The sequence below is a fragment of the Epargyreus clarus genome, unplaced genomic scaffold (genome assembly GCF_041222505.1).
Source record: "Epargyreus clarus isolate Ecla_fem2 unplaced genomic scaffold, WU_Ecla_fem_2.2 ptg000008l, whole genome shotgun sequence".
Taxonomy (NCBI): Eukaryota; Metazoa; Arthropoda; class Insecta; order Lepidoptera; family Hesperiidae; genus Epargyreus; species Epargyreus clarus.
Genome location: NW_027332216.1, coordinates 65,039 through 338,707, shown reverse-complemented (window position 1 = coordinate 338,707; position 273,669 = coordinate 65,039). Strand labels below are relative to the sequence as shown.

At 37.9% G+C, this 273,669-nt stretch overlaps 8 protein-coding genes, 1 long non-coding RNA gene and 3 other non-coding genes across 20 annotated transcripts; 7 read left to right on the top strand and 5 right to left on the bottom strand.

The window, feature by feature from the left end:
• Nucleotides 1-11,981: 11,981 nt before the first annotated feature.
• Nucleotides 11,982-13,473, top strand: LOC140744057 (aspartate aminotransferase, mitochondrial-like). The gene has a single exon (XM_073075511.1). It carries the CDS (start codon nucleotides 12,836-12,838, stop codon nucleotides 13,079-13,081), a length of 246 nt encoding a protein of 81 aa, XP_072931612.1. The 5' UTR covers nucleotides 11,982-12,835; the 3' UTR covers nucleotides 13,082-13,473.
• Nucleotides 13,474-38,295: 24,822 nt separating this feature from the next.
• Nucleotides 38,296-38,368, top strand: TRNAK-UUU (transfer RNA lysine (anticodon UUU)). The gene has a single exon. It is a non-coding gene; the product is annotated as a tRNA-Lys (tRNA).
• A 1,335-nt stretch (nucleotides 38,369-39,703) lies between these two features.
• LOC140744056 (sodium-independent sulfate anion transporter) lies at nucleotides 39,704-82,169 on the top strand. The gene is made up of 13 exons (XM_073075510.1): nucleotides 39,704-40,318; nucleotides 64,412-64,591; nucleotides 69,019-69,285; nucleotides 74,546-74,673; nucleotides 75,200-75,292; nucleotides 77,166-77,376; nucleotides 77,584-77,748; nucleotides 78,145-78,332; nucleotides 78,741-78,855; nucleotides 79,048-79,193; nucleotides 79,756-79,917; nucleotides 80,859-81,046; nucleotides 81,731-82,169. Coding segments are annotated over exons 1-13 (2,274 nt in total). The 5' UTR covers nucleotides 39,704-39,888; the 3' UTR covers nucleotides 81,732-82,169.
• Nucleotides 82,170-82,316: 147 nt separating this feature from the next.
• On the bottom strand, nucleotides 82,317-173,225 carry LOC140744055 (prominin-like protein). Of its 2 annotated transcripts, XM_073075508.1 has the most exons (20): nucleotides 172,374-173,225; nucleotides 125,394-125,532; nucleotides 124,870-124,995; nucleotides 123,977-124,164; nucleotides 115,946-116,110; nucleotides 115,166-115,287; nucleotides 114,163-114,328; nucleotides 113,747-113,913; nucleotides 111,136-111,248; nucleotides 110,078-110,182; nucleotides 109,544-109,685; nucleotides 108,845-109,048; nucleotides 107,842-108,030; nucleotides 100,901-101,035; nucleotides 100,472-100,630; nucleotides 99,461-99,582; nucleotides 94,030-94,080; nucleotides 86,657-86,827; nucleotides 86,244-86,324; nucleotides 82,317-85,582 (listed from the first exon to the last, which is right to left on the bottom strand). In XM_073075508.1, exons 1-20 carry the CDS (start codon nucleotides 172,651-172,653, stop codon nucleotides 85,570-85,572), a joined length of 2,838 nt encoding a protein of 945 aa, XP_072931609.1. In that variant the 5' UTR covers nucleotides 172,654-173,225; the 3' UTR covers nucleotides 82,317-85,569. The 2 variants fall into 2 exon arrangements, with proteins under 2 accessions (XP_072931609.1, XP_072931610.1); XM_073075509.1 differs by lacking the exon at nucleotides 94,030-94,080.
• Nucleotides 132,075-132,146, top strand: TRNAP-AGG (transfer RNA proline (anticodon AGG)). Its single transcript has one exon. It is a non-coding gene; the product is annotated as a tRNA-Pro (tRNA).
• On the bottom strand, nucleotides 147,773-147,845 carry TRNAE-UUC (transfer RNA glutamic acid (anticodon UUC)). The gene has a single exon. It is a non-coding gene; the product is annotated as a tRNA-Glu (tRNA).
• Nucleotides 173,226-173,635: 410 nt separating the features above from the next.
• Nucleotides 173,636-174,739, top strand: LOC140744054 (uncharacterized). The gene is made up of 2 exons (XR_012102522.1): nucleotides 173,636-173,941; nucleotides 174,114-174,739. It is a non-coding gene; the product is annotated as an uncharacterized LOC140744054 (long non-coding RNA).
• Nucleotides 174,740-180,468: 5,729 nt separating this feature from the next.
• On the bottom strand, nucleotides 180,469-195,867 carry LOC140744101 (sodium-independent sulfate anion transporter; the record flags this gene model as incomplete). Its single annotated transcript, XM_073075570.1, has 10 exons — nucleotides 194,190-195,867; nucleotides 191,846-192,016; nucleotides 189,339-189,559; nucleotides 188,957-189,104; nucleotides 186,066-186,230; nucleotides 184,207-184,368; nucleotides 183,276-183,376; nucleotides 182,644-182,829; nucleotides 180,878-181,066; nucleotides 180,469-180,645 (listed from the first exon to the last, which is right to left on the bottom strand). Coding segments are annotated over exons 1-10 (1,800 nt in total), but the record flags the coding sequence as incomplete, so codon positions are not given.
• Nucleotides 195,868-196,019: 152 nt separating this feature from the next.
• Nucleotides 196,020-228,050, bottom strand: LOC140744053 (uncharacterized). 5 transcript variants are annotated; one of them, XM_073075502.1, is made up of 14 exons: nucleotides 227,861-228,049; nucleotides 227,014-227,136; nucleotides 223,923-224,014; nucleotides 221,264-221,373; nucleotides 219,117-219,297; nucleotides 216,815-216,897; nucleotides 213,206-213,315; nucleotides 208,776-208,930; nucleotides 207,325-207,472; nucleotides 201,964-202,145; nucleotides 201,295-201,399; nucleotides 200,965-201,048; nucleotides 197,226-197,451; nucleotides 196,020-196,846 (listed from the first exon to the last, which is right to left on the bottom strand). In XM_073075502.1, exons 2-14 carry the CDS (start codon nucleotides 227,099-227,101, stop codon nucleotides 196,815-196,817), a joined length of 1,596 nt encoding a protein of 531 aa, XP_072931603.1. In that variant the 5' UTR covers nucleotides 227,102-227,136; nucleotides 227,861-228,049; the 3' UTR covers nucleotides 196,020-196,814. The 5 variants fall into 5 exon arrangements, with proteins under 5 accessions (XP_072931603.1, XP_072931606.1, XP_072931605.1 ...); XM_073075505.1 differs by having other exon boundaries at nucleotides 197,226-197,398; XM_073075504.1 differs by having other exon boundaries at nucleotides 197,226-197,398; nucleotides 200,953-201,048; nucleotides 227,861-228,048.
• Nucleotides 228,051-228,382: 332 nt separating this feature from the next.
• On the top strand, nucleotides 228,383-238,924 carry Npl4 (nuclear protein localization 4). Its single transcript, XM_073075497.1, has 11 exons — nucleotides 228,383-228,521; nucleotides 228,856-229,122; nucleotides 229,235-229,404; nucleotides 229,747-229,925; nucleotides 231,698-232,106; nucleotides 233,855-233,988; nucleotides 235,368-235,528; nucleotides 236,079-236,294; nucleotides 237,158-237,369; nucleotides 237,692-237,790; nucleotides 238,180-238,924. The coding sequence occupies exons 1-11, from the start codon at nucleotides 228,501-228,503 to the stop codon at nucleotides 238,193-238,195; spliced, it is 1,884 nt and encodes a 627-aa protein (XP_072931598.1). The 5' UTR covers nucleotides 228,383-228,500; the 3' UTR covers nucleotides 238,196-238,924.
• Nucleotides 238,925-239,824: 900 nt separating this feature from the next.
• Nucleotides 239,825-256,067, bottom strand: LOC140744051 (WD repeat domain phosphoinositide-interacting protein 2). Of its 4 annotated transcripts, XM_073075499.1 has the most exons (9): nucleotides 255,719-256,067; nucleotides 253,523-253,684; nucleotides 247,171-247,261; nucleotides 246,727-246,921; nucleotides 246,116-246,373; nucleotides 245,107-245,348; nucleotides 244,394-244,548; nucleotides 242,494-242,553; nucleotides 239,825-241,526 (listed from the first exon to the last, which is right to left on the bottom strand). In XM_073075499.1, exons 1-9 carry the CDS (start codon nucleotides 255,793-255,795, stop codon nucleotides 241,390-241,392), a joined length of 1,377 nt encoding a protein of 458 aa, XP_072931600.1. In that variant the 5' UTR covers nucleotides 255,796-256,067; the 3' UTR covers nucleotides 239,825-241,389. The 4 variants fall into 4 exon arrangements, with proteins under 4 accessions (XP_072931600.1, XP_072931601.1, XP_072931602.1 ...); XM_073075500.1 differs by lacking the exon at nucleotides 242,494-242,553; XM_073075501.1 differs by lacking the exon at nucleotides 242,494-242,553 and having other exon boundaries at nucleotides 241,427-242,269; nucleotides 255,719-256,066.
• Nucleotides 256,068-259,141: 3,074 nt separating this feature from the next.
• LOC140744049 (uncharacterized) lies at nucleotides 259,142-262,402 on the top strand. Its single transcript, XM_073075496.1, has 6 exons — nucleotides 259,142-259,330; nucleotides 259,408-259,547; nucleotides 259,675-259,814; nucleotides 260,242-260,412; nucleotides 261,117-261,227; nucleotides 262,150-262,402. Exons 1-6 carry the CDS (start codon nucleotides 259,254-259,256, stop codon nucleotides 262,336-262,338), a joined length of 828 nt encoding a protein of 275 aa, XP_072931597.1. The 5' UTR covers nucleotides 259,142-259,253; the 3' UTR covers nucleotides 262,339-262,402.
• The last annotated feature ends 11,267 nt before the right edge of the window (nucleotides 262,403-273,669 follow it).

Sequence of the window (273,669 nt, the reverse complement as noted above, 5' to 3'; positions counted from 1 at the left end):
ATATATGGAAGGTGGGTGATAAAGGTTGTTTAAAACAGTAAATATGTAACTAATGGGGTATAATTATATATCCATGTACGTACATGTAGATAGCTTTCTAGTTATGTGACGAGGGCATGACGCAGGAACTTCACACATAGATCTGACACAGAAGTTCGTGGCAGACAGGAAAAAACTTAATAACTAGTTAGATTTTTGTTCTGGGTCTGGGTGTTAGTGCACTCTTAAATTATCTTTGATTGTGTGTGTGTATGTCCATAATTTTATTTGTGAACTCCACGGCACCACCACCATAGATATATTTGCCTTTAAACCAATATTATTTAAATAAAAAATGATCAACGTAATACATAAGTAATAGTTCTTTATCTAAATAACATAAAAAGCTGTTTAAAACAAAACTAAGTACATATGTGTATAAGACGTAGTCAAAAATTAAACTTTAAACATCATTTTACGTCATATTGAACGTATTAAATAATTTAATACGTTATCGAAGTCAACATATCGAATTAAACATTTTTCTACTAAAAGTTTTCTTATATCTTGCTTCATTTCTTACCTTATGACGTCGAGACACTACGTCATAATGCAAGACAGTGGCTTCTCAAACTAACCTATCGTAACCCAATCGTTTTTAAGTGAAATCAAGTTTAAAGTGACCGCATCTCGATTTACCGGTTGTCCCACTGCACTTAGTATAAATTCCCCGCGGAACTTCAGTGCCACTTTATTTATCTATGTAAGCTTGATACTTGAAGCGGTGATAACCTAGTGGTTAAAACATACTTTTCCGAGGCGTTCCAGCTTAGTCCTCAGAGGTAGCGGCGCATCTGTGGCCGACCTCAGGTGGGAACATCTAATTCTATCTGGGCTTGATTACAGATGTACATGGACGACAGTAGCCACTTACTATCAGGTCGACTGCATGCTCGTCAGCTACTTCTATATTATAAAAAATAACTCGGCGTCTCAATCGAAATGACCGAGGTTCGAATCCCACTATATATTTTCTAAGACTTTGGCGCATTAGAAATTAATTATCACTTGAATTAACGGTGAAAAAACATCGTGAGCATATTCATGCTTAAGAAATCTTTAAAAAAAATTCGAAAGTATGTGAAATTCACCAATGTATAATGCTCCTCATGCTGAGAGGAGACCTGTGCTCAGCAGTGAAACAGTAATGGATTGATGATTAAATACACACACAGTAAAATTTTATTAAAAACTCTTCATTAGTTAATATGGAATTATTTTTTCTTATTCCAAGAATCATTCACAGAATTAATAACGTCAAACAAACAAGTATAATTTACAGAAACAATTACATACAACAAAATATAGCCTTCATTCAAAGTATGCACAGATAACCAAGTAGGTAAAACTCGGCCTCTAAACCTTCATGTAGACTTCGGTCTAAACCCCTTTCACTCTGAGAGGAGATCGGTGCTCAGAAAGATAGTAATGAATTCACACCATCCCATACATAAAAATATTTTTTTTTTCTATAGCATAGGAGCATAGATTAGTAAAGATTACTCACTCCTACCAAGAAAATGTATCCAGTTTTGACAATTGAAATTTTCACTATTCGTGTTTGAAAAATATTAAAAAGATGTGAGTTTCTAGATCATTTACGAATTAAACGATATTTCTCCGCACTTTTTCTTCGATTTCTGTTTTTGCACCACTTACCTGCGCATGTCAGCATTGTTCCGCGTAAATTACACCATGACAGCCATTAAATGGCTGACAGAATTGTTCGCCGTTTAAGCCATTTAATGGCTTCCTTCAATATCAAGGCGGTGAGATATCTATACTTATCTATGCATAGGAGTAGCAGACGAGCATGCAGTCCACCAGATGGTAAGTGGCTAGTGCTGCTCATGGATGTCTGTAATGAACCTCAGATAGGATTAGATATTTCTACCTGAGGTCAGCCACAGATGCACCGCTACCCCTGAGGACTAAGCTGGAACGCCTCGGAAAAGTATGTCTCCCTTGCCACACCCTTCAAACCAGAACACAGCAGCGCGTCACGCTGCTGTTCTACCACCTTTAATTAAAACTTGACAACAGCGCACTCTGTCGAGTCCAAAAGCATATTTATCTACCTGAAACCAAACATACCCTCATAAAATCTCACTTAAAACTGTTGAGTTGTTTTGGAGATTACTATGTTTACAGATACAGTAACAAGGGAAATTCTGTGTATATTTAAAGCTATAAACCTGTACTATGAATTTACTAGGTAAACTTTGGTCAAATTGTTACTACTGTATAAACGTACGTAACAATTTTATCTGTGACTATTTAGAATGAACACGTGAAAGTGTATCTCATTCATCTTCCTTTATCTGCCAAACCATTACTGTCCCACTGCTGGACACGAGTCTGCTCTCAGAATGAGAACGATAAAGCCATAAGTCCACCGCGCTGGCCAAGTGCAAATTGGTAGTCTTCACAAACGAGTACCTTTGAAATGTAAAGATCTCTCAGGTACGCAGGTTCACGATGATTTTCCTTAACCATAAAACAAGTGATAATATTTTTTTAATACGCACGTAATTTTGAAAAATTATTAGAAATTTATAAATATAAGTAATAGTAACGGTAACAAAAATAATGGTAATAATAATTGTTATGTGACTTTGTATCATTGTAAGTTCATTACCTCCACTTACATAATATATTGCAACTATCCATTAATGTGATAAAGGTAACCTAGATTAAGATATCTGCTATCTAAAAGTGGTAGTTATATCTACTAAGTGCTCGTAGGTAGGTATGTATATTGAATTTGAAGTAGAACCTTACCTGGTTGAGTTCCAGAGCAACGCCGCCGCACCTATTTCTGCCTAATAATAGCAGTATTGTGTTCCTGTTTTGATGGTATCGTAAAAAAGACTTTTTTTTATAATATAGAAGGACTAAGCTGGAACGCCTCGGAAAACTCTGTCTCCCTTACCACACCCTTCAAAATGGAACACAGCAGTGCCTAACACTGCTGCTTTTAGGTAGAAATAGGTGTGGCGCTGGTGCCGCCGGAGTCGAACCACAAAGGGTTCTACCACCTTTGACAGACAGACATACTTATCCGAAACGTTACAACTTAGTTCTCAAGGATAACAACGCACCTGTGGCCGACTTAAAGTGGGACTCATAATCAGATCTGCGGTTGTCCATGGCCGTGGGCGACAATAGCCCCTTACCATCAAGTTAACGTGAAAGTGAAGTCACGTTTACTTTTACGTTATAAAAAAATAGCCACAGACGACATAGGAGCGTAACATCAGGTGATGCACATTTCTTACTGCTATTCCATATAAACTCTACTAAAATTCAGACAGTACTAGAATAACTTCAAGAAATTTATTTCAGTAATAACTGTACCTTCCACGTGCAAAATCCCTAACCTATCCTCACTAAGGATGATCACAAACGATGCCAGCTGTCACAGTGCAAGTTCATTAACCCCAGTGCATAATGCAAGCCCCTATTGCATGAATTGATAATACGATAACATAGTAGGAAGCGAGCGGAAAACCCGAGCTCACGGGGGATTTACCATTGACAAACCTCCAGCTGGCTGCTAAAATGTTGCTTAACATATTTTCTTTGTTGAATTAACGCGATTACTACTGTCATATAATTAAATTAATAATATAATTAAATATTACTTAGTCATATATTTAACATCAACCTCTAATCACATTATTTAAGAGATGACTAAATTTAATGTTGGCTTATATTTTTCTTAAAAAATATTAACAATGTCAGACTGACAAATGTAGCACGATTTAAAATGGTGGGTTTAATAACAAAATGAGTACAGAAGCCCTTTATAGGTATGACAAAGAAGACAACGAAAGTATTATTAAAAACACAACTTAAGCGAAGGAACATACGAACGATAGAAACAATAGGTGGCGACAGTTGGCGACAGTCGCAACTATCATTGGCAACAGCCATGAGATGCGCAGGTATCGCTTGTATATAATCGCCCTAAAGACATCTAAACCGGTGACAAAAGATTACAATAAACAAGCGAACAAAGTAAATGTTGATATAAAATAGACACAGGTGTGGCACTGCTATGAAACCTTAACCTTCAAAATACAACTATAAAAAATTATACAATACAACGATTGACGCACTGATTTTTAATTAGATGTACGGTCGATGATTCCTGGGAATTACCAGCTCAAGGCCAAGACGAAATTAAGACGGCGCTGAGAAAAGCTACGTTGTAGGTATTTTATTTTCAAATTATTATCTTATATTATTTTGACAACTTCTTACTAAAACATGAACTTAATAACTCCACATATTATTTAGACCTCGAACGCGAAAAAATATATTTTTTTCAATGTTACATTGACGTGGCGCTTGTCTCAGCTACGCAGCTAATTTGTCAGCAGCATTTTAGCACCGCAGCGCACGCGCATACCACAGCACGCGACTCACGATCACGTTCCGAATATCGCCAGACTACTTTTATGTCGTATATTATTATAGCTTTTTATTCGCCTATTAGCTCTCGTTATGCGATCTTCTGGGTATTCACACTGACTCCGCGGTTCTGAGAAGGACAATAAAAACGCTAATTTTGCATCGTCGCAAAACCAGTAGGTACACGAACGGAGACTGTTCTTTTATTCATAGAGATATGTTATGACATGTGACATGCACTGGACTGACGGGTGGCTGCCAGGACCGGAACCGTTGTGTTGACCACGTCTGAAACTGAAAAGTACAGTATCAAATGTAAAGGTAATCAATCAAGTCTAGTAAAGTCTCTCTACTCCCTATTATTTCTTCCTGGTGAAGTCTCGTTGAATGCAACTTCAAATCATGCTAAAGTCGCAAAATTCTATTCTCGCCATGGATACTCATACGATGCTAAAGTTAACATAATAAATAAGAAACAGTGCCATCGATATTCGCACAAAAGAATAAAAAAAATAACATGAACATTACACTTGTTACAATTTTTCTTGTTTTAAAGTTATTTTTTATTGTAAAATATGAAAATACATGTATTCCTTAAAAAGACAGCGACGTATGCAAGAAAAATATAAACATTGCATATTATTAAAAGAAGTCACATGATTTCAAAAACAAGTTATATCTTACTGCGTACACAAATCGTATATTATTATGCCGCGCCCAAAAAGATAATTAAAGATGCTATTACGTTTTTTTTTAGAATTTTCGATGTATTTTTTTTATAATATAGAAGTTGCAGACGAGCATTCAGTCCACCTGATGATAGTGGCTACTGCTGCCCATGGACGTATGTAATCAACCCCAGATAGGATTAGATATTCCTACCTGAGTTCGGCCACAGATGCGCCGCTACCCCTGAGGACTAAGCTGGACCGCCTCTGAAAAGTATGTCTCCCTTACCAGACCCTTCAAACCAGAAGGCAGCAGTGCCTAACGCTGCTGTTATGAGGCAGAAATAGGTGTGACGGTGGTGCCATCGGAGTCGAACCACAAAGGGTTGTACCACCTTCAGATAATGTTAATTATGTTATTTTTTAGTGTTAGTCGTGCTCGTTAAAAACAAAAATATAAATTGTATATTGTAATGTTTATCACATTTAAATATTTACGATGAATCAACTGGCAAATTAAGTTTTTGAACGAGTTGTAACCTAAACGTGTAAAACTTTACAGTCATAATTCCACCGAAATTGTAAAAACCCAAAATTTCCGATGAAATAGACTTTACAGAACTTGCCTCTCAACTGAGAATATAAGGATCGAAACCGAGACACGAGACATGTCTGATTTTTCAAGGTTATATGTGTATCAGAGATTATTTCATCACTTGTTAGTGGTGCAGGAAAATATAATGAGAAAACTTGCACACCTAAGAGTTCTTAAAAAGGTCTAAAGGGCTTATGAAGTCTATTAATTCATACTTGGCCAGCGGCTTAACTCTGGCTTAAATTTCTATCATTCTAAGAGGTGACCCGTACCAGCAGTGGGGCAGTAGTAGAGGTTGATAGTAATCCCTTGGATATGACATTCATATGACATTCAGCGACATTTTATTTTCAAATGTTTTATAATCATTAACTAAACAATTTTATTGTTGTTTAAAATCAACAGTAAAAATAATAATTAACTTACAAGCACATGAGAACCGAACAATTTATATCCACTTCTTTCAAACTCGTATCAAAGCGTTTCATTTACTTTGCTCCGAAGTGTATAAATAACACGTGAAATATAAATTTGAATACCTATATTAAATATTTTTGGCAGACCTGACTTGTGTGCGAATATGAGTATAGTGCTAGAAGGCAAGTGATAGCCTAGTGGTTAGGAAACCCGGCCTTTCAATCGAGGGGTATGTGGTTCAAATCAAGGCACCTGTGATTTTTCGAAATTATGTGCGTATTTGAAATTATTTATCACTTGCTAAAACGGTGAAGAAAATCATCGTGAACAAACCTGCATACCTTAGAGATTTATAAAAAAAAATCTCAAAGGTATGTAAAGTCTACCAATACGCACTTGGCCAGCGCGGTGGACTATGACCTAATCCTTCTCATTCTGAGAAGCGACCTGTGCCCAGCAGTGGGACAATAATGGGTTGATGATGTTGAGTATAGTAACAAATGAACACTACTAAATCACTATTACTAAAATTATAAAGGTGGTAGAAGCAATCATGGTTCAACAATAATGTAAGGTGATTTTATGTTTTGGTTTGAAAGGCGACGTTCTAATTTACTCCTAGTTTAGGAGTATCTGGGGTCGATTATAACTGTCCAGTCTGTCTGTTATTTCCCACTTAGAGTTAGACTACATACTTGACTAATAAAAAAACCTGTAAGCCAATATCTCAGAGGTTGATTTATTTAATACAATGGTCCTTTACACACATCCTTCATACATTGTATCTTTAATACACGCGAGGATAAAAATAAAATCTTTCAAGAAACAGGTTGTGAAGGTCAGATATTTGTATTTAACCTTTGCAATTCTGTATCTTTTTTCGTCCGTTGCCACGTATCTCATTTTGATTATGTTTAATTTAGTTTTTATCTGAATATATTAGCCTAATAGTTGAAACTCATATTTGTTTTTGATTTAACTTCTTGTTGCCAGGCTTAGTTCTGTGCGCTATTAATTATCAGTCTATCCAATTTTTACCTAGAAAATATCGAAATTTTATAAGGTCTAGTAAGCAGAAATTCTCAACTTTTGATCTTTGGTTGGCAAAACATCGGATAGATTCATTATCAATAACAAACTTTAATCGATGAAGGTTCAAATTAAAGAAGGAATATTACCAATATGTTGATGCAAAAACTTTCCTCTCGCTTCATACTGACAGTATGATGGATTCACTGACCTCATACAGAACTCTTGAGACCCAACATGGACACTCACACGCACAATCAAATACAAATACATAAACCTTAACCCCCAGATCCAAATCATAAATCTAAAGTTATCATTTACAAGTGTGTATATTAACTCACAGAGATTTAACCCGATACCATTCGCACAATGGGGCCATTTCTTTTCATTCTTCTAATTTGTCATCTCGTCACCCTTGTAGGGAGCCTTTCTCCTCTGTAATCGAGAATATAGTGTCCCATTGACATCTCATCTATCAACGAAATTGCACTTATTACATAGGTATTTTTGAAGGTGGTAGAACTCTTTGTGGTTCGACACCTGCGGCATACCAATTAACAGTGGTGTTAAGCTGCTGTGTTGTGGTTTATAGGGTGTGGTAAGGGAGACATACTTTTCCGAGGCGTTCCAGCTTAGTCAGGCTGCATGCTAGCCTGCTACTCCTATATTATATAAAAATGTAATTGTAACTATTACCTGTTATAATTAACAAAAACCAACACATAATAAAACAATAATTTTGCAGTCTGGTGAAAAAACCCAAACCTACCTTTATTAATAACAAAACGCTTTGTAATGATGACATTTAATATTAGCGGGAAAAAAATTTGAATTCAAATCACGCGATATTTTTAATATATAATATGGATCATCGTGACAGTATCATTTTTATCATCAAAATCTATTCAAGATCATTTAACAAAACTAGTAATAAATCAAAATCAAACATAAACCAAAAGTAAGTGAGAACAAAAATCAGAGTCATTAACTCATTAAAAATAATTAACTAAAAAGTAATATGGCCCATTTCATCCCTACCTACTCACATACAAATATACATACATACTCGTACGTACGTATAACCCGCGCCAAACAGCTAGTCCGCTCTGAAGTTGTTGCGCGCGGGTTTAGTTAGCATATACCCCGTAACGTAAGGGCACACTAACGCAGTTATGTGCTCGTGGGCAGGAGCGGGCAGCGGACGGGTGCCGGGGGTTCCGCGCTGTCTTCATCCCGCTAATGTCTGCAATGTGCAGTTCATGCATTCTGAAACTAGCTGTTTGGCGCGGTCTATACAGGAATACATTAATACACTCTCCGGAGTCGAACAGAAATATTACTATATCACATTTATATTGGTGGTATTTTAAGGTGGTATTGGTGGTATTTTTTTGTGGTTCGACTCCGGCGGCACCACCGCCATACCTATTTCTGCCTAATAACTGTAAGACACTGCTGTGTTCCGTTTTAAAGGGTGTGGTAAGGGAGACATACTTTTCCGAGGCGTTCCAGGTTAGTCCTCAGGGGTAGCGGCGCATCTGTGGCCGACCTCAGGTAGGAATATCTAATCCTATCTGGGGTTGATTACAAATGTCCATGGCGGCAGTAACCACTTGCCATCAGGTAGACTGCATGCTCGTCTGCTACTGCTATATTATAAAAAAGAACTTCAGATAGAACCATATTAAGTATATGGGGATACAATTCTAGGACTGCACGTCTTTGCTACTTGTTTACAAAAAATATAAATATAAGGTAATGATTATTCTCACGGTATTTCTCATAGTTGATATGGCGCGTGCTTCCCGCCTCCGCCCGCGCATACCGCAGACAAATGTAAATGTAGAGATTTTAGTTTATGGTAGAGACGCATTATTATTTACTGATCCATAATCCGTAATACTCAGAACAAGAACAAAATTGTCAGATTTCTTACGTATGCAAAAATATCAAAATATCAATAATCATAAATTATGGATGGATTATTAATAAATTTTGAATAAAGTTTTTTTATTATTAAATGTAATGCATAAATTTATCGCTGTGTTAATATACAAAACTATGTATTTTATGCAATTTCCGTTCATTTCACCTTGCACCTAATTAATTGTAACATTCAATTAAATTAAGATCTTTACGAAAATGATTGCTAATTATTTTCTTTTATTCAAGTCGTCGATCTCATGTATTCAGATAATATAGCAATCGTTAAACATTACAGGAGGCCTTACGACTAATAAAAATATATGACATGAGCTAACTAGTTTGTCCTCTAAACTTGTCATTTCGTCTAATATAACCGCAATATAGTTATGTGGTACAGTATGCAGTATGCTCTATGTATAGTAAACCTGTTATAACTTCAGTCAACGAGCTCTCTCTTTAACAAGTAAGTTGTAAGAAACACTAATACACAACATTGCTCTCAACAGAGTATAGATGCCTCTCTGTTGTACACATACTCTACAGCACGTGCAACAGAGCGCTAAGGAAACATCTGACAGACTGAACTATGCACCGCTGAGGTTTTTATATCGACCATTATTTCCTTATATAAGCACTTCACGATTCACCGTTCGCAATTACACACATTCCCGATCAACAATCCTGTGATATTTAATTAAATCGGGTTCCTTAGCTGATTTTACAAATGTGTACTTTAAGTTAATCCAATTATCGTTACATACTTTTTTAAATCACACTTTGCTACGCATATGCCTCGACTACGCTCTTAACGTTGGCACCATACTCCGAACCTCTACAATCATTTGGCTTGATTTAAAACTATGCTACAAGCGCTTGCAAACCTACACAAATCAAGTCAACCCTTCTGTTCACACGTTTGAATTATCGACTATACCTATGACAAGCATACGGACAAGCCAATAAATATGAAGATAAAACTATGTATCAAAATATAGCATTGTCTCTATTAAGTTGAAGACTGACTTGCAATATGTAGATGTAATGAATGCATCGTATTACAACACGCAGAATATCATATTGACTATATTACAGGAAATTGTTGCAAGTCAATCGTCAGCTTTACACCTAAGTATTGCAATTGAACCTATTTAGAATACCAATCTATTTCAGTTTTATGTAAAAATATTTTTAAACGACTTCACATAACAGTTTTAAATTCGATATGATGCCTGCATTTATCCGTAGCACGATTCAAAAACCTTTTACAATATGATTGTTTATCGTGATATCAAAATCGATTTTATCCTTCGAACAATGTATTATCAATCATCATCATCATCATCAACCCTCTGCCCTAATTCTAGGCACGGGTCTCCTCTCAAAATTAGAAGGATATGTTGAGGCGATTAATGTGTGCGTTCAAAGGTTCTCATTGACTTATAAGTGTACTTATCAATAAACATAATGACATAATATGCATGTAACATATTTAATTATGCCTCAAGGAAATCCTAAACAACATATTTGAAATACAAGGAAACTTTATGCTCGCAGGTAGTATTTATTTTATTTTCCTGTTAAATCTTCATTCATCGATCGTCTATGCTACATTTCTTAACCGGTATTACAAGGAAAATCTAAATTTAAGCCAATTTAAGCTTTGCTCATTAAATATAAATTACACTATTTGATAAAACAAGTGTCTATTTTTAGCAATCGTGTATTTTAAGGACTCGCTTACGTCAATTTTATGTTAATGTCATTTTTTCATATGAATCTCAGACCGAGGCTTCTAATAATATCTTGTTGTATCTTAAAAAACCTACACGTGTCTATACATGTTTAAAAATCTTGTTTGCTTGTTCTTATATCACACAAAAGCTACTGGATTAATTGTATGTTTATTAACGAGCGTACAATTGAAAATGTTAATATGACTTAAGACTGGTATGTATTACATTTTGTAACGATGACCAGGGGGCCTACTACCATCTTTTAAAAACCATCACAGTTCAGCAAAGTTTTATTTCCTCCTTAAAACAGTAAAATATTCCGTCATACACAGTTGAACAAACTTAAACCCTAATAAATTTTTCGCTTATCCATTAAACCCAACTGTTAGTTGTTTAATAAAAAGTTTAATATCCTGCAAAAAAAGGAAAAATATGATTAAAATAATATTGTTTTAAGAGATGGTAGTAACCCCCCAAACTCGAAAATGTAACAAAAAATCCTATTATTAATTATTTGTTATTCGGTTCAGTTTATAGTAACTTATTACACCAGAAATAATAAATTACTAGTGGAATGATAATGACATTACCCATGACAGCGAAAATAAAGATATAATGCTACGTCCGTAACTCCACACGCTTGATACTTACCGCAACCTCCAACCCCTACAAACGTTTAGATTAATTTATTAGGCACAAACAAAAGAAACACTATGTCCACACGTTTGAATTTGTGACGGTTTGTTGAGATTTGGCAAGATTGTGGATGCGCTAGCATACTTTGATATTTTCGGATTTTTGATATCTTCGGACAACACCCAAGAAGAAACAGTTTGAATTATTGATCAATTAGACGTAGTGATCAACTATGGCGTCAAATGTAAGCCACCATCGAGATTAAGTCGCGAGCAGAAGCTAGTAGGTATTAACTTATAACTTGCTGGGTCAGTTAAGAATCCTTCGTGTATACTCGTATATATGCGTATATGTTCATTCTCAAGAATCCTGACCTGCGTAGCAAAATAACACATAGAGTACCTGTATTGAAATTCTGCATTTATTACCAGTTTATTTATTATCAAGAAATATGGAAATTGTTATACAATGTAATAGACATATTCAGAGATGTATAAATAAATCAAATGGACCGAGTTACGTGTAAGGGACAGCCCTACACGTTAAGGATGCATCGCGCCAGCCCTACACCGTTCTCACGCTGCATCGTGCTTGCGCTGCATCGGGCCTTCGCGGAACGGCCAACGCTGACGAGGCGCGCAGGTGGCCGTCCCACGCGCGGGTGGCCGTCCCACGTACAGGTGGCCGTCCACCATGGAATGAGTTCACCTCCATCGCGGAAAGTGACTCGACCTATCCCATCAATTTATTTTTTTAATTTCATTTTTGTTAAAACTTGTGTAAAATTTGTGTTAAATTTAAATAAAAATTTAATTTGTTCGCGAAATAGACTGCAATTATTTCCTCGACGCCCAGCTCCCATAACTGGCGCAGTCGAAAGTTCCCGGTTTGTGCGTGTTTCGGACTATCGCAATTAAACGAGGAACCCATAAGTGGCGCAGAACCCATAACTGGCGCAGTCGAAAGTTCCCGGTTTGTGCGTGTTTCGGACTATCGCAATTAAACGAGGAACCCATAAGTGGCGCAGAACCCATAACTGGCGCAATCGAAAGTTCCCGGTTTGTGCGTGTTTCGGACTATCGCTATTAAACGGGAAACCGAACCATTGAACGAGATCCGGACGTCGGGGAACCCTGCTCAGCTCGCTACATCCGAAATACGATGTGCAAGTACGAGATGGAGCTAGTACTACATTGTCCCGCATTGGCACCCTCCGTCTACGCCTAGAATTCATCACGAAGCATTATGCGAGGAAAAAGGAGATCTGGATGCCCACGCCCATGTGGGGCAACTAAGATATCTCCAAAACCCCCGAAAAATCCTGCTTCACGCGTGTGCCCGCAAACCCACCGGCGTCGACCCGAAATTCATTAATAATGGTGCACACCATGTACTCCAGCCCGCCGCTGCACGGCGCATGTCTCGTGCAGGAGATCCTCACCGCGCCTGACCTCAGACCGGACGTGGAGCTGACAGTGGACCGCATCATCGCGATGCGCACGCAGCTGCGCGCCGGCATCGAGGGCGCCGGCAAGAACTCCTGGCGACACATCGCCGACCAGATCGCTTCTGCTTCACCGACCTCAATCGAGAGGACCAGAAGGCCGCAATATTTGCACTAAACGTAGGCAAATAGTTGCTCAGCTGGGGCGGGAGAAGTTACGTGTAAGGGACAGCCCTACACGTTAAGGATGCATCGCGCCAGCCCTACACCGTTCTCACGCTGCATCGTGCTTGCGCTGCATCGGGCCTTCGCGGAACGGCCAACGCTGACGAGGCGCGCAGGTGGCCGTCCCACGCGCGGGTGGCCGTCCCACGTACAGGTGGCCGTCCACCATGGAATGAGTTCACCTCCATCGCGGAAAGTGACTCGACCTATCCCATCAATTTATTTTTTTAATTTCATTTTTGTTAAAACTTGTGTAAAATTTGTGTTAAATTTAAATAAAAATTTAATTTGTTCGCGAAATAGACTGCAATTATTTCCTCGACGCCCAGCTCCCATAACTACCGTGTACTTATTTGTTTTGCATTATATGATGTTTATATATACGTTACCCGACTGAAGCAAAACGGATGCTTATGAATTTAGCCGGTATTTATGTAGGTTTTTTTGTATTTTTTTTTTTATAATATAGGAGTAGCAGACGAGCATGCAGTTCACCTGATGGTAAGTGTCTACTGCCGCCCAAGGACATCTGTAATCAACCCCAGATAGGATTAGATATTCCTACCTGAGGTCGGCCACAGATGCACCGCTACCCCTGAGGTTTAAGCTGGAACGCCTCGGAAAAATATGTCTCTCTTACCACACCCTTCAAAACGGAACACAGCAGCGCCTAACACTGCTGTTATTAGGCAGAAATAGGCTGTCCACCGGCAGGTTAGTGGCTACTGCAACTTAAGGATTTGCCACAGATGCATAACTACCTCTGACGACTAGGTTGGAATTCTTCCGAAAAGTATGTCCCCCTTACCACATCCTTCAAAGCGTAAAACAGTAGCGCTTAACACTGATATTATTAGGCAAAAATATGTGTGGCGATGGTGTGTATCAGCTTCTATCAGGTTATATCAGTTTCAACCTTCAAATGAACTTATTTATTCAGGACTATGGCCGTCTTCTGAATCCACTATAAGAATCTTATTTTAAAGAAACTTTACTTAGTCGGGTCTTAATTTTAATTTTTTTTTACGTAATAAGATGTCGTATTTAACACAAGTCACTTTGATATATCCTCGTGTAATTATCGCAATACGATATACAATATGATAAAATATAATAAAAATATGTAACATGCAACGTCGGGGAACCCTTCGATACGATTTCGTCGATACCATCGCCACACCTAATTCTGTTTTATAAGAGAGGGGTTTAGCTTTTTTGTAATCAGGCCCAGGAAATAGACAAGGATTACGGCATTAAAATATACTTCAATTACTATTCAAATCGTACGGACCTGACCAAGTCTGTCCGGGCACGAAAATCTTGAAAAAAAAATGGATTAAAAATTTGCCGATTTTCATGAGAAGTCGTCTTATAAGTAGGTACTCGTATTTAGCGCTTAAGTTTGAACCGATTTACAAGCAAGGCAGGGAAACTAGGCTAATAATTCTAACTTGTTAAAACTGACACATCTAATTTTAACTTCATTAAAGCTTTCATAGGGATATATTACAAAGAAAGTTGTTTATAGTTGATTCCTAAAAAAACTTCTATAAAGTGATTGAAATCTGCCATTCCGCACAAAAGCATAACTAAGGACTGAGTTCTCATGCTAAATACAGGCATGTGCTCATCAGTAGGGCACTTATGTGTTATTTTAATACGATGGATGTAGGTAGCGTCCTAAATATAATTCCAACAAACAACGTATTATTGTTTATGACATATAAAGTAAAAAGTTAGATCAATAAAACGAATGCCTTATACCTACAGCATACATTTACCTCTATTTTCTACTTCTTCAAAACCCACTGCGTCATTGGAGGCCGTTCCAATTAAAATGATGCAGCCAATATTGGTGTACGTTGTAACATGGCGTGGTGTACCTGCCCGATGATTAAACCGGGGGTGTATTTCCCCACAACACATACACACACACACACACACATAAAAACACATCACACATGTCTTGAAGACAAACACGTTTTAGAAAATTTAGACCGAGATCTTGGTGGTACAAATGGCATTTTTTTCAGAATAGAGAATTGAGATTTTTTAGTGTCTTTAAATATTTGGTATATATTTTTGTAGGACTGACTATATAAAACACTATACTATTATATACTAAAATACTGATATTAAGCACTGAACGCTTCTATTACACATATTAGTTTTCATTATGTACTTTATACTGGATTTTAAATTTAAATTTTAGATTATAAAGTAAGTTAATCGTGTAGTAAGTATTAATTGTATATTAGATATATACGTTACGTTTACAGCACTTTATACCGCTGTTGATTTTTTCATCTTCAAATAAAAGTTGAAATTTGGTTTTTTATTTTTTTAAGGTATCATTTATTTGCCTTAAAGGACGTTTAAAAATACAAATCTATCTGGTATGTCTATCGAACGATAGAACTAACTAGCATTCATTAGAACTATTATACATTATTTTTGCGTTAAAATTTCACACGGCTCTCGGGCCATATCTTCTACAAGAAAGCTTTTGTACGAATTAATTCTGAGGCAATTCTTTAATCATTTTTAAAATAATAGCTACGTGGATTGGTTTTGTGGTGGCAATATTTAAATATGTTTCACTCCTTATTTACCTAGAATATGTGACTGTCCCATATTTTCTATTAGGAACTAAAAACACAAAGCTCATCTTCACACACCTTTATTTATGTTTAACCAGCCCATTGTAAGGATTGAAAACGCTTTCTACACTCACAGCCCCACACTAGGATTCCCTATGTCCTGGGTGCCATGGACACACATATAGACAAATGCACAAACACCCAGACCCAGAAACAGAAATCTAAATTCATCATTCACATATCTGTCTGGCCGGGAATCGAACCCGGGACCGGTATGGTGACCGCTCCGCCACGCGGGTCGTCGAATTGTCATAATAATTAGGTCACTCAAAGTGTAAAGAGAATTTAACGCTTTAATAATTGCCTGCATACAAATCATTCTACGAGATCTCTTAAAAACTACATCAGATAAATATCAGAATTCAATATAAAACCCGTTGAAGCTCTCTGGACATTCCCTTGAATATTAAGATTTAAAAACATATTGTTTAGATTTCCTCAGCTTTAGTCTTTTCCGAGGACTAATGTTTAAAAATAAATGACCATAGGACTGACTGCAGTGACGCAAATCATTCGGCTTTTGACATTTCCAATTGACGCCAAGATATCCGTTTTATTTAGACTGAGATTCAGAGTATAACGTCATTCTCCAAAAAAAACTTCTGAATTTAAACTGTAATAACTTTTGATAAAATAGATCGGTTTGCTTGAAAACGAGACTAAATGTTAAGTTAGATTTGAACTATCAGTATATTGTCAATTCGTTGAATTCAATTAAGTAGGTTTGGTTTATGAAGGTACCAACTACCACCATCGCCTCCCCTATTTGTGCCTTTAATAACAATGTTCTCAGTATCTACTACAGTTTTGTTATTACAAAACTATCCTGTGTCACATCTGAGATCAATTTTAGGTAAAATAAGTAGAACGTATTCTTCATGGAGTTAATTACAGCAGTGTTAGGCGCTGCTGTGTTCCGTTTTGAAGGGTGTGGCAAGGAAGACATACTTTTCCGAGGCGTTCCAGCTTAGTCCTCAGGGATAGCGGCGCATCTGTAGCCGACCTCAGGTAGGAATATCTAATCCTATCTGGGGTTGATTACAGATGTCTATGGGCGGCAGTAGCCACTTACCATCAGGTGGACTGTATGCTCGTCTACTACTCCTATATTAAAAAAAAAAAATAAGACTCAGTTGTACATGGACAACAGTAAGCGCTTAAATCAAAATGTTATACTCATATTCATAAAAAGAAAAATGTGAAAACATAACTGGTACTCGACTAGTTGTATTATATATTACTTAAACCCGACGATAAGGCAGATGGGCTACCTGATAGAACGTAATCACTATCGGCCATTGATATTTGCAACAAAGGAGGAGTCGCCAATGCACCCGCTATGTAGGAGAGCTCTTCTTTATCTGTTTTGAAGAAACCTATATCATAACGCTCCGGGAATACCATAGGAGGAAGTTCACTCCACATCTTGCAGGTTCGCGTATAGAACGGTGTTCGGTGTGAATACGGTTCGGTGAGCGGAACAGTGTCAACATCCGGTCCAGTTGGTGTTGATGGAACTTCATCTTTCGGCGAGTGGTGCGTTGGTAAAAGGGAGATGTACGCACCAGGTCATGTAGTACCTCAGAACACTCATCATTACTTTATAATAATACAAAAGATCACAAAGATAATGGAACAGGAAAATTAAAATGATTTAGTTAGGTACTTTTGCTCCCATGTAAATTTTGGCTTTGTGGACTTAGGACTGCACTCTAAGCCATCAATATTTATTGATCTGTGGTTCGCAATAAAACAAAAATTCGTTTGATTGGTCAAGGTTGAAAAACCAGTCGGGTAACCGTTTTTTTTTATATTTCAAGCACTGTCGAATCCGCCTCTAAGGATTGTTTTCGACACGCACCACCCACTTCTTCGCAAAAAACTATTTTTTTATTATTTATAAACGGAGAGGTTATACTTATGTAGCCGAATCCAATCATACGTATAAACTGTATATGTTCGAACTGTAGGTAACACAAATCATATTTCAGGTTATTTCTATGAACTCGATGACTTGTGTAGAGCATTGGTCGCCTTATCCGTCTGACATGCAGAGCATAGAGGGTTCTGGGATCGAACCCTGGTCAGCCCGACATCTGATAAAATTCTGGTCTATTTTTGTGTATTTGTGTGTCAGAATTTAATATGGGTGCATGTCACCCATAGGGAATCTTTTTTTACGGATATTTGTAGGTATGTAATGCGTCTTTTTTATGGGGCTCTTTCAAAAAATACCAAAAAAAGCTCTGTTGAAATCTTCGGTGTATTATCGACTCCTCTAATTTTGCAAATGTCCAGGAAAGTACTTGGCACCAAGTAGTCCATCTAGCTTAAGGGGCACCATTAATTACGTTAGGCATTAAGAGAGGGAAAGAATCGAGCCAAATCTGTCCGTTTCACCTTTTTTCCGCAAGAAACATTGTCAATTTGTGAGAAAACTGGGTTAAATTAAGTAAACTTGTTTCTTTACAGTATGGCAAAATCTTGCGCCATAATATATTTATCACGATTATGGAAACTCCATAACGCAACGCATTTCTCGACATCTCTCCAAGAAGAGGGATTAAATGTCAAAATCATAATTAAGGAATATTCATTCGTTTATCGTATAAGCTGATGAAGAATGAGAAAGCTAGCTGAAGCATTAACTACCAGATCTTAAAAGTATGTGTTAAGTATGTCTGGAAAAAAAGAAGTAAACTTGTATGCAAATATTTCTTTTAGTTTTTGCAAAGATTATCCGGGTTTTTTGAAACGCATAAACCTATTTTCCTCAATATTTTTAATCCAACCTGACAATATTGCGCAATATTGCACACCATTGCAAGTGAGCAATGCGCATAGTTTAAGCAAAATTAGTCATCATACCGTCACTGCCACAGATTATAAGATACGTGGTAGTTAAGTGACGTTGCAATTCTTGATGTACTGTGGCCATATGATCATAATAGGACAGGACATTCCTGTTTTGCATGCAAAAAAAATATATCAAAACAAATCAAATCAATTTTTTTATTCAAAATAGGTTCTTTACAGAGCACTTTTTGAATGTAAATACAACTACCACCACTTCACAAGGTGTTTCGTTATACATAATTGAAATGAAAAGTTATATAAATCAGCCAAATGTTAAATGAATTGCAAGATCCCGATTAGCATTGAAAGAAAAACATTTTTTGTACATACATGACACACCTATAATGTACAACACTGATCGAAACTGGGCCTCTCAATCGAGAGGTCGGTTGTTCGAGGTTTGTTATGTGCGTATTAGAAATTTTCACTTGCTATAACCGTGAACTAAATCATCCGAAGGAAACTTACACGTCTATGATTTCTAAAAAAAAAATCTCGAAGATATGTGAACTCTACCGATTCCCACTTGGCTAGCGCGATGAACTGTGGCGTCAGCCCTTCACACTATGTAAGAAGCCCTGGAGCCCTAGCAATAAGACAATAATAGACTGACAACTTAATTACAACGTAACATCGTTTGGTTTTATAATTTCCAATTTTAATATTTATCATTTTGTAAAGATTTTTTAAGACAATCCGATATTTTGAGTGTTTATGGTAACCCTGTTCAACAAGAGATCGCGAGATAACGCGCGATATATTATGATGGTAGTCATCACTCTATTTTTGCGCTGTTTCTCTGACAAAATAATTCTCTTGTGGTCGACCGATAGGTACCTACGTTCAATTACAGTCAGGCAATTAGCATAACTGAGTGGAACTGGTCTACCAAAGGCGTAATTACTCAGAAAGTAAGGTTTATATGTTATATTTTACCTAGCAAACGCAAAATTCATTTAATATTATGTGACCTAGTATGCACCTACGAAGTAGCCATGTACCTGTACTATAGGTACAGAATAAAGCTATGGTATCCCCTACATCTTGTAAGAGGCGGGTAAACTTAGGGTTTTCGGGTTGAGGGCGACGACGGTATGTATCTGTGGCCGCTCAATTCCAGCACTGCGTTTAATGTAATCAAGAGATAGCTAATTACCTATTACACGTCATATTATATTATTTTAAGCAAACAAACGTTAACTACCATAACGTTATTCGAACGCTCTGTCATTTTTGTAAGACCACCCAAAGATGGATAAGAAATAAAAGATAAAATTCCTATTTATCTTACATTATTAAAACAGAAACATATGGCAGGAGCTACTTTTGGTAGCTAATTTAAGAGTCTATTAAAGATAGAAGATTATTGAGACCGGCTATAAGAAAATTAATAGGGGGTGAAAGGTAACAACTTTGAACGGTCCGGAAATATTACGTATTTGTTTATGTGCTTCTTTTTTACGATGGGAAAATGTATAAGTATATCTAGAAAAATGTACCAGCTTTATCCACCAAATGTAAAATATAACGTTTCGAAATGTAAAACATTGTCAGCTTTTCAAAATTAGAAAGAAAAATAAACTCACAATGAACATACTTAGCTAGATTCGAATTTATTTAAATCAGTTTTCAGAAATATATTGCAAATAAATATATTGCTATTTCTTTCATTTCATTTGGAGTAATTTAATCAAACATTCATACTAGACGTTGAGCCACTTAGATGATTGATTATTGATCTTCATAGAGTTAATAAAAAATCTAAATCAATAACAACACAGAAATAAATGTAAATAAATGTAATCAATAACAACACAGATATTTATAACTAAAAATAGCTCAGGTATTGCTACGCTCAATTTTTTACTAAAACATATTCTCCTCCAAAACATTTTGCCTCCAAAACTTGTTCGTTGAATGACGTCAAAGCCACTGTCTAGGCTCATCATTTATTTTTACAAAAATATAGTTGTTGTTTGAATTATTTTGTTTTGAGATTTTTCGTTGTAAGCAATGGATATCTTAGGCCAAATGAAAATTGGCCCTAAACGATTAAAATAAATGTTCTCTTAAATGCAGGTTAAACGAAATTTAGAAGATTCTAATTTAAAATTTTCTATTATGAAGTAATTGACAAATATCCACCTTTAGTAGGCTAAACATGAGATAGATTGATTAATACGAATGGGCTAAGTCAATCGCAAAACCTATAATTGCTTACAAAACTCAGGACATCCACGAGGAATACGAAAAGGGATATTGCCGGAGTCAACACAGTGATTGCACTGAATAAATAATTTCTGGGAGACGCTTATGCCAAATTTTTGGGACTTTATTTCTCACTCGTATTCTACAACATTTCGGAAAGCAAATAGTGCTATTTTAGACCGATACCACATCTTGTGGTGTGACGCTAAACTACATACCAATATCGAGAACGACTCAGAACACAATAGTTCTTTCATTTCTTTCTTAAAAAGGCGCTACCAGCATAATTTTTTTTAATAAGACATTTACATTACTTACATTAATAATGATTATGAATCTGTCCAATGCTTTGCCTATCAACAATCGACATTTGACCCTTCCTTCATACTAGAATTACCATTTCTTCGATCTTTAGTAGGTACATTTTGTAATAAAAAGCGTTATATAGATTTAATTTTATACTTCATTATAATTCAGCTTTTAAGACTGCAAAACGATTAAGAGATAGACCAAGTTTTCTTGAAAATAATTATAATATGTAGTAATTGATTTATTTAAAGTTACAAGACCATTTAAGTACAATGTAACATTGACATTATTTACAATAATTTATGTGTATTGAACAGTAACTTATTTAATTGCCATCAAGTCTATTACAAATGATGATGCTATTCTCCCAGGCAGGATTAAAGTTAAAATCCAATAGCAGTTAGATATATAGATCTTCATTATTAAAAAAAATGAAGTAGTTATAGTAATTAAAATCCAATGAAATGTAGGGCTGTTAAGTATAAACGTATTAGAGATGTACTCGTAATATGATAAAGTCATCAAATAACTTCAACATGTGGTTGTAGCCAGTAACTGTCACTATTATTTCAATAGCAGTTTAAATAAAAAAAAACAGGTGTGTTATACAACGTGATTTAAACATTCAAAAACGTCGGTAGCAAAATCAAAATTGCGATTTAATCAACAATCGGCATTCTTGAGTATGGCCTCCACAGGTACCCGGCCGGTTGGCGGGTCAGTGCGTCATTTCGGACTTTTTTGCCTTTTTTTGTCTTATGCGCTGTAGTGATATGTTTTGATTTTGGTGGCTAAAATTAGACCAAAATTGCTTGTAATTAAACCTCAGTTACACGCGACTTCATCCGTGTGATTTGATAAATTTTGTCGTCCTTAATAAGGATTTGGTAAAATTGTAAGGAATTTTACCAAATTCTTCGTGTATAGATAACGTTTTTGATAGTTTAGTATTATACTTAGATGTTTTTTTCTTCGTACGAATTTTAAGCGTTTTGGCCATACGAATTTGAAGTATCCAAACCTAACCCAACCAATACGTGAAGAATGGGCCGTGATAGAACAACCATGAATCGATTTAGCTGGTACCTCCGCTACACCTATTTGCATCGTGAAACAGCTTTTACGTTTGTCCTAAGATTTGGATTGCAGTTGACTCATATATGAGAATACCATCTCAGTCCTCAATAGTGCTTAGGCTCCATCACAAATAATTACTTTTATGTGTACCACTATATAAAACTTTTTTAAAGATACAAATTTGCCCACGTATATTCTTTCGCCGCTTCTTCGCCATAGCGAAACACCTTTTGAAGCTGTGGTAAATTGATGACGTTTAAAAGAATTCTACATATATGAATCAACATTGAATAAATGAGATTTTATTCTGAATTTGAAAATTACCCAATCCGCCATTTTGATTTTGATTTGTAAGATGATATCACACTGACAAATTTATTTCCTTTTATTATGTAATGGCCTTGAATTCTCTCCTTTCGATCATTTAGACAGTCATAAGTAAGAAAATGATAGATAAGTCAGTATAATCAAAATAAGATAATTGTAGTTAGTAAAAAACTATTTCGTGTTTTTGTTATTTTCCTTGTTTTATAATTTGCGAGTATCTAAAATTGTGACATACGTTCTAAGTTTAATTTTGCAATAAAAAACTTTGTAACCTGCTAATCCGCTCTGAAGTTGTGCGAGCATGTGTAGTCATATAATTTATCATTTTCATTTCTACATTCAGAGCGGACTAGCAGTTTTTCGCGGACTATACCTACCTACTAGTTACCTAAAGTATTAATTGAATCCAAAAAAGCACAACACGCAATTTCCTCGCAAAAAAACTAACTATTTACGTTTATGTATGATGATACTACTAAAATAGTACTTAGTTAAATAACCTCATCGCATCACTAACCTCAGAAGCGCTATGACGTGGGGCTCTTCAAAAAAAGGTGCAAAAAGAGCTCTCCTTCAAAGCCGGCGATGCATTGGCGACTCCTCTGGTGTTGCAAATATCCACAGGCAGCGTTGACTACTTTCCATCAGGTAGCACGTCTGTTTAATCGTTAGGTTAATCAATAAAAGAAAAAGATAGGAATCTAACCTTACCTGGGATTGATCACTTATGCCCATTGGTAATGGTCACTTACCATCAGATGGTCTACATGCTCGTTTCCTACATCTATATTAAAAAACGTAAATAAGTTACTAAGTAATTGTACTTTATTCTAGCTGTGGAAGGGTATATTTCGAGTAATAAATATTTTTTCGAAAATGAATCCCTTAGGGGCATAAGATGCCAGAGTATATCAGCGTAAGTTAACGTTGAAACTTTTTAAAAGATATGTGTTATACATTTTTAACTTCACCCATTAATAAAATATTTTAATTTTGATTTAGATGATGAATAGGTTACACTAATTAAATTGGTTAATGGCAATGTTATTCGTTCGTTATTTTTAATCATGAATATGTTCATTGTTCATGCATTGATTTGTTTAAATTATAGCCTAATTGAGAGCACATAGGTAGGTTGTATAATTAAAATCGACATACTGATATCTCTTTTTGTATTATTTTTTGTATATTAGATTTTATCTGAGACCGAGATTGAAATTCAAAAATTTTATTATAGTGATATATTAAATGCGAGCAGGATTAAAATATACTAAGTATGTTAATAGCTATAAGGTCATTAAAATAATAAATATATGCAGATTTCTGATTTGCGTCACATAATCGTGGACTCGAATTAAATACGTATATTTTGATTTTAAAACGGGTCCATAATTACAAAATATCCCATAAAAAATAATTTATTGGAAACCATAATTAAAATTAATGTTTCGTAGAATTCCTGATTACTTGGTGACAGAGGAGTGACTTTTGTAAACGGATGTTTTTTCTGTTTTCATTACACTTTATGATCAAAACAAAAAAATAACAAACTCTATTAAGCAAAAAGCTTAGATGAGTAAAATACATAGATTATTCACTTCTAACAATAAAGTGTAACCAGTTTTGAGAATTGAAATTGTTGCGTAAATAAAGTTTTGCCACGTCTCCCTTCTAAAACGTCTCTAATATGTTTGAAATACTTATTTATTTGTTACGTACACAGTATTAGTTTTTTATATGTAAAATTTCTAAAAGTGTAAAAATGTTTTTATTTGTCAAGTATTCAAAAAATAAATGATAAAATCTTCTTTTTGTGGCTTCATTCAATTTCAAGGCGGCGAAGTATCTTTTTACTTTATTTATCCAAGGCAATAAGTGTAATGTGTACCTTTTATTCATTCTATCGATTACAATTACAGGTCTAATCTTAGATGAGGCTGCGTACAGATGTCTATAGGGCGGCTGTAGCCACTTACCATAAGGTAGACTGCATGCTTGTCTCCTACTCGTTTATTATAAAAAAACTAGCTGACCCGGTAAACGTAGATAGAAGCCGATTCTCAGACCTACTGAATATGCATATAAAATTTGGAGAAAATCGGTTAAGCCGTTTCGGTGGAGTACGGGAACTAACATTGTGACACGAGAATTTTATATATAAGATATATGTACAAGATATAAAGTATGTTGTTTGTCTGCAACAAACATACTGTAAACAAGGCACATGTCGTTCTACTATTGTCGTATGGGTAGGACTTAGGTTCCACCAAGCTCCTTTGCGACTCCGGTGGAAGTCTATACAATTGTTCACCATTCCAATAGTTTAAGGAAAAGCCTAGTCAGTTCGTCTAGCAGAACAATAAACAAATAATTATACAACATAAAGTTATGAAAGATACAATGACGTCAAGCGTCTTCCTGTTGTTTCCACTGTAATAAACACAGGACTTCAGAATATAAGGAAAATTGATATTATTGTTTACCACCAATGTCATAACAGTGCGTTGGAGCACGGAGCACAAAGCCTGAGGGCACAGGATAAATAAAATAAATAAATCCAATATCTACATATTAGCCCTTGGAAGATCACTAAAGCTTAAAGATGTTAGAACCGTATCTGGCACGTATCCAGCGGCACCACCGCCACACCTATTTCTACCTATTAACAGTAGTGTTAGGCGCTGCTGTGTTCCGTTTTGAAGGGTGTGGTAAGGGAGACAGACTTTTCCGAGGCGTTCCAGCTTAGTCCTCAGGGGTAGCGGCGTATCTGTGGTCGACCTCAGGTAGGAATACCTAATCCTATCTGGGGTTGATTACAGATGTCCATGGGCGGTAGTAGCCACTTACTATCAGGTGGACTGCATGCTCGTCTGCTACTCCTACATTATAAAAAAAAAACTGTATGTGGCACGTATCTGCCGGCACCACCGCCACACCTATTTCTACCTAATAACAGCAGTGTTAAGCGCAGCTGTGTTTTGGTTTGAACGGCTACTGCCGCCCATGAAAATCTACATTAAATCCCAGATAATATTATATTCCTACCAGGGGTTGGCCACAATTGACTATGACTAAGCTAGAACGCCTCGAATAAGTATTTATCTCTTACAACACCCTTCCAACCGGAACAGAGCAGCGCTTACAATGGACTTATTAGGCAGAGAAAGGTATGGTGGTGGTGCCTCCGGAGTAGAACTAGCTCTGGTTCTATCACTTTCTTGCATCCGAAAATCTGATAATTGAATTTTTGCATGAGATAAGCGTCCACAGATGTAGCGATAGTGATGATAGCCTAGTGGTTAAGAAACTCGGCCTCTCGATCGAGGGGTCCGAGATTCAAATCTCAGGCACGCACCTCTGAGTTTTCAAAGTTATGTGCGTATTAGAAATTAATTATCACTTCCTAAAAGGAAAACATCGTGAGGAAACCTGCATACCTTAGAGATATGTATATAAAAAAAATATCAAAGGTATGTGAAGTCTACCAATACGCACTTCGCCAGCGCGGTGGACTATGGCCTAAACCTTCTGATTATGAGAGGAGACGCGTGCCCAGCAGTGGGACAGAATGGGTTGATGATGATGATGGTGATGAAGCGTCCACAGATATGTTAAGCATTATTTATGGTTTAAAAATCACCAATTCACTTATTTTTGTGTTATGTTATTTCAGAGTTATGTTGTCAATATTCATATTTCAACTTCGACATGAATACAATATTATATATTTTACAAAATAGCATTTCTGATGATATACTTTACAATTATTTCATTTTATCTATATTTATAACAATTATACTTGGTTATAATATTAATTACCTATATGTACCTATTACATATAACATGCTTATATCACTAGTGCGGAGTTGTGCGCCAAATACTCATATTGTTGTTGCCATCATTACTAAAAATAATGTTGCCCTCATAAAATTAATATGTCATACTCAATATTATTATTACAGAGTTGTTTATGTTTTACGCCCGTTATTAATATCCAATCCATCTCTTGTAGGCAGGAATTGTCAAATGTCAATCTTTCAAAGACAAAACAACGAATAGACTAATTTTATTGTAACCTTTTGATGGGGAAGTCTTCAAAAGGTACCCCGTGCCGTCGGAGGGACACGAGGTTATGTGGGATTATTGCCGCACTAACCACCCAAGGTGGCCATCCTCGGCGTTGTAAAGAGGACTCCGGGATCTCCAACGGAGCCCTCTGAGCGCGTTTCCCGTCGGTCTTAGCCCAGATGAGCACCACCATCGGATGGATTGCATGGTAGTTTGGTTGTTCAGTATTATAAAAAAACCTTAGTACTCGTGCATTTGTGTAAAACTCAGTAAAATTTAAATAAACAACAAATTGTAATGACATCACGTTACTTACGTTGAGTTAAACATCGCGTCTAATGTCATTACAATGGTGATGTTTACATTGAGTGGTCCAGGAGGAAAATACCGTGGCCGCGACTGGGCGACCATGGCCGAGTCGCATGGCCCATGGCCGTCTCATGGCCCATGCCTGGCGCGGCGCATCCTAAGCGCCACATTAGCATGACAGTCACGAATGCTGGTACCACTTTGGGGTCACGCAGTGTAGAACATTCTGAATTATATTTTAATGTGACTAACGCTCCTTGTACCTCGTAGGTAGAAGAGCGAGAGTGCAGGGTTCGAATCTCGACAACCAATTGCACAGTGGACACTATGCCTGACTCGAAATTCGGTTTCGACCCCAACAAACAAACAGCTAAATAATACATTTTAATTTGTTCTTGATTTGGTATCTTTGTCTTTGTACCTACCACCCACCAAAACGGTCTTGGTGTAATGCTTTAAGTGTGGAAAACACAAGATATGAGAATCCTGTATTAAGTCCTCTAAGACGATAGCTATATCTTACTTCAAAATCATTTAAATTCAAATAAAAAACGAACTCGAAAGTTTCTACGGTGGATTATGGTCTAAATCCATTATAAATAATGTGAGACCCGTGCCTAGCAATAGGACAATAATGGGTTAACGACGGTCGTGATTCCCCCGTCTAACCACACTGGTTTTATCACCTGCCAAAATTGGCTATGCTATTATAATTGTTCCAAGAATCCACTTGTTCGAATATCGTCGCCACGCTGTCTCTTATTGCGAGCTAAATATAATAATTCGTTCGCAATAAACCTTAATTAGTACCTTCTGGGCGTTTGAACTATTTTTTGATAATTCGACCACATACCGTTTTAATTAGCCTTATCGTGTGTGTAGCAATGACGCAGGGTGATAACCCACTATAATAAGCCAGTGTTGTGTTATAAGGCTATAATTTCATAGCTAGAGATAAGCTAACTGGAATAAGCTATATTTTGTAACAACAAACAAAATTAAAGCTGCATTTGCACATAAAGCAGAAGCTGCGTTTAATTGTAGTCTTATCTTTATAGCTAGTGAGATGCTAGCCAGTGGCTGAACGTATGTACTGTAAGCAAATAATTTTCTGTAATATATTTTTAATAATGTACTTAACAGTAGAAAAGTAACAACATGCATTCCATCTGATGACTACTGCCACCTGTGGATATCTCTAACCCAAACTAGAACTAATAATTATACCTTACCCGGTGAAATATGTTTGGACTTTATAAATTGTACAGCATCCTATGTAACACCATATTTATGCATTAAAAGAATTATGATTATGATGAATCCTACCTATGGCGTTGTTGCCGTCACTATCTATAAGAGTATTTGAACCCTCCTACAACCATGGCCCCACAGTATTCCCTGTCGAAGGTCCGTACATACACAAAGGCGCATACAGAAACACCGAGAGCTTTAACAAGAATCTAAAATAAATATCAGTTTTCTTTGCTACTTGACTTCAGAGCCTGAAAGAACTTATTCGCTTAGATTTCGCATACAACTGTGTGTCATGAACGTACCGGAATCGATATCGGAATATAATGCTACCAATTTATGGCTAAATGAACATGTGGTCTCTATTGTAATCAATATGTACGAAAATTTAATTACTAATGGTTTTCTGATACCATATCACTTGCGTCCAGCTGAATGTCGACGATCTTTACTTGCTCCTATATAGTTATTTAATTAATGATTTATTAACTTTATATTTTCTTTAATTAGGAATACCGACGTTCATTAAATATGTAGGTAAATTTTTGGTATTAATTCTAGCAAAATAGTGAAATAGGCATTTTACGAACTTACAACTTGGAAATTACTGATAGAGATCTTTACATTTAGATTAATGACACATTTAGAGTCATCACATACATTGTATTAAAGCTAATAACTGCAGAAACATAAATATACAACGAATTACTACTGGTCGGCAGTGCAACACCAATCTCAATTTTTGCTATTTAGAAGAGATATTACTAGAAGACAATAAGTACAGTAATGGATCAATTAAAGTCGTTTCATCATCAACCCATTACTGTCCCACTGCTGGGCACGGGTCTCCTCTCATAATGAGAAGGATTAGGCCATAGTCCACCGCGCTGGCCAAGTGCGTATTGGTAGACTTCACATACCTTTGAGATTTTTTTATAAATCTCTCAGGTATGCAGGTTTCCTCACGATGTTTTCCTTCACCGTTTAAGTAAGTGATAATTAATTTCTAATACGCACATAAATTTGAAAATCAGAGGTGCGTGCCTGGGATTTGAACCTCGGACCCCTCGATCGAGAGGCCGCGTTTCTTAACCACTAGGCTATCACTGCTTGTCATTAAAGTCGTTTATCAATTATAATTTGAATACTTTCTAAGGTATGCTAGACACCTTTACACCTTAAGGTATGTTAATTTGTTACTTCAATTCCATAATCATTTTTTTCATTAGGTAAACCTCATGAGAAAAGTTCCCATCTGTATGACCCCAAGTACGTTGAGCATTCTATATTAGGTCAATCCCGGATGCATTGCTAGCCCTGAAGACTAAATTGGAACACCTCGTATCTCTGCCTTACCACGCTCTTCAAAATAAAGAACATCAGAGCTTACTAATGCTGTTATAAGTCAGAAATAAGTGTGTACATCAGTACATACTGCCGCTAGACGGAAACATCAAAACGATTCAATATAGTTACAAAAATCATTCAATTAAAAAGAGATCAACATTGCCCGATACAAAATGCAGCATTTTATGTTTTAGCACTAACAAAACAAAACAATAAAGACTAAATAAATCTTCAAAGGACGCTAAGCCACTCATGCATAACATGTTCTGCTGCTCTCATTTCGCAGCACGTAGTACCCATTAGGATGATATCGGCGAGGCCTGTCCCGAGGCCAGGGTCGGTGTAACGGCTTCCTTTTGGGTCACTCGCCACGTGGACACTAACGCTTAATGGTGAATAGGAAACGACCAGTGGTTTTACTTGACGTGGCACTTAAACTTTGATGTGGTTAAAACAAGTGGACTAAAGTACGTAAAATACACAATTAGTAATTTTTGTCGTGTTAAATATCAATGGACATACCTTTTAAATATTTTTTATGGAAATGACTTTCCTTACAAAATAAAAAAAGAAAGTTTTCTTACTCATGTAGTTCTTAATGAAGTACGAGTACCATTTCAACAACAAAAATTTTATGGTCCGATTTTATTGTTTCAGAATTTCGGAACTTTTCTTTTATGGTACTATAAAATCAAAATAAGTACTAATAACAATATTGATAATAGTGAAGGTATTCAAACATTAACTACATTTTTCGGTAAGTTTAAACGTCCCTCCTGAAAAATGAGAAATTAGCATATTTGTCCTAGATATGTAGATAGAGTAGTGAAACATAATGCACAGCGACAATGCAAGGGAAGCTCGTCATTTATCATTATTTAAAACTTCTAACAGTCTCCACAGTCTAACAACTACCGTTCAAAGTATCAGTAAAACCTGAGTGTGTTACTGTAGCGCTCAGTATGGGTGTCACGCGCCACGCAAGGGGAAACACTAAGGATTCGTGACGTCACCGGGTAAGGATAAACTTTAAAACGACGTTACGTAAGTATTATTATGTGCAGAGGTAGCGGGTAATATTTTACGTTGGATTTTTACCTTTTCCTCCTTGATCCATTCAAGAAATTATGCGAATGAATGTTGTCTGAGGAAGACGGAAAAATATTAACTAGAGTTTAATGGAATAAATAAAATGGTTTAAACAGGTAGGGATGGGAAGGTCCAACTTCGCAGGTTCAAAGATTAAGGTCAAAAAACAATTATTTCAAGTTAAACTTTAATAGTAAAAATTCAAAATTAAAAAATCTTATCTACCTAGTTTTATATTAGTTTTTTCTGCCGTTTAATTAAACATCACAGGAAGTGTTGATTTTGAAAACGTGTAGATTATGTATGTTTTTTTTGTTTTCGACGGGAAACCTTCAAAAGGTTGGGAGACGTGGGAGCGACGCCGGGTTATATGGGATTTTTACCGCACTAAAATGCTCCCGGTGGCCGTCCTTAGCACTTTGTGGAGAACTCCGGGATCTCCGATGGAACACAACCATTGTCACCACCACCACGAGCGCGATGCCCCGGTCGGGCTCTGCCCTGGGGGGAGCAGTTTACGCTCCTCCCGCACACCTGGTGTTTACGATTTGCGACCACACATACCGCCGTCCTTCCCGGAGTTGCTTGCTGGACGGTTCGAGTTCCCACTCTTGCCACCGGCAACCCCAGAAGCCCCCTTTTGGTCGCCTCTTACGACAGGCAGGGGATACCGTAGCACTATTCTAATCCCGGGACTGCATATGCACCTATCTATATATCTAACCTAACTTGGACAGACATTTTAAACTATTTACTAGGTATTTATTTTCAGTATGTACGTAACTAATGTTTTATGCAAGGTTTGTAAAAAGTTAAATAGGTAATAATAATGAATAGCCTTAGTGAGCTTTTCATAACTACAAAAGAAACAATAAATATATACATTAAATTAACTTTAATTCTATTATCTAATTCTATGGGTTGAAACATAAATTGAATTTATTACTATACTATACTATATTATTATTATATATAGTGCGTATAATCATTATTATTTATACTAAATACTACTTAGTCTTATAATTTTTTTTCGGATAATATTGAATAATATAGAATAATATTGAAGCGCCGACGCAAAATATTTTTTTTATTTCTATTTATAATAAACCTTTGGTACGCCATCTTACTGCTTATTAGTATACTATCATGTCAAGGAGTATGCGAGTATAGTACATCTATTTGACATTAGATGGCGCTGTAGCATCCACAATAAAAATAATTTTATAGTATAGTAGCGTTATCTATTGTTGAGTAGCAACATTATTTACTAAAGTAGTAGTATACAAATATGATTAATGCTACATTTTATTATAGATGGCGTTTATTCCATTAAATACAATAATTACATTATTAACAATGCTATAATTTAGATGATTTTATATTCTTATGCTCTCTCATTATTACTACTTTTATAAAATTCAGACGCCCTTCATATTTTATTTGTAACTATTGCCGTTATCCATTTTTGTTATTATTCATTTTAACTTTTTTGTAATTGTGTAGGTCAGCGTTTCCCATCCTTTTTCAGTCCACGGACCCTTAGGAAAACAAGCACATTTTTCACGGACCCCCTTAATAAAATGAAGAGCAAAAAACAAACAATCCCAGCCAAAACATAATTTGAAAGACCGATTTATGTATTTTGTTTTTGTTTTTTTTTTTACATATACTGTTATACATTATTGGATGCATCTTTTTTATTTTTTTAAAATACCGTGTACTTAGATCACGTTTTTTCTAATAAAACTGGTTTGCTGATTTTTCGTTTTGCGGCCCTTTTTGCATTTAGTGAGCAATTTATGTATGGTCCGGAGATGACACCGCGGACCCCCATACATATACTCGTGGACCCCCAGGGGTCCGCGGACCAAAGGTTGGGAAACGCGGGTGTAGGGCATTGATATTAAGCGCTTGTCGATTGATTAAATTATTTAAACTAGTGTGTATTGTTTAATTAATAATAGTTAACGATAACAACGCAACATAGATAATACATTACCACCAATCAACACAATTGTACAAAAGAGTAGGTATATAGATACCTATAGCCAAAAGTTACAGATTCGCTGTGGCCATTGGCGGCAATTTTAGACATTGTCCATCATCGGGCATGGTTCCTGAGAGCGAGGTTTTTGCGGGCGGCGGAAGAAACGAGGTCGCCATCTTTGTTCCGCGTTTCCCGCCAAATTATCCGTGAACTACCGCTCGCCGTGACGGATGACGGATTACATTGGGTGCTCGCTGCTGTTTGCATCCGGAAAATGAAAATGATTTGTTAAGTTAACAACGAAATTGTTTGCAGAAACAAGTAACAACAATTTTAGTTCTAATTAAAAAACAACATTAAAGATTTAATTATCGTTCGCTGAGATTTTTTGCGACAATATTTTAACTGTTATTACCTACAATATCTAAGTATTTTCTAATTATCTAGTCAAGCTTCTAATTCCGATGTCTAAAAATATTAAATAGATAATTCGTAAATGAACTGTTTTAGTAACTAGATTACATGAAACCTATGCACGCAACCTCCACCACGGCCTATATCCGGTGTCCGGCTTGCCGGATAGTTAGTGGCTGCCATTTATAATGCCGGACGCTATGGTCTGACCTAAAAAAATTAAGATAATTATTTTTACATAAATCTACCGCAATCTTGTTTTGTAAAGACCATCCATTACCTAAAAAATTAATGGTCCACACTAGCTATTATCAAACTTCATACATTAACAATGATTTTAACTATTTCCGCATGTTTACAGTTAAACGACCTAACTGACATGTTTTTTCAGAATAAACCGAATATTATGTGTTTCCGTGTGATTATTGCGTACCAACAAAATTACGCATAATTTTAACTCATAGTTACGTAGTTAAATATGAGTTTGTGACTCGTTTCTTCATTATAATTAAGTACCAAAATTGTATTCTTATCCTCATGTCGGATTATTCACGGATTCACACGGCGGAATTCACGTAGAAATAAAAAAGTAAACTTTGAAAAAAATATTATTTGTTGACCTAGTCTTAGTCATGAATTTACTTTCTGACTAAACCATTCCATATAAACTTAAAAAAACTCATTAAAACCTACATTTTAATGCAGGACAATTCCGAGGAAACTTAGACGAATAGTGACCCTACTTGACAGCCTTTTTGACTTACATTTTAGTTCACAGTTCTACAATTCTGACCTGAAAAGATACCTACCTAACTACAAATAAGTACATATATATTTTAATGCCTTTAACAAAACCACGGACTTTCTTAACAGTGATATAAAAGTATTTCAATGTTAACTTGTTAGCAGATACAGTATCTGACAGTGCAAGGGAAAGGTCAGGCCTGCAGGTCACGTCGCGACAAATATTCGTAACACCTGTTATTTTTGCAATCATATGAAAACATATTTGAAAGTAATTTCGAGGGAACAATGAGTCAATCATGTGACGTCCACCAACACGCACTTGGCCAGCGCGGCCTAATCCTTTACATTCTGAGAGGAGATCCGTGCCCAGCAGTGATGACTTCATAATTATGATAATGAATGAAGTCAATCTGGTGGTCGCTGCTGGGCAAATATATAACCAATAAAGGACAAGGGAGGCATTTTTGTTAATCCCAACTAAATAATAATGAATAAATGCTCCCCTTCAAAGATGGTCATCTGATCATTTTTGTAAGTGTTAAAGTTTTATTTGGCAGAAGATTGAATATAATATATTTTTAGAGTCTTGTATTCATCATAGAAGTTTTCAAAACACTTTCATTTCATGTCATCTTTATTATTCATAACTATAACATTACTAACAACTTGCCTGGAAACACCTAAATATCTTCTTATTTAAGCAGTTATTTTACCAATCTCAAATTTTCGAAATTCCAATTTTTTAAGACTTACAAAATCAGAGGTCGGTCATCGATCTGTATGGTCGAAATTACCTTTTTATTTATTAAAGTTGTAAATATTAACAAAGATCAGAGCTAGACTCGAAAAAACTGGTGTGACACAATCTGGCAGCACCCGACCTCGACGTTAACCGGAATTGACCACTTTCAGCTTCGACTAAATCAATAAAATTGGTACCTAGGTAGGTACTTATAAACTAAAACATGCTAGTTATGCTCTACTTTGCACCTCGCTACTATAGTCACGTCGCTACTATACTTGATCTCTTTAAAACAAATCAAAAGAGTCAAAATACCATTGTGTTGTATTGAACACGAAGACACACACATTCTCGTATAGGTATGCATCAGACATATAATAAAAGATTTCGAATAGAAATGTAACAAAGAGGAAATTGGGTTATCTAGGAGTACGTCTACGGAATAATCGCAAAACTAAGCTCTATAGAGTGGTTATTTTTTGTAAGCAGATGAAGCAATTACAATTTTTCATTAATATGTTTCATATATATATGTAACATAGTTCAATAAGAAAGAAAAGTCTACATTGTCTATTCGTGTCTTACTCATAATCTTTGTGTGTGAGTAAGAATCATGTACTTATCTACAAATAGCCGCCATCGAGAATTAATTTCTATATTGAGAAATTGTAATTACATTACAATTTTACTATAGATATTATTAATAGATATAATGTACTTAATTAAGTCAATTATGTAAATTAATCGATTGGTTTTGTTAAGAAATGAACAGTGCTTCCGACGTTTGGTCATGTCAATTAGTATCAATGTATTTTATGCTATTATTATATATGACATTTAGGTTTTTAATTTATTTTGCATAACTTATCGTATGTAGGTCATTATATTATATGTCATAGGTTATTAAAATGACTTACCTACTAAAAGAATAAGTACATATTGATGATGCCGTGATGGAGTTTGCAGTCCATCTCAAGATAAGTGTCCACTGCCGTTCATGATGGCGTAGATGACCTTCTATCCCTGAGAAGTAGACTGAAACACCTTTTAAAATTAACCCTACCCCACCCTTGAAAGAACTCAGCAGCGCTTAACACTGCTGTTATTATTACTACTTCTATTCTACTTCTGCTAAAGAGCCCTTCATCATTGTAATTACCTATTACACATACAGTTTACACGCGAAACGTAAAATAGACAGACGATACATGAATGAACCTCCAATGCATACGAGTACCTAATCTATAAATACTAGCAATTACGAAGACAAGTATGTAAAGGACATCGGCGTAAGTACATAATGTTGACCGTCACTGTAGGAAGTGGGCGATTACCACCGCCTAATGAGACAATGCTGATAGCAGCCTCAAGGCAATTACTCTAGATGTTTCGAAAACTCCAGGAATATTCCGGGAAAAGCGAGCCTTGTCAAGAATCTCAAGTCATTACTTTACATTACAATTTAGGTGGTAGAACCCTTTGTGGTTCGACTCCGGCGGCACCACCACCACGCCTATTTCTGCCTCATAACTGCAGTTAAGCGCTACTTTGTTCCGATAAAGGGGACATACTTTTCCGAGGCGTTCCAGCTTAGTCCTCAGGGGTAGCGGCGCATCTGTCGCCGACCTCAGGTACGAATATCTGATCTTATCTGGGGTTGATTACAGATGTCCATGGGCGGCAGTAGCCACTTACCATCAGCTGGACTGCATGCTCGTCTGCTACTCCAGTGTTATAAAAATAATATTACTAAGCAAAGAAACTCCGCCTCTCAATCCAAGGAAGATGGATATACAAGTATAATACTAGACGCATATACAAGTATAATACTAGAGGTACTTCGTTACACACATAATAGCAATATGTTAAGTGATGATAAGTTATTAAACTACAAGTCGTAAAATATATGCGGTGTGCCCTTGAGGAAACGTGAAGACGTAAACAGTAGGGCTCTTGATGTGTTGGGCGTGATCCATCGTAAAAAACATTACATAATTTGTAACCACACCTCTGTCTTAATACAATGTTAATACGATTAATATAATAGATCTCAGGTATATTTGACAAAATAATAATTTTAATTTACTTACATTTTACTAAAACTAATCACCAGATAATATAACTACAATATGAATCTTACTTACTAATTATTTATACATATATAAAATATCCTTTTTTTTTGTTGACGTGGGGGAAACCTTCAAAAGGTATCCTATGCCGCGGGAGCGACACGGGGTTATGTGGGATTTTTACCGCACTTAAACCCCCCTGGTGGCCGTCCTCGGTGCTGCGTTAGGACTCCGGGATGTCCAAAGGAACGCAACCAGAGTCCTCTTAGCGCGTTGCCCCGTCGGGCTCAGCCCAGGTGAGCGTTTTGACGCTCGCCACTCCGTCTGGTGTGGACGACGGTATGCGACCACACATACTCGTACCGCCGTCCTTCCCGGTATCGCTGGCCGAGGGGTTCGAGCAAGGCAAGGCAAGAGTGGGAACTCTTGCCGCCCGCAACCCCGGAAGCCCCTTTGAGTCGCCTCTTACGACAGTCAGGGAGTACCGTAGCCCTGTTCTAATCCCGGGACTACAGGGACAATATATAAAATATCCTTGTAACAAACTCGAGTTCGTGTGTGGGGCACTGCATACTCGTTTACTAATTTGATGTTATAATTTATCTAAGATGTTGGATATGGTTGGTAGAAAATACCTAAGAATAACTACTTAAGGTATCTTATATTGCCATCGTCATCAACCCATTACTGTCCCATTACTGGGCATAAGTCTCATCTTAAAGTAAAAGAGTTTTACGCCATAGTCCACCTTATTGGCCAACTGCGAATTGGTAGACTGCACATATCTGAGGACTATTTTTCATAAAGTACTCTAAGTTGTCTAGAGATTTTCTCACGATGTTTTCCTTTACTATTAAAGCATCATATAAATTAATTTCTAACAAGCACGTGGTTAAGAAACTCGGCCTCTCGATCGAGGGGTCCAAATCAAAGGCACGCATCACGATTTTTCAAATATATGTGCGTACTAAAAATTAATTATCACTTGCTTAAACGGTGAAGGAAAACATCGTGAGGAACCCTGCATACCTGAGAGATATATTAAATAAAACTCAAAGGTATGTGAAGTGTGCCAATCCGCACTTGGGCTGCGCGGTGGACTATGATCTAATCCTTCTCATCCTAAGAGGAGCCGCGCCCAGCAGTGGGACAATAAAGGGTTGATGATGACATAACTTCAAACCCCCAAAACCGAATCGAATCCCGATCGAGAGGTCCTGTTTCAACCACTAGCCTATCACTCCTTGTATATCACCATCACCATTAATCAAAACAGCTTTTGATTGATGATGATGGTGATGAACCATCATTCCACTGCTGGATATTTTTACCCTATACGTAATACCCATAATTTTCAGGACACAAGAAAACTTAATAAGTTTTCATAACGTCAAAACATTTTTCATATTTTTCTTAAAAATTAATTAGCCTGTCAATATGATTCATTGAGAAATTATCTATTGAGAAATGTGAAAAATAATGACATAATAAAAAAACACATTTTTTATATGCTGATTTTATGCCCGCGTCATATTCACACTACGAAACGCCGTTGAAAATGATTTTGTGTCAATTATGTTAATTTACGATCGTGTTTGACCATATTATTTTTATATCGTATGGAAAATATACTATAACATTGAGAACATTTAATAAAATGTAACATATTTAACGAATGTATACAAAATTTTCAGCCTGTTCATCGAAGCCCGGATAGCTCAGTCGGTAGAGCATTGGACTTTTAATCCAAGGGTCCAGGGTTCAAGTCCCTGTTCGGGCGTTTGTGACGGGTCGGTGTGCTTTTTTAAATACTTTTTTATAAAGTAAATTTATCTTAAACAAAAACAACATTAATTCTGTTTAATAATAAATATTAAAATAATTTTGTTTTTTTTTTTTTTAATTTTAGGATGTTAATTTGTAACCGACAATTTGTTGATGTAACAAATAAATAGAATACAAAAAGTAGAAACAAAAAACTTACAGTTATTTAGAGATTACAAACAGTCACTTTAATTTCTCCTATATATTATTATTTGCATAGTGGGATTGAATACCTAATAAAGTTCAAACTTAAAAGTAATTTACTTAACTGAAATATATAATTACCTACTAGCTGACCCAGCAGACGAAATAAAAAATTGTTCAAGGTGAACAACCCTATCACTTTGGGGTATGAAAAATATATAGTAGGCGATTCTCAGACCATATAAAATTTGCAATATATAAATACATAAATTTGACTATGCATATAAAATTTGGTGAAAATCGTTAAAGCCGTTTCGGAGGAGTACGGTAACTAACATTGTGACACGATAATTTTATATATAAGATATAATATATAATTAACGTAAATGTAAATGTTGAATATTAATGTAATGTAAAAGTAAATGTTAAGACTTAATAGTAATGTGAATGAAATAATTGAAAAAAATGATACGAATTTATAGAACTGAACAGAACTAAAAATATTACAGTTATGTTGGTCTTCCATTTAACCTTTAATATCGATATTTTTTAATAAGTTGATTACATTACAATGAGGTCGTGACCTCATATACTCAAGATTGTTACATTCGTGTTAGAGAGATAATATACTATTTGATACTGTAATATTTTAGTATAAATAATTATTAATACCCCGTTTAAATTATCTTTTTATTATTATAAAAGGATATAAAATGATTTGAAATGATTTTTATTATTATAAAAGATATAAAATGATTTAAGCGGTATTCCGCTTAAATCATTTTTTTACCGAAATTGGTTTGTATTTGTAGAGCGAAGCTAGGATGCTGTAGCTAAGCAGACACACTGAGCTACAATCTCTATTTTGGGGGTGAGTTATTACAAAAATAATCTAAAACAAATTCTCAAAGTTATACCAATAAAGTTTTTCAGTAAACCATGATGCAAAAACAATAGATTAACAAATCAATTTATTTTCCAATATTTTACTTTCATAATGCTGACATACACGACAGCATTTACGAAAAACCGTCCCTTATTTGAACCCGCCGTTACCGTTGAATTACGTGACGACGTGACGCGGCTTTGTCGTCAACAGCCATTGTTCAAGCCCTCGAGTTCAACTCCGTTTACCAACACGTTACCCCCTATCGCTCGCACCTGCCGCGGCAGCCTCACTCGACCGCGCGCACCCGGCCACTCCGCCTGCGTTCCGCGATTGTGACTAATGCGCGAATAATATCCGTACCAAACAGTGCTGTGATCTACGAGCCGCGATTACAATAAGATGTCCCGCGCTTCCGTCTTCAAAGCGCGATTCTAGACACGAGAATGACGAAATACAAGCTGAACAACACGGTCCGCTCGTCCTCCGAGGTGACGCTCACCTCGTACCTGGGCAGCACCGAGAGCAAGAAGGACGAGAGGGCCTACCACATCCCGGACAACGAGAACGACAACGTGAACACGGAGTCCAACAGGAACCTGGAGGCGGGCAAGTGCCACGTGTGCCCGCACCCCTGCGAGTTCCTGCAGGAGCCCGGCAAGCTGGCCGCCTCGCTGGAGAAGCGCAATGACAAGTTCGGACTGAATGAGTTGAAGGTGGAGAACTTGGACAGGAACGTGTGTCTGTGCGAGAAGTACAACGGCGGGTGCAAGCTGTGCCCGCGGCCGAGCCTGGCGCCCACGCTCGCGCTCAGCCTGGACGCCCGGGAGGCCTGCCACGCCTGCCACGGCGGGACCTGCGGCTCGCCCTACCCAAGTATGTTAAACTCTCGATTTCTTTTTCATAATTTTTGACGTTGTCTTTTGTGAGCGTCACAGACATGAACCTAGAAAATCATTCATCAAATTATGATCCTTGAACATGGATTGAACCTAGAACCCTCTCCGTATTAAACCGGTGTTATTTATCCCTCGGTGCCCTCCGCTTATTTCGTGTTTAAGGGGAAATCAATTTTTAAATGTGTAACGAGAATCAAACTTCAAATTAGGAGAGGTAGAGTGCAGTAAATGCCCTTTCAACCCTAAGCTTCACTAGAGGGCTCTGCTCCCTTTCAAATTTTTGTAATATTAGTTGTACTATGATATTATGCATACATAGTAACATATAATTATTATATTGCACAGTGCGCGTAAAATGTGGTTTCGCTCAGTATTATTTGTATAGTGAAGTAAGTACATACTGCATAGTATTATAAAATACTATTTAATAAAGTTGCGATTTAAATGAGTTCGAAAATATTTCATATTCTATACCCATAGACACAAGTAATTCATAAAGTATAAAGACTATTTAAGGGTATAAAACCCCCTCTACACACCATAGCTTTACAATATAGAGTCGTTTTAGTATAAGTACATTGTTTCGCCTCATTGGCCCTATAAATGGCCTTTCAAATTATACTTTATAATTAATTTAAACACAATAATTTATGGTAATTTATTACACGCTCATAGAAACATGATAATGACCCAATTCTGTCGTGAATTTAAATTTAAATGTTAATAAACTAAGGAGTTTCAAGTAACCCTTAGAAAGTGTTTAAAATTTACAAAGGTAGTGTGAAGACGAGAAATTTTAGAAAGATTGCAGTCTTACCTGAGGTCGACCACACACTGCAAGACACAGGTTGCTACCCTGAAGGACTAAGTAACGTCCTTATGCATGTATCTATCACCACACCCTGCAAAATAAAACACATTGCTGTGATTACGCACGAAGCAGCAATATAGTCCTGCTGTATTCTGTTTTGCTTATTTGGTACTTCCATAATAAAAAAAATCTATTAAAAAACTTTACTCCACCAATCGGCATTGGAGCAGCATGCCGAAGTATGCTCCAGGCTTCACCTATTAAAAATTATCGCTGGCGACATAAGTTGGCAACACCCAGCCACCCAAATGCAAGAACTGTTTCAAGCTAAAAATAGGTGTGACGGTGGTACCTCCCCAGTCGAAATATTCTCATTGTATGATAAGCGAGATAAAAATAATTTCCAATAAATGTAACCATTCCATACATATTTACGTTACAGAACAATTACACCTATTTCAATACAAACTTTCCTATCTCACATTTGATTAAATAGCTCAAGAATGTATAGACGACAATTAAATTATTTTCACAACCATCATAATTAACGGTTCGAATTATACAAGTGCTTATTACAATACCAGATTATGTAAATACATAATTAATTATCGATTATGATGTAACGAAGGAAAATTAGTCATCGGACGCAATTCCACTTGCTGCCGTTTACGCTCGTAAATATTTTAATTTTACTTTATTATTGGGTTTAGGTACTCCTGACTTGCTCAGCAGCTGTTCCTAAGCGGCATATAGATTTCCCTTCGTATGAAATCCATGAAATACCTAATACCATTAACTTTTCTGGCATTATATTTTAAGTCATTTGCGTTTTAATAATGTTTTTTTTTCCTACCAAAGATCAATTATCGATTGTTGATAAGTAAAACATTGGATAGATTGATAAATAATTAATGGGGCGCGTTACTATATGTGAAATGAGCAGATAAAATATTGTCGTAGAACAAACCCAAAAGAGTGAGCTCATAATAAACAGTTACTGTTTAATTAAGATGGATTTGAAAAAATACGTGAATCATCTGATCTCCATATCATAGTAAAATAAGATACATATACTCATATAGTTTTTAATTCAATCGGTCAAATATATTTTAGAAGAATTTAATTTCATTCCATAAAATAAAATTCCCTGAGCTATGCATGCTATGGACAGACACAAAGACGAATACACAAACACTCAGAAGACAACTGATATTTAAATTCATTATTCAGATATCTATCTGGCCGGGGATCGAACCCGGAACCCTCTGTGCGTCGAACCGGTATCGCGACCGCTCTGCCAAGCAGATTATGGGAAATAAATTCTGTATAGTTATAAAGATATTCATTATAATCAGATCCAGAAGTCATGCAAAGTGCTTACGTATCAGTAGCAGTACTACTTCCACGTGGGCAGCGCCTGCCTCTTATCAAGCGGAACTAATTTGTTGATACCGAAGCAAGGGTACGCGGTCTACGAGTAACTGATCTTCATAGCCTACTGCGTCAGTAATCATTCAATCTTTCATATATTCTTTTCCATCTGCCTATCAATGGTATAGGCCACATTAGTGTCAAGTAATCTTAAGTACTTACTCTTATAGCAAAACCAAATGTCCTTGTTTCTCAAAGATAAAAGACTAAATATTAATTTGTTCACATAAATATACATAAAAACTTGCTTAAGTTACTTTTTTATTTACATTTGTTGACTGAGAAAATCTTGATATATTAAAAATTCAGCTTCCGTATGTAAATGTATGAGCGCAAAACTAAAAAAAACAATACTTAACTTACTACTAACTTGAAAAGTTTACACAATTTTGGATTTCTATATATGAGTGGTTTATATCATTATTATCCCCAAGTTCTCATGGGCACGATCACTAGCACGTCATATTTTATTCTAATAATAATTAATATAGAGTGCTTGGCTTGGCTTCATAACAATAACAGTAAAATAAATTTAATACAAAACAATAATATAATAAAATTGCAGCGTCTGTTGCCAGTTGACTTGAAATAATTATTGTATGTGACAATTTTGCTGGCGCTAGATTTTTTTCTTCTAAAAGAGGACGAGAGACGAGATAAGTTTGAGAATTTCCAATGAAATCATCCACATAAATTACGCAATATGAGTATCCTGACAGACGACAGTCCTTGAAGGAGAAATAATGACAATACATACTTATTATCCCATCTAAGCAATTCCAGTACTGGCCACGAGAACCTTCTTGTAACATTGCAAAGATACTAGACAAGGCTATTCTATCCCATGAGTAACTGTTAAACTTATTTATAGGAATATGTTCCTAAGGTAAGATAAAATACCCGTATATATCTTCAACATAAAAAATTAACGCGCCTAGTTCCGATTTGTATAAGTTTGCATAAGTATCAAGCGCGCTACCGTGCTTCGGAGGGCACGTTAATATAAACCGTCGGTCCTTGTTTAGGCCTTACAGGCGGTTTAAAACATCCTACATAATATGGCCTAACTTGAAGCTGATAGAATCCTTTGAGGTTCGATTCCGGCGGCACCACCTCCTGACCTATTTCTGCCTCATAACACCAGTATTAAACGCTGCCGTGTTCTGGTTTGAAGGGAGACATACTCGTACTTTTCCGAGGCGTTCCAGCTTAGTCCTTAGGGGTAGCGGCGCATCTGTGGCCGACCTCAATATCTAATCCTATCTGGGGTTGAATACAAATGTCCATGGGCGGCAGTATCCGTTTAACACCAGGTGGACTGCATGCTCGTCTGCTCATATATTATAAAAAAATGGCCATTAAAATATATGTCGATGAACCATTCGCCTTGGATACGAACCCTGGCTTGGGAGTGGAGGTTTAGCGCTGTATTAACGTAATCTGACTACTTATCTACCAATATAATTACTTTTTACACTTACAATACGAAATGTCAGATACTTTTTAATGAGACTGGTTTCAAAATAACTATTATGACAGAAGGTCGGGTCAATTTCGCGAACACATTGCATAATTTGGGACAAAAATATTCAAATTTTTAAACCCAATTAAGTATATTTACAAGTTTGATTTTACTTTAAATCGAGACATCTTTGCTTTTTGCCAAATATTATAAAATATATGAAGTATTAATTTCAATGGTAAGTTGAATTAGCGCATCCCCATAAAGAATTAATTGATGAAAAAATGTCGAATAAAAGTAATAGTCTCTGAAAGGTACTCCAATTTGCAATTTTGTTGACAACAAGAGACATTTTTCCGTATAAGAGTTGTTCTTCGGAACACCGGGTCAGAGAGATAAAAACGGGACATATATGTAGTCATATTAGTTACAGTAGATAGTTTAATGTAATACTAATAACCTCAAGGTCAGTGATTTGCAAACTGAAAGTAATTACCTACGCACTGTATGCAAATATTAACATGTACTTAATACATCCCGCATGTGATTAGAAAAACGAATATAAATGTATACTTAATTAGAAATTCCAATATAAAAAGTAGAGGTAAACCTTTTTTTTTTGACGGCTGGTCACTGCTCTATACATGAGAATCTGTGGCCAATTCTTTTAACAAGCAAGTTCTACTCCATTGGTGATACAAAATATGTCCGTAGACGATTTTGACTGCTTTCCACCAGGAAACCCGTCAGCTTTATCACTAGGTTTAACTACCAAAATAAAATCCCTTTTTGCCTGAGTACCTACTTAAAAGTAAATTATATCACAAATAAACAGCACAATTTTCATAGTAAGATACTAATGAGTAAAACATAGGAGACAAATTTCAATTATGAATACAATTATGTGATAGAAATCGATGTTATGTTATGGTAATCATTTACTCAACCAAAATATTTCTACTAAGTACCAATCTGTTAATAGATTAAATAATTTCTTACTTGTTAAAGACGGTAGAGTCGTCGCGAGTTAGTTGCGATAGCCGCGTCGATTAGATACGCGTAGAGCACGTAATACTCGTTTTATATTTCCAAACACTAACTCTGTTTCAGGCACGGATTGATCAAGAGTTACTTCAAACCTTATATTTACAAGTGAGGAAAGAATAATCAAATATAAGACCTTAAATACTACCTTCTAATTGTTTATCTTTATTTTTACCCGACTGCGGAGGTAATATTTTTGAAGCCTAGATAAAATAGAGTAGGTAACGTTAGCAGGCCCTACATTCCAAACAGCTTGACAAATTCTAATATGTGAAGCGTCGTTACATTTGTCTAAATTGTAGGAGTGGCATAGGCTACATAACTTCTCTTTTCAGTTATTTTTTTTTTCGGTCGGGTCTTTTTTTTTTGTAATAATTACTGTTAATTAAACTATTCTGGATACTATACTTACCATTGCTTTGTTCTAATTCGAAATGTGTCGCAAGGCGTTTTCCGTACTTCCCTTTATTTGTTGTTCAAATTGTCCCGATGTTGTTTATAACTTTTACTGCAACTGACCTCTCACCCTTAGCTACTCCTATATGCTCTACCATACAATTTGGGATTTCATTACATTGCTTTGTGACACTTAATTAATTGTTCTCTTTAACATCCATGTTTAATATGGAATAATAATATTAAATCAAGCAATAATTGTAATTGTACCTACCTAATAAGTATATAAGGTAGTATAACATAGTTATTGCATAAGCTATACATAACTTAATAGTATGATAAAGTTAATAAATCAGTCAAATTATTATTTTATACACATTTAATTATCGTTTTTTTTCTTTCTTCAACATAATATAGATTTGCAATGTCAGTAGCAAAATGACTTACCATATGGAAAGTTTAGTCACAGTTTTTGAAGAATTGTCTATTTTTGATTTACATCACAATAGCATGTATTGTTACGATACAACACATACAATGCCTGTTCAACCACGTGCTATTGAACCGATGCTATTCAAGTCGTACCACTCTTCGATGGGCTTATAGAAGGGGGAGGGATAATGGGTCCAGACCCACCCTCACCCCTTAGCATTTATGGGAAGAGGAAAAATCATTAAACTGAAGGACTTTGTTTTTCGTCGACAAATTACAAGCACTATTCACTCAGAAATACTTATGTTTTGCCGACTTGGGTATAATTATATAAGTATTTGGCACTCCCTTTAACAATGATATAGCTACGACTAGGACTGCCACCAAATTTACGTACCAGTTTAAAAGATGTTATCACTTAATCCTCGAAAGCCGACAAAGACAAGTCAATTCTACCGCCTTTCAAGTCCATCATTTGGTATGTAAGAATAGCATCACATCTGTGTTCAATATAATGACATTAGAATGGTCAACAAAAGGTTAATTTGCATATCATACGTCTTTTGTCCCCAAAACACGCCAAAGTTGCCCCAAGCAAGTGAAACGCAGATCCTATCTCATGCGCTGTCACGCAAATAATAATAAGGGAAATTGTGAATGCCGATATTCAAATGTATGTGCACTCTCTTTTTTTGAACGTAAATATATGTACTTATAGTGCGAGTCAGAATTACTGGTGCTATTTAAATGCATACCTACATACGAGTATATTTGACGGTATATCACTTATTTTTCGTATACCTATAACACAATTTCTGAATTAAAATAAGCTAATCATTAATTGTTTTTGAAACTTAGGTCTATGTTGTCCCACTAATCTATACTAATATTATAAAGAGGAAAACTTTGTTTGTTTGTTTGATTGTAATGAATAGGCTCAAAAACTACTGGACCGATTATAACAATTCTTTCACCATTCGAAAGCTACATTATCCACGAGTAACATAAGCTATCTTTTATATGAAATCTATTTGATAAATAGATTTTGAGGCGGTACAAAGTTTGCCGGGTCAGCTAGTAATATATAAAATGTAAAAAATTAAGGAATTGTGGCAAAAAATTCAGGAAGGAGTATTATAGCCGTCATGTTTTTTCTTTTTCTCAACTAACTAATAAATATTTTACTAATTTCTACTAGTGGTAGAATTCCTGTTTTAACGTTATTAAAACCAAGAAGTATTGAAGAAGTATCATTGACTCTACATAGGAATAAAATTTATTAAGTGAACGATTTTTATCAAAGCTAACTTCTTTATTTGCTTTTTAATCGTTTAAACATATTATTCTGTTACAAAACCTACGTTATTTATGTGTTTATATATAATTTGGATGTTCTTTTTAGGTTCAAATTTAAGTTAGGTTAGGTTAGCTTCCTCTCATCTCTTTAACGGGACCACGGGTACGCTAATAGCTCAGGGTACGTATGTTTTAGTGAGTAAAAAAATCACATCAGCCGGTCTCGCACCTATAGTACTGCTTACGTTTTTAAAAGTTCTTTTTCGTCAAAATAAAAAAATAGGTTTTATTAGATAATGTTGTAGACGACATATATGTTGTTATTCTTTAACATTTCCGCTAATCCTCTTTGATTCAGCAAGAAACCTCAGTACCGGACAGTGACAAGGCCAGGGCGGGTTATTAACAATGTGTAAATGTCGAACCACATTAACTGGTAAATGGAAAGCGTATTGACCGCGAAGTATCAGATCGACATTCAGCGGAAACTATTTATATTTTATTAAAAACTTTGCTTATTTCACCTTAAGATATGTTGTAAACTACTAGAAAACCTTTATTTTTCTACAGCAACTATTATTTTATTACTAATTATGTTTATATAAATAAATTTAATTAAACATATTATTGTGTACAATATTACAATATGTTTTAATTAAGATCAGAATCTATGTTTACGCATTTTTTGTAGGAAGTCTGATGAAATCCTCGTTATGGAAATCTGTCAGGTGCAGCCTTAATTAAAATATTTGTACCTAATCGATCATTATCTTGCATATTATATTAATATTATTTTAAGATGGTTTATCATTTTTTGTAATTGTTAATGAGTGTCGTTTTAGCCTGTCATGTTTTATACTATTGTCATATAAATTACAATTTTTAGACAATAGCATAAAACATACTAATATTAAATACGTACTTTTGGTACTATAATTATAGCTTTTTAGTACTAGTACATATCATAGTTATAGATACGAATCTATCTGTCCGAAAAATTATATTTGGCTTGTTCATTAACGAGCTAGTATAAAAGCATTAAATCCGAGAGGTACCACGCGGTACTTATACATTAGTGATTGGAAAATTGTTGAAAAAAAATACGTCACTCCCAAAATTTAGACGACTCCAACGACACCTCGGGTGTTAAAGTCCGTCAAGCCGTTTAAGCTGCAGAGCGTGCCAATATTGGCGTTGTAAGTGACCACGGTTACAAACTTAATAAATATAGTTCAAAAAACTAAAATCACGCTTTTATGGTAAAATCAACTAAAAAGTAGAAAAGTATTCTATTTCATTCTTTCATACATAAGGATATATGTTGATCTCTTTCTACTGAAAAACGGAGTTACTCACTGACAAACATACAAGTGAAGCTAATATAAAGCATGTAAAAACGTTATTGTTAAGTATTATTGTTGAAGATGTATATATAAACTCAATGTAAATTAATTTACTTTTAAATATATCTATGTGTCACTCTTTGATTTGATCAGTCTGTCTGTCAAGTGTATGTATAATGTAGTGTACAGATTCCAAGTAATATATCGTGATTAATCCTGCAAGTTCGTTTATATTATCCTATAACTCCTTCAATTATAATATACTTAAATAATAATAGAAAAGCTATTAAATAATAATTCTTGCTTTTTATCTTAATTGTTTATTATTATCAAATAAACTTTTTAATTTTAAAAAACCTTACGGGAACTTTTTTGTTCATCGGCAACTTTCTATATGGACGAACGGATGTCTCACATTCCTGTATCCAATTACGATTGCTCGACCCGCGTCCGGAGCATCTGGCCAACCTTCAGCTCCTTCTAGAAGATTCGCAAGGTAACTGTCCACATCCGCATATTGTTCTAGCTTCCGATCTTTCCTTAAAAGCTGATAAATACTTTCAGTTCAATAGCCAGTGCTGTGTGGTACTATATTAGTCGTTAGCCTCGAATATAATGATACTCTCTCTTTTCTAAAAGTTGTAGGAGTCGACTAAAGTGTTAAAATCAGGAAACGGTCGCAACGTCTTCTTCAAATTTACTCATTTATTATGGCCAATACCTTCGAAGTGACGATGGCAAACAAACTTCTTAGTTCGCGATATAAAACTGTGGATCTCGTGGAGGGAGCAGCCAGTGCTATTCTCATACAATTACGCGATTATATAAAACTGACGAATTAAGAAATGACGCATAGAATTAAAATCTAAAAAAAAAACAAGAAAAAGAAAATTAAGCTATCTTGGGTAAGTCAAATTACAGAACGAGTTGCTCTGTTCTCATACACACTCAATTTCGTAAAGTAGCAGTACATAGGAACATAGTTTCGTAATCTTGGCAACAGTTTAATATTGCCGAATAATTCTAAGTGCCAATACTGTGAATTCCGGAATAATATAGCACATTTGGAATACTTTTATTTTACCATCAAACTTATAAACAATCAGGGTTACAAACTTAAAATATCATGTAATAGCCAAAACCACGGTCGTCAATTGATAAACACTTTAATATGTAAGTAGTTAATTTTTAATTTACAATAAACTGTATACAAACTGCCATTGTTGAACAAAAAAACTTTCTACGAGTATTTCGACCCCATTGAACCTATATTACGAGTAGCAAACCGTATTTTAGTTCATAAAGAATGCGCCGTCAAAAAAAGTAACGATGATCAAACAAACAAACAATCACATTTCTCGTTTATAAATCTGTAAAATTGTGTCAAAGTTTTTGCGAGTCCACTTCCTGGGCCCGATTGGAAAGGCTAATTAGGTTTTTATCATTTAACTAATTGCGCTCTCAAGGCAGCCATTCGACTGAGTCTTCCTTCTGTATTTTCTTACAACACTTTTTGTCGTGTCGACTTACAAATGTATCTGGGGCGAAGTAGATAGTAGGTGAAAAAGTCAATTGATTTCTCGTCAATTTAAACTCATATTGAATGTTAGATTTTTAAACAATATTTCGGATATAAAAATGAACATGCAGCTTCCATATCCGTAAGCGGTATCTGTGAAAGATTGTACTTAGTGGCACGTTTTACAAAGTTTTTCACTTCTGAGCATTATTGGGACGAAATTATATGGTCATGTTTCAGATCGACGAAGCTAGTTATGTACTAGATACACTAGCATGATCATGATTTAGTTCTATATTTATCTAGATACTACTAATTTAATGACCCAACTGATTGGACAATGGTCTGACGACTCCAACACAAGAGTCGTCTAACATAAAATTCTAGTATTTAGCATGGACCTTTTAAAGTGCCCTTCAACCAGAGCGATCATCTAGATTGCACTCGATCGAACTTAACTTCGTAGCAGACGAAGAGATGTACCTAACCACATCACAGAGAGAGTCACCTTGCATCATTCATCAAGTCTGACATGCCTAATAATTGGTCATATAATACGAGAAGGGGCTCAAATTTCCTGTTTAAAAATAAAATGACGACCTCAGTCCCAAGTGCACCGGAACGCGCAAGTTCAACGTTATGATGAATGTCATCGCATAGGATGCGGACATTTACCCACGTAACCAACCAGATGTAACCAACTCTCAGTGGCTGCTCCACGCCGTACACTATGTTACGTACTTAGTTGACTTCGATCCTCCGTCGGTTTGTTCTGGTCACGAGCGAATCCAAGAGTGATAGATTGAAGGAGAAGTAAATGGAATGATTGTAGAAGCTATTACATTCAACTATCATGTCATTCTGGAGCACTTGACGCGCTCAGTCCAATTATTCATCCGTTCTGATATTGGTAATATAACTACAGTTTTGTAATAATTGTTTTATAGGTAGATCAGAAAAATACAAAATAAAAAGTAAAAATTACATTATTTCCTTAATTTTGTAATACATAAATAATACACTTCCTACACTCACGGCCCCACAGGATTCCCTGTGTCGTGGCTGCCATGGACACACACATAGACAAATACACAAACACCCAGACCCAGAAACAGAAATCTAAATTTATCGTTTAGATATCTGTCTGGCCGGGGATCGGCACCCTCTGCGCGTCAGACCGACTTGGTGACCGCTCCGCCACGCGGGTCTATTTATTTTATTCATAGATTTTATGTTACGTGACTATTTCACAATAAATGTCAGTTGAAATAATTAAAACCTTGACCAACCCCACACCATTCAATTTTGTTGTCAACGACTTATCGCCACAATGCTAAAATTATCACCTTTGACTATTTATATGCATAATCCTTGCAATCCTTTGAAATCTACTTAACACTGGGTACTGCGTAACACCTGTAGAAAAGTATTGTATTGTTTTTATATAATAGCGGTTACGTATAAATAGGCTCCGATAGAAGAAGTATAGCAGTGGACCTTCAGTAATAACTTATGATGCAACTCACATTGTTGGCTGAAGAGAACGCCAGGCATATTTAGAAGAGAATTACTAATTACTGATTGAGTTACTTATAATTGGTATCAGCTCAAGCCTACACTTACCTACACTACACTTACGTTATCGAAGCCTACACTAGGCTTCGATAACGATCGCTAATGAAGAGTCTATATATTTATGATTCAATTCGTCATAATTTGACTGTCTTTAAGCTCTTAAAACTAAGTTAATTTAGGCTTCATTATTACATTACATAAACATTTGTTAATTAATGATAAGTTAATTTCCTAGTTTCCGTGACACTGCAAGTCTCGCGGCCCATCGATAACGGTAATGAGCCACAATTACCCACACGTGTAGATATGCATCAAGGGTTTCAGCTATTTATGGTGACTTAGGAAGGAAATAAGCAGAATACATACATCTCCTTGTACCTTGCTAGCTAGCACTCGTAACGCGACGTTGCCCTTGCTTTAGTTATTTATCAAAAATCATGATCACGATGAACGATGATCTAACAATAAATTAATAGATTCCCCCACAAAGCAAAATCTCGAATAGTAAAAGAACAATACACAAGCAGAAAAGGTATAACTTTAGTTCTGTCATATCACTATTCTTCTGATGACATTCTTACGAAACTTACTTATCACAAGAAGAAAAAAGTTAATTACATGAGTACACAGTTTTACAACGAAGGAAGCAAGGAGTAAACAATACGTAAGATTTTCAAAGCTCCGCGAAAATATGTCTTCTTAATATTTATACACAAATAAACTTGACATTTTTTACTATAGATTTAGGCATAAGGCCTTACAAGACCTTATTGTATTTGCAATAGCCAGGATTGAGAATGCGGTCTCTCAAAGGCCAATTAGTGATCAACTAGATATCCTTAGTAAGTGGAAACACGACTTTTTGTGCTATGAAATGTAATATTAACCTTTGAGTAAGGAATTGCTGACCTTAAATTGGTGTTTAAAAAAGTGGGCACCTACGAAAGTTTTAAGGTTTTACTTAAGTAATTAATAGGTATATCCGTTGGTTTCATTTTAATACATGGATAACTTTACCATAGTGTATGGTAGCTGCAACAGCAGAATTCCCTCTCTCCCTGTGGATCTTAATCCATATCTTACTATTATGAAGAGATTTATTAATACAAAAGATAGAAAGAAGTGCCTTAGTGCGATTTTATTTGTCTAAGTTCTAAAGATAAATCTAGAGCTAAATATTTATATTTAGTTTTCTAAAAGTATTCTTTATCATCTGGGTACACTAGGTCAAAATTTAAAGAACACCAAAGTGTGCAAAAATATTAAAACTGTCTTGTCAAAAGGCACGACAAGAAGACATCAAACAAGTGTTTTTCTAAGGACTATTTCATAGTCTAAATATATGAAAAGAGTGGAAATGGGCTTACTATAAAAGTTTCGAACGAAACTAATAAGTTTCACTCGAAACTTTTCGGACAAGATAAATAATCTTCAAATATAACCGGCTTTAAAGTTTCTTACGTTGATAACAATAACCAAAAATACATATCGCTGGAATGGAACCATATGCTAGAGGAATTCGTAAGGTCGTCCGCATTTAGAAAAATATACACATATAGAATCTATTGTAAACAATTTTCAAATCGATAACACGTTCTGAATTATGGCAGTATTGCTTGGTGATATTATCCAATATCATTTTTTTGAATAAATCTATCTTAATCCATGAAAAGTTTTCGTGGAAATCCCTTCAAGCAAGGACATGTACACGTGTAAAATGTAGCTTATTTCACTCCCAGAATTTAGACGAATCAAACGACACTTCATAATATGGTAAAATCGTCGTTTGGGCTGGAGGCCATACCAAGGAATGAGCCATTACCCTCTCCTGTAGGATAAAAATACAGATAAGTAATGGATAAAAAATGTTAAAATATATTTCTCCACTTTCGACACTCACGGCGAGAAGTACTTTCCTTTTCTAGGTCGGCACAAAAGATGAATACCTATTGTTTTGTACCCTGCCTAAATAGCATAATAGAGCGCGAATGCGCAATCACTTTGCCGCGCAAAATATATCGTACATACCGATGTACAAGATATATGAACACCCATGCAACTGCGACTATCACATTGCTATTAGGGTGACGATTGTACTGTGCATTAGCACATCTCTTTTTGTCATATGTTTTGGCCAATGACTTTTCTATTTCAGCATATACAACAATAACCGTGAGTACCATTACCAAATTTGAAAATATCATCATCATCAACCCATTACTGTCCCACTGCTGGGCACAGGTCTCCTCTCAGAATGAGAAGGATTAGGCCATAGTCCACCGCGCTGGCCAAGTGCGTATTGGTAGACTTCACAAACCTTTACGATTTTTTTTTATAAATCTCTCAGGTATGCAGGTTTCCTCACGATGTTTTCCTTCACCGTTTAAGCAAGTGATAATTAATTTCTAATACGCACATAAATTTGAAAATCAGAGGTGCGTGCCTGGGATTTGAACCTCGGACCTCTCGATCGAGAGGCCGCGTTTCTTAACCACTAGGCTATCACTGCTGTTTTTACTAGGCTATCACTGCTTTTTTTTTTCACACATCATACTTTGCTAATATCATATTTTATTATTTTATTAAGAATTAACTTCTCTTTTATTTTATAAAAAAGATACTTATTTGGTAGAATTTCTTTCCATTTTCTGATGCAAACAATAAAGTCACAAAAATGAATATGATTTTTCAAATCATATTCGTAGAAGTAACTTTTTATCGAGCGTGAATAGATACTCATATAAATGTATCGTAGTGTGCAGACCCTATACTCTTCAGTGTTTATAACTCTTGCCTATCTAGACGCGTCTTCGCAGATGTCATCACACTTTTTCGAACGCCTCACTTTCACTTCGACAATCACACATAACACTCAGCCGTAAGTCACATGCAGGCTTGAAGTCACGCGGCGTGACGTCACGGTCACGGCTGATCCCGCGAGGACCGACAGGAATCCATTGTTTTGCCTCGCCTTACATTATGCTCGGTTTTGCGATTGAGTAATTACTCGTTTTTGAATGTCACTGGCTCTAAATAGTAAGCTGCTTAAGAATCGTAAAATGATGTTCTAATAGCGTAGCGAAAACAATCTTTATACATTTGTTGTGCCAATTTGAAATTTAATAATGTACTTAAACGTGTATGATATTTTTTATATACATATACATACATACATGTGTTAACTATTGTAGAAATCAAGGTTAGGGCAAATAGAATTTCTATTACAGGTTCTACTACAGATGGTTGCATTTCTATGAAATCTATTCATATTTCTAGAAATGCAACTATCGCTCGCTCACCTATTTGATAAATGACACCAATCAATATAACTGTCCTTAAGATAGGACCTCAGTCTTATTTGAAGCGGGTAACAAATCAATGTGCGATCTTGCGAAATTCTGCAGAACAGTGAGACATTATTATAGTAGAAGCATTTACCTTCTCTGGACGAGTCTATGTAAAACTGTGCCGTAGAAAGCTGTCCTACACACTTATCTTAGGTTTTCTCTAATTGTCCATGACGGATAGGGTTGACACTTTTATGTATTTATATTCATGTTAGAATCTACTTTGAGTAGAATATTTTGATTTTAATTTACAGTTATTACGGAAATTTCCAAAGATTCAAATAATAATAACGTGTTGAAGTCCAAGGGTGTGTACATATTGAATAAAAAATATATAATATGTTTTTGCATAAATTAATTTAGTCCAAGATAATTATTTTAACAAATTTACATTTCCGTCTTATTTTAATACAATTAAAATTTATAATGTTTTTATCGTTCTATTATTAAATAACACGAATAGTTTAAATTAAATATTTTTTTCTATAATTAAAAATTATATTTTAAGTAGATTTGCGGTTTTGTACAACCCTAATGTCGCTCATAAGACGGAATACTGCGAACGTACTTTCGCTATGCAAATCACTTACCTAAAGCAGGCCATGTGTTAATCAATTAAATACCCATTTCCATGCTAGTGGGGAGTTCCTTGTACGTGGGACACATTAAAATTAAAGATTTTACAGCCTTTTTATAACAAAGAAGTAACAAGAATGCAGTCTACCAGATGGTTAGAGGCTACTACAGCTCATGGACACCGTTGCGACCCCTTGGGAATAAATTGGAACGCCTCGGATAAGTAAGTCTCCCTTACCACAACCTTCATAGCAGCAGCATTTAACACTGCTGTTATGAGACAGAAATAGGTGTCGCGGCGATGCCTCTGCAGTCAAACAGGCGAAGGGTTCTACCACCTTCGATAGCAGCTTCTTGCTATTTGATGAAAAAGCATAAAACGTTAGAAGTCTACTAATCTGCACCTTGTCTACCCGTTGTATTATGCCAACTCAGCGACGAAAGCCGTGATAGAAGTGGGACAGTAATGGATTGACAATAACAGAAATAAGTGTGAAGATACACTAAAAACTGCCAAGGGTGTTTGTAGAGTTGTTTTTGGTGATTACAAAATATTCTAAAATGTAATTATTTACCTAATAATAATTATGAGATCTAAGTTTTCATGAACTATGTTTAATACAATATATATTGTGTTCGTTAAACAGTGACTCATATGTACAAGTATGTGGTCTGTCTCCTTCAGTGCGGAACGAAGGAACAACTACAGAGCTCCATAGAATAGTTTGGATAAGCATGACATTGAACTAATGTAGTTCTGATAAAAAACTTGACATTACTACTTTGCAATCAATGTTTAACACATACACTATTATTATGTCGTATACATACACTGATAGCGGTATCTCTGCAGTAAATCCCACGATGGATTCTATGTTGACAAATTTTGATCTTTGGTACACAAGAATTAGATAGTTTGATTATTAATAATGGCATTTATTAATAATTTATACATATTATGCAGCCGTAACGTAAATCTTACGGTAAAGTCTGAAATGGTTAGTAGATAAGACAAATATTCTTACATGAGGTGTTCCAACTTAGTCCTCAGGGGTAGGAAGGCATCTGCGATAACTGTAAGCAGAACAATCTGATTTGAAATTTATTAGTGTCCGTAGCCAACATTTTTTTAACTTTAACCAAGATTTTTCAGAGTTAGGCCCCAAGCTTTTCTATACAATATCTTGAAGGTACACTGCAACGATAATACGATTTTGACATGTGCGATATAAATATACCACTATTGTTATGTAGAGTGCTTGCTGCAAGTTTGCTCCGCCAATTTAATACAAAAATATAGTCACCCAAACTATCTGGACTGACCCATAACATTATAGTTTGCTTAAACGAAGTCGCAGGCAAAGACTACTTAGTTCTTACAACATATGCACAAAAACATAATATATTCAACCAACAGTGCTCTGAAGTTGAACAAGAAACGATACAAAAACTACACCTTGTGTAATACGGGGAATCCTATCTTAATAGTTATTAAAACATACTTGTGTGATAATTTTCGTAATTATAATCAACTAATAAGCGCCGTGCTTGGGACTATACAAGAATACTTGAAATACCAGAAATATTTTAATCAATTTTGTAAAACTAAATCTGTGTAATAAAGCTTATTACAGTGTAAATTACTACATTATTGATAGTCACGCATGATGTAACGTAACTGTAGAACCTCAATCAAAAATCATCGATATAAGTAAGTACTTAAACTTAAGTATAATTGAAGATGAAAAATAATAATAATTAACTAATATCTGCAGTTTCTTATGACGATTTTTCTGCATAGTCTAGCGTTCGGAAATTCCGGCTAGTCGGTGTTCATAAAAAGTTCCATCGGAATCTATTTAATTTAATGTGATTGGAATTAGATTTTTTTAAGTATCAGTTAAGTTTCATATTTCTCACATATTAATATACATTTTTAAATAGCCACGAGACATTTCAAATTTAAAACTATAGGTATTTTGTAAAGTTTTAGGAACTAGGATTTAGTCGCCTCCTATGTTTTCCCTAATAAGCTACTCTATAAATTCAGGCAAGTGACAGTACTCTAAAGGATTTACACACTCGAAAAAACGTATTGATTATAGCTTTAAATTGAATCGTAAAATATTAAGTACCACACCAAAAAGTGAAGACATTCTCTAGAAATTACGTTTAAGTTGTTGAAATCTAATATTTACGATGGTTACCCAGTAAAACATCGTTTTAAATGCCATGACAAACATTAAACTTAAGCGACATTCATAAACTAAATGTCAGACGTTTATATAAAAAAAAACATTTATTCAATTGTCCTAAGCGACATGTATAAAATTGACGACAGTAAAAAATACAAATCGGCCAAGTGCGACTCAGCCCATATGCAGTGGGGTTTGTATCATAATCAAAATAAATTGTATTTTGTAATGGGTTGGTATCAAGTAATATATATCCGTATATATAAGAAGTACTGAAACCGACCACTGAAGACTTATTGAGATGGAACTAAATCTATCTTACACTTTTTTCAAACCAGAACACAGAAGTCCTTAACACCGCTTTCACAATTAGAATAGCCGCAGCCTTTCGAAGCACGTAATTATCGTTTAAAAATACATAATTATCGTTTCTGTTAAACCAATCCGTCCAAGCTATTAGTTTCGTTAATAACTGACTGCACGCTTATTAACCGCCCTAAACCCATAAACAAAATTGAATAGGTACCTATTTACTATTTAGTTACAAGTTAAATAACACAATTACTAAAACATTTCCACTATACTACATATATTTACACAAATTGTGATCAGTGAAATGTTTCTAAAGGAATCCATCACTTTGAAATGTTGGTTCAAGTGTTTTATTATTATTAAAATGATAATTAAAACAAAGGCAACGAGTTAATTTGGCGACACCGTACGTCAAGAACACTTTGTTTAGGTGAAATGGATCACTTTTCACAATAAAGCAGTTTAGTAACCATCCATGCGTATTTAAGTATTAAGTTAACGTGCGTCAACACGTGATTGACTTTGATCATGGAGGAGGGGGGTGTGTGTCAGGGGATCCGGAACCTAACACAGGCAAAATGAGACAAAATCTTTAATTATGAGGAAAATTTTCGCTTTTATCAATTTAGAAGTACGAGTATGTGCATTCCGAAATCTCTCCTTAGCATACGACGAGAAACATTTTCAGAGACTACTTTCGATCTTTTTTTTGCCGACTGTCGCTGTTGCATTCCTCTTAACAAAGCTTGCCAGACAATTGTAGCGGTTTCTGGCGGAAATTCGTATGAATTGAGACGTCTAGTCGAAGTTGTGATATTTGTGTAGCTACTAGCTATTCTTCTTTGATATACTTACTTTTACACATTACATTACTTACAGAAAAAAACGCTTTCCTTAGGAAATACAGTACGTAAGTAAAAAGTATTATATAAGATAACTATAATTGAAAACGTGTGATAAAGTGTGAGAATGAATTTTCGCATCGTATAGATAAATTAAAATAAAATAGGTAAGTTAAATATATATCTCTCTAAGATAAAATTTTCATCAGAGTCCTAGCAATATATAATTAATAATGTATCTTAATAGTTAACTTGATAGAACTTTATGCTTAAAACTCTATTTATAACTGTTAACTCTATATAGTTTCTGTGCTGTTTATCACCTCATAACTTACATAGGAGTTTTCCTGAAAACAACTACGACGGTGATGAAAATGAATTAAAAGGCGTCCACAAAAGCCAGGAAAATTATAGCTATTAAGATTAGAAATTTTAAAGACAGATGTGCATTGTGCGTGTCTGGTATTCGATCCTCGAACCACCACGTTTTTTAAGCTGAGTTTATCCCCCTAGGATGTGCTACTGCTAAATAATGTCGGTGTGAAAGGACCGAAAGACAAATGTTTATTATGCTCCAACGATTTCAAGTCGTATCTCATATTCTACCACCTAATAACGTACCAAGTAGGTACATGACGTATAATGAAGTATGATTATGGAACACTCCCCGAAAGCATAAATACAGTGAGTAGCCACATCGTAGTTATTACAGCTATTTACGACCTCCTACGAATCTACGATGTAGCAACCTCGAACGGAATTAGTCTGTTTTGACGCGAACTTCGATACCTATTGTAGATACATTATGTGTTTTACAGGAAAAACCTCTTTCACTTTATATTTAAAGTTCAAAGACATTTTTCTTAAAGTTAAAATTATTTATGCTATATACTCGTACTATATACACGTTGATTTAAGCACTTATTTAACGTATTGATAATCTTATCAATCTTGATGTAGTAAGATTTTTTAATTTCGCGGTGATGCGTCCACCAAAGTAGGTAGTGAACTCCACTTGCAGTCATTATTCATCAAGTAAAGACTGTTATCACTTCTTTTAACGATCAAGGAACTTTGGATGTGTTCGATATATTTTTTTAAGTTTTCATGAGTGGGCCTTATGATAATGCCTTTTGTGGTTCCATTTTGCTGATACCATGCCTATTCTGTACGATACATTATACTGACTTGAGAGTTTTGATATGTGTGTGGTATGAGTTTTCCCTTTGCACTTGGCATTCTCACACTCTTAACTGTATCCTCATCTGTAGTAACGCATCGTTAACCTCAAGTAAGACTTCAATTCTGTTTGGCCGAAACACTTCCTTCAGGATGACTGTTTCCTCATTTACAACTATAACATAAAGAAAACCGTAAAATTTCACGCCCTAATAAATAGATACAATAACAACTAATGTTTAAATAATAAACTACCGTCATCAACATTACTCAGCACTTTTATGATCTGACAAACGTGACGAAGATTCCTTATATGATAAACAAAATATAAATAGTTAGTAGTTAGCCTATTGTTTCAGTTACGATAATAACAACTAGATATTGTTTACAGTATGTTCCGTGTGGCCCTCTTGCTATCGAAATTGTCTATTGATAACTATTTATGTGTGAAGGCAATCTGACGGTTATTATGATATATCAGATATGGTCTAGAAGTAACGAACACACGTACAGATCCTCACAGTACATCCTTCAGTGGAAAAAGGTGAACTGAGCCAGAGTATGTACTTATACAGTATATATAAACCGTTTAAGAATTTAGAAAAATCCGGTAAATAATCGGTAGAAATATACCATTATACCATATACTACTCCAGAGACGTCAAGAAAATGATAAATATTTTTGTCAAAAAAAAATTAAACTTTGCACAATTTAAGTATTTTATGCACTATAACAATATAAATAGTCAAAACAGCAGAAGAGCCAAAATCAAATACCATTGACGGCTTTGAAAAGAAAATATAATAATTGACTCATAACTTTCACATGCATCCATGCAATTGTTCACAATGGAACTATCGATCGTATAAATATCCTGGAGCACATAAACTATACGGGGGCAGGGTCGGTCACGAGCAAGCTGACCCGCTTTGACTAAAACTGGGGTCAAGGGGAGCGCTTGCGGTGGAACAATCCTTTCAGTGTCCTGGAGTCTTACTACCATCTCTTCAAACAATATTATTTTAATCATACGTTGAAATTTCGTACTACGACCTCCTTAAAGTAAAATTGTTTTTATAATATTAGAATTCATTCATTCATTCTTTTTTTGCAGTAAAATTATTTTTTTAGCAAAATATGACAATTTCTGTTGGTTTTATACAATGGATCTCATTTTTTCACATCATTCGGCAGGAATAAAACAAAATGTTTTAAGGAGGTCGTGGTACGAAACAAAATAATGTTGTTGCAATATTGAAATAAAACTTGCCTGATCTATGATGGTTTTTAAAAGATGGTGGTAGGCCCCCTGTAGCTAATGTTTCAATGTCATTACACAAGCCACGTGATCTAGACCTTATGTAATGAGACACAGGGTTAAAGGTTCATAAGGTGTAACTGCAATATCTTCTGATGTAATTGTTGTTAACATTGCGTCGTCCTTTCAAGGCCAACTGCCAGTGTTTGTCACAAAAAATTGTTTTAATTAATAATTATAGACGATGTTTTTATACACATTTCCTGTGGTATAATAATAATGAGTTAATAGTCATTCAAATTAATTAGAGCCGGCAGTTTTAATCAAAACCGAAACTTATAATAAACTACAAGTGCATTTCAGATGTAATTAATCCCAGATGAGATTGGATTCTTTACTGACTTCACATAAAAATATGTCGCCTATCCTGAGAACTTAATTGGGGATTCCTCATATAATTTCACATAAGTTTCTCTACCTTATGCCACCCTTCAAACCAGAACATAGCAGCGTATTACCAATCAAACCGTCATACAACCGCCTCAAATGGCTTCCGCAATTATACATTGAACGCCAAAGAGCTTATTAAATTGAAATCTAAATACGATGAAACTATACAATGTGTGGTTAATTATTCCATCACACAATACGTACGAGTACGTGTTGCCACAATTTGACGTCAATGTTGGAACATCTGTGCACAACCGATCCATTTCATGTTTGTCAACATTGCGAAATTTGAGAAGTTACTACTAACAGGTAGTAGGTACAAGTACTTTCATCCGAGTCTGTTACTTCTAAACAATGGTCTTCAGTGAATCCATTGGTATTTTATGAGATAGTAATATTGTAAGGATAGTAGAATTTATGTTAAATATTTATAAGGATGACAGAATTATTAAAATAACTAAGTATATTTGATATCAGTAATTATTTTTCCAAAATTTACGTAAGACCTTTTAAAAGGAACCCAAAAGAGTTTTATTGTCTATTTGTCTCAAAACTATTTCATTTATTTTTAAATAAGGTATGTGCCTTTAATAGTACTTGAAACGTTTTTATTATCATGCGCTTGGACTGCCTTTTAAATGGCCATAAATATTCATATAGGCAGTATGGTACAGGAAATATTTGAAAATCGTGGTCTACTTCAAAGTACTGACATTGATACCTGTCAGTACTGTGCATTAGATGTGCATTGTTAATAAATATTTTAATATAATTTTATCACAAACTTGATTTACAATTGGATTATTGATAGATTAGTTTTTGTTTAGAAAAATATTTAACTTCAAAACTATCTACCAAGTTTTTTCCTGTTTTGCAGTAAATTGACACACATTTTTCTTGAAAACAAAATGATGAGTATTTGCGCATTGAGCTACACTTGTCAAATATGGTTTTGGTAACTGTTTAAATCAACTGAAAATTAAACATGGCGAGCCAGGGGGAGGGTTTAGAGGCTCAACTACCTCGAAATCTTTAAGCAACTGGCCGTGATAATCATAATCGTAATCAAAAAGGGAGTTTTGTGGCTTTTAACTTCTTCCAAAATAGCAGCAATTGTTTTCCATAGGGATAGATTGAGATGGATGAATGGATATAATTAAAAAAATATAATACCTATTTAAGTTAGTGAAAAGATGCCATGAAGATTTTATAAGTCTGCCTTCATTTAAATCCACTGCCCTGTGTCTGAAACCACCCATCCAAAAACTTTTAGTGTTCAATTTTGCGGACCATATTTTCTATTTAATATATTGACTGAGCTCTTCTCATAGCAATCTCACATCTGAGTCATGTGTGAATAATGCGAGTATCTCACGTATGACATGTAACACTATCTCACGTGCAATCAAAGCAAAGAAATGCTGAGAACACGTCGCAATGTGTAACTTTTCCGATTTTAAACTTCATTGTATTACGAATTACAAAATAGCTTATTGTTAGGACGAGGTTGTTTACCTCCGTCTGCTGGGTGGCTCATCTTCCTTCCTCTTAGATATACATTGTTTGTAAACTTCAGAGCATACATTAAGAATGACAAATTGCTTATCTGTCCAACAACAAATATTTTTTGTTTATTTATAAACACCTTGATGGTGCACGGATATTGCAGAAGTGCTAACTTGTTGTTTTCATTGAAATTAAAGTAAATGTTGACATTTTTCGAAATTAAATCAGCAAACGAGCTTGCAACTGAAGTGATGGTAAGTCACTACCACCGATTAATCAACCAGGTCTGTAAATCTAACCCATATAGAACCTGTATCTGTGACTACGTGAAGTCCATCAGATAACCACCATTACGCCGCTACTAGAACTCCTCGTAGAAGTGCTTGTCTTACACTTCTTTGTTAGGAGGAAATAAGTATGAGTACCACAAGACACAATAAAAAGTCATTGCTAAAAAATTCGTTACTTGTGAGAGTTAATAACTTCGTTCATTATTTGTTGAAATGTGCAGATTTTATCCACAACAGAGATATTCATAAACACAAATTGACCCGCGGTCAAACACTCATAACAAGGCCCCTATTTGTCACTCACATAAATTTTCATTTCATGTCGGAAACCATTTAAACTGCTTTAAAGTTGATTATAAAATTGATCCCTAAAATTACTGAATATGCGGATATTTTTTTCGTGTAGCGCATATGCCTTAAAGTGTTCTGATATAAAACAACCGTACATAGGTACCTTATTTAATGAGAATTGAATATATCTTTTTTGTCATGTGCCGATTAATGTTTGATTCTTCTTTGACATTTCCATGTCGACCTATAAAATATGGTGGAGGTTTCCGTGAAAATGTATTAAATTTCAGATTGGTTCTTTAATGGTTTGTTGAAAGGTAAAGCTATTAAACTTCAGGGACCACTTTCACTACGTATTTCCCTATTACGGTTTTTTAAGAAAAATACCGATCGAAAATAATTATGCCGATGATGATGATCGAAACAAATGTGTCGGTGGTACTGCTACAGACGCTGTAATCCTCCTCTTTACAGGATCTGAAATACATTACATAACGAAGACTTCTTTCTCCAGATGCCAACGGCACGTACCCAAGCGGGTACCCGGTGAAGGACACGAAGCCGGCCTGGCAGAGGGACCTGTCGAAGCGGGCGCGGGGCTGCTTCTCCGCGAAGACGCTGCTGCGGCGCATCCCCATCCTCGCCTGGCTACCCAAATACACGTGGAGGAGCGGCCTCGCCGATATTATTGCTGGTGAGTCAATCATAAATCGCATTTTGGGCAATGTTTTGCGTAGGTCTGCAGCCAACAATTTCACAATAAGAAATACTTCTCACTTCCTGGAGCATTTGTAGATAAAATAATTCCGATTCGATTTTGATTTTTACGTCAGATTACTACGAAAACGTTGAGTTTTTTAATATTCATTGTTTGTATAAATTACTGACTGACCCATAAATTTGACTGATACTTAGAAACAGTATTCAAATACTTTACTAAAGACTTAAACAGCACAGGATCTGACCAATATCTTACTGTAAATCTCAATCGATAGATTCGATTGTTTTTAGTAAAAATTTTCATCTGGTTGATATCAAGTTCAAATTACTCTTCTTTGTACTAGATGTAGGTAAATATTTAGACTGAAATCTACTAATAAGAAGATAATGGACTGTATCTTGCGACTGAGCGCGCGGCACGTGGGCGCCCGCGCAGGCGCAGGTAACGCTTCACCGACGATTTAATTATCTACCGATGACGAATGGCAGATTCGATACAGTAGGAGTATCGTCATGTTTTTACCGGCTTCAGATAATGCGGTAATGCTATAGTAGTTGATACTGAGATCAAATTATCGGATGACAATCGTCTCTACAATCATTACATGATAATTTTCATTTGAGCTTCTATTAAATGCATGCGACAAATTAACAAGTAATTATTGCTGAACGTGGGAAAGACTGGACCTATAGTGATTGTTCACAGATCCTACAATTCATTGAATTGAATTCAAATAATCATAATGACCTGAAAATTACTATTCAAGCAAAGGCAACGGGGAGTTTAGTTTGTGGGCACTAAAGCTGATTGTATTTTGGAGAATCACAACAATATTCCGAATTATACTATCATTATTGTAAAGTTATTGTAAATTCCAATAATACAAGCTATCGAAGGTTTAAATTAGTTTTACGGACAATAATTAAAATTGCTATAATTAACATAATTTGCTCTTGATTAAGAATTGTTGAAGTGAAGCAGAGCAAATTGTATTTTTACGCAATAATTAGTACATTGTTATTTCAATAAGATTGAGTTATTAAACATTTTTTTTCACTATGATCATTTTCTCTCTCATCCATAGGTAGTCCTGTCATGTTTACGCAATGTTTGTAAATCATACTAAGTAATGCTGTTCTTACTACTTAGTTAATTGTTTTTATAACTTCCACAAAAAAGTCAATTTCAAAGCTGAATTTACGGTAAAATATCATTTCAAAATTAAACAGTCCCGACAGCCTGGCGTTAGGTCTATTTAATTGGGGTCCCGACCGTGAAGTTTTTGATTATTTTCGAAACAATAATTCACTTGTTCTAATTTCACAACGCACTGTTTATTTTCAGTTTTTTCAAATCAAATTAGATAACAAATAATAAGTAGCTTCACATTTGTACCTTTCAGAACAATACTATTTTTTCAGCTTTGCCGAAATCTATGTATTTATTTGTAAAGGGTTTTTCTTAAGAACTTCTAAGATTATCGTTTGAGTTTCAAGTAATTGACCTATCCTAACGTTTGAGCAAATGCCATCAAAGCAGAGGTCGGTGACCCGGGGCGTCTGCATTTTGATGGCGACTGCAGGCAACATCAGATGCTGGAGACAAACGACTCTGACCTTAGCGCCGCAAAAACACAATTTCCCCTCCTCACTTAACAAGGCAACTCGAGCATGAAATTACAGAATTTTCTACACTTTTGTGCACGTACTTTTGTCTGGAGTGACGTTTCGCAAATATTTACTTAACTAAGTACAATATTTCACTGCATTATGAGTTTCCCTTTATAATTGTTAGTCTCTACTTTTCTGTTTGTAAAAGTTCAATTTTTGAGAGCTTTCCGTGCCTTCGACCGTTTCTCAACATTCATATACGAGTATTTTCACATTATCCTTCACATATTTTCAAGGTGAAAAGTAGTCCTTGCCATTTAAAGTCCTTTATCTTTAATATCAATTTTTGCGCATGTACCTACTGCGCTCAAAACAATTTAGTCATTTAAAACATTAACTCGAATAGAGTAAAAGAAATATTTATAGTTACTACGCCAAGCAAATAAAAAACACCATTTTTTTTCTATAAACCCAATAGTTATTAATAAATCATTGTAAAGCTGTAACAAAACCTAGCAATTACTAATTTAGCCGCAATGCATGTCAATATCATTCAACTTTTAAAAGAAGTTATTGTAATAAAAGTATTACAAATTATACTATTTTAATATCTAATAATTTATTAAAATCACAATTTTGTCATCAAATCTTACTTTTGTTGCCTCAGCAACGTGCATGACTAATCGAATGTTAATAAAATATTAAATTTCAAACTGAACAGACATTCAATTTCACTTTTGCAAACATTCTTGACCTCGTTTTAGAAAACAGCTCAGGGAATAAATCCATTGTTGTTGGTATTTATTTATTTTTTGTAAACGTGTCAAACATGAACGGAATTTTATTTTATTTTTGTAAATGACATAAATAAAAAATCTCCTTAATCCATAGGCTATATTTAACCTATTATTGCCTCAAAGTTAACAAAAATGTATTTTCTTAGCGTACATTAAATAAAGATAAGGCATGTTCACACTAATAGCGAGGCTAGTAAAATTATTATTTACCATTTTAACATTGCAATGTGCCAAGTAAGTAGGCCAATGTTTTTTACAAACTATATTCATTACATTTCTTGTGCATGACTCTGTAAATAGGCAAATTCAGTTCTTACAGTGACAGATTGCGTGACGCCTACTTGATGTCAGAAACCTATATTGTACAGTTACCTTATAATAAAATACAATGCAGACTAAGCAAAATTACTATAATATGGTATTACCATTGATGTACTACTAAGTCTTTATTATGGCATACGTACCTACAATAAACCTACAATAAACCTATTTTCTACGCCTGTTATTAATAATCAAAATATCAGTAAAAATAAGGTTTATTTATTTAATTACAATCTAATTTGATTCCCTTAATACATTGCGTGTTTGACTACTGCTTGAAGAAAAAATGACACGCATATTACCTAATTACTGATCAATGCTATCATCTTCTTGTGAACGACAACTTTTCTCATCATTGCGCATTGTCCAACAAATTACAAGAATAACTTGATTAATCATTATTTAAATTGATAATTATCGTCTTCTCTTATTAAGATCTCATTGCATTTATCTACTGACGTAATCACTTGTGACCTAATTATATTTGATACATATTTATAATCGGATTACATATCTTGTTATAATTGTGTATCGTGTAAGGCAATTTATGAAAGAATATATTTTGTTTATACGTATTAACCAATACGTAAATTAAATAAGAAATATAAATTTGAAACGCCTTCCTAGGTCAAGGCACCTTATTCATTAATGTTAACTTTAACGAAATGCTTTTATCGAGAAATTTATTTTCAGCTCTACTAGTTTTCAATTATGTCAAAAAGGCAAACAATTTGAATCCTTTTCGATTATCTCAGTATCAGATTACCGGAATCCCTCCAGGATTAGAAGAATTAAGGCCATCCTCCGCTATACTGGCCGAATATAAGGATATCCGACACATTTCTACTAGTCTAGGTATAGGTCTAACACTATATCTAACGATCTAACGGTGTAGCCCTAACACTGGTCGGAAGCAACTGAACATTACAAACGAATGCAAGTTGCAAAATCAGCGATGCTTTTGACAAACGACCTATTTATTATTTAGGTAGAGAAACAAAATGCACAAACGTCGATGGCGATGATTGTCAGCTGATAATAGGGTGACACAGCCTTGCGGCCACTATTGTGTCGTTTCCGTCGCGGACACAATGCTCCAGCTCAATGCAACTTCTGGGATCGAAGCGGATCACTTTTTCACTTATATTTAACTTATTGCCTCGGACCTACGTTTCCGGGTTCTGTAATTCCGATAATTATTTTCGACACCGGATATGTTTCAAAACTGTTTTTTAAGTCACTTCCTATTGCGCTAAATGTACTTTATTTATTTGGCTATTGTGTTACCGAATTTATTTATAGTTTTCGCTTTTTTTACAATGTATTGCTTTTTTTCGCTGATTTTTTGTTAGCCTTGTACCTTTGAAATCCGTTTAGTTAGTCTATTTGGATGTGCAATTATTTAAAAAAATATAAATAAAACTCTCAAAGATACAATGTAATAAATATTCTTGGATCTGTACCTACAGAATTTGGTGGTCGCACAGCTGTGCGTCTAGATAAAGTATGTATAAAAATAATAACATCAAATGCATCAACCAGAAATAATATTAAATAAGTCATATAAAAAACCTCAAATATCGGTAAAAAAGCTATTATAATGACTACGTACTATGTGATTCATACGTACTATATATTTATTACTACATTTCTTCCTTATCCTTAACTGCAGGACTGACAGTGGGGTTGACGGTGATCCCGCAAGCCATAGCGTACGCGGGCGTAGCGGGCCTGCCGCCGCAGTACGGCCTGTACTCGTCGTTCATGGCGTGCTTCGTGTACACGGTGTTCGGCTCGGTGAAGGACTCGGCCATAGGGCCCACGGCCATCGCCGCCATCCTCACGCGGGAGAACCTGCACGGGCTGGGCCCCGAGTTTGCGGTGCTGCTCGCCTTCCTGTCCGGGTGTGTGGAGCTCGTCATGGGGATACTGCAGCTTGGTAAGTCAATTTTGTGATTGTATTTGTGTCTGTAAATAGTACGCTAATCAATGTTGGCCTAGAATAGCCTGCTCATGCTGAGGAAATAGGCAGTAACATTTCCGGTAGAGTAAGTCTTTGATGGTAATAAACGTGCTGGGTCCTGTTCGGCAAATATGGCACACCCATATTTTTAAGAGTATTTGTAGCAGTGGGCTTTGAAATACTAAAGGATAAGTGAAAGCTCTTACAGCACAACACCTGCCTCATTCGTATATACAGGTTTTAACTCCTCAAAAACCCTGTCATACACGTAGGAGAACTCTATATCATCTTTTCAGTTCCATAACATTATATTGAAATGCTGTGTTCTGTTTAAAGCGGTGTAACGCAAATACTAGCAACTTAGTAACTATAATTGCTAGCTAAATTGCAGAACAGTACAACTTCACGTGTTCATTAAGTATACGATCTTTCAGTATTAAGTTTCCACGTACGTAATAACGTACCGCTCGCCGCTACTATGCGGCTGTTTATTGTGTAAACAAATAATGTAATTTAACACGTAGTTATTCCGCAAATCCAGTAGCAATAGACATAATGGTGGAGACAAGCGCATTGTACGAGACAATGACGGGCGCCGTCGCACCGCTTGCCAACGATTCACGCCCTAAAGGGTTGAGAGGTACATTCGTTTTTCGTAAGATTAAAGACTATTAAAAATAACTTTTGTCGACCGATTTACATTGATTTATCGACGAGTATGCACTGGGTTCCTTTAAATTGTAGAAAAAGACGTATGTGCTTGCGATGTCAAAATTAGAGGAAACCTACGAATTATGAAGATGTCAATTGGAATTCTTATTAGGCAAAATAACATGGAATATCCAAGAATTTAACTACATATGATAAAAACAGAAACCTGACTACTTAAAAATATATTCTATTTCGCTCCTACAATATACACAAATCCAACGACACCTCATAAATATCTTAAAATCCATTAAGCTTTTCGAGCAGAAGGACCAATGAATGCAACATAAATAAATACAAACATACATCGGGTACCTACAAAACTCGTTTTATAAATATTTCATAAATAAGAACTAAATAGGCAGTTGCTAAGTATTAAGTCGTTTATACATAGGTACTTAGAAGTAAAACTTACTAGGAAATTCAAGAGAATTGATAATTATTTGCATCGATTCCACAATATTATACAATTTAGTTCTTAGAATACAAGAATATTCATAAACGTGTCCCCAGATTACAAGAATGAGAAGTATAAATGTATCTGATCTAGATCTGGTAAACGTGGCAGCCCTGCCCAGCATTGTTACGATCTCACTACAATAACATGAGGTCAGACGCCACTTCCTGAAGCCATCTCCCAACTGTTCAAGATCAAGTTTGAGGTCTAAAAACTGTCGACAATAGCATCTAGACCTGCGATAATTATGTCTATTGTTATGAAGAGCTTGGCAGTTTGTTGAAAAATATTTTTTGAAATAAGTACTCAGCCGCAAATTTTAACTCAATGCTATCGGTATGATTGTCATAATCTACATTATAATGAGAGGTATACAAAACGCCTTTATTACTTACCTTGAAATCTATAAAAGATTTTCTTTTAATTCATACGTGATATTAGATATTAGGTAGGAGAGTTCACGAGCCATGCTACTAAGATTAATCTATTGTAAACAATCCGTAACTCAACATCGTGTCTGAAGATTTCACTAAAACCTTTTAATATCGAAAAATTGACATATGCAGTAGCTAAATTTACAAAATTCCACTATCATTTAACGCGCCTAACAAAACGATGTTTGCTGAATTATCCCATTTTACTTAAGTATTATATTAAGTTACTTATCGTGAAAATGAGCAAAAAAATACGTTATTTCATTTTAATTATTCGTTCCTTAATTTGATTTTTTTTATTAACATTAAAATCGCACTGTTAGTGAGGTACGCGAGGTACAGTACCCTTACCAAGAGTTATTACGTTTCGATAAATATGACTGTTTTGGTATTTGTTTACGTATTGGCCCATATGATTTTCTAGTTCTGACTCAATCCGCTAGGGGCGCTGATTGGAATTTGTATGGGCAAATACGTAAACAAATACCAAAACAGTCATATTTGTCGAAACGTAAAAACTCCTGGTAAGGGTACAGTTTCGTGCTGTTGCGATGGTATGTATACGATACACATTGAAATGTCTCCGCAACTAATTGTGATTTGACTCAGCGCGTAGGTATTGTCGTGAAAAATATTTACGATCCCGCATAATTGTTTTGCTTACACATGTAAGTATTAAACAGTAACAATATTAAATTAAATAGCAGTTATTTGAGCCAAATTCCACATTATACAATCATTCATGCGGCGCATGACATGACGTATTTTCATGCAATTTTACTGAAAATGCAAAGATTGTGCTTCATATAATTGTGAGAAAGTAGACTATTTAAAAATAAATATTCTCTATTGTATTGGGTTTTTAGCCTGTAAAGAAAGATTAGCACAGATATTCAGCTTCCATGTATAAAATTCAGACCGTAGCTTAGTAAAGTCTATGTAACGCATCAGATAAAAACAATGTAGGTAAGTATAAAAGATAAATTATAATTAGATAAATTAAAAAAAACATATTAATAAATAGATAAAGTCTATTGACTTTTTTTATAGTATCTGGATTTTACATTTAAAAAACATTATTTATGTAATCTTCTAAAGAAACATACGTCCGTACGGCGGAGCGTGACTGAGCGTTGTAACGTGACGTCACACGATCCGCGTTGCGCACTCACTTTGAAATTCCATATCTCGGAAATTAATTGACGTATCGAAATAATCTTTGATAGGATTTTTTTTTTATTTTTCAACAGAAAATATCAAAAACTAAAATGAAAAATAGTGAACAGTTTTCATAACTTGCCATCTTCTTTACGGAATTGAACTGTGTTCTTATAAGTAGCAGTATCCCTCTATTAATTTTGTATTCAATATTTAAATTATTTCTTAGCAGATTTGCGAAGAGATGTCGTGATCGGATCTTTTACAATTATGTCATTCGTCTATTGTGATGGGATCTTCATTGTTACTGCATTAAAGCTATTCAAATACATTCATTTACAACCTACAGCGTAGTTATAACTCAATTATCTCTGTAATCTTGGGACTAGAATAACGGTGGTGTGGGAGAAGCGAAAACTGCTCATTCAAGGTAGAGCCCGGTCGGGGTTGTGTTCCGTTGGAGATCCCGGAATTCTCCAACAAGCGTTGAGGACGGCCACCTTTGGTTAGTGTGGTAAATATCCCTAATAACTAATAACTCTATACAACAATTACAACTCTATACACAAATTAAATTATTTACAATAAATAGCCGAACATATTTTTCTAAGTAATCGCTACAAAAAGTGTCCTGATGTCAATAACCCATAAAAATTACAGCTTTTTGCTGTACAAGCATGTTTACAGAATTTTTTGTTCTTACAAAAACAGTTCAAACAGTAAAAACCTTGACTTGTTTCTATAGGAAACAAGGTTTTTATCACTAATTTCTGCATAAATAAGTATACCGTTACTTTAATAGTAATTTCCTAGTAATATAATTTCATCATATAACTATCTATTCATGTCTATATACTCAACAACGACACTCAACATTTTTGTTTTCAGTCAAATTAATTCTGAATATCTCATTAATATATATAACAGTTAAGTAATTTTGTTATTGTTATTTTTTTTCTATTTCTGTAACATTTATATCCATTTCGTTAACCTTGACTCTTAAGTAAGATATCTTGTACCGGTAGGTTCATTTTTATTTACATACGTAGTATTTATGTAACTATGTAGGTATGTATTGTTATTGTAAGCTTATCTGTGTTGCCATACCATTCGATTCAAGTTCAATTATTTCCTGTTATTTATCTAAATGGATCAGATCTATAGCATAGTAGCATACATATATCATGGCATAGAGAATTTGTTTAGCGTATGTAATTTATGCACGCATGCAAATGCCTATGCATATTCTATGCAAGAATGCGATACACTTATCAAATGAGCATGTAACTTAAGAGCATCTATAACCAATTTCTGAGTCGCTGCTAGTGTCAACCATGAGTCCTTTATTGCCCTTGAGGCTAAACTAAATTAACAATACTTATTTCTAGGCTCTTCAAACCTTAACACAGCAGCGCACTCTGCTGCTTAAAGGCAGTAATAAGAGTATCTGCCACAAATGAACCTCAATAAGTTCTAACACTTTTTGAAACCGATTTCCTAAGGAAAGAAGTTATTCGTCTTGTACGAGTATGTATATATTTTTTATCGTTTATAGTAATGACAGATATTGACCGATCATAATATAATGTTCCATGGTCCCGTCACACACATACCACATATTATTATGTTTATTTACACATTACGTATTGTTGCTGCAAATACAGTGAGGGCTTAATGACGACAATTTCGTTTTCATTACACTATTTACAATTTTGTAATGACTATGCAAGAAAAAAATACGCTTCCGTTTTTTTTTTTATTTATTGTGACAACTGTACAAAATTGGATCGATTATATAAAAAACCAATTAAGTAGGTAATGTAATACAATGTGTTGTGATAAAAAAATGTAGTAATAATATTGTTAATTTAAAATCTAAAATACTTACTCGTATATATGGGTTTACGTTTGCCACCAAGTTCGAAACAAAGTAATCATAATAATTTACATAAAAAGTGCTAGGACCATACGCGGAACTATAATGGTATTTTCCTGCAGGAGTTTTAATTAGTTCCACAAAACAAAATTAAATGTCTAACGTCTATGATCTATCCCAAATAAGATTGCAGTCCTGTGCGATACAGGCTTTATGTATAGAATTGTAAGACATATGACACTATGTGTATCCCAGCACGAATAGATAAAACCACCTACCTTGCCTTCCAAGCCGATTTGCAAACTAAAATCATATGGGGGGTGATGTGTACCTACGGCAAACAATAATATTTTTATTTTGTGCTACAGGTGGCTCTTAAATGTAGGACACAGCATTGTCTGATACCTTTAAAGTATGAAGGCTCGAAAAAAGTGCTACTAGTACTATTATTTCTTTACCGTAAAGTGTTTTGTTTATTGTGATATTCGAGTATGTGATATTCGACCACACTCCGGTTAATCCCAGAAGTGGGATTAAAGCCATCGGGTGGAGGCGTATGCTACAACTATGTTTCTATCGTTATCAACCGTGTTGTATTTCCAGGTTTTCTGATAGACTTCATCAGCGGCCCCGTGTCCGTGGGGTTCACGTCGGCCGCCGCCATCATCATCGCCACTACACAAGTTAAAGACATCCTGGGGCTTAGCTTCCCAGGAGGAAAGTTTCTACAGGTAATTTCCTTTTTATCCATATAATTATATACATATATCATGCATATATCTACATACATATGAGTTTTTATCATTGTCAGTTTGTGCCTACGAGATACTTATACCATGGTAATGGTAAGACACTATTACCGTGCTTGTACAGAGTCAATTTCAGCTAATATATTTAAGCAGCCACCCTTTGTTTTATGACCTCATGTAATCTGCTTGGTTTACGATTGTTGATTACGTTGTTTATATTTTCTTAGAAATTGCATAACCGTAAATCCTTTAGCTATAACATGCGTCTAGATTAGTTCAGGCACAGGCGATAAGTTAGATTTTTCCTGGTGCAATTTAATTGGTACCTAACTTCTAACGTATTTAGTAATAAGTCTTAAGTTAACACAGCTGTGAAATGCTTTAATATTTTAAGGCTCCGTATCTAAATAGCAAAATCAGTTATATTGGGGCCAATCAGACTGATCCTTAGCCTACCAATAGGTATTTTTGACTCAAAGAGTTTTGATTTTGATTATTTAATTTCCAGGTGTGGACAGGAATGTACGAGCACATAGGAGAGACAAGACTTTGGGACACCGTCCTGGGTATATCTTGCATTGTGGTGCTCCTACTTCTAAGGGTAAAGACATATTTCTTTCTTTTGATATCACTTAAATTAACCATATAAGTAAATAATGTAATTTAAAAATGTTTCACATGAAATCACCGCGTGTTCTAATGAAGTTGAAGTTAGTAACAGACATTACATTTAAATTAGGTACAAGTATCACTTTTTCACAAGATAAACATTTCTTTTAGTGACACAAAACATTACAGGTGGTGATAAAGACTCTAATTACAGTCATTACGTACTTTGTGGAATAGTACTGGGGTATTATTCCATAGGTATTATTCCATAGGAGAATACGTTATATCACTTGAATAATCAATATGTTTGGACCTGATATTTTTTGTAGTTTTGAATTACGACAATCACCATGCAACAGTTAGCATTCCATTGTAAAATATTTGCCTACTTAATTATCTTAATTCTGTTAACATACTTAATTCATAATTAAACTTCTCCTAAATGTGTAAATGGTGAAAGATGCGTTTTATATAGAAAGAAATGACCTATTCTTGCGAGAGTAAAACATATATTACTTTCTACATAAATTATAGTCTTAAAAAGTAATTATTTCTAAACCTAAACCTTCTAATAATAACGCTAAGACGACTATTTTTTAATATGCCATAAAAACGCGGCTTATGACTGTACAAAAGTCTAATTATAAGATCTGTATCAAACGGAAACCAGAAATTAAACACCCATCCTTCCTCTACTCTCGTATTACAAGCTTTGTAATTTTTGCATTTATCATGCAATTAAGGTAATTCCTAGGGCAAGAGGCAAGTCTAAGTGTAGGTAATTTAGACAGAGATTATCACGAAATAATTGTTGTGGCCACGACACTCTGATTGCTAGATAAAACGCAAATAATAGTGCAGCGCTGCAGATACATTAAGATACTATTAGGGGTGTTATTGAAGATTCTATCTATTTAGCCGTGTGACCTTTTTATATAGAGATACCTTTTAGATAAATAAGAACTAACGATTTTAAGTAGTTCCTTATGACATTTTTTCTCACCTACTCCTTCCTAATTTTTCTAATCCTTTCAGCGATAAAAATGCACTGAAATACAATGGTAATGGTAAACTTTAAATATTAGTTGTACGATCTACGATTGACGTGCTTATCACGATGTCTATTAGATAAATCAATCCTTCCCGCCTAAAAATAGACGACAAATATTGTCATTATCTATACCTACTTATAATAAATCTGTAGAGAGGTCAATTCTGTACATGAAATATATTTCCAAAATAACTATCAGGGGGTGATTAGGTATCCTGATGCCAAAAATGCAATCAGTAAATTTTTTGTCTGTCTGTCTGTCTGTCTGTATAACCGTTATAGAAACAAAAACTACTCGACGGATTTTAATGAAACTTGGCACGCTACAATCAATAGGAGCAGAGCAGTGAAAGGAAATGTTGGGAAAACGGGAGAAGTAACTCCATTTTTAAGCTTCCGTCGCGTGTGCAACCTTAATGGTTAAAGCTACACAGAAATCATGTATGACGGAAATGTTCTCCTTAAAATGATATAATAATATCCCACGACAGCATATGTCTATCTTTTATGGTTGACAGACAATAACACGTGTAACTCCCTATAGCTTAGCAGTTCCAAGCTTTCTGATTATATTTGTCTACTCTTACGTTTATAACACTCTCAGTAACACATACCTAATAAAAAAAATAACAGTACTATCACAGTATAAGGATATACCTTATACTGTGGTACTATTCCATGAAAAAGAATCATTGAAATCATACCCCGGAGTGATAAGGGTTGTTCACCCTTAACATTTTTTTATTTATATGGCAACACCACGTTTGCCGGGTCAGCTAGTGCATAATAAATAAATACTTTTTCCCTATTCCAGAAAGTAAAAGACATTAAAGTAGGTTCAGAGCGGTCGCCGAGCGCGGAGGGCGCGGTGGGCGAGGGGGCGGAGGGCGGCTCGCGGCTCGGCGCCTTCGTCAGCCAGGCGCTGTGGTTCCTGTCCACCACCAGGAACATCCTGGTCGTGCTCTTCTGTGCTGCCTTAGCGTATTACTTCGATACGCAGAAGCAGACGCCGTTTGTCCTCACTGGTATGATACTTGAATCATTTCACTTCACCAGGGTATTGAATGCCTTGATTTTGAAATTTACTTGATTGTCATATACTTAAATTCAGCTTCTTTTAATTTAGTACTATCACATATTTAGATTCACACATTCTTAATGGTATAAGACCACGAGGATTTTCATCCATATATAACTGCCACTAATTTTATATTGATTGTCGTCGTTTCCAGGTGACGTGAAGCCGGGTCTGCCCCAGATCTCGCCGCCGCCGTTCTCGGCCACGGTGGGCAACCACACATACACCTTCATGGAGATGGCGTCCACGCTCGGCTCTGCCATCTTCGTCGTGCCGCTGCTCTCCATCCTGGAGAACATCGCACTCGCTAAGGTGTTTTGTAAGTACCATCTTATGTAATCGATTAATCATTATAAATTTGTTTTTTGAAAATTTTAAACAAAAACTTTATAAGCCTAGCATAAACTTTATATGTATAGCATAGTATATGTTGTGTTATTCTTTTGATGACACTTTTATGTTAATTTACTAAAATACGAGTAGTATTCCTCAAGAATTTCTTCAAACTTGTTGATCCGTTGATTTGTTTAGATTCTCACAATTAAATTATGAAATATACAGGTGACTTTGTTAAATATATATGAATCAAATAAATCTGAGGTGTCGTCGAATTCCTCGATTAACGTAATCATACCACTACACGGATTTACAACGACGATATTTGGGCGGTTGCACGCACAGTGCAGCCGTCATAGCGAGTGACGTGTAATTCCAGCGGAGGGCAAGTACGTGGACGCGACGCAGGAGATGGTGGCGCTGGGCGTGTGCAACATCGCGTCGTCGCTCGTGGACTCCATGCCGGTGTCGGGCGCGCTGTCCCGCGGCGCCGTCAACCACGCCTCGGGCGTCGCCTCGCCCGCCGGCGGCCTCTACACCGGCGCGCTCGTGCTACTCGCGTTACAGGTACACACCCTACACGAACGTACGAAATGCAAATGAACGCGACAGGATTCATTATAAAGCTCTGCTGTACTCATCGACCTACCTACCTCGACCTATGATATCAATCGACTACCTATATCTGTCTAAAAAGATGTCTCATATTGGAAGTCACAATGTGGTTACTCGAAGACTATTCTTTTATCAAATTTAAATTATTACACTTTACTTTTTTTGTAGTATTAATTTGTTCATACTTAGTACAAACAAATTCAAATAGAAAACGTCGCCATAATCTGTCATTTCCAGTATGATACAGTAAATTAGATGCACCTTTTTCAATTTTCGTTATCTGCGGTAGCTCAAATTAAAATGTAAATCAACTTCTCTATTTTTTCATTTCTTAATGCATGTATTTTTTTTATTTTCCAGTATTTCACCCCGTACTTCTATTTCATACCCAAAGCGTCGCTAGCAGCAGTAATAATTGCTGCTGTGGTCTTCATGATGGAACTTCACGTCTTCAAACCTATTTGGAGGACTAAAAGTAAGAACCTATCGATTGTTAAGGAAAAAAATATATTTTCACAGTCAAAATGCTTCAGACAAGATTTAATTTACTGCTATTTCAATTATAATAGTCGAAACCGACAGTTTTATGTAGATACCATCAAAAACACCTAAAAAAGGTTATGTGATTTCTAGAGATTTATTATAATGCTAATTGGTGTTATTCTAGAGCTGGACATAATCCCAGCGGTGGTGACGTTCGCGGCGTGCCTGCTGACGCGGCTGGAGCTGGGCATCGTGATCGGCATCGCCGTCAACCTGCTGTTCCTGCTGTACGCCTCCGCCAGGCCCTCCGTGCGGGTCACCAGAGCTGTGGTGAGCTCAGCGCTTAGTTTCGTTGCAGATTGTAATGCAGAAGAAAGAAAAGTTTATTATTATTGATGAGTACTTTTACTGTCAAGGACGGATACGTTTTCAAGTATTAAGAAATCTAGATACTGGACAGGGCAAATAGGGGTTGGAGATCTGTCCACACCCTTTCCAACATAATGGAGAATTTTCAGGGACGTAGACAACTTCATGGTTAAATCATTCGCCGTTTCAACATTTTTTGTTATAACACACTGATAAGTAATAAACAAATATTTTTTTTTTTGTTTTATTTTATTGTGACATACTAATCGGTAAAAATGTATTGGTGCCTATGAAGGTTTGAAGGGTGTGGTAAGGAAAACATACTTCTCTGAGGCATTCCAGCTTAGTCCTCAGGGGTAGCGGAGCATCTGTGGCCGACCTCAGGTAGGAATATCTAATCCTACCTGGGATTGATTACAGATGTACATGGGCGGAAGTAGCCACTTACTGTCAGATGGACTGCACGCTCATCTGCTACATTATAAAAAAGGAAGTGTTGAAAGTGTAATATCTGTTGTTTCAGTCGAGCGACGGCGTGGCGCATGTGGTAGCGACGGTGGACCGCGCGCTGGCCTTCCCGTCCGCGGAGTTCGTGCGGCGCGCGCTGCGCAAGGCGGCGGACCCCTCCCTGCCGCTCGTACTCGACGCCTCGCACGTGCAGGCCGCCGACTTCACCGCCGCCAAGGTAAACACACACCTTTACGAGACCCCTTAACCCTTAGTACGAGTTTTCAAAACATCCCACAATTTTACGTTACGTTTATTCAGTCCATTATTCTGTTCCGTTTGCTTCAGTAGAATGAGTTGTCGAAAGCGCACCACTGACAACGATAAGTAAGTGCTCAAGTGACGATGAACTTTTTGTCTCCCTCACATGTTCGCAAAAAAGTGAGAAAAAACATAAAGCGCCTTTTTGTCAATTTAGAAATTTAATGTTACGTTACTGACACTATAGTTCTGATACAATCCGCTAGGGGCGCTGATTGGAAATTGTATGGGCAAATACGTAAACAAATACCAAAACAAGTCATTTGTCAAAAAGTAAAAACTCATGGTAAGGGTACTTTATCACTACTGTATTAGGCGATGGGCCAAAGGGTTATAATTAATTTGGATTGTAATTGCGAGTATCAATTTTCTAGAATTTTGTGTAAATAGTTACTGTAGTTGTTGTTTTGTTGTATATGTTAAAGTCACAGTCAATTTGCTATTACAGTCGGGTTAAATTTTTGTTTACAGTCATCATACTTATCTCATTAAGATTAGTATGATGACTGTAAACAAAACTTTTAAACAAACAACAAAAGCAAATAGGAATATTAATAATTATTTTAAAGTAGTATATTGCACGCAAAAGTATTTTCAATTACTTCTCTTTGAATTATGAAATGTTACTAAGATTTTGAATGGACCTAATGCAATATCACTCATGGCGATAAATCTATTACCCGGTCTTGTATGCCAAGCTTTAATATCATTTTGATGACTAAATTCTTTTGCAAATATAAAAGCGAATGTAACGCAATAGACATAGTCTACTCATACGTAAAATTCACCTTTAGGTAAAACAAATTATATATATATGTTATTGTAAGAAGTTGTAATCAACGGTCTCGTCGCGTAAAGGGCATCAAGGCGCTGATCGAGGACTTCCACGCGCGCGGGCAGACGATCATCTTCTACAACGTGAAGCCGTCGACGGCGGCCGTGTTCCGCGGCGTGCGGCCGCGCGAGTTCCTGCACTGCGCCTGCCGCGCCGAGCTCGACGCGCTGCTGCTGCGCGCCCAGCGCCGCGCCAAGCGCCTGCCGCCCTGGTACGCACCGACACCACCGCGTTACCAACCACTCACCCATTCTATACGCAGTAGGTGGTAAAACCCTTTGTGGTTCGACTCCATCGGCTCCACCCCCACACCTATTTCTGCCTAATAACAGCAGTATTAGACGGTGCTGCGTTCCGTTTTGAAGAGTGTGGTAAAGGAGACATACTTTTCCGAGGCGTTCCAGCTTAGTCCTCAGGGGTAGCGGGGCACCTGTGGCCGACCTCAGGTAGGAATATCTAATCCTATCTGGGGTTGATTACAGATGTCCATGGGCGACAGAATCCACTTACCATCAGGTGGACTCCATGATCGTCTCCTACTCCCATATTAAATACAAAAAAATCATGAGCCCAGATGCAAGCGTTGCTCACTCTCCACTGCAACTCACCGCATATACGCATATACGCTGCTACCCCCGAAAACGTGAGGTGATTTACATCGCATACCCTTGACATAGAACACAGTATCTTTACAGAACTAGTATAGAACAGAAATTAGCGTGCCGACGCTATGAAACCTCATAGAATTTTATCAATCAATATTTTTGCTAAAGAACAGCTGTTTGCAATTTATCTTTTACCGAATAGAATAAAAAGTGAAATGACGGGGCAGGGGAGCGGGGTTTTGTAGTAAAACTTTTTCCAAGTACCTAACTTAATTTTATTTCTGTTCCAGAACAATGATGCCCACATTTGTAAAAATGTGCAACGCGATCTCCCTGCAGTCTGGCCAACGTGTAGAGTTCATGCAAAAATGTACTTTATTGCATTCTAACATAAGGTCACTTCGGTGCTATTGTACATTTCAAATTTCATTTAATTAAGGTATTTCATCGCCATTAGTTGTTTTATGATTCGATGTAATTATCATCACAAATTAAGTATGTTAAGTCGTTTAAGGTAATAGGATACATTTTTGCATGAAAATAAGAGTATATTGGCGGAACGGACAAGTATACAGTATTGTAGGCTACGGTAGTGTACACTATGTATTTATATTGTAACATTGAGTAGTGAGTAGTAGCAGTAAGCAGCAAGTGTAGATGTAGTGAGGCGAGTGAGAATGAATCGTTATCGTTTTGATGAATAAAACAGTCAAAGAATGTGCTTTAGTAGTTACTTATTTTATTTCTGAATTATTTTATATATTATATATATTCTGTGTATACTTCATAATTATGAAGTTAAGTCAGTCGATCATCTGATAACCAGCTCCTACTAATAAGTATTCGATTTAAATTATAAGAAAAAAAAAACAAATATTGGAGATAATCAAATGTATTTATTTAGATGACGACTGTCGACACACTCCGGCGGCGCGCGGCCGCATACAAAACTTTTTGGTTACCGTCTCCTTACTTAGTGGAATAACTATTACATTAAATTACAATACAATACGTATATGACATCGTACGCTTACTGAATACAGGCTCATACCGTATCCACTAAAGTTATCGTTCAAAATGTTTTAAGATACTTCCTTCAGACTGAAGCGTGGATACGGCACAACTGTCGAATACAATCACAATATTGACTTTGTACGAAAAGACAATGGACTTAATATTACGTGGAGCAGAAATTAATACTGGATATATTAAGTTCATCATTTAACTTTTATTTTAATAATACATTATTTCGTTTTTTGTAAAATTATATATAGATAAACCTAGTTAATACTTCGATTTGTTAATTATTGTGAGTATAAGTAGTCCATTATCTATTCTGTACAATACAAACCATTTGGGCATATCTCACTAGTGCCACGTAATCACTACTTAAACTAATTAAACTATACTTAAGAGAGATAATAATTGTATAATATTACAAATACATTTAAAGAATTCGAACTAAACAACCTCCTCGGGATGCGCGTAGCACCAGCTCTCCTCCGAACATTGAGCACTTATATATATAATTCCTCTAAACGTGAACGTGCCCGCAGTCCTACGGGCATTCCTACCAAAAGTGAGCTGAAAAATTTTGACAGTTCAATTTTACAAATAGGAAGGAAGACATCGAAAAAGAACAACGGTGCCTCGAGTTGCTACTTTAAGTTAAAAATCACTCGGTGGCGCCCTTCGGCCTACGAGAATACATTGAGCCTTAACGAGACGAACGGCAGCGTCAACAGTACTCCGCATTGCCCACGACGCGGTGCAGCTTGTTCAACTGCATCGCGTCCAAACCAATGCTTGTGTAGAACCGTATTTGATACACTCACGAGGTTCAGTTGGCAGCGAGTTGCAGCAACGAACGCCAGTTCCCGAACATCGCTCAGAGCGACGACGCCTTTATAGAGACGAAAGGAACAACTCGAAATCTTATTTGGCATTACAGTACACCTTATTTCATAATAACCACCTAACTAGTACGATATGACACATTACATACGTGTATAAAAAAATTTGCACTCGGCGTCACGCTCCTAGTCAACGATTAAAAATAACTTAAAACATAATTGTAATAATTTGAATAATGACTTAATTAAACTAATAAACTAAATAGGATATAGACGGCTAGTGGCGTACAGACTAGCACTAACCGAGATATTCTTTTAATATATTTAAAATCTAAAACGTATGACGGCGCCTTTAGAGAGTATTAGATTAATATATTGGCGGTTAAAGGCGCTAGCACACTACAGCCGATAATAAGATCGAATAAAATGACCGTTTACGTTGGAGAGTCACACGAAGACGCCTACCATAGGACACACCGCAGCGGTGCCTACGTGCTTACGATTAGGGCTACGTTAAACAGTACAGAGTAAACTTCGTATCCTACGCTATAATATAAATGCATTCGAATCTCCTCGACGTGATGTTTACGTGACAACGTTTGATGTCCATCTCGCTTCGCAATGTTTGTTACCATTTACAAACTTACCACATAGACTCTTAACGGGCACTTTCTGGCAGTACATTTGCTTGCATTCGTGTTCACATTTATGCGTACGTACTTATTCGGAGTCTATATAGTAACTTTGGTGTTAATGTCATAATTGTAATGGCTTATTTAATAAGTTTGTTAAAACGAACTATTATACTTTATTGCATGTTTAGTATTAATTAAATTGACAATTGCCAGCTACGTCATGATTAAAGACTAATTTGGTCAAAGAAAAATGAGCCTTAAACGTTCCTACGTCCTACCTGTTTCACCGCCTCACTAACTAGTTGTCATTCACTCAACAGAGTGAAACACCGTACTTAAATCTAAAGTAAATTCCCCACAGTTCTGCTGACGAGTGAGAAGTGAACTGTTCCGCAAACAGAACTGTAACGAACCGTGTAGAGTATATACGCAATCAATAAACGAACACAAACAATCTCCCGTGACATTACTTGCGCGGATGGCCCGAACTATATAAAACAATTTATTTTTTCCATAATGATAAATTATCCATTAAACGGTTATCAACAGATAAATGTATTATATTATTATCTTAGTGTGTTTATTATTAACTTTTAGGCAAAATAAATATTTTGATCAATGAATGATTTGGGAAGCAAAGGTGGGGCCACCCATTTTGTGCGGCGCGGTCCGCGGCACAACGTACACACGTATTCAAATCTGGGAACCAATTAAAGCCATCGAGACCGAATGAGACGTGTCTAACAAACTAACATAAAAAACATTGAGCGGGAATGACGTGTGCTGCCAAAAATGATTTACGAAAAATTGTTTAAATTCCATCAAAATTCTTTAATAACAAATATATCTGAATTGTGGTATAATATCAGTTCATTTTTGACTAAAAGTCTATAGCTCTATTATTACTCATAAATTAGTAGTTTTCACACAGAATAAGTCAAAGTAGAGAAAATTCACAGGTCATTATTATATAAATAATGTCAATAAACATTTAAAACACTTTTGATAACACACGCAAGTTTAACAGATAAGTAGCTAACTGTAAATTGGACAGTCGAAATATGGCAGTTTGGCCGCGGTCACCGAGACTCCAACCTTACGCTAACTTACTGTAGACCACGATTAACTACGAGTTCAATAGGTTATCATTTTAGACATATATCTACGATAATATACGAGGGCCATACGAGTCTGGTGTACTTTATTATCTATTGCGTGTTGGTTTTACTTAAATCGAAGATAAAATCGAAATAGGCAAAAATCTGTTTAAGGACTCCTGAGCACTCGTGGCGCCATCTCTTATGAAATAGCGTAAGATAACAGCGTCTTACATGATGCAGGTTTAAAGAACAATGGATTTTCATGTTGCAATATTGAGCATTTTCATAGCTGCTATATTAGCTGTCAAGCTTTAAACGTATCAGTGCATCATGCTCATTGAAAAGTAAAACAAATTCGTATGGTCCATCGCACTACAATGGAAAAATACTATATAAGGATACATAGTGGCTTTCGCCGGATTGTCTCAAGTTGTACGTGCGTTACGCGGGCGAAGGGGAGGGGGACAAGGGAGGGGGAGAGGGGAGAGAGGGGCAGCCTCAGTACTTCAGCAGGTCGTCGTCCAGTTCCGTGAGCGCTAGTTTACTGTCTATCACTGCAACAGAAGAAAAAAACATCATACAACAATTATATCGAAAATCTCTTCCAGCTAAATTTTCAATTAAGAATGTTAGTTCATAGAAAAGTGACATTTGGGATTTCAACTCAGTGCACTTTGCACGCTATGAACAAAAAACATTTGAACAGACTATGCTTAGTATTGTGAGCACTACCCCTGACATTATTATGTCGCTTCTATGTTCTGGCTTGAGCGGCTTGACTGATAGACCTGGTACTTTGGCTTCAGGGTAGATTGGAGTAACCAAGTTGAGTGCAAATTAATTTTAAATTTTAATTAAATATAGGTATCGATCTGCAGCAGGAACCATCACTATTATGAACTGCAAGGCTATTGGTGTACTAGGAATGGTAGATTTCAGGAAGTAATCCCCTCAGAAAAAAATGGTAGATGTTTATTTCCAGTTGTATATTTCCAAAAAAGGACGTGTGATGTTTAAAAGATTATGAGCATGAAACAGGGTCGAGAGGTTAATAGCTAATAGAGATAGCCAGCTATGGGACTTCATAAACTGATCAATGGAAAGACGGTCACATAAATTTATTATTACTTTCCTCCTTATAGTAATGTGCAATGGAAAGTGAGGTGTTAGAGAAACTTGAAAGAGATACGTTTAGTGGTAAGGCATGTAACTTACTTTGGTCCGGGATAGTAGTAGGGCGGGGGTCGCTCGTACTCAGTAGGGCCGTGGTAGCGCGGAGGGCCTTCTTCCCAGTGCCTGCAACACACACCACCACCGCTCGGCTCAGTGCAAGTTGTTCAAAGACAAGTAAGGTGGCCAGAAGTTTATAAATTACAATAGACAATATTTTTGTCGATGCATTACGTAGAAAAAAGATAGTTGGGTGTTTTGGAGTATGGTGCTAAGACACATTAAGAGGGGAGGAGTAACAATTTAAGTATGTTCTGCTGTAAATCATGAAAAGGGATAATCCTGTAGAAGATTTGAATCACAATCCAATAAGCAGTGCTTTATTCAATCTGCACACAAACAGTAGTATAATGATTTTTGAACTATACATAAAAAGGGTTGCGCATGCGCACACTTACTTTGGCGCCATATCATTATATCTGCGCGCGTGGTGTGCGTCGAGAGGCGGCGCCAGGGCGTGCCCCGCCCCCGGCGCGCCGGCCCCGCCCCCGACCCCGCCCCCCGCGCTGCTGGCGCCGCCCTCCGCCTCGCGCCGTCCACGCCCCGCCCGCTTCTCTGCCTTGTAGGCGCTACAACCGTCATCACACAATTATCACATTTGAATTTAAAACACAAAATTAAAAAGCAAAAAAAGGTAAAGAAAAACTTGCAAGATTTAATGATTCGGAATAGACTTGACGAATACTAAGACGAATAAATAGACATAGGCATTAGGTGTGTAGACCACGAATAAGAATCAACTACATATGGTCAATAATGACAGTAAATATTATAATGCAAATGTCAATGAAATTTGAAAAAGAAATTTTGATTATAAAAATGTATAAAACTATTATTTTAGAAAACATCTCTGATTAAATAACAGTTAAAATACACAGTCTATCCCATTTATCACAAAAATTTGTAGAAGAAAGTAAAAAAGAAGGCGTTAAAAGAAACTATAATTCTAGCCAACAAATGCTTTAACATTCTGAGCAGTAAGCAAAAAATAATAAGAAACCCCACACAAGAGACGTGCAACCGTTATATCAACGTCTACGGATACATACGTAGGAAATTACTACACATACGTCAAGTAGCGAACTGGAGACAACAAGCAGTAACACACCGATTATAAATATTATGGTATTTCATACAAAATACCACGAATGTACACATTTAGTAACATATTACGGAAAAGAAAGACATGCTAAAACCACCAGACGAAAAGATAAATACAGAAAACTCTAATAAACAAGGTAAAACAGGGTATGAATGATAGTTAGTTACCGAGCGACGTGTGCGCACCGCCGCTGCTCGGGCGGCTAGCGGCTCCTCGGACACTTTGCTCACGTTATATACCTTATGTCTAGGAAACTATAGTCACTATTGTTCGACGCACGAGTTCAACTATATCGTTGTCTACAAACTAATAAAAATACAAAAACAATGAGTAAGAAATGAAATGGAGTCCGCACGACAAGTCAACACATAACTAGATCTGAAAACTAGCACATAGACTTAGAACTTAGAATAATGTTATTATGGAAATAATATAACATTGCGTTCAATAGGTGAATACAACACCCACAATACAAGTGATAGGACACACAACGTACAAAACTACTCAATTCACTGCAGTGCACACACTTAACATCTATGATAGCCTAGTACTTTCGTAATATATGGATTGTTTATTTTGTATATTTATATGACATCGCATGTATATGATACCTAAGTAGCCTTCGAATACGATAGAATTGCGTGTATACATTTTAGCATTCGTAATAACATATCGTGACCAGTATAATTTCTATATATGTGCTATAAGCATTTTTGATATGACGTTCTCACCTTATACGGTATCAATGTATATATCCTACATAATTAATTAAGATAGATTTAATAAGTTGTCTTTAGGAAATATTTGAACGTACGGCGGTATGAGTAAGCAAATTAACATAGCATAAATAAGCATATTAATTTTCGACTAAACAGTCTTTGTTCTCCTAACCAAAATCCTCTAAATGTTGTATTGTTTACATCGCGTAGATACGAGGGTGCGTTTTTAAGTCCGCGGAATGGCAGGGTTGGAGGGGGGATAGCGGGCTCGTTAAGGGCGGTACGTGTTAAGTGACTCATAAATAGTATAAATATAAAGTTTTATCACAATTGCATCATTAGTTTTAAAACTATCGACAATTAAACAACTCAATCCGGAAGAAAATTGGAAGTATGGAGAAAATCGAGCATCGCGCCGTTATAAAGTTCCTTACCAAGCAAGGAAAGTCTGTGCAAATCATAATGGAAAAGATGTCATCGGTTTACGGGGACTCTTGCCCTGGAAAAACGATGGTTTACAAGTAACAACCTTTTTAAGCAAGGCAGGGATTCACTTGAAGACGACCCACGACCAGGACGGTCTGTTGAGGTGACCATTCCGGAAACGATAGCGGAAGTCGAAAAATTAGTACTGGAAGATGCTCGGCTAAAGAAGAAACAGCTTGCAGAAATGGTTGGAGTATCGGATACAACCATTTTTAAAATTCTGCATGACCATCTTGGCATGACTAAGGTCAGCGCGCGGTGGGTGCCGAGAATGCTCACGCCGCCTCAGTAACAACAGCGCGTTGAATGTTCCCGTGCGTTTTTGAACCTCTGTGGAGAAGATAAGGATATTGTACTGAATCGAATTGTTACTGGAGATGAAACTTGGGTTCACTATTATGAACCTGAGTCTAAACAAGACTCCATGCAGTGGCATAAAAAGGGTACAGCACCTCCTAAAAAGTTTAAGGTGTCACAATCGGCCGGCAAACTCATGGCGACAGTCTTTTGGGATGCAGAAGGAATTTTGTTAATAGATTACAAAGATAAAGGTGTCTCTATAACCGGAGAATATTACGCAACAATCTTGGAGCGGTTAAAAGAAGCCATCAAAGAAAAAAGACGAGGAAAATTATCCAGAGGTGTCCTGCTGTTGCACGACAATGCGCCCGTACACAAGAGCCGTATTGCACTGGCTGCCCTGCATAAGGTGGGCTTTGATATTTTTAATCACCCACCCTATAGTCCAGACCTGGCTCCCAGCGATTATTATCTCTTTCCAAAAATGAAAAAAGAGCTTCGTGGAAAGAAATTTTCTACAGACGAAGAAGTAAAGGACGAAATTTCCTCGTATTTTTCCGACAAGGACAAAACATTTTTTTATGAGGGTTTAAATAAGTTAATACAAAGATCTGAAAAATGCATTCGTCTTGCAGGAGAATATGTAGAAAAAGAAAAATAATTTTGACATTTTATTTTCGCTCCTTGTCCCTCATTCCGCGAACTTAAAAACGTACCCTCGTATAAGAAGCATTTTATATATTTTTAAGCTATAATCCTAGTTGCCAGCATTTATTTTCTTATTTAACTATTTCTATGTATACAATGAAGATATGTAGAAGAGACGAATTTATTATTATTTATATACGAATAAAGTAAGTTCCTATACATTGCTATGCACCTAATTTTCATTCATTAAAATCTAATATCCTAACCTCGTTATGTCTGTCCCAAACTTACTGTAAAATGTTTATTTCTTAGTTTTTCTTATAAACTTTCACAAACAATTGTAAATACGTACAAATCGCCACTACTAAAAATGTACCGTTATCAAAACTATGCAAAAAATTGTTCAAAATTACTACGAGTACTTTATGTATGCAAAAATACAATAATGCTATGCATGGATACATTTTTAATGAAAATTTGTCCAAAATGTAGGTACAAGCCTTGCGATATAGTATATACCTTCTGATTTGTTTGAAAATCGGATGAACACCTATGTGGAATAAAACGAATTCTGTTTTTTTTGCATTTTAAAACGTGTGCGGGCGCGTTCCTAACGAACTTTATCTTAGTCAAACAGAATATGATCGTTGAAACGTGTGCGCAGAAGCGGTGACGTCAGCGAACGGGCGTCATGTGCGTCAAGCATTCTTTATTCTTGTAGGTGATATCGTCCTTTGCAGGAACATCTTTAGTGAAACCTGGAGCATAATGTCCTAACAATGGGGGCCAGTGGTGGTATTTCGTTCCTATTCGCTAATATTCAACAGACCAAGAGTTAATTTTATTACAGAAATATATATTTGTTTCAATGACATGTAGGATATGTTACTAATTTCTCATGGATTGCAACCTACTCATATTATAAAATTATTATTTTATTTGATCATCGTAAACGCTACAAAATCTATTGTGTATACTTTATTGTTTTATATTCGGGAACAATAATTCGTATTTGGACAGCAACGATTGCTTCAAGGACTTACCACTAAATGTCCGCGGAAGACGGCTCGCGTTATCTACGTCGCCTACGATAAATTGGTCGCTCCGAATAATGCTCAAATTTTAAATTTGTAATATCAAAAGAAGCTACTGAGTATACTTGTTATAAAATATGCTGAACTAAACACATTTATAATGTCATTAGATTCATTGTAGCATTACAGTAATTATTGAAATTCTTTAATTACATTTGGACGCATCAATTAATATTTTAATGATGACATTATTATTATAATTATATATTATTTTTTATAATCAGAAACAAGTGAATCGCGTATAAACGTTAATGCTATTTCTAATCTTGTGGCATATACCTATCATCAAATCGAACAATAAATTATTTAATTTGATTTATACATGTGGATATTTCGTAAAAAAAGGTAATTGCTGTAGGTAAACAACTTTCTTAATTTTACAGTTATAAACATACTTTCGTATATTTATTACTGGATTTTGTCAATGACTTTTCATTAGTACATCATAAGTATGTTGTTTTTTTTTGTATTCCATGATGAATATTTCGTATTAACGATAATTATCGCCACGTATACATTTGATGCCATTTTCTCATATATGCGATTAAATAACACATCAATCAATGTCTAGTAGAACTTATACCATTAATATACACTTAAAATTATACACAATACGAAGCGGTTAATATAATTTTAAATTACTTTTACGTTATATGTAAGTCATCAAACATTCAAATAGACAAAGCACACAACACCAAGTATGATACTATGATATTTCATTACAATATTTAAAGAAAAATGCGAAATAGTAATATGAAAGACTAGATTTTTTACAAAGATGCACAATAGAACAAACAAACAATATCTTATTCTAGGTTTGTTTAAAACATAACCTGTACTTTTCAAATTTAAAATTATTTTTTAAAAAATATTTCGAATACAACGCGGAAACATTTGAAAGTAACGCGCGTCAATATTATTTTCTAATATATTAAAAAAAGATAAATTTGGTTTACCAAATAATTAACTAAGTAGACAAAAATTTATGATAAAAAAATTAATTTCTCATTTGTGAGAAAATGATATTGTGTATGCTACTATTCCTATTCTATACGTTGAAAAAGTCTAAATATATGAACTTATACCTGTTAAGTATATCATTTTAATGGCACATTAATATTTATTCTTATAATAATGTATAATCATACTGAACGTAACACACCTTTTTGAACGTGATACACCAGGCGACAAAACGATTCAGATAAACACAGAATTACTTTACTTAATAATAAAATTATATGCTACAATTATGGTGCTATATTCGAATTGTATGCTTCAAAAACAAGGATTAAATTTTAAGATTCTCGAATTTATATAAAGGCTTAAGTATGAACCATTAATTTGCGAAGAACTGATCGACAGCAGCATCCGAACGATCAATTGCGACAATATTTATTATTATCCGCTTATTCATTAATGACAGTTAATAAAAAATAAGTAATTCTAATCATTCGGAATACAAAATAAAATATCAAGAGATTATTTCTTCAGTACACAACCTAAACGAGATACTAAATCTGACAATAAAACATAGCACGCGGGAGATAGATCGGTGGCGTCCGCGGCGGGCGCGCTACTCGGCGTCGTGGATGCCGGACTCGTTGTCCTCGTCCTTGGCGGGCAGGCGCGTCTTGAGGTCGTCGATGAGCGCGGGCGGCGGCAGCAGCGCGCACACCACGTCGCGCCCGTCCAGCAGCAGCTGCGTGCGCGAGTGCGGCGACTGCCCGCCCGCGCCGCCCCCGCCCGCGCCCGCGCCGCCGCCCGCGCTGCGGCCGCGCCACTCCGCGATCTTGCCCTCGATGTCCAGCGTGCTGCGCTTCGACCCGCTGCCGCCAGACAGCCGCCACGCACCGTTAGGCCCGCATGGTTCGCGTAAAACTGCTAGGCCACTCCGAATGTAGAAATGAATCGCGTCGCCGTAGCGAATTGTATGACGACACCTGCTCGCGACGAATTCGGAGCAGCCTAGCAGTTTGGCGGAAACTATGCGCGTATTAACAGGCGGGACATGAAATGCGACCCTGGCCGGCGGGAGCGCAAGGCTGCGCTCGTTGCCAGCGATATTTTAGGTGCCTTAAAGTATTTCAATCGTTGCCCCATTTCATGTGCACGTTGCTAATACCCATCGCCGCCTTTAAATCGCGCTTGCCACAAGCGACATAAAAATATGTTGTAACTTTTTGTATCCAAACAGAAAGTTGATTTGTTTGATTTTGCGCTTTTTGGTTTCATATGTACCTTAAATACTTAAATACCACAAATTCGTCCGCATCTAGCAAATATCCAATGAAATCAATTAAAATTGGTTGCATTTCAAGGATTAAAAGGAAATTTATACTGACATAATGCTTGACATATTTGTAACTGCCCCGATGCATGGACTTTACTAGTTTTTATCTTGATTAACTATAACTAATTTATGGCATGCGCGATTTAACAAACAGTATCTAAGGTTTCCTCGTCAACATATTTAGAATAAGTATTACGCTATTCCTCTAGCCTAATTTATTAATTTCAGATTTTACAATGGAATGGTCCCTACAAAAAATAATAATGAAAACATAAGAAAAAAATAAAGTAATAGAACTTAATTAAAAACGAGACTGTTTTCGGGAGTGGCATGCGGGGATTACATGCACCTCGTTCACCGCGTCATGCGTAGTTCACATGCCTTTACATATAACTATAATATATAAGTTATACCTCCGTCAATTGTTTGCTCGTATGTACACACACTTCCACCGGTTAATTGATTATTTACATCCAATTTCTATTATGTCTAAATGTTAATTTTTAACTCTATTTAACAATCTTCCCTATAGGTTTAGGTGAATGGTCTAAAATTAGATATCCTTAATAATCAATCATTACCAGTTAGACAGTTAGAAGAAAGAACAGGTAAATAAAAACTTTATGACGCTATTGTCAGCTCATGCAAAAGTGTAAAAAGAAAAGAAAACAAGCTATTTTAAACTACAACAGTAGGTGTAAGTTATGCAGTGGTACAACTCCATAATAAGGGTATTATTCCATGTCAACGTAGTTGTTGCAAAAATATATGCTTTTCTATATTCCAAATTGACACTTATCGGTCAAAATATGTAAAAAGGTAATATGATCACTTCCAGAACTCTGAGGTAGCTTTAATCGCAACGTTATTAAATGCGATATCAAAATTGATTTTTACAACCATACAAAGTTTTGGACTAATATCAAACTGTCGATTGAAGTCATCGGAACAACGTATATATCCCATATGAAGTGTGACCGCTGCATACATTACAGTAACAGCGAGCTAAACCCTTGTGCAACACCGAGCGAGTGCGTGAGCGCATGCAGTGGGCGGGCGCTAGTGTGGCGCGAGTGTGGCGCGAGTGTGGCGCCGGGCGCTGGGGGCGCTGGGGCGCTAGTGTGGCACTTACTTGGCGAGGGGTACGTTATCGCGGTCCGCGTACGCGTCATACAAATACTCGCTGCAACAGAACACACGTGACACGTCAGTCAGCCGCGAGCCGCGAGCCGCCGCGGGTCTCGCGTTGTAGCGAACTCCGCGTTTCGATAACTACTTTCATATGGCCATCGATATAATATGTCGAAACTTTATACTAATTGAAATAACTTATTAGGAATATAAAATCCTGATATTTGATTCAAAAAGCTCCATGCACTTTGCTGGATGTCAAGTTTTTCACTTCACATTCACATTAAGTGTAACGTAACATCGTTAATGGTTATCGTCATAAATAAACCTTTAGATTCTGTTACATATCAACTTGTTTAATTTTATCCGATCAGAAGATATAGTATTAACTGGATTTGTTTGTTAGGTTCACATATTGAATGTAACACTGTAACATAAATATATCTTATATATCAATAAATTATATCTTAAATAAATAGTAGTAGTACAGTGTCCATTCTAAAAAAGTGAACACAGCTTACAAAATGAGAATAAAACGTTAGATAAAAAAACAGTAATCATAATATTTAATATTATTAATTAGGAATACCTTAATAACTTCTTCCAAAAGTTCATAAATACTTTTTTCAGCACGGCATCGATATTTATGTATTCATATTTCTTAGATTCAAATGTTAGGAGTTCGCTACAAATGCTCGAGGCGGCGATCTTGGCAAACACAATAGGATCGGAACTTAGGAACCGGATTTATTGGGACAAAAAATATATAATTGATTTTCAACAGCAATTGTTCCTATTTGCTACTGATAACTACTTTTAAAATTATACTGATTTGATATTGTTGGAAGCAAAAGTTGTCTTCTATCATGAAGTTATCTGAAAAACTTTGAATACAAAAAATGAGATCATAAAATTAATTATCTATATTTTGAAATACTGTTACGTTAGCATATTGTCTACTAGATAATGTTACGTCAACTCATACGACACTGCCTACGATTAGATAACAAATCACTGAAAGTTTATTTCATTTAAATTACGAGAACAAAATTCTAGCTTATTCAATCTTAATCTAATCAACTAACTATTATGAAAGGTAACTTACGGTGTTCTAATGCGTCATGAATGTCGATGGCTGATTTAAAAAGGAAATTAACAAACTAAAATACCAAACGAAAATTACCTCAATTACGTGTATCTAAGTGCTATGTTGCCATGGACGTATTTACATTGAGTATAACGCCTCTATCTACGTTCGTGTTACATTGCTGGCTACGTTCGAGCGTTACAGCGCAGTATCACACGCAACGCTTAGACCGCAAGCAATGTATGCGCGCTAGCGATGCATGCCCACGTACTCCGGGTACTGGTGTAAGGGTCCTACATTTACTAATGATACCACGTTAAAACACCTAAGCGGCTGGGTTCATTGGAATATACATGCAATTTATATTTGCTGTTGTGAACGCTAGTAAACTTTTATATTTTTCATTAATAAATGTACAACATACACCGATTGACCACTCCACTATCCACTTATGATCGCTCCAGTCTACAACTTGCAATAATCGACAGTAGAATTGTGTAGCTCGCGAGTGAGTGATATAAAAGATATATATCTTCACCAAAGAGCTAATCACTCATCAACTCCGACGGATTTGAATTATATCTTTATATCCGCATCACATGGTTTAGTTCATAGATTCAAACGATTCCGGATATAAGATCTTCTTCAACTCAACAGTGTTATACTAGCTCGCGAGTGAGCGATGAGTCAAATGAGCGACTGACTGAGAGTGAGTAGTGAGCCTGATTCGAGTCAAATGCGTTGATTGAGATATATAACAGTTACGGTTACGTATTAAACACTAAATTAAAATATTTTATTGCTAAGAACATGGAAACCGGGATATACAAATAGCGTTGGCTGTGATAATTCATATATAATTTCTTGCCAGTTTTGTATTAATTATAGGAATCAAAAATGTTGTCAAAACATTTTGATCTGATTCTCTGATATACTGATATAAAATGTCGCGTATCTTTACAGAGCTACTGAGCTAAAGTGAGCTATTGAGCTAAAAGAGTGATATATATCACTGAGTTCAAAAGATATATATCACTCTTTTCACTTTAGTGATACATTTTGCGCAACTCTAATCGACAGTAAAGGACAAGTCGTCGCTAATTTTGCGACATTATGAAGTCTATGGCGTAAGACGTTTGGTAAACAAAGTCTATTTAATTGATAATTTTCACGACCTTCACTTTATTTAATAGACTTACTTATGTTATACATTTATCTAATTGAAAATATAATATTTTTCACTTATATTATAATAATCATATGTATTATGGTCTAATTCACAAAAGTGCATTACAAATCATTATATTATGAAAGTCTTAAGTTGTTCGAGAAGAAAACGTGTTGAAAATACAAAATAATTAGAAAAAAAACAATTTAAATCCTAATGTCTTATGCATAAAATAATAACTAAAGAGTGCTACGTTTACGTGGACATATCAAAAGTGTAGTTTGACATAACATAAATATTTCTTGTAAGAGTTACATTCATACAAATATTCCTGTAAAAGTGTCAAGTCTATGATGCAAATTGAAAAGGTTTGAATTCCAATGAACCTGACCGCGTCACACGATGCGGGGGAAGCAAGCCGCTATGGGGTCGAAGAGCACAACTTCACGAGCGAAATACCGAATTACTTAGCGAAACCGCACCGCCGATGTCGCCAACGTTCTCATTATATATGTTCACTTCATATTAACATAGACATTATTTATAAACGGTTTTAGGAAGAGGTCGATTGGCTTATTTAATTACACTCCATTTCTAACATTAAACATTATATTAAATAGTAAGCAATAAATAATTAGACTCCTAACGATTTCAGAAGTATATACGATTCGTAACTATTAAAGTCTTTAAAAAAAATTTGGCCCCTTGCAACATCAATCAATAAACTTTACAACGTTAAAGTGTTCCTTTTTTTCAATGTTCTAATTTGTGACCAAAACCACCTCGACCTAAAACAGTAAACCAGCCGGCGAGTACCAGGCGGTTATGGATCGCGAGCAGGTGCGGGGTGTGCGGGGGTGCGGGGTGCGGGGGTGCGGGGTGCGGGGCGAACGGCGGGGGCGCGAGTACCGTGAGTGCTACCGGCGGGGGCGCGGTGTCACCGCCACCGGCCGCGCGCCTTGCACATCGGCTCATACTCGCTGCCGACAACACGCGCGCGTTAGTATGCCTCGCCTATGGGACCCTACTCCAACTTCGACTCGACGGAACTCTGAGCTCTGCTCTTTCGATTGAATGTAAAAAAATGTTCCCTGTGAGTGCTGTAGTTGGAAGGAATTTGATCACACAGAAAGGAAAATAGGTTAATTATCTTTTATTTAAGAAAGTAAGGAAAGGCCCCTGCGTGGCATGAGCGTCGGGGAAAGTACAAATATTAAATTAGATTATTGTCTTTCAGCTAAAAAATATTGTCTTGGGACCTCTTTCAGGAATTTTCATCGTAATTTGTGAGTTAAATTATGCATATTCATTGGGAAGTTTGGGCGAGGGTAACTATGCTACGCCTTGACTGAATTTTAATGGCGGTGAGTGAAAATAAAGTAAAATTCGAATAATTAACGAAAATCGGACTGTATGTTTAAATTGTCACTATCGATTTCCCTATACTGGCATTTATCAAAATTTTCCATAAAGTAATAATAATCAATAATTATAATGAAATAATTATGAATTCAATTTGTTTTATAAATACTAACTGTAAAACTGTACTAATAGATCATAACGGTGTGTAAAATATGTTTCTTATGAACTATTTTCTTACATTCCAATTCAATTGTGGTTGACAAAACACTGAGTATAATCGCTATAATAACTGCTACTTATTTTGTAAATATGTCGTCAATATTATGTTAAATGTGTACTGTAATTTTACATAACAATTTTATATGGAATTGGCTACGTTTATAATTTCACTTAGTGTAAATATAGCCTATGACATTTTGGCGAAATGTTTTGTTGTTATTTACAACACAATTATAATACAACACTATGACGTCCCAAATACTATTCAATTTTCTACCCGACGATCAGCTCTTCAACCACACAGTGACGTGCCGGCAGCGAACCGGGACTAAGCGGGTGGACTTCGGTTCGTAGGGAACAGAGTCCACGCCCGCTCGTTCGAGAGAGCGAGAAACTGTTACATCGACTTGAGACTTGGCACGCAACACGCTACTTTCTTTCGTTTCTCTCTCTCGTGAAGCTTAACATAACTCTAAGGGTAGAGTGGTGCGGTCGCAGCGCCGCTCACTACGGGATGGGGGTGCAAACAACCCAGGGGGAACATCGACAAATCATACAGACCGAACTCAGGGAACGTTAACACAGCTCGCAACCAAACATAAATGAAACAAGTCAAACTAAATTAATTGAAATCAACCGAAATTAAGTTAAATAATGCGAATTGTTTGCAGCATTTCTAGTAATAAAATGTAAGAGAAAACGATACAGCTATACATTTCTTATAGAATTAATGTTTTATCAAATACCTGTACGTTCGAAGTTCATACGCACGCATTCACTCGAGCGAGCGTGTGTACGCGAGATTCTCGTTGTATAAATACTTGTCTTATATAGTTATAGTATTGCAAACAATTCAAAAATAACAGTAACAATGACGATGGCTGATGAATGATCTCCTAAGTTATTATTTACTGAAATCACAGTGTCAAGGATTATAGAAGGTTTTAGACATTTACTGCAATTTCAGTAACACACAATGAATTGCACAGATTATACTTTATAGTACTTTAAAGCTCGGGTAAACCCATGCAATTCACTTATAAATATATAATAGATTAGTTAGATAAAAGTACAGGAAGTTTTAAAAATTATTGAAGAATCATAAAAGCATTTTCATAATGATGACTTTCAATAATTTTTAAGACACAAGTTAGTACAGTAGAGTAAAACCAGTGTGTGTATTGAAATAAGTGATGTTTTTAAAAATGATAATTGAAATTTTGTTACTATAAAAATTAAGGATTAAAAAAGAATGTCTCAGTTTCTGGTATATAATATGGAGCACAATGCATTTTCATGTTAATCACATACATAAATATTTAATATCATGAAGAAGATTAAACTCAATTCAAAAGTTATTTTTGCTATATACTTATTTTAGTCATATACGTCTTTTAGTCTATTCCAGTTAATTTGATGTTGGCATTTGAAAAAAAACTACATATTTGTTACATTCTGGACAAATTATTATCAGATTTGGGTTTTACACAGACCAGGGTCTTTCGCCGTGTAACACTAATTTATTTTTGCCAGTGTGTGTATGTAGTGCTCATGTATGCATGTGTGTGTTTGTGTAAGGTATAGCGGTGTACGTACGCCTCGACGAGGGGTCCGGGGTAGGGGTCGGCGTGGCGGTACAGGCGCGCCAGCCGCTGCGCCACCAGCAGCGCCGGCGCGAACAGCAGCACGCACCACGCCAGCGAGATCCAGTACCCGTTCTGCAACACCCAATTACAACGTTTCGGTACAAGGCGTGTGTATGGTGTTTTATTTACTTGCTCTATTGTTGTACAAACGCATATTTTTAAATATGTTTGCTTAGACATAGGTGATTTTTTCAAGTGTGCGTTCGCGCCCACTCCGGGGTTGGCCAGTGCGAAAGCCGTGCTGCAGCGAATAATTAGAAGGTAGGCGGCGTCGCGCGTGGCGTTGAGCGCGGCGGACAGCGGGCCGCAGCGGCCGCGTCGCGCTACACGCGGGGGTACTGACCGCGGGCACGAGCACGGCGCGGCAGGCGGCGTCGCGCGTGGCGTTGAGCGCGGCGGACAGCGGGCCGCAGCGGCCGCGTCGCGCTACACGCGGGGGTACTGACCGCGGGCACGAGCACGGCGCGGCAGGCGGCGTCGCGCGTGGCGTTGAGCGCGGCGGACAGCGGGCCGCAGCGGCCGCGTCGCGCTACACGCGGGGGTACTGACCGCGGGCACGAGCACGGCGCGGCAGGCGGCGTCGCGCGTGGCGTTGAGCGCGGCGGACGGCGGGCCGCAGCGGCCGCGTCGCGCTACACGCGGGGGTACTGACCGCGGGCACGAGCACGGCGCGGCAGGCGGCGTCGCGCGTGGCGTTGAGCGCGGCGGACAGCGGGCCGCAGCGGCCGCGTCGCGCTACACGCGGGGGTACTGACCGCGGGCACGAGCACGGCGCGGCAGGCGGCGTCGCGCGTGGCGTTGAGCGCGGCGGACGGCGGGCCGCAGCGGCCGCGTCGCGCTACACGCGGGGGTACTGACCGCGGGCACGAGCACGGCGCGGCAGGCGGCGTCGCGCGTGGCGTTGAGCGCGGCGGACGGCGGGCCGCAGCGGCCGCGTCGCGCTACACGCGGGGGTACTGACCGCGGGCACGAGCACGGCGCGGCAGGCGGCGTCGCGCGTGGCGTTGAGCGCGGCGGACAGCGGGCCGCAGCGGCCGACGTCGCGGCGCGCCGCTCGCTCCACGCGCTGCAGGTACGCGCTCAGCTGCGCTCCGACTGCGCCCGCCCACTCACGCGTCATCTGTACGCACACATAAACACACGCATAACATATACGTAACGGTTTACTTTACTCCACATAATTTTTTACTGTCGACGTCGTCAACCCGCTACTGTCCCACTGGTAGCCAGGAGTCTAAACTAAAACTCACACAAAGCAAATTACTTTAACTGATAACCTTATTCGATAGATAAATCCAAAAACAAATAATATTTTGAAGGTAGTAATAATTATTGTTTAATAATGTTGTTATTTCAAATACTTTTACTATTTATTTTTGATAAGACTTACATTCTGTATGAGATCGGGTCCTTGCGTGTTAAGGAATTTTTCAGCTTGTTCAGTTTCGTCCATCAGGTAGGAGATAGCCTCTTTCAATGATGAGTGGTTGAAGCGCAGGCCATCGCGGAGCTTGGTCGCAGTTTCCTGCATTATTAACTTTGCGATTACAATAATAAATTAAAATATTAAAGTGTTTTATTATCATGCATTTTTTAGTCATTGTATGCCACGAAGACGAATAAAATATTCCAAAAAATATTTTTTGTATATTTTTAAAATAATTGTGGCAAATATGAGATTCTGAATGTTACGAATCTACCAACATCAAATTGTCAACATTGCAGCAAATAAAATTATTTCCTTATATTTCATTTCAAAAGGCTTCCATAAGAAAAGGTTTTTTTGAATAACACCATTTTTCGATTACAAAGGTACAAAAATAAATCTGTCTAAATAGAATAGTACTTTATGCTAAGATACAATAATACAGTCCACTTGTCTATTGAAGTTAGTTGCAAATAAAGTTTCGAAGTGAATGCACGTTTGTTTTGCTTAAAATATTCCCAGCAAGTGAAAAGTAACCTTAACGCCCTAACATATGGTCCAAATCGAGCCGGACGGAGCGGCAACGCCGGAAGTGACCCGAGCACCGAGAACAATAGGCCGGCTACCTGAACAGAGATAAGAAGCGCTCGGTGACCGGCGATGTGCAAGTTTGAGTGCAACTATAATTACGCGTTATTACATCGAGTTTATGAGTTTTATAGACAATGCGAGTTAATTACGTTTAATTGAGTGAGATACATTAACGGACAGCGTGTCTAATCATAATTCTACAAGTTTAACCAGGACTGAGTGCATATTGTGGTGTTGTTGGGATTATTACGAGTGAGTTAAGATGGCTACCGTTGAGAAACTAATATCATTACAAGAAGATCTATACGGCAATTTGGAGAAAGGTTTAAGAAATTACAAGAAGACAGCTAAAGACAAAATTAAAGTTCCTTATTTACAAACGAGATTAGAGTTATTAGAACAACAGTATAATGAGTTTAAAGATGGCCATAAGGCGATTGTATCGCAGGCTTCAAAAGAGAAAAAAGAAAAATATTTTACGGAGGATATATACGAGACTTTTGAAGAGCTTTATATACAATACAAGACTTCTTTACGTGAAACATTGCAGAACCTTTTGCCGCCTACTACTACGCCTTCTGTGGCCACGTGTGGTGCTAACGAGAATAATTATTGTGATGTTAAATTACCTCGAATAAGTCTACCCAATTTTAGTGGCAAATATGAAGAATGGCAAACATTTCACGACATGTTTTCATCTTTAATCCATAACAACCAGACTATTACAACGGTGCAAAAAATGCATTATTTAAAAGGAAATTTGACAGGTGAAGCACAAAATTTATTAAATAATTTTTCGATTACTGAAAGTAATTATGACGAAGCATGGAGACAATTAGTGCGGCGGTATGATAACAAAAGATACAACTCAAATGCTGTGTTAAGAAACTTATTTTCATTGAAGAAATTACATACAGAGTCAGCGATCGCGATTAAGCACTTATTGGACACTACATCTACCTGTTTGAAGTCTTTGAAGAATATGGGCATTAACACGAGTACTTGGGACGCAATTATTGTGTTTTTAACCGTCACAAAATTAGATACCGAATCGATGAAACAGTGGGAACACTATATTAACATGCTTACTGATGATATACCCACTTGGGAACAATTACGTGAATATTTAGAACACAGATTCAGATCGTTAGAGATGATAGATACAAGTTCAGTTCGAGCAACACAAGCTGTCAAAAATATATCGAAAACTAAAACATTTCATACAGCTATTGAGAGCAAGCCGAAGAAAAGTGATGTTGAGTGTTCAATGTGTCATGAGAACCACTATATTTATCACTGTAAAAAATTCATACTTATGACGCCTCAAGATAGACAAGATTTTGTGCAAAACAATAGATTGTGTTTCAATTGCCTTTCACCGACTCATACTGCATTGAAGTGTCGACAGTCATCGAGTTGCAGAAGATGTGGAAGAAGGCATCATACTATGCTACATTTTGAGAGAGTGAGTAAGGAAGCCGATCATAATACCAGCAATGTGAGGGAAGCTGCAGCAACAACGTCATCGAGTTTACCTGAGAGACCTATCACATCACGAGGTGACGCACATAATGTAACTACAGCTTTTTCGAGAGAAGCAGAGCTTCACCCTACCAGCGTGTTACTGGCGACAGCTAGAGTTAAGGTATTTAATTCAAATGGTTGTAAGCGAGCTATTAGAGCATTACTTGATCAAGGGTCTCAGGCGTCCTTTGTCACGGAGGCTACTGTACAGTTACTTGGCCTTAGGCGTAAACCAATCAGTGGGTGGGTGTCAGGTCTGGGAGATGGTCGAATGAGAATCAAATACACAGTTTCACTACGCGTGGAGTCACACCATAGCTCTGAGAGATTCATAAATATAACTGCTTATGTTTTAAATTCCCTAACTTCTTTACTTCCAGCTACAAAGCTTAGCATACCGGAGTGGGCAGAAATTGAAAACCTACCCTTAGCTGATCCAACATATGCAACACCGGATAAAATTGATATGCTGCTGGGTGCCGAGGTTTATGGCCAGATATTGCTAGATGGTATAGTTAAACAATCCGAGGGCAGTTTGATAGCGCAAAACACTATTTTTGGATGGATTTTGTCTGGAAGAGCTACCAGAGGACTGGAAGAGTCCCCCAGAGCATCATTCACTGGTATGCACATTCAAGTAAGGGACGATGATTTATTGAAGAAATTTTGGGAAATGGAGAATGAGCCTAACACTATTCAAAAAGAGATGACAAGGAGTGAGAAGATTTGTGAAGAATTTTTTGATGCAACGACAGAGAGAGATAATGAGGGCAGATTTATTGTGCGATTACCATTTGCAACTGATGATCCAAAGTGTCTGTATGGCAATTCTGAGGAGATAGCTATCAAGAGATTAGAGATTTTAGAAAGAAAACTGGCAAGAGAGCCTAAACTGAGAGAAGAGTACAACAAGGTATTTCAAGAGTATTTGAGTTTGAATCACATGAGACAAGTTTATGAGGATGAGATAGAGAGTACCAAAGCAGTTTATCTTCCTCATCATGCTGTGGTGAGAGAGGATAAAGAGACTACCAAGGTGAGGATTGTGTTTGATGCTTCGAGTAAAGACAATAATAATAGGTCACTGAATGATGAACTTCTAGTTGGTCCCAAGCTACAACAAGATTTGAGACATATTTTGATGAGATGGAGAAATCACAAAATATGCATTGTTGCAGATATAGTTAAAATGTATAGGATGGTTTGTGTAGCGGAGCAAGATACGGATTTCCAAAGAATCGTTTGGAGATTTTCATCTGACAGGATGCAGCCTATAGTACACTACAAGCTACTGAGACTGACTTTTGGCACTGCTTGCGCGCCATACTTGGCAGTTAAGTCCTTACAAAGACTGGCTGAGCTAGAAGAAGCAAAATATCCATTAGCAGCGAGAATAACGAAAAAAGATTTCTACATGGATGATTTGATTACTGGCGCTGATAATGAACATGAAGCAATAGCTATATATAATGAGATGACGGAGTTAATGAAATCGGGAGGATTCGAACTTCAAAAATGGAATAGTAATTGTAACATGGTTCTACAGAAAGTTGGAAAACGTAATGAGCAAGGAGATCCGCCAGAATATATTAAACTTAATGACTGCATTAAGATTCTAGGAGTGAGTTGGAACAGAGAGAGTGATAATTTCCAATATATGGTAAATTTACGTGAATCTAAAGAGCCAATAACTAAAAGACAGGTACTTTCAATTATAGCACAACTCTACGATCCCTTGGGATGGATTGCTCCAGTGGTAGTAGTTGCCAAGGTCCTGATACAAAGATTATGGCAATCAGGACTTGGGTGGGATGACTGTTTAATCGCAGACCTCCTGGATCAATGGCGGACATTTAAGAATGGACTAGCAGATCTCACACAACTACAAATACCGAGATGGTTAAATGTAACAAGTGGTTCTAAGACAGAGCTTCATGTGTTTTCAGATGCTTCAAGGTTAGCCTTTTCCGCGGCAGTGTACGCACGAGTTATAGATGAGACAAACCAAATACATGTGCACTTAGTAACTGCGAAGACCAAAGTTGCTCCCATACAGAAGGAACTTTCAATTCCAAAGCTCGAGTTGTGTGGCGCTGCCTTGGCAGCAAAGCTTATAAGCGAAGTTTCACAGGTGATGGAGATACCCAAGGAGAACCTAAATGGCTGGACAGACTCCACAATTGTTCTGGCTTGGCTCAAAGGTGGGTCTAGCCGTTGGACGACTTTTGTGAGTAATAGAGTATCTACGATATTGAATGTAATGGACTCTGATCAGTGGAGTCAAGTATCCACAGAGACAAACCCTGCTGACTGTGCTTCACGAGGGTTACAACCGAACGAGCTGTTAACTCATTCACTGTGGTGGACTGGACCACAATGGCTTGCAGAACCTAACTTAAAGAAGGACAACACTTGTATTGAAGATACGCACGAAGAAGAAAGAATCAAATCTTTAACTGTTGTATCAAACATTGAAGATGAATTTATTTGGACTAAATTTTCATCATTATCAAGAATGCTTATGGTATTATCATATTGCAGAAGAATTTTGAATTTAAAATTGCCAAAACAGAAGAGAATAAAATTACCTAAATATATTACACCAACTGAAAGAAATGACACTTTATTGGCTTGCATAAAACAAGTTCAAGAGCGGGAATTTGACAATGAGATAAAACAGTTAAAGACTCGAGGATGTGTACCAAAAAGGAGTAATCTGCGAACTCTTTGCCCTTTTGTAGACAAACAAGGGATCTTGAGAGTGACGGGACGTATAACACAATGTGACGCAAGTTATGATACAAAACATCCAATAATTATGCCTGCTAAGAATCATCTTACCATGCTGATAATTCTTGATGCTCATCATCGGACATTACATGGAGGTCCACAAGCTATGCTGAACCTTTTAAGAGCAAAATATTGGATACTGCAAGTTAAAGAGAGAGTTAAAAAGGTTTACCGAGAGTGTGTAATTTGTTTACGTTATACAACAAAGAAGACTACTCCGTTCATGGGACTTTTACCTGAAGCTAGACTAAAACCAAGTAAGCCATTTAAGTCTACTGGAGTTGATTACTGTGGTCCAATAAATATACGATTTTCACCAGGAAGAGGAGCTAAATCCTACAAGGGATACATTTGCCTTTTTGTCTGCATGGTCACTCGAGCAGTACACTTAGAAGCAGTGACTGACTTGACCGCTAAAGGATTCATTGCTGCCTTCAGACGTTTTACCGCTCGAAGAGGCCACTGTCAAAATCTTTATAGTGATAATGGCACTAACTTTGTAGGCGCAGATAGAGAGATGAGAGAGATGTTCAACAATGCCAAGTCATCCCTGCCTGGAGAGATTGCTGCATTACTTACCTTGGAGAGTACCAAGTGGCATTTCTTGCCACCCCATTCGCCGAACTTCGGGGGATTATGGGAATCGGGGGTACGTAGTACAAAAACACACTTGCGTAAAGTAGTTGGGAACAATACACTTACCTATGAGGAGTTAGCGACGGTACTGGCGCAGGTGGAGGCTTGCCTAAATTCGCGACCTATAACTTTACTTAGTGACGACCCAAACGACCCTCTCCCCTTGACACCTGGTCACTTCTTGGTAGGTGAACCATTGTTAAATATTGCAGATGATGACTACACTAAATGTAATGTTCAAGGTTTAGACAGATGGCGCTTAACGCAAAAAATTGTAAATGATTTTTGGAATAGATGGTACAAAGAGTATTTAGTAAATTTAAATCAAAGAAATAAATGGAACACAAAATGTACCGAGCCTGAAATTAATGACATTGTAATTTTAAAAGAGGATAACCTTCCTCCGGCTAAGTGGTTTTTAGGCAGGATAATAGAAAAACATACTGGACCTGATAACATAACGAGAGTTGTGACAGTTCAATGTAAATCAGGAGTGTTAAAGCGTCCAGTGAATAAATTGTGTATTATTACTAAGTAGTATTATATAATAATACAATATATTCTTAAATTGTAGCATTGTAATAAAATTTATTCTTTGATTGTAACAGATATTGCAAACAACTAATATTGTAGCCTTTATTATCATTTGTTATGTTCTGTATGAAGGTTTTCTTTTATGTATTGTAAGTTATGTTTAAATTAGTTTAAGAACTATGTTCTTGGTGGGCGGAATGTCTAAATAGAATAGTACTTTATGCTAAGATACAATAATACAGTCCACTTGTCTATTGAAGTTAGTTGCAAATAAAGTTTCGAAGTGAATGCACGTTTGTTTTGCTTAAAATATTCCCAGCAAGTGAAAAGTAACCTTAACGCCCTAACAAATCTGTGATTTAAGAATAAAAAAATATTCCACCTTACAGTAATTATGAAGGTGGTAGAACCTTTTGTGGTTCGACTCCGGCGGCACCACCGCCACACCTACTTCTACCTAATAACAGCAGTGTTAGACGCTGCTGTGTTCCGGTTTGAAGGGTGTGGTAAGGGAGACACACTTTTCCGAGGCTTTCCAGCTTAGTCTTCAGGGGTAGCGGCGCACCTGTGGCCGACCTCAGGTAGGAATATCTAATCCTATCTGGGGTTGATTACAGATGTCCATGGACGGCAGTAGTCACTTACCATCAGGTGGACTGCATGCTCGTCTGCTACTCCTATATTATAAGAAAGATATTAAAAACCTTACAAAGTAACGTCAACAAATAGATAATTTAAAATTGAAAGTAGTCCCGTGAGTGCACGGCAGTGCGAGGCAGTCCGGTGCGGGCGGTGCGGGGCGGGGCGGTGCGGTGCGGGGCGGTACGTACGTTGAGCACGTTGGTGTGGTGCAGCATGCGGGCGACGACGTCGCGGTGCAGCGTGAGCAGCAGCGCGGCGGCGGCGCGCAGGTCGGCGCGCAGCTCGGCGAAGGCCGCGCGCGTCTCCACCGAGCGCGCCGTGGCCTCCAGCTGCGCCGCCAGCCCGTCCAGCGCCAGCGACGTCATGTTCGTCTCCAGCTGCAAGCGGACACATACTATATCATCGAGTCATACGCGTCACGCAAATGTACGTAAATTACGGTGAATGAGAGACTGTGATGTTTGCAATATTTCCAATTTATTTATTAAAATGTTAATAAATAATGTCCATAAGCAATCTTTATTTATCGTATTAAATTTAATCGGGTGTAAGAATAATATCAACCGTACTTACAATAACATATATTTGTAGTCCACAATATTGGTCGTAGTACACCATGTCTGTTCAGTTTACTTTAAATTATGTTGCAAATGTATTAAAGCTAAACATACATTCAATAAACATATTTTACAAAAATTGGCAATTATCTATTATATCAGGTTATTAGTGGATGAACATTTAACATGAATATAGTCGTCACAATTTAACAGGCCCATTTTGACACATGCCATTGCTACGGCACTAAACATCTGCCACACAAATCGACAACCAAAGAAACCGATTTTTACTACAAATTGATTACAACTCCATATCGTACTGTAAATATTACTTAGATATTGTAAACAGAATATTTGTTTAGTTTTCTTCTAAATCATGAATGGTTTGTAGCAGTAAATTGTCGTAAACTGCTAAATTACCCGACTGATATAACATTGCAACGACGCCTTATGATCCTTTTTCATGTAGGATAAATTGGTTTCTGGACACATTTTAATTGTGTAAAAATGTTTAATACAATTATAAATTTTACTAATTATTCTTGTTAATTTTTTTTTTAGTAATTGTATGTGTCATCGCATCAGTAAATGGCGTCGTGTTCAAACGAATATGCAGTGTATAAGCGTCACTAACGGCGTGCAGGATGCGGTCGAAGTCGAACTCGGAGAGGCCGGTGGCGGCGAGGCGGCGCAGCTTGTCCTTGGCCTGGTCGTGCAGCAGGCGCAGCGGCGGCTGGCGCGGCATGGCGGGCCGCAGCGCCGCCGTGCGCCGCGCCAGCTCCGCGTCCGCCTCCGCCTGCAGCCGCGCCAGGTCGTACAGCCGGTGCAGCTGCAGCGTCTGACGCACACGCACACACACGCGGTCAACTACACGATCACTATATCGCAGGCTTCAAAACATACTGGCGTATACATAATACCTCTACTTTCAGAAGACAAAATACTTAATAATTTTTTAAATACTTAATACTTATTAACGTTAAAATGTATTTCAAGGTTTTCTTAACAAATTTATTGCCTAGACTTGTATTATTATCCATTGCGAGATTACAAATAGACAAATTTGGTAATGAGCGACATAATTAACATAATCAATATTTTATGCATGTTGACAGTAAATAAACTTTTTTTTTATATTTATACCTAAACGATGAGGCAGACGGGCTACCTGATGCAAAGCAGTCAACGTCTTCTATGGACATTTGCAATATCAGAGAAGTCGCTAATGCATCGCCGACTTTGAAGGAGAGCTCTTATTCTTCCTGTTTTAAAGAATTGCTGAATAGAGACGTAATAACTGAAATGTATTAAAATGTTTAACATAAGAACGTACCTCGTATATGGTGTAGTTATCGTGGCACATGACGAGCACGGAGGTGAGGTTGAAGTCGGGGTCGCTGCGCTCGTTGTAAAGAGTGTACTCCAGCTCCACCAGCTTATTCACGTCCTCGAACAGCCGGTTATCGCGCGGCTCACTTTAATCAAATGTTCTTTAATAAGTAAATACATACATTATAAAGGAATACGTACATTAATTAGGACTATACATTTTTTGGTCCTCTGAGCAGAATTAAAATTACCAACGTATAGTTTTATTTTAATTGTAATTTATATATCTCTTTATTTTTATTGAACGCGTTTACAAGTTTAAATTAACTGATATACACAAGTAGACAAATATGAGGTACATAGGAGATGGTCAATAATGTCTTACTGCGGAGTAGTTCATCTATTGCAATCACAAGCATGCACAGCCATGTCCACGACTGCATATTAATATTTTTAGGGAAGACCTTCGTAGTTTCAATAGAAGACTTGCAATACTTGTTGGATAGAATAAGTGAAGCTAAGCCAGAGTAAGTCTCACGTGAGCGGGTCGCAGATGAAGCGCTGCGCGGAGATGCCGACCGCGAAGTACGCCGCCAGCACCAGCGCCACGCCGCCGCCCAGCAGGAACGTCAGCCCGATGCCGCTGCGGGGAACACACCATTATTAGAGCCAGTCCACACGGCGCGTTGCGTTGCGTTGCGTTGTCGCAACGCAACGCAGCGTTACTACGACGGAGACGTAACGCCCCGTTATCGCAACGGCGACGCACCGTTGCGGCGAGCATTTTAAGTAATCGTCGCAGTCATTCTATAGAAAGCATGGATCGGAAAAGACGTCTAGCATTGCTGCAATTACTACGTCACCGTCAAAATACGTAAAAATAAGCGAGATCAGCTTGCGTGTGCGTTCCTTATCTCCCCCGCCCGCTTCGTCTCGTGCGCTGCAGTTCAGTCGCGTAAGCGCTGCGTCGAAGCAGCGCACCGTGTGTGTATGTAAAACGACGCAGCCACAGCGCTACGTCGACGCAGCGCTGACGCAACGCGCCGTGTGGACCGGCTCTTACGTCGAACATAACTTACCATTACTAAAATAATATCTGCGTTTGTTATTCAATGTCTTTATGTATAAACCAATTTATTTACGTTTATTATTACATTTTTTGTTACTTTACTAAATCTAATTTAGTTTCGCATCTATACCAGACATCAGATCAAGACAAATCAAATCATTTATTTTGCTTAATATAGGTAAATACAGTTGTTATTTCATGTGTTCATTTTTATTTATATAATCAATGCTACTCATTTCTGTGATGAGTTTTCTTCCAGTGAGATATAATTTAATAAGATTAAGTGGATTGCTTCTTACACCATAGGTTTCTATTTTATTAATTAATATAGTGTGGACAACATAATCAAATGCCCTAGTCATGTCCATGAAAATTGATGTTACCTGTCTTTTATTATCTAAATTTGCCATTATTGTTTTTAATAAATTTATGACTACTGTATTAGACATGAAGATATGATTTTAATATTAATTATGTAAATTCAGAATAAAAGCTACGTATTTGTAGAGTAGAGTATATCTACTGACCAGAGCAGGCAGGTGGAGCCCTGCGCCTTGTTGCAGCAGTCGCCGCCGCCGTACACGTCGGGCCGCTTGCCGCACACGCCGCACACCAGCCCCCACGCCATCACGCAGATTATCTACAGATGACACATCCGTTATTAATACTGTTATCATTATATTTTACTGTCATTTCATTTTACAGCATAATTATATTTATAGTTCAGTAAGTCGATTTTTTTTAGTCTTATACATACATACACCATACATAGCCCATTTAAAGAAAACTAGTCGTTGTTGTGGACGTTGAATGTGACGAGAATAAACCCAAGTAAGATTGAAGACTTACTTGAAATTAGCCACTTGCTGCATTGCTCCTCTTGAAGATTACATTGAAACAATTCGTGACTAAGTTTAAAAATTTACCATAACCTCCATATCAGAATAAAATAGTGTTTAGGGCTACACTTATAAACAAGAAACCAAGATACGGTAATCGCCGCCGTAAATGAACCACTAGGGGATCCACCATCCTGCTTGCAGTCAACTACGCGGCGGTAGAGGGCTAGCACAAGCAGGGGTGTACTGACGAGCAGCAGCGCCACGGCGGCGGCGGCGCCCAGCACGCGGCGGTAGGGGCCGTACTGCTGCAGCAGCGCCTGCAGCTGGTCCGCGCGCGGTGCTGCAGCGTCCCTAGCACAAGCGGGGGGGTACTGACGAGCAGCAGCGCCACGGCGGCGGCGGCGCCCAGCACGCGGCGGTAGGGGCCGTACTGCTGCAGCAGCGCCTGCAGCTGGTCCGCGCGCGGTGCTGCAGCGTCCCTAGCACAAGCGGGGGGGTACTGACGAGCAGCAGCGCCACGGCGGCGGCGGCGCCCAGCACGCGGCGGTAGGGGCCGTACTGCTGCAGCAGCGCCTGCAGCTGGTCCGCGCGCGGTGCTGCAGCGTCCCTAGCACAAGCGGGGGGGTACTGACGAGCAGCAGCGCCACGGCGGCGGCGGCGCCCAGCACGCGGCGGTAGGGGCCGTACTGCTGCAGCAGCGCCTGCAGCTGGTCCGCGCGCGGTGCTGCAGCGTCCCTAGCACAAGCGGGGGGGTACTGACGAGCAGCAGCGCCACGGCGGCGGCGGCGCCCAGCACGCGGCGGTAGGGGCCGTACTGCTGCAGCAGCGCCTGCAGCTGGTCCGCGCGCGGTGCTGCAGCGTCCCTAGCACAAGCGGGGGGGTACTGACGAGCAGCAGCGCCACGGCGGCGGCGGCGCCCAGCACGCGGCGGTAGGGGCCGTACTGCTGCAGCAGCGCCTGCAGCTGGTCCGCGCGCGGTGCTGCAGCGTCCCTAGCACAAGCGGGGGGGTACTGACGAGCAGCAGCGCCACGGCGGCGGCGGCGCCCAGCACGCGGCGGTAGGGGCCGTACTGCTGCAGCAGCGCCTGCAGCTGGTCCGCGCGCGGTGCTGCAGCGTCCCTAGCACAAGCGGGGGGGTACTGACGAGCAGCAGCGCCACGGCGGCGGCGGCGCCCAGCACGCGGCGGTAGGGGCCGTACTGCTGCAGCAGCGCCTGCAGCTGGTCCGCGCGCGGTGCTGCAGCGTCCCTAGCACAAGCGGGGGGGTACTGACGAGCAGCAGCGCCACGGCGGCGGCGGCGCCCAGCACGCGGCGGTAGGGGCCGTACTGCTGCAGCAGCGCCTGCAGCTGGTCCGCGCGCGGTGCTGCAGCGTCCCTAGCACAAGCGGGGGGGTACTGACGAGCAGCAGCGCCACGGCGGCGGCGGCGCCCAGCACGCGGCGGTAGGGGCCGTACTGCTGCAGCAGCGCCTGCAGCTGGTCCGCGCGCGGTGCTGCAGCGTCCCTAGCACAAGCGGGGGGGTACTGACGAGCAGCAGCGCCACGGCGGCGGCGGCGCCCAGCACGCGGCGGTAGGGGCCGTACTGCTGCAGCAGCGCCTGCAGCTGGTCCGCGCGCGGTGCTGCAGCGTCCCTAGCACAAGCGGGGGGGTACTGACGAGCAGCAGCGCCACGGCGGCGGCGGCGCCCAGCACGCGGCGGTAGGGGCCGTACTGCTGCAGCAGCGCCTGCAGCTGGTCCGCGCGCGGTGCTGCAGCGTCCCTAGCACAAGCGGGGGGGTACTGACGAGCAGCAGCGCCACGGCGGCGGCGGCGCCCAGCACGCGGCGGTAGGGGCCGTACTGCTGCAGCAGCGCCTGCAGCTGGTCCGCGCGCGGTGCTGCAGCGTCCCTAGCACAAGCGGGGGGGTACTGACGAGCAGCAGCGCCACGGCGGCGGCGGCGCCCAGCACGCGGCGGTAGGGGCCGTACTGCTGCAGCAGCGCCTGCAGCTGGTCCGCGCGCGGTGCTGCAGCGTCCCTAGCACAAGCGGGGGGGTACTGACGAGCAGCAGCGCCACGGCGGCGGCGGCGCCCAGCACGCGGCGGTAGGGGCCGTACTGCTGCAGCAGCGCCTGCAGCTGGTCCGCGCGCGGTGCTGCAGCGTCCCTAGCACAAGCGGGGGGGTACTGACGAGCAGCAGCGCCACGGCGGCGGCGGCGCCCAGCACGCGGCGGTAGGGGCCGTACTGCTGCAGCAGCGCCTGCAGCTGGTCCGCGCGCGGTGCTGCAGCGTCCCTAGCACAAGCGGGGGGGTACTGACGAGCAGCAGCGCCACGGCGGCGGCGGCGCCCAGCACGCGGCGGTAGGGGCCGTACTGCTGCAGCAGCGCCTGCAGCTGGTCCGCGCGCACGGACTGCGCCGCCACGCGCGCGCTGGCGTTGGCCGCCTGCCACGTGATCTCGTCCGCCACCGCTGCCAGCCGACGCCCTGGACGATATAACATAAACAACTATTTAATTTGTGCTGTAATAATAACGTACATTTCTAACGTTATTAATATAGTGCAAACATTAACTTACAGTTTACTTTTACGGTCTACATAATGAATTTGAAACATTATTTAAAATTTACAATCATTTTTTATAAGATTGCCTATACATTCAACAGACTAATGATTTAAGATGGAGCATGTCCTATAATGTATCGTATGGCCGTGGTGTGTGCGATGTCTCTCACCGATATCGGTGATGGCGTCGTGCACGTCGGGGATGTGCCTGTCGACGGAGCGCTGGATGCCGCGGCGGATGTCGGTGAAGACGGCCTGCCCCGCCGCCACCTCGTCGCGGATGTTGCTCTCCAGCACCGCGCTCACGTCGCGCAGCACCGAGCTCACGTCCGGCATCTGACGCAACAACAGACACGTATTATAATAATGTACAATTCACCAATTAAAGTGTAGTCCACCAAATTGGAAGTGGCGACTACCGCATGAACATCTGAATCAAACCCATATCAGATATAATCTAACTGAAACCAACCATAGACGCATTGCTTGCCGAAGATCTTGCTGAAGACTATATTGTAATTCCTCATATAAAAGTTTGTAATAAGGGACGTATATATGAAGCATTTTAACTTAATCCTCTGGGATAACAATACATCTATGACCTCAGGTTTCTACACTGAAGTCCTCGCTAATCCTATCTGATTTTGATAATTGATGCCCCCAAGCAGGAGTGACCATTTATCATAACATCAGGTGAACAGTATGTTCTATTTAAAGTTTGATTAATTGCTATTTAACAAATGTGATTACTGATATTATTGATTGACTTACTAATGTAATTATGATTCAATATGGATTCACTTGTCAGTGTTTATTTTTACTTAAAAGCTGCACTTATTACATCAAGTGATACGTTACTCATTAAAAGTAGGTACTTACCGTAGGAAAGTATTTATCCAACATCTAATGAAGCGAGCGTGAAATTATAAAACAGAATGATTTTACGACAGACATAAAGTGTAAATTATTTTATATCACAGATAAGACAATCTCGCTGCATTACATTAAAATGGGGATTTACTTTCGTAATGTACATAAAATTATAGTTACATGTCAATAATTGGATACTTGAAATTTTGTCATTAAAATGAATTTTGAACAAGAAAGTCGATAATTTATTTATGACACTGAAAATTTTAATTGAGTGTAGAAGATCGTGCAGTGTATCCTTACCCTGTTGTACTGTATCTCGGTGTCGAGCTGGCCGATCTTGTACTTCTCCTGGAGCTGCACACACACGCGCTCCTGGCACTGCGCCAGCGTCTGCAGCAGCTGCGACTTCACCTTACGGAGACCTGCACAGAACACTTATGTAGGGTAAATGCATATTTTTGCTAATAGTAACGGTATCCAAATTGGAATAATACAACAATTTTAAATTTGAGCTGAACTCTTTGTAATTTGACTCTGGAGATAAACCGACATATCAATTTCTGCCTAATAACATCAATGTTGTTGCATTGTTTCAGTGTGAATGATGGGATGGTAAGGAGACTACATATTCCAGGCATTTTGACTTAGTCCTCAGAATTAGAAACGCGTCTGGGTTTAACCTCAGGTATAGAATCTAATCTTACGTCATTTGTTACTTCTTCATTATATACAACATACATATAACAACTAGTACCGAGTTTAATCAATCCTCCTCCATCCAATCTTCCATGTGATTACCAATACAATTCACGGATATTTTAAAACGAAACATTCAAATTGCAATGCTCTATGTAAAAGACACACATTCCTGCCTAATGCTCCCACGTGCGCCTGCATGTGTATGTGCGTGTACGTCGTGTACGTGTGTGTGTGCGTGTGTATATGCGTCGTGTACGTGTGTGTGTGCGTGTGTATATGCGTCGTGTACATGTGTGTGTGCGTGTACGTCGTGTACGTGTGTGTGTGCGTGTGTATATGCGTCGTGTACATGTGTGTGTGCGTGCGTGTGTGCGTGCGTACCGGCGTTGAGCGTGTCTGCGTCGGCGCGCAGCTCGGCGGTGACGTTGTGCACGGCGCGCAGGTCGTCGCGCACGGCGTCCAGCTGCTGCACGAGCCGGTTCAGCGTCGTCACCGAGGACGCGCGCGAGAACTCGCCCAGCTTCAGCGACACCATGTGACCGCTCGCTGCACGAACAATAACGTTATTATATGACACGCGCAGATTGCGCACTTAAGATGATTGAACCCTTTGTGGTTCGACTCCGGCGGCACCACCGCCACACCTATTTCTGCCATATAACAAACAGCAGTATTAAGCGCTGCTCTGTTCTGGTTTGAAGGGTGTGGTAACCGAGACATACTTTTCCGAGGTGTTCCAACTTAGTCCTCAGGGTAGCGACGCATCTGTGACCGACCTCAGGTAGGAATATCTAATCCTATCTGGGTTTGATTACAGATGTCCATGGGCGGTAGTAGCCACTTCCCATCAGGTGGACTGCATTTTTGTCTGCTACTCCTATATTTAAAAAAAAAGATTATTCTATTACTAGAATGCAAAATAAAGTACAATAAGGAAAATATGGTAAATTTAATATGTATTTATGGAACTGGAAAATCCACACACCTAGTAAAGATAAACAAGAAATTAAAAAAACCCAAGATATTATCATTTTATAAAAAAACATCTACTTAATATGTATCTTATCAGAAACGTATAGTAATAGGTACTTTTGATGTATTTTAGATGTTAAATAAAATAGATATTTCTGACATATCTCAGACAGAAAATTTCTCATTACTTTTATAATCAACCGTAAAAATAAATAGCTTGGAGAATTTTGCATGGTTGTAAGATATTACGATTAGATTAGCTATTTATTGCCCATATCGCACTCCACATGTATAAAGGCAGAATTGTAAATAAATAAAATTGACCATATTTAAATACCTAAAGACTTTTTTAACTACGATTAAATAAAGATGGTAGGATCGGGAGGGTTCCACAGCCACACCTATTTCTAGCGTGAAGTATTTCTGCCTGCCAGAATGGATGCCTGCTGACTATGAAGGGACCATTTTAATCCTCATAATTTATTTTAACAAAGGTGTCGCGTAATTTCATAATTATGCAAGAAGAGATCGTTACATTAAATATTAGGATAATGAAAGATCGGTAACGAAATTGGTGTATTTATTTATTTGTTTATTGATTTAAATACACCTATCGACCTATCACTAGACATTCCTTGTTACACAATGCAGCGAGTATATCGCCCATCGCCCATCGCACATCCCACGCTATCGGCAATGGGCTACAGTAACGTCGACACAGCAGAACGTGCCTCGCGGCCTGTTTCCCACGAAGATGATCCTGGTGTCTTTTTAGATTTAAGAATTATGTTATCCAATTGCGGTTCCCACCTCGAACGTAATTGTACATGTACTTAGTTAATAATTTTTAATATAGTGAAAGTAATTGCAGCATTTTTGACTTTAATTTCAATCTCTGCATCCCCCGTCTGCAGCTTATGTAACTGGCGCAGTCGGTAGGATGTCCATAAGTTAGGGTCATAGCTAGGCCAAAAATTAGGACATCCTAAACCTACGAAGCTTCAGACCAAGAGGAGTATCCAAACCTCGATACAGCAGCAGAGATATCAAAATGCGCATGTGAGTACTTTAGAATCGTACTATTGTGGCTCTCCTTTCACTTTACCTATAGTAATTTTCCTTTTTTTGTGTGTATTTTATGTGAAAAAAAAAAAAAAAAAATTAAACTAATATTAATGTTAAGTAAATAATTGTGGTACAGTGTTAAATAATTTTGTCAAAATTTTTCATCCAAAGCAATCGTCCCCTAGGTTAGATAAAATTAAGAGAAATCAAACATTAGACTCTGGACGAAATTTAAATAATTTAAATACGGAAAATTCTAGTTCTAATATGGATAATCTAGATAACATTTACAAGGCCTTGAGGCTATTGCCAGAATTTGATGGAAACTGTCATGTCCTAACAAGATTTATTAAATTATGCGACGAATTAGTGAAAACTTATATGAGTACCACACCTGGACAAGAATTAGGTAATTTAGCGCTTCTGAACGGTATTCTCAACAAGGTCACGGGACCTGCAGCCCGGTTAATAAATTCTAACGGCATCCCGGACAGCTGGGATTGCATTCGCTCTTCACTAATAAACAATTTTGCTGATCACCGCGATGAGACCTCGCTTTATAATGATTTGGCTCTTTTGACTCAAGGGTCAGGGTCACCTCAAGAATTTTATGATAAGTGCCAAAATTTATTTTCCACAATTATGACCTATATTAGTTTGCACGAAGATGTAGCAACTACAATCGCGTCTAAGAGATCTTTGTACAAAAAACTTACCCTTCAATCCTTTGTTCGTGGACTAAAAGACCCGTTAGGATTTCGTATACGGTGCATGCGACCATCAACTATTGAGCAGGCATTAGAATTCGTTCAGGAAGAATTAAATACCATGTACTTGCAACAAAGAAATGATAAAATTCCTGACAAAAAATTAACTTCTTTCAATCAAGGTCAATCATTTAAAGTTCCTTTTGCACATCATGCGAACACAGTTGCGATGCCACTACCTAGATATAGCTTACCCAGTACAAGTCGTCCACTGACACCACACCAACCACACTACCCACACAACCCTCTGTGGAGGCCTCACTATGCAGGTCCTAGCCGCACACAGCAAATTTTCAGCGCACCTTCACCAAATTACAGATTTAATAATGTGTTAAGATTGCCGCAACAAAATTATGTTCAAAGTTCTTCTGCCAATAATAAAGTGCACCCAATGAGTGGAGTAAGCCATTACATTTCAAAGCCACTACCACCAACTCTAAGAGGTCATGATTGGTCGAAACAGGGTAATCCACCACCCTCTAATTATTTTAAAAGCAGGGAAATAAATTTTAATGAATTTTACGGAGAACCATTATCAGGACCTTACGATAATACAGAACCATTTGACTACTACGGATATTCCGATTATAATTATGCTTGCAATGTAAGTGGCGAATATGATAATTCATTCTGTACTGAGGTGCCGGAGTATGGTGAGGTAGAGGTAGAGGAGCATCAAGATGACACTAATTCTGGTTCTTCTCATGGTAAAAATTTTCAAAAGGACCCGAAGTCAAAACCCTTAGGATAGAAATTAACCTTCAGACTCAGCGTATGTTGCCATATATTGTAATTTCAGATCCCCCGCTAAAACTACTTATTGATACTGGGGCTAATCAATCCGTTATAAGCCCTCAGGCAGTTAAAACATTTTATTCACACATTTCATGTAATTATGAACCATTCGAGATAACAAATTACCATGGTACAAGCCAGCACAATTATTCTATTACAGTGCCGACGTTTTCAGAGTTTCGAGAAGAAGGTAATATGCGTCTTTTCATTTATAACTTCCACGATTATTTTGATGGACTTCTAGGTTATGACTTATTAAAAGAATGGGAATCTAATATTAATTTAAAAAATAAAACTTTAATAACTCGTAATGCGACCAATCCAATTCACTTATATAACTCTAAAAATTGTAATTTATTTGAGGAAATAATACCAGCTAATTCAACAAAATTGTTAAAGGTTCCAATTAATTTTAAAAATGGTGATGCGTTAATACCAGAGCAAATAATTTCAAATTGTATAATTCGAGAGTGTTTAACTGACATTAGTAACAATCGCGGTTATATTGAAGTATTTAATCCCACTAATAATGATATAGTTTTCTCAATGGATCGCCCAGTTTATGCCGAACTATTTAATTTAGAATGCAAGCATACTCAACCACTTGAAATCTCAAGGTCACGCATTGATGAAGTTCTTTCTCGGTTAAGGACTGATCATTTAAACCCTGAGGAACGCACAAATTTAGAAAAGTTATGTTCTCAATACGCTGACATTTTTTATATAGATGGTGAGCCGCTCACTTTTAGCAATAAAACTAAACATAAAATTCGCACTACAGATGAGGTTCCAGTTTATACAAAGAGCTATAGATACCCATTCATACATCGGCAAGAGGTTAAAGATCAGATAACTAAAATGTTACAGCAAAATATTATTCGGCCCTCAGAGTCTGCATGGAACTCCCCCATCTGGGTAGTTCCCAAAAAACAGGACGCATCAGGTAAACCAAAGTGGCGGTTAGTAGTCGATTTTAGGAAACTAAATCAAAAGACCATCGATGATAAATATCCTATTCCTAACATCACAGACGTCCTTGACAAACTCGGTAAGTGTCACTATTTTTCAACTTTAGATCTTGCGAGTGGATTTTACCAAATTGAAATGGACCCAGAACATATACCGAAGACCGCATTTAGTATAGAACACGGCCATTTTGAGTTTTTGCGTATGCCGATGGGGCTTAAGAACGCTCCATCAACTTTCCAAAGAGTGATGGATGATGTACTTAAGGACCTTCAAAATCGAATCTGTTTAGTGTATCTTGACGATATCATCGTCTTTAGTGTTTCCCTTCAGGAACATATTGTCAATTTAGGAAAAGTATTTGAAAGGCTACGCGATTCAAATCTGAAAATTCAACTTAATAAATCAGAGTTTATGAAATTAGAAACTGTTTATTTAGGACACATTATCAGCAAGGATGGTATCAAACCGAATCCTGAAAAAATCACAGCCATTCAGAAATTTCCAATTCCAAAGACATCCACTGAAATAAAACGCTTTCTGGGTTTAGTAGGATATTATCGCAAATTTATTCCTAATTTCGCACGTATTACAAAACCTATGACGCAATGCTTGAAGAAGGGAGCTAAAATTAAATGTGACGATCCAAATTATATTAACTGTTTCGAAACTTGTAAAACATTATTAATGAATGATCCTATACTGCAATATCCCGATTTTACCAAAGAATTTATTTTAACTACTGATGCATCAAATCTAGCAATTGGTGCAATATTATCACAAGGACCCCTTGGGTCTGATAAACCAATTGCATACGCGTCACGAACTTTGAATACGAGCGAAATTAATTACAGCACTATAGAGAAAGAGCTGTTGGCCATTGTATGGGCCACTAAATACTTTCGTCCTTACTTATTTGGTCGCACCTTCAAAATTGTCACTGATCATAGACCCCTGCAATGGGTAATGAACATAAAAGAGCCCAGTTCTCGCTTAACTCGATGGAGATTGAAGCTCAGTGAATATAATTTTACAGTAGTTTATAAACCAGGAAAATCCAATACTAATGCCGATGCTCTTTCAAGGATCCAGATTAACAGCGACGACATAAATTCTCTTGCAGTGAATCCATCTATAAGGCGCCCATCTCGTTCTTCTACTCTTACAGCTAACTCTAGTTCTACTCTTACAGCTGACTCTAGTTCTACTATTACAGCTAGCCGTAGTTCTACTTTAACAGCTAGTTCCTGTCGTACAGCACATACTAGTCACGAAAACCCAATTTTAGAGATTCCAATAAGTGATATTCCACTTAATCGTTTTAGTAATCAGATTTGTTTTGTGATAGTTAATGCCCGTAAGAAAAACCCGACCATTACTAAACCTTTTGCAACTCACACGAAAACTATAATTCATTTATCAGAAACTTCTCTTGAGGCTGATGTAATTAATGCTATAAAAGATTTTGTGAATCCAAAGATTAGAACAGGTTTATTTGTTCAACCACCACTAGCTATGTACAAAATTATTCCCATCATTCAAAGGCAATTTAAAAGTTCTGCCATGAATTTAGTGTTTACAAAGTCTGAAGTAGAAAATGTCACAGAATATTTACAGCAACAGGTATTAATAAAGAATTATCATTTTGGTAAAACTAACCACCGTGGAATTAATGAAACGTATTTGGCTCTATCTCGAAGATATTATTGGCCTAAAATGAAAGATCAAATTGCAAAGTATATTCATGAATGTAGCATCTGCGGCCAAGCCAAATATGATCGTAATCCCATTAAACAAAAATTTCATGTTGTACCACCGCCTACCAAGCCTTTCGAAATTCTTCATGTCGATCTTTTTACAGTACAAAACGAAAAATATTTGACTGCCGTTGATGCGTTCTCCAAATATGCTCAAGCATATTTATTAAGAGATGGAACAGCATTAAGTGTAGTTCAAGCTCTACTTCAGTTTTTCACTCATCATGGCGTGCCTTTGACTATAGTAACAGATCAGGGACCAGAATTTTGTAATCAAGTATTTCTTGAATTTATTAGAGTCCATAAAACACAGCATCATAAGATCCTTGCACATGCGCCCAATGAGAACGGCATAGTCGAACGTTTTCATTCGACTATACTAGAACATTTGAGAATATTAAAACTGGAACATCCAAATGATAATGTTAAAACTCTCATGCCTTATGCCATTTTAGGTTACAATAGCTCTATTCATAGTTTTACCCAATGCCGTCCATTAGAATTAATTACAGGCCATTTCGATCCTCGAGATCCTATAGACACCGACTTGACTCAACATTTAACACAACAATACATACAAGATCACAAGAGTCGCATGAAACTAGTATTTGAATTAATTAATAAATCCTCCCTGAACGAACGAACGCAACTAATTGAGAATAGAAATAGAAATCGCGAACCTGAACAAGAATTTTCTACTGGTCAGCAAATCTTTATACGTAATCCAACGGCCGGCCGGCAGAAATTAGCACCACGTTTTAATGCGGACAATGTATTAGCAGATTTGCCCATTCATATATACACCAAACGAAATCGGGGTCCAGTTGCCAAGCACCGTTTGAAAAGACTTCCTAATAGATAGATTAAGGACGATATATGCAAAGGATGAAATTCTTGATATTGAGCTAAGAGAGTATTACGATACAATAAAATTAGGGTACTTTTACATGGATAAAAAAAAATAATAGTAGTTTTCAAAATAGTTCCTCTAGTTTTGCCTTTTTACTAGTTATCCATAATTCCGAAGAAAAACCATACATCCCTTATACCTGTCCATCCATATGTAGCCATTCATAGAACCGATTCTTTGTACATAGAGACAGAATGTCCGAAGACCAATTCATGGTATCTCTGTGAAACCAGACTGCGTAAATCGGCTAATTATCAAGCAGGAATGTCATCCAATTTGTTACCTCACACCAGTAATCTTAACCAGAGAAGCAATTGAACAACTCGACGACAGACATTACGCTATAAGTTTTCCCGTACCAACCAAAGTCAAAGAGAAGAAGTTGCAAGCTAAAAGTCTAATGCCTCAGCCACTTCGTCCGAAGAAGTATATGCAAGGGTCGCCGACCAAGAAGAACTTCACCTTAAACTCATAAGAGCAGCATATAACCATGCAGCTATTTCAGCAACTATGTCATCTAAAGTTCGCCAATAGTTGCTTGTCTTCAGGAGGGAGATGTTACACAATGCAGCGAGTATATCGCCCATCGCCCATCGCACATCCCACGCTATCGGCAATGGGCTACAGTAACGTCGACACAGCAGAACGTGCCTCGCGGCCTGTTTCCCACGAAGATGATCCTGGTGTCTTTTTAGATTTAAGAATTATGTTATCCAATTGCGGTTCCCACCTCGAACGTAATTGTACATGTACTTAGTTAATAATTTTTAATATAGTGAAAGTAATTGCAGCATTTTTGACTTTAATTTCAATCTCTGCATCCCCCGTCTGCAGCTTATGTAACTTCCTTAATATTAACATTACGATTTGTTTGGTTTAGTGTGATTCGCCATTACAGGTATATACAACACTCATTGTATTATTTTACAAAGAAGTGTAAATATAATATAAAATAAAAAAATGAAAAAAGAGAATATCAATTGAATTAGTAATTTCATATCTCAGTTGGAATTAAAAAATAAAACTTATTGTAAATGTATGCAACAGTAATTCATAAAATTTATGTTATCAGTGTGGAAAATGTCCACATCGCTATTAAAGCTAATGTTATTGTAAGTTCGTATCGATCCGTTTAAAGGGGCATGCGAGTCTAAATGATGTACGAGCGCGTGAGTGGTACCGGTGAGCATGGAGGAGAGGCGGTGCTCGAGCTCCTGGTAGTTGACGACGAGCAGGTGTCTGGCGTGCGCCTGCGTGGCGTTGAGGAAGGTGCGCACGTCGCGCAGGCCGGCGCGCACGGCGCCCGGCGCGCGCGCCGCGCCGCTCTCCACCTGCGAGTCCGTCGCGAACGCGCACACCACGCCGAAACTGGAAACCGTACATTACTAAACGTTACTCACGCCAACAAAACAATGTTACCAGTTTTGACAATTGAAATAGTCCCTGTCGTATATTTTCGTGTGTGACAAATATTAAAAAAAAAATTACTTTTTAGAGCATTTACGAATGAAACGATATTTGTCTGCACTCTTTCTTGGATTTCGTGTTTTTGCACCACTTAACTGCACATGTCGGCATTGTTCCGCGTAAATTACACTATGACAGTCGAAAACGTAATGGGAAAGCTATTTAGTCCGCTATTTTACATTTGTAATTCCTTCAATTACAAGGCGATGAAATATCTATACTTATCTATGCTGGAAACGTACTACCAGCGTATAACATTCAGTACTACTTTGCTAAAGCAATCACTATCCATTGGTTTTCTACCTAAGGCGTCGCTAAGAAGGATAAATGATAAAATGCATTAAAACATTCAAATTGGGTTGTTCACTAACTGATATCATCCCCCATTAATCCACATTCAAAATGTGATAGACTATATTCCATAATTTTCCCAGTCGTGGCAAGATTTTCACCATCAGTAGTACTTAAAAAAGTACCAACCAACATACACATGTATGTATAATATGTATGTTGGGTGTCACTTCCAAGTAAGGCTCATATGTAATTGCCGTGGGTATTAGCAAAAATATATGACACACAAGACAACAACAACAAGTGCATACTAACAGGAAGAGCGTGAGGATCGCGATGAGCAGGATGGCCAGCAGTCCCTTGAGGCAGGCGTCGTACTTGCGGTCGAAGGGCCGCCGCCGCCGCCCCACGCGGCACCACTGGCAGCAGCACCAGAACAACCTGCACCACAAGTACATTGTATCATAAATAATGTGTGTGTGTGTGTGTGTGTGTATTATCCTATTTTAAGGTATATTACAGACTATTTTATCAAAACAAATTTATATGAACGATATTGTAAATACTGAAATGTCTAACTTCAAAGTTTATGAAGTTGTCACTAGATGGCGTTGTCTGTAATATGTCACATTAATGAGTGCATTTCACCTGATATTAAAAGACTGCTACTCAAATAAAACCTTTTCAGAAACGCAGCGTTGGGACAAGGCGAAGTTTTGTCAGCTCAATTTTAGTGATTATTGTAACAGAAACTAAATTAGTAGCCACTTGGAGGAGCAATTCTACTTGTGTCATCAGCGGAGTGACGTTCAGAGACACAACGCCGATGCAGTACTGACCCGGTGAGCGGCAGCGCGGCGGCGAGCAGCGCGGCGACGATCAGCACGGCGGCGGGCCCCGCGTAGTGCGCCAGCAGCTCGCGCCACTTCTCGCGCCACGACCGCACCTCCACGTGACCGTCCTCCACCTGCACCACGCCTGAAACAACAACTTGTACGGTTAGGGAGGTAACACATGTGCAAGATTAAACAAATACATGATCGACCCCGCCCGAGCTGATGACTTCCGTCGGCTCTGTATTCATCATTAAAGTCACACCATCATCAAGTGACTTCAATAAAGTGTCACAATTCAAAAATACCAACAAATAATTTGTTTCAAAATTTTCAATCAGTCTAGATTTTTTGGAAGTCTTCTCCGTTTATATTTCTAAAATCTATTTATCAAATATATTTCATATCATATAAAATATAGCCAATGTTACTCGTGGATAATGTAGCTTTCGAATGGTGAAAGAGTTTTTAAAATCGGTCCAGTAGTTTTTGAGCCTATTCAATACAATCAAACAAAGTTTTCCTCTTTATAATATTATTAAAGCATAGATAAAGCTTTAATTCCAACATGTACCTACATTCGTACACCTGGTTAAACTAAGATATAGAAGTTTATTTGCCTGGTTTAGACTAAATGTGTAATAGTAATGAACACGTTATGACTGACCGTAAAACCAGTTCTATTAGTAGTAGTATAGAAATGAAACATAGTTTTTTGTTCTACATATCGAACGTCAATCAAGGCCTTGTGAAGCATTACGGTATTGCAGTGCCAGTTACCCCGCAGTCCGGTGTCCGGCGCCAACTGTCGTCGGTTTAGAGTGAAGCGGTGATATTTCCCGAGCCTACACCGTCAGGCTTGGCGGCTTTACATTAGACTTAATTAGACCGGTTCTAGAAAATTCCTGATCTCTTGACACCTGGCTTGCTAGTCTATGTTTATATCTATTTTTCTTAAATTCTTTTGCATTCATTTGACTCATATACTTGATGATGAGTCACGAACTTTATCTCGGATAAATATGCAATACGGCAAGAAATGTTATACAGTAAGAGCGTGGGCATGTGTCAACGTAGTCGTTAAAATTTTTTAATGCAAGACTAGATATGTTTAACATTGCAACATCGTGCATCGGCATATACCTACAATGTGTGACATACGAAAACCAAACGACCATGCAACCAAACTTTTTTTCGTCGTTCGTCAATCATACAGAGTGGACGTGTGCTAAATCTTGCTACAATATTTTTATTCCGTGTTCCGCAAAAGTAATCAGTATTTAAACTACAAAGTGCACTTAAATCGCGTGAATTGTGTTATTAATTACACCGCTTTAGACTTGAGCGCCACACCTCAAGAACAATAGAACTTGCGCAGTGGCAGCGCCCGCACTAGTTCCTCACCCCCGCGAGAAGAGCACCGCTGCTATTTTTTAACTCGTTCTCGCATCGATACGCCGTAAGCGGGATACAGTGCAACGCACAAGTGTTTTTCGCTAATAAGTGTACGCCAAACCGTTGTAAATCGAACGAGGAGAAACTTGTTTGATATGCTGTAACAGTGGTAACAAAATCGTTTATCTTTTTTGAATCTACTCTCGCATCGAAACAAATCAAGCAATAATACGTTACTTGCAATATTGAACACGTCTTGCATTTATTTTGCGTTTGCGTGCCTTGCATTTACTATTGTAATAATATGAGTGTTCAACGATCACCACCAAAACGCTCACCGACGGGTGGTGGATCACAACCCGACTTGTCCAAGATGAGCAATCTTACGGTAGATTCGCAAATCACCTTCAGAAAAAGAAAACAACCGTTAGATCATGAATGCGAATGCTCTAATCAAATAAAAGAGATGCGAACTGAACTTACTCGAATCAGTTCATTGTTAGAAAAATATGTTGTATCCAATGAAGACATTTTGAACAAAATGCAAGAAAGTATTACAGAAGTAAAAAATCAAATTACTGAAATTAAATCATCAAACGAAGAAACTATAAATATATTACGTAATAACGTCACTGAGGTAAATACACAATTAAATGATATTAAAGCATCTACATCGGACATAATCACAGAGCAGAAAAACATAGAAACCCACGTAACAAGACTAGAAACCCAAGTGTCACAAGGAGAAAACAAAATAAAACAAATCGAATCTGATCTCAGAAGCCTTCGAGTCGCCCCTCAAACATCATCTTTTAAAACTGAAAATCAACTCTATGTTAATGAACAAATAATCCGCGAAATGCAAGACCGGAAATATAGAGAAAAAAACATTATACTCTTAGGTGTACCAGAACAAACATCTCTTAATGTTGATGAAAGAAGGTCCAAAGATTTAATAGATGTTTTAAAAATTACTTCCTCGGTGATTAAAGATATCCCAAAACCAATAAAAGTAATTAGAATTGGAAAGTACACTCCCGGGAAAATTCGCAGAATTAAAATATGTTACGACTCTGCAGGAACTGCTAAAGAACTATTACGAAACAAAACCAAATTGCCGGACAATATTAAGATATTTTCGGATCAAACTCCATCTCAACAAAAATATTTAAGTAGTCTAAAGCAAGAATTAACATCCCGAGAAAATAATGGTGAATGTGACTTAACTATAAAATATATAAACGGGACACCCACTATTACAAAAGCTCAAGCTCCAAAAAACTTCAATCAATAAAAAGCACATCAACAAATTTTGCCAATACTAACAGTTACCAAGTTCTAGACAACTACAAAAGTATCCAATGCAACAAATCACGTCTTACATTCTTCTACCTTAATGCAAGGAGCATATGTAAAAAAGGAAAATTCGAAGAACTAAAATGTATATTAAAATTAATACCAACCACTGTACATGTCATTTTGATAACAGAAACTTGGATTACAAATGAAACTCAAGTTCTACAACTGCAAATACCCAATTATACGCACTACCACAACTATAGAACTGACTCAAGAGGAGGTGGAGTTTCAGCTTACATTCACAATGACTTAAAACATACCATGTTCGATTCAAGCTATATAGGGGGAAACAATTATCTATGGATTAAGCTAGAGAAATATTCACTTTACATAGGTCTTGTTTATAATCCTGGAAATACAAACTACAAAGACTTCCTCGAAACATATGACTCGCAGTTGCAACGAAAAAAGAGAGCAATTGTTTTCGGGGATTTCAACATCGATCTTTTAACAAGAGACAAACAAACAAAACAATATAAAGAGCTTTTGAAGGAAAATGGACATACACTACTAAATAAAATCGCAACAAAATATAGCACCAGAGAATGTTCCACAAAAAAATCTATATTAGATCACATTACAACCAATCTTAAAGACGACAACTTTCATATGGCAATAATTAACTCGCCAATGACAGACCACAAACAGATATACATGGAATTAAAAAAAGCTAAGACTCCCCCTAAAAGACGTGTACAATATGCAGCAATAGACTATAAGAAATTAACGACTTCTGTGACTACAACAGACTTTAAAGAATTCCGTGATAACTACAATGAAATGGAAAACAAAATAAAGATTTTAATAGAACAAAATAAAGTCCTGAAGACAAAGATTCTCAACCTCCCTCAAAAGGACTGGATAAATAATAATGTTATAACTGCTATTACTCGACGGAATATTGTCTGGGCAAAGCTTATAGAGAACCGCGACAATGACGCCTTAAAAAAAGATTTCAACACAGTCAAGGATTATGTAGCAAAGCTCATTCAAGACACAAAAGATAAATATTACTATAATGAATTTGTAAAATGTAATAATAATCCGAAAAAGATGTGGCAATTAGTAAACACTTTGGCAAATAATAAATTTAAAGAAAGCTGTGCTCCCTCAAAATTAATTGTAGATGATAACGAAGTGACGGATTTAAAAGATATTTGTAAAGTATTTAATATATATTTTTCTAATATTGGCTCTTCGTTAGCAAATCAGATACCTTATACTGAAACTAATTTCTTGAATGCACTTCCAAACAAAATTCAAAACACAGAGCTATCTATTTTTGAACCATGTACTGATAATGAAATTATAACAATAGTGAGCAAACTCAAAACGAACTGTAGTACAGGGGTAGATGGTATAAGCACCAAAGTTGTGAAATGTATAATATATTATATAACAAGTAGCCTAACAAATTGCTTTAATAAATTACTACTCGAAGGAACATTTCCAGACACCCTAAAAACAGCTAAGGTCACGCCTATATTCAAATCGGGATCAAAAACTGATCCGGGGAACTACAGACCGATCTCAGTTCTGCCTGTGCTATCAAAAATAATTGAAAAAATCTTATATGTAAGACTGGACAAATACTTAAATACTATAAATTATATTTCTACCAGACAGTACGGTTTTCGGTCAAAAAGTAATACCTTGGCAGCAACAATTGACTTAGTAACTAAAATTAAGCATAATATAGATAACAAAAATGTAGTATTAGGCATATTCATTGATTTAAAAAAAGCTTTTGACACAGTTAGCCACCAAATTCTTATAAAAAAACTAGAAAACATTAATATTACTGGCTGTGCTCTAAAAATGCTCAAATCGTACTTGACAAACAGAACACAAATCGTTAAAATTGATAACTTAAAAAGTGACACGCTACCAATAACATGCGGAATTCCCCAGGGCTCAATATTAGGACCATTGCTGTTTTTGATCTATGTCAATGACATTCAGGAACTAGGCTTGAAAGGTCACATTACATTATATGCAGACGATACTTGTTTATTTTACTTTGGTTCTAGTATACATACACTTATTTCACAAGCTCAAGATGATTTAAATACTCTTTCTACATGGCTACAAAATAATCTCTTAACAATCAATATCTCAAAAACATGTTATATAATTTTTAAAGCAAAAAACAAAACTATACCTGCTTATGATCCTTTACTTATAAATGGTACACCCATACAAGAAAAGAATGAAGAGAAATATCTTGGCTTAAGATTAGATAGTAAGTTAACATGGAATACCCAAATTCAACACATAAAAAGTAAATTATCATCACTCCTTGGTTCCATTCGCAATTTAGGCAAATGTATCCCTCACAATTTAAGAAATATAATCTACAATTCACTAGTTAAACCGCATATACTTTATTTAATTGAAATTTGGGGTAGTGCTGCTAAAACAAAACTGAATGATATCCAGAGACTACAAAACAAAATAATTAAATCGCTTTTCCAATATCATTATTTAACACCAACTACTAAAGTTTATAACGATACCAAAATTATGTCTATTAAACAGCTATATATATATAACACCTGTATCTTTATTAGAAAATGTCTGAATAATAACATCCAGTCCGATATAAAGTTTATAAAAGAAAAACCTTTCAGTAAGCGTAGAACTCGCCGAGCTACCTACCTTGTTCTTCCAAAAGCAAGAACAAACTATGGAAAAAAGACAGTTACTTTTGAAGGAGCACACCTATATAATAAGATACCAGGCAATGTTAAAAATGTACACCCATTCAACGCTTTCAAGAACAAATTAGCTGAGTACATAATAAAACATGAAGCAATCACTTGAATATGAAAGGGTTGAGTGGGTATCTGATAATACTCGTACTATGTGTGAATTGATGATACCTAAAATTAATTTAATGTAAATCTCTGTTCTCATAGAAGTGACGTATTTGTCTTATTTGAGAATAAAAATTCTTTAAACCTAAACTGATGTTAAATGACCACTAACGACCATGGACATCGTCGTCGTTTGTAACCCTAGAATAGAAAAGTTCCTAATTCTATAACCAACATTCCCTACAACTGACGGGAGCTCTAGCGAAGGTGGATCGCATGCCTATTTAAATTATATTTACGTTCATCATAATAAAACTGTGAAGCGTTAATTGATACAAGCTCAGGCTCCCTTCGGTGCTTCTAACGCATATTAAGCTTAAGATTGAAAATAATGATGATTGGGGGCCAAAACTATGTTTTATAAATATATTACATCAAATAGTAAGTAGTCTGCCACAACACGTGTTCAATTGCATTTCATTACGCTTTCATTTAAATACGACTATGAATGCCGACACGGAGTTCTAGACCCAACGTTATAAGAGTTATGAACTAATCTCGAGTGTAAAGCGATGTGGGACAGGCCGATATGCCGTTTACACCAATTGATTGTCTCAAGCGGATGGAGTTTATCACACCAGTCCGCGCGTCGTGTCTCCTCTCTAAAACGCTAATGACTCACTATTTTTAACCGCCGTCTAAAAAGGCAATGCTGTTATTTATTTCTGACGTATATGGCCGCCCGCGTGTTCTCCCAAGACTTAAGACAAGACGTTCCTTAGAGGAAGGTGTTGCTTATCAAGTTTACGGAACGTGTTCCTATGTTTGTATTTATGCGATAAACTGCTTAAATAGCTTACGACGCTTCCTGTGATCTGTCAGTTAACTTTTTGTATCCTGGAGTCTATCTTATCCTGACTTTATCATCATGTATATTCCAGGAAATCCGAACGTTATCAATAGATTATCAATTATGTGTTTCATTAGCAGGTAAACAGGGACATTTTACTATTTATTTAAATTGATTATAGTTTAATATCTTATCATGTTATCTCATTGACATACTGATAAAATGCTTATCAGAAACGACTCAATACTTTTGTTACAGAAGTTAACCGGCTCGTTGGTCTAGGGGTATGATTTTCGCTTAGGGTGCGAGAGGTCCCGGGTTCAAATCCCGGACGAGCCCAAACTTTATTTTGATTTATCTAATTTTGTAAATATAAATACGTACAAAATGTTATGATTTTTTTTATAAAAAAAAATAATGAGAGATTATGTAAATCGTTGAACAAATTTAAAATAAAAAATATAGTTCAAAAAACTAAAAAACACGCTTTTATGATAAAATTAACTAAAAAGTAGAAAATCTAAATGAATCTAGGAATCAATTAAGGAACAGTAAATAGTATAATTGTGAAATAAATCTACAAAGTTTGAACGAAATCTGGCCGTTTAAAGTGGGTCAAAATCGCGCCCAAAGAAGTCGGTTACAAACATACAAACAAACATACAAACAAACATACAAACATACAGGTGAAGCTAATAAAAAGCGTGTAATTAAGTAAACACTTGTGTAAAATACTATATAATATTTACAAATCACAAACCTTAATAAAAAAAGTTCGACAGCTGACCTGATCTTGAGGAATCTTTGATCTTTGAGGGAGGGAGGGTGGTACATACTGCATGGTTTAAAATATATACCATCATACATATTTGTAGCGGATTGTTGCGAAGTAGTTTTAATCTTAACTTAATGACCTGATCTGACTTGACCATACCATATTGGAGGCTAAGGATTGATCATAGTAGCAAACGTTAGAGGAAGCCGGCAGTAGACTACAAGAGGCTATTAGAGAAATGGCGATCAAATTAAATGTCGTAATAAGAATGGTGTGTTCCTAATACAAGGAGGAACGATAAGGAATAGATACGGGCGCGCGGCGGATGTTGGCGGGCGAGGGGCGGCGGGGAGCGGGGTCACGACCTCGTGCGCAGGCAGCGCCGCGCGGACAGCCTAGCGTGCAGCCCGCCGCTCACGTGCCAAACATATGTATTGTACAGTTACTTGCTGGGAAGGGCAACGCACTTTTTGAGCACACCTTTGTCATGCTACAGACTTTTGTATTCTTCAACAAGCAGTAACAATCCAAATCTTGAGCACACATTCAAGATGGAAGCTCTTCTGCAGTCACCATATATAAATAAGGCTAATAATTGTAATAACGAGTAGTAATAATTCATAAAGAGGGAAAAACAATCAGAAGCAGAGATCTTCAGACACGAAAACAGCTTCACATACGGACAGCGTAGCCAGTGTTTTCTTCCAGTAAAGTGGGACTTTAAAACGTTTTCTAAAACAGAACATAAACTTTAATAAGTACGAATAATGAGTTTCAAGCTAAGTTTAAGATGATGATGGTTACTTATAGATTTTAGTTAAAATAAGTTACCATATAAAAACAATGACTGAAGAAGATATCCCCGAAACACGGACCCCGTCCCGCGTGAGACATTAAAATTTAAGGTAAAAATCAGAATGTCACGCTCACGACCAAACCCGCACGTCAGGCAACGCGTAGCTTATCCGGGAGCACCCGTATCATCGTGAAAAACCTAGGACAAATTACAAGCATTTTTAAAATCTATGAGTGTATGGTCATTGAGCATACAGTACTAATGAATACAGAAACAAATAAAAGTAGAGATTAATAAAACATAATATCAGCTTTACCTCGATATCGACTACACACATGAGTAAAATGAATGGGTGGGGGTGGTGCCCATAATCTGTCTGGTACCTATTCGTCTCGCACAATCACTCCAGCCAGAAATAGCTTAAGTGGATACTGGATAGTGAGAATAAACAGTGAAATAAAAACAATTTTCAACCATAAACAAAGCCGGTAAATAAAATAATTCAACGTCCAAAGCACTGTTCCTAAATAAATTCTGAATCTCAAACGATCATTTACGAGCCTACACGTAAAACTGATTGGGAGAAGTTTAATAACTTGTTTCTTAAAAAGTTTAAGCATATGTACGAATATGTTAGATAGATAGATAGAAGGAATATTCTTTATTGCACACTTCAATACAACAGAACAATAATAAAAACATTTTTGTTGAACCATAAGTCAGGGAAATAATGAACATACAACACGACATGGCATTTACCTTAATCTGCTGGACAGTAAGCTGATTCTCACGACATACTCGTATCATAGACATAACTTTCAACATGTCTGTCACCATTCACGGCAATACCGTTGGCGGTTGGCTCACCTTGGTCGCGATTGGACCGGTCTTTACACTTTAAAGACTAGATATTATACTAGCTAACTGTACACCGTAAAAAACATTGCCTTCTAAGAAATAGAAACGAGCCGAGCAGTCGCCTGCAGCAAGAGGACACACTCTTTGTGAGGACAAAACGTTCTTGTTAGTAACATTGTAGTTGCATAATTCAAGTTAACATCATTAACGTTAAGCTTGCGAATCATACCGTAAGGTTAACAGACACTTGTGAGAATTTATCGTATTTAATGACTATGAGAAAATATCGCACAGCTGCGTCATGAGACAGCTAACGGTAAAAATACTCAGCTTTGAATGTGATCCGCTGGTTTTACATTCGCAGAAACCTCTTACCGTGTGATTTCCTTGTTTTGGATAATTGTCGTAATTTTCGCATAACGTGACTGTAGATTGTGGCTGATGCCACGAATGCAAAAATACAAAGCAAAATAATTACTGCAGCCTTGGTCAAATCGGCGAAACACAGATTTATGTGCCCTTGTAATTACGTCATTAGCGTGCAATCACCTTCGAAACCTACATTAACTCATTACTGCGATCTATCATACTTTATTGCAGCTAGAGTTCATATTCGAGTGTTCGCACGTCAAGCAATGAGTATGGTAATACATAATGATATAATCCATTCGTCGACGTAACGCTAAGCACACGAGCGGGGGCCTTGACCGTGCGATGCTCTACTGACCATGCACAACTTGACAACATAAGTATAACGATTTTTTGTGTTGAAAATGCTGATATGATGTATTATTTGTTTGTTCACATATGAAGATATAAAGCAAGGCGCCAGAAAAGTGAAATTGTCCTGATATATAATATTTACGGCATTGGAGATTGAGCTACTCAGCGCCACTCGGAAGTTATTTTATTATTATAAAGAAGTAGCAAAAGAACATGCAGTCTATCAGATGGTTAGTGGCTATAGCCATCCAGTGTCATGTGTGATCAACTCCAGATAAGATTAGATTCCTGCCTCAGGTTGGCCTAACTGGCCTGCGTTGCCACCCTCGAGTACCCACCCGGAACACCCTTAGCGCGTATTTAACCCTGCTGTTATAAAGCAGAAATAATTGTGACAATGTTGCCTCCGAAGTTGAACGAAATGAATGCCATAAATTGAACATTATTATGTTTATAAATACAGCCGGACGATCGCAGACTGCATTCAGTAGTTGCATGCAGGGCCTTGGCAGTGGCGCCGCTCGGCAGAGCAGCACGCAGCCACACGGGCGCACGCGTGCTGAATTGCACAGCTAACCACCGGATAATCAAGCCATTGTCTTAATAGAAGGCTATTGTTTTCATATATTTTGCCTTATTTACGTAAAACGTTAATCTAATCTTATTATCTTTGTTTATAATTATAATTAGTATAATTATTTTTATCTTTTATACATACCATATTTTGTCTGTCTGACATAGTATTTTATAAAGGCTTTTATAAGTTGTAAATAATCTCATCAGATTAGTCCAATTACTATAGTAATTACTTAATATCATCATCATTTACAACTCCTCTTATAATGAGGAGGATTAGGCCATAGTCCACCGCGCTGGCCAAGTGCGAAATGGTAGACTTCTCATACCTTTGAGATTTTTTTATAAATCTCAGGTATGCAGGTTTCCTCGCGATGTTTTCCTTCACCGTTTAGCAAGTGATAATTAATTTCTAATAGGCACATAACTTTGAAAAATGAGGGGTGCCTGGGATTTGAACCTCGGACCCCTCGATCGAGAGGCCGAGTTTCTTAACCACTAGGCTATCAATTAGTTAATATAATTAATTATAAATACTTAATATTCATCGAAAAAGCTTGAAAATAAAGAATAATAACAGCAAGTCTTATAAGATTAGTTCATGGCCTCGCCTTGGTCGGATGTTACGATAATAATGCATAGATTTTTGAAGTTTGGAAAAAATCTGTCATCAATTGTATTTTGCTTGTGATAGGCATTCGGTCAAATATATTATGTAATAAAGAAAAATGTTTCACAAAAAAGCAAAATTCCCAAATTAGAGTTCCCTGTTGAAAAGAAGACGGAAATCGAGGACTCTCATGAATGTGAACAAGTTTGAATAGCTCGTTAGGGATTCTGTGCGACCACCGCGAAGGAACTCTTCGGTGAACAGACTCTTGACCTACACACAGGAAAAGTGAAGATTCATCTAAAAACACTTCACTGATAAAATATTTTAATTAAAACTACGGCAATATAAACATGCTATGGTCATATTGAACACACAGTTTTTATTTACCTATATAGTAACATCAATAGCAATTAGTACAATTGTCGATGTTAGACAAGATAATCTGAATCTGCCTTAAATTAGGTTAACTATATTTACTAAAATAAATAATTACAACAAAACTCGTGTTGCATAACGTGATATTTACGCAATAATAATCCAACTTATGCGGTTGGCAATTATCGGAAAACGGCGGAGGCGCCGCTGTTTCATATTTGCGACGCAGCCTCCTCAACTCCTGAAACCCAGAAACGATGCAAATAGGGTGCGCGCTCTTTAGACCGACCGGAAACCGGATATGATAAATAAATTTAAATATTGCAACGGAATTTAAATTATCTTTCAAGGTAAAGCTATCATCCGAAAATATATACCTACCACCTACATACGAGTACATTACGCAAATACATTAATAGAAACGCACATTAACAATTAAAATGTATCCATTTATTTCAAGAACAACATACCTGAAACAACAACAACAACTACATGAATGATGTTGTTCTCGAAATAAATAAATACATTTTACTGACGTTCAGATTTAAGTCATCGTCCGCTGATGAAGTGAGGTTTAATGTTTCCGGAATATTATGGAGACTCTTTAGGTTAGTCATGATCCATCTTCGTTAGAATAAGTTAACTAAAATTCATATAATTATTGATCATCTGCGACTACTGAGTCGCATTCATAAATTTATCATTTTCCATTCTCTAAAATCAGTGAAATGTGCACGTTGCCCTATGTATACTTCTTCCACAGCCTGTTGCTGGCGCACGGCTCCGCCGGGGGGCCGGGGGGTCGGAGGGCCGAGGTTGGGGCGCGCGGGAGGCGGGCGCGGCCCTTTGTGGCGATGCAACCGATCGATAGCGGCTCGCATCCTGTCTGTCCGGGATACACCCGTGTGTTCATTACACACCATACATATGACTTTGCACAAACACACGCAGTTGGTCCAGGCTTTACACCTACGGGCCCCGCCGCCGCTGCCACGCGCCGGGAGACAAGTGCTTGTTCGTAATGTTACTCGACGCGCAGCCCTGCGAAACTTTCTCCTTTAAAGTGATGATACCTTTATCTTCGTTTATGTACATTAAAGTTGGATTTTTTAAACTTCAACCAAGCGAAGCCTTCAAACTAGAGTTAATGGCAATATATAAAGATTAACTGAAGACGCGGATTGTAATTTCTACGATTACATCCGAAGTCCAAAACGATATTATGAGAACTTTTTTAGTCCACCTTGCCGTCACATAGCCGATAAGTTGAACGTCACTTGTATTTCTTTACTATTTCCTACAGGTTGAAGGCTTGGAGCAGGATAACATAAATAATAATTATTACATTAATCATAATCGATGAAATACCACATACATATCGATGAATTGGAGATCTGATTTATTAACCGCAATAATGAGCTAAACATTCCAAGCATTAATAAGCGGATTTAAAAGTTGTTTCAAGGGACATAAAATATAAATACATAATTATAATTAAGTCATAATCACGGAAGTTATACCCCTATTTAACTATTGCAAAAGTGTTACAAAAATATATACAGGGTGAATTTTTAAAACGGGCCTTCAGGGCCAAATCGGAAACTATAAGGATTAGCGAAAAATGCTGAAAGGAGTTACGAGGCCGATTTTGATAAAAACTAAAACTGCATCATTACTTTTTTAAAATAACTTTTTCCCTAACCGGGAATCGAACGAGTTCATTTTGAAAAAAAATGCACCCTCTATATTATTCCACTATCTGATAGTGTTGCTTATAAGGATCAAAATCTGGAAAGTAATGATAAATGACAAACTAAAGGAATAGCCTCAATTTTAAGAAAATACATATTTTTTCATATTAATTTGGCAGTTAAGTTCCCGCCATTCATTAATTTGAACATTTCGTGTATTAAAATTTTTTTGGCTCAATGTTTCTAATCATTCGAAATGGACGTTTTGTTTCCCAATAATTTATATTTTTATGTCCGACTTAGCTAAGGTTATTTTTAGGACCAATAAAATAGATTTACTAGCTATGGGTGGAGTTTCGTTTAATACAGATGTAAAGTTGACAATTTGCGAGAATTACTTTTTAGAGTCAAATCCGAGTGATTACTAAAAACAGAAATATAGAAAATCATATTTAACGTTGAAACGAAGTTGTAAACAACAAACAATAAGAATTTACTATTTAACCAGTTATCTATTTTCATTAAAAAATAAATCCTAAAAACGGCGGTAACTTACTTGCCAAACTATTACTTTCTCATACTAAACCGTATGTCATAGTCATAACATCGAATAATTAGTTGATTAACCAACAAATTCTTCAATGGTATGACTTATGTCTGTTTCTAAAGAATTATACATAAATCATTTGTTATGTATAATCCTTAAGGATTAGTATGCCAATGTATGGAAAAATACGTATTTTCTTCAAAATTTTCCTTTTCCTTTGATTTGTCACATAACATTACTTCGCAGAATATGATCCTAATAAGCGACACTATCAGATAGTGGAATAATATAGAGGTGTCATTTTTTTCAAAATGAACTCGTTCGATTCCCGGCTAAGGAAAAAAATATTAAAAAAAACTAATGATGCAGTTTTAGTTTTTATCAAAATCGGCCTCGTAACTCCTTTCAGCATTTTTCGCTAATCCTTATAGTTTCGGATTTGGCCCTGAAGGCCGGTTTTAAAAATTCACCCTGTATATGTGGATCTGAAATCGATGCAAGTACGACTGCGGTTTGCGACGTCCTCACGGCTTGTGGTTTCAATTCCTACATATACTTACTATAAAGTATTACTGTCATAATACCACACTAAATTATATTCGGACCTCGTTTAAGAGAAATCCTTTTTCGTTCAAGCTGATTTACACCTTGTCCATCTCTATTTCTTACTTTAACTTTTGTATTCTCTATTTATAATTTTATGGACACTTTGTATTTGCATAAATATTTTTGCACTTTATTGAGGGCGGTAATGTTCTTCAAACGTATGTACGAGATGCGAACAAAAAAACGTCCTCTTACTACCGGCTGCTGTCCTCCCGCACATGCACGCCCAGGAGCCCAAACTGTTCGGGTTTCAATTAAACATACGAGGTAACGTTGGATTTGTCTAATCTAAATTGTGGCAGTGACATGGTTATATTTTTAAGCATTTGTAATTTTATATCTCTTTATTGTCTGGAAACTGTGTGAAGTTGCTGAATATGATAGTCTTTTGTTTAATTGAACAGTTGTGCTGGTGTATATATCTATTGTTTATTGTATGACATTTTCAGCGAAAGAAAACTGTGATCTTCTTCATGATAATTATAAAATCAATCTGTGATTCTCACTAGTGGCATGTACCAATTTAAAGAGCTCTTCATGTTTATTTCTCGTTAATAACATTTTAATATAGGTACTATATTTTTTATGTTCATGCCTATCTCTTCTTTCATTTGTTTATATTTTAGGCACTATCAGTTTATCATCATCATTTTATGTTAAGCAAAATTAACTTCTCATCTTACTATCGTTGATCCTTATTACGCGCCGGCGGCTCCACCCCCAGTCTGGCCCGAAAGCCTCCCTCCCTGGAGTCTCGTATCGCCCCAACAACGACATTATCGCCCACTATGGAAACCACTTCGTACCCCTTTTTAAATTAAAATATAACCCTGTACTCCATAAGTCTGAATAGGAAAATATTTAAGTATCATTTTATTAATTCTTGCTTCATGCATCTATGAATATGAGGTTAGACCATTAATATATGCTTAAGAATATTGTAACCACAGTAACATTCCTGTTCATATAACCATAGTAAAATTTTACTATGATAATATGATTACTAACCTAACCTACCTACTTCAAATGACTACAATCTAATCAGTCCGATATTTCACTTATCGAGGTCAAGCAGCGAAAGAAATTAAAATACCTAGTGGGTTCTTAATGATAACAAATCTAATATACAACAATAGCCTAATCCTAATTAACTTATGAATGAGTAATGTTATCTGAACTATAACAATAACTCAACAAACTTTCCTAATGGACACGGTTAACTGTGACATAATGACTAACGCACTAATCTGAGTTAAATCATTTAAGTCTTCAGATTAAATCAGCTTTAATAAGTCTAAAAAAGTATATTATTTACTGTTGTTGACTGAATTACTGCTTAGCTGAATTAGTGCTCTCAGAGAGCGCGCTACGCGCCTTTATCTCTTGAAATCCCCTTCAACTGCTTTTAATATCGTCACTGTAGCTTTATTGTTTTTTTTCTATTTAGACTGAACAAACAAATGTTCTTAATTTTTCATGAAAGTATTGTTCTGTCGAAAATAAACAATTCATAAGGCCATTTCATTCAAAGTGCGCCTCACGTCACTTACACTAATTAATACTTCCGCTAGCGAGTCCATCTGCTAGTATTCGCTATTATGTTTTTGGCTTTATCAATTTATCTCCCTCATATAAATAAAAAATATTGAAATGTGGAAATCGAAAGTAACGTCGTAAAACGATTTTGTTATTATCGACGAGCACAATCACCTAATACTACTCGTATAAGTCGATCTAAGGAGTCCAAACTACTCGCAACACAACGAGTAACAGGTTAGTAGCGACTTTTACATTTCTATAAATATAAGAGATCTTTAATATACGGGACGATCTATACCCGTGTAAACTCCTTTACCGTTTCAAAGTACTCCACGTATTTAGGACTGTTCTATGATATAATCGTGCCATTTTTTGCGTTATCTAAACATACGTCGATTAAATTCGACGATATCTATGCAAACAGAAATGATTACATTACACCACGCAAAGCAATAAGTGCCCACACTTCATCACACATAAGTACGTTCGCGTATGGAGTACTGCTATCGCCTTTGGATCGTAGTTTAATTGGACGCTCGTTGATGCACGTATGGTTCGTGCAATACTAAATATATAATCTCATTGCTGCTCCCTGCTCTCTTTCTCCCTTTATTTTGCTCATCTCCGAACAACACAGATAACAGCCTTACATGCGTAAATACATCTTTTTTGCGAGAGTTTGATAGTGTCTTGTACCGTCGACAGAGTTCACCAAAACAACAATCTGCAACTTTTGAAGATGCACACTTAAGGTAACTTTCTTTATTATATTATCATAGTAAAGAAAGAATTGTAGGTTAGCTAAGGCCTCTCGGCGAGATAATTACCTACTCTTGCAGTGATGCATAGGGTTGTCACTTTTATTTTTAGTTAAATACTAACTGACCCGGCATAATTTTTACGGCCACAAAATATATTTATGAAATATTTTTCATATTTACTCACCTTTTAAACCTTCCCTAGACTTCCACAATTATTCTTAACTAAAATTAGCCAAATCGGTCCAGCCGCTCTAGAGTTTTAGCGAGACTAACGAACACGAACACCAATTGATTTTTATATACATAGATTATTTACTTTCGTATTATGACAGCACTAGGTTTAAATACTGTTGTCCCTGTAGTACTGGGACCAGAATAGGGCTACGGTATCCCCAGCCTGTCGTAAGAGGCGACTAAATGGGGCTTTCGGGGTTGCGGGCGGCAAGAGTGGGAGCTCAAACCGTCCAGCAAGCGACCCCGGGAAGGACAGCGGTTTGTGTGGTCGCATATCGCTGTAATCCCCAGGGGATGTGAGAGGAGCATAAATTGCTCCCCCCAGGGCAGAGCCCGATAGAAGGGCATCGCGTTAGGAGGACTCCGGTTGTGTTCCGTTGGAGATCCCGGAGTTCTCCACCAAACGCTGAGGACGGCCAATAGGGTTAGTGCGGTAAAAATCCCACATAACCCGGCGTCACTCCCATGGCGTCGGGTATCTTTTGAAGGTTTCCCCCCTCGTCAACAAAAAAAAAAAGGTTTAAATACCGTAATTTAATGAAATGTTGTACAAATTCATAAATGGGTTGTGAATAAAATTCGTCTTAAATATAAAATACATATTTAAATAATTATAAATTGGGCACAGAAAAAATATCTTCGATTCCTGAATGTGTGAAACGTTTTGTTGTTCGCGGTTAAAGTAAAATATTCCCATCCTTATATACAATTTACGCAAAAACATTTTTACGGAAACATGGGCAGGGCATTAAAAATAAATTAAGTTTAAATACCTTTTCTTTTCAAATACTGAGTAAGCATTATTTTAGTAGTATCGCAATATACCTATCTAAACACCTTGTATGACGAGTATTTTTATTTACTGTCGTGTAACACATTGTATACATTATGTTAGTAAATATATAACTTGTACGAAGTAAACACACCCTTAATCGGAACAATTTCATATCTGTGAACTCAAAAGCTAAATTCTAAATGCGCGCGATTATACGCGGGGCGCATCCCGTACTGAGACAACTCTCGGCACCTCTTCTCTATTTGATTGTATGCGTAAAAAGTGTGTGCTTACACCCGCTACTTACGCACACATTCAAACCGGCGGAGGCCGATTTGTATGAAGCTACTATTATTTCTTTACTTTGGTATTACCCTATACCAATGTCTCTAAACTATCGATAATATAATTAAGATAAGATAATAGTTACGTAAAGTCAGTAACGGTCACACAATTCATAACTGACGGAACTCTACGCATATTTAGTTGTTATACGATGACAAAAGTGCTTTAACAATCGTGACCAATATTATTTTATATCTCTCTAGACGTCTAGATATTACCCATTTGCAATCTACCAAATTAAAATATCCGCACAAAATACCTTACTGTCATTAAAACTTTCAATAATGTAGTAGGTGTAAGCAAAACATACATAGAAGGTGACGTGGAAGTGACCCGACAGCTCTATTAATCACTGTATTTTCATAGTGGCCAATTGCCACATGACCACGGTTGCCAACTTAGGGGTTTTCCCCCCAGATTTAGGGGGTAAATGAGTGGTATGGGATTTTTCTAGGGGTTTTATATGTCTAGGGGTATTTTTAGGGGTTTTGTAAAGGCGCGGTGAGCAAAAAAAAAAAAAAAAAAACGGGAAACGTGTCATAAGCTTGCACGGCGTCTAAAACAAACATGTACTGAGCGGGCACGGCGGGGCTAAAAAAAAAAAAAAAAAAAAACGGGAAACGGATCATAAGGTGGCACGGCATCCCAAAAAAAAAAGTGTAATATATTTTTAGGGGAATTTTCAAATAATTAATGCAATTATAGGGGGTTTCGACTTCAGTTTAGGGATAAATATTTTTGAGAGTTGGTAACACTGCACATGACAATTAATTCGAAGATTGTGTAAATTGTTGCTGGGAATGATTCATTATGTTTTCGGCTGACTAAACCCATTATCAGTACGTTATTGTCTTGTGTTTATAAAACAACATTTTACTAATAAAACTAATCCAATTCTTATAGATAGGGAAATGTACTGCTCAGTCATGTTTACTTATGACGATTACCTGCAAAGATACAAAATTATTATTTAAAATGAAGCATATCATTTAGTAAGTGTATTTTTGTTTGAAATCGTGATTATTTGTAGGTAGATAAACATATTAAAATACTTAGATATGGTACACATCTAATAAAAGCTACGCTTCACAAATTCAGCTGGTTGAATTTACACTCGAGGACGTGTTAAACATACTCTCCAGTGGTAGTCAAACAACTGGAATGGAGGCATCACGTACACACCCACTCACACGTTGACACGTGCTCTGGTGCCGACAAAGGCCGGATCGTCCACGGAACATGTGTGTGTACTGTTTGTATTCAATCACTCTATCCCACTTCGAACTCGTACACATTCTATTTCGTACTGCAGTTTTCAATTAAATTTCCGCAATTGGGTTCTGTCCATAGGCCGTGGGCTGCTTCGCGTCGGCAAATATGGAGCAGCTAATGAACTGCTGTTGCAGCTCATACAATGATACGCCTTATATATTTTATACCTATTATGGAACTTTTAATTATTGCAAGACAGGCTAGTAGTTTGAATTGATTACGCTTCACAATCAAATGTTGATCATAAGCCATAAAAAAGTCATACGAATGTTTATAAAGCGTAGAAAAAATATTGCTATTCTATGACGATATTCAGAATGAACCCATCAACGTGTCAATGGTGGACACAGGACACTTTCAAGGAAGAAGCGTCAATCATTCTAACAACGTCCGTGTCGGTAACAAGTGACGAATATAGTTAATCGTTTTCAAGGAAGGAAGGAAGGGAAATATTACTATAGAAACATAATTCTCTGGATAAAACGCCCTACCACAATAACAATAAAAGCGTGGTAAAAGCCAAACCACGGAATATTTATTACCTGGTTGGTACTCATAAATGTGGCATGCGCGTTTACGCAAGTTGCAGGGTTAAATAGGAGAGCAACGACATTTAATTGTGTGATCCAGTTAACTTCATCCGTATTAACCGGCCGCGATGTGCCCGGACACGGCGCGGGTCGTCGCATCCTACTCATTCTACGTCTAAAACATGTTTTAACATTCATGTGCACAATAATATCTCAGCTATAACTTCTTTTGCTACTTCTATAGTTTCTTACTGGTAAATGCATATTCCTACATAATTATGTACTATGCAATATAGATAGTCTATATACGAGTATTTTGCCACTGAAATATTGGTACCTTCGGCACAGATTGGTAAGTCTTGTTTCGTTTCAGTCCGTCTGTGGTTGAATTCAATTTACCGCCGGTTCGATCGAACTCCATTCTAGTAAACCGATTTAGCTGTTGAAAAATGTTTTTTTTTGTAACTGTTGCAATATAATTTCCATTATAAAGGACCCATCCCTACGTGTACACGCAATGCAGAATCTTGAATATCTAATACCTATGAATAATAAGTAGGTATTATAGCTTACGTGATAAATTTGTATTTATAGTGTGAACTTGATCGTAAAATTAACGATGCTTACATAAATTAATTATAAGAAGTAAATGACCCATGTAGGGTGTAGGAAGAAAAGTTGTGTAAAAGCCGGCGATGTGAAACAATCCGTGAAGGGACAGCGGCGGGGGTTCAGTACAAGTGCACACGCGCCAATAGACTAGCCCTTATAGTCGGAAAAGGGTAGGTTTGAAAAACTTCGAAAGGAAAAAATGGTAGAGACTAAAGGGATTAAAATGATGTAAACATTAGACTTAATTCCAACATGTACAATTTTTGTACATAAGTAATATAAACAGCATATTATGTACATATATCATAATAAAAACAGCAAATTGCAAAGCTCGAGGCTGCAGCCGAATCACAGCATCGATCTGATAATCTCATCATGTGCAATCTCGTACAGGATAGGCTCACATCAACGCTGTCGACACCGGCGGCGGCGGCGGCGGTAATGTAATCAGCAATGTTGGCGGATTATTCAAGCATATGTAACTCCGAGATTCTATTAAAGTTCAAATGTTAAAATTGTAAACAAGAAAAGTTTCGTATAATGGATGGATTGCATTATAAGAATCATGAATCAGTACAAATGCAATTTGACAATTACACAACAGAAAATACACAAGATTTAACGACCGTTTCCTATAAAATGTCTCATGTAATATTCGAATGGTATTCACCATAAACAAACACCACCACCACAACAACAAATAGATCTCCAAAATTTATAGATTTATCTTATATTCTCGACAATGTAACCGCAATGCAATGCGATCTGTCTTGAATCGTGATGCTAGCCTCAGATTTCACGCGGCGCACCTGACTAGGAAATGTTACACTACACGGTAACCACCAGTTATGTACACCTGCAGTTATCCACCGAGATTACATCACCAACTAAGGGGCTCGTTATCAGAAAACGTGATGCATCACTGTAACGATCAGATACTACGATAAATTAGGTAAACGTTTTTCTTTTCTACTTATTCTTATCATCATTTATTCCGTTAATTAACAGTCTATGAATAAATAACAAGTCACGAGAGAGTATCGTTATTTCGCGGTCACGGCCGAACGTCCAATTAATGCAACACGTTTGAAATATTTATTATTATCGTTTTTATATTAATGACCTTTCTGGCACACTTATTCCTCAGTCGTAACAGTACATGAAACAACAAAGCAGTAGATATATAAATCGTGCAATACGAAATATTATATATTCAGGACAATTAAACATTTTCCCCGCTATTACAATATTTGTAGAGGACAATTGATACAGTTTCGAATTACCATAGTTGCTTTTAAATTCGATAAAAAGTTGATCATACAGGAAATTAGTTTTTCAGACCGAAAATAAAAACCTGTTAAAAAGAATTATTTGAAGGCCCAGTCATGAGCTTGAATCGCATATGAATCAGAGATTTCATAACCACTTTATTGGTCATAATTATGTAGCTATAGGTACATGCTATTGCTAACTCTACTCACTGAAATATATACATAGAAGTATAAAGGTACCACAATACTGCTAGAATATTGATTAAATTGATATATACTTTGTGTGGTGGACGTTTCAAGGACCTCGGCAACTTACGCATACGGTCAACGTCGAATGTCAACTTAGGTAAGGTAGCAATAGAGCCGCTCGAATGTAGGGTCCACATGGACAGTTACGGGCAGTGACTCTATATATGAATTATATAGTAAGCCACGGCATGGACATAGACGACTGGTCAATATAGTATATAATCATCATCAATATCAATCTGATCAATCATAATCACCATCAATCATAAATAAAATGTCATTTTTAATACTACGATTTATTACTAACTAATTTCTGTAAAGAGTTCTGCTAACGAACATTTTATCTCAAGGACGTAGTTGTTTAGCCGTGAAACATATCGATCCAGCAGGGATGTTTCTGCTGAATACAAGTTATTCAGTTGGGTTATGTAGGTAGGTAATTACTTATCTACAAAATTAATCATGTTAATTTCAATTATCATGCTATTCTTCTTGAAATATATTGTTCCTTTGTTTATTTGTAATTAATCGAGTACAGGGGAATTATCTCGCGTATCCATAACTACTATCTTAGCAAAGCGCGGGTAATAAAGCGAACGTCCTGGGGAAAACTTAACAAAGCCGTCGGGTATAAATAAATGGGGAACTTGTTCTATTGTTTTATAAGATTTTCAAGAAAATGATGTAAGATGTGCTGAAAAACAAATATCTCTAATTATAGCAACAGGAATTTGTTATAATTACAGATATTTGTTAAATAAAAAAAATAAAAAAGGCTTACCTAAAATAATTAGACAAATTAAATTAAAAAAAATTATTCCCGTACCGGGAATCGAACCCGAAGCCTCCTGGGTGAAAGCCAGGTATCCTAGCCACTAGACCATACGGGATATAAGAGAATGCGTGAATTTATCAAACATTATCAAACAGATAAAAGACAAACAGTAAAAAGTATAATAGTGAAAAAAACGTGGGGTGCTCCATTTATTGGGTTCGAAAAGCGCCCCACACTTTTTCCACAATTATACTATTTACTGTTTCTTAATTGATTCTTAGATTGAAAGTTATTTTCTACTTTTTAGTTGATTTGATCATGAAAGCGTGTTTTTTTTAGTTTTTTGAACTATATTTATTTTATTAATGTTTAGTTTGTAAAAAATCAAGTGTCTATCTATTACGGTTTAAGAGAGCCTAGTGACACACGAACATACAGCGGAGGGTTTCGTTTTAACCTTTGAGTACGGAATCCTAAAAATCATTCTACAAGAGGGCATTATAGATATGTTTCAGAACATTTGAGTTATAGGGAAATAAAATTATTATTTTCTAAACTAAAAATCACGCTATAACAGTTACGCCTTATTGAAACTAAAAAGCAATAATTATTTGCAATCTAGTAACTTGCGATGAACTTTCTCTAAGGCGCTTGAACAATCTCGCCTCGAAAGTCGTTAATCCTGAGGATGTTGATAAGGACAATGGTACAAAATTATTAAAATCGTGTATTTTCATCGGTTTTTGATAATTCTTCAAAATTTTGAATTAAACTGAACGTTCAAAGTGGATAGAAATCGGGTTCAAAGATTCCGTTACTCTGTTACGTACATACATACATACAACCCAAGCTAATAAAAGCGAGTTATAAAAAAATGAAATTTGCGATACAAATACTTAAGTCGATATGTATAAAAGTTTATTTTGAATAATTTCATTTCATTTAACCCGTAAAAATATTCATACTTGCAGCCGGTAAATAACGAGTTATAACCGTGATGCGCAGACAATACTCAGAGTGCGTTCTTTCTCAGTGACGCAATGTGAGCGGCGTGAGTCACACTACATTCCCAATTCCATACAACTGCGAGTAGACCTTCACTGTCACTTCAAATTGTAGGTGATTGTCTTCGATCATTAATTAGCAGAACTGTGGACTGGAGGTGTATGTGCTCTAAGTGTCGCGGATTAACTGACACTTGAACATTAACTTTAATGAAGCATGTAAGCCCATAGCTGTTACATAGATATAATCTAGCTTATACATAAAATAAAACTGTCAATTTGTCTTGATGCTATTTTATAGAATGGGTCGTGCATTTTTCAAGTTAAGGGACTGTAAAAAAGGGCACCCTTTTTATAAAACGCGACAATTGTGAATTAGTACGCACTAAACTATCCAACCATTGAATAAAGAGAACACAGGAACATCATTCATTATACAATAAAGCCGCGTGGGTGGCAACCGGAAGTCCCGAGAGAAACTTGTCAGACAGTTGCTACCTGCTACTCGAGGGATTTTGAACCTAACCCGTAGGAGGCAAGATGAAGATTTGTCTAATGAGTGACTATCACGAAAAGATCAAGAGAATGACCGGCCGAGACCGGCGAGTATTTGCCGAGCGGTGACCCGGTGCGCCAGATACAGGAACAGATGTTGGTAACGGCTTTGATCTGTAGTTAGCGCATACTAAACAAATTATAGTGATCGCGCTTGGTTATGCGCTATTTAGGTATATTTGTGTATTTACAAACTGTGTGCAGAGTAAAAAAAAGAAAGAAATAACTTCCAAGTGTAAAGAACATGATTGTATCGTAATTGTACCTCTCAAACTTTAGCAGTTAACCGAATGACCAAGGTACATGGCGTATTTCCCTGTACTCTTATATTATTAACCTTTACAATGTATAATGAATCTAATGATTGTTCGTCAAAAATACTATGAACTATAAGACGTAGACATCTTGACTTATTTTTGATCTAAAATCTATGTCTGACTATGACTAAGCTTTCAGTATAACTAATAACACTTACATAAGACATTTATTATTTCCAGTTACTCAACGTTCCGAGCGATATGTCATGTTGTAATTAACACAAATGTAAAGCTGTGGGCAGAAGTAGGTGGATGTTAATGAAGACAAACGCATCAAATACGACGCATGACATCTGGCTTAAGCTATTGTTTGTAACAAAATACCCTAGTAATTGTTGGTTATTATTGCTTAATTCATTACAATGTTTTGTAGGCCTATGACCAACATACACATTATAGTAACAACGGCATTGTGACAACATAATATTCATTTATACATTTATACAACTCAAAATTCAAATATGTAAGACAATGTTGCACCGGCAATTGAGACAGGAGCAGGACGTCAAACGCGGACGTCTTAATGTAAGAAACTGGCCTCTTCCTCGATGAGGGGAATTTTACCTATTAAGACCACTCGGTTCGATATCAAAATACTATTGTACACGATAAAAACATACAAATGGATACTCGTAGATTATACATTAACGGGTGGTAGTCTTTATTTCTTTATTATACCAATGAGTTCTTACCCAGATATTTGCTTATAAATACGATGAATATTTAGTGCAGTAGGCACGTATATTATCGTTGTTACATCATACATATTAAACACCTATCTTCTTCCCTCGTACTGAGAAAGTCCCAGGCTAACATAATGGATTCCATAGACATTGGTGTTATTATAGTTAATCCAGGTCATCAGGCAAACTGGGTCGCTGCTGACGAGAGTTCGCGGGACGAACACATACAAGTGAAACGATTCCACTTGTGCCAACTAAGCTATCTTGTTACTTAGGACTTGTTTTATTGGCGACGAAATTATTACGTATTCTCGATCTTACATATATACTTAAGTTTCTCATTCTATGTACTATTATTATATCAGCAGTGTTAATGTTAAGTCCTTATGTTTTCTGGTTTGGAGGGTCTCGTAACGTAGGGACACATAATACGTTATAACTTAGTCTTTAGAGGACGCAATGTACTCGTGACGACCCACGTAGAACTGAAAATATATTAAGGGTTGATTACATATGTCCAAGGACGCCTGTCACCACTTACAATTTTCTATATTTCAATATCTAGTTACTTTACTTAATATTAAAATGCCAAACATTAAGTTGATCTTAATAGAACCCAACTTAACCCAATAAAAACCGGCAACAAGAATTAAACATATCTGAAACTACATAACTTCGCAGCCACTTGTGACCGAATCTTTTTAAAGTTTTTAGTGTTCGTTTTGAAATTACACAATTCACACATAAACAATATAGAATTCGCTACAATAAGTTGCAATTGATTCGACCTTCGGCTCCCCTCATCCGCGACCACTCGACACCAGCACAAATAGCCTGGCGGGCGCGCCGGCCCGCTCCGCTCAGCAATTGTACTACTGGTCTCACTACTCTTGGCAATTGATGATAACTTAACAACACTTAACTCCATCACTTAACAACAACAACAATAATAGAAAAACCAAACAGTATATTATTGTTACCCGTATCATTTACATTTCATAACTTTCCATTCCTGGCTCACTGTGACCATTCGTGTTAATTGAACATCGCTGTTCAACATTTTCATATTGTGTCTTACGTTTGGCCATAATGGAAAAGATCTTAAACACTTACAAGTAATTTTATTAAAAAATAACAATGAGGATTATAATTTAAAAAAATGTGTTCATAATATTTCACGATTATGAGGATTTGTAAGCGGATATTAAAAATGGCCTATAAAAACAGTCAAATGTGCCATGAAGGAGTACTAGAAGGAGAACCTACTTTTCCTTAGCGAGAAAGCTTCGGTCTACGGGTAAAGGGCAATCAGCGTCGTCAAAGGAGCCGCCGCGACATTCAGTAAAAGCGCATAAAAACGCAATGCACCGATCAGCGGAAAGAGGTCGCGCGTCGAGTAGGGCGTCGCAATGCAGGTGCGACCCAGATCGCGCGGATCCGGGGCGCGCGCTAGGCTCGCCGCGCACCCAATCATACAAATCGTTTATTTGGCAACAATGGCACGCGTGCTCTCCCGTGATATGCAGCGCAATTTTTCGCTACACAATACAATAGGAGCACTCGCCGGCACCACTCATTACACGTCTCCGTTCGACATTTTATTTTCTTATTTTCATTGTTATTGGCATTTTGTATGTTATGAGGTCAACCGAACCCTCCATGGAAATGTTAACGAGAAATTGCGTGCGTAGGTATCGCGTTGTCGCATGAAAATAGTTTTATTGTTGTTTATCAAACAGTGCTATTGTGACTACAGGATAAAGAAACCAACAAACATTATATTATAATTAGATCACAAATGACGAAAATGGAATAAAACTCATAAACTTCCAAGATCAATCAATATTACAAAGTTTTCTAAGCACCAATTCGAAAACAGAGTGCATCTGAGGTCACAGCCGATCTCACTAAGCACTGTGAAGTGAGGTCAAACACATTTTGTCACTATCATTTATTGTGATATTTAATAAATATGTATAAATTGGGCCGAATGCATGTGTTCTGAATGTAGACCATCTCAGGACAATTAAAATAACACGCAATATGCGTCGATTAGCTAGTTGTGAATATTCTTCATTTTTTTTTTACGGCTTCAATAGGTATTTTAAATTTAATACTTCGCCCAGTGCTTAGACGATAAACATACTATAATAGCATTTATTCACAAAGTATTAACATAATGGAACACTTCCGATAACCTTAGTCGTCTCAGTTCATTGAATTGCAAATTTTACCGGAGAATGTTTAACATTATCATAAGTAGACTATGTTTAGTAGTAAAATGCTGCGATCGTCAGAGAAATTAAAATGAAAATCGCCACATGTCGAACCACGTCAAAGAATTCATATATGGAATGCGATGTGAACTCAATTAGCGGGCAATCGTTAAGCATTCTAGCACTGTTTGAGTCATAGATCATATAGTCACCTCATGAGGACAATAAGACCAGAACGCGGCACGTCATAAACTTAAAGAACGTTACATAAATCGACTGCCGATTTTCAGCTAGATATTTACGCGGGGGACAGCGTACTCTAAAAAGATTTGGAAATATGCCAACCTGCGATCAACGCAACGCATGTATACTAATATGAATTTGAATAATGCACATTGCATTATTCCAATTTCATGTCATAACAGAAATCAGCAAAATACATAGCTTGGTTTCATTAAAGTTTTATGAGATGACGTTTTACTGAAAACCGCTTTTCACGGCTGTGTTACTGAAATGTTACCAGGCGAGCATAACTCGATGCCACTCATTGTTACCAACGCGGGCGGTTGCGGCGCGGCGGGGGAGCGGGGCGGCCACCGTGACGTCGCGTCGCATCTGTGTTTTACTACAGTTATCTTATCAGCGACAGACAGCTGTAGCAAAGCAATGCGAGCTGCGAGTGTTGCGCCTAACGGTACTCGCAACGGCCTAACTACCTTCCGTTTCTGTTTGCCTAGTAAATGAGTTTGCCCAGTTGATGAAAATTCACTTGACTAAATTTATATTAGAGGAAATTTACTCAATACATGATTCGACATAATCAGATTAATTTGCACGTTAAATGATTGAGAGAATTCAAAATAAAACAATTGCACAAATTGTTTTCAAAATCTCAACTTCAAGTGTTGTAGGTAGTAAAATACTTAACATGCAACTCAATCAAATAAACAACTACCTATAATATAAAACAACCATATTTGTATAGAAGATAAATAATATTTTTCACAATTTCAATAGCACTTTTCCTTAGGCGTGAATAATTGCATACAATGTTTCATAACAGTAAATGACGTTATTAGAGTGGTGCACTACACGCAAACTTGGAATCAAATTAACTCAACAGTCGACAATGCACCATCGCAACTCAAACAATACACAATTAGCATGTTATCAAGATGCGTAGGTATTGTATACTGCGAACAGCATAACAATGCCCGAGGTACAATTATCTAACAGATACCAAGTGACTTTTGACACTCGCGTAGTCATTATACTGTTTCGCTTTTGAAACACTCGCGTTCAATTTTCTTTGATATTTAGATCTTCTCGTCGTTGACCTAATTCACTTTGTTTGTCAAGACGTTGTTGGTTTATACTTGGGTGCGGAAAGACTGTTATAAGGTACTTTTTTTTTGTTTACGAGGGGGAAACCTTCAAAAGGTACCCGGCGCTGTGGGAGCGACGCAGGGTTATGTGGGATTTTTACCGCACTAAAACGCCCCCGGTGGCCTTCCTCGGCGCTGCGGTTAACAATGGCGACGGAAACAAGCACCGGTGCACTTTCGCTCGGCAATGTTAAGGCGGAGGTCGCACGCGGGACGTAGCGATATTCAGATAAGACACGTTGTGTTGCAATGCAACGCATCTAATATTATTTTTATTACCGACTTCGAAATAAGAGAAAGTTCTGTTTTTAATTATTTGCATTTATGGACACTACTTAACACTAAACTAACAAAAGTATTGTTATAAAACAAGTAGAGATATTTATTGTATACCTTCATCTATCTTTATAGCCTATAAAATTACAATGTTAAACACTAACTCTTACAATGTATTCTTATAAATTAATTTCAGAAACATTCGGAGCAGTTGTAAACTGGTGAGAAGTTCCGCACTTTGTTAAGACGTAAACGTAGTCGGTACAAGGCACAAAACTTACGAGGGTATGTCGTGTCAAGAATATCGTGAAACTTTGTTGAAAATTCCTTGTTGTGGCAAAAGCTTTCTAGTAAAACTTTTAATATGAAAATGTTTCACGCTAAAAGATTGCAATACGCAAACGCTTCAACGCCATTCTGAGTGCCAACTTAAAATAAGTTCAGCAAAAAAGAATTTTCTCGCTGAATATAGTAATTCAGACTGAAATGTTCCCTCTTTTATTTACTCACGTTTGATTTTATGTAGAAGCATGTTGGTTAATAATTATTCTTTCTGACATGTCTTAAGATAAATGCAAGTACACTGAAATTCTGACAATTATTTAATAGGGTTAGAACCAACATTCACTTCAAGGGACTTAGCCTTAAAGCGTGATGTTATAATGTAATGCAACAATTTTATTGTAAATACTTAGTATAAACATGTAAAAATCTTGTTCTACAAAACGTAATCATTTTCGAAGGAGCGACTTATATTTCTAGTTAGTTTCAACTTCCAACCATGTTTCATTGAAGTAGCTACGCGGCGCTTTCCATAAAACGAAGTTAGTAGACGTGAATTTCCTCGTCGGAAATAGTGATTTACCGGGACGTGCTGCCGGGCGCTGCCGCGCGCCGGGCCGCAAGGACAGCTGGGATGAGGTTTGATTTTCAATACTACTTCCGCTTTGCAATGTTTCAACATCAATTAGGTACCTACTTATACATTCGAGGAATAACATTTTTACCGAACAGCTTTATCTCATCTCTTGAAGAACAGATCTAAACAAAATGCATAAAATCACAATCAGTCTGTGATTTCAAAATAACTATTTGCTTTTAAGCTAATTATCCAGATAAAATCCTTAGCATGTTACAATTCAGTAAAAGAAGTTTCACAAGCCTTGAACAACAGGACATATTTGGCAGCTATATTCTTGGATATGTCCAGGGCCCAGGGCGTTTGATTTTTAATTGATTTAGGGCCGATTTTTCAATCCTCAGTTAGTGGAATTTATCTATCGAATAAAATTTATTTGACAGATAAAAAGATTTTTAATTTATCAATCATCAGATAGAGGTTATCAGTCGAATAAAACCGCTAACTGACGAATAAATTTATCTGTTGCTTGGAGAGCCAGTTAAGATTAATCTGAGGATTTATCTATCAGTTTTCTATGACATTTTGTGGTTATGTAATGTGTCATTTATTGGTCTGATGTTGTTGATGTAATATTGCGGTGATAATGATGGCTTTAGTAATGGAATTGTGCTCGGAGACAGTGGATATTTCTTAAATAATTACTTATTGACCCCACTCAGCAATCCCCGTACGCGAGTTGAACAATTGTATAATGAGTCTCATATACAGAGCAGAGATGTTATAAGGTGCTTTGGTGTATGGAAGCGGAGATTCCTTATTCTAAGTATTGGATTGGACTTAGATATAACCTAACCTCTAGCACGAGATATAATTGTGGCTGTAGCAATATTGCATAATATGGCACGCAGTCAAAATGGGGGAGAGCCTCCTAGAGACTCCGAGGTACTGATACCACCACATCCGGTATTTTCAGCACATATGCTGACAATGAGGGAACAAACAGTACACACACAGTGTGTTAGAACACAAATATTCAAGTACACGGTTACTTGAATATTTTGAATCACCAATAAGGTGAAGAGAGTTCTTGTCTACTTATTGATTATTTTAAATTGGTGTAATACTTTTAAAATAAATACATATTGATTATTATTATTTTTTTATTTATAAAGTAAAAACAAACATATTTATATTATTTTATATTATGAAATTAATTAGATGTAGGAATCGCTAACAATATGTACCATGTTGCCGGTTAAAAATGTTAAAAAGAAATGCTCACTGTGTGTGTGTAATCTCTTTAAAAGATATGCCAATATGTTAGATTTAAGAAGAAACTAAAATACTGGTAGAACAATGACATCGCAATTCCGTCGTAAAATCCAATATTTATGGCACAACAAGTAAGTAATAATATTTTACAAGTACTGATATATAGGAGTTTGATATAACATCAGGTGAATATATGTTGACAGTTGGGAATTATGATATTGTTATGTGCTTCGCATATCGCATTCCATGCTATGTATTCCGAACTCACACATTTTACCTTCTTGGCAAACTGTCTCAGTCTAATAATTAGCGTTTTTGACGCAATCAATTGCATTTCTTCATTTTTTAGCGCACATACTATGCAAATCATGTACAAAGTGTTACTCCACGTGAAAACAAAGTGCACATAACTATGTGTTAACTGCTAACCTGTCGCAGTCTAATAATTATAATCGACACATCGTCCATGCAACTATTTCACTGTAACCGCGTTATAATGCAATGTAGTATAAAAATAATATTTAAATATTTCGTTCAGCCAGATTACATGTTTTGCTTGCGTACCCCAAGAGTGAAAAGGAACCATATTTCTAAGCTTCCGCTATCTGTCCGACTATCTCTCGAACCGTAATTTTTATCACATATCATCTTATCTCAGTATAGACAAACAGGAAAGCGGAAAAACATTCCAACTAAAAGGTTTATATATTTTATATTTATTTTGTCTCCCTTTGAGTTAAAAAATGTGGAATATGTCCTTTTTTTTAATAAAAGGTAAGGGAATCAAAAATATTGATGTAATATTGATAATTGCAGTTTTATTTCTTGTTTCTTGTTCTTCGTGTTTTATAAGTGCTTGCAATGTTCTTCACGACACTCAAGATTGCCCAAATTGCCAGCATTGTATAATGAATTGTAATTTGTAACCATGCTAATTTATTTTTAAGTAAGGTTCGCTGTTCCGCACGAAATTTATTGTGCAATGCGACTAATAGCGACAGCACTAGTTCGACAAGGCAAATAGATAATAAGGAAAAACGGAACTAATCAGGTTTAGATCTACATATATCGATAATATGATTCCCATTATCCACGATAAGAAATTTAACGATTCAAGATTTCAGCTGGGTTGCTACTACTCGTACCACAAACTTTACAACCTTTTCTTGTTTTTCAGTTCAGTGACATAAAAATCATTATTCATAAACGAGACTATGATATTTTCGTCATATCTTGTTACCAAGATGTCATTGTAACCTCGCCTATTTCTTATTGTGATGGTGGAGAGCTTATTTTGGTTTAAGTCGATAATATTGAATTGATGTGCATCTCGGGATTTATCTCATTCAATTTCAGGTCAGCCACCCACGCGGCGGAGCGCCAAGTAGCTGTTGTCCTTCTACGAACTGTAATTGGACAATCTCCTGCTACGAGACGTTTTGATAGTGATCGCGGTTTGATCTGTATAGTCATTTATGAAGTTATGCAGTTAAATCTTTCATTGCATAACTTTTTGAATATTTGATTGTAAATAAAAACTTATTACCGTGAAAAGACGTATCGCATTAATATTGTATAATAGAGGTATAAGTATGTTTTGTTTGTTTGACAATTTCTTGTGAGTAGTTACACCCAATAAGATTCCATACTACATATTGTGAAAGTATTCTACATATATGAGCCAATTGATGTAGTTGCATGCATATACATCGATACAATCGTTACTTACTATTAGAAATACTAAGTTCATTTGTTTTAAAAACACAGTTTTAATCAGTTACCCACTGGTATTAAACTCGTCTCCACAAAATAAGTAATTCTTTTGTGGGTCAATGTATACGTTTTTATAATAAACTTCCCTCCGAAATTAGAAATTTGTCAATTAATAAATTTAAAGCCATATTCAAAATCAAACTTAGTCGTAAAGCTTATTATAAAATTTCTGATTATATTGATGATAAAACAACTTGGGACGGATCAATAACAAAATTATTAATGAATTAAGAAAATGTCAAAGTGTAGTGTATCTTGGTGAACAAACTTATTTTTTAGATAAATGTAAAGCAAGATACTGGAGCTAACGCTTTATTAATTATATGTAAAAATGATGGCATTAAAAAAAGACAATAATTATTATTAAAAAGAAAAAAAAAAGACAAACCCACTGAGTTTCTTACCGGATCTTCTCAGTAGAGGTCGCGTTCCGATCCGGTAGTAGTTTAAGAAAAATATTGTACCTGACAATTTGTAAGTGCCAACGTTGGCCTATACCAAAAATAAATATATTTCATATTTCATTTCATTTCAAACAATGTGGACGTAATGCGTGCGTGATGCGTGTTTCGTAACGCGCCCGCCGCGGGGTGCAGCGAGCAGGCTCCGGCCCTGACACCTTTCTATCAATCATCTCGCTGCAAAGTCGATTATTCTCGTTGGACCTGCATTAAACATAGCACAAGTTTTCGCAACCACTGAACTATGCCACGGCTCGTACAGCTGTGACGCCAATGAATCAACTATTCCACTCTAGGCGGCAATCTAATCAAAACATAAATTATGCACAGCTTGTAAAGTGGAGTTTGATGTATGTTATGGACTTTGTTTACTTCACCTTACTAAGCGGTGATAAGTTGAAATTAATCAACTATAATATTAGTAATTCCGAATGAAAGTAATTTACACTTCTAAACGGCCAACATATTCTGAGATAGATGCAACTACTTGTATAGAAAATAATGGTTATCTAAATTACCGTAAATTGTGCAACTGCAGTATATCGTTTCTTTGTAGTTTACAATCGCAATAAATCTTAATTAAAAAACGTTTAAAAAACAAGCTTTTATTTGTACTAAAATGTGAATAATAATTTTATGCAATTAATAAAAGCATGTAGCGCCTAACTTAACCCATTCAGTGCAAACTTCCTCATCCTAGAGTTAATTTACGCTACATACATACATACGTACATATATTGCAAGTTTAATAAAAGCTTGTAAAATAATTGTATCCTGTCCCCAAGCTCAACTCAAATTCGAATATTAAGAGAAACCAGTAAACTGGAGCAGGGATCAGGTTATCTGCATTTAAAAAGTAAAGTATGAGGAACTAGACTTCCTTTCCGTGGCGGACAGCGTCTCATCTGAAAGTGCAAGCTAAAGCAATAAACGTACATTACTCAACACATCTACTCTATTTGCAGGCGTAAGCAGCAACAGTTTGTAAATATTTAGTCCACAACAGCAGTTTATCCAAATAAGCGCGCGAACGATCGTATGTGTAACCTTGACGTGTCACGTGTTCGCCTGAATTAGCTGCAGCCGACATAACTTTTGCCTACTCATTACGATTTACCCATTTTTGTTGCCTTTGTTCCTTGTAAAAATACTAGTTAGGTAGTTAGTTTTAGTAAACGAATGCACCTATGCTGGAGAATCAATGGAACATCGGCAGCAACTGAACAGTAACGAGCGTACAAATCTTCATGTATAATACCATGGTAGAAATCTGGGCTCGAAGTCCAAATCAAGTATTGAAAAACTCCAGTAAAAATGGCAAATATTGTTTGTGCAATAATTTTCCTTGAAAAAAAAAACACACTACGGAATTATATATACATTTTAACGTACCAGAAGGTAGAGGGTGATTGTATTTTTTGCCACTGTTTATCTGCAACACAAACACAACCCGTGTCCTTCCCGACACTTCAACATCGAAGAGCTCGCGATTCAACTTTGTTTATCATAATATCATCGCTTCCGCATTAACGCGCGAATGAAACTGCTGGCAGCCAGTATTTCAAGTAACGGTTTATTTTCATAGCATTGAGGTTTATTGCATAAGAGTTTATTTAAAATAGTGGTTACTTGAGCAAAGTACAATTTATAATAAAATGCAACACGACCTTCATGATATAATTTATGGTTTTCGTAATCCCCGTGTAATATTAACAGTACAGATAAATTATTTTCACAAGAAAATGCAACAATGCTTTGTATACGTCTACAAATTATATTCAAATCGCTTTAAACCTGAGATATAGGTACTGTGAATAGCAAAGGCCTACAATATCGATTTTTCGTTACTAGGCAACCACATATTCCAGTAGGTCATGAAAATTACTGCGTTATTATTACGTTACATTACAAAACAATCGTTCACCGAGCGGAATTCAGTCTGCCGAAACTAGATGCAGTGATGTAACTGTTACCAATAAAGTTAGATAAAGTGTTGTTCTAAGAGACTAATGATGATTCATCATTTTCTGAACATGTCTCTGTCCCCTTAGGTAATGAAATAACGAATGAGTTACAGAATTGTAAATATTAACAAGACATTCACAACTCAGTGGAGCAAATGAGAAATGCGACGCTCTTCCCGCTTTACTTAAAAGAGTTATACGTTCGCCTTCTTAATTTAGCATGGACATAAACATGAAATGAAATGTTTATTTAATAATGATAACATTCGTAGAAGCTACTTTGTAAGCATAAGCAAATTTATATTTGTGACAAGCAGCCCCACTCTTCCATTACACATACAATATTATAATAAACAATAGACTGAGAGATCTAAATGGATAATACAATATGACAAACTTGATAACAATGATCAAACTAAACATTCATTATTATAACAGTATCAAATTATTTAGTCTTGCCGTGTGTGTGTGTGTGTGTGGAAGTGTGTGTGTATGTGTAAGTGTGTGTCTCAGTAATTCATGTGAGCGTTTATTATATTGGTGTGTTTTAATACATTTTCTGTAATTAATTGTCATTTTGTGTAATTGTTATCTTACATATAAAATTCTCGTGTCACAATTTTAGTTACCGTATTCCTCCGAAACAGCTTTACCGATTTTCACCAAATTTTATTCAGTAGATCTGGTGGGAATCGGCTACTATTTATTTTTCATACTAATGGATGGTCACTAATGGTTGTTCACCCTGAACATTTTATTTATTTATATGGCAACATAACGTTTGCCGGGTCAGCTACTTTTCAATTTAAAATATTGAGGTATCTAGTATTGGCAAAAGTAAAAAACGCGACTAATAAAAAGAACTTTTAATAATATCACCATAATATCACTTTTATATTACGGTGATATTAGTAAATACATATATATCTTTTTTAATTTATTGAGCTGTTCTTCGTCGCACTTATTTTAGTATTGTGCAACAAGGAAAGCTTCTACATGGTTAAGCAAAGTCGGGCGCAGGCAGGACTAAATTACCTACTCGTACATGCGCGCCGTTCGGTACCCGTTGTTATCATTGGATAGCTGTTGCGAAATAACGTTGGAGGAATTATAAGCAGTTGGTAAACATCCGGCACTGGTTCACTACCAACCTTTCCAGTCGATAAAGTGGTAACGTCATGAAAAAAACTTTAACCAACATTACATTTAAAATAGCAGATTTATTAATATTAAGGTGATTTTTTCACATAGAATGGCCACTTGATACGCACTACAATGACGACTTTGAGTAAGACAAGTAATAAGAAATTACTTTATTATTATTCTCAAAACCGAAGAGCTTAAATATAAGTCAATATAAGGCTACAGCGCTGCGTCAGCGCAGTGAAAGCGCAAGAGATCGTCGCTGTTGAAACGGCCCCGTTGGACCGTGACGTAAGCTCTGACAATATAGTAGAACACGGCGCACACTGATTATATTGCCATTCTGTAATCTTATAACAAATGACTGTATCGATAGTACAGGATCCCTAGTATAGTTTTCATCATTTATTAATAACAAGCTGATTTTTCGTGAGTAGCTTCGTTTCGACAAGACGCCCAACATTTTTCCTTACAGCAATGTTGGTAAATGGTAGCTTGATGGGGCAGCAAGGATAAAATATGTTGACCGGACGAATTCTAAAAATTTATTACTAACCAAATTTTTCTTTGTTAATTATCAAGATAATTATTTAAATAACGTGAAAAAATATTTGTCCTACAAAATATAAGGTTTTTATTAAGGCGTCCCCCCTCTCCAACATGTATCATAAACAAGGCCATGAAAAATAATTACTAACCAGCTGATTTTTTTTTTATTGGCTGTCTACCATTTACATAGTCTACCATGCACATTGTCCTACAAATTACATGGTATGTCATCTCGGACCTACACTTAAAAGTTGTAGTACTAATACTTAATGTAAAAATAATTAGTATCAAGCTGAGTGTTCCAGAATAGCTTCGTTTCAATGAGACGCCCAACAAATTCTCGTACGAAAGTTCTCGATTGTGGTTTATAACTAAAATAATAGGGATGAAATATGTTGATTTGACGAATCAAAAAAAAATATTACTAACCGAATTTTTTTTTATTAATTATCGAGACAATTATCTAAATAACGTGAAAAAATATTTGTCCTACAAAATATAAGGTTTTTTTTAAGGCGTCCCCCCTCTCCAACATGTATCATAAACAAGGTCATGAAAAATAATTACTAACCAGCTGATTTTTTTTTATTAGCTGTCTAACATTTACACAGCTTACTACCCACATTGTCCTACAAATTGCGAAGTACGTTATTCCAGTCCGCCAGTTTTATAGTTTATTTATATTATATTATAGTTAAATTACAAATCTTGTAGGATTAATAAAAGTTACCCTTTTTTTTGTAGGACATTGTTTTATTTAGATAAAAATTATATTATCCTATCACGTGATACCTTTGTCCTACAGTTACTAATAAAAAAAAATCCTGCGGAATTAACATCTTTTCAGCGTAGGTCCGAGATGACATACCATGCAATTTGTAGGACAATGTGCATGGTAGACTATGTAAATGGTAGACAGCCAATAAAAAAAAAATCAGCCGGTTAGTAATTATTTTTCATGACCTTGTTTATGATACATGTTGGAGAGGGGGGACGCCTTAATAAAAACCTTATATTTTGTAGGACAAATATTTTTTCACGTTATTTAAATAATTATCTTGATAATTAACAAAGAAAAATTTGGTTAGTAATAAATTTTTAGAATTCGTCCGGTCAACATATTTTATCCTTGCTGCCCCATCAAGCTACCATTTACCAACATTGCTGTAAGGAAAAATGTTGGGCGTCTTGTCGAAACGAAGCTACTCACGAAAAATCAGCTTGTTATTAATAAATGATGAAAACTATACTAGGGATCCTGTACCACGAGGGAATGTTCTTGAGCAAAGATAATATGCATTTAAATAACGATACAAATATTTGTTTTTAATATTATGTTTAACCTTGTGTAATAATTTGAAATCTTTTAATCGAATAATATCACGGGTTCTTCTTGTGGACTTTGACTCAATCCACTCATGTCAGTTTCGCTTATGTCCAATATTATAAATATTAGAGATATATGAAAATCAGTATTATAGGCTCAGTCTAACCTGTTTGAGAACAAGTTGGACTGGACCAAAACAGCAACGGACTAGAGGAGCCTATAACATTTAGAATCAGGTTGAGACAATCATCTCCATACGAGACAGCAACCAAGTACGTTATTCTGGCCATTCCAAAAAAAACTACAACATTAACATTATGGTAATATCGTCCTACATGCTGCTCCGAGTGTGTATCATACAATGAAGTACCTATATCTTAAGGCTTAACGGAGACGATATAAAAACAGGTTGTGTAAACTAAGTATGCCAACTAACTACTCGCCGCTGATCCTACACCAAAGGAGGCAAACATATGAAAGAGATGCCATTTCTTTTAAATTTACCATCTCTTATTTGATTAATCTTGCCATTTTTAACGACAAAAATGGTCTTTCAAAGTCCCATCCCCAGAAAGAGAGCAGATTTTGATTAAAAAATCTAAAGAGTAAAGATTAAAATAAAATAGGGATTCTCCGTGGTTATATAAACATTAAACACTATAATTTCAATGTTGAAAACTATTTGCAAAAACTACTATTAATGAGATCATTTTAACTACACGAAGAAATACAACGGAGAAGGAATGTTAAAATAGTGCAGGCTTTTTTAAAAATGATTAATTTTAATTTATTTATCAGCTTAGGTAGGTATATGCTAAATTTCACATTTGTTAATAAAAACTGATGGACTTCAAACATACTACGTTAACTTCTATTTTAAGACGGTCGATGTGGAATATACACCGCGTTCTCTTAACAAATGTTATTAGGAATGAAGAATTACGATCAAATAAAAAGTAACTTTAATAGAAACGTTGTTACACTTTTATTATGTTCTTAATTTCACAACAAGTACAAATGATTAAGTCACCGCGGCTGTTTAACGAGTGAACAGCGTTAACTGTTATTTCTATTTCCATACAACGCAGGCTGTTGTTGCCGACCGCACCGTTTGTGTGGTGCGCGGCAGTAAACCCCTAATTAAACTTTTTACTGCTATCCACCACGTTTTCGATTAGGAAAGGGACGCATTACGCTTTAATGTCGGTTTTTGTGCGTTCACAAAGCTAGATCACTAGTCACAAGTACCTACCTTAAAGCAGCAGGTAATGTTTCCCTGTATAGTAACTTCTTAACAGATCCAATTAGTTTTTACATCGAACTTTACATATGTTAATCATAATAAGCACCTGCTTGTGCTATTTTTGTGAGATCGAAGCATAAACTATCACACTAGACGCATACGGATCAATAGGAATTACGATACGTTAGGATTAGGCAACAAATTTACTCGGCAAATTGAGCCGAGGAGGAATGGCTAGATAGTTTTATTACATTAATAATTAATTATAGTTCGGTTTTTTCATGGCAGTCAGTTATTCCTTCTGATGAAGAACTAACTGAGATTTTTGTAACTTTGCATTGTAGTCGAGAGTGTCACATGTCGGTAAAGGTCGAATAACGCCGTAGGACACCCATCTTGACCTAATTCATATCGTAAGCAGATGGCAGGCGACTCGGTGGTTAAAAAAAGCATTTTAAATTTGTCGGAACAGCGGTGCATCCATCAAGTGCGCTTGCACCGGCGGACGTGGCGGGCGCGAGGGCGCGGCCGTCGACCTTGCGCGTCGCGTCGTGCGCGTAATGTTCGGTTAACGCGGAACGTGAAGCAGGACGGCAGGACGGCAGGGCTGGCGAGTTGCCGTCTGCATCTGATGCAAGTGCTGCAACATTGTCCTTGTGGAATAAGAGGCAGAAAATTTGGCACTGTCGTCCACGGTCAGATGCACCAAATCTAACATCCACAGGACGGACATGCAACTAATTTCATAAAATACCAAGTAATTTGTTAATGGACCAAAAAATCCTTGTCCTGATATTCTATTGTTGAAATATAGACATACTTTTTGGACGATTCTTAATGTCTCGTTTTTTCGTGTGTCCCTTGAGCTATCACTTGCATCTACGTATATATGCTTGTATCCGATATTCTCTCATTTGAATAAAACTAGAAAAACTACAAATTGCTATTTTACTTCAGGTTATGGGCAAATGACCCGTTTTTAGTCATTGTTGTTTGAATAGTAATTCCGATAGTTCTAAGCTTATAAACAACATGTATAAGTTGAATACTTTTAATGGCAATGCACTTGTTGCTACTTCCGAAGACACGAGTTTAAATATTTGGCATCGAAGAATGGGACATCTGAATTACAATGATGTACGGAAACTGCCATTGTGCACTGAAGGAATTAAGTTACGGCATCAGGCATACGTATGCTGGAGGATGCTGGATTGTCTAAGAAATTTTAGGCAGAAGCAGTGGAGTCTGCAGCTCATATTATTAACCGTTCTCCGACTTGCGTCCTTAACGATGTGACACGACTGGAAACGTTGACAGGTGTTTATGCCGTTAGATGAGCCTGCTAAAACTACTGATAGTGTCAACAATCAAACTTATAGTTCAAATGATTCTAATGAGGATGTAACTAATACTTTATGTGAAAGCTTTGAATCTGTGGATAATATGACAGATCAAGATCAGACATATGAACCAAGTACAGATTGTACATTTAGTTCTCCCGATAATTTTATTAATCTTAGGCCTCGAGGAAGGCAGCTAAGATATGTCAGTAATGATGAACAAGATGGAAATGAAATAGAACATGCATGCTTAGTTTTAAATCCTTTAACATTAGAAGAAGCTCTATCTAGCCCAGTGTCTAGTCAGTGGCAAAAGGCAATGGAAGAAGAATTCAAATCTTTACAGATTAATAATACTTAGGTACTATGGGAGTTACCAGTGGATAAGAAAGCTATATATATAAGAAAGCAAATGGGTGTTTAAAACCAAAAGGGATGAAAATGGTGACATAGCAAAGTATAACGCTAGATTAGTAATTAAAGGATGTGCTCAAAGGAAGGGATATGATTATAATGAAGTATATGCACCCGTAATAAGATTTTAGTCCGTGACATTTCCGTCTTAGCACATTCTCATCAGGGGCTGCGGTAGTCCGGTGTCGTGGGCCGCCGGCGGCACGCTCCATTTTAACCGATCCCATTGTTCCCCGGCTACCCAAGTACCCGGCTATCTCCATTATAAAGCAATCATAACAGACTCATGACTCTTATGGCCTCTCGAGTTTAACAAACATTTTTAATGATTTCTCATGAATAATAAATAATGCCTAGGTAGTTTAAGAAGAAGAAGACAGTTGAATTTTTTACAGTATTACTACTATAACTACTGTTATAATAAATACAAATAAGAACACTAACACATATTTTAATATGATTATTTTATAAAAATGAGTATAATAAAATGAACATTTGGTGGTACGGAAGCCTCCATGTGCGAGTTCGAGTCGTACTTGGCGAATTAGTTATTTTATTATTTTCAACAAAACCTACTTAGTTATATGAAAGAACATAAGATTGGGTTGGGGTAAACTGTAAACAACGTATAACAAAATTAATAAACACTGTCCAGATAGAAAAATATTAAATGTATATAGATAAAAGTGAAACATTTAACGTCTATAAATGTAATCTCCAGATTTAGAGGTAGGTCACTAAACAGCTATCGAACCACAACTGAGCTCGTGTTCCCGCACGTCTGTAAAGCTAGAAAGGTCAAGTCGGCAGAATCACTCGTTTTATATCTCAAAATTTAGTGCTCATTTAGTGCTAATTTAGTGCTGATAACAGATATTTGGTGCTGTGATAGGGGGACTAAAAATGAGAACACTGCTAACTTTTCATTAAGCTAGCAGTGTACCATTCGTGACCGCGCTATGATACAGTTGGAGCGAGAGGCACATCAGCTAATAATTTAGTGCTCAATTAGTGCTGCCTGTACAAGCAAACAGATTTTTCAAAAAAAAATTTTTTCAATTTTTAAGTATAGATAACTGCTGACATAACGATACGAGCAATCATAGAGCTGAAAGATGACTTTAAAATCGGTATTGGTAAAATTGAAAAGAGTTACAAATTAGTGCTAATTTAATGCAACCGGTGAACCCAGAAAATTTTTTAGGAAAATCATTATTCAACTGCCCGCTAAAAAAATAATATAATATAAGGTCACAGGAAACGACCCTGACTCCCCTAGCGATGGAGCCGCTGTGTGTGTGTGTGTGTGTGTGTGTGTGTGTGTGTGTGAAAATTTTTTTTTCAAATCAACTACTAGCAGTCTTGAGAGCTATAAAAAGACTCGAAAACGAAAACAAATGGAATCAAATGACGTCACCATTTAGTGCTCAATTAGTGCTGTCAGTATAGCAAAAAAATTTTTAAAAATATTTTTTTTTTATTTTTTTTTCAAATTAACTACTGCTAGTATAACGACACTAGCAGCCTTAAGGGCTAGAAAAAGACTCGAAAACGGAAACTAATGGAATCAAATGTCGTCACTATTTAGTGCTCAATTAGTGCTGTCAGTACAGCAAATAATTTTTGAAATATATTTTTTTTCAAATCAACTACTGCTAGTATAACGACTCCAGCAGTCTCAAGAGCGAGAAAAATACTCTAAAACGGAAACTAATGAAACTTTTGAGATATAAAACGAGTGATTCTGCCGACTTGACCTTTCTAGCTTTACAGACGTCGCCAGCAGCCTTAAGATCTAGAAGAAGACTCTAAAACGGAAACTAATGGAATTAAAAGACGTCACCATTAAGAGCTCAATTCATGCTGTCAGTATAGCAAAAGATTTTTGAAAAAAAAATTTTTTTTTTTTATTCAAATCAACAACTGCTAGTATAACGACGCCAGCAGTGTTAAGAGCTAGAAGAAGACTCTAGAACGGAAACTAATGGAATTAAAAGACGTCTCCATTTAGTGCTCAATTAGTGCTGACAGTACAGCGAAAGATTTTTTAAATATAATTTTTTTTTTATTTTTTTTCAAATCAACAACTGCTAGTATAACGACGCCAGCAGTCTTAAGAGCTAGAAGAAGACTCGAAAATGGAAACTAATGGAATCAAATGACGTCACTATTTAGTGCTCAATTAGTTTTTTTTAAACTACCGAAAATTCAAATTATAATTTTTTTTTCTTCGTCGAATTTCTAATTTGAGGATTCAACTGAAAGATAAGATTCAATTTGATTTCTTCTGTCATGAGTTATGCTGCCAACACGATAACATTTTTTTTAGTAGGGTCACTGGAAATGACTTCGCAATGACTAAATTATTAACATTTGTCAAAAACTCAACGCATTGAAAATCTCTATCATAATACCCCAAGGTAACAGAAGGACAGAATATTCCTGACATATAATCCCAAAAAAATAATTGGAACCATAAGATAATTCTTAGGATAGTGACTATTTCCCAATTCTAATCAGTTATTTATACGGTGAAATGGTACAATAATCTACATAATTAAAAGTAGTACTATTGGTATTATACCGATTTTAAAGTCATCTTTCAGCTCTATGATTGCTCGTATCGTTATGTCAGCAGTTATCTATACTTAAAAATTGAAATTTTTTTTTTTTGAAAAATCTGTTTGCTTGTACAGGCAGCACTAATTGAGCACTAAATTATTAGCTGATGTGCCTCTCGCTCAAACTGTATCATAGCGCGGTCACGAATGGTACACTGCTAGCTTAATGAAAAGTTAGCAGTGTTCTCATTTTTAGTCCCCCTATCACAGCACCAAATATCTGTTATCAGCACTAAATTAGCACTAAATGAGCACTAAATTTTGAGATATAAAACGAGTGATTCTGCCGACTTGACCTTTCTAGCTTTACAGACGTTGTTCCCGCTATGCGCATTGCCGAGGATTGCTCTAGTATTTGTGCGGCGTATTGCTAGATATCATTACTGTACTCAGTGTTACTTTCTGTCATACAGACACAGATGTATTTTCAGATCCAGATGAGTGAAAATGAAGTTCGAAGTTCCCCACAATAGTGAAAAGGCGATATGTCTCGTTTGACTGGCGACGACTTTCATGTACTTATAGTATCATCCATTTATTTACTGGTAACATGACTGGCTGGCTGATTATTTCTGGTTTATATACGCATTTGTGCTAGTTTGACATCAGTTTGACGTGCAACATAACAAGCAAGACTAACGTATGTTTGATCTAGTGATGCTCCGGATATCCTTATCCGCATCCGCGGATATCCGAGGAAAAAGAATGATCCATATCCATTACTTTTCTTGTGGATCTATTTTCTTATTCATTTTAAATTGATAGGATGAAAAGCTATAATTATATAGGTGATTAGGTAGAATTAAAAAAGCATTAAATTCCATACAGCGTATTTTTTATCCATAACTAAACCAACAATCTTTATAATGAGATTAATACTATAGAAAGTTATATCATCACTTTTATAAATATAAGAAATTGAGAAAACAAAGCTTTTTCTTAATTTCGTAATTAGTTTTTAAGATCCGTAACCGTATCTATGGATCTTTATAATTATCTGTATTAGGATCCATATGCATTGATATACATTTTTAACGATTGGGTACATCACAAGTTAGATTATAATTGCTCCATACTTGACTCCTTTTAAGAAGATAGAGATAAGATATGAGTTTTTGTACGTGTATCATATTGAATGTAGGCCTGTCAGGAATTTACATTTAAGTAATCCATTTCTGAATTTTTCATAGACTAACGCAATTCAGTAACAACAATCACCACAAATACCATTATTATGCAATATAAATATAGTTATAGCTGTCTCCTAAAGGCTTTGGTACAAATTTCATGAAAAATACTTTTTAAAATATTAAATAATTTTTCAATAAATTTGCATGTCAAAATTAAGTTCAAACATTAACCCATTCGTCGCGACAGACGCCAATCTGCGTCTTTTTTTAATTGCTCATATCTTAGCCAAAACCAGCCAAAAAGAAAACATATTTGCAGTGTGTAACTACACATTTTTTATAACACAGCAAGTTACTGTTCACCATTTCTGGAATTTGAACTTTTAGAAAAATTGCGAATTACTTGCTAGGTGCGGAAGACGCCTAATGGCGTTTTCCAGGGTTTGACAACCTTTGATTGTTTATATTTGACAGTCCAGTCGGCCAAGTGGTTAGTGAACCTGACTACTGTGCCAGAGGTCCTCAGTTCGAATCTCGCTCTGGACCAATAATTGTGGGATGAGCACAGTTATTTGTTCAGTGTCTGGATGTTTTTTATCTATCATATTTAAGTATTTAGAAATATATAAGTATGTTTATCAGCTGTCTGGTTACCGTAGTACAAGCTCTGTTTAGTTTTGATCAGTTGACTGTGGGTGTGAGTGTCCCACTAATAAGAATCAAATAATATATTGACATATTCAATTAATATATTTTTTCTATAATAGAGGTGTTTCTAGGGATCCCTTTACTTCGCAATAATAAAATGTTTAATTCCAATTTTGCTTTACCATAACAAGTTAAGTATGACTTTTAATCTTATAATATTACTATAGATATTAGATTTTTAGGATGAGAAAAAGTATCTCAATGTAAATTATACATACGGACATAAAATCTTATATGAATCAATACAGAAACATATATTTGCATATTAAAATTCACTAAAACTGAACAAATACTCAATAACAATACTAGTCTTATTGCTGTGTAGTTAATGCGTTTCCTATTGTTTTCGGCTAAGCTCGAACTGGATGCTTCACAGGACAGGACAAATGTTCACTACCTCTGATATTAATATATAATGATAATTAATTGACCTAAGAACGATCACTCTCTTTAACCAGTGCTGAAAATGCTGATCGGCGTTTTATATTGTCCTTATGAGGTGCGCCGGACGCCCATCGGCGTTTGCGACGAAAAACGCCCCGCACCTGGCTAATAAAGGTATTTTTTACTGACGCAGCGAATGGGTTAATACAGTTCAAGCATATTCCCTGAAAATACACAGATTCAACCTTATCTCGTTGTTTGTTTTTTAATGTGCCCTACACAATGTTAGGCAGATATTTCTATACATCCGCACATTGTCTACTGTAAAATAAATGAATTAAAAAAGATGCAATTTGTACATCTTGCATCTTTTACTTGTTCCATGCCATTATGATCCACTACAGAACAGATGGTACTTGTAAACTTTCTAGTGTTTACAGCCTCAATCATTATCATAATAAATATATTTATAAGGTACAAAAATGTTATTCTCATTCTTTTGATAACGCTGCTACAGAGTAAGAAAATCATTTTTATGACATTAAGAAAAAAAGACATTAAGAAAGCAAAATTGGCCTGGTATATTGTATATTTAACGATTCTATTATTACTATCTATACAATTAATTTGCAAATTCATTAATTTCAACATATTTTTAATATTTGAATGCTCGGCGACTTGTATACATGTCCGTACCAAAAAATTCCTAAGCGGCCCATGGACATGCATACATGTCAAATAAAACATAAATATAAAGACACAGTAGTACTAATTATTATTGCATGGGAAGAACGCTACATATATTCAGGCTTTTATATATATCAAATATTAATCCTATATAAGGGCTATATTAAGCCTATTATATCAACAAATCAATAATGACACTGAGGAACTACCTTAAATCCCACTTTGACTATAATACGTCACCATTCAGTGACTGGGAGATAAAATCTGAATTACTTAAAAGAATCGAATTAAAGTGAAAAAGTTAAAGAGTGTACTTAAAAGAACCGTACCTGGTGGGTATGCCTGTTTATTAGCGATAACGTCGATGATGACATGCGTCGAGTTGTAGAGGTGTCCCATAGCCCGCATGTCGAATTCCAGCTTGGCGACGTAGGTGGCGTTGATGACGGGCGTGGAGTAGTTCCAGGAGCCCATGTCCATGACCTCCGACATCTCGGCGCGCAGGTTGTGCCCGATGTCCGTGAGCCACGAGTCGGCCGCCGCGCCGCCCGCCCAGCACGCCGCCAGCCAGCCCACCGCCGCCGCCTGCCACATCGCGCTGCCCCTCATCGCACACACCACATTACGTTAACACCGGTACCACCACTCGACACCGCTTCCTTTAGGATTTTGATCGCGGGTATGCTATCGGTTTGCAAAACAAACACCAGAAGATACCCGCTCGTTGAACATAAATAAACACCACCGATTCAGGTCGATAGGGACTTGCGCCCGAATAGACCCCTTCGAATTCGACCGTCTTAGCTATGTCTGTACGCCACTAGAGCTTTACTCATTTATTCTATTCACGTTTTATGTTATTATTAACATGTTTTACCAAAAATCCTTTGTTTGATAGATCGCGGCGCTACAGACGGTCAGAAACAGTCGATGCGCGGCGAACGAATGACGAATGAAAGCAAGCCGGCAGTGCACGAACCGCCTAAACGCTCCCCGTCCGATACTCGCTCCTCCCGCCGACTAGTTCGTTCGTTTAGCTTACAAGCGGAGGTTAAATTGATTTATCAATCAAGTCAACGACCGGACTGAGCCGCACCAACGCCATCTATACTTTTTGTTGGAACTTAAAAATAGAATTGCCATTGCCAAATTAACTTTGACCAAGCAATCCAACTTTTTTAAAAGTACTTTACTTATACTACCATATAATTATGTTTTAAAATTACAAAATGTACAATTCATTATATAGCCATAGCAAAGAATATGATCTACTTATAGCAAGAATCCAACAGCTATAATGGTGTGGCACATTGTTCCTCGCGCTGTTCCTCCTGTTGCCACATATTTCCGTCGTAGTCACACGATAGCAGCGGGAACACACTTCCATACAAAATGATACGATGATAATAATGATATTGTGTAGATACTAGCGCCACGTAACGACTCGCCCCGGAAGCTTCAAATTAAAATGGCGCCGGAGTGAGTGAGTAATTGGGTACTTGACACTAATAACAATAAAATATGAAATATGATCGATATGATAGCTTATAAGTAAACATAAATTATGCAATATTTAGTTTAATTTTGAATACACTATAAGTATTTTTATTTCTAAAAAGAAATTTTCGATTTTTTATCTGTGGGTTGTAAATTCCAAAACGGGGACGGTGCTGCTTGAAATGTAATGTGACGTCACCACACGCATAATAATTAAGACAAATAATAATTATATCGTTTGCTGTTAGAGTTGGTTGAATGTATGTTGTGGACCGATATAAATTCACACTATATTAAAGTTGATAGCGTGTATCTGCTTAAAGAAGATATACAATGCAATAAATAAAAATTAATACAAAAACTTCCGCGAAATAACCTATGGAAATCACAAATAAACAACGTAAGTAAAATATTCTTTACATTTAATCATTTCGGATAGTTAAAACATTTCTTAGCCGACTTCCGATAGAAGAAAGGTTATGTTTAAGTGATTATCAAGCTTTTTTAAACTATACTTATATTGTTATGTGAACTGCTTTAAGGTTATTTATTGGTTATATTTATAATTTCAGATCCTCGCGACAGCATTATAGTGACGACGCTATAGGGTATATGCAGTTTAAGAAGAAGGCAAGCTTGTGTTTCATGAAAAGTAAAAGTTGTCCTGAACACAAGGTACATCAAATGTCATGCACAGTGTCTATGATTGTATATGAAAAGGAAAGTATTAAATGGGTTTACTGTCCTGCCTCCCAAGGATGCTGCAAACATGCAGTAGCATTTTTAATGTGGAGTTGTAGAAGAAGTGAGGAACCAAAAGTTTCGAAAGTGTATAAACAGTAGTTCATTACTTGCATAAACTACCCAAAAACATGAAGGAAGGAAAACTACCATACAGTTGCTGTTATTGGACTACAGATTTAATTATGAAAATGACAGTGATAAAAAAATATATTCAGTTGTTACAGAAAATAATTTTAGGAATTAAGAAAAGCATTAACGCAAGCAGCACACAAATTCAGCTTAGCAAGAGCTTCAATATAACGAAGGAAATAACAGCTTCAGAATGCTATGAGGTGATCTGTAGTAATTATTGTAACTGCAACATATGACGATAAATATATACAAAAGTTCTACTGTGTGTACTCAATAGAACCATATAAACCAAATAAACAAATAAAAGACTAATATTAGCAAATCATGTATTTTTAATTATACAGTCCTGTAAGTTAATCAGTGCACATGCACAAGCAATAATAACACAGTCACGAAATATTTTAATTGTGTCCTATTAATTACAGAATGGGCCCTTAAAATAGAATTATCATAGACGTCTTATAATTCTATTCTTATCATAGACATCTATATATTATATTAAATATATGAATACTTCCACTTGCTGTTTTATTTTGATTACGTCCCGTTCCAATGATTTGGAATTGACGAATCACTCGAGAGTTACTAAATTTATTCCTTTTTCTCAATAATACTTCTCTTACATAAATAGTATAAAATGTCATTGCTTGCAAACAGAGGATTTAAACATATAAGAATCTGCAAGTTCTTTAACGTTTATGAGATTTGGGTTTAGGAACTTGTATAAGCAAAATTTGTTAGGATATTTAGCGATCGTACTTGTACACATCGTCACTGCACACGCCTTGTAATTTGACATTCTTGCAATTGTACTAATAAAAGTTAAATAATTCCCAAGATTTCCCCTGAAGTATGTGTAGCGTCGAAGTTTATTTCTATATTTTCAATGTGTTGACGTCACGCTACGAATTGACACTTGACCGCCTGTTTTGGCGTAACGTTCCGTTTACCGTAATAAAAATATGTTTTTTTATTAATAAATAGCCCTTTTTTCGAAAAAAATATCAATGAAAGGCATATATAATACATATATGAATTCATTAAAACAGTTTCCTAAAAAGTGTCAAGTAGCCAATTTAACTAATTCCTTTACTTTTTCTTATAAAATATTATAAGAAAAATGTACGAGTAATGTAATATACTCATAGTTAAATTAAAGTTAATAGTTATATTTTTCCATAATATATACCAAAATAATATATTTTTCAGATGAACTCTTTTTCGAAACATATTAATGAAGCGAATTTAGGAGATTTAAACGAATTTACACGTTGCAATACGTTATTGTTTTATTACACGAACCTTAAGTGTCTACAATACACATTATAAAACAACATTTAAAGCTATTATTTCACGAACAATAAATTATTTTACATTCATCTTTGTCTTCCTATGACATTGATATTCTATACATGTCTTTATTTAATTATAAAAATAAAAACAACATATACAGCCTACATGGGCATAAAAACCTAAAATAAGTATACTTATTAACTATAATATTTATCATACAATACTATATATTTTAAAACCAATGGCAGCCCTAAAAGACCAACAAAATTCAGATCGCCGGGAATGACGAGAACTCGTCGAGTATGTAGCCACACGGTAAGAATCTATCGGAAAAAAATATGTCGCGCTATGTCCGTGCCGTTCCTGTATAGGTTAGTATACTCTTTGGTCCGTGCGCTGTAGCTTCGTTAGGACTGTTAGGAGTATAGCTGTTCTGTGATAGTTGTCAAGTGTCATAATTGTCGTTCACATTAGGCAATGTGACACGACTGATAACTAGAGTTGCGCAAAATGTATCACTAAAGTGAAAAGAGTGATATATATCTTTTGAACTCAGTGATATATATCACTCTTTTAGCTCAATAGCTCACTTTAGCTCAGTAGCTCTGTAAAGATACGCGACATTTTATATCAGTATATCAGAGAATCAGATCAAAATGTTTTGACAACATTTTTGATTCCTATAATTAATACAAAACTGGCAAGAAATTATATATGAATTATCACAGCCAACGCTATTTGTATATCCCGGTTTCCATGTTCTTAGCAATAAAATATTTTAATTTAGTGTTTAATACGTAACCGTAACTGTTATATATCTCAATCAACGCATTTGACTCGAATCAGGCTCACTACTCACTCTCAGTCAGTCGCTCATTTGACTCATCGCTCACTCGCGAGCTAGTATAACACTGTTGAGTTGAAGAAGATCTTATATCCGGAATCGTTTGAATCTATGAACTAAACCATGTGATGCGGATATAAAGATATAATTCAAATCCGTCGGAGTTGATGAGTGATTAGCTCTTTGGTGAAGATATATATCTTTTATATCACTCACTCGCGAGCTACACAATTCTACTGATAACTTGATAAGGCCGTAAGTCGTAAATAACTTTCATCGAAATTCGATCTCTAAAAACATTTATAAATAGAACTTTAAAGGGAGCCATCTATCGACGGGTCCTACGTAAACGATTTTATTTTAAAAAAACATGCCACATATTTTTTTTTTAATACAAATATTTTAAGAAAAGCTAATTAAAAACCGTTAAATCATATAGACTGATATATATAATAGTGATCTTTCTTGTGGAAATAAACTAATGTAGTTGTTCTGTAAAATAGAGAAACGACATTTAACGTTTTTTATTCCACTAAAACATTTTTCTATTTAAATTTATGTGACATTGAATTACACGTCACAAATAAATAGACAATAGTAAAATAGTTCATAGAGAAAAAGAATAAATTAAAATAAACTTTTTCTTTACATATATTTTAACTAAAATAGCCTCCAACCAAAACAAAAAATACAAAAAGAAACAAAAATCTTGAAACTGATAGTATCTGAATAAAAAAGGCTCAATCTACAATTACAATTTAGAAACATCACTTGTGAAAATTCGAAAAACAGGAGTAACAAAAACTCTTGGCGTACTTTTGTGGCCCTTTTTCGTGCTGTACAAGTTATATTTCCTTCGTCAATAATATTTTTATACCAGCCTACGCACCTTTTTCTCTTTGTTCTTTTACCAGGTGTTTTTTAATCCTACCAAAAAAAGGTGTGTGGTGGTGCGACTTGAAATTTCTAAGGATCTAGAAGGTCCAGGTTGTTCCAAACTAGAAACTGCAGTACGCTCAAGTCCAGAAATGCAGAAAATACAGAATTCAAATACAGAAGTATCACTTTCAGAATCACTGTCTTCCAAAAATCTAATAATATCTTTATCGGGCAAATTACACATCTTAACGACACGTTCACAAACTAATAATTATGTTATGTATGACTTATGTGACTAGCGGCTGGTAGTTTTATCATAGATTTTTAGCATTCTATTCTCAAACGATTTTATTTTTTGTCTCACAAGTTCGTGCCCCCTATGGGGGTCACGTGAAAATCAGGGAAAACTCATTGTCATAATATATTTTCCCAGGAAAAAAGGTTTCCCTTGTTAGCAACATACTATCAAATATAAATTTGTCAAAATGTTATTGGGACATAAAGGGTTCTAAAACAAAATTGTATGGGGACTGTGAACGTGTTTAACAATGCTGTTATAAGGCAGAAGTAGGTGTGGCGATAGTGCCGCCGGAGTCGAACCACAAAGGGTTCTACCACCTTCACAAGTTGTACATTTTTTACTCGGACGATATCAACGGGATTTACACAGCAAAAAAAATTTGTTTTAAAATAATATTTAATTTACCATATCACTACATCACAAAAACAATAATAATATATAGTTTTATTCTCAAAATACACATTAATGAAACTATTATCTCTTAACTATTATGGACCCGTACAAATAATCTCTTTTTATTTAAATACTTTACTTTACATAAATTAGATTACATAAATTATTTTTAAGTTTCAATTTGTTTTATTTTAAATTATTTGATTACAGTACATTTTTTTTAAATGCGGGAGTGTGATGCATTTACAATTCCATTATAAAATAATGTTAAGACAGCAACTGTTAACAAAAATAAAATGCATATTTTAATATTACATATATTGGCCTAGAAATAACATTTTAATTATAAATAAATACATATCATGAGATATAAGCATAAGGAACTGTAGAATATATAATTTTTTGTCTAACAACTAAAATGAAATAAGATGTTTCAAAATGATAGTACCATTTATTAAGTTTACAGGATGCTTGTTTGCAAATCATAATTCGTCGTAAAGTCGTAAGTCATTATAATCGTATTATATTGGTTGACGAAGGTGTGGTAACATGGCGAATTGTAAGAAGTAGAAGTTATGGAGGAGAAGAGGTTACGGAGCGTGTTGTTAATACCCAGCTCCTGAGGTACCTCGAGGATCACCGGCTGATCAGCGATCACCAATACGGTTTCCGCAAGGGCCGTTCAGCTGGTGATCTTTTGGTGTACCTCACACACCGATGGGCGCAAGCCATTGAGAGTAATGGTGAGGCTTTGGCAGTTAGCCTAGACATCGCAAAGGCCTTTGACCGGGTCTGGCACAGGGCCCTTCTCGCGAAGCTTCTATCTTACGGTCTTCCCGAGAGGCTGTGCACATGGGTAGCCAGTTTTCTGTCTGAGCGGCAAATCAAAGTCGTAGTTGACGGGTGCTGCTCAGACACGAAGCATGTTAACGCTGGCGTGCCCCAGGGCTCTGTCCTCTCTCCCACGCTATTCATTCTGCATATCAATGACATGTTGCAAAAAACTGGCAGTAATCATTGCTATGCAGATGATAGTACGGGAGATGCTGTGTATACAGGCCGTGCAAACACCTCTCGGACTCTCGTGGAGGAAAGCAGAATCCGACTTGTGTCTGAAATCGAAGACTCTCTGGAGCAGGTCTCGACATGGGGTCGACTTAACCTTGTTGAGTTTAACCCCACGAAGACACAAGTCTGCGCGTTTACCGCTAAAAAACCCCATTCGTCATAGCGCCACGGTTCCAAGGTATTCCACTCACCATTGATAAAAGTGTGGGGATCCTGGGAGTTGACATATCGTGTGACGTGCAGTTCCGGTGTCATTTGGACGTTAAGGCCAAGTTGGCATCAAGAAAGCTGGGCGTCCTGAACAGAGCGAAACAGTACTTCACTGCGGGGCAACTCCTTCTGTTGTATAAGGCACAAGTGAGACCTCACATGGAGTACTGCTCCCATCTCTGGGCAGGGGCGCCCCAATACCAACTTAACCCACTTGACTCCGTGCAGAAACGCGCTATCCGAATCGTCAACGACCCCAGGACCTCCGATCGGTTAGAACCTTTAAGCTTGCGGAGGGACATAGGTTCCCTCTGTGTGTTCTACCGGCTTTACAATGGTGAGTGCTCCGAGGAACTATTTGACCTGATGCCTACGTCACCATTCCTCCATCGCACCACTCGCCGAAGGATGAAGTTCCATCCACACCAACTGGACCCGTGGCGGTCCTCCACAGTTCGGTTTGCACGGACATTCTTGCCACGAACGTGCAAGATGTGGAATGAACTTCCTCCTGAGGTATTCCCAGAGCGCTATGACGTGGGGCTCTTCAAAAAAGGTGCAAAAAGAGCTCTCCTTCAAAGCCGGCGATGCATTGGCGACTCTTCTGGTGTTGCAAATGTTCATAGGCGACGTTGACTACTTTCCATCAGGTAGCACGTCTGCTTCATCGTTAGGCTCAAACATATATAAAAAAAAAAAAAAAAGTTAAATTTAATGATGTATCATTGAACTAAAAATCGTATTGAGGTAATCTAAGATCTGAGATTACTGGAGTACTTATGTTTATTTGTAAATAATATAGTGTTAGTAGATAAGAAATAACTTATTCACAGTAAAATTATACGTAATATGTATATAAATTAAAATAATAAAAATTACAACTCCTTTCGTCGCCAAGGACCATAATAGCCACGTGGTTCCAGTATTATAAATCATTGGTATTTTTTCTTTCCATTTCGTGAGGCCCCCGGTGCGTCTATGTTCGCTCGCGTCGTTCAAGCTTGACGTCGAGCAGCGCGACCGCCTCGGCGGCGGCGGGCGCGGCGGGCGCAGCGGCGGCGGCGGCGGGCGGCGCGGGGCGGGCCACGGCGTCGAGCGCGGGCTGCGCGCGGGCGGCGGGCAGCGCGCGCGCGTCGAGGCCGGGCACGGCCGCCAGCTGCGCGCGCGCCGCCGCCGCCGCGTTGTAGAACACCAGCCGCTGGCGCCGCGCCTCGAACTCGCGGATCACGCGCCCCAGCACCTGGTTCGTTTGTTTTTTGTTATAATTTTATGTAACTCATTGTTAAATTGCACGCGATCGCATCCTTTTCGAGTCGTAGATTGTTAAGTAGAGTGGGTGCAATTATAATAATTAATAAGATAGTAAAAGGTGTCGCGAGCGCACCGATCTCGAGTAAATTGTTTCCTTGAGTTCCAACCTCTGTGGTCAAATCGCAACACCTAATAGGACGAAACAGTCGCCGATGGCTAACCTCCGCGGCGGTGTAGTCGAGCAGCGCGAGCTCGGAGCAGTCGACGAGCACGGGCGGCGGCGCGGCGGGGGCGGGGGCGGTGTCGGGGGCGGGCAGCGCGGCGGCCAGCACGCGCTCGGCGAAGCGCTCCGCGTTCACGTACAGCAGGACGGGGCCGGTTCGTATGCGGATAGCATCGCCATCGCGCACCTAGAGAAATTTCATTTCCAGAAATATATTTGTACAATTAACTTTTTACTGTTTTTTCTAAACATTGTACATGTAGAAGCACCAACTTCGGTGAGACTCATTTAGCTAAAATTGCATATGAAATAAATATACGAACTTATTCAATCAATAACAAGAAAAAGTCAATATGTCTTATTAGATGTATTGTGACATGCAGCGCTTCTGATAGGTCATGTAGGAGCTACTTTTCAATTGTAGTCCCGTAGATAAGTATAGATTCATGACTCAACTTGCCTTTTGTTTGCTGACGACTTAAAATTGGTTCTAAAGATAGGCGACATGTCGGATCATGTTAGACTGCAACATGATATAAATAGAGTTGTTCAATGGAGCCATGATAATAAACTCTATTTCAATGTGTCCAAATGCTCGGTTTTATCATTTAGCCGTGCGAACAATCCAAGTCATTATAAATACAACATGGATAATGAATCACTTCAGCGTGTTATGGAAGTCAAAGATCTAGGAATTCGATTCACAGCTGATTTGAAGTTTCGGAAACACATAACAGAAATATGTAAGAAAGCATACCGAAATCTTGGTTTCATTATAAGACAATCTTATGGATTCACGAACCTTGCCACAATACGTGTGCTTTATGATGCCTTGGTTAGAAGCCATCTGGAATGTAATTCAGAGATATGGGCTCCGAACGAAGTTAAATATAAGATAATGCTAGAAAGAATTCAAAATAAGTTTTGTAGGTTTTTATATTTGAAGATGTATGGAGTGTATCCGGGTTATCCGCTATTGTATCCCAGTATGTTTGTCATCGGTATGGTAGGATACAATACATTAGAAACAAGGAGACGTTTTTTCTTGGCCAAATACCTCTTTAAGGTTTTGCGTGGTCAGGTGGATAATCCGGCCATCCTACGAGAATTGAGTTTGTGCGTACCGGACGGTGCCGTCCACCGGCGGCGGCGAGCGCGCCTGCTGGCGTTGCCGCGCGCCCGCACTAACCTATTGCGCGATGCGCCGCTCACACGCGCGCTTCATACACTTAATGCGATGGCTAACAGTATCGATTTATTCACTTGCACGCTGAATGAGTTCACAGAGGCAAATTATAAATTATAGTACTAATCTTGTTATATGTTTTAAATTATAGTGTTTATTGGAACTAATTAAATGAGATCTACTTTAACGCATTAGGATAATCCTGTAATGTTAAATGTAAGTTGTACAAATAAATAAATAAATAAAAATATCTCACCGCCTTGTAATTGAAGGAAGCTATTAAATGGCTTAAACGGCTGACAATGTGTCAGACATTTAATTACGCGCTATTTAATTGTTCCGCGTAAATTACATGGTGTAATTTACGCGGAACAATGCCGACATGTGCAGTTAAGTGGTGCAAAAACACGAAATCGCAGTAAAGTGCGGAGAAATATCGTTTCATTCGTAAATGATCTAAAAACTATTTTTTTTAATATTTTTCAAACGTCCAAATTTATCAAAACGTAAAAACTCCTGGTAAGGGTACTGTTCCATATTTGTAGTGCGGTGACGGGGCGGCGGGGCGGCGGGGTTACCTGCAGGCGGCGCGGCGGCGGCGGCGCGCGCAGCAGGCGGGCGGCGGCGCGCGTGGCGGCGGCCAGCGCGCCCGCCGCCACGGCCAGCTCCACGCTGCGCGCCACGCCCACCGCCAGCGTCAGCAGCAGCACGCCCGCCTCGCCGCGCGCGCGGCGCCACAGCCGGAACACTATCTCCACGTCGATCTGCGCACACACCGCCACACCACACGTCACTCGCGGCACACATATATACACACACACACACACACGTATGCGTGTTGAGTTCATATTTCTTGTATTATGTTGTTTAGGCAAAATTAACTGTCGGGGACACCTTTTGATATTTGTGAAGTTTTAAACTAAATTAAGTTTATTGCGTGATATTATGATTGAATGATAAAATGTCTTGTTTTGTACTGAATGTTTCTACGATTGGCGTAAATGCGTGGTCAGCGATGTGCGGTCAAAGACCGTACATTAAACAAATGCAAATTTTATTACTATTTCTATGCAAAATGGTCCATAAACTAAAGCTACATATTACAATACATATTGTAATTTATGCTGTAATTATTGATTCAAATTGAAATATTTACGTATTTGAATTTGTTAAAATTAAATACCTATATAAATAACATCGTTATACTCACCATAAATATAACAGCACAGATTAGTACTGACGATAAACAAGCTTTAGGTATAAAATAAAAATATTTGGTTAAGTAGTTCAGCGCCAACAGTGGAATTATTCCTGAAAAGAACACAAGTAATTACTATTGATGAATGATAATTAATTATATATTAATTAATTATTTTCAAAGGTGGTAGAACCCTTTGTGGTTCGACTCCGGCGGCACCACCGCCACACCTATTTCTACCTAATAACAGCAGTGTTAAGCGCTGCTGTGTTCCGTTTTGAAGGGTGTGGTAAGGGAGACAGACTTTTCCGAGGCGTTCCAGCTTAGTCCTCAGGGGTAGCGGCGCATCTGTGGCCAGCCTCAGGTAGGAATATCTAATCCTACCTGGGGTTGATTACAGATGTCCATGGGCGGCAGTAGCCACTTACCATCAGGTGGACTGTATGCTCGTCTGCTACTCTTATATTATAAAAAAAAAATATCGAATAATATAATAATAATCAAATAATATATGTAATTAAATCAAACTATAATTAATTTAAATTAAAAGTATGACATTTTAACCTGTATTCTTAATGTTGATGTTATTTAATTTGTTATCACATGGTGAGTTATGTTATCATCAATTTATAGCTTTTTGAATATTGTTATTTTTTACTTTTTTTTTCTAATAGCATTTTATATTACAATAATAAAATCTTGTTTAATATGTACTTGCTCAAGCTTTGTACACATGTTGTTTGCACCTGTAATTGAGGTGGCACTTAGAAAATCTCTCAATATTTTATCGAAATAATTTGTGAGTATCAGTGTTTACGTCGTTGGTGTGACTTCTCAATAAATAAATAAATTAATGATAATTAAATTTTAATATCATGGAGTCATAATTAGCAATTCGATTTGGATGTAACATGAGCAAGTAGGATCTCCGCGGACGTGTTACCGGCGACGAGCGCGGCGGCGGGCGTGCGCACGCCGGACGAGTGCGCGACGGCGGAGCGCGTGAAGGCGCCGCACGACGGCATGGCGCGCACCAGCGAGCCCGCCACGTTGCACAGCCCCAGCGTCAGCATCTCCTGCGTGGCCGCCACGCGCCCGCCCTCCGCTGCCGCACGCACACACACACACGTTTATGAGACGTTCGTGGAAGGGGCTCGTGCGGTCCCCCCGGCGTCGAGTGTCACGTGTCTTTTACTTAGAATAAATTTATTTAGGATGACACCGCCCCAATTAAAGCAGTTTACGTTGGACCATCTCAAATAGTATACTGAACGTAACAAAACCCCAATAGAAATTAAATTAAAAACATGTTAAATCTTGAGAAATGCAAAAGAGAAAACAAAAGATTAGTTGGTAGTTGGTTGATAGTTGGTAGTGGTTAGAGATGGGCAAAGAACCCGGTTTAAACCCTGTGCAGGGTTTAAACCCAATAAATACCCGTTTATTTCCTCCCACTGGGTATTTATTTGGGTGTTTATAAAATGAGTTAATAAAATCTACACAAAGCTTTTAAAATAGTTCAAATGTTTATTTAATAGATATACTATAGGGTTTTACTGTATTTCTAATGTTTTTACATTTTTAAATATTACATTTTTAGGGGTTCATCTATTTTTATTACGTTTTTAATTACTATTTGTTTGACGAAACAAATAAGTATACCTCTCGTATACTATTGCACAGGTGGTGTGGGAATATGGGCATATAATGTAAAATGTAATTCTTACGTATCTTAATATCTTAATAATTATAGCTTTAAGAAGAAAAAATATATACATTATTTTATAGATAATTTTAAGTGCTACAACTTTGGTCCAAGGTACTTTTCGATAAAATTTACCGTTTTCGAGAAAAATCCAGAAACCCGAAAATTGTGACGTTTGACCCCGAATAAATGCCGACACACACATCGATGAGGACTTTTGGAACTTTACTTGTGATGGTAAACCCAAGGTCTCTACGGAAATTTAGCTTTATGTTATTTGATTACTATTTTTATGTCTAAATTGACCGGACTATAAAAACTCCTCTATCAAAATGTTTCAATGTCATTTTCTATAAATTAAGTAGAAAAAAGTAAAAAAAAAGTCTTCCCAAAGTTTAATCTATTATTGTTATTATCTTTGTTATTTTTGGTTTAACGACAAAAAGTTATAGAACTAAAATTATAGATAAATCAATTTGAAACCATAATTGTTCTTACTAAATTTCTGTGCGACAAATAGTTTGCCTGGTAGAGCGTAAAAACGCTTTGTGCCCCTTTTTTCAAGATGGCGGCCGAGGGACAACAGTTGGGACTCCACAAATTAGGATTTAACTGTACACTAAGCCCTTTACACTAATCATTGACATCTATAAAATATAATTGGGTTTTCGAAAATTGCAACCCAAATGTAACACATCCGAATGGACTATAACAGCGTAGTTAAATGAAATATGTGCTTTTAGAGTGCATATTTAGTGAATTGTTTACAATATTATTTTAAAAATGATATTACACGAAGAAAACAAAAATATGAATGACAATAGTTTACACCCGCTGTTTGGGTGTTTATTTGGGTTTAAACCCTATTTCACCCAAAATACCTGGTTTAAACCCGTATCCACCCATTGGGTTTAAACCCTCTGCCCATCTCTAGTAGTGGTGATTTAAAAAAAAATCTCTGAAGACTCTATTTTGAATAAAATGTTTCGATTTAGATTTATATCATTTTTAATAAATGACAACATACAATGGAATTTTTAAAAAATACAGAAATATTTAATATCAACAAATGTACGTAGACGTGTTATTAAACTCACTGAAAGCCTTGGCGATGGCGGTGTTGGCGAGCACCATGACGACGGGCAGCATGACGACTCCGGAGCCCAGCTCCGACACCATCTCCACGAAGCCCACGGTGCGGTTGCCGATCGTGGTGCTGAAGGGCGGCAAGCTCACCCGCGGCAACCCTTGCTCAACGCGACCTGAAATATACCGAATGCGTATTCATCATCATCAGCAACCCATTACTGTCCCACTGCTGGGCACGGGTCTCCTCTCATAATGAGAAGGATTAGGCCATAGTCCACCGCGCTGGCCAAGTGCGTATTGGTAGACTTCACATACCATTGAGATTTCTATTTATAAATCTCTCAGGTATGCAGGTTTCCTCACGATGTTTTCCTTCACCGTTTTTTGCAAGTGATAATTATTATTATTATTTTTTTTTATAATATAGGAGTAACAGACGAGCATGCAGTCCACCTGATGGTAAGTGGCTACTGTCGCCCATGGACATCTGTGATCAACCCCAGATAGGGTTAGATATTCCTACCTGAGGTCGGCGACAGATGCGCCGCTACCCCTGAGGACTAAGCTGGAACGCCTTGGAAAAGTATGTCTCCCTTACCACACCCTTCAAATCGGAACACAGCAGCGCTAAACACTGCTGTTATTAGGCAGAAATAGGTGTGGCGGTGGTGCCGCCGGAGTCGAACCACAAAGGCTCCTACCACCTTCAATTTCTAATACGCACATAACTTCGAAAAATTAGAGGTGCGTGCCTGGGGTTTGAACCTCGGACCCCTCGATCGAGAGGCAGAGTTTCTTAATCACTGCTTACAGAATGCGTATTAATTTAATTTAATATAATGTGTTATATTAAATTTTAGAGACAAAGTTAAGTGTATTTTGGTTACTTAAAATTGGCATGTAGTTTTGATATCTTACATTTGAATACATATTTCAGTAAGAACATAATTTTGATGATTACACATACGAACGTACGAATTTTGGTAAGTTGAACTACAAACGAATATCTTTATTTCGTTGAATGTTTTTTTTATGGTACACGCTCGTAAGTATTGCGATGTGGCGTGTGTGCGCCTGTTGTGAGGTGTGTGTGTGTGTGTGTGTGGTGTGTGTGTGCGGTGCGAGCGGTGTGCGTGTACCGGAGAGGCGGAAGAGCGTGCGGTCGGGCGCGAGCGCGGTGTGTGCGCGGTGGCGAGTGTGTGTGCGGTGCGAGCGGTGTGCGTGTACCGGAGAGGCGGAAGAGCGTGCGGTCGGGCGCGAGCGCGGTGTGTGCGCGGTGGCGAGTGTGTGTGCGGTGCGAGCGGTGTGCGTGTACCGGAGAGGCGGAAGAGCGTGCGGTCGGGCGCGAGCGCGGTGTGTGCGCGGTGGCGAGTGTGTGTGCGGTGCGAGCGGTGTGCGTGTACCGGAGAGGCGGAAGAGCGTGCGGTCGGGCGCGAGCGCGGTGTGTGCGCGGTGGCGAGTGTGTGTGCGGTGCGAGCGGTGTGCGTGTACCGGAGAGGCGGAAGAGCGTGCGGTCGGGCGCGAGCGCGGTGTGTGCGCGGTGGCGAGTGTGTGTGCGGTGCGAGCGGTGTGCGTGTACCGGAGAGGCGGAAGAGCGTGCGGTCGGGCGCGAGCGCGGTGTGTGCGCGGTGGCGAGTGTGTGTGCGGTGCGAGCGGTGTGCGTGTACCGGAGAGGCGGAAGAGCGTGCGGTCGGGCGCGAGCGCGGTGTGTGCGCGGTGGCGAGTGTGTGTGCGGTGCGAGCGGTGTGCGTGTACCGGAGAGGCGGAAGAGCGTGCGGTCGGGCGCGAGCGCGGTGTGTGCGCGGTGGCGAGTGTGTGTGCGGTGCGAGCGGTGTGCGTGTACCGAGGAGGCGGAAGAGCGTGCGGTCGGGCGCGAGCGCGGTGTGTGCGCGGTGGCGAGTGTGTGTGCGGTGCGAGCGGTGTGCGTGTACCGGAGAGGCGGAAGAGCGTGCGGTCGGGCGCGAGCGCGGTGTGTGCGCGGTGGCGAGTGTGTGTGCGGTGCGAGCGGTGTGCGTGTACCGGAGAGGCGGAAGAGCGTGCGGTCGGGCGCGAGCGCGGTGTGTGCGCGGTGGCGAGTGTGTGTGCGGTGCGAGCGGTGTGCGTGTACCGGAGAGGCGGAAGAGCGTGCGGTCGGGCGCGAGCGCGGTGTGTGCGCGGTGGCGAGTGTGTGTGCGGTGCGAGCGGTGTGCGTGTACCGGAGAGGCGGAAGAGCGTGCGGTCGGGCGCGAGCGCGGTGTGTGCGCGGTGGCGAGTGTGTGTGCGGTGCGAGCGGTGTGCGTGTACCGGAGAGGCGGAAGAGCGTGCGGTCGGGCGCGAGCGCGGTGTGTGCGCGGTGGCGAGTGTGTGTGCGGTGCGAGCGGTGTGCGTGTACCGGAGAGGCGGAAGAGCGTGCGGTCGGGCGCGAGCGCGGTGTGTGCGCGGTGGCGAGTGTGTGTGCGGTGCGAGCGGTGTGCGTGTACCGGAGAGGCGGAAGAGCGTGCGGTCGGGCGCGAGCGCGGTGTGTGCGCGGTGGCGAGTGTGTGTGCGGTGCGAGCGGTGTGCGTGTACCGGAGAGGCGGAAGAGCGTGCGGTCGGGCGCGAGCGCGGTGTGTGCGCGGTGGCGAGTGTGTGTGCGGTGCGAGCGGTGTGCGTGTACCGGAGAGGCGGAAGAGCGTGCGGTCGGGCGCGAGCGCGGTGTGTGCGCGGTGGCGAGTGTGTGTGCGGTGCGAGCGGTGTGCGTGTACCGGAGAGGCGGAAGAGCGTGCGGTCGGGCGCGAGCGCGGTGTGTGCGCGGTGGCGAGTGTGTGTGCGGTGCGAGCGGTGTGCGTGTACCGGAGAGGCGGAAGAGCGTGCGGTCGGGCGCGAGCGCGGTGTGTGCGCGGTGGCGAGTGTGTGTGCGGTGCGAGCGGTGTGCGTGTACCGGAGAGGCGGAAGAGCGTGCGGTCGGGCGCGAGCGCGGCGGCGGCGGCGGCGGCGAGCACCACGAGCGCGTTGCGCGCGATGCTCAGCAGCCACAGCGCGCGCCGCAGCCGCCGCCGCTTCGGGCTCACCGGCAGATCCTTGAGCTTCTGTGGGAGGAACGATCTACTTTATATTTGACGACTTCAGTAAAATTCACATTGACTCGCGCCGAGGTAGGTCGATGAAGTTGGTTGTAGTCGACGGACTTTATTTATTTTATTTATTTATTTATTTATTTTTGTACACCTTAAACTAAGGGTTACAAAGGGTTACAAGACTTTACCTTTTCATGAACAAATCTCATGGCCGAGTGACCTCGCATCGACACCTAGGTAACTCACGCGAAGTGCCAGCAGCACGGAGCAGCAGACGACGCTGAGAATGCAGTCGGGCAGGCGGACCTCGCCTATCTTCTGGTAGATGAGCAGCACGTTCTCGAAGACGGACTCGGCAACGAAGCTGAGGCCGAGCAGCCCCTTCAGCTGCGCCACCACCACGATCACCGCCGTCGCCGACGTGAAGCCGCTCGTCACCGACGGAGAGATCAGGTCCACGAGGAAACCTGCACGGAACCTTGCGATGCTTTAACTTCATTGGATACGACGAATTCACCTATAATTATTGCGCAGAACATTTAAGGAAAATAAATCCAATTTCATTTTTTTATGAACTTAGCTAATGAACGCGTAGTATGACAAGTGGTTACGAAACTAACACAAACATTTCTATCTGACCCTGAATATTAGAATACTACCTATAGTGGACCACAGATGCGTTGCTGTACGTCAGTCTATTAGATATGTGTAAATTAGAACGCTTCGTGTAATCTTTGCCTCAGCACACTTTATACATAGTATGTTGTAAAGCAAAAATAGGTTATATATTATTATGCACGATTTGATTCACATCGGAACGGCTCCAGTTCCTTCGACATGATTTATATTCTATATAAAGCTGTTACCGTTAAATTAATTACTGAATAATTAATTACAAATGATAAACTGATAACCGAGTAAACATTTCCATTCATAAAGTACCAACTATAATAGAGGAGTGTGCTTAGACTTCCATACAAAGGTCTGTCATACATTACTGACATTGTTATCTATATTGGGGTTAGAAAATTAAAGCTACAAGTTCATAAGCTATGTTATTATATAAATATATACGCATACTAAATGAAAAACGTGTATGAGAGGATTTCGTTGGTGGTAAGAAGTTGCCGAGTTAAACAATTGAACCGCACTTATAATATCTACATAATGAATAATGACTACTTGCAAAGAATTGCTCTTTATGTTCTTATCATTATTTACATTCATTGAATATTTTAATATAATGAAAGTATAAATGAATTAAGACACTATTTTATGTGTCTAGTGATAAAGGGCTACAGATAGTATTACAACGTCCTTAGTGGCGTTTGTTCTTTACTGTACTTATCTATGAATTTATATTGTTTAAACAATACATAACACGTACTTAACATTGCGTATAGGTAACAATAATAATTGCATTTACGTTCATAATTATAGACTGGGATTTCCCTCGTCATGGATGCCACACACAAATATTATAGTTACACAAACACCCAGGACGGAACATTATTGTTAAATTTATTACTCAGATGCCGGCCTGCCCGGACACCGATCCTTATTAAAGGTGATGGCGTGTGGGATTATTGCTGCGCCGCAGTCTTAATAATGTTAATTTTAAAAAGATTTAAAGTGTTTTGTTGCCCTTCTGTTGATTTGGTAACAATAAACAAAACTTGTTCCAGTTATTGAAGTATACGCCGTAGCCCGACCGTAGACTTGCCTATATCAGGAAATTGTCGATAGTAGAGTATCCCACTATAGGACGACCTTCGAAGTGGTTTGGATGAAAAAAAATCAATCTAGACTATGATCTTTTTCTTAAAAATTTTACTGATTTAACCAAACAAATATAGAAAAATTACATACCAATCGAAAGTATGAAGCCTATAGTATATACAGACGTTAGTTTGACTGATTTTTTCCTGCCACAACCCTTGGGTGGGCAGGTATAAATAGGTTAACACGTTGGCCTGCAGGACCAAATCCGAACCTATAAAGATTAACGAAAAGTCCTGAAAGGAGTTACGAGGTCGATTTTGATAACAATAACAACTGCATCATTCGTTTTTTTTTTAATTTCGTCCCTAGACGTGAATCAAATAAGTTTATTTTGTAAAATAAAACCCTAAATTGTTCCACCAACGAATAGTGTCGCGTATAAGGATCCAACACTGGGAAGAAATTACAAACTAAAGGAGAAGGTTCATTTTCAACACAATGCATATTTTTAAATGTATTCAATATGTATTTTGTTAAACTGGTCATCTTCGTAGGATAAATAATAAGAAATCGTTTGTAGATTTGTTCAACTGAAAGTGCGGGCAAATCATGACACGGTCAATCTTATTGTAAAATTCTTACATAGACTACCGGTACACCACACTTACACACTGTGACAGGTGATCGCTCAGTGTGTGTTTCAGCGCTGGGTGGCAAAAAACCCAAGTTTAAATGACAAGGCTAGGCAAGTAGTTAAACGTTATCAATGCAAGTCACTTCCGAAGCTGTCAGAAGATAATTTAGCACGGGCGACATTTATTAAGGGGACTGTCAATTTAACATGTTTACATCTCGTTGTATAAAAGTTCTCAAAGGTACTCGTATGTGTCTACCAATACGCACTCGGCCAGCGCGGTGGACTATGACCTAATCCTTCTCATTCTGAGAGGAGGCGCGTGCCCAGCAGGGGGACATCAACGGGTCGATGACGACTTCTCGTGGGACACATAATAATAATAAAACGCGGTTACCGAGCCGCAGCAGGCCCATGAGGAAGACGACGCAGCCCGACAGGAAGGTGAGCAGCACGACGCAGTCCGGCGGCAGCGCGTGGCACGTCTGCAGCGTCAGCAGCGCCATCAGGCTGGTCGGCCCGATCGACACCTCCTTCACCGTGCCCAGCGCCGCGTACAGCATCGTACCTGCACCGACACGCGTTATCTATACGTATAAATACAATTGGAGTGGCTGCTTTTAATATTGAATTAACCGCTTTTTATTACGTGCATATGAATATACATACGGTACATCCGATAACATTTTTTACAATTTTTATCTGTCTGTCTGTCGGTTTATTCTGGCTAATCTCTAAAATGGCTGGACCGATTTTGACGGGACTTTTATTGGCAGGTAACTGATGTAATAAGGAGTAACTTGGGCTACTTATATTTTAGAACTATAAATAAAACTGTCCAACCATCCATTAGCTTCCCCAAGTCCAATGCTGGACGTAAGCTTCCTCTAATTGACGGTTAGTTAATCGACTCAGTGGCTTCTGCATCTTCAATTCAACAGTTTCCTCCTGGTTTTTCCAGATCATGCGCCCATCAGGTGGGGGCGTGACCTATGCAAGTGCTCCTTTAGCTTTAATGTGGTCGTCATGTAAAGCAGTGCCATCTTAGTATTTTTAACAAATCATTCCATATAGAAACCATAATATAGAGTACGAATAAAATGTGCTGTACCCACATTTCAGGAATACACAATCTTCTTTTTTTTTGGATCTGAAGAATATTAAAAAACAGACATGCACAAAAATATATATTTTTAGAATTTCAAGTCAAAAAATATTGGTCTAAATAAACTTTAAATTATGTAGATAAATAAGTTTGCGAAATTTTTGACACTACAAACATTAATATCTCAATATGCATACCGTGTTGCATATTCTGGGGGTACCTCATCAAGCCTGTTTTTCTGGTTGCAAAGATTCTCATTAGGCTTTTCGTGGGCAAATTAATTATTCTCATTGGGTCAGTTAGATGGAAGGATTCGTCATAAATTACTGTATGTGCCATACGTCGGTAAAAATTTTATGTTGAAAATGCTTTTTACTTTATTTGGGTTCAGTTGGGGACAAGAAGGTTCAAGTTGTGGTTTGACCTACATCAATTTTTATATACTTATACAGGGTGTCCCGTAAGTACACCAATACAAACTTAGGGAGAACATAGGTGAGGGTCTGACCTCTCTGTAAAAAAAATACCTTAGTAAAATGTGTAGTTTTATATATTTTTTAAAATTCAGCCATCTTCAGCTTCTTTTGTTAACTGCGTCTACAAATTTGGTGATGCATTCAGAAAGGTACCACACTTACTATTTAGAATTGAAAAAAAAAGTTTAGGCTGTTTTTGCATGAAAGGGACTAAATACAACTAAAACGTAATGATCGAGTTTTTATTTAAATTACTTTTGCTACCGACTCGCAACGTGTCAGACAGTACAAAATCACATTATTACCTAGATACACACTTAAAACTATCATTCTTAATTTGTAAAAACAACTAAGTAACTAACTACCAAACAAAGTAATACAATTTATTAAGTCAATTTTTACCTTCTTTTCACCGTCGTCCCGAAGTGAAACTTCTATACATATATGTAATTTGAATGACACTACCATAATTTTACATCTTGGAAGTGATCTGATGATGGGTATGGTTCATTTCTTAGTAAATCCATCGACTTTGGGCTAAATTGGTAAGAGAATTACCATCCGTATCCTTTTTTATATATATCCTGGCTCAATACTACATACATGTACGAAGTTTCACTTCGAGATCGACCAACTATCTGATAGTATTTAACAGAAAACATGAAAACTGCATCACCAAATTTGTAAACGCAGTTAACGAAAGAAGCTGAAGAAGGCTGAATTTAAAATATATAAAACAATCGATAGTACAAAAACGGTAATTAAGAATGATAATTTATTTGAATTTTGAATTTGAATTTGGTGACAATTTTACTAAGGTATTTTTTTCCCAGAGAGGTCAGACCCTCGCCTATGTTCTTCCTAAGTTTGTCGTGGTATTTACGGGACACCCTGTATATAAAAAGTGGTTTCAATGCAATTCACATTTCCTATATTCGTAATTATTAAATTTTATAATTATTGTTACAAGGAAATTTAATACCTTAGAACGTGAAGTTTTTTTTTAGAGATGAACGATTTTATTTTACTTTGAGACTTATTTTTTGTAACTAACGAGAGAAAGAAAGCAAGCGCACAACCCACAACCGGCAGATTTCAAACTCGGGTATCGCAGGTTGCGACGATCGGAAAATAACGTCGGAGGGCGGCGCGGCACTGACCGGCGAAGGCGGAGTAGAGCCCGTACTGCACGGGCAGGTTGGCGAGCGACGCGTAGGCGATGCTCTGCGGCACCAGCGTGAGGCCCAGCGTCACGCCCGCCACCAGGTCGGCGGCGGCGGCGGCGCGGCCGTAGCGCGGCAGCCAGCGCGCCGCCGGCAGCAGCCGCCGCAGCCGCGCCGCCCCGCCGCCGCCGCGACGAGCCGCCGCCAGCGGCACGCCCTCCTCCGGCTCCGGCTCCGCGACGCCCATCGGGACCTTAACCGCCTCGGCTTCTTTCATCGGTTGACATGGGAGGCCCTCGATGCCGCTGAGAGTGGCCGGCGACGCGTTCGGTTCGGCCCGGTCGACTCGGCGAGCGTCCGGCCGGCGCGCAGGGTGCCGCGGGACTGGCGAGATGCAGCCTGCCCGCTATCGCCGCAGCGACCTCGGCGATCCACCGGGCGAGGTGCGATAGCGCGGCGCGGGCGGCGGCTGCGGCGCCGACTCTGCCGCCGATCCTCGCGGGCTGCGGCGCCCGCGGTGGATTGGCCCCCGTCGACTAAGATGTCACGTGGGACCTGATTAATTTATTAGCCACAAGTAACGTTGTTGTGACGTCATGACAAATGGTAAAATATAATAAACGTTGTTGATTCAGTTACTCATAATTTTTATTATGAATGTATATACTATGTTTACGAAATCTTTGAAATAATATGATATCACGTACCTATTGTAATGCCTCCTATCTTTCTTAACTCATGTGTATTTTTCATGAAGTCCCTCTGTTTGCATTATATCAACACACCCACAAAACTGATGGTAATAAAATACATAATCATCAAATACTTTTATAATATTTTATTCTTGGTATGATAACAGAGAGAAATATACCAACATAATACCAATTGCAATTGTAAATTTGATAACATCTACAAACCCCATTTGCTGACTGAATATACTCTTAGTAAAGACTATCAATTTATTAGCATTTCTCTAACTTACTTACGCCAATTATTAAATACAAAAACCCATAAGAAATAATGATCTAGACCGCATAAAACCGCAGTTCTTAGGTCAAGAACAGTCATATGTGTATACAAAAATATTGTAGAATATTTAAACCTGTAGAGTTCCTGTCCTTACAGTAGAGCTCGCATATTTAAGCAACATACATCAATTAATAGCAGAAACTTATACTGTTGATTTTGTGTCCTACTTCACATTATTATTTTTTGTCAATATGTAAGTTAAAAGACATCCTCATCCTAACATTATTATAAATGCGAATTAGAATTTGTTTGTTTGCTATGTTTTCATGCCTTAATGACAAAACCGACTGTCCTGAAGTTTTGTACCCACATTGTCAGGGGTCCAGAAAAGAACGTAGGGTAACTTTTATGCCGGAAAAAGTACTGTTCCACCACGTACTGAAGAATAGTTAGTTAAAAACAGGTTTTAAGGTGCCACTTACCAATGCATGCCATCGATCAATATGAAATAGTAGATCGAGAGTAGAAACTTATCTTTTATCAAATTATAGCATTGTCATCAAGCTCCTCTGACTGCGAGCGAAGCCGCGTGTAAATACATACCAGTAAATAATAAATAAACAACATCTTTTTATGATTATATTTCCATTTCGTTGTCGTAACACTCGATTAATTACATATAACGTATAGTAATAATGTATGTATAATATATGTATATGTTTTGTAATAAATACTTTTGCTGATATTTAATAAATTATAAATACAAATAAGTTTAATAGAAATATAAATTAATTTACAATGAATGGGTCCAATAAGAATAGGTACTAGGCTAAAATAGTCGTAAGTAAAACAAGAAACGAGTAGTAATATCGTATATTTATTGCTATACAATACAGCGCACAGCAGTGTACAATTGTACATAATATTTACATAATAATATAAATATTACATAGTATATTATATTCATACATACGGCTACTAGTATTATAATTATGTGAAAATTATACAAAATTATGATGTCAGGTACTTGCACTAAAGTTGCCGGAGAAGATCGCACAGAGACGGTGCGGGCGTAGGAGACCAAATGTTAGTGGATTGTTTTTAGGTGTACTCATAAAGTGATTTGTATTGTTTAATAAAAGTTCAGTGTTTGATGATATAGCACCGAAACAGAAATTTTAATGTGTTATTAAATTAATGTTCCATAACTTACGAAGTAAGCTTAATAACTTAAAGATCATTTAAAATGGTCGAATAAATGAATTTTGTAATGAAATCGAGTGCTTTATTTTGGTAAGTAGCAGTACCAGCAATTAAAGTATCAGAGATCGACAAAATATCATAAATATGTCGAAAATGGGCTATTTTATAGCAATTAATTGTTTGCTCTAGAGGAATTTGCCTAATAACAATTGTTTTTAATATAAAATGATTTATATTTTAACATTAAATGTGGTGATACTTTTATCCTAAGTGACTGAATGGATTAAAATGTAGCGATTTAAAATTAATAAAATAAAATAATTAGCACCGACCCCTAGGAAGGAATAAATTAAGAAATAAAATAGTTAACGGGCAAACAAAACATCGTGAACAACGGCTACATAATAGAGTACGAGCGGCGGCCTCACTTCACCCGCTGCAGGATCAGGTCTATCTGCTCGTCCACGCGCGGGCTCGTCCCCCTGTCGCAACACAACAAAAATTCGTTTAAATAAAAATAGTAATCGTCTTCTCAATATACGTACACACATATAGACACACGCATACACACACATATGCATACCGGACACAAATAAGAATTATAATTATTTTTAAATTTCTCATTCTTACGCAAAGTGTCATGTAAAAGTATTACGAGAGATAAAGATTCTTAATTTAAACCTAATAATGGCAGGGCAAGGAGATGCCGCGACGAATCCAGCGACGCATCCGCGTTTAGGTTAGAATCTAATCCTACATACTAGTAAATAATCGTACATCACAAAAATAAAACGGGCATAGGTCGGCAGACAAGGTGTAGAAGGTGGTAGAACTCCTCGCGGCCCGAGGGCAGGCGCGTACCTGTAGGCGGCGGGCTCGGGGCCCACCATGGCGATGAGCTGCGGCACGTCGGGCGAGTGCTGCGCCAGGCGCGCCAGCGCGGCCAGCGCGCGCCACGCGTGCGGCTCGGCCGGCGCGCCGCCCAGCAGCTGCAGCGCCGCCATGCACAGCTCCACGCACACCTCGTCGAACACCTGCGACCACACCGCTCTGTTGCCTGAGCCTCTATCCGCGCGAGGTACCGACGCTTTTATTTGTGCCAAAAATGTTCATTAAATTTCTGTCATTTTCTTTGTCGCCTCGGAAGGTAACCCCGTCGTGGACGAGAGAGATCGGCCCCGATGTCTAACGTGTTACGATTATTATTATAGCTTTATGATATCGTGCGACCTCCGCTGCGGGCGGGCCCTGCAGGAACAGATCTGGCTCTGCCGGAATTAATACGAGATATGAATTGCATTTTAAGACATCGATTGCTGCTGCATTGCTTGCTGGTTAAAAAGATAGCAATTTTAATTGCCACTGTTGATTGTATATGGCCTTCTATTGTGAATTAAACTTTACAAGTTCACGGACCATTCATCTAACAGTATTTAGTATATGATCATTTATAATAGTTGCTTATAGTACGTTTCCAATTTATAGAGTAAATATTTAAGGCATGAAATAAATTATGAAAGACCGTGAGATACGAGACTGGCGTCATCGGACGTCGTAGAGCCCTCGAACAATACATCGCAGATAATGTTACGATAATAGATTCACGGCTTCGGCACGGAACTTCACGTGCCCTTCGCGGGGGGCACGTGAAGTTCCACTAGCATATAAAACAATATGTATGTTCTAAATCAAATTTATATTCGTAAAAATAACGCTAACATAAATAATATTAATTTAAGAAGTATACAAGGTAAACCATGCAAATATGTTGCGTGGTTTAATAAAACTGTCAAATTGTTTGTCTCGGACAAATTATGGTCTTAGTTTGTTCTAATTAGATTGACAAAATAAATAGCGATTTATTGTCGACCTTGTACAATGTATGATAAAATATAAGCAAACATAATTATGATATACTACATAAGTATACATAGATACTTATATATTTAAATTCGTTAGAAAAATGTATAGTATGCCTAACATGTTTGTGAAGGTGGGTGATTGATTGACCGTCCCATTGTGGAGATGTTGTGTTTCTGTGTCTTGCTTTACGTTTGTATGCCTATAATAGTCCACACATAATCAGCGTTTGAAGGTGTACCGCTCTTCTTATTGGCCCCATTCAGATAGACCCTATAATTTCTAGTCTCAGGAGTTAGATCGTTTTCAATACATCGTCAGTCCACAAGGTTGAAGGAATTTTAGTAGTCACCACTCGAGGATCTTTCACATCGGATTTTGATACATCGAGGGTTTTGCCTCGTTAGAGAGCTAAGGTAATAACTTTTATTCGATAACGGGTCTAATCGTTACGAAGTGACGTCATGAAGTAACTAGAATAGCTCTTTCCATAACGCACTGATAGGTGAAGTTGATATTACATAGCTACCGACTTCGACAGGATTGCCGTTAACAACGACCACTGGCAATATCCCGTCCGATGGTCTTCGTTTAGTTCACGTTAATACCCTCCGGTTACAATCGAAATCACCGAGTCAAAGGAATAAGGTGAATCTTTTTGGTTCACTCATAGCGCGCAAATCAACGGTCGGTCACATGTTATCCCAACTGGAATAAATTCTTCAACGCATCCGGGGCTAACTTCAGGTAGAACTCTCGTCCTACTTTCGTTCAAAACTCAACCGGCAGACCGTTCGAGCATTCGACGCCAAAAAAACTGGGCGGTCGAGGGTAACATAAACGTGAGTTCCCATTTAGGCGGGAACGTTTCGTTCCGCGGTCAGAAGCGGTAGCGTCGCGCGGTACCTTGGTCTTGGCGCGCGGCGGCAGGCGGCTCCGCAGCGGCGCGGCGCGGCCCAGCCGCTGCAACAACGCGCGAGGCTGACACACGCACACACGCGCACACGCACACGCACACGCGCGGCGCGTGCCGACGTGTGCGCGCGGCGATACTTTAAGTGGGAGTCCTTGTCCGGCCGCGTATGCGGGCTGGGCGGTTCGTTTATGACGAACGCAGTTTTATATGTGATCGCTCATCCCCGAGTATTATATTATGGGTGGATGGCTGGACACTTATTTTAAATTGCAATTACATGTAAATAGTTGTTTAGCAAAACGACTTAAGGTGAAAAGCCAATCGTGGATTATAAGCTGATTGAATTCATTGGACATCATTTGTACCCGAATGGAAGCCTAGATAGATAGATAAATAGATAAATAATATAGATGATTATTAACAGCTAGCAATAACCTACATGCGAGAAGTGCAGTAAAGGAGAACGACGTACATGCATGTATAGTGATGATTAAAATATACATAAAATTATAATAGAAGAACTTACATAATGTCGTGTTAAACGTTATTAATGAAGATGCCGACAAAAGCAACACAAACAGAAACAACTATCTTATCGTTCAACTGTCACCCCCTGTCTCGGAGGACGGTTCGTGACGAGATATTTTTAATTTAAAGTTGTTAAAAAAAAGTATTACATATTTACATAACACATAAATTGAACGAATATACAAAATATTTGACAGCATTCAATTCGTTAATCGTTATAATTAACACATAATTATCATTAACTACTCGTGTTCATTATTGTGTAATGTATTAATTGGCTTGCTCTTAGAAGAAAACCGGCCACTTCGATCCGCACAATATTGTGTTTCGTGAATATTGCAGTTATAGCAACCGAAAACAAAGTTGAAACGACAATGACATGAAATATTTTCTAGAAAAGTTATATTGGTTTGACAGTGGTTCCCGAAACCTTTGAACACGCATAGTACTACGACGTTCGACGATGGTTGCTGGTTAAGAAAATATATTTCTCGTGTATAAATTGCAACCAGCTCCGAATGTAAATTACCGTGCGATATGTACGCATTGCTACAGCCCGGAAAATCTCGTTGCCTACTATATTCGTTAAAGAAATCACGATAAGGTAATGTAGGTAATTCGTCGGTCAACAAATAATATTTATGTTTTCTTTATTCGGGTTTTACACATTATTTACAGAGGTAAAGATCGTATGTCGCGGCAATACTTTTGGTATCTTATGCAAATTTGTCATATATTTTAGCAAACCTTATTAGAATGACATCAGGAAACTGTCAGCTCTGTGTGCTCAGTAGATAACGTCCTGCCGACATTTTTACTTTAATGACATATTTCATTCATCATAAGAAAATAAAGATTTATTATGTCGCTTGTTCTACATTCTACGTTCTTAATTGTATTTCTTATGTCTATTTCATATTGTGTTTAAATCTAACTTTAACATACATGATCTCGCACAAGCAACACGCCGTTGTCAATTTTCATGTATCATCATGAAATATTACTTTATGTTCCGATGATTCTAAAATCAAATTAAAAATTAATGTTTGTCGGCGCCATTCACGAAGGCAAATATACAAAAATCTGTATTCAGATGTAATTCCATCGTTCGGATAGAATGCAGAATAGGTCGTCAAATGAAATGTTACTGTTCCGATGCGTTTCGTGCAGAGTCGAGAGCGGAAAACGAGGGAAGAAAAACTATCGCTTAGAACGTTTCATGGCAACGCGGCGGTGCGAGTGCGAGAGAGAGAGCGGGCGAGAGGGAGAGAGAGCGATACTGACCACGGTCTTTACCTCCTTGGTGGCCACGTTGTACAGCAGCGCCGTGCCCACGTCGCGCAGCTCCGCGTCGTCGCTCAGCAGGCAGTGCACGCACACCTGCGTGGGACGAACGCAATGTTGTCATATTATTCCATTGTATTTATTTTATACCTTGTTCGTCTATATTAACTCACTAAAATTATACTCGTAACGAATACAACATCAATAAATTTCCCTCAAATTCGACGTTACGTCAAACATTTGTCAGTTGCCAATTTTGACAATGATATTTTAATCGTATCCGATTGATAGATTTTAAAGGAACGGCAAGTTGACAGCGTTCCTTTCACGATGGGCGGATACCTTGGTGGTGACGCGGATGTTGGAGAGTTGCTTGCCGTCCGCCTCCCACTCGCTGATGTACAGCAGCCACTCGGACGACGACGTGTTCTCGAACAGGTTGCACATCTGTCCCGGGAATAAATTTGACTTTGAGTTTACTCCTTAAACATGAAATTAAGTACAAAATGAGCTTAGATGGCTTATAATTGACTATAATTATATAATTAGGTGTCCGAAATGTAAACAAAGCTGTTGACCTGTCAAGAAAATACTTTTCAAATGGTAGTTTTTTATTTATGACAATATTAAAGCAATTCAACGATAATAAAATGACAATTTAAATTAATGAAGATCAATTCACATTTTCTAATATTTATATTACCTCAATTTCGTTCCATACAGTAATAATAATAAAAACAAGGTTAATGGTAGAAAATTAAAATGGGATAATGGTAATACAATGGGGATGCAAAAAAATTATTGTGCCGCCACTTTTAAGTTTTAAACCTGAGTTATTCATTTTCGTGGTCGCGATCGAATACGAATATTTTTTCGTTTTCATAGCGCGCCTGTTAAATCGCGTGTAGGTGTTAAGGTTTACAATACCTGTAATCGTACTGTGACAATGACATCTGTTTGTTAACATTCAGGAGACTCAATTATGAGCGAAAGTATAGGGGGATGGCTCACGAAGAGGCCGGTGGCGAGCTGCTCGTCGAGCGGGCGGGTGTCGAGCGCGTGCGCGTAGGAGAGCAGCGCGTGGTGGCGGCGGTCCTGGTGCAGCAGCAGCGCCACGTCGTCGCGCCGCGCCGCCGCCGCCACGCAGCGCAGCGCCGCCACCGCGCGCGCGCCGCCGCCCGCCAGCAGCCGCCCTGCGAGCGATATATCGTAGTCGAGAAACTGTAGTAGCCCAGCTCCATACGAAACGGCCTCCGCCGGTTTGAATGTGTGCGTGAGTGGCGGGCGCCGTGTACGCACGCATTTTTTACGCACACGATCAAACAGACCGGGGTGGCCTCGGTACGGGCACAGTATAAGGATATATACAGTATTTTATCTTCATACAAACGCACGAAACGCAAGCCACGCCTACTCGCCTCGAGGTTGGTATTCACTTGGCATACGAACAGTCGTGAATGTGCCACGGTGACGAGCGGGTGATGTGACGGTTTTTTAAGACGTATATTTTTTTGTTTCAAGAATAATATGGCGAAGAAAAGTTATAGACTATATTGTGCTGTTTTTGGTTGCTTCAATTCATCAATAACACATCCAGATATAACATTTTTTAAACTGCCTGAAAACTCCGAAAAGTAAAACAATTACTATGATTTTTATGTTTATACTAGATACTTAATCTAGTAGGGACTACTACTAACTACTACTACTACTAAATTAGATTAGTTTTTAATTAATATAATTTGATATTTAAAAATATACGTAAGATTGTTGTAATTTTGGTTCAGTAGACATGTGTTAGAGTTTGTTATTTGAGGTTATCCCTCTTCTGAATTAATAGAATAAAACTATTTCTTCGAACAATTTACAACTTTTATTATTCCCGCGCTAAATAAAACTCGAAACTGTAGATAAACGAAGGGCTTGCTTGCACAACGCACGCGTCGTATTTATTCGTCGTCGCGCGGCGCAACAAAGGCTGAGGGCGTGGCTTAGCGGCCTTTCGGCACCCGTTTGTTCGCGCGATATGCCGCCGAGGGACTATTCTGTAGGGGCCCTATTCTGTAGTGCGTTACAATGATAATTTAATAGTGCATATATTGGCCATGTTTTGCCCTTTTTAGTGCATATTTGCATGCATGTTTCGACATTTTGATAGTGCATATAATCCGATGTCTAGTAATGATATAATGATATTCTGAAACGCTTTCCAATTGACCAGTTGACCGACTTTTTGTCAGATTTAGAATTTACTATTCTATCAAAAGGCGCAACAAATTATTAAAAACCAAATACAGCCAGTGACTATATAAATGGGCACTTTTTATTATATAAATGAAACGTCATGAAAATAATGCAAAATAATTAATTAAAATAATGCTATAATTAAATAATCTGAATATGTTTCAAACAGTTAGAACAGTTAGTGAGGTGACGTCACGACATTTGAAGCAGCACCGTAGCCGTTTTGGAATTTGCAATCTACCAATAAAACTTGAAAATTTCTTTTTAAAAATAAAAAATACCTATAGTCTGATTCATAATTAGGTGTCCAAAATGTAAATAAAGAAATGTCATTGTCAAAATACGATAACAGGTTTTGTAAACCTTAACAAATTTACAACAATTTTTTTTTAAAAAACTCAACAAAAAATCAAAATCTTTAACAACTACATGCAATTTAACAACCGCACTATAAAAATGAGAAAACATTCGAGTTCGATCGCGATCATGAAAATGCATAATATCGGTTACGAAACTTAAAAATGTTTTGTATCCCGATTGTGTTACCATTATCATATTTTAATTTTCTACCATAAACCTAGTTTTTTAATATTACTACCATATGGAACGAAAATGAGGTAATATAAATATTAGAAAATGAGAATTGATCTTAATTTATTTAGATCAATATTTTATTATCGTTGTATTATTTTAATATCGTCAAAAATAAGAAACTACCATTTGAAACGTATTTTCTTGTTTACATTTTGGACACCTAATTATGAATCGGAGTATAGATTAAAATTATTATTAAATATTGTATTAAAAATAAAACTAAATATTGCATAATTTATGTTAATTTATAAGCTATCATGTCGAACATATTTCATATTTTATTGTTGTAACTGTCAAGTACCCAATTATAAGAATAGTTTTTATTACATAATATATACATATTAAAAAACATAACATGCATTTTCATTCAACACTTTCTATATAATTTACTATAACATTCATTTGTTTAAATAAAAAATACAACATTTACAATCAAAAAATTAAAAAGAAAGTCAAGTATGTAATTAAAAAACTGTAGGCAGGCAGCCCTAACGCGTAACCTTGCCCAGCGCAACCGTAGGTATCTAATTCAAGGTCAGGGCCGAGTTAAAATACTGTATATCCTTATACTGTGGTACGGGCTGCGCTACAGGCATGATCGCGCGCATTCTGTATTCTGAATTTAACATGTGAATTCACAGATATGCAATTGTTCCGATTATGGGTGTGTTTACTATGTTGTAGGTAGTTATGTATTTACTAACAAAATGTATACAATGTATCACACGACAGTAAATTAATGTACTCGTCATACAAGGTGTTTAAATAGGTATATTGCAATACTACTAATATAATGCTTACTCAGTAATTGAAAACAAAAGCTATTTAAGCCTAAATTGTGAAGTATTCAACGCGGTCACTTACGTTTGGTAAAAGCGGCAACAATGCGCGCGCGTGTTGTTGAAATGTAGTTGGTATTAACACATGTATTAATTTCATCACTTACTAATATTTTTGGATTGAGTTATTGATGTTTAATATTTGATTTTCATTTTGCTAGAGATAGAAATTCACTTATGATACCACCCAATGATACTGTCACCAACATTGAAAGAATGGAGCAGGTGTTTTATAAGGAATTTCAAAATGTCTCATATATGCTAAAACGTATTTTATTTACAACCCTTTTAAGAATTGGTACAACATTTTATTATACTACATTATTTAAGACCTACTGCTGTCATAACACGCAAATAATATTTAACTAAAAAGTGACAACCCTATGCATCACTGCAAGAGCAGTTAATTATCTCGTCGAGCGGCCTTAGCTAACCTACTACTCTTTCTTTACTCTATGGTTATATTGTCAATTATCAATAATAATCTTGTATTACGGATTTCAGCGTGCAGCCTCTATGTTCATCGTAATTTTTGTAGTTTCGGATCGAAAAGGTCATCCCTGCGTCACTAAGCTTGTGCCAAATAAATCGATAAATAATGAAATGAAATACGACGAGTACATTCAACAATTTTCAAAAAACACTTGAAATAAAATCGAATGTAATATTATTTATAAATTTTATAAATTGCACTCATTTACCAATTACTTCATAAGTTGTTTGTCTACAACTATTCGACTTTTTAATTACGTGTTCATTCAACATTCAATCGTTTAAACAAAGTTAGTTCAAACCTTTAATGGCATTACGATGCCATATATCCAAACGAACCTATTATTTTGTAATGACGACTTTAAATGAGAATTGCATTCCGACTGCAAAATTGCAATTCCAATTAGACGGTGTTCCAATTGTATTTCATCTATTGTCGTAATAGAACAGTTTTATGGTTTATATCGAAACTGCTATATGTATTTTATCTCATAGCAATGATTTTAAAATTTTCTGTCAACCCAACTAATATTATAAATAAGAATTTGTATGTTTGCTATACTTTCACGCCATTGAAGAAAAATACATATGGTACCTTAATCCCGAAAAAATTATCGTTCCTTAGGAATAAATAAAAAAACTCTGACCGCGAGCGCAGCCGCGAGTAAAAGGTTCGGTTAAAAATCTTGATTAAAAAATTAATTAAGAAACTATAAAAATTGATATTTCTTTGTGATCCTTGTTTTGAGGCGTTTTTGCAAACATAGAAATATAATCGAATATTTGAAATTGACTATAAATATAGGTTGTTGTGATTCAATACGATACAACCTGTCGTGACAAACCATTTTATAATATTTTTTTGTTTTGTAATATGTAGTTTCATTTCTTGCACTAAACATTGATACGTTCATCTTTTTTAATGAACACACCAAATATGTATAACGTTGTACGTGTGAATTGATAGAGATACACACGTTTCTCTTGAAAATTTTCTTTTTGTCTATATTTTCTTTAACACACATACATTTATGTACACACATTAATAGCATATCAAATAAGTATCTATACAGGTTTAAACGGTTCAAAAACTTCTAATTTGGTAGATACGAATTTTAAACACATGATCGCAATTGAGTACCGTAAAAATATACATATGATTTCTATTTATCATTCATTACAAAAAGAAAAAAAGATAAGGGTGATCTGTCCATAAAATTGACCATATTTAAATACATCAAAGGCCCCAACCCACTGACGGGACATCCTGTATATGATGACCAGCCACGTCCAGGTCATAGGTCCATTCTTTTAGGTATACTATATTTGTAAAACATTAAAATCTTAACATTTCTTCGCGGCTTAAACGCGAATAGATAAACATCCGTTTCACAGTTGCCAATCTTACGAAATGGCAAATATTTACAAAGTTTCAAAGTTGATGATAAATTTTATTTATATTTAACTTGAGTTTCTGTTCATATGATGTGTTTTTAAAGTGTGTAATGATTTATTAAATAATAACTCTTAATTCCAAATCAAACTCAAAAGATATAAGAAATGTGCACGTGTGGAACGTTGCTAACGGGACATTTATAATTAAATATAATTGTTTAAATGCACGCTATTTTAATGAACCAACCGAAATGATATTTCGATTTGTTACGGTGAGAATTTCGCTACTTTGGTGGGCAAGCAGGTGCGGATTCAAATCGCTATGGGTTTCCTGGTAGGTATCTCTGAAGGCGGTAGAACCCTTTGTGGTTCGGCTCCGGCGGCACCACCGCCACACCTATTTCTACCTAATAACAGCAGTGTTAGGCGCTGCTGTGTTCCGTTTTGAAGGGTGTGGTAAGGGAGACAGACATTTCCGAGGCGTTCTAGCTTAGTCCTCAGGGGTAGCGGCGCATCTGTGGCCGACCTCAGGTAGGAATACCTTATCCTATCTGGGGTTGATTATAGATGTCCATGGACGGCAGTAGCCACTTACCATCAGGTGGACTGCATGCTCGTCTGCTATTCCTGTATTATATAAAAAATGTAATTATATTACTGAACCAGTGGAAACGATATTTCAAATTGTTACGTTGAGAATTTCGCTACTTTGGTGGGCAAGCAGGAACGGATTCAAATCGCTATGGTTTTCTTGGTGTATCGTTAGAGCGGTTTACAGGCTCGGGCATTATGATGTTGTGTCGCTTACCGATGAAGGAGAGGAAGTCGTCGCCGAGCACCCAGCTGCCCTCGCCCTGCACCAGGTACTGCTGCAGCTCGTCCAGGCTCTGCTGCTCCTCGCCCGATAGCGTCTCGCCCTCCAGAGCCTTTGACAGCTTCTCAAACTCCTGGACGCCCTGGAAACACACATCGACATCCTTGTGAAATTTATACTTTGTGAAATGGCAAAAAGATGTGTGGACAAGTATATTGCTACGAACCATAAAAATGAAATGCGTTAAGGTAAAATACAGTTACATCTTCTAACTATAAAAATACCTACGTTTAAATGATTATGTGGTCATTTCCTTTTCTATATTCGTTTTGTAAATATAATTTAGTTATGATTAGATAGATACAATGAATACCTACTCTTCCAGGCCATTATCATGTAATGTATAGTAACAGATGCTTCAAAATTCAAGGCAAAATGAATCACTTATTCCTCATACTCAAAATTAGATTGTCAGAGTAATATTATTAATATAGTATAAACAGACACATTACTCAGATTCAAAAAAAGATTCCATAAAAGTAACAAGAAGCACGTGTCTAACAGCTCTCCAAGGCCAGAAGACTACTCACTTCCAAAGGCAAAAGTCCAGAATCATCATTATACTAACGTCATACTAAATCATCGTTAATGGCTTGGCGCGACTACGCTTGCTCGCCCACAGCGCTTGAAGGAATCTAATCAATTCTACTAAAGTATTTTAATTAATGACAAGTGAATAGGATTCTCTACAAAATCCATGTTTCTATTTGTTTCCTATGTCACTTATATAATGGTGTGTAAAATTAAGCGTAATAAAATAATGTGTTTAGCGTTGTTTATATCTCGTATTGAATAAATAATCCGGCTGGCGGCGGTTACCGCCTACAGCGAGTGACATAGCGACGCAAAGTGCGCTTACTCATACAACAACACAACTGCGAATAGGTATTACGAGTACATGTAAAACGGTTTATGTGCTACACTTCTAGCTTATAGACATTTGACTAGAATGTTCCATGTAATGTAAATATTGGTAATATTCCTAGATTTCTTATGTAAGAAATCTAGGAATATTACCATCTATGTAGTCTATGTAGATATCAATATTTGTTATTGATGTTTGACGATGAACACATTGCACTATTTATAAAAAAATGGTTTTCAAGCTATACAAGTATACTTTTATTTACACGAAGCGCTCGTAGTCGTGCGACTTTCGTATATCACAAATATATGTAAAGAAAAATTGATACACGACTAGAATTTGTATGTGCAATCGTTGTTAAGGTACATAATAAGGTAATAAATATCATCATCATCATCGCAGGCCTCCTTCGAGTACGGGGAGGAAGCTGGGTCTCCATGTGGGGCACAAATATTGATTTCGCAAGAATACGAGCATAATATGATAGCTACCTACTACATATTACAATGAGGGTACTCACGTCGATGTCTCGGAAGATGATGGGCGGGTCGCGCGCGCGGCGGCGCTGCTCCTCGGCGGCGCGCTCGTCCGCGTCCAGCGCCGCGTCGCGCGCGCTCGGGCCCGGCGCCGCCGCCGCCGCCGCCGGCAGCTCCGCCTCCACCGCCTCCGCCATCTCTGCGCACACCACACGCCACCTCACCCACCGAACTTCTAGCTTACGAAGGATCCTATCGCGAGCAGAAGATCCCCAGTAATGCTAGTTTGTGGTTTCCGTCTCCCGTTTGTGTGAATCGAACGTTCACTCCGAGCACGGTACCTTTCCTGGCGACAGCCCCCTTGAAGCTCCCCGACTATCTCTACCCTATTACGATTAAGTTACGTTCATTGAGTATTTTGGCGCATTCGATCCACGAACGATATGTTAATGGAACAAATAAACAATAAAATTTAAACGAGCGACGCAGCATCTGCGAAGCCGTAACACGTGTTACGAGCACGCCGCCGCCGACCTCCGGCCCACAATCAAATGTATCCTGCTATTCGCGAATGATTCGTTCAATTTAACTGTTTGTTTTATATGATTCTATATATTTAAGTATCAAAGGAAAATGTAATAAAACTATGCAAAACCCTTGCTATATGAATGTTACCTTTTATATTCGCGTCAATTTTACTGTATAGCATCCGAATCAAATATATGTGTTAGTATCCCTATTTGACATTTACTTTACATAGCCATCGTAATGATGTATTAAGGCTTTATATTGCATGCATAAAGTAACATCTAAAAATAATTGTAAAAGTGTTTAGACAAAAATTTGTTATACAACAAAGCACCATTGAATTTTAAGTTTTCGAATCAAAAACAAGAAATTAGAATAAATCTGAAAATTGTTATATTGTTTTTGTTTCGTAAGTAAATATTTATAAAAGTTCTCATGAAAATTCTATTAAATAGATAAATAAATACAATCTATTTATTCACCGGATATAACACCCACAGAAAAAGTAATCAAATAGTTATGTTCTTTCTTTCAGACCCTATGACATTTATATCATCAATTCTGGATAAGATGTTTCTAATTCTCATATCCATATAAAATCACGCTCTAAAAAGGCGGCCTTTCCTGCATAACTTTTCATCTTGGTGGCCATTTTTGGAAAAAATCAATATTATTATTCCCAAATGTGCAAAATGATGCATTATATAGTGTAGTCCATGTATTGCAACAGGTATAACTAATAAATTAATATTAGAAAGAAAAATCTGTAGTAGGTATATTGACAAAGCTTGCTCCTTCTACTGCTGTTATTGTACTTATGTGCTTTGTTATTATTTACGATTGGCTGGTGTTAATTATACGGTATATTAAAATCAACCTTCCACTATATTAATAATGTAAGCAGGATTTTTCATTAATAGACTTTTAATTCCATAACACTCAGCATAGTTATAACAAGTGCACTCTTGCATCGGGACGACCACGTCGTCTCTAGATGGGGTCGCGACGAATCTATCGCGGGATATTTTAAGCTCAGTATCGCTACTTGTTTTTTAATCAACGCTGCATAACGTTTTACAGGCGGAACGTGGCACCGCCGGCGTGGAACATTCAACTGTTGCGTATAACACATATTCATTCCATGTTTCTAAACACAATCAGATTTATTAAGGAAATATTATTTTGTTCGATCGAAACTTTACTACTGGATCAAATGAAAAATAAAATACTCATACGGGGGTCGAAAAACATAAAGAGGGAACGAATACCTTTCAGAAGTTAAAAGAGTTTCAGTTCAAACTGACGACACACGGATAACTTTACGATACCGGACTTCAGATAAACACTGGGGGCTTCGAGCGTTCGCGTGCAATCACGGTTTATAAATCACAATGGAGCGAATTCCGGAGCGGCTTCCAGCGCCGCGTGGGTTCCTCGCGTTATAAATAGTCGGGCGTGCGGTGCCGCGCCGCGCGGTGGCTGGAGCGGAGTGCGGCCCGCGGGGCTCGCGCGCGCCTGGCAGCGCTCCAACCGCAAGATGCCTCATCGCTTTATATTTATAATCGCACGCCGGACGATCGTAAACTATGCTTCTCGCTGGCGTGACACCGGTGCCGTGTCCTGGGCCTTCGCCCCGTGCGCGATCCTCGCGGGCGCCCCGGGCCCGCGCGCCCGGTTGCGGAGCGTTCGAACCCCCGCAATAAATAGAGGCGGTGCCTAACATTTTCTCTATTGTTACACTTCTCTAGAAACTACAGGCATTTTTGAGATGTGTTTTTTGGGGTCAGGAATATATTAACTCTATTTGTCACTGAAGTCTATCACATTCATCTAGATGCAGAGCGTAAATCTTAATTCATTATTTGTCAAATGTCTGCTTCAATAGGGTCCGAATTACTTCGTATTAGTCAGGTATCCACGTCACACGTGTCGTCAAAGTATACGCGATCATTAATCTATTGCTGTTTTTTAATCATTTCTAAGTAGAGTTCAAAGGGACGACAGACATTATTGCTATGAAGTACCCAACTACACAGAATACCAAGCTGTTGGTGTTGGTGGATATGTCAATTATTACTAACAAAGTATTTACAGTCGAATCGAAAATATATCGGATTTTCTACTGCATGAATAAATTAAACTAATGAGAAGAAACCTACAAAGTACTTAATTTTATAAAATATTGGTACTTTAACGTTTTTAAATCATGTTCCTAAGCTTTAATTATATACCCGTCCTCGAGGATACACGAAAGCCATGTGGGAAAGCTATATACTTAGCATTTTAATTGCCAATAAATCAATAAAGGACATATAGGTACATACAGATGAATGTACTGTACAATGAACGGGTCGCTGTCCGCGCCGGGTGTGAGCGTACATTTGTCAACACATGTTGAAGTATTCCGTTCTGTCGCCAAAATATACCTAAAGTCTTGTACACAGCAACACTTATTTTTTGTAAAAAGTAAAATATACATGTTCAACGTGTATACCCGTTTTGGGCTGTAGCGCATCGAAATGGTCTTATAATATATCAGTGCCGGAATGAGCTCGCCGGACGCCCGGGCGGAAATATTGAATGATACCCGAGGTGGTAGGTTTCATTTTGCTGATATACATTTCTTCGTCTACGAACTTTCTTTCCGGACACGCAGGTGCACACCCTTGCAGCCCCATGCCGGCGTCCAAGTATGTATGCTTTAACGTATCTATATAAATAAATTAAATTGATGACTTTGTCTGAGTTTTTAAAATATATTTTTATAAACATCTCGAGTCACTAACATTATTTAGGTGATATAGCTAGAAGATCACAATTGCAGTGTTTGCATGACATTTATTTCTAAGTAGATATACGGTTAACAAGCGTGTAGGCGGAACGGCGCAAAATTTACCGAGAAAGTTGCAAATTTGCAGTTTTAAGACCACATATTTTTATTCATCTTAAAGCGAAGTTGAATGAAAAATATGACCGCGGCTTTAGTGGACGGTGACATGAATAAGTGCTCTTTAAATAGTTTATCCGCGGAAGTATGGCCTGTGAGACAAGTTCTTTGCGCTGTGCCAATTTAATTCAATTGCTATTGTTAACTTCCAACATAACACGTATTGTTTTATACAAATAAAAAAAACCGATTGGTGCACTGAGGTTGTTCTATTTTCTGTTTTTGCTTCCTTTCTGCTGTAGATACTTGTCTCGCTATAGTACTTCCGGCTGATACGATATGACAAGAGATGTTTACCAATGAAATGTCTTCTGGATGTAAAAGAATCAGTGTTTATGTTCATATTAGATCCCTGAAGTTATGATGGCTTAATATAGTTAAATGTGAAGTTTACTTCCTTAAGAGTTGTAATTTAGTGTTCTTCACATTTAGTTCTTTTATTATTTTTTATAAGAGTTTTGTCGACGGCGGAAGTTGAAAATTATGTTAATTACATGTAACATGAATCATGACTGACAATTACACATTTTAATTATAGCGTAATGGAAATTTTTAATTGGAGTAACATTAATAAATTGATTTAAACCCCATATGTTTTTTCTCGTTATTACAAAGAAAAAAAAATATTACAAATAATTACAGGATTAGGTGACCATAGTGGAAATTACAAGTATGTAATGTTGCACGAATAATGAGAGCAAGCGTTTGACCTGCGTGGTAGTTTAGGGATGGTTTACTGTCAGAAATTTGGGCCCCTCGTGTTGAGGATCTAAGGTTTAAATCCAAAAGCCATGTAGGTTACAAGTCAGTGATGTGGGTTAGCTAAGATGGGACGTCTTACCCCCCGGGCGCACATATATTGCGGCATGGTCAACATAAGGGCGGTGGGCGTCACATTCGGGTCTCGAGGATACCCGGGCAGATTCTCAGACGGCCAAATATTTCCTTGATTCACAATGATACAATGTGTGACCCACTGTGAAGCGGGTGGTTCGGTACCGTCGTCGGGGCCGGCGTGCCGGCGGCGGCGGCGCTCGCGGCGGCGCTCCTTGCGCGCCAGCTTCTCCGCCAGCGAGCTGCGCCGCGCCTCCAGCTCCGCCGACGCCACCCTGCACAGGACATTATCGACTAACGACATACATATTCATGTTTTTCACGACACTATACTCGACTTTAAAAAGAGGCTCATCTCTCTTCTCTGTCCCGAGTGAGCCATATATTTTGTTTTGGGTTTTTTATATGTATGTAGTTAATATGTGTTCAATACTTTTTTCTTTTACAATAACATGTCTTAAATTTGGCGATTGTTGTACACTCCCGTAATTGGCATGCATACTGGCCTATATCTCGTAAATGTTCCTTATATGAATGTTTGTATGTTATGCTGTTGTTGTGTCTAAAATAAATAAATAAATAAAATAAATAAAGACATTACGTGACGACCAAACGACACTTCTATGGGTTTGTGACTTGCAGTAACGGCCCGTTTCTAATCTTATATTATATGGAGTGTGTTTACGTAAAACATTATATTGTAACGTTGACATAGGCCACTTTATTGATAATAATCATTGATCTTTTAATCAGTCTTCAATGTCGATGAAGCAATGTTTTTTGTCTACCTCTAGGATCCCACCGTGACGTGGGTGCCGTGAACACAAACGAGGAAGAATAGGGATAGCCACCAGACCCAGGAGAGATATCTAAAAACGTAAATTCATCATTCAGATATCTACCTAACCAGGGATCCGAACCGGAAACCTTTTGCGCCAAACCACATGGTTACCGCACGCGGGACGTCAAATGTGTTTCTCAAAGTTTTTAAAAAACTTTACTTACATGACTTACTTTATTTACATATAGTGACAAGTAGATAGTTTATCCGCTGCATGGTAGATGGTGTTGTGCAAGCTCGGCTGAATCACGCTATTGACATACTTTCAAGGAAACCAGCCGGTTTTACACAATCGGCGAACTTTTCCAACGTGCCCTTTAAGAAAAGGCCCATATTTCTTTAATAATATTTTATCTAGATACATAATTATACTTGGTTATTATACACTTAACTAGACACTTAATAATACTTATTATGGTAAACTCTAAGTCCGCAATGTGACTCGCAAAACTCCTTACTTGCTATTTAGTTAATAGGTAGTAAGTGAACCGCCCTTCTTAACAAGGTATTAAATTTTCTAATATGTTGTAACAAAACTTGTTTATTAGCAATATAAACTGGAACATATACATTACCATAATAGTGATGTATTAGTAGATAATATTTAACTGGTATTCTAGTACTACGTATGCTGTAACCAAATTTTAATGATAAAATAAAATACGATTAACGGTTTAAATGTTTTATTAATGCAATGCAATGCAATGTTATTGCAGTTGTATTTTAAAATTAATGAAAAAAATAATTTTAAAAGGGTAATGTTGCTCAACAATGTGCATATAAAATAGTGAATAAAATTAAGCTACATTGTAATTGAATGAAATTTCCTTGGTGAAATGAAACTACCGGTACAGAGGTATATGGCGCGCGGCGCCCAGGACCACGAAGGAGCGGCTCTACACAAATCCCTCTCTCTACCCAAATCGAGTACACGTTAGTTACTCTTACATTATAATAAACTCGATATAAAAACGAGGTGGCATAATAATAGTTCACTAGAATTTTGTAGTAAAAACGACAGCACCGGACAATTGTATGACCGTGTACGTATGTATAGTCCGCGCCAAACTTGTAGTCCGCCGCTAAGCTTAGCTTAGCTCGGCGCTGCTGAAGTTATCGCGCGCAGGGGTAGTCAGAGAGCCAATGCGGTCGAAAACAACTACAAGCATATATCCCGGAGCAACAGGAAGGGCACGCTAACTGCGCTATGTAACCGCGGGCGCGAGCGGGCGGCGGTGCCCGGGGGGTCCCGCCGGTACCTGCAATTTGCTGCTGCGACGCGACTCACTAATTTCGAGTTGTATTTTTATTCGTATTCAGAGCGGCCTAGCAGCTCGGCGCGGACAACACTTAGCTGGTGGCGGGATGTCAGAAGGGTCGCGGCGGGCGCGGCGCGCGGTCGGGGCGCGCGGGCCGCAACCGACGCGCGGCGCGCAGCAGCGCGGCCGCCAGCAGCGCGCCGCGCCGCAGCGCCCGCCACCGCGCCGCCCTGCGGAACCGCACCGCACGTTACCGTCGGCACCGGAAGGATCCCAGCGGTGAGCTGACAGGGTTTTATACCGGCGGCGCTTCTCTCGCGATAGCACGTAACTCACTTTTTATGTTCGACGTTAATACTCTCCCGACTTTAGGCATACTTTTTCGATAAGGCATGCTATTACGTAGGTTTAAAATGTATGAAAAAAGTGAAGCAAGCAATCAAGGAAAACGTCAACGACCTTCGAGCAAAATTATTATATTCTTTTGCCAAAAGTATATATATGAATGTCTATATTTTATAGTAACAAACAATAAATAATTATCTACCTCACATTGTAACTAAGCAATAAATCCAAAGCATTGTAAAAGCAATATAAATTTATAGATTAAAATAATGATCATCTTACCTACTAATATTTAGCAAAAAAGCTCCATAGAACCACTGTTATAAGACATAACAATAACGACAACACCATTAAAATCTTATTTCATTTACCAAATTCTACATAGAACAGAAGAAAAATACTGTTTAATTTATTACTTTTGAATACAAACTTACACATTTCATACATACTTATGAATAATATAAAATAATTTAATATAAGTTTAGAAATGGCCACTTATTTTAATTACAAGTAAAAATATGAATTCCAAGTCACAGAATATTATTTTATTTTATCGTTTACACCTACTTTTACACATGCAAGTCTTAATAGTTAATAACCAAAACCCTAAAACGTTTATGTAGACTATGAAGGAAACATATACCATTTGCGTCGTAGATCTCAGACGTGGCGTCACGGTTTTTTTTGCGTTAGAATGTACATTCATAATGACACAGATTACCTCAGCCTTAAATATATTGGTGACCCTTGTTTATTTACAGGAAACCTTTATTTATTCACAATCACGCGACTATCTATCTATTATTGACTTCCATTAATGCTAATTTAAGAGTATGACCATTATGTTGACCTCAATTAAGTCTGTTTCAAGATGAATTGTCGTTATTATACATAATACTTGTTTGCACCCAGGACCAAATTTGGAGGTCTGGACGCTCTGGGGCAACGAAGGAATGTATCTGTAATTATTTTAGGAATAAAAAGAACAATGTTTCTCTATCAAGCCTTTAAAAAAAATGTCAACAAATAAAATTATTTTAACGAATCTTTGTTGAAATACTCCATATTTTAATGATGAAATACTGCTTGAAAAAGGAAACAGCCACATAATTTCGGTATCCTTGGAAATTTTGATATTCTTTTCTTTACTGTGGTGACCTCGGGGCTTTAGAACCAGTTGCCTTCCAAATGCGGTCCTAATGCAGCTCGCATCAGTAATAATAAACGTATTCTACAGTTATAGTTATGCTCTAGAATTTCCTAAGTCGTCGAATGAGCGAGACATTCGGATTTATAATAAATAAATAATAATAATAAAGGTGCACGTACCGGGCCTCCTCGATCTGCGAGTTGAGCGTGAGGAAGTCGGGGCTGGCGCGCCGGCTGTGCCGCACGCCGTCCGCGTACACCGCCTGCGCACACACACACGTCAGCCCGACACTACTCACATCCACCGGCACTTGACGCTCATTGTGTATACCAATACACTAACGATGTAAATTAATCAGAACATGTACGTTTTAATAATAAAATGAACAATCGATTGATTGCAATTTTATCAGTGATGAATGTTTGGACAATTTAGGAACCGACAATTTTTTTTATTATTAGATTTATGTAGATGTGTGAGATTTTTTAAAATTATTTTACACTAGTTACAAAGACGTATCTAGAGATTTTGCTATAATTAAGTCTGCTATGGACATTAATTTACTAAAAGCAACCGTAATTTCAATAGATAACTCACTAAACGAATCATTCTAAGATGGGTGCGATTTCCCCGGCTTGCATTCGCAATCTTCGCTAGAGGGCGGCTTCGGCACGACGTCGGCCTCGTTCATATCATGTCTAGCATACGATGTCTGTTGTATATACAGGGTGAATTTGTCAAACGGGCCTTCAGGGCCAAATCCGAAACTATAAGGATTAGCGAAAAATGCTGAAAGGAGTTACGAGGCCGATTTTGATTAAAACTAAAACTGCATTATTGGTTTTTTAAAATATCTTTTTCCCTAGCCGGGAATCGAACGAGTTCATATTGAAAAAAAATACACCTCTATATTATTCCACTATCTCATAATGTTGCTTATATGGATCAAATTCTGGGAAGTAATGATAAATGGCCTTACGTTTCAAATCATTCGATAGCGGACGTTTTGTTCTCCAAGATTTGTTTTTTATGTTCAACTTAGTTAAAGTTATTTTTAGGACCATTATAATAGATTTGCGCTATGCGCGGAGTTTCGTTTAATACAGATGTAAAGTTGACAATTTGCGAGAATGACTTTTTCAAGTCAAATCAGAGTGATTACTTAACAAAGAGATAAAGAAAATCATATTTAACGTTGAAACGAAGTTGTAAACAACAAAAAATAAGAATTAATTAATCAGAACTTGGTTGCCAACGTATTACTTTCTCATACTAAGCCGTGTATTATGGCCATAACATCGAAGAATTAGTTGATTTACCAAAAAATTCTTCAATGTTATGACTTATGTATTGTCCTAAATAATTATACATAAGTAGTATGTTATGTATAATTCTTAAGGATTAGTATGCCAAGGTATGAAAAAATATGTATTTTCTTCAAAATTTTCCTTTTTCCTTTAATTTGTCACATAACATTACTTTCCAGAATTTGATCCTTATAAGCGACACTATCAGATAGTGGAATAATATAGGTGTATTTTTTTTCAAAATGGACTCGTTCCATTCCCGGTTAAGGAAAAAGATATTTTAAAAAACTAATGATGCAGTTTTAGTTTTTATCAAAATCGGGCTCGTAACTCCTTTCAGCATTTTTCGCTAATTCTCATAGTTTCAGATTTATCCCTGAAGGCCTATTTGAAAAATTCACCCTGTATAATTTATTTTACAAATAATATAAAAATGTTCTGATTAACTTACAAAATTACTGTATATTTTAATTGTTAAAGTATCGAATCAAGTATATCGAATATGTCTCATATTAGTTCTTTACTTTTTTTATAATATAGGAGTAGCAGACGAGCATGCAGTTCATCTGAACGTGTGTAATTAACCCTAGGTAGAATTAAATATAAATATAATAACATTAGGTCGGCTACAGATGCGCCGCTACCCCTGAGAACTAAGCTGGAATGTTTCGGAAAAGTATGTCTTCCTTAACACCCTTCAAATCAGAATACAACAGCGCTTAACAATGCTGTTATTATGCAGAATAAGTGTGGCTGTGATGCCGTCGGAGTCGAATCTCAAAGAGTTTTACCATCTTCAAAAACAAACATTTTATGGATAGTTTTAATACTCTTAAAGTCTAAAGGTTTTATATTATAAGCAATTTTTTAATTTATTTAAAGCTTTATATTGAAAATTATACTCTACATATAATTTTCAATACATATATTTTCGATACAATTTCCGATACAGGGCCGACATACGTACGCGATGCGGAGCCGCACTACCAGCATCAGTGGCTCTGACAGTGTTACCTTAAATAATTACGTCGCAGCGGCAAGCTTCATGCGAGTCGACTCTAAAAGTATGACTACATTATGATAATTTTATTGTGGTCGGTATTAAAGTTGACCGGGTGGTACTGGAGTAATAGAATCCAGTGGCAAGTGTAAGAGAGAGAAGCGGCGCGGCGACCTGGTCGGCGTCGGGCACGAGCGTGTCGAGCAGCGCGGCGAGCGCGCGGCGCAGCGGCGGCGGCAGGTCGCGCTCGGGCTGCGCCACGATGTGCTTGGGCACGTGCGCGCCGCACAGGAACTGCGCCACCTCCTCGCTGAAGTGGTTGCAGTTGTGCTCCAGCAGCCGGTACAGCGACGGCCTGCGCGCACGCAACCGCACGATTGACTGCTGTAGTCCGCGTAAACCTGCCAGTGCGCTCTGAATATACGAATGAAACGCGTCGCCGTAACAAATTGTATGACTAAACCTGCTCGCGACGACTTCAGAACGGACTAGCAGCTTCTCACGGACTATTCGTTACCCTCTCGTGCACGTTTAGGTGCGGTCGCAACGAAATATCTCTACCTAATATTGCTAATATTTTGTGTAAAAGTAATTAAATTCTTCGTAGCAAAATTATAGGAAGAAATGTATCCACTGAGAATGACACCATCATATTTGTTTGATTTAGGGCCGATTTTTCAATTCTCAGTTTGTGGACTTTATCTATCGAATAAAATTTATTTCATAGATAATACGATTTTTAATTTTTCAATAATCAGATAGAGGTTATCAGTCGAATAAAACTGCTAACTGAAGAATAAAGTTATCTGTTGCTTGGAGGGCCAGTTAAGATTTATCTATCAGTTTTAAATGACATTTTGTGGTTATGTGATGTGTCATTTGATGTTGTTAATGTAATATTGCGGTGATAATGGTGACTTTAATGATGGAATTGTGCTCGGAGATAGTGGTTATTCCTTAAATAATTACTTATTGAGCCTACTCAGCAATCCCCGTACTCGAGTTGAACAATTGTATGGGTCTAATATACAGAGCAGAGATTTTATAGAAATATACAGAGCAGAGATTTTATAGCTTTGGTGTATAGAAGAGGAGATTCCCTATTCTAAGTTTTAAATTGGACTTACATGTAACCTACCTCTAGCGCAAGATATAATTGTGACTGTAGCAATATTGCATATGGCACGCAGTCAAAATGAGGGAGAGCCTTCTAGAGACCCCGAGGTAATGATACCACCACAACCAGTATTTTCAGCAGAATATGCTGACAATGAGGGAACAAACAGTACTTCTAACACAAGGTACCGTGTACTTGAATATTTTGAATTACTAATAAGGTGAAGAGATTTATTGTCTACTTATTGATTGTTTTTAATTGGTGTAATACTTTAAAAATAAATACCTATTGATTATTTTATGTTTTTTTATTTATAAAGTAAAAACAAGTACATTTATGTATTGTATATTCAACACATGCTCTTCAACAACAAATAAATGTTCTTTTTTAGCAATTTCTTGTTGAAGATGCACTAGTTCAGGCCTTGCAGCACTTAATCATCAAGTCTTTCTGTAACGCTGGCTTTGGTTGGTTTTAGTTCTGGGGTCATTTTGCTTTTCACCGCAAGATCGTTCACGTTTTTAATATTAATTTTTGTTTCGTTTTAACCACGATACACAAATAAAGAAACGAACACCAAGTCGTGAATATCCACCAACAAACACAATTGATGTCCCTTTTGATATGTATGTCACTGTCAAAGTAAAACATCATTTTCTGCCTTGTTTCAGTCTAACATTGCAGTGATTGTATATGTGCATCTCGCTTGCGTACATTTAGAGTGAAATTAGTAACAGAAATGCATAGACAACAGATTGATAGCTACTGCTCGGATAAAAAATGATGGAAAAATTGAAAATATTTAATCCTCCATTGTTAAACTGCCAGTTAATTTTACACTTCAGTTAAGTATCTGGAGAGTAATTTCAGAATTGAAAAATCGGCCCTTAAAGGCATTGACAATATTTTTAGACCTCAGCGCCATCTACATCTGGCACCACTTTGTCTGTAACTTAAAATTCTATCAGAAATTCATATTAATAATCTACTGTTTTCAATACAAATTAAATATGAGTAAAATCGTTTCTCTTTCAAATATAATATGAATCTGAGGGGTGTACCAGTAAAATGTGCCTAGGTTAAGTTCTAAAGCAATTTTGTTATTAATAAAATAATATAATGTGTAATTGTGTATACTAAGATAAGGTAAGTAAGTATACCCTCTCATGTAGCAATCGCAATAAACATGAAACAGAATCCTCACGTGTATGTGGTAGTGGCGAGCCCCTGAATGTAGTCGACGAACACCTGGAAGGGCACGAAGGTGGTTCCGAGGCGCTCCACCTGGTGCGGCGCACCCAGCTGCGTGCTGCCCTGCAACGTGTAACCAAAGCGCGTTAGTAAGGAAGAATAAATATTGTATATCATAAATGCCATTCAAAAGAAAATGTGATTATTGGGTTTAAATTAATATTACACTTGTTACCAATCCCTGACATGCTAAACAGTACAAAACCATAATATTCTAACCTGATTTCGACATTTTTATGATAGTCTACTTCACTTTTATCTGAATCAAACCAAAATAGTAATTATTTTTTATTGTTCTTTAAGATCTCTTACATTCATGACATTGAAATTTTGCAAACCAACTAACTGATAATATATTAGGGAGAAAATAAACAATGCACGCAATGCACGATATTTAAATTTCTAATTTTAGTAGAAATAAGAATATTATCAATTTACGATTTGAGCTCTTATGATTAACAAGTATTTTTCGTTGCAATTCTTATAGAAAATATTGTTTTTTCGTTATAAGAAATGCAACGAGATTAAACAGAGCTAGTAGGTAACTATATTTGTAAATGAATACAGTTAAATAAAAAATTACCATTTTATGTAGCACGAAACATTTAATATTGAATAACATGACACATATTTTTGAAATCTTCATTTAAAAGCGAGAATCGTGTCGTTTAAAAATACATCCGCAAAACATTTACGACTAAAAAAACCCGCACGGAGTCACCTTTGCGATTTGTGAGAATTCCTGTCAGAAACGCATCGGTTATGTCGGGAGCAGTTTTGAAGCAGAAGCGATGAAACTAATATTTTAGCTTTGGAATGACGTTGCGTAAGAGGGGGACGGCGAGTGTGTCGCAGTTCCGGGTAGTTGTCTGGTTGGGATGTAAGCCGCGAACGCCGAGTGTACACGAAAACCATGCACTATTACGTAATAATATCATTTTCGCGCGTTATTTTATTGTACACAACCCTAATTCTTTTTTTTAATTTAAAGTATCGTAAGTTATTCCTTTTAACAACAGCTAACTGTCAGTAAAAGACTAGCCAAGTCGGTCTAGCTGTTTTGATGATTAACCGTAATAACTAATAAGACAGGCAGACAAACAATTTAATAAGTTTTTTTATTATGCATTTAGAAAAGCCTGTTACTTTGTTAGTATTACTTATGAAATGAAATAAAATATACTTATTTTGTATAGGTACTTTACATACTTTTGTATAGGTGGCACTTACAAATTGTCATATAGGTAAATATGACCAAAAATATCAAGGAAAATAAACATATAAGTAAATATAATTATAAATAAACTGAATATAGACGTGCATTGACGTAAAACCAAAATTATTAATAATTAAGGTACGTAAATAGATATGGAATTGGGAGAAAGACGTAAAGTGTTTACCGTACACAATTATTAGCTCATTGTCGTGTTGGCGCGGCGCCTCCGCAGGAATAGAATGTTTACAATCTGTGACGCGGCAAACTGCCCACCTTTATATCATGAACCCGAACGGCGAACAATCGTAAGCAGTCTACGGTTCTAACGTCTTATGTTGTGTTTAATGGCAAATAATTCCCAGTGGTGCGTATAATCATTCCAAAATAACGGCGACGCGCGAACAACACCACGCGTGTCTTCGGGTTTATTAATACACGGCTAATCTTACACGGGTGACAATGGCCATTCGAATCATATATTATTCTTGCGAACTGTATTATTGTTTGAATACATCATAGATATAACATGTAGTAGTCGTTATGGGCGTCAGATCGTCTACTTTTGTATCAGATATGATTCATTCATACATATAAAATACCTACTATATTAAGTATGTTTAAAATTATAATTTCTCGAGGAATGTATTATAATAATGTAGAATTATTTTAATATTCGTCACGCGAATAAGTGTGCAGCGTGGGCCGTAGTCGAGGTATTTATCCGTTTATCGCGCCTACCTGAGCTGGCGACGACTAAGAATAGCCACGCGTGGGGACCAGCTGCCGAATGGCGGTCCTGTTAGTCGGTTTAAGAAAACTTGCGCCGAACTCAAACTATAACAACTGTGTTCCTGGCTATGAACAGAATAGCCTGTGCCAATTGCACTGTCATATCTTTGGAAACATTAAATAGATAACATATGTCGCTCCACTTGCGCGTGCAGCCGTGCACACATGCGGTGTAACGTAGGCAGAGACGCGGAGCGTGTAACCACAGTGCAGCGCCCGGCTGAACGTCTCCGCGGAACGGGTGCTGACGTCCCCTCGAAGTGGAAGATAGATGAATATTTCATAGAGGAATCCGAAAATTAGTAGTTAGTAGTAGTTTTTTAAAAAACCTGTAGCTGTTTTTAAAACGAAGAATGATAAAAATGTTTTTTGAGAAAATGTTTTTGATATCATCAATGATATGTTGGCAAACGATGAATGACTGTGTAAATCTTAATATAAAAATCAATCGCGCGCGTAAAGTGCGAGTGCTTGGTAACGACCGCAATACATTTATTAATTGAAGCGTAATAATAAATAATGTTATACCTAATACAGATTTAAATCACTATCACATACCACTGTAATCGGAAACAATAACAATACTAGAAGCACAGTGAGTGCTTACCGGCGCGCAGCTGGTGACGCCGGCGCCGCCGTAGAAGAACTCGCGCTCGTACACCACCACGGCCGTGTGCCACACGCCCTCGATCTGCCGCCCTGCAACGTAACACCATACACATCAATACCACTCTACTACAATACCCATACGTCATTATTACATTTATGATCCAATATTATTGTACTTGTGAAATGAATACTGCCGTACAGCCCTTACTTTTATAGTAAGGGCTGTACGCGTGACGAATATAAAAGAATAGTAGAATGAAAGATAGATGTCACCATTTTGATCATTCTAATATTTTGAAGACCTGAGACGTTAATTTTTTTATTTTTATTTATAACAATTGAGAAATGGGTAAAATCTATATTACATTTAGTTTACTAGCGCTGCTATGCTGGGAACTTAGTTCAACGCTATGGGGATATTGTTGTATTTCTTTAAAAGTTTTTATGTAACGACTATATTAATAACCCAGAAGTAAGTGGACCAACAAAACAGTCCTTGAAACATTGAGGGGGTGGGCCCAATCAGAGTCCCGCTGTCTGTCAGCCGCGCCCTAGAAACATTCGTAACTAGGTCGCCGGTGTCCCTCATTCGCACTTCAAACTAACATTGTCGGTGTTCGTAGAGAATCAACCAAGTTAATCCGACTTAGAACTTATCAAATATTTCTTTTCGAATTTTATATTTATATGCAATAATTTTCACTTCCTTCTGTATAAAAAGGGAAAGGTGTTAAACATGTATCATTGTACCATCGCCACAACTATTTCTTGCGTGAAGCATTTTTTTTGGTATCGTGAAAGTGTATCGACGCCAATTATTTTACATATCAGGCAGCCATCATAGACCTCAGGAGTTACAATACACCTGTAATTGTCTACTGGTAGAACCATTATTCAGCGTGAAATTGGTTACAAATGGCACATAGGCCGCAGTGACCACTTACTATTGATTATAGGATTGCATGCTAGTCTGCTACTTCAATATTATGAAATAATTCGCCAAGTACGAGTCGAATTCGCACATGGAGGCTTCATACCACTAAATGTTCATTATTTTTTAAACCGACTTCAAAGGAGGTGGTTATCAATTCGGCCAGTATCTCTTTTTTTATGTATGTACACGAATTACTCCGCCGTTAGTGGACCGATTTTAATAATTCTTTTTTTATTGTATAGAGACAAGCTGGAAGTTGGTCCCATTTAAATATGGTTAAGATCCATCGATGGGTTCTGGAGAAAATGAAGAGAACTTCTCCACCCATGTAAATATAACAGCCATAACTTCGCCGTTTATGAACCTATTTTAATGCCTTTAATTTCGTGTGTGTACAATTGCTACACGTTGGTCCCATTTAAATATGATGAGGATCAGAGTGGGTTCTGGAGACAAAATATGTAACTCCTCAACCGATGGGTATAATTGAGTTTTGTTTGAAGATATTTGGTGTAGGTTCTAATGAAATTGCAAAACCAGTTTATCATTGACTATTTAAGGGTCTGATAATGTGGGTCGGAGTCAAAATATGTAACTCCTCAACCGATGGGAATACTTGAGTTGTGTTTGAAGATATTTGGTGTAGGTTCTAATGAAATTACAAAGCCAGTTCATCATTGACTATTTAAGGGTCTGATAATGTGGCTCGGAGACAAAATATGTAACTCCTCAACCGATGGGAATAATTGAGTTGTGTTTGAAGATATTTGGTGTGGGTTCTAATGAAATTGCAAAGCCAGTTCATCATTGACTATTTAGTTAGGTTAGGTTGGAACATATAAGAAAAAATTAACAAAAAATAAAACCGACTTCTATGTCACTACAAAGTAAAAAATAATTGAAATAAATGTTGGCTTAGTACATATTTCTGAAGTCGGCGCTCATATTAGACACGCTGTTTACATCGTTATCCAGCGAAATATATTGAGCGCCAACTTCAGAAATCTATCTATCTATTACCGTTGTGTAGATATAGCCCTGTGACAGACGGACAGGCAAAAAAGTCTTAGTAATAGGGTTCCGTTTTTACCCTTAGGGTACGGAACCCTAAAAATAAGTCCATGTTTATAGCTTCAAAGTAACTTGGATGTTTCATAAAAATATATAAAACCAATATTTTATAAAAGATTTTAAAAATTGATAAATAAGTGAATTATGCAGTTGCTATGCTCAAAACAGTAAAAAGGAAAACATTATGTATTTACATGCTTATTTAATTTTGTAGTGGAGTTGTATTTTTTGTTTCAACAGGGATGAATATTATTCTAAAATTTGCAACACCATTATGAAGCAGTTCATGAATATCCTTATACCCTTAAAAAATCCAAAAAGATTATAGACACATTTGGAAGGGCTAATGGACAAGAGAAATTTTTAGACATTCCTTAATATGGCATTCATTCAGGCATTTCATTACTGCACCTTAGTAATCATTTTAAAATTTCATATTTGTCCTCTTCAATATACTGTACTGACTAATAATGTAAATACTACTAATAAACCGATTCTGATGAATGTTCATATATCTGGAGACTTACACGGGCATCTTGAATTTATTGTTTATCATTGCAATTGAAGAGTTTTTATTACTTAATATGAATATAATCAAAAGTATATTTTATATATAAAATGTTGCATATTGCATTGTAAACGCAATGTTTTCAAAGAAAAAGTTAAAAACAATTTCCCCACATTATACAAAAACAAAACATACTAATGTAGACAACAAACTTTTTAAAAAATGTTTTATTTTTAATATAAAGTAATTCATAAGAGAATTATGTACACTTAGGCCATAACTATATACAGTTCATTTTTTTACCAATTACTGCCACCTACTGAATTTAAAGATTCCCTATTATAATGGTAAGGTTAGTAGTCCTCATCACCACAAGCTGTGTGGCAGGAGTGTGACTGATTGTGAGAGTACTGGGCCGGGTAAAGGGTGTAAGCTAGATATAATATATCAATACTTCTGCGACTGAACTTGTGTAGGACTTGTTCTATTTTGGATTTGATTGTATGTCTGTATCTCATTTTACTAATTTCATAAAAAAAACGTTGATACATTACTATGTAGCAGAAATCAAATTACCTATTATGGCAGGTGAGAGTAAAGATGCAAGTCCATTTGTGAGATCATAGATGTACAGCTCTACAGGTACACCCTCCTCTGAAGCCATGCTGGAGGCTCAAAATTTTCTCAATAGTCAAATATCTGAAAACAAAATATTATTAAGCATAAAAATTAAACAAACAAGAACACTTTTTTTAAATATGTGAGATCAAATTCTAGTTATTAACATTTTACTTTTTAATCTTGATGCATTCTAGGAACACCAGGAGTCTGTATAAGTTTTACAAAAAATAGGTATTCTAATTTTTCTTTTGACTATTGCATCTGTTTTGTTAAATATACTTTTATTTTAATATAACTACTTACTTCAAAAAGTATAAAACAATTTTTAAGAAATGAATAATATATAACACTCATTGATCAGTTAAATGGGAACACTTCACATTGATATGGTAAGGAACTGAAGCCACTGATGTTACATCACTTATAATATGTCGAATTCAGTACATGCAGCCACTGTGTATCTCTAATTCACAATAACTATAGTCAAAGACTGAGAATATGGCAGAGCCGCGGCGGAGGCGCTCGGTTCGAGCGAGCGCGCGCTTCGACAATATTCGACATGCAGCGACGGTGCAGCGCCTGCAGCGCGCGGCGGCGGCGGGCGGCGGCGCTCCTCACCGCACTATTTATAAGCCGGAACACGGCCACCGAAGACGTCGCCGACTACATTCATAATATGTACTTCTGATCGCTTATCATCACATCGATTTCATACATTGTCATGTGGCACTGTTTTCGACATTATAAGTTTACGAAATATACTTTAGATTTATTATCCTGATATAAAGCAATATTATCTTACCAAGTTATTCCAACAAATTATTTACTTTATGAAATGAAACTATCGAACGTTGTAGATATTTCTGCGTAATACAAAGAGGGAAACATTCTCAAAATAACACGATAAATAAAAATAACTTGTTTCTATTTTTTCATTTTTTGTTAGTACGACTGAAACGTCTGAAAGTATGAATGAATAAGTAGAAATACGTCATGGTGACTTGACAAAAATGACAAAGACGTATGTGTATTAGTTCGGAAAACTAAAACGTTTTATTTATTTCATATGTGATTTTATGCCAAATTATTAATTAGAACTTCTAAAAAATAACGCTAAAACATGTCAATAGTTTTAGTAAGATAATGCTATTTTTTACGAAAACTAACTATGCTTTATTTTTCAGTTTCAACTCATTGATTCCACCTTAAAATAATGAAATTTTAAAAATAATCTAATAGTTTGATAATTATACTCAGTTATTAACCAACTGTATCTTAATATATATTTAATTTATCGATATTCATTATCTCAGGTAATGGTGTAATTTCCGAACCATTGGTGATTTGACTGCTAAGTTGACTGTTGTTGTGTTATGTTATGTCATGTCATTGTCATGTCAGTAGTTAGTGTAGTGTTCTGGTGTTTAATTTACTAAAACACAATGTCAGCTTCAAAAAAGATGGTAAACTATCATAAAACATGTATTTCTTCGGCTCCTACACTAATTTCTCAATTGTAGCTTTCACAGAGAAGAAGAGACCTTCAAAGTAACAAAAAAACAGAAACTTCCATTCATCCCTATATTTTAACTTTTTGAATTTTCAAAAATACCTACTATTGTATCGGTGCTTTCGAAATGTTCCTAAGGACCGTACCAATATCAATGAACACTACAGCGCTCGTAATCGACGGCCGTCATCTTTCTGGCAGTAACGGTGAGATGACATGGCACATTTGCCGTCGGTTACGGCCAGGCGGACGGTGAGAGTGACGAGTGTTGCGTGGTGTGCCCGCAGACGCTGCGCGTGCAGTCGGCGGAGGGCACGGCGCGCGTGGAGGCGCTGGACTCGGACGTGACGGCGCGGCTGTTCGAGCGCGTGCACGAGGTGCTGTGCCTCACGTCGTTCGCGTTCGCGTTGCACAAGGACCGCGCGCGCAAGGACGAGGTGCTCTCCAGCAAGACGCGCACGCTGCGCGACTGTGGCCTGCAGCATGGCGATATGCTCTTCCTTAGCCCCATCAATGGGGCACTATTATTCGAACAGCCATCTACTAGCACGCAGGTAATATTGAAGCCTACCAATTCCATATTGTTGCCCATTGATAAAATTACTTCTTTGGAATAATTGCATCCTAAGAAAGATGGGATAAAACAAGGATCTAATGTATTTTTAGGCTAACAACAGACCATTTGGTGAGACAGCAGAGCCAGGCCCATCTACATCACGACCAACTTTAACTCAACCTGTTCCAGCGACGGGGTCAGGAAACCCTGAAGAAGATGAAGTGGATCTAGAGCTGTATCGCATGCCAGGGACTATCCAGCGGCAAAGAGATGAAAAACTGTGAGTGCACAATATAATCTATTTATATGCTAATTAGAAAATGGAATATATTCAGTAGCACAACATGGCTTGAATCCATCATTCCCTTATGAGAAAACAAATGGCCAAAAACAGGTTCTTAAAATTTTGTCACCCCCTATATATCATACACCTTTTATGATTAAAAATACTTCTTATTATACCCTGAGACTGTGCCGCCTGGAGTGGACTGTGCGTTAGCCTCCAACTATATTGGCTCTTGTATTGCTGCTTGTATTATTTTTGAAAACTTGATTTAATCGTTTAATTGGATTTCTTAAAGTCAAAGATATAAAACAGTCCACCCATTCCTGTATTTTGCAGTTGTCGACACAATTCAAAGGGTTGCTGTGTGCACTGCTCCCCCCTTGAGCCATGGGACGAGGGCTACCTGAAGGAGCACAACATCAAGCACATGTCCTTCCATGCCTACCTGCGTAAGATGACCTCTGGCAATGGAAAATTTATTTCACTAGATGAAATATCTTGTAAAATTAAACCAGGTAAACATATAACATTACTATTATTGTAATATATAATTAGTTTGGTGGAATATTTAGCTTTATTTTCATCTCAACCAAAGTTTCTAAAAACTGAAGGATACTTTGAGGTACACATAGATTAGTAAAGATTACTCACTCCTAATAAGAAAATGTCACCAGTTTTGACAATTGAAATTGTCACTGTCATCTATTTTCGTGTTTGAAAAATATTAAAACATGTAGTTTTTAGAGCATTTATTAACACGCTTTTATTAGCTTCAGACGTATGTATGTTGGTATGTCGGTATGTTAGTATGTAACGGAATCTTTGAACATGATTTTAACCCCCTTCAAAACGTCGGATTAACTCGAAATTTGGCATACTTATTAAGGACCGATGACAATTCAATATTTTAAACATTAATAGTTTTGTACCATTGTCCTTATCAACATCCTCTGGATTAACGATTTTCGAGGCGAGATTTTTCAAACACCTTCAGCAAAGTTCATCGCAACTTTAGATTGCAAATAATAATTATTGCTATTTAGTTTCAATAGGCGTAACTTTTATATTGTGATTTTTAGTTTAGAAAATAATAATGTTATTTCCCTATAACTCAAATGTTCTGAAACATATCTATAATGCGCTCTTGTAGAATGATTTTTAGGATTCCGTACTCAAAGGTTAAAACGAAACCCTCTGCGGTCTGTTCGTCTGTCGTTGGGCTTTATCTCTTAAATCGTACTAGATAGACACTTGATTTTTTTACAAAAGATGAATAATAGTGGTCGCTATAACGAGAAATACTAAAAATTAATAAATAATTGTAGTTCAAAAAACTAAAAAACACGCTTTTATGATAAAATCAACTAAAAAGTAGAAAATAATTTTCAATCTAAGAATCAATTAAGGAACAGTAAATAGTATAATTGTGGAAAAAGTGTGGGGTGCTTTTCAAACCTGATAAATGGAGCACCCCACACTTTTTCCACCTTATTCCACATAGTCAGCCATTTAATAGCTTCTTTTAATTACAAGGTGGTGAGATATCTATACTTATCTATGGGGGTACATTAGTTAATTGTAAAGAGTATGAAAGAAAATATATGTTTGTATAATTTGAGTCACTAGTAACTATGCCTCAGGCAAATTGGAAGTCTTCATCTTATATTTCTTCTTGTTTATGGAATATTCTTTCTTTGCAATTGTTGCTAAGCAACAACAAGACAAAGGATATTTTATTTTTCTTTGTCTAAACATAACAATATTAAAATGGTGAAAGTGTTGCCTTGTAATGAGGTATAAAAGTAAGGGATTCAATTTAATTGCAAAGTTATCTGTATAATTAATGATGAAGATGTAATAAGGAAATTAGTTACTTTTACAGTGCTAGAATTTTTATGAGCTTAATATTGGTTTATTTACATCAATTGTCTTCATCATGGCGGAGGTATAACTACTACGCTCACTCAAATCAAAACAAATTGCTTCTAGACACAACTTCTTTTGTGAAAATATCAACCCTAGGTATCACACTGGGTATAACTTAAGCTTTATTTTAAAATAAAAATCTTATACTACTGGATTTGGAGGGGGTAATTTTATATATTTGAACACTCAGTACAAAATATGTAACACTCTTCATATAATATTGTGGTATGTTGGTTCTGATCCCTTATTATGTTATGTTGGATATTATTTCTGTGCGTCACATGGAGTCACAAAGATAAAATGACTAATGATAAATATGAGATGGATGGCATGAGATAAGTGATTGCGTGCGTGTGCGCAGGGTGCAAGGAGCACCCGCCGTGGCCGCGCGGCATCTGCTCGCAGTGCCAGCCGGCCGCCGTGACGCTGATGCGGCAGCCCTACCGGCACGTGGACAACGTGGTGCTGGAGCACGCGGCGCCCGTGGACCGCTTCCTGGCGTACTGGCGCGCCACGGGCCACCAGCGCGTGGGCATGCTGCTGGGCCGCTACGAGCGCCACCCCGACGTGCCGCTGGGCATCCGCGCGCGCGTGGCCGCCATCTACGAGCCGCCGCAGGAGGGCTCGCGCGACGCCGTGGCGCTGCGGCCCGACGCGCGCGAGGCGCTGGCGCTGGAGCTGGCGCGCCGCCTCGGCCTGCGCCGCGTGGGCTGGCTCTTCACCGACCTGCTGCCGCTCGACCGCGCCGCCGGCACCGTCAAGTGCGTCAGGTGAGACCGACCATTCGTACCATATAAGCTTTTTTTTAAATATAATATTGGAGTATCAGACGACCATGCAATCCACCTGATGGTAAGTGGCTACTGCCGCCCATGGACATCTGTAATTAACCCCAGGTTGGATTAGATATATTCCCACCTGAGGTCGGTCACAGATGCGCCACTACCCCTGAGGAGACGGACTTTTCCGAGGTGTTCCACTAAGCTAGAACACCTCGGAACAGTACGTCTCCATTACCACACCCTTCAAACCAGAACACAGCAGAGCTTAACACTGCTGTTATGAGGCAGAAATAGGTGTGGCAGTGGTGCAGCCGGAGTCGAACCACAAAGCGTTCTACCACCTTCAAGCTCTACCGAAATCTATCATGCTTCTACAATAATTTATGTTTTTCAATCATTTTCGACCTCATCTACTTTACGGGTGATATGGAGATGTGTGCACATCACTATATCTATTTTTGTTGAGGTCAATCCTGCTGGCCATGCACAAGTTTTTTTTTAAGAGTGAGAGGGGTTTAGGCCAACACCAATGAGATTATTTTAAATAATTCTCAGGAATCTACACTTTCTCACAATAGTTTCTTTCAAAGTCATAGCATCTGATAATTTACTCCAGTGTTTTTCAACCTTTTTCATGACACGACCCACATACTAAGAAAAAAAAAAATTGCGACCCCCCGACCTTTAATTTTTTTCATATACCTATGTTAATATGTTCAAATATTTAATCCATACAACATTTTTATGCGTCCTTATAATCCTTATTTTAGCATTTAAATATATTGTATAAAAGTCTTTAAGGGCGGGAGGAAAATATCATCACGGCAAAAGACAAATTTTGTGGCTTTACAAAAAAAATTGTTTTGTGGTCATTGTCTATAAATCAAGAAATTTCGACTCATTTTCATCGACCCAGGCCTTTATTGAAGAAGTTGGAAGTGAAATAAACATTAATGCATATATGCCTGGCATGAAAATGGTGTTAGATAATTTGAAGGAATAATTATGCCACTACTTCTCAGTGCAAAATGTATCAGAAAATATTGCGCAACGGTGGATTTTAAACCCCTTTCTAACTGCAGATATAAATGAGGCAAATTTGGCAAGAAAGCTAAAAGAAAATCTTTTAGAAATATCTGCAGATGGGATGTTGCACTTAGAATTTATGTCTGTCAGTTTAGATACCTTTTGGTTAAAAAGGAAAAGAGAATACCCTGAATTAACAATTGAGGTTTTAAAATATTTGATTCCATTTGCCACCTCGTATTTGTGCGAGTTAACTTTTTCTTCAATGACCCAAATAAAAAGTAAGCAAAGAAATCGCCTAAACTTAGAAAACGACTTAATTCTCAATATAGCATGAAAAACAAGCGCAACTTTCACATTAAGATGTTCTTGTATTTTAATCTTAGTTGATTTGTTTGTATTCACATACAAATGTTGACGAGTAAATGCGTCCTTTTATTAACATTTTGTTTCATATATATATTTTTTTAATTTATTGTTTCTTATTTACTCAGTTGGTTCTCTCAGCCATCGCGACCCCCCACGGGGTCGCGACCCACACGTTGAAAAACACTGATTTACTCCTTACACACACAACTTTGAAAAATCAGCCAAAAATCAAATGTGTTCCTGACCACACCTCGGACCTCTCAACTTAGAGTTAAGAGTTTAATTGTAGGGCTATTACTGCAACAACCACAAATATCTCAAACCGCTATGTTTTGTTCCAGAGGGGTAGACACTCACTTTCTGTCAGCGCAGGAGTGCATCATGGCGGGCCACTATCAGAATCTGCACCCTAACGCGTGCCGCTACGCGTCCTCCGGATATTTTGGCTCTAAGTTCGTCACTGTGTGCGTCACAGGTACGTCGCCGGCTCGTGCTTGACCTAATTTTTTCTTTCAATTTTTACTTTTTTTACCTGTCTGTGGAGGGTAAAGTTTTTCGAGCGTAAGTATGTATGTCTCATTACTTGGCATGCCTTCCGTTCCCAACGGCTTGATAGATTTTAACAGATGAAAGATAACGGGTTTTTGTTTTTATATTATTATTTATCTTTAAATAGAACTAAAATGTTTATAGTTGTTTTAAGCTAGCTTTCATTTCTTAGTGTTATATTTCTTTGCTCTATCTTGTGAGTTAATTTAAAATTGATTAAATAGATGTTCACATGTAAACACTTACTACAATAAGTATAATACGATAAATCACTTCAAGAGTGTGGTATAAATAATAGCTTAAATTTTTGGGTCTCTGGGTGGAATTTGGAAAAAATGGAGATCGGATGAGCAAACGAGCGGGGAGGTGTTAGCGAAAAGCACAAAATGACCAGTACCAAAGTAACTAAAAGTCATACAAAAATATCCCATCTGATATCTTACTAGTCATCATCGGGTATCTAAACGAATCGCCCGTCCGGGGCTCGCACACATCTCGCTGCGGCCCGGCGGGGCGTGGCAAGCTGTATCACACTATAAGGATCTATACAGTATGGCAACTCGGCCCTGTCCTTGAATTATATACCTACAGGGACGTTGGGCGAGAGTTTGCATTAGGGCTGCTCGCCTAATATATTTTAGCCTTTACATAGCTGCTCCTTAGTACCTACTAGTACAGACGCTACATAATTGTTTAAATAAAAAAAAACACCGCCTAAAAACCTTCATACCGACCGCTTATCACTGCGGAAAATTCGCGCCTGTTCGCATACGGAAATCGTGGCGCGTAGGTATAACTTGCGTGTTTTGTCCCTGTAGTACCGGGACCAGAATAGGGCTACGGTATTCCTTGCCTGTCGTAAGAGGCGACTAAAAGGGGCTTCCGGGGTTGCGGGCGGCAAGAGTCCTCAAGGGCGGCAAGGGAGCTCAAACCGTCCAGCAAGCAATCCCGGGAAGGACAGCGGTTTGTGTGGTCGCATATCGCTGTAATCACCAGGGGATGTGAGAGGAGCGTAAATTGCTCCCCCCAGGGCAGAGCCCGATAAAAGGGCATCGCGTTAGGAGGACTCCGGTTGTGTTCCGTTGGAGATCCCGGAGTTCTCCACCAAACGCTGAGGACGGCCACCGGGGGGGTTTTAGTGCGGTAAAAATCCCACATAACCCGGCGTCACTCCCATGGCGTCGGGTACTTTTTGAAGGTTTCCCCCTCGTCAACAAAAAAAAAAGGTATAACTTGCGTTCCGTGCGTTTATATGAATATGAAGATAGAATACTGTACTGTGGCTGTACGTCGGTGTGTGCGCAGGGGACGGCAACAACCAGATCCACCTGGAGGGCTACCAGGTGTCGGGGCAGTGCCAGGCGCTGGTGCGCGACGGCGTGCTGCTGCCCACGCGCGACGCGCCCGACCTCGGCTACATCCGCGACGCCTCGCCCGCGCAGTACGTGCCGCTCGTCTACTACAAGGTCGGTATCTAGCCTCTACTCCCCTTAACTTGGAACCCGTTGTGGATGCTCACGTTTCTTACGGGACGACAACGGGCCGTGCGACGGCGCATGTCATTGCAATAGAATTTTTATGCCATTGAAAAAATATTGTATTAATTTAATTATTTATTATCTTTATTACTTGACAGCATATGATAATTTCGATCGTATCATGTCTATGTATGTATGTTTGTTTATTAATATGTCTAATTCTTTGGCTCGGTCTGCAGCCCCATCGGCTTGACGAATATTAACATATGAGCTGTCGTTGGATTCGTCTAAATTATGAGAGTTATACCTGTAAGCTACATTTTTAAGTTATCGGATTTTTTGTTTTTACAAGTAATGTTTCTGTAGGATTTACTGTCATTAAATACATAATATAATTAATAATGTCTAATTAATTCCATTTATATATAACGATAAACTATTAAATGTACGATATTGCTGCACAAGGTGCAATAAAGTATTGCATGACAAACGAGTTGTCGAGGAACGGCGGCGAGTGACGCGAGCGGGGTCGTTGCAGGAGCGCGACGCGTACGGCAACGAGGTGGGCGTGTCGGCGCGGCGCGTGCCCGTGGCGTACCTGCTGGTGGACGTGCCGTGCGGCGTGGCGCCCGACGCGCCGCCCAGCTTCAGCCCGCGCGCCGCCTTCCCGCCCGCCAACCGCGCCGCGCACGCGCACGTGCAGTCGCTGCGCGCGCTGCACCACCACCTGCAGGCCGCAGACTCCTTCCTCGAGGTCAGCGCCCCGCCCCCCACCTCGCGCGCTCTAGCGTTCTAGTTGTAGTGCTTGCCGAATCGCTAGTCCGCTCTGAACTTGCTCCGCGCAGGTGTACAGTCGGACATATATTTCAGTAATAAATATTTTATCGTGACAAACGAAATAGCGCAGCATTTCTATACATGTAATAAAATGCTGTCTTAAAAAAAAATAAGAAAGAGAATTAGTTATTTCTGCCACAATAAATTTTGAAAACTTATATATAATTTTCCTTTAAAACCGTATTCCGGTGAAGTTGTGAAGATTCATAATATAAGAAAAAAATATCAACAAAAAAAATGGCAAAAAAATACAAAAATATAATTAAAACAATGTTATATATGGGCGACTATACTTTGCTACGAAAATAAGCATGCGTACGATTCGGAGAAACGTTGAACGCACGTTAGCTCGCAATTATAGAGAGCGGCTGGAATGTGGAAGTGGGACCACCAGCCGCCCCCCGCCTTTTATTCCTCTGATACCTTTGTTTTAGTTCTGCGACGCGTATCGCGCGTAGTTAAGAGCGGGCTAGCAGTTTGATGCGATTTATACATTCGTACGTTCATCGAGACGGACTCGTCGCTGTCGGGGGTTTCTATCGGTGGTCTTTGAAGAGTTTCAGCATCCATCCAACTCTCGAGTTCGAGCCGACTAATGAAGCGACGGCCGCGAGAGTCTTACTCCCCGCCACCTATTTTATTAGAATTCGATTGTGGAGTTCCGAGTTCAATGAACTAGGCCACGACCCCAGGTTAGACGTCAAATTCAAATTCACGAGAGTCAGGAGAGACGCGTCAGGAGTACAAGGACAATATCATATCGCCGGCTCACCTCCACAGGGCGCGTCGGACTTCCACGTGCTGCTGTACCTGGCGACGAACGAGGCGCTGCCGCTGAGCGTGGAGGCGCTGGCGCCGCTGCTGGCGGCCGTGCGCGCGCGCGACGCGGCCGCGGCGGCGGCGTGGCGCGCGCAGCCCGCCGCCGCCACGCTGCTGCAGCTGGCGCGCGCCGCCGCCGAGCCCGAGCCGCCCGCGCGCGCGCCCGACCTCGGGTACGACGCCCCCTGCCCCCCCCCCCCGCGTCACCGGCTTGACGTTTTGATTTTCTCAGTTTTCAATCATTATATTGCTTAAAAGTATCGAAACTTTTGACCTATACCTACATATTTTCAGAATACTTCTAGTCTAGAACCATGAGCTCCCGAAAGTGACTTAAATTAATGTATACGCCGAAATTAGGGGTTGCGCATATTCTTTGCTCGTTTCTACGAATTGAATCCTCGACGAGAGATTGACCGTTGTCGGTGTGTTCGGGCCCCGAACCGATCGCACGGCTTCCGCCGGGTACTTATGGTAGTTTTGTTGTTTGTGTAGCGGCGGCGGCGGCGCGGCGGGCGGCGTGTGGACGTGCCCGCTCTGCACCTTCCACAACGCGGCGCAGCTCGACGCGTGCGAGATGTGCGCCATGCCCAAGTGAGTGGCACGTTTCACATCCACATGTTTCTATTCAACACACGGACCGACCTCGACGTTAAAGTTACCGTGCAATTCATAGGTCATTCGACTCCCCGTTGTCTACCCCGCCTCCCCAATTCCGATTATACGCCGACCCGACCGCGTGCGGTTCCACTAAGATGGCGGACTATTATTAGTCGATCATTCGTTAAAATCGGCAAACTTATCAAAATATTTAAGTTACTATTATAAACACCCGAACTACCGACCTATCGACTTAGGGAAATCGAAAATTATAACTGTGACAGTCTTATACACGTGACATGTGACAAAATTATAACTTCTAAAATTTCCATCACTTGGTAGATAACTCATTAGTTTATATAATATATGATTTTTTTTTACAGGAATAGCGCGATGTAAATAAAGCGGGGAGTGCGGCGACATTTAATTTTTTATACGAAAGACAATCTCGCGTCGCGCGTGACCGCCGTGTTCCACGTTTTGTTTAAAGTAGTATAAGGTATTAGGATACTTCGTAATATATATTGTACTTATTATATTTTTGTTCGTGGGAGGAATTTGCTTTTGCTGGTGAATTCGGTAAGAAGCTCCAGTGATACGGCTTTCCTCTGCGGTCCCTATTTCACATTTGGAGTTTAGTAAGGTTTTAAATCTTGCAAAGAATCAGAATAACTTTGTACAACCTCTAAAAATGCGGTAATAAAAAATTGTATAATATTAGATATATAATTATTAAAAAAAAATTATAAGTTAAACAAATACAAGTTACTTATGAGAAGTCACTAAAAAGATAACGTCGACGTCTCTACTGGTATAATTTTACTGAATTGGCCTCACATAGTTAAATAACACATATCGGGCCCATCATTATTTCTAAACTACGACAGTCTGGACTGATATTCAAGAACGTGAGCTTGCAATCATCGTTTGCCAAACCGAAATGTTGTATTGCAATGATTTTGTGTCACGAAAGTCTGCTATGTGATGTCCGCAATTGTAATACTTGTATAGTACTATGTTAATTTATTATAATATTTATGTATGGCAGTGCGGACGCCCGGTCGTCGCATTTGCATTTTGTATGAAAGAAGTAATATTATGTGAAATAAAGTGTGCGTTGTACACTAACTTGTGTTTTATTTTAAGCATATTATAATGCAATTATATTGCCCTTAATGAATTCTACTAAATACATTAAACAAAGAAAAATAAATTGGAATAAAAGTAGTATTACACATTGATATTAGTGTGATAGCCTAGTGGTTCAGAAACTTGGCCTCTCGATCGAGGGGTCCGAGGATCAAATCCCAGTCACGCACCTCTGATCTTTCGAAATTATGTGCGTTAATATATTTACTTTAACGGCAGAGAGATTTGGCTTTAATTTGGGCTCGATTGATTCGTACTGACAAGATCTTGAGCTACTTCTTAGCAAGACCGCGCCGTGCGCCCTCGACACGGTTAAAATCTGCAGATCCGCTCGGAAGGCAAGGTTGGTGGTTTTGTTTGCTCATTTGCCGGGACGAGGATTATGTTGTACAGTTTTACACAAGCGTGCCAGGCCTGTGTGTACCGCATATATAAGTAGCCTCTTTTTCTTAGAAGAATAGAACAAATATACTTTTATCCATAAAGAACTTCTGCTGTTTTCATGATATACGATTTATGTATTCGATTAATTAATAGTAATAAATAAAAGTAATAACATTTTTATAAAAAACGCAAGCTCCTATTCGTACTAAAATTAACAAAAATTGCATGCATGCAGTGTATAGTATTGATGTCATTTATTCAAGTGAATATAATAAATAAATTCGGATGACCATGTAGGTACATGTTCATCCGGATTTAGATACAATATTAGGAAAATCACTGAAGAAGTAAGATTTATAATTGTAATATTCTGTTACAGGCAATTATTTACAAAGCTTGTGATGAAAATAAAATCGGGAAGGGGGTGCGCGTTACAAGCTGTATGTGAACTTGCAGCAGTTGGACAATAAGGTTCAAAAATAATACACGTGCAAATATGTTTTGTATAAATATTTATTGATTATTTACAATTTTGTAAGAAGCGCGGCCACAAGGGGCCCGCTGCTCGTCGGCGTGCTATCAAAGGTGTATACAGCATACGAGCAGATATATAAAATAATTTGATACTTCTGAATCAATTACAATATAAGAGTCCCGTAAAAGACATATATTTAATTCGAATTAGGTACATCTGAAATTAGTATCTAAAGTGTTTTCGTTAAATCAGAATGGTACTGATACAAAGTTATGTATAGTATTTAAAAATTAATACGTGTGTAACTCTAATACCGCGACTGGTCACATGGCATTGCTCATGCTTTATGTATATTATATTCTCCGACAGTCACCTTAGAGTCAAGAATTCAAAATCTTGTCAAGAATTTTACCTTTGCCATACAGATTTCGAGAACGACAGCTTGTTTCGAAATGTACCATTTGATAAGTGCAGGTAAATCTGCGTGTGCAGAACTTAAATTATACATGTCTGACTCCGCCGCTTATAATTATTTTTATTTACAATTTTGATTACATATATCTCTAATGAATATATAATATTTAATGCGGCGGACATCCGCGTCAGGCATCCATCTCTAGCACTCGGCACAACGTCAACATCCTAACGATTACATTATATTACAACGATCACACAGCGTACTTACAGCGGCTATCTATGTACATTGTACAGGCGCCGCACACGTGTCTGTCGCTACTTACACGTAGTCATGATACTGTCATCATTAACATTAAAATTTGCCTTCGTAGGAAAACTACACTAGAACATAGAACTCATCAGAATGCATTCACATAATTACACTTAAAAGATCCCACAACTAGAAGCGGATCCCTATTGAGCAATATACCGATGCCGCTTTTGTCTTAAAATAGTAACATTTTCGTAAATTATATACATACAACATAAACCTTTACTAATTATTACATACAGGTGCGCGGCCGCGACGGACACGAGTGCGGCGCCAAACCCTCGCATCTGCCTCTTATTTATCTGGTTTTTTATTTTTATAAAAGGCGTTTCGAGGGGGTGGATGATATATTTAGAACTAGTACTTCATTTAAATTTAACCGACCTGTCGGAGTCATTTTTTTCAGTACCGACGACGGGATTTAATTAAAAGAATACATATATGTTTTGTATCTTATTTTAAAAACTTGCGTGCTTTTTATGTCGTTTTTTTTATTGCAAAGCCATTGTCAAATTTTGAATTATTAAAATGAAACAATTCACTAAATAACATTAAAAAAAATAACTACGATTGGATAAACTTTAATCCATGAATCAATAATGTTCATAATTGGACACAAAGTTCAAGGGTGGGTACAGTTTTTCGGTTCCACGTTAGGGCATACGAACGAGTACGGAAAGCTTCCAGAATTTAAATTAGCAACTTAACGTCAACCGTGTTTTGTGTTTTTTGTTTCCAATCGAACATCAAAGCTTCACGGCTAGGATCCCGTAAGATTCGGTCGCGTGAACATCGCAGACGGAGGCGGCTCGGGGTCGTCGGTACTGCGGCGGCGGCGCGGGGGCGGCGCGGGGGCGGCTAGTCCAGCGCGGCGGCGGGCGGCGCGGGCGGCGCGGGCGGCATGGGCGGGAAGTGGCGCGGGTCGCGCAGGTCGAAGGCGCCGCGCGGCGGCGAGCCCGCCAGCGCCGCGCCCAGCTCGCGCGCGCGCCCCGACTCTGCACACGCCCAGCGTCAGCCCTAGTGCACCCTACACCGGCGAGTGCCCTCCTAGCGCATTGTTCGTTAAACGACTTTGACACCTCCGACTACGTATCGGATGCTGTTAAACTTTACGCGAAAGTAACCGTCCGACGAACGTCCGCAATCGAACGGAAAATTACGATTTACTTGTCGCGCGTGGAATCGATTGGCGCGAAGGCCGTGTTGGAACTTATGTTTTCCGCGATTCGCGAGATTAAATAATAATTAAGTATAACAAATTTTCCAAAAAAAATGCTATAGGAGGTCACGTCGAGTAGACTACAAGATTCACACACATTACACAGTGATATGACGTCATGAATGATGAAGTTAAATTCTCCACAAAAAAAGGTAGTATATATTTTTTTGTAATTGTACATGAAACACGTTTATTTTAATATTTTCTTTACTTTTCATAAATGTAGACATGATATTTTTGCGGATGATTGACGTTCATGTGAAATTTTGCGCAACGTTCCATTGACTTAAATATTAAAATGTTCACACCCAGGATTATACCTTTATACGTGTTTCGTGATGGAAGATATAATAAAATGGTTACATTCATAACATACTACGGAACACCGATCATCGGTTAAGAGATCGCTTTCACCAGCTCGAAAGCAAACAAAAGAGTCGGAAGCGATCCGCGGGCGCGGCGCGGCGCGGCGGCTCCCGGCCGCTGCGGCGCCTCACTGCGCCGGCTCCGCCTCTGACACTTAGCACCACATTGCCACCGTCAGTATACTCACTCGGGCGCGGCCGAGCCACGCTACGGTATCGCTACGGTACGGGTCGACGCGGGCAACGTCAGCCGGGCCGCGCGCCCGCCGGCATGGGCCGACGGGCGCGGGCCCTCGCCGGAGGTCGCCGGGCGGGCGAGGCGGAGTCGAAGCGGGACGGGGGAGCGAAGCGGGGGAACGAGGGTCGAGTGGGGGGTACCTGTCATGGCGTCCGGCGGCTGGCCGCGCAGCGCGCCCGCGTAACTGCAGCCCGGCGCGGCTGCGGGGAACCACAAGTGAGCGCCCGCCCGCGCGCGCCCGCGGCCCGCGTGCCCTGTGCCGTGTGAGCCGTGTGCCCGGCTACCCCGTGAGTCGTGTGCCCGGCTACCCCGTGTGTCGTGTTCCCGGCTACCCCGTGAGTCGTGTGCCCGGCTACCCCGTGTGTCGTGTTCCCGGCTACCCCGTGAGTCGTGTGCCCGGCTACCCCGTGTGTCGTGTTCCCGGCTACCCCGTGAGTCGTGTGCCCGGCTACCCCGTGTGTCGTGTTCCCGGCTACCCCGTGAGTCGTGTGCCCGGCTACCCCGTGTGTCGTGTTCCCGGCTACCCCGTGAGTCGTGTGCCCGGCTACCCCGTGTGTCGTGTTCCCGGCATCCCGTGAGTCGTGTGTCCGGCTACCCCGTGTGTCGTGTGCCCGGCTACCCCGTGTGTCGTGTGCCCCGGCTACCCCGTGTGCTCGGTGACGATGTTATCTATATTTGTTTTACTTGTACCTAACCATTGAATTAATACAGCTTGCACTGGACGCGAGGAGTTAAAATATCCCTTAATACTTATTAATAATGATTTTAACTATATTTTAGACTGGCTAGACTGCTGAAAGCTACAAAAATTTAAGTAAACAGTAATTCTTTTAATTGATGTAATGCTTGCAGAAAGCGTTATAAGTTTTTATTTTTCCATTTTTTTCTGTTACAATCCATGTTTCTAAAATATTTAGTATTTAAATATATAGTACTATAGTAGGCGTGTATCGAGTCATTCCCTCTAAATGCGCATGTACGTGTGTTTGTGTGTTGTTGTCAGCGTGTGTGCGTGTGGGCGGGCGGCGGGCGCGGGCGGCGCGGTGGCTCCGGGCATTGTACATACTATATCATATACCTACTGGATATAATAATTTAATGCATATATATACCTACATAGACATACGTACATAAACATTAAATAAAATCGAGCTACTTAATAATAAACAAATAAGAGCGATATCTTGGCGATCGATACATGGAGACAACGGTACATATGTATACTACACGATTTGATCGAATGATTATGTACATACTTATATACATTTGAAAGTAGATTTAAATGATTCGAAAGATTGAGTGGATACCGTCGAGATCGTTACGAGGGGTGGGACGATAAAACGACAAGCGATGGAATGAAACCGCGGAATTACGGGTATCTAGATCGAGGTAAATCGAAGGGAACGTCGTTGCAATTAGATGTTCACTTGACGGATGAACTGGCGGTCTGGTGGCTCGGAGCGAGGGGCGGGGCGGGACAGGCGAGGGCGGGGCGAGGGGGGCGGGGCGCCCGGCTGTGCGGCGGCTGCGCGCGGCCGCCGCCGGCGTTCAGCGTTGCATGTCTATTGAACAGCCGGAGGCGCCCGTGCGGTACTACCATGTAGTTGACTAATCGTGTTCAGGTATTTAAATAGATTTGTTAGGAAATGGTAATTGCAAGACTTAGATTGAGGCTGAGAGTATTTAACATGATATCAAATTTTATTTGTGAATGATAAATTCATTTTCACAAGTGTTAGAGAAAAAAAATCATTGAAATGAATTCTATGCATTATCGTCATTATTTTCAATGAGGTACTGAAAAGTTAATAGTGTCTCATTGGTGATTTCTTCGCTCCACCTGACATTTAATTGATTTTACGTCGGTTGGAGGGCGCCCTCGAGAAATTAGACGATTGCTTATAAAACTTGCACATTAATCACAACGTTTAAAATTTAAGGGACGTCATCATATTTAAAGACAGACGTCGATGGAGAGAAGAAATCGACCGCGTGACGCGTGTGGGTGTGTAGGGGGCGGTGGGGGCGGTGGGGGCGTACCGTCGTGCGGCTGGTGCAGCGCGTGCGGCGCGGCGGCGGGCAGCAGGCGGTGCTGCTTGAGCAGCACGCAGTCGCCGCCGTCGTGCGCGTCCAGCGCGTACACGTACAGCTCGCCCGCCGACGTCGCCACCAGCAGCCGCGGCGCGCGCGCCACGCTGCGCACGCGATCGTCCGCGGACGTTTCGTTTATTTATCGAAGCGACTCGCGACCGATGCCCGCGAGGGCGGGATCGATCGAGAATCGACTTCTAGGTGCTCGTTTTCGTCGTTCAATAGTGGAAGTGATTTTGTACCGTCCCAATGAAAAAAATAACTTGTCGAAGAAAGAAATTAAATTGCAAATAATGTTTAATATTGGGTCGGCAACATTTCAAATTATGAATTTTATATACATTTAGGTAAACATACAGTTACGACACTTTTCATGGTGTCCCAATGTGATCCTTTTTTAATCCACTGCTATTTCGTTACATTTACAAAAAAATATAGCAGGTTCGAAAGATTCTCGGGCGCAATGCTTCCGCTGTATTTCCTCGAACAGACGAGGTATAGTCCGCGTAAAACTGCTAGTCCGCTCTGAACATAGAAATGAATCGCGTCGCTATAGCAAATTGTATGACTGCACCTGCTCGCAAAAACTGCAGAGCGGACTAGTAGTTCGGCGCGGATTATACTTAAAATAATGTTAATAACAATAACGTAACGGTACGCACTTGGTGACGGCGGCGACGGCGCGCACGTGCGCGTGCGGCAGGCGCGCGGCGGCGAAGGCGCGGCCCTGCGCCAGCACGTCCGCCACGTGCGCCGGCAGCAGCCCCGCGCCCGCCACCACGGCCTGCGACAGCCACTCCATCCAGCCCGCGCCCTCCGCCTCGCCCGCGCCCGGCGCCGCCTCCGCGCCCGCGCCCGCCGCCGCGCCCGCGCCCGCGCCCGCGCCGCCCGCGCCGCTCGCCTCCTGCGCCGACACGCACCCGGAACGTTCATTGCGACCGTTTATCCATATTTCATTTAATTGCTATTTATGAACATTACACTTATATGTGACATGTTACATCGCTATTACAACGACAACTTCAACATCATACTTTATTCTTTATATAAAATATAATTAAACACTAACTTTAAAAGGAACTGCATTAAGTACATTAAAGGTGGTAGAACCCTTTGTGGTTCGACTCCGGCGGCACCACCGCCACACCTATTTCTACCTAATAACAGCAGTGTTAGGCGCTGCTGTGTTCCGGTTTGAAGGGTGTGGTAAGGGAGACAGACTTTTCCGAGGCGTTCCAGCTTAGTCCTCAGGGGTAGCGGCGCATCTGTGGCCGACCTCAGGTAGGAATATCTAATCCTATCTGGGGTTGATTACAGATGTCCATGGGCGGCAGTAGCCACATCAGGTGGACTGCATGCTCGTCTGCTATTCTTATATTATAAAAAAAAAAAAAAAAAAAAAAAAGTACCTATTGTATAAGCACTTACTATTTTGACTACCTATAAATGGAATTATGTGTACTAAGCTATATTACTTAAGACAATAACATTGTTAGTCTTGTATAATATTGTTCTGTTGGCAGCCCTTAATAAATAAATAAATAAATTGCTTCTCTTTCTTCGTGTGACCCTCGTAACCCACTTACGAGTCGGATGCCCGTCGGTGACCGATCGCAACTCGCTTCGTGGGCGCGAGAATCGTCGATAAAGTTACGCAATAGGTGTACGTGCCTGCAGACGGAAAACGTGCACGGTCTCCGTGTTGGAAGTGGCGGCGAGGTAGAGGCCGCACGCGCTGAAGGCGAGGCAGGCGATGGACACGCAGCGCTTCATGCCGCGCCGGAACTCGTAGAGGCGCGTGCGCTCGGGCACGGCGAACACGCGGATGACGGTGCCGCGCTCGGACGCGGTGGCCAGCCGCCGCCCGCACATGGACCACGCCAGCGCCGCCAGCGGGCTGTCGTGCGCGCTGATCACGCACTTCGCGTTCTGTAAAATGTATCGATTCATATAAAAGTAAGTTATGGTTTAAAAATTGGAAACGAAAAATTGTTTGTATGATTTACTTGCTAATACTTTGTTGATGATATTGCACATCACTAAATTTACTCCATGCCCAAGAATCCAAAATTTCGGGTATTTTCTCCAACTGTACTCTTACAGATGTCCGTTCCGAACGAACTCAACAAAATTGTTTATTCAATAGCTGTAATGAAGCCCATGGGAAAAAGTGAAAGTGACAGTTGTGAGTTGTTTTAAGGGACTTTTGAAAGTATTGGAAACTTTGTAGACGGATGTATTCATAGAGTGGAAGTTGAAATTAGCGTATAGTATTGTCATACCAAGTGCACGGCATCGAAAATCTGCACCTCGCCGACGGCGCTGGAGCCGGGGTAGGCGACGTAGCAGTGGTCGACGCAGGGCGACAGCGCGCACAGCCCGCGCGGGTTGGGCGGCGTGTCGCGGATCGTGTGCAGGATCTTCATGTCGCGGATGTTGTGCACGTGCAGCGACTCTTCCAAGCACACGATCAATCTCTGCGGAATGAAAACTAAATTATATTTGCTGGATTGCGTCAATGTTCCAAAAAACCCAAAAGCCCGATCTAATAAATACGACTATAGCCTGGTGTTATTCTTATTTTGACGAATCAAAGACCACGCCGAGCAATATTGGTCTGCAGGACGTGCCAAAGAAAGAAGACATACATACGCTCAAAAAGTATTACTTTTTGCAGTCCGGTAATACAAAACTTTGCTTGGAATAAATTAAAAACAAATACTCACGGATCGGTTGAGCTTGACCGCGAGGATCGTGTTACTGTAGCTGTAGTTGCATATCTCCGTGCCCTTCTTGTAGTGGCACACTATCAGCTTCCTGCAAATGTTAATTGATCGCGTTAAAATATATTTTATTGATATAATAGAAAATAGAAAAAAAGAGAGCATTAAAATAATGCACTCATGCCGTAGATGTAGCGTATTGAAGCTACCTTGACTTACAACCACTCGCTTGTGGCAAAGCCACAGCGAGAACTTGACCACTATTTCTCTTTTGAAATGCATGCAAATAAGGTGCGATGTTGAGCTGGACGTAATTTTAATCGAGTCATTCCATAAACGTCGGTGAAGGTATAATACTTTACAGTACGTGCGTTATCGCCGCGCAAACCACCTTATTCATGCGTGCGGACGCACAAACACATAAACAACAAAGCATTTATTAGGATAAGGTTTTATTTTTGTTTCCGAACTTATTAAATTTAGTAGGAATTTATCACCATGTTGACAATGATTTCGAAATATATTATATGTTACAACCAAAATAATAAATGCGGATATTATACATAATATCCAGCCATTATGTATAATATCTACTCCATTTGGTCAAAGATATATAAGTATGTACCTATTTCTTTAATGACTTTTACTATTTAAAAACGTTATATTTACGGAGAAACTTTAATCGAGTGTATCATATATAGGGTGGCGCAAAATTAATCAGCCTATTTTGTTTTTGAATAACTTTAATACTAAATAAAAAAAGTGTTTTTGAGTAATAGAAATCTTTACCGGGACCTGTAACTTTTTTTTTGCCAATCAGAAAATATGATATCTGTCTAGTGTCTTCCACCAGCGTTGACACAAATTTGCGTCCGATTTTCCACGACTTTTCTTAAGATTTCCGCCGATAACACTTCGCATTCCAGTCGAATATTCTCCTTAAGAGCTGCGATTGTCTGAGGCTTGTTGCCGTTATAGTTAAAGTTGAGTCATTACATCCACTTAAACTTTAAAGTCACTGTCTGGTGCGCCGTTAATGCGGGAGGAGTGATTTCCGTATTCTTTCGAGGACGCCATCGGCAATACAGTGACTGTTACTGGCGAACGCTACAGGGTCATGATAAAAAATATTTTCTACTGGAATTGGATGATCTGGAGGGCTTGATGAACATGTGGTTTCAATAAGATAGTGCAACTGCACACATAGCACGAGCCAGAAATGATATTGTGAAGCAAACGTTTCCTGATCGCGTAATCTCTCGTTTTGGCGATTTGGCATGGCCAGCAAAATCGCGCGATTTATCCATCCCAGACTTTTTTCTTTTGGACTACTTGAAGTCACGGGTCAATCGAATCACGAGTCACGGGTCAAGAAGAATATTCGACTGGAATGCGAAGTGTTACCGGCGGAAATCTTAAGGAAAGTCGTGGAAAATATGATAAACAGGCGCAAATTTGTATGCAGGCTGGTGGAAGTCTATTGATAGATATCATATTTTCTAATTAGCAAAAAAAAGTTACAGGTCCTGGTAACGATTTCTATTAGTCAAAATCATTTTTTTTATTCAGTACAAAAGTTATTCAAAAACAAAATAGGGTGATTAATATTGCGCCACCCTGTATAATTTAAGTTGTAGATATTACTGTCTTAAATATATTAAAAACAAAGCGTCCTTAAAAATATTTTTACAGAAGTATAATATAAAACATCTGCTCACAGTAGGCATTATATAGAACTGGGTACAAAATATAGCTTTAACAATTTTACAAAAACAATAAAATGATATACGAGGCAATGAACTGCGAATTGGTCGAGTGAAGCGAGGCCTGTGTGAGTGCACTGCGTGATGCGGAGTCGACTCGGCGGCGGTCGGGAGCGCGCGGCTGCGTACTCACATCCTCACAAAGCACTTATGTATAATTGCTCAATTGATTTTCTTTAACACCTTCAAATACTAAAACGGTGGAATAACTATGAAGTTTTTAGTAGAATAAAAGCAGTGAAACAAATATTAAGAGCCTAATCTATCAGTTTTTATTTCAGCGACGGCCGGTTTAAGTACACATTTCCGGTATTTGTTGTCATAATATGGATTGTATTACATTTCCTTTTTGTTGACGCGAAAATGTGTGAAGACTGAAACTAAAATGAATTAATCCAAAAGACATTACCCTGTTACCCTGTCAAATTAAAGATGTTACCCTGTCTAGAAGAACTGTTTGATGAGACCATGATTAGGTAGCTTATGGCACTCTTCTGGGAGGGCAACAGGTTCTGATAGCGCACATGAAGATGCGTGAGTAGATGATGTCGAGGGAACGCACGGTATAATATATCCTATTTGATTTCCTCATTTATGCGCAAGTATAATCTCTCTACTGAATGGGTTTCTTTGCGATTAATGTAAAGTGAACATAAACCGACTTAATTATATTGACACGCGTAACGATTATTATAATAATACACGTGTCGATAGCGGTAACGTCGTGTGGCGTGAGCCATCGCCCCCGCAGCTGGCAGTTTGGGGCTTATCACTTGTAAGCCCTGTTTACATTTTATTTTGACCCTCCATGTTAAATTACAATGTTATAATAAAGTACAATACACGACATCGTTTATTAAACTTATTAATATACTTGATATAGAAGCATTCTATGACCTTAAACGGCATTACCACGTCAATGATAATAACAATACATGTTATTATCATTAAAAGAAGTGGCGAAACACCACGCCACGGCCACGGTAAAATTGATGCGTATTTTATAGATACCACTTGATGCACTACACCATGCGTTGATGCGATGAGCTGATAGGCGTGGCTGCCACTGTGAATGTCACCCACTCACCACACGTCATCAACCGAGCATGTAAATTAACGCATAATAATAATATTATTTCGAAAAAAACTGACAGTGGTATTATTACCGTATCTGCTCGTGCATCAAGTAGAGCTGTAGAAATTAAAAAACAAAAAAAAAACAAATCTTTTGCCTATAGCAGCGGACTAAGCTTGTCGTAGGTTCTGGGCGGAAATATATAATGTGGCCTAGGGTGGAAGGTTGAATAAGGCTCCCTATCTAAGAAGTTGATCGAATTTTATAAGCTTTTATAAAATAGTCTATAAGGGACCTTGTAACCATTTGGAGGCCTCCCAGGACAAGAGGCCTGGGGCGAACCACCCCGTTATTATAAGCTCAACTATGTTATTATCAGGGTGTTATTGTAGGTTATGTTACGCTCAGTGATAGTCGTGACGTCACAAAAGCACGTGCAGTCTATAGCCCCGAGTATGAGACAAATTACGTCACATGTAGAGTTTACTATGAAAACTAATTATGATACTGCTATGTAATACCAATTGAATTCAGATTAATGCGCCGCGCAAAGCAAGCGAGAAGAGGTCAGCATCCCAACGACCAGTGAGGTGTGTAGCGGGTGTATATGCGTGAAGTAGAGTCAGAAGGCCTACTCAATATGCACGAAATATCAACTTTCGCGCATTTGCCACTCCGGCACACCAATCCCTTCAGGACTAATTTAATGGATAATTTAATGGAGGAATTAATTTAAGTTCAGGACTAACTTATGGTAGAGTCCGAAATAGCTAGTCTGTGAAATATATCCGGAAAAATTAAATGTCATGGTTCAATTTCAGACAACTTTAGGGCGGATCTTATACTTTTTTGACACAGTCGACCTCTGAAAGGCAGTGCGAGACTTCTACTTTATAATTAGTACGACGCAATCATAAAAAAGGTTTTGGGTAGAGAACCGCCACGGTGACGCGGAGGTTACGTTACGCGTACAGTTGGCAAGTTACCTGCTGGCTTCCTTGACTTTGAAAACACAAAAAGCTCTACAGTAATTTTAGAAGAAAAGTCATGAAATTATTTGTATCCTATGAGTGTCATTAGATGTTTTCTAAATTTTATTTTATAAATTATTTTCTCTTACCTCATCTAAATTTAAATAATTACACAAATACATAATTAATTAAAGACAAGGCATGATAATCAAATTAAAAATTAAACGAATCATAAATAACTCATGTAACTTGTGTGAAATACACGAGTATTATTAATTATTATGAATACGAATAAAATTACTTACATAATAGTCAATAAGTTTGGTAAACAAAATATTACAAGCCAATTCGGTTATTTTACCGTCACGATAATTATAAAGATATGCAAATTTTACGACAAACTCACACTTTTTTAATTTTCTCTTTGGAGAAAGTAGTTCACTAGTTTTTTTTATTTTTATTTTGATAAGAGGGATACGTTATAAATTAAGTCAATACTTGCTATACCTTACTTACTTAACTTTAACTTATTTTTCAATTTGCATTGTGTTCTCATTAGTTTATCTATCTGTGGTAAAAAATACGTTTGCTTAATTAATAAGAATAATAATTGGCGAAATGCAAGTCGAAATCGCACCCGGAAGGTCCCGTACCACCAATTTTTCCATCTTTTTTTTTTAATTTTTAGGGTTCCGTACACAGATGGTACTAACGGAACCCTATTATGTAATTACTAAGATTCCGTTGTCTGTCCGGCTGTCACAGGGCTCTATCTCTGGAACCGTAATAAACAAACTGTTGATTTTTTAAAGATAATGCATAACTGAGGCCGCTATAGCAACAAATACTAAAAATAAAAAAGTTGAAAATAAATTGTAGTTGCCATACAAAAAACAGCAATTTTTTATGTGTTCGGCTATCTATTACAGTTCATGAGGTAGAGCCCTGTGACAGATGATTAGACAGCGAAGGCTTAGTTATAGGGTTCCGTTTTTACCCTTTGGGAACCCTGAAACGCATACATTTTTTTCCTTTACAAATTAAAAGCTTGTGTCGAAATAACGAAGGACAAAGAACGGATATTGTAAGATTGGTCGAGTTACACTGCGACTAAATAATTGAGTCCGGTATTTATTTATCAGGTGATGATGTGATATTTACAATAAGCACGTAAGTTGTCTTTCCTATAATGACTTAATATAAACTCCTGTTATCTTGTTATTGGCATAGTTAATAGTACTTATTTAAGAATGCGACAGTCGTACACAATATAAACTGTAGCTTCACAAATAACTCCAATTCTCTACGTTACCGCGAGATACGATCTGGTTGTTTTATTTTTGTTAGTTGTACGAACGGAGGCGCGATCACCTTGTTTCAAATAGGTCAAGTTCAGTCAATTGTTGCGCTGCTGCCGGCGACGACACGGCCGGAGGCGCGCCGCATATCTACACCTAATACTTACAATTTTGAAGATGAGAAGTGGCTAAACCGAGCTACCAGCTCCGTTAGTCTCTGATTAATTTATTAATTAACTGTTCAAGATGTTAAGACATCACACGATAAGACGCTAACTTACTTCAGTGATACCTAACAAGGGTACCATGAAAATAAACGCAGAACTTAACATTAAGTTAAGTGCGTTGCTTGACTTTAAGAAACTCCTACTATTTAAAAGTACGACAAACAGCGTGTCAGTTCAAGAAAACATTCTTTACATTCTTTAGTTTCAAGAAAACTATTTTGTTAAATCAAAAACGAATCTAAAAGTAGTGTCTTATTAAAAGTTATTAACTTATTATTAAGTTAATTCTAATTATAAACATACCTACTTATAAGAAATATCAAAAGAAGATAAAGAAAAGTAAAAAAGGTGTCCTAATTAATTTGTCCGCTAGTAGGTATAACGTCATCAGTCTTTGGGGGGCAGTTAAAGACTGAACTTTTACTCCGCGCAAATGATAGGAAATCTGAAATCGATATTTAAAATCCGAATAAAACTCGGTCAACTTCCCAGTACTGCTAGTTATTTGAAGAGACGAAAGCCCGGCGTTGATAACCGTGTCGATAAGACTTATTACGTGTAATTCGGGGCAGTTGGCCGACAGGTGGGCCACGGCCAAGTTCATGTGTCGCGTGCGCAGATTGCCGACGAATCGGTAACAAAAATAGATTCGAAATCGCTAATATTAGTACAAGTTCAATCCTGGGCTTGACACAATATCCAGTTCCTAGCTATGGAGACTGTATCCTGCGGTCGCGCGTTGAATCGTACCAGCCTTCGCTTCACTTCAACAGATTATCCGACCGACGCATACGGCGCAATCAGCTGATCGCTTCACTTTGCGTACTATGACGTCTGACGTTTCTATCGATCGAGAGGAAGACGATATGAGAACATAAATATACACACATTTATTGCTTATAATAATAACTAATTAACAGATAACAGTTTACTGATTCTAATCAAATTATAATGAGACATCTGAACATTTATTGACATAATAATATATAAATAAAAAGTAAAATATTATAATAAGGAGTACCTGGGAGCGGAAACCGTGACGATGGCAACGAGTGAGCTGCTGAAGAGGCGGTCGACGAGGCAGGTGTCCTGGCCCGAGCGGCTCGCGTAGATCTCCTCCACGCCATCGTCCGGCGTCAGCGCGAACAGGTGGTAGCCGCTGCTGCTGCCCGCCACTAATGACCTGTATGCACAAACCAGTTACATATTTTCATCAAATTCTGTGGTATTGAAATTATAGCCTAACAACCAAAACACAAATGTTACAATTATCTTTTAAAAACAGTTGATTTATTTTGACTTATCGCATGTTATAATTTAAAACTCTGTCACTTAATATTATTGTTCTCTAATACTGCTTAGTAAATAGAAATATTGAAATTTAAACTGAATAACTGAACTGGTTATGAAATATATAAGATCTTGTTTTCTAAATATGATCAATGTCAATGATTTGACATTTTGAATTTTTGATAAAACATTGTACAAATATTAATAGACCATTTTAATAGTTTTATCTAAAGTTTTGGAATCAATATATTGTGGTTGCTGGTCTTGTGGTTGCTGGCTTGTGGTCCAAGTGTTGCTCTTGCTATATATCTGTGGACCATTGCCTACAGTAGCTTCAAATAAACTCAACATATCTGAAACAGTGTACGATTTCAATGAACTACAATGCTAACTTTACACCTCTTATTATAATTATGACAGAAAATCCTACCAGCGGTAGTTGGCTGCATCCCAAAAAAAAAAATTCTAAATGCCTACATAATGACAACAATACAAGAATTTAACTATAACTGTTCCCCGCATACAATTATCTAACTTAACAAAAGATCTTAAATCTTTATCTGTTACCATTCGGTGACCTGGTAAATGATTACTTCCTTTTAGATCTCCATCTCTTATAATTATGGTTGTAGTTAGATAAGGACACTTCACATGTCTTTCAAGACCTCTTGAGCATGTGGTTTCCTCATTATTTTGCTTCTAAATAAGTTATTTCTTGAATGTACATATTTTATTGTAATAATGAGTTGTTGCCATGAAATACATGTATGCTGAATTTATTGGTATAAATTAATCATGTGTTACCATAATTACATACTTTGCACTTTATATAATATAATGATTTTTTGAGTGATTTGTATTTTGAATGTAATTTTAATTTAATTTAATTATCAATATTTTAATTAATTTGTTTTCACTACAATAAAATATTGGGTTAGCATGTAATTATATGTAAGTTTTGAGTAAATAAAATAAAATAAATAAGAATATGAGAATATGAAGTACCCAAAAAAAAACTAAGATAAATATTTATAGCATGAGGTAAATATTTATAGCAAATAGTGATGAGTTACAATAACACTATCAAGTTTCCACTTGTAGTATCTCCACATTTAACTCGTGGTACAAAAATCTGGGTTTTATAGTTCAGCCAATGACCCACAAGAGATAAGAGCTAAACTGACTGACTTTTTTTGTTTTGATATCATGTATAATAATGATGACTTCGGAAAATAGCATTTGGAAATGTAATAAATAGTAAAAAATTAGATTTATATAAAACCTATATGTAGGTATAATATAAACCTTATGTAGTTAAAAAATTAGTTGGCATTAAACATAAACTGCTGCAATATAATGAATAATATAATTTCATTCATGCGTATAGAATATTGTTTACAATATAAATTACATTTACTGTATTTACAATAATTAAATCAAAACATGGTGAGAATTAATTTGCAAATGTCATCAAACAAATTATATCACAGCTATATATAAGCTGGGCACGACATTTTGTATCATTTGCAACCAAAACAAAAAACAGCTGATTTGAAACAACAATAATACTGATATATTTGCAAGATGCGATGAAAGCCAGCGAATGCGGGCAGGCGCCAGTGGCCAGCCGCCGCGTCGACCGTCGTCCAGCTCACGGTGGTGGCTCGCAGGGTACGGAGCGCGTCCATTACGACATCATTGGCAATGACATATTGCATCATCACACAACCACGCAATCCGCGATTGCTAACTATTGTTGCTAAAACGTGACGCCGCGCTTTAGTAACCACCAGCTGTCAGCCTTGACGCTCGATATCTCCGCGGGGCTCGTCGCTCGAGCTGCTTCCCGCGAGCCTCGCCCGCCACCGCCGCCGCCTTTGCCCTAACAAGTCCGCGCTTTCCATATCGACAAAAGATTCAAACTTACGTGCAGTCTTGATTGAATTGTACGAATATTCCTCCTGCATTTGATCCGTCAGTGTTGTGTCCTCCTCCCAAACTCATTGGAACGTTCTAAGTGACGAGTTGAATTAATCTAAAATCTATTCACTGGCACAGACATACGCGCACTACGACCTTTGTTACGAACCACAAGCAGTCACTCACTAAATGTAAATAATAAAAACTTAGTGGTCAGTAGGTATTCGTCACAACTAGAATTTTTGACACAAAGAACGACCTTGCTCACTGCTAAAAACAAGCCCCCTCCCGCACAACTCGTACACACCATTCGCCCTAATCGCCTGCAATATTACCCCCACTCATGCCCTACACTATCACCGATATCACCATAGATAAAAATGAATCCTTGGATTGGTTGATTTTGTTGTTGTTTTTTTTTTAAATACAATGTGTTCTGGGCCTTGGATTCTATTCTTTATGCCGCTGAATAAATCCACAGACAAGCAAATAATAGGCTTCTTGACTTAGGTTACTATACTTTTAACTATACTCTTTATTCACGACTTTGTTAATTTTTTATTTTATCTATATCTATATATTTATAATTACAATTACTTTTTAAAGTAAATCAAATTATAAATTAAAGTATAAGCCAAAAAAAAACACTGGTCTATAAAATATACAAAAACGAAATCAAAAATCTAAAAACAAAACATTACATACCATAAAAAAAAATCACCTTCATCGTCTTTTTTGTCTTTCATCGTATTTTCTACTTGACTTATACATAAAAAAATTGTACTAAAATATGAATTTCTTGATACTTTTGACCTGAGCAAACTCAATGTAGAAGTGTAGAAATGTATTATGTATCAATTTTTTTTTTTTTTTTTTTTTTTTAGTTTTTTTTTTTATTGCAACAAACTTTAAATATATCTACATTACATTATTTATAAAAAAAAAATATTTACAATAACTATATTATAACTATATTTATGTACATAATAATATATACAAAAAAGGGGAATAAAAACAATAAACACTATAAATAAAACAAACCATCTAAAATTGCCGTGTGAGGCATGGTTCCCAAAACGCTGGCGGCGTTCCCTTGCTGCACTGCTAGGCTCAATCTTTGGGCGAAGTAGCCGCCAGCTCTTTGGTCACCAGAAGCGAGGACAAGTCTGGTCGACATATCTGACATGAATTTCTTCATGTCAGATGACCATGGACCCATTGTCTCTACTGCAAGCGCCGCAAACAAATAATTATCCAATATATTACTATATTTGCGGCGCTTTAGTATCTGGGCATGGTCGGCTGCAGCCCCAGCGCTCACAGAGGTATTACCAACGTGAGATGGGGCTAGAGTGTCGACACAGGTCGCGTCCCATACCAGGGGTCGTCCGAGACTCCACGGCACCAAAGTGATACCATCGGGTCTCTTGCCATCGTCTCTGAATAGACCAGAAGGTTCCAGTGTCGCTGGTACAGAAACGGTAGCAAGAGCACGACGAATAAGATCGTTAAGAGTCCCGTGACGATAAAGCCGACCGGCACTCCTGGTACAGGACAAGCCATGCCGACCCAACGTGTCCACCGCCTGCCCACACGGACAAAAGTGAGACTCGCATACCTTGGCACCGAGCCGGAGACCTACAGAAATTCTTAAGGTAACTGGATCCAGCACGGTGCCAATATTACTAGACGGTAGCGCATGTAACCAATAGCCTGACTCGCTTTGGGCAACAGCTAGTAAACGGGCCCTATCGAAGTTATCCGAACATCGTTCAAGAAGGCAGGCAAAAACAGATTTAATTGCTGGCATATCCCAAATGTATTGTTTAGATTTATCTATAATTGAGGTATCTTCAGACGGAAATAAAGCACTCCAGGCCTCCGTAGCCTCCGACATGTACGCTACCCGAACATCATCCATAGAAATGTTTAAGATGTCGGCGATGAGGGTAGTCGTACTATGACAAGAGGCCAGGAAAGCCGGGAGCGCCAAACTTTCCGTCCTGCGGATACCTATGCCACCGAACTTAATCGGAAGAGTTGCCTGCATCCAGGAACGATCATCAAATTGTAAATTTAGAATTTTGGACACACAATTTTTTAATGATAAGTCTAAAATGTGAGTAAACGTAGGAAATTTCCAAATAGGACAACAACGAAGTAAGTACAAGAATTTAAGTGCGAATAGGCAAAGGCGTAAAATGTAGATAGCCATATGCGGTTTTATGTCGTAAAGTCGTTCCGAATTTAATTCAAAGTGTGTCAATTTAGAATTTATAATGGGCAAAAATGCATCTTCAAATATTGGAGCACCTAATAACGTTAAATTTTCTTTATCTACAATAGTTATATTTGGAGATAATAAATTAAATTGTTCGTAAATATGATGACAACTTTCGACTGATAATTTGTCCGAAAAAAAAAATTTCACACTTATTAAAATTTAAATTTAAACCAATTTGGTTAAAGCGATCGATTATAAATTGAAGGTCCTCCAATACAGTTGATGCATTTCCTCCCAAAGAATCATCATCAAGGTACCATACATTAAATTTTGAATTTAGTTGTGTAATAATTGGTTGTATTGCCAGACTAAACATAACTGGGCCAAGAGGGTCGCCTTGCTGACATCCCACACAAGATTCAATAACTTTATCGCCAAATAATAATTTTGATGGGGTACCATAACACTGCCACATGTAGTCAAATATTTCAGGCATTTCTTTTTGAATTTCCGCTAGAAGAGGTCCCCTGTCTACCGAATTAAATGCATTTTTCACATCAATTTTAAGAAACACATCGTAGTCATTTTTGTTTAAAAATGTACGAGCAGCGTGTACAGCTGCCTCGCAGCCACCCTTGACCCCGAAGCCAAGCTGCCGAGGCTGAAGCTGCCTGGACAAAAGCTCATTATAATTTCGGCAGCATAACTTGGAAACCAATCGTCGAAGAGTACATCCCACTGCGATAGGTCGAATGCCTCCATCTTTCTTTTTGAGAGCAACGAGGTTGGCTCCATAGATTATAGGTGTTATACTGGAAGGAACCCGTCCTTCTAACATTAAATTAATGAGAGCGATGAGTTCCTTCAGTAATCCCTTTCCTACTTCACCTAACAAAGGATCCGTAAGGTCTTTGAAGTGTTGAGGTGTAAGGCCATCTAAGCCACCAGCAGATCCGTTGGGAAAAGAACGAATGGCGGTCTTAGTGGCTTCCTCGCTAACTCTCAAAGTTTCACGCTGAGGAATGGACGCTGGGCTAGGTAGCTGCGAGGATGTGTTTGGTATGGGACGTTTATCGCGGAGAGCTCCAAGCGTGTCAGGTGAGTGCGTGTATCAATTTATCTTTTTATTAAAATTAAATAATTATATAGAAATGTTTGTCGGACTATATAATCTGTGAATACCATTTTGACATTGACGTCACATTTGACAGCTGACAAATGACAATCCATCGTTGATGATATTGATATGAAGGAATTTAAAAGACATGTGCTTGTGTTTATTTAGAATTTAACGTTACTTTATAAATAAAACATAGTTATGGGACGAAAAATACCAGCAAAAAAGCATCGTGGGGTCAAAGACCCGTTAGAACAGCAAGCGAGGCGGTGGCAAAGGTACACACATATTATTATGTTCACATTATTGTCCATCTCTGCCCTACGTTGTTAAAACTTTATCTTTTGTGTTGTAGTCTAAAGGGGAAAATCAACGCCCCTCCGAAGGACCCAGACGAGCAGCCCGTGCCGCGCTCCCTAACTCGGTTGTTCGCCTTCCAAGACAAGGACAAAACTATCAAGAAGAAAAAGTTGCTGAAACATACACCTTCCAGAGGTTACAAACGTTGTCAGCCATTGTCACACTTTAATTTTGTTTTTCTGTTAAATTATGGTTGAAGTAATCAGGTTAAAGTGTTTTTATTGTAGTTGTTGGTTGTATTTGTTTTAAAATGTTCTTTCAGATGTGGGTCCTGCATCAGGTGTTGGTGAAAACCCTATAGCCCGCCTCAAGAAGTTGCCTGGAGAGTCTGGCCGGGGGTTTTCTCTTCGTATCAACAGTGCTGTCCGAGCCCTACATGACCCTCTAGAGCAAGACTACCCTGTAAGGTGTATTTTGTCTTATCATCATTAAATGATTTGATCATTTATTAGTTTATGGTTAATTGGCTAGTGATTGCAAAAAACAGAGCAACAGTCTTTACTAATTCAAGTGCCTTCATGTTGCATTATGGTGTTGATTTTATTTGTATCTTCTTGTAAGTATGATTTCCAAAAGTATTCAAACGTGTGTGAAGTTCACTTTATGTCAGCTGACTGACTGATATATGACTATTTGACCTCCAGGAGTGGCTAACCGACATGTGTGTGAGTGGCTTCAGGTAGAACTGGTTCCCACATTATGGAGTTGATTAAAGAGGTCAATGGGCCATACTGGTCTCTCACTATCAGTTGGACTGAATTGGTTGAATGCTTCATTGTTACTTCCACCTTTGTACTTAATGCTGTAAATTTTTGTCTTTTACTATTAGGAAGATTTGGAAGATGATGATGTGAAGGGCGAGCAGATGGCGGCGCAGCGCGCGCGGCGGCGGCGCAAGCGCGCGCGGGCGGCGGGCGGCGGGGAGCCGCGCCCGCCCAAGCAGAGCCGTGCACAAAAACTTGCACTTAAAAGAAATGCTATGAAAATGAAGGCAGATGAGGTTAATATGTAACCAACTTTCATACTTTGTGGTATAGCCTGCATACGTGCCTACGTGCGTTTTACCCCCATTTCTTGGTCATCGTTTTCTTTCTTTTTTATACTTTCTTTAATAATTCACCAAGTACGAGTTGAACTCGCACATGGAGGCTTTCAAATGTACCACCAAATGTTCATTATTATTTTTTTATTCTTATTCATTTAATTTTTTAACAATACTTAGTTATAACACAATAATAGATGGCATTGGAGTGATGATGAATGATACGTAAACAACATATATTAAAATTAAAATAGTCATGTATATTAAAATATGTTTTTGGTTGTTATTTGTATTTAATATTATACCAGTTAAATATAATTGTAAACAGATTGTAAAACATTCAATTGTCTCCCTACTAAGGTTTAACAGTTAGAACGAAAAATTCCGATTTGTTGTATGGAGACCCCCTTTAATAATCATTTTTATTTTATTTTTAGTATTTGTTGTTATAGCGGGCACTGTTATGCATCCTCTGTAAAAAAATCATGCGTCTGTCTATTACGGTTCCGGAGATATAGCCCTGTGACAGACGGACACACAGCCAAGTCTCAGTAATTCCATTTCTGTAGCCTGCCTGTGCCTGTAATAACTCATTATCAGCACCATGCGTTCAGCGTAGAGGTGAACGTTGTGCCGACGTTACAAGGGAGGACGTGTGGCAGGAGGCGCGCGGCGAGGCGGTGTACGAGCGCGTGGCGTTCGGCGAGGTGTGCGCGGCGCCGCCCGCGCTGGCCGCGCCGCGCCGCGCCGCGCCGCCGCCCGGGGCGCCCCGCGTGAGTCTTGTATTTTTATTTATTGTAAGATTACTCACTTGTAACAAAGAATGTAACCAACCAGTTTTGATAATTGAAATTATCTCTGTCATCTATTTTCGTGTTTAAAAATATTTAAAAAGACATTCTTTAAATATTTTTCAAACACGCAATTTTTCAAACACATTTTTTAAAATTTTTTTTAAACAAAACTGCATAGTTTTTAGAGCATTTACGAATGAAATGATATTTCTGCACTCTTTCTTCGATTTCGTGTCGTTTTTGCACCAATTAACTGCACATGTCGGCATTGTTCCGCGTACATTACACCATGACAGTCTGAGACGTAATAGGAAAACAGTCAGCCATTTTACTTATGTTCAATTATAAGGCGGTGAGTTATCTATACTTATGTATGCCTTTAATAGTACTGTCCAGTGTCCAGGTTTGGAGGATGTGGTATCACTGAAACACTTTTATGCGGTTTCCCAACTTACTATTCGAAGGCAAACGACGCATCTATGGCTGATCCCGAGTAGGACTTTGATTTTCCTTGGGGTTGACAAAGATGTCCACAAGTGGCATATGCCACTTATCATCAGGTGGACTACACGTTGGTATCTAGCTGACATTAAAGAAATTGTTGAAGTCTAAAGCTAGTCTACCTATGTTGTTACAATTTTCTCTACAATAAAAAAAAATGTTAGGTAATATGGACACTCGGGAATAGCAAATTCAAATCATTATATAACAGTAATTGTATATTAGCACAGTATTATATATCCTTATACTGTGATATTAGGTACAAACGACGCGTACAACATTATTGCTATAAGAGAAAAATCCTTTGTTGTTTGCATATATTTATGAAAGTTATTCTGAAGATCATAAAATAGATACTAGTAATTGAAACTTTTATACATAAGCAATTTCATACATGCAGCCGGGACGGCGAGACCTGCTGCTGAGCGCGCTGCTGGCGGGCGGTGCGGGGGCGGGCGGTGCGGGGGCGGGGGGTGCGGGGGGCGCGGCCGAGCTGCTGCGGCGCGAGCGCGCGCGGCTGGACGCGGTGGCCGCCTACCGCGCGCTCAAGAAACAGAAGCAGATGCAGCAACACGCCAAAAAGAAATGACCGCCGTCTAACATGCTCCTATAGTTATAAATATGTTATGGTGATTAAATATTTTAAATATGAACTTGTATTGGTTTCGCCCGCTTCAATTCTGAGAAATTCTGAGAAACGACCAAAAATGACCAGCTGAAAAGAGAAGACTCAATCGGCAAACTGATACTTATTTTTTTATATTCTAACAATTCAAATAAAAACAATCTGATTTATGTTTTCTCCAAATAGTCTTGTAAAGAAAAATATTCGTCATGAAGATATACAATAAACGTTATTGAGCCAAAATTGACAGGAAGATGGAATGTAAATACTTACTTTTAATTCTTTTGTTGCTTTAATTGTCTGAGCGCCTACTCATTTATTAGTAGCAAGTACAACCACTACAAACTAACACTCGATCAAATGGCCATCAGCAATTTAATTTCACTATGGAAAAAAGTTAATATAAGTAAACCAGATGCAAATTGTTAACATGAACATAGGTTAGCCTTAGCTATACATTTTATGCAACAGATATAGTGGTTAAGAAACACGGCCTCTCGATCGATGGGTCCGAGGTTCAAGTCCCAGGCACGCACCTGTGATCTTTCAAAATTATGTGCGTATTAAAATTAATTATCACTTGCTTAAACGGTCACTGCTTGCTTGTCACTTGTGAAGATAAACATCGCGAAGAAGCTTGCACATGTGAAAGGTAAAATCTCAAAAATATGTGAAGTCTATCAATACGCACTTAGCCAGCGCGGTGGACTATGGCCTAATCACTTTGAGAAAAGACCCGTGCCCAGCAGTGGGACAATAATGGGTTGATGATGATACATTTTATGTCGTTTTGGGATATTACTTACTTTCTTTTAAATGCATAATTTTATGTTACATATTAGGCGTAAAGAAATTGTTCAAAATTAGATGTGGAATGTGGTGATGGGACGAGTAGTAAGCACGAGCAGCAGTGTGGCGCCCGAAGGTCATCCCTCTGATTGACCCGTTCAATGACATTTTATACTTAATTAGTAGTATATCGATGGACCCGTTATTGGCAGTCTGCGACGGCAGCGAGTTCATTGATAAAATAATCATTGTGTCGATTTTGTGATTGATGTTTGTCATAAAATTTATGAATATATTTGTTTTTATTTTTTGCGAACATAATTTACGAATAATACAAAAAAAAAAATAACAAAAAATACAACCGACTTCTATGTCACTACAAAGTAAAAAATAATTGAAATAAATGTTGGTTTAGTCATATTTCTGAAGTCGGCGCTCAATATATTTCGTTGGATAACGATGTAAACAGCATGTCTAATATGAGCGCCGACTTCAGAAATATGTACTTAAATAGTCAATGATGAACTGGCTTTGCAATTTCATTAGAACCTACACCAAATATCTTCAAACAAAACTCAATTATAACCATCGGTTGAGGAGTTACATATTTTGTCTCCAGAACCCACTCTGATCCTCGTCATATTTAAATGGGACCAACTTGTAGCAATTAAAGGCATTAAAATAGGTTCATAAACGGCGAAGTTATGGCTATTATATTTACATGGGTGGAGGAGTTCCTCTCATTTTCTCCAGAACCCATCGATGGATCCTAACCATATTTAAATGGGACCAAGCCAATTCCAGCTTGTCTCTATACAATAAAAAAAGAATTATTAAAATCGATCCACTAACGGCGGAGTAATTCGTGTACATACATAGAAAAAAAAAGATACCGGCCGAATTGATAACCACCTCCTTTTTGAAGTCGGTTAAAAATGAGAATAATGCAGATTAAAACTTGAATCGAAACGTCAGCTTTGAAGGTGTAGAAAATACATACAAATAAGAGAAAGAGAGGCAGGGTGAGTCTTCAAGCGACCTCCATAATCAGTGAATGAAGTATCAATGTTCCAAATAAATAAAGTAGATAACAGTCACAAGCTCAGATGTTTAAGAATTATATCGTGTAGGTCAAAACGTTTATTACGGCTTTTTATATGGCTTAAGGGATCCACAAAAAATACGAAAAAAAAACAGAGTTTATACTTATTCCAGAAATCGACCCGCACGATCGTGAGTTTGCCACACTCACGATCGTGAAAATTGCAAAAAAAAGTAGTTTTTTATCAAAAAATATTACAAAATTAAAACAATTTGGAAATATTTAACATCACTGTCTTTATTTTTATTAGTCTTTAGAAAAATCAGTCTTGGCAATGAAACCTAAACTACGTAATTATGAAAATCAATCTTCATTCTTTCGTTATTGCCTCTAGGTATTTTTGGGTAGGGAATACATCCAATGATAATGTAGATGGAGAAACCTTTAGCCATATCTATTGCAATTAAATTAAGTTCTCGACCGGTTCTTCTTAGATAATATAAATTTGTGCATCATACATAATTACATGTCAAGAGCCTCACAATCAAAATATTAAGAAAAATACTTCTTTGGAAACTTTACTGGAGATGTTGGTGGGGATGTATAGACCTTTCAAGTCAGAAAAGGTATTTTTTTCCAAGCAATTTTTCGATGCGTCGGGCGTGAAGATGCTTGGCGGCGAGAAGTTTCTAGGGATGATTTTGAAGTAGATGGTTGAAGTTCAGGGTCAAGTGCCAGATCCAGTTCTAGGTCAGTTTCTATTTGAGGGTCTGCAGGTGGTTCTGGATCTGTTTCAGGGCACAATTCTTCCAATTGAAGATCTTCAATGTCCGATATACGTATTTCTCCTCACCCAGCACTGGCACAATCTGATCGTCATTTATATGTACCCCTAAAAGTGAAACAAACACAATTGTTATTGACGAAACTTACACATAACTCGTAATAAAGAAAGCATTCTCATCAGACGTTATTCTGCACCAGCCACCAACAACTGTAGGCACACGATCGTAACAGTTGAAATTTGCAACCTAATTGTATCTAAATTGCAAGTTAATCGAATAAACTAGTAAATTCCATGTATTTAGTGTTCTTTTAACTTTTAAATAAGCAATAATGAATAACAACTAATTAAGTTATAATTAATTAATTAACTTTTTTTTAATTAACTTTTAAATAAGCATAATTAATAACAGATACTAAACATTTAATACCAAAAATAATTACATACCTCACATACCTGTGACAGTGCGCAGGTCGAAAAAAACTGCCATCTTTGGACGAGTCCCTAACTCCCTAGCACAACTGATCGCCTGCACCCCCCTTACTTAGCCGGTATCACGTGCGATACTCTCCTCACGATCGAATATCGGCATCGGTTGCCTTTCGAAAAATAAGAAGGTATCGCGTGGGTTTTTTTTAAAGTGAAACTCACGCTCATATCATCTCCGGTGTAAAGGGATAGAGTTCAGTAAATAATCAGTTGGGGTTCGTAGTCATGCTAAGAAAGGAAAAAGAAACGAAATTTGGAACTTCTGGTAACGGAGTTTCAGTACTTTCAGTTAATTTAGTACGTCATTCCGTTTGTAATAAGTACTAAAGTTCGGATTCCATGGAACTAATATTTAGTTCATATATGCCTATCTACTAAACATTGTAAAATTGTAGGTACCGCATTTACAGGACATGCAGCTCATAAGAACAAAGAGGGGTGTTGCAACTTAAACGGCATGAAGGTGATGCCATGGTAGAGGCCATGGCGACACACGGAACATTGATCAACACTCAACGATGATATGATAAGAGATAATGACTCTAATCCAATCTCAGAGACTTTGTTCTTTCACGGTCGGCTATTGTATGACGTTACTGTCGGTACATTGAATAAACCTTGTCATACCGAATGTTCTATTATTTTCCTACCAATAATCACTAATATATTCTCTGATTCATTTCGCTTTAACCTTTTTCCGTGTGCCGCCAAGACAAGACAATCGCCACACCACGCTTGTTCACACATCAGTGCACAGATTTTCCACGGTTACACAGGATACATCAGTATTGCTATAGAGAGTAATCTTAGGAGGGCCATCTGCATGGGCAGATAGCTTTCAAAATATTTTTAGCATTTTTCAAAATAGGTTTATATAAACAATTAATCAAATAAATATGGTGTAATATGGTATAAATAAGCGTGTAAGAGCGGGGCAAGTGGCAGCTATTTTGAAATCATAGACAGACATTTCAATCTTATTTATTTGTACAGGTAAATGTATTCATAGATGTATTTCATGATAAGATCGTATGACTGTTGCATTTATCTGATAAATTACCTATTGGTAGATATAGTGATGATCTAGAGTCAGGCTTTATTGACATCTACATATTGGGTAATGACATGTGAAATATGAAAGGAAAAATATTTAATATAATTATAGCGAGAATGATAATGAATAAATAAAAGTACAATAAGAAACGCAAGATGACTGAGTTTCTTACCGGATGTTCTCGATCACAAAATAATTGGATTTTATTTAATTTCGTAACCACAATAAACTGTGGGTTTGTTTCTATGGATCGTAACGATAAGGTTTCTATATGTTATACATTTTCCTTACTTTAAACAGGTCCTTGTTTTCCCCGAGATGACTCATGTGGCCTCTGAAGGCAGCTGACAAGCTTCAGAGCGAAATCACAATTATGTTCACTTCACTTGTGCATAATTACCTGCGCTTATATTGCGCTGCGGTTATAATACTTAGGTTCACTGCAGTACCTAGGTACCTACTGATAGTATAAATAATGTTTGGTATGAAATCGACTAACCTCAACACTATAAATCAATTGCAGTCTTTAATACTTATAGATCAAAATTGTATTACGAAGTAGGAAGAAAATATCACTTTAATCTCTCTTTTTTGTATACATAATAGTTATAATATCAGTGCTATGGTCGTTTTAATTGGTCAGACGTGTGTGCAGTTATGTGAACTCGTGCTCGAATTTACGTAGAAATAACATCCTCATTATATTTTTACACGCAAAACAATGACTAGCTCTTATTACTTACAATCGTAACTTAGAAATACAACACCAAACGAGCCCCTCAAAGTGTACTTTAGAATGAAACTATTAAAGTAGGTACATATTATGTATAAACAATATTTAATGGAATGGGTAACAGGACGAAAATTTAATAAGGCATAATTGATTTCGGACCCTTAGATACTTGTACGCCGAGGACTTGAAATGTATATTACTGTCTAAGGTCCTTCGTGACTTCTGCCCTACTTATGTCAGTTTCAGATGTCCACGAGCGCAGTCACCATTAGGTACATGTAAGATACGATCTAATATGTTCGCTTATTGTTCCCATTTCATGAAAAGTATTTACCATTTTGTACTATTATACTTTAATATAATAGGTAATACATTTAATTTAAATTAAGTTCGAAATATTAAACATAAAATGAATAGTAAGTGGATGCAATTTAATTTTCATGATGATAGGTACCTAAGTTAAATCACAAAAAAAACGTTTGAATATGAGTACATTTAGCTCATTAATTATCTTTATTATATAATAATGAAGTTTAAATTATATTTTTTTCTCATGATTAGTTTATCGCATAAAAACAGTTCTATAAAAAAGCCAAGGTCACGTAACAAACATTACAGTATATTGAGTGAAACTAGTTGGCGAGATAAAATTAACCGCAGTAAAAAAGTCTTAATTGTATTTTCGAGTACTTCATTTCAAAGCGGCGAGTTTTTGTATCATTTGGTACTTTCGTATTTACTTTTAATAGAATTATATAATGGCTATTTTATATGGAATGCATATGAAGTTTTAGTAGGAAACATTTAAATAAAATAATATCGTTGGCTGTAATTTTGAAGGTGGTAGAACCCTTTGAGACTCAACTCCGGAGGCACCACCGTCACACCTATTACTGCCTCATAACGGCAGTGGTAAGCGCTGCTGTGTTCTGGTCTGAAGGGTGTGGTAAGGGAGACATAGGTAATTATCCGAGGCGTTCCAGCTTAGTCCTCAGCATACAAATGCGCCCCTACCCCTTGCGCCACCGGGCCGACCTCAGGTAGGAATATCTAATCTTATCTGGGGTTCATTACGGATGTATAGTAGCATACAATACTATATTACAAAAAAATACAATTTCCTTCTTAATTTACAAATGTAAGGAGTTGTGATCATCGACAATGTATTTGTTTTGTCCTTAATTGGTAAAATATCATAACTCAATATCTAAATATATATAACTTAAAGGTGACTGACTGACATGGTGATCTATCAACGCACAGCCCAAACCACTGGAGGGATCGGGCTGAAATTTGGCATGCAGATTTGCACAGGATTTTGATCAATTCTATCAAGGGCCTAAAATAGGGAGGGGATAAAAGTTTGTATAAATCTACATAGTTAATAATATTACTTCGTAACGCAAGCGAAGCGGCGGGCAAAAGCTCCTCGTATTATAAGGTTGATAACACAGTCGTGGACTATGTTACTTGTCTCTTTACAATTTAAGACGAAACCTGAACTAAAAACTTAATAACGGCAGTTTTTTTACTTGCAAAAGGTAGGTACCTAACTAATATACTTAACTACTCGTACCTACAAGAATCGTGGCGTCCAAGATAGACATACCTAACTATGCGTCATACCTTTACCTTTCAACCCTTTACCTTTCAACCCTTTCAACCCAATAAACCCTAGAAATAAAAAGGAAGGTGGTTAATTTCAGTTACAAATGATTCTGACTTGAATTGACTTGAAACACTTAAAACGTTCTTTCCTTAATTATGTTAATCATAGGGGAAATACCTGTTACGTTTAACGTAATAGTGACACTGCGTGTATACCTATACTCGTATGTATAATACACGTACCTACTCAAAGGCTGTGATCTTCGTTTATTTTGTAAGTTATGTTCTAACTTTTTTTATTTTTTATTGACGAGGGGGAAACCTTCGAAAGGTACCCGACGCCATGAGAGTGACGCCGGGTTATGTGGGATTAACCCCCCGGTGGCCGTCCTCAGCGTTTGGTGGAGAACTACTATTCCACGCTTCGCCTGGACGGACCATCGCCGCAACAACTGTCTCTGGCGAGAGTTATTTTCTACCTAAGACTATCCCTATATACTATCTTTACATGATTTCCTCTTATAAGAGCAGCCAGGTAAGCCAGATCAGCTTCTTTCGTGCGGGTAAGGATACCAATGCAGGATAGGTATGTTCCAACTTGCTACTTGTGGAGGGTTACTAGCATGTGGAACACTTTCTTCCGTGGGCTGTTTCGGACTAATTTAGAGTCATTAACATTTTGTAACACAAATATACCTACATACTGGTCATGTAGACAATGGAATTAATGTTTTGTTTTTGTACCTAAGTGTTATCTACAGCAATATCTACATTCTATATGTAGTGTTTTAAATACGTATATATACCCATTAACACATAAGCGTACCGTCTTCGATGTTTCAAATAGGGTTTCTGATTTCCCGGCATTTTTTTCTTCTCGGCACACGGGAATTCCCGACCACATTTCCCAGGAATTCCCGGGAACTCGAGAAATTGTCGAAACGTTATGAATTCTATGTCTCCAACCATTTTAAGTCTTATCTCTGGGTATGGCCCACTTCCTGCAACTGGGGGAGGCCTAGACCGTGTTATTCTGAGCTACTCTGCTATACGAATTTGTGAAATACGGATTAGTGGACGAACCATGTTTAAAATCCATTATCCATAAGACCTTTAAAAAGGTACAGCTTCAGTACTGCTACAATAATTGAGATCGTGACGTTGAACTGACGTTGAATTAACGTGTGCTACAAGTGCGCGAAGAAGCGCACATGAAATTAAGCCACTAGCTCTAGGTCATCTAAATACATAGTAGTAGGCTGAGGAGTGTAATCGTGCTTTTATCTAATGCTGACGGTTCTAGGCTTTTCATTGATACCAGATCAACTATAGGTACATCGAGATTTTGAACTGCGTATAAAGAGCCGCCCTTGTATTAGTCCGAGTAGCACAACCAAAGCTAGAATCCAATCCATCGGCAGCAGTCACACATGTAACAGAAGGCATGTATAATGTCCAAATTATTCACAGCAGCGTTGAAATATATATTCAAGTTGATAAAGTGGAAAAATCTTCACGTTGATCCTTACTAATAATATAAATCCGAAAGTAACTCTGTCTGTCTGTCTGGTTGTCTCTTCTTCACGCCTAAACCACTGAACCGATTTTAATGAAATTTTGTAAAAAGATAGTCCGAGACCCGAGAACGGACATAGGATAGTTTTTATCCCGGAAATCCTAAGGGAACTAGGGATGGCGATCTAAGATCTATTAATCGGAGAATCGATCTTTTGGACCAAAAATATCGATTATTTTCATCGATATTAGTAAGGATTTAATCGTAAACTATGCATTTGATCAAGTGATGATTTTTAGCAAAGTTGTTGTTCATGAGCCCACGAAGGTTCCAGAGTTGGTTTAACCAATTTTCGCCAGATGGTGCCACTGTCGTTCCAATGAAGCTAGAATTTTCAGTTTTATGTATGTTAGTATGACATATTATTTTCTTTTAAACGCGGGCGAAGCCACGGGAAAAAACTAGTACAATATAATACAAAACTCTTTATTGTATACAAAAATAAAAGAAAGAAATATAAAATTACGAACATAATCTAAGGTACATTTGGCGGCCTTATCACTAAAGAAGCGATAGTTAACAATAATGGCTAATATATAACATCCATTTGCCGATATTATAGTGATCTAAACAAATTCGTTGCAGGGTCTCAGCATTATTCTATTTTATAATATAGGACGAGCTTGTAGTCCACCTGATGGTAAGTGACTATGTCATCCATGACTTGACATGACACGACTATAATCAACTCCAGATAAAATTAAATTCTTACCTGAGGTCGACCACCAGATGAAACCCTACCCCTGAGGACTAAGCTAGAACGCCTTCCCACACCCTTCAAATCGGAATACAGCAGCGTTTAACACCGCCGTTATTGAAGTTATAGGTAGAAATTTGTCGTTATAGGTAGAAATAGGTGTGGCGGTGGTGCCGCTGGAGTCAAACCACAAAGGGTTCTATCATCCTCAAAACCTACGTGACGTCCACAATATCTAACGGGCGGGACTTAAAATCAACAGGGACAAGGAAAATATCATGTCTACGACTACGACTACGTGCTGTCAGAATCGATTGTTGTTGTGCGAATGAAATCATGCAATTGAAAAATCCAACTCAGCTAGTTTACGTTCGGAAAATTACGGAGTGATTTTTTATCCCACATTCCTCATTGCCTGAATTCGAAAGTATTCGAGCCAATAATGACTTATGGCGCCAAGATATGATCCTTTACTGTAGACTCATGATTCTTAATTTCTTAAACATACTTATTTCATTTCCATCAGCTTGTAACCACTACCATAATATAAAAATATATGTAGTGAAACATCGGTATTAATTGTGCTTAAATGGCATATTCTTAAGTGATAACGTCTACTTGAACATTGTAAATATGCTCTGATTGATTATTGCATGCTAAGATCATCATAAATGTTAAAATCCAGGATTTATTTACGATTTTTTAAAGATTTTTTGGACCTTTGAAATTTCCCGTGTTCCCGGGATCCCGGCCCCTTTTCCCCGTCCCTACTCATCGTGAATTTCCCGGGAATTCCCGATCCGGGAATTCATACACACCGGGGACACAATGAAAACATATTATACGAGTACCTAGTAAGACTGCCATTTAATTGAACTATCTACATTCAGTAGGTACTATCTAGTATCGACTAATTACAAATGCATAGTGTATGTAACTCTATTCTACATCAGGTTCTGGAACTTTTAAATAAATGGAATTGCGGAACGTGATGTGCATTGCAAAACGAACAATTGTTATTTAAGATCAGTAAGCCCGTGTACATATCGAATCAAATCAAATCATTTATTTTGCTTAATATAGATAAATACAGTTGTTATATTCTCCATACTTTCAACAACCTTATATAGGTATTACCTTGGCTGCCTATGCTTGTCCCTGTAGTTCCGAGACCAGGATAAGACTACGGTAACAACTAACCCAAAAAACGGAAAAGTGAAATCTCAAAGAAAGAATGAGAACAAAGATCAATATCATTAACAAATACATATATGTATAAGGAGGTAACAACTATATAACAGGTAGGCACATATTCGTAATGATTAATTTTATTAAAACGTATGTCTGCGTATGCATACGTACTACTCGTACAGGATGCGTAGTACGTATGCAGACGCAGAAATCAGAACAAGAAATGGAAAGTGTTACCTTTCTCGATACTGATCTCCTAAAAAGCTACCACCTACTTTTGTTTACAACAAATGTTGTGACTTACGGATTTTAATAGAAATCGCACACATCGCGATTAGCAATATATTTAAATAAAACGTTTGTTTATGTCGGCAGGTGTTATTCGGCGTCGTTCGTCATGGATACGACCAGTATTGGGGGTAACGGGTTGTTTGCGCACTTCCGCACCGCCGCATTTGCATACCGCCTGCGCGCGCGCCGGCCGCCGGCGACTAGCCGCGCGCCGCGGTGCTGCTCGCTCACGTTTTTTTGCTGGAAGCGTACCTAAAGAGTAAAAGCGGAACTCTAATACTAAGCCTACGCTGTCTTCCCCTGTGTCATAGGCCTCTATATTTTGAACTGTAATAGATAGACACTTAACATGTTTAACCGCTTTCATTACAGAGTAGGTATGTATTGACCGATTTGACCCGGCCGTACATGACAGCTATAACAACACACACTAAAAATAAAGAAAAGTTGAATATAAAAGGGTTACGGTATTTTTTGGCTCTTTTTAGTGGCTATAAAACCCAAGTAGGAAGACAGTTAATTTTTCATTATGCATTTAATGCCATGGCTGCCATAAGAACAAAATTAAAACGTACTAAAATAAAAAATAAACAATAAAAGCTGTTGGTGGTACGTAACCCTCTGTGTGCGAGTTGGCCGATTATTATTTACATTCGTTCTCATTTATGTCAGCGAAGAGCAATCTGTCGACCGGCCACTCGATAGACAATGGTTTTGCTCCACATAAATGTATTTGCCACCTATGGGGGATCGGTGATACTTTGGCCGGAATTAGTAGTTGTATCGACAAATCAGGTGTGGGTGAAACATAAAGGGTGCCTTAGTCCAAGGTGCAAATTTGGTATTCCGGCGGACCCCGACATGCGTCATCAAAACATTTTGCGGGCTGGTTTAAAAGACAAGTTGTGAATTGCTTGACAATTTTACTTACTTATGACTTTAATTTTTTCATCGCTATATCATCCCCAATGTATTTTTTCTTTATACTTTACCTTTACATTTTCAAATACATATTTCCGAAAGATCAACTTGTAATAATAG

Excerpts from the sequence above, each read along its gene's own strand:
- LOC140744056 (XM_073075510.1), top strand. The coding sequence starts at position 39,889 with ATGACGAAATACAAGCTGAACAACACGGTCCGCTCGTCCTCCGAGGTG. Across the intron at positions 69,286-74,545 it reads CATGGGGATACTGCAGCTTG|GTTTTCTGATAGACTTCATC; the intron begins GTAAGTCAATTT and ends TTGTATTTCCAG. Across the intron at positions 78,333-78,740 it reads TCGTGCTACTCGCGTTACAG|TATTTCACCCCGTACTTCTA; the intron begins GTACACACCCTA and ends TTTATTTTCCAG.
- LOC140744055 (XM_073075508.1), bottom strand. The coding sequence starts at position 172,653 with ATGAGGGGCAGCGCGATGTGGCAGGCGGCGGCGGTGGGCTGGCTGGCG. Across the intron at positions 124,165-124,869 it reads GCGATCCTCACGCTCTTCCT|TTTCGGCGTGGTGTGCGCGT; the intron begins GTTAGTATGCAC and ends TACGGTTTCCAG. Across the intron at positions 116,111-123,976 it reads CCTCTCCTCCATGCTCACCG|CGAGCGGTCACATGGTGTCG; the intron begins GTACCACTCACG and ends TTGTTCGTGCAG.
- LOC140744049 (XM_073075496.1), top strand. The coding sequence starts at position 259,254 with ATGGGACGAAAAATACCAGCAAAAAAGCATCGTGGGGTCAAAGACCCG. Across the intron at positions 259,331-259,407 it reads CAAGCGAGGCGGTGGCAAAG|TCTAAAGGGGAAAATCAACG; the intron begins GTACACACATAT and ends TTTGTGTTGTAG. Across the intron at positions 259,815-260,241 it reads CTCTAGAGCAAGACTACCCT|GAAGATTTGGAAGATGATGA; the intron begins GTAAGGTGTATT and ends TTTTACTATTAG.
- Npl4 (XM_073075497.1), top strand. The coding sequence starts at position 228,501 with ATGTCAGCTTCAAAAAAGATG. Across the intron at positions 235,529-236,078 it reads TGCCGCTCGTCTACTACAAG|GAGCGCGACGCGTACGGCAA; the intron begins GTCGGTATCTAG and ends GGGTCGTTGCAG. Across the intron at positions 236,295-237,157 it reads CCGCAGACTCCTTCCTCGAG|GGCGCGTCGGACTTCCACGT; the intron begins GTCAGCGCCCCG and ends TCACCTCCACAG.
- LOC140744053 (XM_073075502.1), bottom strand. The coding sequence starts at position 227,101 with ATGGCTTCAGAGGAGGGTGTACCTGTAGAGCTGTACATCTATGATCTC. Across the intron at positions 219,298-221,263 it reads CTCGCCACTACCACATACAC|GCCGTCGCTGTACCGGCTGC; the intron begins GTGAGGATTCTG and ends GCGTGCGCGCAG. Across the intron at positions 216,898-219,116 it reads TCGTGCCCGACGCCGACCAG|GCGGTGTACGCGGACGGCGT; the intron begins GTCGCCGCGCCG and ends GTGTGTGCGCAG.
- LOC140744051 (XM_073075498.1), bottom strand. The coding sequence starts at position 255,795 with ATGAGTTTGGGAGGAGGACACAACACTGACGGATCAAATGCAGGAGGA. Across the intron at positions 246,374-246,726 it reads TTTTCGATGCCGTGCACTTG|AACGCGAAGTGCGTGATCAG; the intron begins GTATGACAATAC and ends TACATTTTACAG. Across the intron at positions 242,554-244,393 it reads GCTGCACCAGCCGCACGACG|CCGCGCCGGGCTGCAGTTAC; the intron begins GTACGCCCCCAC and ends GGTTCCCCGCAG.
- LOC140744057 (XM_073075511.1), top strand. The coding sequence starts at position 12,836 with ATGGTGCACACCATGTACTCCAGCCCGCCGCTGCACGGCGCATGTCTC.